At 40.1% G+C, this 249,501-nt stretch overlaps 3 protein-coding genes across 10 annotated transcripts; 2 read left to right on the top strand and 1 right to left on the bottom strand.

Annotated features, from left to right (window-relative positions):
* Positions 1–25,938: 25,938 nt before the first annotated feature.
* PICK1 (protein interacting with PRKCA 1) lies at positions 25,939–136,871 on the bottom strand. 8 transcript variants are annotated; one of them, XM_070098459.1, is made up of 11 exons: positions 136,656–136,871; positions 125,180–125,339; positions 122,792–122,851; positions 98,200–98,313; positions 87,424–87,535; positions 68,948–69,076; positions 52,056–52,329; positions 48,713–48,846; positions 36,383–36,576; positions 33,230–33,482; positions 25,939–30,944 (listed from the first exon to the last, which is right to left on the bottom strand). In XM_070098459.1, exons 2-11 carry the CDS (start codon positions 125,296–125,298, stop codon positions 30,771–30,773), a joined length of 1,563 nt encoding a protein of 520 aa, XP_069954560.1. In that variant the 5' UTR covers positions 125,299–125,339; positions 136,656–136,871; the 3' UTR covers positions 25,939–30,770. The 8 variants fall into 8 exon arrangements, with proteins under 8 accessions (XP_069954560.1, XP_069954563.1, XP_069954561.1 ...); XM_070098462.1 differs by lacking the exon at positions 98,200–98,313 and having other exon boundaries at positions 136,656–136,870; XM_070098460.1 differs by lacking the exon at positions 122,792–122,851 and having other exon boundaries at positions 136,656–136,870.
* Positions 136,872–189,636: 52,765 nt separating this feature from the next.
* On the top strand, positions 189,637–222,903 carry LOC128687242 (nuclear FMR1 interacting protein 1). The gene is made up of 4 exons (XM_070098458.1): positions 189,637–189,788; positions 217,867–218,099; positions 220,431–220,545; positions 221,558–222,903. The coding sequence occupies exons 1-4, from the start codon at positions 189,719–189,721 to the stop codon at positions 221,749–221,751; spliced, it is 612 nt and encodes a 203-aa protein (XP_069954559.1). The 5' UTR covers positions 189,637–189,718; the 3' UTR covers positions 221,752–222,903.
* Positions 198,119–208,178, top strand: Nufip (nuclear FMR1 interacting protein 1). The gene has a single exon (XM_070098457.1). It carries the CDS (start codon positions 198,159–198,161, stop codon positions 200,745–200,747), a length of 2,589 nt encoding a protein of 862 aa, XP_069954558.1. The 5' UTR covers positions 198,119–198,158; the 3' UTR covers positions 200,748–208,178.
* Positions 222,904–249,501: the final 26,598 nt, after the last annotated feature.

Here is a 249,501-nt window from a genome sequence, read left to right as displayed (position 1 = left end):
CTTAATATCACTCACCAATTTGACTGGAGATTAATGTGTATCATACTCAGAAAACCTCACTCTAACTAAATCTATGAAAATAATGCTGGCCAGAATTACACACAAATCTAGAGAGCTTATCTGAGGTTCCTGGAGCTGTCTTGTCCAGTCGTCTGATATCTCAAGTTATGCAGGAATGCACATCCACCAATTTCGCCTCCTATTTGAGAGGTGTCAACACAATTTTAACCTCTAGAGCACGAAAAATTCTTCCCATTACACCAACGTTTGTACAAAATTCAAAACCAAGATGGCGAGTGACTCCCCCAATCTCAGATTTCCCATTTTCGATATCATACTTCTTTTAAAAATACAATATAGGGCATCTATTTACCTATAAATTACCGTATTTCCGGAAAATATATACAGTATTTTCCACAATATCAGTAAATAAGTGACTTCAGTGGTAGAGCCTTCGGCTTAATTTTATTTAGCAAAACTGGATATATCAACAATGTGCTGATACTCCGTTCCATATGATATTTACATAGTGGGAACTGAAGGTAAGTGTATCACTGTCATATTCCATCACACTACGTCAGCGTAGTGGACTGCGTGACACCTACGTTGTGTTGTCTCTTCAGGCACGACAATGTGTCGCGGGGTCGATTCCTGGCCTCCCGCAGCTATATATATATATATATATATATATATATATATATATATATATATATATATATATATATATATATATATATATATATATATATATATATATATATATATATATATATATATATATATATATATATATATATATATATATATATATATATATATATATATATATATATATATATATATATATATATATATATATATATATATATATATATATATATATATATATATATATCATGAAAGATGAATATTTCTCATTGTATTTACACTGAGAAATGCACACCACTCAATGAACATACAGTGACAGATGTATATCTCTCACTGTATGTACAGCGAGAGACGCATATTTCTGTGTATATACAGCAAGAGATTAAAACACCCAAGTGTTGGCCACAGGATAACTTACTGATTTACCAGGTATGATGCCTGAGCAATATAACAAATGCCATAAGACAGGATCCGGGAGGACGAGGCTGAGGCTCTCAGAAGCCAACATGGCGGGGAGCTACGTGACCAATTGCAATTCAAGATCACACTTGTTTTTGCCTTTAGTCTTCTCCCGAGGAGACTTGCGCTAATGTGTGCCTCACATTCGTGATTTTTTCCAAGGTCTCCCTTTATTACGCGTTACAGAGTATTTGTTTTGTGTTGCAAGGTCTGGTATATGACGTATCAGGAGCCATGTATAAACCTAAGTAAATTTACTTACATTATTCATTCCCTTTGTAACTAGTTCAGCTATCAAAACTTTGGTGCCCAGTCCCTGAACCCATTATGTACCTCTGTAATGTTGAGGTACAGTCCCTGGACCCATTATGTACCTCTGTAATGTTGAGGTACAGTCCCTGGACCCATTATGTACCTCTGTAATGTTGAGGTACAGTCCCTGGACCCATTATGTACCTCTGTAATGTTGAGATACAGTCCCTGGACCCATTATGTACCTCTGTAATGTTGAGGTACAGTCCCTGGACCCATTATGTACCTCTGTAATGTTGAGGTACAGTCCCTGGACCCATTATGTACCTCTGTAATGTTGAGGTACAGTCCCTGGACCCATTATGTACCTCTGTAATGTTGAGGTACAGTCCCTGAACCCATTATGTACCTCTGTAATGTTGAGGTGTAGTCCCTGGACCCATTATGTACCTCTGTAATGTTGAGGTACAGTCCCTGGACCCATTATGTACCTCTGTAATGTTGAGGCACAGTCCCTGGACCCATTATGTACCTCTGTAATGTTGAGGTACAGTCCCTGGACCCATTATGTACCTCTGTAATGTTGAGGTACAGTCCCTGGACCCATTATGTACTCTGTAATGTTGAGGTACAGTCCCTGGACCCATTATGTACCTCTGTAATGTTGAGGTACAGTCCCTGGACCCATTATGTACCTCTGTAATGTTGAGGTGCAGTCCCTGGACCCATTATGTACCTCTGTAATGTTGAGGTACAGTCCCTGGACCCATTATGTACCTCTGTAATGTTGAGGTACAGTCCCTGGACCCATTATGTACCTCTGTAATGTTGAGGTACAGTCCCTGGACCCATTATGTACCTCTGTAATGTTGAGGTACAGTCCCTGGACCCATTATGTACCTCTGTAATGTTGAGGCACAGTCCCTGGACCCATTATGTACCTCTGTAATGTTGAGGTACAGTCCCTGGACCGTGATGTACCTCTGTAATGTTGAGGTACAGTCCCTGGACCCATTATGTACCTCTGTAATGTTGAGGTACAGTCCCTGGACCCATTATGTACCTCTGTAATGTTGAGGTACAGTCCCTGGACCATTATGTACCTCTGTAATGTTGAGGTACAGTCCCTGGACCCATTATGTACCTCTGTAATGTTGAGGTACAGTCCCTGGACCCATTATGTACCTCTGTAATGTTGAGCTACAGTCCCTGGACCCATTATGTACCTCTGTAATGTTGAGGTACAGTCCCTGGACCCATTATGTACCTCTGTAATGTTGAGGAACAGTCCCTGGACCATTACGTACCTCTGTAATGTTGAGGTGCAGTCCCTGGACCATTATGTACCTCTGTAATGTTGAGGCACAGTCCCTGGACCCATTATTTACCTCTGTAATGTTGAGGTGCAGTCTTTGGACCCATTATGTACATCTGTAATGTTGAGATACAGTCCCTGGACCCATTATGTACCTCTGTAATGTTGAGGTACAGTCCCTGGACCCATTATGTACCTCTGTAATGTTGAGATACAGTCTCTGGACCCATTATGTGCCTCTGTAATGTTGAGGTACAGTCCCTGGACCCATTATGTACCTCTGTAATGTTAAGGTACAGCCCCTGGACCCATTATGTACCGCTGTAATGTTGAGGTACAGTCCCTGGACCCATTATGTACCTCTGTAATGTTGAGGTACAGTCCCTGGACCCATTATGTACCTCTGTAATGTTGAGCTACAGTCCCTGGACCCATTATGTACCTCTGTAATCTTCTGACTACCGACCACAGAATGGGTATGAGGTGACTACCGACCACAGGATGGGTATGAGGTGACTACCGACCACAGGATGGGTATGAGGTGACTACCGACCACAGGATGGGTATGAGGTGACTACCGACCACAGGATGGGCATGAGGTGACTACCGACCACAGGATGGGTATGAGGTGGCTACCGACCACATGATGGGTATGAGGTGACTACCGACCACAGGATGGATATGAGGTGACTACCGACCACAGGATGGGTATGAGGTGACTACCGACCACAGGATGGCTATAAGGTGACTACCGACCACAGGATGGGTATGAGGTGACTACCGACCACAGGATGGGTATGAGGTGACTACCGACCACAGGATGGGTATGGGCTGCATAATAAACATATTAAAATATTAAACAAAGGTGTTGCTTGCATGTTGCTAACCTTGTACATGTGTTGTTATGTGTTGTTTGCTTGTTTCTAACCTTGTGCATGTGTTGTTAGGTGTTGTTTGAGTGTTGGTAGATTTTCTGTTCCCAAGTTTTGTTTATATAGTGTTACCAGGTATTGTTTATGTAGTGTTACCAGGTATTGTTTATGTAGTGTTACCAGGTATTGTTTATATAGTGTTACCAGGTATTGTTTATATAGTGTTGCCAGGTATTGTTTATGTAGTGTTACCAGGTATTGTTTATATAGTGTCACCAGGTATTGTTTGTATAGTGTTACCAGGTATTGTTTATGTAGTGTTACCAAGTATTGTTTATGTAGTGTTACCAGGTATTGTTTATATAGTGTTACCAGGTATTGTTTATATAGTGTTACCAGGTATTGTTTATGTAGTGTTACCAGGTATTGTTTATATAGTGTCACCAGGTATTGTTTGTATAGTGTTACCAGGTATTGTTTATGTAGTGTTACCAGGTATTGTTTATGTAGTGTTACAAGATATTGTTTATGTAGTGTTACCAGGTATTGTTTATATAGTGTTACCAGGTATTGTTTATATAGCATTACCAGGTATTGTTTATGTAGTGTTATCAAGTATTGTTTATATAGTGTTACCAGGTATTGTTTATGTAGTGTTACCAGGTATTGTTTATGTAGTGTTACCAGGTATTGTTTATATAGTGTTACCAGGTATTGTTTATGTAGTGTTACCAGGTATTGTTTATATAGTGTTACCAGGTATTGTTTATGTAGTGTTACCAGGTATTGTTTATGTAGTGTTACCAGGTATTGTTTATGTAGTGTTACCAGATATTGTTTATATAGTGTTACCAGGTATTGTTTATGTAGTGTTACCAGGTATTGTTTATGTAGTGTTACCAGGTATTGTTTATGTAGTGTTACCAGGTATTGTTTATATAGTGTTACCAGGTATTGTTTATGTAGTGTTACCAGGTATTGTTTATGTAGTGTTACCAGGTATTGTTTATGTAGTGTTACCAGGTATTGTTTATATAGTGTTACCAGGTATTGTTTATGTAGTGTTACCAGGTATTGTTTATGTAGTGTTACCAGGTATTGTTTATATAGTGTTACCAGGTATTGTTTATATAGTGTTACCAGGTATTGTTTATGTAGTGTTATCAGGTATTGTTTATATAGTGTTACCAGGTATTGTTTATGTAGTGTTACAAGGTATTGTTTATGTAGTGTTACCAGGTATTGTTTATGAAATGTTACCAGGTATTGTTTATATAGTGTTACCAGGTATTGTTTATGTAGTGTTACCAGGTATTGTTTATGTAGTGTTACCAGGTATTGTTTATGAAATGTTACCAGGTATTGTTTATATAGTGTTACTAGGTATTGTTTATGTAGTGTTACCAGGTATTGTTTATGTAGTGTTAGCAGGTATTGTTTATGAAATGTTACCAGGTATTGTTTATATAGTGTTACCAGGTATTGTTTATGTAGTGTTACCAGGTATTGTTTATGTAGTGTTACCAGGTATTGTTTATGTAGTGTTACCAGGTATTGTTTATGAAATGTTACCAGGTATTGTTTATATAGTGTTACCAGGTATTGTTTATGTAGTGTTACCAGGTATTGTTTATATAGTGTTACCAGGTATTGTTTATGTAGTGTTACCAGGTATTGTTTATGTAGTGTTACCAGGTATTGTTTATGAAATGTTACCAGGTATTGTTTATATAGTGTTACCAGGTATTGTTTATGTAGTGTTACCAGGTATTGTTTATATAGTGTTACCAGGTATTGTTTATATAGTGTTACCAGGTATTGTTTATGTAGTGTTACCAGGTATTGTTTATATAGTGTTACCAGGTATTGTTTATGTAGTGTTACCAGGTATTGTTTATATAGTGTTACCAGGTATTGTTTATGTAGTGTTACCAGGTATTGTTTATGTAGTGTTATTTATTTATTTATTTATTTATTTATTTATAAATTTTAGCATACATACAGAGGTACAAAAAAATACAGATAAGAGCAGCATGCCAAAGCCACTTATATGCATAGCATTACGGGCTGGCTTAAAATTAACTTAAGATTAACTAAGCAATGATGAAATCAGTGATAAGACATTATTGTAAACAGATAACTATAAAGCACAAATGAGTATTACAAAGACAGGTCATATGGTTGCATGCATTGCTGTTCATTCAGGTAGTGTATTTAAAAAAAAAAATAACAAAGTTAGGTTTAACATTTGTGTGATATAATTGTGAGTAACATTTAGGATATACAATTTATATGGTTCAGTTATTCAGTATTTATTTGGTTTTGAGTGAGTAAGTGAACTTTGAGAAGAGACTTGAATTTATAAACAGGTAGTGTTTCTTTTATATTTACAGGTAATGAATTCCAGATTTTAGGGCCTTTTATGTGCATTGAGTTTTTGCATAGCGTGAGATGGACACGAGGAACATCAAAGAGTGATCTGTGCCTTGTATTATGGTCATGTGTTCTGTTGAGGTTGGCAAGGAGATGTTTGAGGGGAGGGTTAATATCAGAGTTAAGTGTTCTATGTATGTAATAAGTGCAATAATAAGTATGGATGTTTTGTATGGTGAGTAGGTTGAGTGTTTTGAATATTGGTGGAGTGTGCTGCCTGTAGTGAGAATTTGTTATCATTCTAACTGCAGCCTTTTGTTGGGTAATTAGTGGTCTGAGATGGTTAGTTGTTGTTGAGCCCCATGCACAAATTCCATAGGTGAGATAGGGGTAAATAAGAGAGTGATAAAGGGCCAGGAGGGCTCACTGTGGAACATAGTACCGTATCTTCGATAGTATGCCTACAGTCTTGGAAATTTTCTTAGAAATTTGTTGTATATGTGTATGAAATTTGAGTCTATTATCGAGGTGGATTCCTAAGAATTTTCCCTCTGTTAGCTTTGTGATAGGTGATCCGTTTATCGTTATGTTAAGAGGTACATCTGTAGCTCTGTTACCAAACTGAATGAAGTAGGTTTTGTCAATGTTTAATGTAAGTTTGTTAGTCCTCATCCAGGTAGATATTTTCTGTAATTCGGTGTTTACAGTATTGACTAGCGTGACTGGGCTCGGGTGAGAGAAGACGTATGTGGTGTCATCTGCAAAAAGTGTGGGTTTGAGTAATTGCGAAGCATTTGGTAGGTCATTTATGTATAGGAGAAAGAGAAGAGGGCCAAGGACACTTCCCTGTGGGACACCAACTGTAATTGGTTGTGCGGAAGAGCTTGCCCCATTTGCGTACACATATTGGCTTCTGTTGCTGAGGTAAGACTTGAGGTAGTTGAGGGAGTGCCCTCTAATACCATAGTGTGACAATTTTACGTGGAGCAAGTCATGGTCAACTGTATCAAAAGCTTTACGTAAGTCAATGAAGATCCCCAGTGGGACTTCTTTTTTCTCTATTGCAGTGTATATATGTTCTAGCATGTGTATAATAGCATCATTAGTATTTTTATTAGGCCTGAATCCAAATTGGCAGGGGTTGAGAATGTTATGGGAGATGAGGTAGGAGTAGATTCGTTTATGAATTAATTTTTCGAAGATTTTTGAGAGAGGGTGTAAATTGGATATTGGCCTATAGTTATTCAACTCTGTTTGGTCTCCTCCTTTATGAATCGGGGTGACCCTTGCTATTTTGAGAACTGTAGGGAAGGTGGAGGATTCAATGGATTTGTTAAAGAGTGTTGCAATGATTGGTGATAGTACTTGTGACGCTTTTTTGTATATAAAGGGTGGTAAGGTATTTAAATCTCCTGCCTTGTTTTTCAGTGCGTTGATAATAAGGGAGACTTCGTATGGGTTAGTCGGAGCTAGGAACAGTGTGTTCGGGTAGTTGCCAGTGAGGTAGTCATTTGGTGGGGTATCTGAGCTTGGGATATTATTGGCAAGGTTTTGGCCTATAGTGGAGAAGAAATCATTGAGTCTGTTTGCTGTTTCTGTTGGTGGGAGTTGGGGTTCATCTGATTTTGCTAATTTTATTTCGCTATGTCGTGATATCTTTTTTGTTCCCAGAATTTCTGATAGGGTCTTCCAGGTCTTTTTTATATCACCTCGTAAGTTGGATAATCTGTTCTCATAATACAATTTTTTTGCCCTTCTTATCAGGCTGGTTAGGATTGACGAGTAACGTTTTGTTTGGTCTCTGGTTATGTGACCCATTCTGTACTGTTTTTCATATCGGTGTTTTGTATTTATGGATTTGAGAATGCTGGGTGTTAGCCAGGGACTGTTCAGTCTCTTAGCTGTCATCTGTTTAGTTTTTTTAGGGCAGTGCTTGTTATAAAGGTATTGGGTCTTTTTTAGAAAATTATTAAAACAATCGTCAATATCTGTATAGATTTCTAGCTCAGTGTGCCAGTCAATGTTTGTTACTGCTGTTGTGAAGTTATTAATGGCTGCCTCATTGTGAAGTCTGAAGGTGACTTTTGTAGTGTCTTGGGGTATTTTACCAAGAGTTGTTATGAGGAAAGTAGGGTAGTGGTCTGTGGTATTATCTGTAATTATGCCTGATTTTAAAGGGGATATGGTGTTGGTCCAGATGTGGTCAAGTAGGGAAACACTAGTCTCTGTAACTCTTGTAGGTTTTGTTACTGTTGGTAGCAACATGCAGTTACTCATTGTGTTTGTGAATTCAGTAACGTGTGGGTCCTGGTCTTGCAGGAGATTTATATTGAAGTCACCTGAGAGTAGTAAGTGATCTTTGTTCATGCGTGCATCAGTTATCATACTTCCTAGGTTTTGACTAAATTGGCTAATGTTTGATTGTGGAATTCTGTAGATGTTTATCACTGTGAGAGGTTTTTGTAGGTATTTGGATTTGAGTTTAGCTATTATATATTCCCCATGTTCATCCCTTGTGCAAGTATTAGTGATACATTCTAGTTGGTCTGAGTAGTATATTGCTGTGCCACCCCCTTGTTGGTCTGGCCTACAGTTGTGTATGGCTGTGTAACCAGGAATGGCATAGACATCTGTAGTATCAGGCTTTAGCCAGGTTTCAGTTAGTGTAATGATGGACATATTGGCATGCAAGGAATTTAGTAATGCTAGGAGGTCATCATAATGCTTGCTTAAAGATCTGATATTGTAGTTAAAGATAGTTATGTTGTTGTTGGCTCTGAGAAGTGCCTTTGATTGTTCTGCTGTGTAGTAATTACAGTAACTGTTTGAATCATTTAAGTCATTAAATAAGAGGTTGGTATCAGGATCAATGCTTGTAATCATAAGATTTGTAGTGAATCTATAGTTAGAATTAAGTAAAAAATAAAGTAAATATTCTAAAGCTAAAAAAAAATAGCACCTGAATTATTTAACAAATGTAAAAAATAATGAGCTAAGGTAGTTTTTTAAAGCTAAAATAAAGGAGACAATATAAAAGGGACTAAAATAATTTGTGGTGAACAAATAAAGTGATGATCAAATAATGGAGCTTGGGAATATGATAGTAGGTAGTACTTTAAAGGTAATTCTTTAAAGTTAGAATTATAATATAAAATTATAATATAAAAGGGACTAATATAAGTTGTGGTGAACAATAAAGTGGTAATCAAATAAATGAGCTTTGGAGTATAATGGCAAAATAGTGAACTTATTAACTTTAGCACCTGAGAATAGCACCTTGATTAGTTTAACAATTGTGAATATATGATCTAAGGTAGTTATATAAAGCTAAAATAAAGGACAAAAAAATATATAAGGGACTACAATTAAGTAATGGTAAACAAGTTAAATGGACAGATAGTCACTATGAAATAATATTGGTTTAGGAGTAAGATCTGATTTGTAATATTAAATAAGTTGAGCAGTTTATTGCACAATAAAAAGTAAAATAAAAAATGAGGTAGTTGGTACTAGCTAGCAAAAGATAGTTTTGGTACTTGCAAAAAAGTAATTGGAATATACACTAATTGCACACACAATAAAAAGTGACTAAAAAAACAAGTAGTGGTAAACAAAATTAAATGGACAGGTAAGAACAATGAATAATGGTAATGTCTTGGTTATAATATGATAGTAAGATGGTAGACAGGTACAAAGGATAATATAAAGGTTGGAGTTGAATATACAAACTTGAAAAATTGGCAACAAAATGTTATGGGAAGTATAAAATAATGTTTAATGTACAAAAGTAAAATTGACTGGTAGTAAATATGGTGTTTAATAAAATTTTAGTAAGTAATAATGATTACAAAAAAGTGAAAAAGTAATGTTTATTTCATTCAATATTGCACTGGTAGTTATTCTAGAGGTTATATGGCAGTACAAGGTAATTAAGAGTACTCTAAGATAGTAAATGTGGTATAAAACAGGTAAAGGTAATTAGACAAGTAATGGTTATTAAATGTCAAAAATGTTAAGAGTAAATTGAAATTATAGTAAAAATGATAATTATTAATTTTAGTAGGTAATATCAATTGATAGTATTTAAAAAAATATGAGGTAGTAATATGGACAGAGAAAGTATCAATTCAGCTAATGTTTAAGCAAACAATAGTAAATAAGAAAATTACATAAGGTGACTTATGCTTACTAGTAAAATCACAAAATGAGGTAGTTGATTATTTAAATACTAAGAGATTGTACAATGAAATTTGAACAATAATGGAGCAAAACATACACTACACTACGTAGGCTTTTAAGTTGGACATTGTTTAGTTATTCTCTGTAAGATTAGTATCCCTGAGAAATCGTGATAGATCATTCTCGTTCGTGATTGTGTACAGTTGACCTACATTTGTTTTCCTAACAAGAATTTTCCCATCCCGTGTGAAGCATTGGTGTATTGTGTCGTTATTCTCCCGCTTAAGTTTTCTGACTCTATACAGGAGGTTCTGACGTTTTTTGGTAAGACACTCGTTTATGTATACCTCTTTCTTTACTTTAATAGATGCAATAATTAAGTCTTTTTTCCTGTCATGTGAGTGGAATCTAAGCATAACACTTTTTCTACCATGGGATCCTAGTAACCTGGCTTCTTTTATTTCAGACTCTGGTACAATAACACTTGTTTGGTCCTTTATGATCTGCAGAGTAATTTCTTTACTGTTTGTTTGGTTCATATCACTGGGAAAAAGTGGACTGTTAACTATTACTGCGTCCGATAGTTTATCTTGTTCAGTTTTATCTTCTTGGAGAGCAAAGTAGTCACTGAACTGGTTATCTAAGTTGTTCTTCCATTCTTTTACTGCTTCTTCAACCTTTGTATTAAGAGATATTATTTGTTGGGTATGGCTATCTATGACTGTTTGGATGGTCTTGTCACAGTTAGTCATTCCTGGTGTTGATAACTTCTGTTCAAGACTGAGGATTTTGTTCTCGAGTTGTGTCATCCTGGTGTCTTGTTTTGTTAGCGTCTCTCGAAGATTCATATTTTCAATAGCTAAGTTGGAGATGCATGACTTTAGGGTATTTGGATCGTTGGTCATACCTGAGAGACTACTTGGTAGGTTGAATCCGGGGAAGAGAGGGGAGGATGGGCTGGTGGCAGCCATATTTGTTGTTATTGTTGTGGTGTGGCTTTGGGCGGTGGTGAGTGGGGTGGTTGCTGAGCCGGCGTCCTCCTGGCTACACTTGTGACACCAGGAGGCAGCTCTGATCAGAACTCACACACACACGAGCTTTTAAATCTCTGCACAAAATTCAACTTAAACCAGCAAATAATAGGGCCTACTAGACTGGAAAATATACTAGACCTCATCTTCACTAACAATGATGATCTGATACGAAATGTCACCATATCAAAAATACTCATTTGTACTAAATTGTTATCTGTTTTGCAATAATTTTTGTACCATTGAATATATCATTGCTTCTTTAATCTTAAGTTAATTTAGCCTGCCCATAATGCTCTGCAAACAAGGGGCTTTGGCATGCTGCACTTTAAAAATTGTGTTCCTTGTACTTCTCTGTATCATGTTCGAATTAAATAAATAAATAAATAAATAAATAAATAAATACTGATTGTACAGCAATGCAAGCAACCATACGACCTGTTTTTGTAATAATCATTTGTGCTTAACTGTTATGGAAAATTTTCTAGGGGTGTTACCTGTACGTACCTCAACATTACATGCATACGAGTAATCTCATTGGGAGACAACAACCATATTGTTTACCGTAGTCACCCGTGTAGACATGTGAGAAAACTTAACCACCTCTGGTCACTGCAGGTGGCCCCTCGACCCTCACTATCTTATCCATATCTATCCGAGACCAGTATAAATTGGATAGCACCCCCAAGTACGGCGCTACTAATTAATTGTGGACTGTATAGATTATATTAGTTTAACTGAATCAAGGGGGGGGGGTAGGTTACACATGGATATATCCATCAAAGGTTGAAACATTTGTACATAATCCCACCACTTACCAGATATTCTCTGGTGGTCACTTGATGTAGCTGGATCACCCATAACCTATCCAATTACAACATACCTAACTGGCGAGTATCAGTCTGTTATAACTAGAAGGGTTACTTAACTGTGGGTGATTGATACTCCTTATTTCCTCCATTCATCATCTCATTTCGATGTCCTGCTACACCGACACGGTTCTTATTCCAGCAGGACGAGGTATCCGTTGGTTTTGTCCCGGTTTAGAAGTCGTGACTCCATAAAACTTCACTATCCTCGGGACGGGAACAACGTGGTCTAACGTGTTCACTCAGAGCAAGGCGACTTATTTCACTTCACACATTCTCTTAACTTAGTGTTATTATCATTAATTACATTACAGTTCACAAGACGATTTAATGTCTCATAATTATTATACACATTAGAGGTCACTCCATTAAGATCTGGGACCGATGAGTGAGGATTAACTCACGGGTAATTATCCCTGGACACATTCCATGGCGGCGCACCCATCGCCCCCGGTCCTACCATTATTCACTAATTTTACCACTTAATTACAGCGGTGCCGTCAATCACGTTCTTTTACTCTTCACCAGGGACAGTCACGACACTTCCTATTATGAAGTGAGGCCTATATTAATCCTTAGGCTGCTGTGAACGCCAATTTCCTGGTCCCATGTTTTAACAGCCTCTTAAACCCACTCAAAACACTGCCGCCTCCATGCCCTGAGTCGACCTCTTCCCCCGCACATCCGTGCAGGCGCAGAGGGAACTCTTGGTTCTATTCTATTTTCAAATACATTTTTTGACCCATATCGACACATTAAACACCTATTAGGTTTAGAACAGGTCGCTCCTGTCTGTCTCAACTATTGGATCACTACGACAAGGTCCTAAATGCACTAGAAGACAAAAAGAATGCAGATGTAATATATACAGTCTTTGCAAAAGCCTTCGACAAGTGTGACCATGGCCTAATAGCGCACAAAATGCGTGCTAAAGGAATAACAGGAAAAGTCGGTCGATGGATCTATAATTTCCTCACTAACAGAACACAGAGAGTAGTCGTCAACAGAGTAAAGTCCGAGGCAGCTACGGTGAAAAGCTCTGTTCCACAAGGCACAGTACTCGCTCCCATCTTGTTCCTCATCCTCATATCCGACATAGACAAGGATGTCAGCCACAGCACCGTGTCTTCCTTTGCAGATGACACCCGAATCTGCATGACAGTGTCTTCCATTGCAGACACTGCAAGGCTCCAGGCGGACATCAACCAAATCTTTCAGTGGGCTGCAGAAAACAATATGAAGTTCAACGATGAGAAATTTCAATTACTCAGATATGGTAAACATGAGGAAATTAAATCTTCATCAGAGTACAAAACAAATTCTGGCCACAAAATAGAGCGAAACACCAACGTCAAAGACCTGGGAGTGATCATGTTGGAGGATCTCACCTTCAAGGACCATAACATTGTATCAATCGCATCTGCTAGAAAAATGACAGGATGGATAATGAGAACCTTCAAAACTAGGGAGGCCAAGCCCATGATGACACTCTTCAGGTCACTTGTTCTATCTAGGCTGGAATATTGCTGCACACTAACAGCACCTTTCAAGGCAGGTGAAATTGCCGACCTAGAAAATGTACAGAGAACTTTCACGGTGCGCATAACGGAGATAAAACACCTCAATTACTGGGAGCGCTTGAGGTTCCTAAACCTGTATTCCCTGGAACGCAGGAGGGAGAGATACATGATTATATACACCTGGAAAATCCTAGAGGGACTAGTACCGAACTTGCACACGAAAATCACTCACTACGAAAGCAAAAGACTTGGCAGATGATGCACCATCCCCCCAATGAAAAGCAGGGGTGTCACTAGCACGTTAAGAGACCATACAATAAGTGTCAGGGGCCCGAGACTGTTCAACTGCCTCCCAGCACACATAAGGGGGATTACCAACAGACCCCTGGCAGTCTTCAAGCTGGCACTGGACAAGCACCTAAAGTCAGTTCCTGATCAGCCGGGCTGTGGCTCGTACGTTGGTTTGCGTGCAGCCAGCAGCAACAACCTGGTTGATCAGGCTCTGATCCACCAGGAGGCCTGGTCACAGACCTGGCCGCGGGGGCGTTGACCCCCGGAACTCCAGGTAAACTCCAGGTAATAGCTTCGGAAAATTAAAATATTTTCCACAATTTTTATCTGTTTACAATAATGTTTTACCACTGAATACTTCATTGCTTAGTTAATCTTAAGTTAATTTTAAGCCTGCCCGTAATGCTCTGCATTCAAGTGGCTTTGGCATGCTGCATTTAACTGTATTCTTTTGTACTTCTCTGTATCATGTTCAAATAAATAAATAAACAAATAAATAAATAAATAAATAAATAAATAAATACTCAGATCACAACATAATTGAGGTTCAGACATGTATGCGTGGAGCCCCAGACCGACAAAATGAGATCAGTCACGAGGGAGCATTCACCAAATTCAACTTCAATAACAAAAACATAAAGTGGGACCAAGTAAACCAAGTCCTAACCGATATAAGCTGGGAAGATATACTAAGCAACACAGACCCCAACTTATGCCTAGAACAGATTAACTCCGTGGCACTCGATGTATGCACAAGGCTTATTCCTTTAAGAAAAAGGAGGAGTAGATGTAAAATAGAAAGAGACAGGCGCTTCCTTTACAGGCGACGGAAAAGAAGAACAGAGCGGCTAAAAGAGGCCAATATATCTGAAATGCGTAGGGAGTCAGGTCAGAGAAATAGCAAACATCGAACTTAAGCTAAAGGAATCTTATTGGAGTCAGGAATCGCGGGAAGAACTAAAAGCCATAAATGAAATCGAAAGAAACTCAAAGTATTTCTTTTCTTATGCCAAATCAAAGTCGAGAACAACATCCAGTATTGGGCCCCTACTAAACAAGATGGGTCCTACACAGATGACAGCAAGGAAATGAGTGAGCTACTCAAGTCACAATATGACTCAGCTTTTAGCAAGCCACTAACCAGACTGAGAGTCGAAGATCAAAATAAATTTTTTTATGAGAGAGCCACAGAATTTGGTTAACACAAGTGTATCTGATGTTATCCTGACGCCAAATGACTTCGAACAGGCGATAAATGACATGCCCATGCACTCTGCCCCAGGGCCAGACTCATGGTACTCCGTGTTCATTAAGAATTGCAAGAAGCTCCTATCACGAGCTTTTACCATCCTATGGAGACGGAGCATGGACATGGGGGTCGTCCCACAGTTACTAAAAACAACAGACATAGCCCCACTCCACAAAGGGGGCAGTAAAGCAATAGCAAAGAACTACAGACCGATAGCACTAACATCCCATATCATAAAAATCTTTGAAAGGGTCCTAAGAAGCATGGTCGCCAACCATCTAGATACCCATCAATTACACAACCCAGGGCAACATGGGTTTAGAGCAAGTCGCTCCTGTCTGTCTCAGCTACTGGATCACTACGACAAGGTCCTAGATGCACTAGAAGACAAAAAGAATGCAGATGTAATATATACAGACTTTGCAAAAGCCTTCGGCAAGTGTGACCATGGCGTAATAGCGCACAAAATGCGTGCTAAAGGAATAACAGGAAAAGTTGGTAGATGGATCTATAATTTCCTCACAAACAGAACACAAAGAGTAGTGGTTAACAGAGTAAAGTCCGAGGCGGCTACGGTGAAAAGCTCTGTTCCACAAGGCACAGTACTCGCTCCCATCTTGTTTCTCATCCTCATATCTGACATAGACAAGGATGTCAGCCACAGCACAGTGTCTTCCTTTGCAGATGACACCCGAATCTGCATGACAGTGTCTTCCATTGCAGACACTGCAAGGCTCCAGGCAGACATCAACCAAATCTTTCAGTGGGCTGCAGAAAACAATATGAAGTTCAATGATGAGAAATTTCAATTACTCCGATATGGTAAGCATGAGGAAATTAAAACTTCATCAGAGTACAAAACAAATTCCTTCCACAAAATAGAGTGAAAAACCAACGTCGAAGACCTGGGAGTAATCATGCCGGAGGATCTCACCTTCAAGGACCATAACATTGTGTCAATCGCATCTGCTAGAAAAATGACAGAATGGATAATGAGAACCTTCAAAACTAGGGAGGCCAAGCCCATGATGACACTCTTCAGGTCACTTGTTCTATCTAGGCTGGAATATTGCTGCACACTAACAGCACCTTTCAAGGCAGGTGAAATTGCTGACCTAGAAAATGTACAGAGAACCTTCACGGCACGCATAACGGAGATAAAATACCTCAATTACTGGGAGCGCTTGAGGTTCCTAAAACTCTATTCCCTGGAATGCAGGCGGGAGAGATACATGATTATATACACCTGGAAAATCCTAGAGGGACTAGTACCGAACTTGCACACGAAAATCACTCACTACGAAAGCAAAAGACTTGGCAGACGATGCAACATCCCCCCAATGAAAAGCAGGGGTGTCACTAGCACGTTAAGAGACCATATAATAAGTGTCAGGGGCCCGAGACTGTTCAAGCACCTCCCAGCATACATAAGGGGGATTACCATCAGACCCCTGGCAGTCTTCAAGCTGGCACTGGACAAGCACCTAAAGTCGGTTCCTGACCAGCCGGGCTGTGGCTCGTACATTGGTTTGCGTGCAGCCAGCAGCAACAGCCTGGTTGATCAGGCGCTGATCCACCAGGAGGCCTGGTCACAGACCGGGCCGCGGGGGCGTTGACCCCCGAAACTCTCTCCAGGTAGTCCAGGTAGCCACCAAGTGCAAAGTCATAAAGATTGGGGAAGGACAAAGAAGACCACAGATGGAGTACAGTCTAGGGGGCCAGAGACTACAAACCTCACTCAAGGAAAAAGATCTTGGGGTGAGTATAACACGAGGCACATCTCCTGAAGCACACATCAACCAAATAACTGCTGCAGCATACGGGCGCATAGCAAACCTCAGAAAAGAATTCCGACATCTAAATATGGAGTCATTCAGGACCCTGTACACTGTGTACGTTAGGCCCATATTGGAGTATGCAGCGCCAGTTTGGAACCCACACCTAGCCAAGCACGTAAAGAAACTAGAGAAAGTGCAAAGGTTTGCAACAAGACTAGTCCCAGAGCTAAGAGGTATGTCCTACGAGGAGAGGTTAAGGGAAATCGACCTGACGACACTGGAAAACAGGAGAGATGGGGGGATATGATAACGACATATAAAATACTGAGAGGTATAGACAAGGTGGACAGAGATGGGACACAGCAACAAGGGGTCACAGTTGGAAGTTGAAGACTCAGATGAATCACAGGGATGTTAGGAAGTATTTCTTCAGTCACAGAGTTGTCAGGAAGTGGAATAGCCTGGGTAGTGATGTAGTGGAGGCAGGATCCATACATAGCTTTAAGAAGAGGTATGATAAAGCTTACGGAGCGGGAAGAGTGACCGGGTAGCGGCTAGTTGAAGAGGCAGGGCCAGGAGCTGTGACTCGACCCCTGCAACCGCAACTAGGTGAGAACTAGGTGAGTAGAGGCCAAGTGTGTATCGACAGTGCCTTTGACAATTGGTAGCTAACACACCTAGAAAGGAATGGACTCATAAATAGACAAGTACGACTTCAGGGAAGGGAAATTCTGCATCACAAACCTATTTTAGTTCTATGACAAGGTGACAGATGTAAGACAAGAGAGAGGGATGGGTAGACTGCATCTTCTTGGACTGTCATAAGGTTTTCGACACAGTACCACACAAGAGACTGGTTGGAAAGGTAGAGTAGCAGGCAGTAATAACAGGGAAAGTACTACAATGGATCAGAGAATACCAGACAGGAAGGAAACAGCGTGTGTCGGTACGTGACGAGGTGTCTGAGTGCGTGCATGTGACGAGCGGGGTTCCACAAGGGTCAGTCCCCGTCCGGTGCTGTTTCTAATATAGGTGAATGACAGGACTGAAGGGGTAGATTCAGAAGTGTCCCTGGAGAGAACATGTAGATGGATCAACACCCCCTCGGCCCGGTCTGTGACCAGGCCTCGCGGTGGATCAGGGACTAATCAACCAGGCTGTTACTACTGGCCGAACGCAAACCGACGTACGAACCACAGCCCAGTTGGTACATGGAGATCTGGACAGACTGCAAGCCTGGTCTGACAAATGGCTCCTGGAGTTGAACCCCAACAAGTGCAAAGTCATGAAGTTTGGGGAAGGACAAAGAAGACCGCAGACGGAGTACAGCCTAGGCAGTCAAATGCTGAAAAACTCACGTAAGGAAAAGAATCTTGGGGCGAGCATCATACCGAGCACATCTGAGGTGCACATCAACCAAATAACGTAAGAACAGCGTTTCGACCACTGAGTAAGGAGTCATTCACGATACTGTACACCGTGTACGTCAGCACATACTGAAACCCACACTTGGTCAAACACGTCAAGTAATTAGAGAAAGTGCAAAGGTTTGCAACGAGACTAGTCCCGAAGCTGAGGGGATTGTCTTACGAGGAGAAGTTAAGGGAAATCGACCTGATGACACTGGAGGACGGGAGGGATAGGGGGGATATGATAACGACATATAAATTGACAAGGTAGATAGGGACAGAATGTTCCAGAGGGGACACAACAACAAAGGACCACAACTGGAAGTTGAAGACTCAGATGAGCCACAGGGATGTTAGGAAGTATTTCTTCAGTCATAGAGTTGTAAGAAAGTGGAAGAGTCTGGAGAGTGATGTAGTGGAGGCAGGATCCATACATAGCTTTATGAAGATATATAATAAACTCGTGGGAGAGAGTGAACCTAGTGGCGACCAGTGAAGAAGCGGGGCCAGGAGCTGTGACTCGATCCCTGCAACCACAAATAGGTGAGTACTTCCTGGCACGAGAGAAGCACCTCTGCAGCAGCGAGGTTTACCACACATAAGACAGCTAACACTTAGTTAACACAGCAGCCATTTGTACGTCTGCTGGGAAGCCTTGGACGTGACCAGCTTAACTATTTTTGTTGGTGTTGGTTGGTGCTTGAGTGGTGACGTGAACAGTCACGTGGCAGCAGTAAGCAGCAGTAACACCAACATCAGCAGTAACAGCAGCAACAGCAACAGCAGCAGCAGCAGTAGTAGAAACAGCAGCAGCAGTAACAGCAGCAGCAGTAACACCAACATCAGCAGTAACAGCAGCAACAGCAACAGCAGCAGCAGTAACAGTAACAGCAGCAGCAGTAACACCAACAGCAGCAGTAGTATAAACAGCAGTAACAGCAGCAGTAGTAACAGCAGCAGTAGTAACAGCAGCAGCAGCAACAGCAGTAACAGCAGCAGCAACAGCAACAGCAGCAGCAGTAACAGTAACAGCAGCAGCAGTAACAATAACAGCAGGAACAGCAGAAGCAGTAATAGCAACAGCAGTAGTAACAGCATTAACAGTAACAGCAGCAGCATCAACAATAACAGCAGCAACAGCAGAAGCAGTAACAGAAACAGCAGTAGTAACAGCAGTAGAAGTAACAGCAACAACAGTAACAGCAGCAGCCATAACAGCAGCAACAGCATTAACAGCAGCAGCAACAACAGCAGCATCAACAGCAGTAACAGCAGCAGCAGTAACAGCAGCAGCAGTAACAGCAACAACAGTAACAGCAGCAATAGTAACAACAGTAACAGCAACAGCAGTAACAGCAGCAGTAGTAACAGCAAAAGTAACAGCAGCAACAGCAGCAGCAGTAACAGCAGCAGCAGTGACAGCAAAAGCGGCAACAGAAACAGCAACAACAGCAGAAACAGCAGCAGCAGCAGAAACAGCAGCAGCAGAAACAGCAGCAGCAGAAACAGCAGCAGCAGAAACAGCAGCAGCAGCAGAAACAGCAACAGCAGAAGTATCATATAAAGCAAAGCACTTAACCAGTAGGGTTTATACTCGTTCTTGCTGTTCGATAAACAGTAAGAAGAGGCCTAGTTCCTTGGATCAAGAGCCCTTCACCAGCATCAAAGAGCACAGGTCTAGTTCCTTGCATCAAGAGCCCCTCACCATCATCAAGGAGCAGAGGAACAGATTATTATAATTTTAATGATCATATTATGCATTAAACCCAAAAGGGTCATACAGCACTTAAGGTATATAGTCAGGCCTCACTTTACAGCACTTTATATTACAGTGTTTCACTAATATGTACAGCAGTTTTCAACTACACCCATTTTTCGTTTATTCAGACTTCCTGCAATAAAAATATTCACTCACAATGAGATAAGGTCGAAAATATTTTAAGGAAAGTAATGTGTGAACATGTTATCAGATTTTTATATGCATTTGAAAGTGATATAAATGCTGTAACCCATGTTTAAATTACCTACCAGGATAACCCCCCCCCCTAAAAAAAAAAGTCAGACTTACCTTCAGTAAGGTCCTACACACTTTTTTTTTTTTCATCCCAGGTATGGAGCTAATGTTAAAATGATGTATTTTCATTTTTCTCATTTGAACGCACTAAAACTATAGCATACATACCTTTCAATATATGCAATATGCATCATAAATACAAACAAACATTTTTATTTCCTTGTTCAATATAAAAAGTGTAGTTTACATGTACGTACGTAGTTTCTGCACGTGCATAAACAGATTACACAGAAAACAAGACTACTCACTATTTATGTGCAGCCAGCAGTAACAGCTTGGTTGATCAAGTATTGATCCACCACAAGGTCTGGTCATGAACCAGGTCGTGGGGACGTTGACCCCCAGAACACCCTCCAGGTACACCATAACCCTTTGTTTTAAATATATGACACTGAAATATGTACATGTTCATCACCTAAACTATTATTCCATAGAATTATCCTTCCTTTAGATGCACTCCTTAAGTTTCCTTGGTACTGATAATGCTAACTTACGAAGGATAGAAAGGCTGATACCCTCCCATACCTGCTTAATGGCACTCAAGATTTTGGGATTTGAGGACACATCCATGTTTCCAAATATTCTCTGTTGGATCAGAGTAGTGAGTTTCCAGGCTAGTCATTAAAGTGTGGAAAAATCACAGTAAGTCATTTCTTTATGTTTGTGGCAGTATGGCAAGAGGCATTGTCTTCCATACAAAAGTTGCTCTGGCGCTTCTCATATCTGTCATGTAAATAGTTTCCTAAGGTGTACCAATAGGCATGCATATTTTCAACTACTGTACATATACACTGCTCCCATTTTCTTTAACTTTACTGAACTGTAATTACATTCCTAGGTAAACTAAACCCGTAGGGGTCACACAGTGCCTGGGGAATACAGGGCAATAAGGTTCATTCCAAAAAAGAGGACGGTGCCTCCTTTACAGCCATCAATGCACCTTCCTGAAAGGGATTTAAGTTATAAAGTTTTTAATATTTTAACCAGAGAGGAGCACTAAACCCATAAAGGCCATATAGTGCCTGGGGAAGGGAGACATTCAGGTTTGATCCAAAAAAGGGGAAGATAAGTCAAGTTCCTTAGATCAAGAGCCTCTCACCAGCAACATTGATCCTTCCTTCAGAAGCTATTGTTACATTATTATTATAGCCATGGTGCCTCACAAGTGTCTTTTCCTGCCAGCAGATAAGATGTCCTTGGTGCTGCATCAAAGAATATACAACATATACTTTATTATCATAACTAAGTGTTAAACTCATAAGGGTTACCTGGAGTTTACCTGGAGAGAGTTCCGGGGGTCAACGCCCCCATGGCCCGGTCTGAGACCAGGCCTCCTGGTGGATCGGAGCCTGATCAACCAGGCTGTTGCTGCTGGCTGCACGCAAACCAACGTACGAGCCACAGCCCGGCTGATCCGGAACTGACTTTAGGTGCTTGTCCAGTGCCAGCTTGAAGACTGCCAGGGGTCTGTTGGTAATCCCCCTTATGTGTGCTGGGAGGCAGTTGAATGTGTACTTTTTTTTTTTTTTTTTTTAAACAAGTTGGTCGTCTCCCACCGAGGCAGGGTGACCCAAAAAAGAAAGAAAATCCCCAAAAAGAAAATACTTTCATCATCATTCAACACTTTCACCACACTCACACATTATCACTGCTTTTGCAGAGGTGCTCAGAATACAAGAGTTTAGAAGCATATACGTATAAAGATACACAACATATCCCTCCAAACTGCCAATATCCCAAACCCCTCCTTTAAAGTGCAGGCATTGTACTTCCCATTTCCAGGACTCAAGTCCGACTATATGAAAATAACCGGTTTCCCTGAATCCCTTCACTAAATATTACCCTGCTCACACTCCAACAGATCGTCAGGTCCCAAGTATCATTCGTCTCCATTCACTCCTATCTAACACACTCATGCACGCTTGCTGGAAGTCCAAGCCCCTCGCCCACAAAACCTCCTTTACCCCCTCTTTCCAACCCTTTCGAGGACGACCCCTACCCCTCTTTCCTTCCCCTATAGATTTATATGCTCTCCATGTCATTCTACTTTGATCCATTCTCTCTAAATGACCAAACCACCTCAACAACCCCTCTTCTGCCCTCTGACTAATGCTTTTATTAACTCCACACCTTCTCCTAATTTCCACACTCCGAATTTTCTGCATAATATTTACACCACACATTGCCCTTAGACAGGACATCTCCACTGCCTCCAACCGTCTCCTCGCTGCTGCATTTACCACCCAAGCTTCACATCCATATAAGAGTGTTGGTACTACTATACTTTCATACATTCCCTTCTTTGCCTCCATAGATAACGTTTTTTGACTCCACATATACCTCAACGCACCACTCACCTTTTTTCCCTCATCAATTCTATGATTAACCTCATCCTTCATAAATCCATCCGCCGACACGTCAACTCCCAAGTATCTGAAAACATTCACTTCTTCCATACTCCTCCTCCCCAATTTGATATCCAATTTTTCTTTATCTAAATCATTTGATACCCTCATCACCTTACTCTTTTCTATGTTCACTTTCAACTTTCTACCTTTACACACATTCTCAAACTCATCCACTAACCTTTGCAATTTTTCTTTAGAATCTCCCATAAGCACAGTATCATCAGCAAAAAGTAACTGTGTCAATTCCCATTTTGAATTTGATTCCCCATAATTTAATCCCACCCCTCTCCCGAACACCCTAGCATTTACTTCTTTTACAACCCCATCTATAAATATATTAAACAACCATGGTGACATTACACATCCCTGTCTAAGACCTACTTTTACCAGGAAGTATTCTCCCTCTCTTCTACACACCCTAACCTGAGCCTCACTATCCTCATAAAAGCTCTTTACAGCATTTAGTAACTTACCACCTATTCCATAAACTTGCAACATCTGCCACATTGCTCCTCTATCCACTCTATCATATGCCTTTTCTAAATCCATAAATGCAATAAAAACTTCCCTACCTTTATCTAAATACTGTTCACATATATGCTTCAATGTAAACACTTGATCTACACATCCCCTACCCACTCTGAAGCCTCCTTGCTCATCCGCAATTCTACATTCTGTCTTTCCTCTAATTCTTTCAATTATAACTCTACCGTGTACTTTTCCTGGTATACTCAGTAAACTTATTCCTCTATAATTTTTACAATCTCTTTTGTCCCCTTTCCCTTTATATAAAGGGACTATACATGCTCTCTGCCAATCCCTAGGTACCTTCCCCTCTTTCATACATTTATTAAACAAAAGTACCAACCACTCCAACACTATATCCCCCCCTGCTTTTAACATTTCTGTCATGATCCCATCAGTTCCAGCTGCTTTACCCCCTTTCATTCTACGTAATGCCTCACGTACCTCCACCACACTTACATTCTGCTCTTCTTCACTCCTAAAAGATGGTATACCTCCCTGGCCAGTGCATGAAATTACCGCCTCCCTTTCTTCCTCAACATTTAAAAGTTCCTCAAAATATTCTCGCCATCTACCTAATACCTCCCTCTCCCCATCTACTAACTCCCCTATTCTGTTTTTAACGGACAAATCCATACTTTCCCTAGGCTTTCTTAACTTGTTTAACTCACTCCAAAATTTTTTCTTATTTTCATTAAAATTTCTTGACAGTGCCTCTCCCACTCTTTCATCTGCTCTCCTTTTGCACTCTCTCACCACTCTCTTCACCTTTCTTTTACTCTCCATACACTCTGCTCTTTTTATAACACTTCTGCTTTGTAAAAACCTCTCATAAGCTACCTTTTTCTCTTTTATCACACCCTTTACTTCATCATTCCACCAGTCACTCCTCTTTCCTCCTGCCCCCACCCTCCTATAACCACAAACTTCTGCCCCACATTCTAATACTGCATTTTTAAAACTATTCCAACCCTCTTCAACCCCCCCACTACTCATCTTTGCACTAGCCCACCTTTCTGCCAATAGTCGCTTATATCTCGCCCGAACTTCCTCCTCCCTTAGTTTATACACTTTCACCTCCCTCTTACTTGTTGTTGCCACCTTCCTCTTTTCCCATCTACCTCTTACTCTAACTGTAGCTACAACTAAATAATGATCTGATATATCAGTTGCCCCTCTATAAACATGTACATCCTGTAGCCTACCCATCAACCTTTTTATCCACCAATACATAATCTAACAAACTACTTTCATTACGTGCTACATCATACCTTGTATATTTATTTATCCTCTTTTTCATAAAATATGTATTACTTATTACCAAATTTCTTTCTACACATAGCTCAATTAAAGGCTCCCCATTTACATTTACCCCTGGCACCCCAAATTTACCTACTACTCCCTCCATAACATTTTTACCCACTTTAGCATTTAAATCCCCAACCACCATTACTCTCACACTTGATTCAAAACTCCCCACGCATTCACTCAACATTTCCCAGAATCTCTCTCTCTCCTCTACACTTCTCTCTTCTCCAGGTGCATACACGCTTACTATAACCCACTTTTCACATCCAATCTTTATTTTACTCCACATAATCCTTGAATTTATGCATTTGTAGTCCCTCTTTTCCTGCCATAGCTTATCCTTCAACATTATTGCTACTCCTTCTTTAGCTCTAACTCTATTTGAAACCCCTGACCTAATCCCATTTATTCCTCTCCATTGAAACTCTCCCACCCCCTTCAGCTTTGTTTCACTTAAAGCCAGGACATCCAGTTTCTTCTCATTCATAACATCCACAATCATCTCTTTCTTATCATTTGCACAACATCCACGCACATTCAGACTTCCCACTTTGACAATTTTCTTCTTCTTATTCTTTTTAGAAATCTTTACAGGAAAAGGGGTTACTAGCCCATTGTTCCTGGCATTTTAGTTGACTTTTACAACACGCATGGCTTACGGAGGAAAGATTCTTATTCCACTTCCCCATGGATATAAAAGGAAAAGTAATAAGACCAAGAACTATTAAGATAAAATCAAAGAAAACTCAGATGAGTGTGTATAAATAAACGTGTACATGTATGTGTAGTGTGACCTAAGTGTAAGTAGAAGTAGCAAGACGTACCTGTAATCTTGCATATTTATGAGACAGACAAAAGACACCAGCAATCCTACCATCATGTAAAACAATTACAGGCTTTCGTTTTACACTCACTTGGCAGGACGGTAGTACCTCCCTGGGTGGTTGCTGTCTACCAACCTACTACCTACTTACCATTTTAAAAATGATTGCTTGATATATTTTTCTTCTTTCAACTCACCGGCTGTATCCCACCAAGGCAAGGTGGCCCAAAAAGAAAAGCAAAAGTTTCTCTTTTAAACTTAGTAGTGTATACAGGAGAAGGGGTTACTAGCCCTGCTTGATATATTATATATCTGAAAGTGCACTTTGTCTTCCTATTTTGTAATTTATTATCATTATGTTCAGGGGGAAGCACTAAACCCATAGAGGTTATAGAGCCTGAGGGGAATGGGAGGCATTCAGGCTTGATCCAAGGGATGCACAGGTTCAATTCCTCAGATCAAAAGCCTCTTACCAGCTCCAACAAGCCTCCCTTGAGGGGCATTTTACAATTTAGATCATTAGTAAATACTAAATTGGTAAATAATACTAAGCACTACTTGCAAATATATTTTACTGAATTAATCATGAAAAAGCATTAAAGCCATTGCAGTTATACAGTACTAAAATTTAGATAAATAAGGAAATATAAAAAAAAAAAATGCTGGATTCTCCACCTATGAAAGAGTACAGTACAGGTGCTCCTTGACTAACAATGGGGTTATATTCCAACAACCAACTGTAAGTCAAATATATTGTAAGTCAATATAAATGTTATCAGCTAAATAAATAAGTAAATGAATAACTACTGTCCCTGAATAAGTAAATAAACAAATAATTACTGAAACTAATACTGGTATCAAAAAGTAAATAAATGAATACAAATTGTGGACTTGCAGCCTTCATACTAGGTAATTATCTTAGGCTTCATCTCCAAAGTAACTGCTTTTGCACTATTGTAAAGTCAAAATATTGTTGAATCACTGTAAGTTAAGGAGCACCTGTAGTTGCTACTCAAGCAATCACTGGAATTTCCCCACCATGTAAGGGTGACCCAATTTCAGAGCAGCACTCTGAATTGATGTATGCCTATGTCAGTCTACTAAATGTTCAGGCCCTTGCCGGCAATCCTGAGAGCTCTTCCTAACCTTTTACCAAAGCTTCCTTGCATATAACCCATACATATAATATGTACTTAACTGCATATAATACGTACTTAGTTGCATATAATACGTACATACTTAGTTTTTGTATTTACTTACAGTGGAACCTCGGTACTTAAACAGCTCCCTACTTGAACAATTTGGTACTCGAACACATTGTTTGGTAAAAAAAATAGCTCGGTAGTTGACCGTTTTCTCTGCACTCGATGAAACAAACACAATCTACCAGAACATGTGCATCAGACTCCCTGCAGCTGTTGCTCAGTGTAAAACTCCGCTGAACTTCGCTGTAAATTATTTTGTGTTTCTTCGCATTTTTTGGTGTTTTTATATTATTTGTATAAATAAGTCACCATGGAGCCTAAGAAGATTAGTGATAACAACCAACCAAAAAGAAAATTAGTTCGAATCACAACAGAGATTAAAAAAACTCATAGCAAAATATGAAAGCAGCGCCCATGTGTCTGATCTTGCTACCAAGCTTCGTATGGCAAAATCTACAATCTCTACAATACTAAACACTAAAGAGACAATTACAAAGGCTGATTTTACAAAAGGAGTGAAAGAGGTTATGAAACAAAGACCACAAACAATTGAAGAGGTTGAGAAATTGTTGTTGATTTGGATCAATGAAAAACATTTAACTGGTGATAGTATTTCTGAGACCTTCATCTGTGAAAAAGCAAGAACTGCAGGACATTCAGAGGGAGCAGCAACATATGGCAGCCAAGGAAATTTCTTTAGAGGAGGAGGAGGAGGGAAGGGAAGATGTCCCTACAGCTCTTATAAAAGAAATGTGTGCAAAATGAGGGAAGTGCAAAGTTTTCTTGAAAAATATCATTCAGACAAAGCTGTAGCAAATCGTGTTATAAACCTGCTTAATGACAATGCTATGTCTCACTTCAGAAACATTTTAAAATGCAGGCAAAGGCAAATTTCATTAGACAGGTTTCTAGTGAGACAGAGACCCAAGGAGTCTTAGGAAGAAAGCACAGCGAGACAGAAAAAAGAACCCCGGAAGAACAGTTACCTGCTGTTTTTATGGAAGGTGATACACAACATCTGCCTTCCTCCTCACCATCTTCCACATATGCCATCAACTCTCCACTTACAGGTAAAGTGAGAATAAATTTACTTTTATTTCATCTATTCATTGTTTAGTTTTTTCTTTTTAAGATTTATGCATGCTAGGCTTAGTGTTAAAATGCCTTTGTAAGTGTATTTTTGGGGGTCTGAAACGGATTATCTAATTTACATTATTCCTTTTGCGAAAAATTTATTTGGTACTCAGCCTTTTGGAACGAATTCAATTTGAGTGCTGAGGTTCCACTGTACTAATATATAAAATTCTGATTTTTGAAATATTTGTCTAGTGATAAAAATTATATGCATGTATAGCATTAAATGATGAAATGCAAGTTTTCATTATAGGGAAAATAATTTAAAATTTACTCACAGAAGAAAACAAAAAACAATATTTATCACGATTATTATTAAATTCATAACAATGAAACTGTTGTAGACATAACTCTACACATACAGTAGCTTGGTTTACCTCAAGTTCAGTCCAAGAAAAGGAAGAATAAGTTCAGTTCCTTGGATCAAGAGCCCCTCTCGGACCTCAAGGCTACTGTATCCTATTCCAAAAAAAAAAAAATTTAGTGATTATTTTATTAAAACAAAATAAGCATTTGCACTACAATTTACTTTTTAAAGATTTTTACATGAGAACACTAATGAATATAACATGCTTAAGTAAGAATATTATAGTCATGCTATATTACATCTTTTACCAGACAAAGAAATTTAGTCACCTCTTTTATAAAGCTCTTTTATATTGTGCAATTTTTGGTAGATGCAATTGTAAGGTTATGTCCAAAATACACAGCATGCTGATAGGCCTTCATAATACATGCTAATCAATTTTGGATGCACTCTTAAAATTGCATTTACAATAACTCACACTATACCCAGAGAGTGTTCTGGGGGTCAATGCCCCCACGGCCCAGTCCATGACCAAGCCCATAAAGAGAAGAGCTTTATAAGAAGCTTACTGTATGATGTGGCTATTGAAAAATGCAGTGATCTTGCATGATACAATATTAATACCACTTCAACACTTTCTAGCTGATAAAAATATCAGTTACTGAAATACTTCCTGTCATTGAAGAGATGAGCAATGGTCACAGGAATATTGTGTGATTAGGTGTAAATTCTGCCATTATTATTACATTCATATCCCTCAAGGGAGGGGTCCTTGATGCTGGTGAGGGGCTCTTGATCCAAGAAATTTGACTTGTCCTCAGCTTCCTTGGATCAAGTCTCATTGCCTCCCATTCGAACAGGGTTGGTGCTTCCCTTTAAATATGTTAATGGTCAAGTGTTAAACCCATAGGGTTGTTTAACTCCTGTATAATGGGGAGTAACAAGGTTAGATTCCAGGAAGGGTAGCTCTATTTCCTTGGATCAGCAGCCCCTCATAAGTAAGAAGGCACCCCCTTTCTAGAAAAGATTCTACTTTTCTTTTAAACTGAACAGCTGTCTGCCTCTGAGGCAGGGTAACCCAAAGAAAACACCTTCATCGTTATTCATTCAATCTCTAAATTTCCTTCAGAGTGCAGGCACTGCTCTTTCCACATCTAGGACTCTAAGTCTTGCTAACTGGTTTCTACGAATCCCTTCATAAACATTACCTTGCTCAAATGCCAACAACACATCCATTAAAAGCCATCTGTCTCCATTCCCTCCTAACACACTCACTCACACAAACCTGCTGGGTGCTCAACTCCCTAAAACTCAAAGCTTCTTTTTGTGGTGTATGGTGGTTATTGTCGTGGTGTGCTCTATGCTACCGTGCTCAACCTACAACAGGTTGACCATCACTAATCTGGCATGTAAACGTTCATTTTTTTTTTTTCAACAAACCAGCCGTATTCCACTAACCTAAAAAAGAAAAACTAAAGTTTCTCCCTTTAAATTTAGTAATGAATACAGGAGAAGGGGCTACTAGCCTCTTGCTTCCGGCATTTTAGGCGCCTCTTACGATACGCATGACTTATGGAGGAAGAATTCTGTTACACTTCCCCATGGAGATTATTTTTTTTTTGTTCACTTATAAAACTGTGTTGCTCTAGATCTTAATCTACTTAACCCTTAAACGGTCCAAAGAGATTGACGTTCAAATTCGTAGTGCTACAAAAGTAGATCTACTTTTTTTTTACATATTTTCAAATATAACAAAAAAAAAATGTAGATAAAAGTTCTTTTTTACACGTTTTCAAATGTAAAACAGAAAAGAAGATCTACATTTTTTTACATTCAGATGTTGAAAAAACGTATATATACGTTTGGACCATTTAAGGGTTAAAACCTTAATTTTTAAAGGGGTGGACAAGTAAGCCAGCAGAAGGCCTCGGTCAGATGACCAAAAGCTCCAACAGTGGGTCATCTGACTAAGATCTACATCAGGAAATACTTGTCCTGTTTCCTGACAAAACTTACCTTACCTAACCTAACCTATAGACCTTTTGGTAGTTCACCCGTCAACCAAATTAACCTATCAATAGAGATGTTAGCCAAAATTAGTGTCGGATTAACGATTGCAGGATCAGTGATGGCCGACCTCTGGCGTAAGTATTACTCAGAACACCAGTACAGCCAAATAATTTACAAAAAATTTCAAGAAGCAAAAATTAATTTTCCATTGTGATCCATGATTATATTACTGAAAGAGCTTAATATTTATGATGAATTTACTATCATTAATGGGTGTGCAGTGTTCACCTCGCAAAACCTGAATATACGCCACAGCTCTTTTATCTCTTTCCTCCAACCATTCCTGGGACAGAGCTTAACCCTGCCTTCCACCCCAGATTTATACATTCTCTTCATCAACTTCTCCCCTCTCCATCCTCTCTACATGACCAAACCACCTCAAATGCCATTATAATGAACAAATTACCTTCAACTATGTCTTTTATACATATATAAAAAGGCAACTGTTACATAAATTAATAAACAAAATAAAAATGTCTTAATTATTATGTACTCTTAGGTATGAGTTGAGAAGTGCAATCTAAAAAATCACATACTAAGTATTATTTTCTAATATTAAAATAACAAAATTAAAAGTATCCACAATAAATTAATAAAAGGCATAATAAAAAATAACACCAATCAGTCAAATCAAAATAAAATCATTTTCCATTCCAAATCATCTGTTTCGTTTAAAAATCCCCGAGCAGATTGACCTCTTCCAAGTTCCCTTCTTTTGTATCTTTGTGGTTTTTATTAGCACAGTTGAGGGTGAGGTCCTCTACAGGCTGAACCAGCTCAGTTTCTGAGGCTTCTGTACCACCTTCTGTATCGAGCAGTTCTTCATCATCCTCATAGTCACCAGTCTGGAAAACAAAAATATATTTAGGCTGATATTTTCAATATAAATGAAGTCAGGAAAAGTACCATATTAATGTTAGATATATAAATGATGGTAAATATAATAACCAAATGAATATTAATGGTAAGTGATGTAGAAGGATATTAGACAGATATATTTACAGGTGGGCCCAACTTTACAGTGCTTCACTTTGCAGAATTTAATTAAAGCAGTAGTTTTCAATTATACCCATTCATTTTCTCAGACTTCCTACAATAAATATATTCACTACTCACTATAAGCTAAGAATGAAAATATTTTAACCCTTTCAGGGTCCAAGGCCCAAATCTGGAGTCACGCACCAGTGTCCAAGCATTTGTTATTTTTTCTTATGAAATCGTAGAGAATCTTTTTGTGAAGGTAATAAAACAAAAAGTACGAAATTTGGTGGAAAATTGACGAAATTATGCTCCGAATTTTGATGTGTCAGCGATATTTACGAATCGGCGATTTTGCCGACTTTGACTCCCATTTTAGGCCAATTACATTATTCCAATCAACCAAATTCTTAGCTATTTCACTAGTATTACTTCTATTCTATCGATTGAGCACAAGAAATCGCCAAGTCAACTGTTTCAACTACAAAATAAAGTGAGAAATTGTTAATTTGGCCAATTTAACATAAAGTTCAAAATATTCCAATTTCAAAATAGGGTCCAGAATGAACAATGTAGGCATTCCTGGCACTAAACTAACATTTCCTCTGTTGATTAGTTATGTTTTGAGGCTTTACAAATAAATTCCATTTTGATTTTTTATTCACATAATGAATTTTTATTCACACCAAAAAATAGAAGATTTACTGTTATGCAATACTGTAATAATTGTATAAATATCATCACCATATTTGTGAATGTATATTAGACCCACCAGCTGACGTGTATTAGACGTGTGAGGTCATTTGTTTACTCTTGAATATCGGCAAAAATTTAACATTTCCGCTATTTTGAGCTCAGTTTCAAGCCATTTCCAGTGCTAAAACCAATCAAAATCATCTCTATTTCTGTAATATGTCTTCCATTCTATCAAATGAGACCAAGAAATCGCAAATACAACTATAAAAAACATATGAAAAAACACTGCAAAGTTGCTGTTTTAATCGAAAAATCATGATTTCATTTTTTTTCTCTCATTATACACAGTGTGCTGCAGGATCTGTTTTATGTGGTGCACACATACCACATAGATGTATTCTCTCATATCTAGGCCCAAATGTACCACTCACAGTTTATCAGAGTGAGCTGAGCTCATGGCGTAGATCTACGGTTTGGACCCTGAACATAAAGCCGTAGATCTACGGGACGGACCCTGAAAGGGTTAAGGTAAGCAATGTGTGTTCTGTACATGCATTTTTTAGGCCTAACTCAACTGCTCACTTAATATATGGTAGTGTACATGTGTTATCAATCTTTTATATGCATTTGAAAGTGAAAAACAAACAAACAAACCAAAAGGCTGTCTCACTTTACAGCAGTAGCCCAGAACCGATACTGCTGTAACCCTGAGCAAAACACTTCAAAATCCGCAAAGAAACATCCACGACCAGGAAAATGTTGACATGGCCTACAATAAACAATTTTTTTTTTTTTTTTTAACAAGTCGGCCGTCTCCCACCGAGGCAGGGTGACCCAAAAAGAAAGAAAATCCTCAAAAATAAAATACTTTCATCATCATTCAACACTTTCACCTCACTCACACATAATCACTGTTTTTGCAGAGGTGCTCAGAACACAACAGTTTAGTAGCATATACGTATAAAGATACACAACATATCCCTCCAAACTATATTCTACAATTAAAATATTAACACAGAGAAGATAACATATAAAATGAGAAAAAAGTTTGCAAACGGTATTAAATTCACATTCTTTTTAAGTGCAGTGAAAAATATTAATACAGGCAGGTCCTGCTTATTATACAGCAGGTTAGGTTCTAGGCTGCTGCTGTAGAATGAAACAGTCTTTTTTGTCACTTTCAAATGCATATAAAAGCCTGATAACATGCTTACACTATCATATATTAAATGAGCACTAGATCTAGGCCAAACAAAATGCATATACACTGCACACATTACTTACCTTAAAATATTTTCATCCTTAGCTGATAGTGAGTGGTGAATATATTTATTGTTGGAAGTCCGAACAGATGAAGAATGAGTATAAATGAAAACTGCTGCATTAGTGAAATGCTGTAAAGTGGAGCCTTCCTGTATTAGAGCATAAAAAAGACTAAATATGTCTGAGCACTAACACTAAAGTCGTCATTTCTGTGATCTGCGTGAAGTGTTGTTCCCACCATATCCAACTCGATGGGGAACCAGTGTTTATCATGCATTAGTTCTTGACACTGGCTATGGTAGGTTGCGAGTCCTCCGATCAGTCGGGTTAACTGCTCTGTTAGATGCTGGACGTGTTTAGAATCGAGTAGTTCCAGTTTCACCAAAACATCCGATCTCAGTTTGGCAAACTTTGTTCGAGCCTCTTGACGACAACGCAAGATCAATCTGTAAGTAAACTCAACAGTATTAATGGTTATCAGGATTTATCTTGAAAACAACGCAAGATCAATCCATAAGTAAACTCAACAGTATTAATGATTACCAGGATTCATCTTGATGACAACACAAGATCATTAACCCTTTAAGGGTTTCGGCCATACTAGTACGGCTTACGCACCAGGGTTTTTGACGTACTAGTACGCCTAAATTTTAGCGCCCTCAAATGTAATGAGAGAAAGCTGGTAGGCCTACATATGAAAGAATGGGTCTATGTGGTCAGTGTGCACGGTATAAAAAATCCTGCAGCACACAGTGCGTAATGAGAAAAAAAAAACTTTGACCATGTTTTTGGATTAAAACAGCGATTTTGCGCTGTATTTTCGTATGGTATTTATTGTTGTATTCTAGTTTTCCTGGTCTCATTTTATAGAATGGGAGACATATTACAGAAATTGAGATGATTTTGACTGGTTTTACAATGAAAAGTACCTTGAAATTGAGCTCAAAGTAGCAGAAATGTTAGATTTTTACCAAAGTTCAAAAGCAAACAAATCATGCTATGCGTCCAATACACGTCAACTGGTGAGTCTAATATTCTTTCAAAAGTTCGCTGATATTATTTATACCATTTCTACACTAATGCAGTAGTCTGCATAACAGTAAATCTTCTATTTTTTTGTGAGAATAAAAATTCAAACTGGAAAGCAAGAGAATGTAAGAGGGGCGTGCGGACATGACTAATGAACAGAGGAAATGTTATTTTAGTGCCAGGAATGTCTTTCTTGTTTATTCTGGACCTTATTCGGAAATTGGCATCTTTTGAAATTTGTGTGAAATTGGCAAAATTGCTAAATTCTGACCACTGTATTGGATAGTTGAAATCGGTAAATAGGTAGTTTCTTGTACTCATTCAATAGAAAAAATGGAGTTCTAGCGAAATAGTTATGATTTTTGTCAACTAGTACACTGTAATTGGCCGAAAATAGGGCTCAAAGTGGGCAAAATCGCCAATGCGTAAACATCGTCGAGACCGCTAACTTCGTGAGAGCATAATTCCGTAAGTTTTCCATCAAATTTCATACTTTTGGTGTCATTATGATCGGGAAAAGATTCTCTATCTTTTCATAAGACAAAAAAATTTTTTTTTTTTTTTTTGAAATTTGGGTGACCCTAAGAACAAGTCTCTGAGAGGGCCTGTCGACCCTGAAAGGGTTAAGTACACTTAACAGGATTAATGGCTATGAGGACTTATTTTTGAAAACTGAAAAATTAAATAAAACTCTTCTCAATTTACAGTGAAAATTGCTGTAAAATGAAACATAGCCCTTTTTCACTTTTAAATGCATATAAAAGCCTGATAACATATTTAAACTATCATATATTAAGTTAGCAACAGAGCTTAGCCTAAAAAATGCATACGTATACAGTACACACATTAGTTCTTTTTTTTTTTTTAACAGGTCAGCTGTCTCCCACCATGGCAGGGTGATGCAAAAAAGAAACACTTTCACCATCATTCACATATAATCACTGTTTTTGCAGAAGTTCCCAAATATGACTGTTTAAGATGTCAGGCATTGTACTTCCCACCTCCAGGACTCAAGTCTGGCTATCCAGTTTCCCTGAATCCCTTCACAAAATATTGCCCTAATTCACCCCAACAACTCATCAGGTCCCAAAAACCATTCGTCTCCATTCACTCCTATCTAACAGGCTCACACATGCCTGCTGCATGTCCAGGCCCCTTCCACACAAAACCTCTTTTACCCTTTCCCTCTATCCTTTCCTTACCTTAAAATATTTTCTTCCTTAGCTTATAGTGAGTGGTGGATATATTCATGGTAGGAAGTCTGAATAAATGAAGACTGGACATAACTGACAACCACTGTATTAGCAAAACACTTTAGAGTGAAGCGATGTAAAGTGGGGCTCTCCTGCAATGATACACACACATACAAGAGAAAGATGACATAACAAAACTCCAACAAAAAAGCACAATACAGTGGACCCCCACTTTACGATCAGCTCCCAATGCGACCAATTATGTAAGTGTATTTATGTAAGTGCATTTGTACGTGTATGTTTGGGGGTCTGAAATGGACTAATCTAATTCACAATATTCCTTATGGGAACAAATTCATTCAGTACTGGCACCTGAACATACTTCTGGAATGAAATAATATCGTAAACCGGGGGTCCACTGTACATTTTTGTATATTACTAAATGTAAAACGAAGGAAAACTTTTGTTTCCTCTTGGGAGATGGCTTGCATGCTAAAAAAAAAATTTTGTATACATGTAATTCAAAATAATAAATAAGCTTACCACAAACACATTAATAAAAATGTCTGATGACTCCACGGGAAAGTGGAAAAGAATTCTTCCTCTGTAAGCCACGTGTGTCATAAGAGGCGACTAAAATGCCAGGAGCAAAGGGCTAGTAACCTCCTTTTCCTGTATAAATTGCTAAATGTAAAAAGAGAAACTTTGTTTTTCTTAGGTCACCCTGCCTTAGAGGGATATGACTGGTGTTTTGAAAGAAGAAGAAAAATTTGACGAGTAAACTATCATGTAAAAATAACACAATACAGTAAGCCCTCGACTTGTGAACACATTGACAATCTTCCATATTGTGTATAATATCATTATTATACACAATACAGAAAGTCCCCAACGTATTCGTCAGTTGAAGATTTATGAATATTGTACACAATGGTTTGCTCAAAATGCCTAGGCATGCTAGTGGCTTTCTTTGTAATTACTGTAATATCTTATGTAAACCACACATTGTAAGCTTTGCAAGGAAATAAAAATTTTCATTTTCATTTTTCACTTTCAATACAAATTTTCAACGTGTTCATAAGTTGAGGACTTATTGTAAAAGTTTCTAATTAATAATCACTTGCCTGTACTCATAATTGCCAGTTTCAACCCTATAAAAAGGTTCTTGCAACTGAGCAAACTGCATCTCCTCGTCATCCATCTCCTTGACCTTGAGGCAGTAACTCAGATATTCAAACTTGGCGTCAGCATAGCGTCTGATGGTCAGCCTTGTGTCGGGGATGGCTTTGTGCAGGTATGTTCCCAAATCACTCAGTATCTTCAAGAAAAAAAACCATTATATAACGAATGTTAACCCTTTCAGGGTTTCCGACGTACTAGTACGGCTTACGCACCAGGGTTATTGATGTACTAGTACGCATAAATTCTAGCTCCTTCAAATCTAGCGAGAGAAAGCTGGTAGGCCTACATATGAAAGAATGGGTCTGTGTGGTCAGTGTGTACAGTATAAAAAAAAATCCTGCAGCACACAGTGCGTAATGAGAAAAAAATAAACTTTGACTGTGTTTTTGGTCTAAAACAGCGACTTTGCATTGGATTTTCGTATGGTATTTATGGTTGTATTCTAGTTTTCCTGGTCTCATTTTATACAATGAAAGACATATTACAGAAATTGAGATGATTTCGATTGGCTTCACAATGAAAAGTACCTTGAAATTTAGCTGAAAGTAGCAGAAATATTTAATTTTTGATAATGTTCAAAAGTAAACAAATCATGTCATGTATCCAATACACGTCACCTGGTGAGTCTAATATTCTTTCACAAGTTCGCTGATGTTATTTATACCATCTCTACACTAATGCAGTAGTCTGTATAACAGTAAATCTTCATTACTCTCACTAAAACCTGGCTAAAGCCTGATACTGCAGATGTCTATGCCATTCCTGGTTACACAGCCATACACAACTGTAGGCCAGATCAACAAGGGGGAGGCACAGCTATATACTACTCAGACCAACTAGAATGTATCACTAATACTTGCACAAGGGATGAACATGGGGAATATAGAATAGCTAAATTCAAATCCAAACACCTACAAAAACCTCTCACAGTGATAAACATCTACAGAGTACCACAGTCAAACATTAGCCGTTTTAGTGAAAACCTAGGAAGTATGATAACTGATGCACGCATGAACAAAGATCACTTACTACTCTCAGGTGACTTCAATATAAATCTCCTGCAAGACCAGCACCCACACGTTACTGAATTCACAAACACAATGAGTAACTGCATGTTGCTACCAGCAGTAACAAAACCTACAAGAGTTACAGAGACTAGTGTTTCCCTACTAGACCACATCTGGACCAACACCATATCTCCCTTAAGATCAGGCATAATCACAGATAATACCACAGACCATTACCCTACCTTCCTCATAACAAACCTTGGCAAATTACCCCAAGACACTACTAAAGTCACTTTCAGACTTCACAATGAGGCAGCTATCAATAACTTCACAGCAGCAGTGACAAACATTGACTGGCACACTGAGCTAGAAATCTATACAGATATTGACGAATGTATTAATAATTTTCTATAAAAGACCCAATACCTCTATAACAAGCACTGCCCTATAAAAACTAAACAGATGACTGCAAAGAGACTGAACAGTCCCTGGCTAACACCCAGTATCCTCAAATCCATAAATACAAAGCACCAATACGAAAAACAGTACAGAATGGGCCATATAACCAGAGACCAAACAAAACGTTACTCGTCAATCCTAACCAGCCTAATAAGAAGGGTTAAAAAATTGTATTATGAGAACAGATTATCCAACTTATGAGGTGACATAAAAAAGACCTGGAAAACCCGATCAGAAATACTAGGAACAAAAAAGTTAACACGAAATAGCGAAATTGAATTAACAAAACCAGATGAACCCCAATTTCCACCTACTGAAACAGCAAACAGACTCAATGATTTCTTCTCCACTATAGGAAAAAACCTTGCCAATAAAATCCCAAGCTCAGATACCCCACCCAATGACTACCTCACTGGCAACTACCCGAACACACTGTTCCTAGCTCTGACTAACCCAACTGAAGTCTCCCTAATTATCAACAAACTAAAAAACATAACAGGAGATTTAAATACCTTACCACCCATTATATACAAAAAAGTGTCACAGGTGCTATCACCAATCATTGCAACACTCTTTAACAAATCCATTGAATCCTCTACCTTTCCTACAGTTCTCAAAATAGCAAGGGTCACCCCGATCCATAAAGGAGGAGACCACACAGACTTGAATAACTATAGGCCAATATCCAACTTACACCCTCTCTCTAAAATCTTTGAAAAATTAATCCATAAGCGTACCTCATCTCCCACAACATACTCAACCCCTGTCAATTTGGGTTCAGGCCTAATAAAAATACTAATGATGCTATTATCCACATGCTAGAACATATTTATACAGCAATAGAGAAAAAAGAAGTCCCACTGGGGATCTTCATTGACTTACGTAAAGCTTTCGATACAGTTGACCACGACTTGCTCCACATGAAATTGTCGCACTATGGTATAAAAGGGCACTCCCTCAACTACCTAAAGTCATACCTCAGCAACAGAAGCCAATATGTGAACACAAATGGGGCAAACTCTTCCGCACAGCCAATTACAGTTGGTGTCCCACAGGGAAGTGTCCTAGGCCCTTTTCTCTTTCTCATATACATAAATGACCTACCAAATGCATCACAACTACTCAAACCCACACTATTTGCAGATGACACTACATACGTCTACTCTCACCCAAGCCCAGTCATGCTAGCCAATACTGTAAATACCGAATTACAGAAAATATCAACCTGGATGAGGACCAACAAACTTACTCTAAGCATTGACAAAACCTACTACATTCAGTTAGGTAACAGAGCTACAGATGTGTCTCTAAACATAATGATAAATGGATCACCTATCACAAAACTCACAGAGGGAAAATTCTTAGGAATCCACCTTGATAATAGACTCAAATTTCAAACACATATACAACAAATTTCCAAAAAAATTTCCAAGACCGTAGGCATATTATCATAGATACGGTACTATGTTCCACAGTCAGCCCTCCTGGCCCTATATCATTCACTTATTTACTCCTATCTCATCTATGGAATTTGTGCATGGGGCTCAACAACAATTAACCATCTCAGACCACTAATCACCCAACAAAAGGCTGCAGTCAGAATGATAACAAATTCCCACTACAGACAACACACTCCACCAATATTCAAAACTCTAAACCTACTCACAATTCAAAACATCCATACTTATTACTGCACCTACTACATTCATAGAACACTTAACTCTGACATAAACCCTCCCCTCAAACATCTCCTTACCAACCTTAACAGAACACCTGACCATAACACAAGGCACAGATCACTCTTTGATGTTCCTCGTGTCCAACTCACGCTATGCAAAAACTCAATGCACATAAAAGGCCCTAAAATCTGGAATTCATTACCTCTGAATATAAAAGAAACACTGTCTGTTTATAAATTCAAGTCTCTTCTCAAAAATCACTTACTCACCCACAACTAAATAAATACTGAATAATTGTATCGCATAAATTGTATCTCATATATGTATCTCATTATTGTATCGCATAAATGTCAACCTGCGACCCAATCAAACTTTGTTACTATTTAACTTCATTACCTAACAGAATACTCCATTCTACTGATTACACAGCAACACAGTAAATGACCATATGACCTGTCTTTGTAATACTCATTTGTACTAAATTGTTATCTGTTTTACAATAATTTTTGTACCACTGAATATATCATTGCTTAGTTAATCTTAAGTTAAATTTAAGCCTGCCCATGAATAAATAAATAAATACTGATTGTACAGAAATGCAAGCAACCATACGACCTGTTTTTGTAATACTCATTTGTGCTTAATTGTTATCTGGTTACAATAATGTTTTACCACTGAATACTTCATTGCTTAGTTAATCTTAAGTTAATTTTAAGCCTGCCCATAATGTTATGCATTCAAGTGGCTTTGGCATGCTGCATTTAACTGTATTCTTTTGTACTTCTCTGTATCATGTTCAAATTAATAATAAATAAATAAATAAATAAATAAAAATTTTTGTGAGAATAAAAATTTAAAGTGGAAAGCAAAAGAAATGTAAGAGGGGCCTGGGGACGTGACTAATGAACAGATGAAATGTTATTTTATTGCCAGGAATGTCTGTCTTGTTTATTCTGGACCCTACTTGGAAATTGGCATCTTTTGAAATTTGTGTGAAATTGGCAAAATTGCTAATTTCTGACCACTTCATTGGATAGTTGAAATCGGTAAATGGGTGTTTTCTTGTACTCATTTGATAGAAAAAATGGAGTTCTAGCGAAATAATTATGATTTGTGTTGACTAGTACACTGGAATCGGCCGAAAATAGGGCTCAAAGTGGGCGAAATCGCTGATGCATAAACAAAGCCGAGACCGCTAACTTCGTAAGAGCATAATTCCGTAAGTTTTCTATCAAATTTCATACTTTTGGTGTCATTATGATCGGGAAAAGATCCTCTATATTTTCATAAGAAAAATATTTTTTTTTTCCTTAAAATTTTTGACCCTTAGAACAAGTTTAGGAGAGGGCCTCTCGACCCTGAAAGGGGTAAAACTATGGCAATATTAACTTCCAGCAAGCATGTGTGAGCATGTTAGACAGAAGTGAGTGCAGGCAAATGGTTTTTGGGACCTGGTGAGCTGTTGGAGTGTGAGCAGGTAACATTTTGTGAAGGGATTCAGGGAAATCGGATAGTCGGACTTGAGTCCTGGAGGTGGAAAGTACAATGCCTACACTCTGAAGGAGACGTTTGGGATATTTGCTGTTAATAGGGACATGCAAACTGTTGTATATATGTGTCTCTTGCAAGACAGTGATAGCATGAATGATGGCTAAATTATTTCTTCTTCTTCAGGTCACCCTGCCTCAGTGAGACAGAGCCAGTGTGTTGAAAAACTGATTAGTTTCATTAATGATTGTTGTCTGGATATAAAAACAATTAAATGCAAATTTTAACAAATCACTCACTGAAAAGGAAATAAATCTTAACAGCTGAGTGAATTCAGGGAGAATAGAGTAGCATGTGAAAATCTGAGTACTATACCCACAAAAAGGGATGTGCAGATCTGGCTGTCTTCAAGAAGGCATTGGACAGGCTCCTAAAGTCAGTACCTGACCAGCTGGGCTGTGCGACCAACAGTAACAGCCTGGTTGATCAGGTCCTGATCCACCATGAGGCCTGGTCACAGACTGGGCTGCAGGGGCATTGACCCCTGCAGGTATACTCCAGGTAATGGGAAGCAAATTATCCAAAAACAATGAAGGTATGCATCAAATGAGTTTTCCCTCAAAACTCGTATGTATTTTTTTAACACACTGGCTGTCTCCCACTGAGGCATAGTGACCCGAAAAAAAAGCAAAAGTTTTTTCTTTTAGGTTAGCAATTTATACAGGAGAAGGAGTAACTAGCCCCTCCCAGGAAGGTACTACCCTCCTGGCAAGTGAGTGTGAAACAGAAGCCTGTGATTGTTTTGCATGATGGTAGGATTGCTGGTGTCTTTTTTCTGTCTCATAAACACGCAAGATTTCAGGTACGTCTTGCTACTTCTACTTACACTTAGGTCGCACTACACATGTACAAGCATATATGTATATATATACACACCCCCCTCTGGGTTTTCTTCTATTTTCTACTAGTTCTTGTTCTTGTTTATTTCCTCTTATCTCCATGGGGAAGTGGCACAGAATTCTTCCTCCATAAGCCATGTGTGTTGTAAGAGGCAACTAAAATGCCAAGAGCAAGAGGCTAGTAACTCCTTGTCCTGTATAAATTACTAAATTTAAAGAGAGAAACTTTCGTTGTTCTTTTTGCCACCCCCGCCTTGGTGGGATACAGCTCGTTTGTTGAAAGAAGAAGTTTATACAGTAGTGCAGTGTTTACTGTAATAAATAAAATAGAGGAAATCAGTTCTAATATACATTATTTAGGTTTGCATACTGGTTGGAGAGCTGATCATAAGTCTGAATGGTCAATAAATGAGTAAGTCGTTAAGTGAGGAGAGGCTGCAATAATAAGTGTCTACACTGTGAAAGAGGGATGAGGATGTTGCAAATGATGGTGAATGTTTCCTGTGTTTTAGCTCACTCTATCTCAGTGGCAGAAATGCCCTACTGGAAGACACATCATTTAAAACTACTGGGCAGTTCATTTAAAAAAAACTGAATGTTAAAGAACATTTAGCAGTTTGAATATAAGCACCATAACATTCACCTAAAATAGTACAGTAGAACACCTGTATCCACGGATTCAGTTTCCATAGTTTCAGTTATCCGTGGCTCGAAAAAACCTTAATTTTGCTTAATAATGGCTCCAAAGCACAAAAGTAGTGATGATGGTAGTTCTTCAAAGTCTAAGAGAAGCTGTGAAGTGCTTTCTTTCACTGAAAAAGTACTAATTCTCGACTTATTGTGCACAATTCATCAATTAAACTTTATCATAGGTATATATGTAAATGAAAAATGATAAATATGGGGTTTGCTACTATCTGCAGTTTTGGGTATCCACAGTAGGTCTTGGAATATCCCTATGGATATGGAGGGGGATGACTACTGATATTGCATTACTGTACTTCCTTCAGTTCATATATACTTAAAAGAAAGGTATGTTGCTATATATTATAGAGTTATTATCTAATGGTTATAATCATAACCATAATTTTTAACCCTATGACTGTTGCAAGCCCCTTTCTGAAACTGTCATTCTATGTTGCAAAATTTTTGGAAAAAAAAAGAAATTCATTTTTTCTTATGAAGTGATAGAGAATCTTTTTCCGATGGTAATGACACCAAAAGTACGAAATTTGGCCAAAAACTCAGGGAATTATGCTCCCGTGAAGTTAGTGGTCTCGGCGACATATACGCATAGGCGATTTTGCCGACTTTGAGCCCTGTTTTTGGCCAATTCCACTGTTCCAGTTAGCGAAACTCATAGCTATTTCTTTAGAACTACATTTTTTTCTATCAGATGAGTACAAGAAACTGCCCATTTACTGATTTGAACTACCCAATAAAGTGATCAGAAATTGGCAATTTGGCCAATTTCATGCAAATTAAAAAAAATGCCAATTTCAAAATAGGGTCCAGAATAAAAAATGTAAACATTCTTGGCACTAAAATAACATATCCTCTGTTCATTAGTCACATCTCTAGGCCCCTCTTATATTACTATTGCTTTCTATTTTGATTTTTTTATTCATACAAAAAATACAATATTTACTGTTATGCAGACTAATGCATTATTGTAAAAATGGTATAAATAATATCAGTGCACTAATGAAAGAATATCAGACTCCCCAGTTGATGTGTATTGGACGTGTGGTTTGATTTGCTTACTCCTGAACATTGGTAAAAATCGAACATTTCCGCTACTCTGAGCTCAATTTCAATTACTTAGACTATACAACAAACATTGTCCTATAAAAACGAAACAGATCACAAACAAACGGCTTGGTTGCCCATGGCTAACCAGCACCATTCTGAAATCCATTGACAAGAAACACCAATATGAAAAGCAATATAGACAGGGCTTAATACACAAAGATATTCTTAAACACTATTCATCAGTTCTCACCAAAGTAATAAAGAAAGCCAAACAACTATACTACTCCAGTAGATTCACAGACACTAGAGGAGATATAAAAAAGACATGGAAAACACTCTCTCAGATTCTAGGAACCCACAAACTGAAAAAAAACAAGAATATTGTCCTAACTAAACCTAATGAAACACCACTACATCCCACTGACACAGCTAACAAGATAAACGACTTCTTCTCAACCATAGGATCTAATCTCGCTAATAAAATCCCACATACTAATGCCCATGCCGGGGACTACTTAGATGGGAATTTCCCAAATTCCTTCTATCTTGCACCAACTGAGCCCTCGGAAGTCACCGAGATTATAAAGTCACTTAAAAACAACTCAGGGAATCTGTCTAATGTCCCACCATTACTGTACAAGCGAGCGGCCCATATCCTTTTGCATGCTATTTCATTACTTTTTAACAAGTCACTAGAAACTAGCACCTTCCCGAAACTACTCAAGATGGCAAGGGTTACACCAATACATAAAGGTGGTGACCCTACAGACTTAAGCAACTGTAGGCCAATATCAAACTTACCACTGCTATCCAAAATCTTTGAGAAACTCGTGCACAGGAGACTATATTCATTTATAACAGCACAAAACATACTCAACCCCTGCCAATTTGGATTTAGGAAAAATAAAAGCACTAATGATGCAATCATAAAAATGCTAGATCTGCTTTACACAGCATTGGAAAACAAGGAATACCCACTAGGAATTTTTATTGACCTAAGAAAAGCTTTTGACACAGTAGACCACGACATCCTACTCCACAAACTTGACCATTACGGTATAAGAGGCCATGCGCTTGCTTATTTCAAATCTTACCTTACTAATAGGTATCAGTATGTTACCATTAAAGACACAGCATCAACAACACGGCCACTTGATACTGGAGTTCCGCAGGGAAGTATCCTTGGTCCCCTGCTCTTCGTCATATACATCAATGATCTTCCAAACGTATCCCAACACCTGAAACCCATTCTCTTTGCTGACGACACGACTTATGTCATCTCTCACCCTAATCTTGCCACCCTCAACACCATTGTTAACGAGGAGCTGATCAAAATATCGACTTGGATGACAGCCAATAAACTTACGCTTAACACTGACAAAACCTACTATATTATGTTTGGTAGCAGAGCAGGAGATGCACAAATTAACATTAAGATCGACAACACTCTAATTACCAGACATAATGAGGGCAAATTCCTAGGCCTATACCTTGACAACAACCTGAATTTCAGCACCCATATCCAACACATAACCAAAAAAGTATCCAAAACAGTTGGGATCCTCTCCAAGATACGATACTACGTGCCGCAAAATGCCCTTCTCACACTATACCACTCACTTATTTATCCATACCTCACCTATGCTATTTGTGCTTGGGGATCAACTGCAGCAACACACCTAAAGCCAATAATAACCCAACAAAAAGTTGCAGTAAGAATAATCACTAAATCCCATCCCTGGCAACACACCCCCCACTCTTCATAGATCTAAATTTACTCCCTGTTCAGTACATCCACACTTACTACTGTGCAATCTACATCTACAGGACCTTAAACTCCAATATCAGCCTTGACCTAAAACGCTTTCTTGATAGTTGTGACAGAACCCACAGGCATAACACCAGACACAAACATCTCTACGACATTCCCCGTGTCCGACTAAACCTTTACAAAAATTCAATGTATGTCAAAGGCCCTAAAATCTGGAACACCCTACCTGAGAACTCTAGAACTGCAGACACATTCATCACCTTCAAAACTACCATTAGAAAACATCTTATCTCCCTGATACACCCCATCAACTAACTACACGAATACCACCTGGTGGTTCACACTTACACTCACTCACCCATTTGACCATAAACAGAAATATTAATCTCAATCTTAAAATAATGAATCCTATGATACTCCAATACTGAAACTATGTACTGTGCCAAAACAAAAGCATTCACATTGCTAAACTCACAAACTAGTATTTAGTCACTTAGCCATAATACCAACTTACCTCATAATTTGTAATATTTTAAAATAAAGAATTAAACTAAGTGTGCCCGAAATGCCTAGCCATGCTAGGCGTTCTAGTGGTACACTCTGTAATCATTATATAACTACATGTAAACCACACAACAACCAAATTCTGTAAATTCAACATTGTAATCTTTATAGAGAATAAACTTTGAATTTGAATTTGAAGGTTGTTATTTCGGTTTTAGGCCGAACTTCTGGAACAGATTACAGCCGAGAACCGAGGGTCCACTGTACAGTAGGGCCCCACTTTTATGGCAGGTTAGGTTCCAGGCTACTGCCGTAAAGCAGACATGGCCGGAAAGCAGAACACCATTTTTTCCACTTATAAATGCATATAAATGCCAGATAACACGTTTACACTAGCATATATTAAGTGACCAATAGAACTAGGCATTAAAAACAATGAAAAGTAAAATACACACACAGTACACTCATTATTTACCTCAAAATATTCATAGTCTTAATGTAGGGCAAAAGGTGAGTAGTATTTACTCTAAGAAGTTAGGTGTGGTAGCCCTCCTGGCCACCCCCACCCACACATAATATACTACGACGATCCTTAAAGCTCCATAGAGTGATAAAATGCATATACAGTACACTCATAACTTTCCTTAAAATATTTGTAATCTTAATGTAGGGTGAAAGGTGAAAAGTATTTATTTGTAGAAAGTAGTGTGGTAGGTAGGGTAGTGTAGGGAAGCCAGCCTGGCTACCCCACCCACTATGTAGTATAGGGAAGCCAGCCTGGCCACCCTGCCCACTATGTAGTATAGGGAATCCAGCCTGGCCACCCCACCCACTATGTAGTATAGGGAATCCAGCCTGGCCACCCCACCCACTATGTAGTATAGGGAATCCAGCCTGGCCACCCCACCCACTATGTAGTATAGGGAATCCAGCCTGGCCACCCCACCCACTATGTAAACAAACAGATGATGCATCTGGTTATGGTTCATAAACATTCATACAAACACCTTACATTGGGCCACCCCACCAAGGTGGGGTGGCCCAAAAGGAAAAACGAAAGTTTCTCCTTTTAAATTTAGTAATATATACAGGAGATGGGGGATACTAACCCTTTGCTCCTGGCATTTTAGTCGCCTCTTACGACACGCATTGCTTACGGAGGAAGAATTCTGTTCCACTTCCCCATGGAGATAAGAGGAAATACACAAGAACAAGAACTAGAAAGAAAATAGAGGAAAACCCAGAGGGGTATGTATATACGTAGTATATGCTTGTACATGTATGTGTAGTGCGACCTAAGTGTAAGTAGAAGTAGCAAGATGTACCTGAAATCTTGCATGTTTAAGAGACAGAAAAAAGGACACCAGCAATCCTACCATCATGTAAAACAATTACAGGCTTTCGTTTTACACTCACTTAGCAGGACGGTAGTACCTCCCTGGGTGGTTACTGTCTACCAACCTACTACCTAGTACAGTGGACCCTCGAATTTAATCGTGCCTTTTCTGTATGCAAAACTATTTTTATCTATAAAATATATTTTTTGTTAATATTTTTGGGTGTCTGGAATGGTTTAATTGGATTTACAATATTTCCTATGGGAAATATTAACAAAAAATACTTTTTATAGATAATAAAAATAGTTTTGCATACAGAAAAGGCAGGACTAAATTCAAGGGTCCACTGTATTATTATTATTATTATTACAAATTATTATTACAAGTTATTATTATTATAATCATAATAAAAAAGAAGTGAAGGGATATGAAAGGAATATTTATCTACAGTTATCCCCCAGTGTTTGGCTAGACAAAACGTAATTCTTCCAACACTCCTACAAAGCCACTTTGTAAACAAATTCCTGTTTATGTCAATTTTTACTTTGTGGGTGTATGTATAATGTTTATATGCTGTGTAACATGTTTCTTATATAATTTTAAAGAAAATGGATTAATGAAAATGTCTATATTAACATAAAATAAGACATTTAATGTGCCCAAGAGAGATTATGATTATGTAGTATTACTATGGCATCATGAGTCAAGAGATTCTTAGTGATTTTAATGTGTACCTGCACACCAGCACAGTGTGTAAGCATATTTAGGTACAGGTACACATATGTATAATTATCAGAGTACATATAAAATACGCAATAACTTTAAAACACTTGAAATTTTGGAAAGTTTCCATACATAACAGATGTGCTCACAGAGAATGTAAACAAACCGGGTGGGGCGCGCCGTATTTGAAAGACCGCTTGCTGTACAGCAAATTCTGCTCATAATTTGAAATCGTCATATTAGCAGAACACCGTAAGGCGAAATGCCATAAAGCGGGGCCCTACTGTAAATGCTTGTACATGCATGTGTAGTGTGACCTAAGTGTAAGTAGAAGCAGCAAGACATACCTGAAATCTTGCATGCAATCCTACCATCATGTAAAACAATTACAGGCAGAATGGTAGTACCTCTCTGAGCAGTTGCTGTCTACCAACCTACTACCTACAACACACATTATTTACCTTAAAATATTTTTGTCCTTAGCTGATATTGAGTGAATATATTTATTGTAGGAAGTCTGAATAAATGAAGAATGGGTAAAATTGAAAACCGCTGCATTAGTGAAGCGCTGTAAAGTGAAGCGTAGTTAAGTAGGGCCTGCCTGAAAACATGTTCTTCAAGTCAACGAAAATATGTCCTTCAAGTCAACTTACTGGTTTAAGCCTCTTCAGCATATTAATGCCATACTTCTCCATCTGGCGGTGAGCCTCCCCAAACTGGTTGAAGGCTTCATTGGCACTTTGTTGAATTTCACGAACACCAATCTCACAAAAGATATCTCCAAACCCTGCAAGCAAGACATATAAATTTAATAAGAGATCAAGGAAATGATAACAATACCTCTCCTCACTTAACAATGGAGTTCTGTTCCTAAGACCATGTCGGTAAACAAATTCATCGCTAAGTGAGGAGCATACTATAAAGGTAGTGGGTTTGTGTCAACCATCTTCGATATTGTTTTAATGTCACCTTTATAACGGTTATAATGTCACATTTATAACAGTTCTGGTATACAGTGGAACCTCGGCTTACGAATTTAATCCGTTCCATGACCTTGTTCATATCCTTTAACCTTTAAACTGTCCAAGCAGATCTACGTTCACATGCGTAGTGCTCCAAAAGTAGCTCTACATTTTTTTTACATACAGTGGACCCCCGGTTAACGATATTTTTTCATTCCAGAAGTATGTTCAGGTGCCAGTACTGACCGAATTTGTTCCCATAAGGAATATTGTGAAGTAGATTAGTCCATTTCAGACCCCCAAACATACACATACAAACGCACTTACATAAATATACTTACATAATTGGTCGCATTGGGAGGTGATTGTTAAGCGGGGGTCCACTGTATTTTCAAATATAACAAAAAAAAAAAAAAACGTAGATCAATGTTTTTTTTACACGTTTTCAAATTAAAAAAAAAAAAAAGATCTACTTTTTTTACATACTTTCAAATGTTGAAAAAACGTAAATCTACGTTTGGACAGTTTAAGGGTTAAATTAACTGAAATGCAATTAATCCGTTCCAGCCTTCAGGAGGCATGACAAAATAATGCTAATATCAACTCTATGGCTTAGTTATCTATCACAATTTATCTAAAATGACATAATAAACAATGTTAATAATATAGAAACATGATATATACTCTAGAATGAATAAAATAGGCCATAATATGGCAAGTGATGGCAGTGCCGGCAGCGGCAGAAAGCATCTGCCATTTGCTCTCCCACTCTAGTATCTTCCCAGTCCATAGCCCCACACCTAGCTTGTGTTCATCTATGATCAGTGGTGAGGTTGTCACATATGTAACCACAGGTGTGGTCAAGGCAGATGTATATATAGGTGAAGACATGATCACTGTGGCCACAGTGGTGGTGGTGGTGGCAGCCACAGTGGTGTTGGTGGTAGTGACAGCCACAGTGGTGCTGGTGGTAGCCACAGTGGTGGTGGTGGTGGTGGTAGCAGCCACAGTGGTGGTGGTAGTGGTGGTGGTGGTGGCGGCCACAGTGGTGGTGGTGGTGGCGGCCAGCTGCCTCGCTCTATGCTGCTGCCTTCTTCATTTCTCTAGCTTTTTTCATAGTTTCAAATTGCTTCCTGAGCTTCTTGCTAATTGTACGCAAATACTGTCTCTCTGAGCAAGGCATTGTGTAAGAAATTTATACAATATAAGACAAAATTACACATCCCAAGGTGTGCTGCAGTCACTCAGAGCGGCACACCTCCTCTTCCTTTTGACACTTGGTCGGCACTGAGATAGCTGTGGTCATAGCAGCTGTACCTACAGCCACCCAGAGGGTTACCAATTTCTATTTCGAAGCATTTGGCACAAAAATAAAAAAAAAAAAATACGAAAAATGTCTAAAAATGACAACATATTATTATTACTATTATATTGTATTATTATTATTATGTACATATAATAATTATAATTATTATTATTATTATTATTAGTAGTAGTAGTATGTACGTATATATTATAATTACAATTATTATTATTATTATTATTAATTTAGGGAACTGAAGCACAGACCCAATTCCCTAGATCAAGAGCCCATCACCACATACATACTAATAATAATAATAATTATTATAACAATAATAATAATGATAATAATAATGTAATAATAAATATAATAATATCAGTAAGGAGAAACTTCAAAAAGCTGCCAGTAGTTGGCGCCACCATCAGCAAAACATTGGTAACCACTACTAGTACACTTTTCACCTGTCTAGACTTAAGTAGTCTATTAGTATTAGGTTAAGTCTCCCCGAAATGCCTCGGCATGACAGTGGCTTTCTTTGCTCCAATCATATTATGATATGTAAACAAACAATGTAACCTTAGCAAAGAATTAAATATTTTATTTATTTATTTATTTAAGCAACCTCCCTTGGGGGGGAAGTTCGCATCCTGAAATTTCGTTTGTATCCAGAAGCAAAAAAATTGACCAAACGACAGTTCGTATCCTGAAAAATTCGCATGGTGGAGCATTCGTAAGCTGAGGTTCCACTGTATTTTTAAATGTTTATACAGCAGTGTACTGTATATTGCAATAAACAGAATAGAGGAAATCAGCTTTAATATACATTATTTAGGTTTGCATACTGGTCAGAGAGCCCGCTGTAAGTCCGAGTCGTCGGTAAACGAGTACGTCGCTAAGTAAGGAGAGGCTGTAATTTCTAAGATCCCTACAGACACAGGACCCTGCCACCTCATGCCAGTGTACCTAGCACAGTAACTTCAAGAAACTTGCCTCTTTTCATTATCTATCAAAAAAAATTTATGAGCATTGTAGGTTCATTAAATTTTTTTTTTTAGCAGGTCGGCCGTCTCCCACCGAGGCAGGGTGACCTAAAAAAGAAACACTTTCACCATCATTCACACAATATCACTGTCTTTGCAGAATCGCCCAGGTATGACGCTTTAGATGTCACTCCATACAGCCAATATCCTAAACCCCTCCTTTAAAGTGCAGGCATTGTACTTCCCACTTCCAAGACTCAAGTCCAGCTAACCAGTTTCTCTGAATCTTTCACAAAATATTACCCTGCTCGCACTCCAACTGCTCATCAGATCCCAAAAACCATTCGTCTCTATCCATTATTAAAATATACAATATAGCAATGTTCAACTGCACACATGATCTAAGTGAACATTTTAACATGGCTTCAGTAACTTATATAACCACAAACTTTATGTCTGGTGTATGTACAAGTGCTCCTTAATTTATGATGGAGTTCCAATAAACCCATGGTAGGTTGAAAATACTGTAAGTCAAACATGATGTGAAAATAAATAACCACCATCACTGAATAAGTAAATAAACAAATAATTACTGTAACTAAATACCAGTACTGAAAAGTAAATAAATGAATACAAGTTTATCCTATCAATAAATGTACAACACTGTACTGTGCAGCATTATAATCGCACCATCATAAAGTCGAAATACCATAAGTGAAACCATCGTAAAACGAGGGGCATCTTTACTTACTTCTATAAACAATTGCTAAATCAAAGAAGGCTTTTAGCAGTCGTTTAGTATGGTCCATGAGAGCCTGATACATCTCTTCAGTCCTCTGTAAATCATCCAGTTTTTTGACCAATGAGTCATTGCACAAAATGGCACGTGAGAGGCCCAGGGCATCTGCTGTTGAAGAAGAGAGATTTTCAACCAGTCGATGCTTGACCTTCTTCATGGCAATGTCCAAGGTCTTTCCTTGCTTAGGGTCTGCATGAAGTTTATTGTACTGAATGGAGACAGAACCCTGAAAGTAAAATACAATATACACCATTATACTGCTGCATGTACTAAGTGAGAGGGAAGAACGAAAAGGCAAGACTACGAGGAAATGAGGCAACTCAGTGAATAACTATTCCTGTATATTCATGGGGATGTGTTAAGTCTGCAGGCTAAACAGGTTTGATACAGTACAAGCATACCTCAGTAATACAGTGGGTTACATTCCAGTCAGCCGCCATAAAGTGAATATTACCAAAAAGTGAATCATAGCCTTTTTTTTCACTTGCCAGTGCATATAAAAGCCTAAAAACATGTTCACACTATCATTTATTAAGTGCACAATAAAATTGGGTCTAAAAAAATGATGCAAAAGTAAAAATAATAAATATTTTTTTAAAAACTGCCAAAAACCATCTTAAGAGCAAAGCAAGTGCCAAAAATAATAAACATGTAGAAGAGAGGGAGCCTACTTCCCAGTAAAAGTAGGTCTTAGACAGGGATGTGTAATGTCACCATGGTTGTTTAATATACAGGTCTCCCTCAACATTCGTGAGGGTTAGGGGATCAAGAGCCTCACGAATGTTGAAAAATCGCGAATGTTTGGTACCACAAAATATTGTAGGGAAATATATTACAATACTGCTTCCTTAACTTGTTGAACCACGAACAATCATAAAATGCATGAAAATGTCATAAATTGTACTAAATACATACATGTTATGGTTTAATAACATGTATTTTATTAAATACCACTGCCTCCACCACTGCCTCCACCACTGCCTCCACCACTGCCTCCACCACTGCCTCCACCAATGCCTCCACCACTTCCTCAACCACTGAGAGTCCCTACTACCCTCCCTCTGACCCCCACAACTGCCAGCCAGCCCTCCCACCAGTGTGGTGAGTGTTTTGTTTGTTCATTATTTGCTATTAAACTACAGTATAAATAATGTAAACCCATTCATGACTGCATATTGAAATGGCTATTCGGACAGGTATTGGACGGTGACATCATGTGTTTACTCTTGAACACAGCAAAGAATCAAACATTTCTGCTACTGTTAATAATAACAATAGTAATAATAATAATAATAATAATAATAATAATAATAATAATAATAATAATAATAATAGTAATAATAATAATAATAATAATAATAATAATAATAATAATAATAATAATGAATACTGTACGATAGAATTGAAGAAGGAAATTGTACAAAAATACGAGGGAGTAGTTGACGCATCGTCAGTGTGGCTTTGTTTATGCTGGAGTGAGCATTAGTCTCTGTGCTCTTCCAAACATTTCACAATAATTCATTGTGTTTAGTGTTTGTAGATTGAGTGTGACTGGAGTGGTAAAAGCAGTGGTTGAGGAAGTGGTTGAGGCAATGGGTGAGGCAGTGGGCGAGGCAGTGGGTGAGGCAGTGGGTGTTGCAACCCCTGAATGGATTGCAATGATTAATATGTATATATATATAATGTATATTATGATTATGATTATAATGTATATTACGTTTTCATATAATTTTATACTGCTTATATTTGCGATAATAGCTAAATCGTGAATATATTGCTTTATATTATTATTTGACTTATGTTGTTAGGTAGGATGTAACATATTATGTGCTCAGTTCAAGTCTTGATTGTCTAACTACTGTAATTATCGCTCTTTGCTTGTTAGACTGCCGGCTTCTGTTCTGAGCTGCAGCTGTCCACGGAGCTATCACGTGATCGAGGGGGGGTGTCCTCACCTCGCCTGAAGTATTCAGTCTGGTCTAGACTCTCTTGGTGGTTGGACAGATTGTCTGTCTCATTATTCTTGTTAGTTCTGTAGAACTCTGTTCACAGAACATTGTATAGACTTATTGATTTTCGACGTTGTACTGAGGTTGTGTGTCGCATAGACACTCTGAGCAACTCAGGTCCTGAGCTGTAGCTTCTGACCTAACTTGTACTGGTATCTGTGTACTGTCACAGTCTGGGATTTTCTTATGCTGAACTTAGATTCAGTAGTATGGGAGTTTTGTGACTTTCGTGGAGGATCTGCTGAGGGTCCCTACTTAGAGTCGTTATATTATCTCCTTGTTCCTGATTCTGTGTCGCAGTTGCTTGTTATATTGCTATTGGGCTTAACTTTCTTTTATTGTTCAAGCAGACTGTTCTGATTGCCAATTGGTCAAGAACTTAGTTTATTTGAGGACTTTGTCAGTCACTTGTTTAAGTCTAGTCGAGTCGTGAGACATAGCGAACTACTTAGAGCACTTACACACATACACAAACTTACTTGTATATATTTGTAATATCTTATTAAATCTTATTAAATCTAGACTTAATAAATTTATTAAATTTTAATTTCTCTAGTTAGTAGCCTACCAGTTGTAATCCTGAAGCACTATTGAATCATACTGATTTCTAATGAATAATTGAACAAGGATACTGACTAATTGTTACGAAAACCCAGTAACAGGCTGGATGCTAGAAGGGCAGTCCTTTCTAGTATTCACTGGAGATCTCTAAGCTTTTAGAATCGCGTTTTTTGTAACAAATGGGGGCCTGTCTGGGATGCTCTTGATCCAAGGTGTTGGAGAAATTGTCCAGTTTGACATACTAGTAACTCTATGATCAAACACTTTGAGTACTTTCCTAATCTGAAGACTTTGAGTTTAGTCTTGTACAACATACCATGTATGTACTTGACTGAGTCTCTTGATCCAAGGAGATGGAAATACTGTTTATGAGTTCTAACTCTAAGATATCCAACACTAAAATTCCTATTAGGATTATAGTTTCCCATAATCACTCTCTCGTAGTACATTTATTTTCGTGATGTATGCCGAAGTTAAACAGTTAATTGATACTCTGATTTTGTCTGAATTAAGTACATTAAAACTTCAGACGTGTTGGCGAGTAGCCAAATATCTCGGTGTGACGTATAACAGGAATTACACCGCAGAAACTGTCAGAGCATTAATTAAAGATATATTGTTTCCTGCTCATACAGAGATGTCTGATTATGATTCAGATTCAGAAAGCCTAGTGTCACAATTAGGAAGTATGACTCTATTTGATGAAGTAGAAGAAAGAGCAACTAAGGCAGAAGTGTCTGAGCCTAGTGTAGCTCAGTTCTCGCTCACTCCTTCCCTCACTGACACGTTAGTACAGAGTATAGCTGGTAGTATGACTCAGCCTAATACTAGTACTGTGTATGCTACACCTGTATCTACTTATCATAGACCAGATCTAGACTCTCTAGAGATGGCTGGACGAAGTGTCCGACCTAAGGACCGTCCAGACCACGTTAATTTCCCTACTCCTCCATTACCCACTGGTCCTATCTCTCAGGAACAGTTTGAGAGGTTAGAACGTCTCATTATGTTGCAGACTGCACAAATAGAGGCACAGAGGAAATTGAACGAAGAAGATTTCCAGAGAGAAAATGTTTGTCTGGGAAGACAACAGACTGATAGATCACAGGACACATTTAATGTGGAGAAAGCTGCATCCATGGTTCCTAAGTTTTTTGAGAGTGACTTAGACACCTATTTTGATGTGTTTGAGAACCAGGCACGTGCTATGAACTGGCCACGTAAGCACTGGGCTACTTTGTTGCACACAGCTTTGACAGGAAGAGCTCAAACTTGTACTGCTGCTTTACCTTTTGCCAAGTACATTAGTTATGACGCTGTCAAACAAACTATTCTAGAGACATATAACTTGTTGCCTGTAAGTTATCAACGTGCATTTTGTACGTTACAACGACGACAAGATCAAACTTGTGTAGAGTTTGCTCATGAGAAAAAAGTTGCATTTGAGAGGTGGTGTAGGTCTGCCAAGTGCAACAACTACGACAGCCTTGTTCAGTTGTTACTACATGAAGAGTTTAACAACTGTATGTCTGCTGACATACAAGAATATCTGATCGATCATACTACCTCGGATATTCTGGAAACTGCAGCATTAGCAGACAATTACGAGATTTCTCACAAACTTGTACGTACTAAAACACACAGAAACAAGGTAACTAAAGATTGTCCTAGAAGTTGGCAACCTAAATCAGCTGCTCATTGCCGGCCTGATGTATCTGCTACTGTAACTTCTCGTACCTTTACCAGGAAAACTCACAATCCTGAATCTGTCTCTGTGGCTAGACAGAAATCTGATATCGAGAAGAAGAAAGTAAAATGTACCTATTGTAACAGAAAAGTTGGAAAGAGATACGAGAAACAGTCGTGCGGCTGGCGCCCCCACTCAAGTCGTATCTTCTTCCGAGCAACAAAGGCACCAAAATCCTAGTAATACCTCTGATCTTACTGTTTTAGATAATGTTACTCAGGATAGATGACTAGCGTCAGAGAGTTTATCTGACGAAAAGATTCGTTCAGCGATGAGTCCTTACTTTTCGAGAGGTAAAGTAGGATTTGACGAATCACATCTAACTGAGATAATTTCTTTCAGAGACACTGGCAGTTATCTCACCTTATTAAGAAAAGATGTACTGACCATAACTGATGATACCTATTGCAAGATAGATGTATTGTTAGAAGCCTATGGAGGGGCTGTTATAAAAGTACCTCTTCACAAGGTATACACTGAAACAAGCTATTATACTGGTTATATTTCAGTGGATATATCCAGTGGTGTATTTCCCATCAGGTCAGTGGACTTGTTGATAGGGAACGATATCCTTCATGCTGGTATATGTAAAGAACCACTTGTGATTGATAATAACACTGATGATAATTATGCCATTGAAGCTTGTAGAGAGAAACCTATTTTATTTCCTCTCAGCGCAATTACTAGAGCTATGTCAAAGATTCAACAACCATCCTTGTCTCCTGTTGAGTTAGTGGATGACAATGATTTGGGCTTAAATATGTTGTTCAGTGACGCTCTGCGCCCCGGATCATTAACATTGACTCCCCCGTGTTATCAACCTAGTCAGGACACAACTGACGTTAAATTTCTAACTCATGATGATTTAATCAAGGATCAGTTTGTTGATCAGTCACTGGAAAGACTGAGAGATATAGCAGTTACTGAGAGTGAACCAAAGGATCTCGATAATTGTTACTATTATAGTAACGGTGTACTGATGGAGAAAAATACATGTAAGTTGTCAGCTGATAGTGTTTCCACCACAGTCAAGCATCTCGTAGTGTTACCAGTTACATTTCACGAACAAGCCATTGATTTTGCTCACAATAGTCCCACAGGAGGACATTTGGGTGTCAAGAAGACACTCGGTAAACTGGCAAAACATTTTACTTGGCCAAAGATGAAGGAAACAGTAGCTGATCATGTGCGACGTTGCCACGTGTGTCAAGTGACAGGCAAGCCAGCACACACATCTCCACCTACACCTCTTACTATGTTTACTAGTAGCAAAGTTCAGTTCATCTGGACTAGTGATTGTTCGGATTTGTTCAAAAGGTTGAAGCATCTGCTTTCCTCTGCTCCAGTGTTGAGTCCTAATTTCAATCTTCCCTTCTTTTTACGTATAGATGCGAGTGTTATGCATTGGGTGCTGTGCTGCTCCAACAGTCAACATCCACTGATATTCTCCATCCTATATGTTACTATTCATCTAAGCTCAAATGACACCAGAAAAATTATGCCACTATTGAGAAAGAGGCTCTAGCTCTTGTGGTGTCCTTAGAACATTTTGACGAGTATTTGGGCACTTCCCCATTTAAAATTTACGTAATTTTATGCCCAAATACCTTTTGTTACTTGCTATGTCAAATTCAGTAGAGTAACTTAATCCCTCCAGCCCATATTAACTATGTATACTCATGTCATGTCTAATTATTATATTTATACATTCACAGTAGTGATGTGTATGAGGAGGAGACATAAGCTGAGTGATGAGTGGGTAGTGTCGTGTGGGCAATGTTACTGCTTGGCGGAACACTGTCCTGCCGCAGACCCCCCCCCTCACTACACACCTTAAGCTGTTTCATACTCAGATGTCCATACTGCCTCGCATTCCACAACCACTACTTAAGAGTGGAATGCTGTCTCCTGTCTATAGCACAAGACTATTATGCTTGTCTACGCTATCCTGTCTCTACACTGATGTACATAACCACGAGTATGCAGTGATACGATACTGTGTACTGCCCTAGTACTAGGGGTATAACTTATAGTGAAACAGACACTGTTAAATTATAGAAGTGGTTGGCACAAGAGTGACTCTGATTAATGTTTATATTAATTTGTATTGATATGAGTAATCAGTAATGTGAAAGACATTAATGCAACTCCTAGTGCGACCGTTTGTCGTAGTGGGGGGTGTTGCAACCCCTGAATGGATTGCAATGATTAATATGTATATATATATACAGTGGTCCCTCGTTGTTCGTAATTAATCCGTTCCTGGAGCCGTTACTATAAACGAAATTTACGATTTACGAATCAATTTTCCCCATAAGAAATAATGTAAATACAATTAATCCGTTCCTGACACCCAGAAGTATTAAAACAAAAAATTTTTAACATGAAATATACATGTAGTACATAAACAATACTATGGGAAATGATGAATGAAACATTAACAGCATAACACTTACCTTTATTGGAGATTCTTCTTAGTGTATGGGAGACTGGAGGAGGAGAGAGAGTGGATTGTTTATAGTTTGGAAGGGAAATCCCCTTCCATCAACACCTCAGGTACCATTTGCTTTTCTGGGGTTGCTTCTCTTCTCTGTTTCTTCATGCCACTAGGATCACCTTGAGAGTCACTGGAGTCCTGTCTCACAAAATAACTGTGGAGAGAGTTCTGTTTCTGGCATCTCTTTAACACTTCCCTAAAATGGCCCAAGACTTTGTCACTGTACATGTTGCCAACCTGGTTTGCAACAACCTTGTTAGGGTGATGTTTCTCCATAAAGCTTTCCATCTTACCCCACATAGTAAAAATCTCTTTAATTTCTGAAGAAGGCACCTTCTTCCATCTCTCTTCCTCCTCCTCTGCAGCAAGATTCTGAGCTGCGAAGTGTTGCTCTTCCTGCTGAAGCTCTTGCAGCTCCTCAGTGGTGAGCTCTTCATTGTGGTCTTCCACCAATTCTTCCACATCCTCCAAACTCACATCCAACCCCATGGAACTCCCCAGTGCCACAATTGATTTTACAACAGACATAGGCTCATCAGGGTCAGTCCCAAACCCTTCAAAATCCCTCTTGTCGACACAATCTGGCCACAATTTTCTCCAGGCAGAGTTCAAAGTCCTGGTAGTCACTCCCTCCCAAGCCATACCTATAAGGGTTATGCAGTGGAGGATGCTGAAGTGTTCTCTCCAAAATTCCCTTAGGGTCAAGTGAGTGTCTGTGGTCACAGTCAAGCACCTGTGAAACATTGCTTTTGTGTAGAGTTTTTTAAAGTTTGCAATAACCTGCTGGTCCATGGGTTGGAGGAGAGGAGTGGTATTCGGGGGCAAGAACTTTACTGTGATGAACCCATACTCCTCGAAAATTAGGTCTTCCAAGTTTGGAGGATGAGCAGGTGCATTGTCCATTACTAGCAGGCACTTGAGATCCAATTTCTTTTCCAGGAGATACTCCTTCACACTAGGGCCAAACACTTCATTGAACCACTCGACGAAAATTTCCCTCGTGACCCATGCCTTACTATTAGATTTCCAAAACACACAAATTTGCTCTTCATAACATTGCTTTTCCTGAACACTCTGGGATTTTCAGAATGGTACACTAGTAATGGCTTCACTTTGAAATCCCCACTAGCATTAGCACAGAACATTAGCATCAGCCTGTCTTTCATAGGCTTGTGTCCTGGCATTGCCTTTTCCTCTTGTGTAATGAAGGTCCTCTTTGGCATTTTCTTCCAAAAGAGGCCTGTTTTGTCACAATTGAACACTTGTTCAGGTTTCAGTCCTTCAGCCTCTATGTACTCCTGGAATTCATGCACATATTTTTCAGCCGCCTTGTGGTCTGAACTGACAGCCTCACCATGCCTTACCACACTGTGTATGCCAGTACAGTTCTTAAATCTCTCAAACCAGCCTTTGCTGGCCTTAAATTCACTCACTTCACCACTATTTGCAGGCAATTTCTTTACCAAATCTTCATGCAACTACCTAGCCTTTTCACAAATAAACGAAGTCATAAGAGTATCTCCTGCTAATTGTTTCTCATTTATCCACACCAATAATAACTTCTCAACCTCTTCCAGTACTGGTGATCTCATTTTTGTCAGCATAGTTACTCCCTTTGCAACAACAGCATCCTTTATTTCATTTTTCTTGGCCACTATGGAACATAAGGTTCTGTAGGGTTTCTTATACATCCTGGACAGTTCGACCACACTTGTACCACTTTCATATTGTTCAATGATGGTTTTCTTAAATTCAATCGTATTTCTCACCTTCTTTACCACAGGCTTGACACTAGGAGCTTTCTTTGGAGCCATGGTAGCTTATTTAGTACTTGCAAGCACTAAAATAAATGGAATATTATGAAATATTTCGCTGGAGCATGTGAGGGGACCTTCGCTCACTGGTAAACAATGCCAGACTGGCTGCCGCCCTGGCTCACGCCGTGGGTACGCGTCCCGGACGAACTACGACTCGCGAGTCAACCTATGAAAAGCGAGTCCATGTTTATACGAAAATACCTCTACGATTGGCGAATTTTACGATTGCCGGGAACTACGAAAAGCGGGGAACCACTGTAATGTATATTATGATTATGATTATAATGTATATTACGTTTGCATATAATTTTATACTGCTTATATTTGCGATAATAGCTAAATCGTGAATATATTGCTTTATATTATTATTTGACTTATGTTGTTAGGTAGGATGTAACATATTATGTGCTCAGTTCAAGTCTTGATTGTCTAACTACTGTAATTATCGCTCTTTGCTCGTTAGACTGCCGGCTTCTGTTCTGAGCTGCAGCTGTCCACGGAGCTATCACGTGATCGAGGGAAAGGGGGGTGTCCTCACCTCGCCTGAAGTATTCAGTCTGGTCTAGACTCTCTTGGTGGTTGGACAGATTGTCTGTCTCATTATTCTTGTTAGTTCTGTAGAACTCTGTTCACAGAACATTGTATAGACTTAGTGATTTTCGACGTTGTACTGAGGTTGTGTGTCGCATAGACACTCTGAGCAACTCAGGTCCTGAGCTGTAGCTTCTGACCTAACTTGTACTGGTATCTGTGTACTGTCACATTCGGGGATTTTCTTATGCTGAACTTAGATTCAGTAGTATGGGAGTTTTGTGACTTTTGTGGAGGATCTGCTGAGGGTCCCTACTTAGAGTCGTTATATTATCTCCTTGTTCCTGATTCTGTGTCACAGTTGCTTGTTATATTGCTATTGGGCTTAGCTTTCTTTTATTGTTCAAGCAGACTGTTCTGATTGCCAGTTGGTCAAGAACTTAGTTTATTTGAGGACTTTGTCAGTCACTTGTTTAAGTCTAGTCAAGTCGTGAGACATAGCGAACTACTTAGAGCACTTACATACACAAACTTACTTGTACGTATTTGTAATATCTTATTAAATGTTAATGTACCAGACGGTACTTAAGAATTATAAATGTGATATGTGCTTTCAGCACAATAATACTGTACTCGAGAGAAGTGATTAATATTATTTTGATTACTGTGATTATTATTAATTTAATTTAATATGATATACCTCTAGACTTAATAAATTTATTAAATTTTAATTTCTCTAGTTAGTAGCCTACCAGTTGTAATCCTGAAGCACTACTGAATCATACTGAATTCTAATGGATAATTGGACAAGGATACTGATTAATTGTTACGAAAACCCAGTAACAGGCTGGATGCTAGAAGGGCAGTCCTTTCTAGTATTCACTGGAGATATCTAAGCTTTTAGAATCGCGTTTTTTGTAACAGTGGGTAAGGCAGTGGTTGAGGCAGTGGGTGAGGCAGTGGTTGAGGCAGTGGGTGAGGCACTGGTAGAGGCAGCAGTTTAGGCAGCGGTTGAGGCAATGGTAGAGGCAGCAGTTGAGGCAGTGGTATTTAATAAGATGTTATAAATAATAATAATACATATTTTAACATGTATTATTATTATTATTATTATTATTATTATTATTATTATTATTAACAACACTAATAATAATAAGTGGGTGAGATGTTATCAACAAATTTTGTTGAAAATAAGAAAAAGTTTTGGAGTGAGATTAACAAGTTAAGGAAGCCTAGAGAACAAATGGATTTGTCAGTTAAAAATAGGAGAGGAGAATTATTAAATGGAGAGTTAGAGGTATTGAGGAATTGTTAAATGTTGATGAAGATAGGGAAGCTGTGATTTCGTGTATAGGGCAAGGAGGAATAACATCTTGTAGGAGTGAGGAAGAGCCAGTTGTGAGTGTGGGGGAAGTTCGTGAGGCAGTAGGTAAAATGAAAGGGGGTAAGGCAGCCGGGATTGATGAGATAAAGATAGAAATGTTAAAAGCAGGTGGGGATATAGTTTTGGAGTGGTTGGTGCAATTATTTAATAAATGTATGGAAGAGGGTAAGGTACTTAGGGATTGGTAGAGAGCATGCATAGTTCCTTTGTATAAAGGGAAAGGGGACAAAAGAGAATGCAAAAATTATAGGGGGATAAGTCTGTTGAGTATACCTGGTAAAGTGTATGGTAGAGTTATTATTGAAAGAATTAAGAGTAAGACAGAGAATAGGATAGCAGATGAACAAGGAGGCTTTAGGAAAGGTATGGGGTGTGTGGACCAGGTGTTTACAGTGAAATATATAAGTGAGCAGTATTTAGATAAGGCTAAAGAGGTTTTTGTGGCATTTATGGATTTGGAAAAGGTGTATGACAGGGTGGATAGGGGGGAAATGTGGCAGATGTTGCAGGTGTATGGTGTAGGAGGTAGGTTACTGAAAGCAGTGAAGAGCTTTTACGAGGATAGTGAGGCTCAAGTTAGAGTATGTAGGAAAGAGGGAGATTATTTCCCAGTAAAAGTAGGCCTTAGACAAGGATGGGTGATGTCACCGTGGTTGTTTAATATATTTATAGATGGGGATGTAAGAGAAGTAAATGCGAGGGTCTTGGCAAGAGGCGTGGAGTTAAAAGATAAAGAATCACACATAAAGTGGGAGTTGTCACAGTTGCTCTTTGCTGATGACACTGTGCTCTTGGGAGATTCTGAAGAGAAGTTGCAGAGGTTGGTGGATGAATTTGGTAGGGTATGCAAAAGAAGAAAATTAAAAGTGAATACAGGAAAGAGTAAGGTTATGAGGATAACAAAAAGATTAGGTAATGAAAGATTGGATATCAGATTGGAGGGAGAGAGTATGGAGGAGGTGAATGTATTCAGATATTTGGGAGTGGACTTGTCAGCGGATGGGTCTATGAAAGATGAGGTGAATCATAGAATTGATGAGGGGAAAAGGGTGAGCGGTGCACTTAGGAGTCTGTGGAGACAAAGAACTTTGTCCTTGGAGGCAAAGAGGGGAATGTATGAGAGTATAGTTTTACCAATGCTCTTATATGGGTGTGAAGCATGGGTGATGAATGTTGCAGCGAGGAGAAGGCTGGAGGCAGTGGAGATGTCATGTCTGAGGGCAATGTGTGGTGTGAATGTAATGCAGAGAATTCGTAGTTTGGAAGTTAGGAGAAGGTGCGGGATTACCAAAACTGTTGTCCAGAGGGCTGAGGAAGGGTTGTTGAGGTGGTTCGGACATGTAGAGAGAATGGAGCGAAACAGAATGACTTCAAGAGTGTATCAGTCTGTAGTGGAAGGAAGGCAGGGTAGGGGTCGGCCTAGGAAAGGTTGGAGGGAGGGGGTAAAGGAGGTTTCGTGTGCGAGGGGCTTGGACTTCCAGCAGGCATGCGTGAGCATGTTTGATAGGAGTGAATGGAGACAAATGGTTTTTAATACTTGACGTGCTGTTGGAGTGTGAGCAAAGTAACATTTATGAAGGGATTCAGGGAAACCGGCAGGCCGGACTTGAGTCCTGGAGATGGGAAGTACAGTGCCTGCGCTCTGAAGGAGGGGTGTTAATGTTGTAGTTTAAAAACTGTAGTGTAAAGCACCCTTCTGGCAAGACAGTGATGGAGTGAATGATGGTGAAAGTTTTTCTTTTTCGGGCCACCCTGCCTTGGTGGGAATCGGCCAGTGTGTTAATAATAAAAAATAAATAATTATTAATAACATGTATGTTATTAAATACCACTGCCTCAACCACTGCCTCAACCACTGCCTCAACCACTGCCTCAACCGCTGCCTCACCCACTGCCTCAACCGCTGCCTCACCCACTGCCTCACCCACTGCCTCACCCACTGCCTCAACCGCTGCCTCGCCCACTGCCTCACCCACTGCCTCAACCGCTGCCTCACCCATTGCCTCAACCGCTTCTTCAACCACTGCCTCTACCACTCCAGTCGCACTCAATCTACAAGCACCAAACACAATGAATTACGTATTGTGAAATGTTTGGAAGAGCATGGAGACTAATGCTCATTCCAGCATAAACAAAGCCACACTGACGATGTGTCAACCACTCCCTCATATTTTTGTACAATTTCCTTCTTCAATTCTATCGCATTTATTATTATTATTATTATTATTATTATTACTATTGTTATTATTAGCAGTAGCAGAAATGTTTGATTCTTTGCTGTGTTGAAGAGTAAACACATGATGTCACTGTCCAATACCTGTCCGAATAGCCATTCCAATATGCAGTCATGAATGGGTTTACATTATTTATACTGCAGTTTAATAGCAAATAATGAACAAACAAAACACTCACCACACTGGTGGGAGGGCTGGCTGCCAGTTGCGGGGGTCGGAGGGAGGGTAGTAGGTACTCGCAGGTGGCGGGAAACTTAAATATGATTTGGCGGCTGGGAATTTGGAGGCTGGGAATTTGGTGGTTAGGAATTCGCAAATGTGTGTGAAGCCCGCGAAAGTTGAAAACGCGAATGTTGAGGGAGACCTGTATTTATAGATGCGGTTGTAAAAGAAGTAAATACTAGGGTGTTCAGGAGAGGGGTGGGATTAAATTATGGGGAATCAAGTGCAAAATAGGAATTGACACAGTTACTTTTTGCTGATGATACTGTGCTTATGGGAGATTCTAAAGAAAAATTGCAAAGGTTAGTGGACGAGTTTGGGAGTGCGTGTAAAGGCAGAAAGTTGAAAGTGAACATAGAAAAGAGTAAGGTGATGAGGGTATCAAATGATTTAGATAAAGAAAAATTGGATATCAAATTGGGGAGGAGGAGTATGGAAGAAGTGAATGTTTTCAGATATTTGGGAGTTGACGTGTCAGCGGATGGATTTATGAAGGATGAGGTTATCATAGAATTGATGAAGGAAAAAAGGCGAGTGGTGCATTGAGGTATATGTGAAGACAAGAAACGTTATCTATGGAGGCAAAGAAGGGAATGTATGAAAGTATAGTAGTACCAACACTCTTATATGGGTGTGAAGCTTGGGTTGTGAATGCTGCAGTGAGGAGGCAGTTGGAGACAGTGGAGATGTCCTGTCTAAGGGCAATGTGTAGTGTAAATATTATGCAGAAAATTCGGAGTGTGGAAATTAGGAGAAGGTGTGGAGTTAATAAAAGCATTAATCAGAGGGCTGAAGAGGGGTTGTTGAGGTGGTTTGGCCATTTAGAGAGAATGGATCAAAGTAGAATGACATGGAGAGCGTATAAATCTGTAGGAGAAGGAAGGCGGGGTAGGGGTCGTCCTCAAAAAGGTTGGAGGTAGGGGGTAAAGGTTTTGTGGACGAGGGGCTTGGACTTCCAGCAAGCATGAGCGTGTTAGATAGGAGTGAATGGAGACACATGGTATTTGGGACCTGACGAGCTGTTGGAGTGAGAGCAGGGTAATATTTAGTGAAGGGATTCAGGGAAACCGGTTATTTTTATACAGCTGGACTTGAGTCCTGGAAAGGGGAAGTACAATGCCTGCACTTTAAAGGAGGGGTTTGGGATATTGGCAGTTTGGAGGGATATGTTGTGTATCTTTATACGTATATGCTTCTAAACTGTTGTATTCTGAGCACCTCTGCAAAAACAGTGATTATGTGTGAGTGAGGTGAAAGTGTTGAATGATGATGATAAAAGTATTTTCTTTTTTGGGGATTTTCTTTCTTTTTGGGTCACCCTACCTAGGTGGGAGACGGATGACTTGTTAAAAAAGAAAAAAGAAAATAACTTAAACGTGTTATATTAGCAAGTGCTCTAATGTGGACGCTGTTAACAAAGTATGTCTGTACAGAGAAAAGACAATAGCTTCAGTTCCTTGGAATAAAATCACAGGCCTGAAAATTTTAGGACTCTCTTGCCATAAGCTCAAACTCTACACATTCTATGATTTGTTTACAATCGTATTAAGATTTCATGAATCAGATTCAATTCCTTGGACCAGGAGCTTTTCTCTTGGGTAGCTTTAAAATGAGATCAGACAAATATATGCACGAGTAGAAAGGACTGGGTATGATTTGTACCTGAGGTGCTAAAGCAAATTCTTGGGTAACTTTGGGAAAAGGTTGGACAAATATGTGGGTGGGAAGGGGTGGTGTTGACAAGGAGCTGCCTTGTACTGGACAGAAGGTCTGCTGCAGTGTTCCTCCATTCTTATGTTCTTATCAAGAATGCACTTCCCAAAAATGCACATGAGAATGAAAAAAGGAAATCTAGACTACAGAAATAAAAAACAGCTCCATGAAAGGAGAATGACAGGCCCTAACTGGGTGGAATGAAATACAGCCTCTCCTCACTTAGCGACGTACTCGTTTACCAATACCTTGGACTTACAACGGGTTCTCTGACCCGTATTTATACCTAAATAATGTATATTAGAGCTGATTTCCTCTATTCTGTTTATTTCAATATACAGAACACTACTGTAAAAACATTTAAAAATATACCAGAAATGTTAGAAATGATGCAGAGGTGACATTAAAACAGTATCAAAGATGGTTGACACAAACCCACTACCATTACAGTATGCTCCTCACTTAGAGATGAACTCGTTTAATGACATGGTCTTAGGAATGTAACTCCACCGTTAAGTGAGGGGAGGCTGCATTATACAATATGTAACATTCAGTTAAGAATATAAAACAATGTAGAAAGACCAAAAATAAATTTCTTCTTTCTTTTGCAGTAAGGAGAATAAAGTCACAATATCGTGGCTAGATGTATATGAATGGTATGCAACACTGACAAGATGAAGAATTAGACACATGTGCAACATCAGGGTATCTTAATTTGTAGACGTTTCACCATCCAGTGACTTTATCAATACAAATTCAAGGACATAATGGGAAAACCATAGAACTACTGTTTTTTCTATCATATAAGGCACACGAGTGTTGGCTGCTTGCTGACATGATGTTCCCAAGCAGTTGTAATGTGACGTTAGTGAACAACTGCTTAAGAATAACCCAAAGCCTACCCTTGACCCTGCCACTGAACATGTAAGGCACAGGCTGATTTTCTAACAATGAAATCCTCCGAGGTATCTTCCATCATGTCATTCACATACACAAGCAACAGTACCGGACCTATGACTGACCCTTGTAGAACCCCACTCTACACATGCACCCACTCTGACACCTCGTCTCGTACCAACACACGTTGTTCCCTTCCTGTCAGTTATTCCCTGACATAGAAATTCTGGTTGACTGTTAAATCTTGTGGAAAAGATTGTGGTGTGTTAGGTCTTCAATGAGAAATGTGCAAATGCACTACAGTACTACACAGTACTGTAGTGTGAATGTACCTGTAACATACTGTATTATGGAATAGCATCAAGCTTCTAATTTCAGAGCATGGCCTGAGGTGCTAAACAAGTAAGGGTTTAGCACTTCCCTTGATTATAATAATAATAATAATAATAATAATAATAATTATTGTAGATAGTAGGTTGGTAGACAGTAACCACCCAGGGAGGTACTACCGTACTGCCAAGCGAGTGTAAAACAGAAGCCTGTATTTGTTTTACATGATGGTAGGATTGGTGGTGTCTTTTTTCTGTTTCATAAACATGCAAGATTTCAGGTACATCTTATTACTTCTACTTACACTTAGGTCACACTACACATGCATGTACAAATATATATAAAAGACACACCCCTCTGGGTTTTCTTCTATTTTCTTAATAGTTCTTTTTTAATTTCCTCTTATCTCCATGGGGAAGTAGAACAGTATTCTTCCTCCGTAAGCCATGCATATTGTAAGAGGCGACTAAAATGCTGGGAGCAAGGGGCTAGTGACCCCCTTCTCCTGTATACATTAATAAAGTTAAAAAGAGAAACTTTCATTTTTTGGGAGGGGGGCCACCCCGCCTCGGTGGGATACAACTGGTTTGTTGAAAGAATAATAATAATAATAATAATAATACATGCAATAGTAATAATAATTCATATACTGTACTAAACCTTCCATATACACATCAAAAGAAATTATTATTTCCATAATTCAAACATGCACAATTTCATTTCATAAGCTAAGTGTGTAGTACACATGAATTCTTACAAAGCACAAGAACTCAATCATTAAGTGCTTCCTGACTCACTGTTTCTACTGAGCTCTGCTTAAGAGTATTTTTCATACACTATTTGCAAACACAAAGTCATTCATTCATAGTAGCACAAAATGGTACCAAAATGCAGTAACTAACCTCAGACCTCTGAATGAGGTGAGCCACCTCCTGCTTGGACTTTCCCTTGACATTGACTCCATTAACTCCAGTGATTTCATCTCCACTCTGAAGGGTGCCTTCTCGTGATGCTGCAGTGTTGTCAAATACCTGAGAAGAAAAAACTGGTTGTCATTAAAATGTTAGAGGCTGCATTTTGTTGTTCCTATTAACTTAACACAGGAGGGGCCCCACTTATACAGCAGGTTAGGTTCCAGGTTACTGCTGTAAAGTGAGAATCGCTGTAAAATACAACATAGCTTTTTATCACTTTCAAATACAGTGGAACCTCTACTTATGAGTGCATCCATGTGCGAGTTTTTCCAGATACGAGCAGCTGCTCGGTCGATTTTTTGCTTTCAGACGCGAGCAAAATTTCCAGATGTGAGCGGGCCTTACAGGAGGTTAATTGACACTGGTGAGGGGACTCTTGCTCTTAAGCTAGGAAATTGGATCTCATTGTTTTTTGGACTATCTTATTGAAACTTTGGCAATGTATGATGAAAAGATGCTTCTTAACGTACACCAAAAATGAAAGAAATCGGACCATAAATAACGGAGTTCACTTCTCAGCCATTAGCCTCCCATTAGCAGTATATTTTCATATGGTTTTTATGGTTGTATTTTCGTTTTATTTGGTCTCATGTGATAGAATGGAAGATATACTACAAAAATAAATATGATTTTAATTGGTTTCACGATGAAAAGTACCTTGAAATTGAGCTCAAAATAGCAAAAATGTTCGATTCTTTGGCAACATCAGTGGTAGACATCATGAGGTAGCAGTGGCAGACAACATGAAGCAGCAGTGGCAAAGTATAGCATTAAGAGTGTAGCAATTAAGTGTATTTTATTCATTCTAGTGTATATATCATGTTTCTATGTTATTAATATTGTTTATTTTGTCATATTACATGAATTGTGATAGATAAATAAGCTGTAGAGTTGATATTAGGGAAATTATTAAAGTATTTTCTCAGTTATTTTTATATAGCCGGACTTGTATCCTGGAAATGGGAAGTACAATGCCTGCACTCTAAAGGAGGGGTTCGGGATATTAGCAGTTTGGAGGAATATGTTGTGTATCTTTATACGTATATGCTTCTAAACTGTTGTGTTCTGAGCACCTCTGCAAAAACAGTGATTATGTGTGAGTGAGGTGAAAGTGTTGAATGATGATGAAAGTATTTTCTTTTTGGGGATTTTCTTTCTTTTTGGGTCACCCTGCCTCGGTGGGAGACGGCCGACTTGTTGAAAAAAAACAAAAAAAAATTCTCGTGCCTGGAATTCCACTGGGACGAATTAATTCCATTTCAATTAATTTAAATGAGGAAAACTGACCCTGCAAACGAGCAAATCCAGTTGCGAGCAAGGTCATGGAACTGATTAAACTCGTAAGTAGAGGTTCCACTGTACATATAAAAGCCTGATTACATATTTACACTATCATATATTAAGTGAGCAATAGAACTAGGCCTAAAAAATGCATAGACAGTACACACATTACTTAAAATATTATCATCCTTAACTTATAGTGAGTGGTGACTATATTTATTGTAGGAAGTCGGAATAAATGAGGAATGGATATGTAATTGAAAACTACTGCATTAGCAATATGCTGTAAAATGGGGCCCACCTGTACATGCTAACTTGAGAGAGATAGATAAATCATGTCTAGAATAATAAAAGTCACAATACCATTTCAAAAACATACACAAATAACCCGTACATAGAAGAGAGGACATTTCAGTCTGACTTGGACCACTTACAAAGTCACACTAACGAAAAGGAGAGAAGGAAGGGTATATATAGGCGCTGTTACCAACTTGCCTTTTCTTCTCTTAAATGAAACACTAACATTGTCATGCTATCTTCTGACAAAGGTAATTCGGTAGTTATCCTTGATCGCGAGGATTACCTCCGTAAAGCTGATGTCTTGCTCTCTGGACTCATGTACCTACATTCCTTTCATTTCCAACCCTCTTGATTACATAAAGAGAACTTTCAACAAGAAACTAAGGACTCTCTCCAACCTCTGTCCTCCTGACTTTGACCTTGTTCAATGTTTTTGTGTCATCTACCCCTCTCTGCCCTATTTCTATGGCCTTCCTAAAACTCATAAACCTGATATTCCTCTACATCCTATCATATCCTCTAGTCTAGAGGTTCTGTCTCTTAATTCTCTTGCTCCTTGGCTGGCCAGAACCCTCACTCCCTTTCTTGGTACTTTTTCTCCTGCCCACCTCCATCACTCTCAAGGCTTCATCGAATGGGTTCGCTCTCTCCCGACCTGTAAGATACTTAGTCTTGACGTTGAGTCCCTCTTCACCCATGTCCCTCTTGATGATGTCCTTGATTTTCTTAGAAGGCCCATGAAGGGTTTCTTCATCTCCCTATACCTACTGATGTCTTTCTTGATCTTATCTGCCTCTGTGTGGACTCTAATTCCTTTTCTTTCCAAGAGAAATGTTATTCTCAAACCTTCGGTGTCGCTATGGGCTCTCCTCTTTCTCCTGTCCTTGCTAATCTTTACATGGAATACTTCGAGACTGTTCTTCTTCCTACTATCAATGTGCATCCTTCACTCTGGCTCCGCTATGTAGATAACATCTTAGCTCTATGGCCTCGTGACTCTAGTCTCTTCCAACAATTTCTTGATGCTCTTAATAATCTTGCCCCTTCCATTAAGTTTAAAGCTTAATGGGAATCTAATTCTTTGCTTCCTTTCCTTGATGTCCATGTTCACTGCTCAGATACAGGTTTTTGCCTTTTCCATTTACTGCAAGCTTATGCACAGTGGCATATACATTCACCACTTTTCTTATCATGCTTCCTCTGTCAAGAAAAGTGATCTTATCTCCCTCTTTCTCCATGCTCTCCACATTTGTGATCCTCAGTTCCTTCTGTCTTTGTAATACTCACTTGTGCTTTATAGTAACCTGTTTACATTAATGTTTTATCACTGATTTCATCATTGCTTAGTTAATCTTAAGTTAATTTTAAGCCAGCCCGTAATGCTATGCATAGTATAAGTGGCTTTGGCATACTGCTCTTACCTGTATTTGTTGTACCTCTGTATGTGTGCTCAAATTTTTAAATAAATAAATAAATAAATAAATAAATCAGAAATTTCCACTCTTCATAATTTATTTTCCCGTCTTGGCTACTCTTCCCATTTCATAGATTCTGCCTTCTCACGTGCTAAACGTAATTTCTTCTCTCCCAAACTCTCTACTCCTGGGAACTCTTCTGTCCTGTGCCTTCCCTACATTTCCGGTCTTTCTAATCTCAACAACTCTCTCCGTTCCTTAGACATCAAATTTACTTTCCACCAGACTAACACTCTTCGCACTAATCAAGTTCATACCTCTCCTCCCTCTACAGATGCTCCTGGTGTCTACTCTATTTCTTGTTCTTCCTGTCCTCTTCAATACTCTGGAGAAACTTGCCGATCTCTTTCTGACAGACTTAGGGAGCACAAAAGTAGTGTTAGGCTTGCCGACACTAACAATGCTCTTTTCTGTCACGTCAGAGATCACAGTCGTCCTATCGACTGGTCTTCTGGTTGAATCCTCCCTAATATACAACTTTCCTTGTATGAATCTTAGTCCTGGTTTTGTCTCTGTAGATGCCTTCCTTTCTCACTACACTGTAAAATGCTCCAAACTTCAGAACACCCATGACTTAACCTGATTCCTCCTTTTTCTTCTCCCTCTTCCCTTTTCCTCTTTCCTTTTTCTCCTTTAGGCTGTCTTTCTTCTGCCTGTGTATTTCTTCCTTCTTTCTGTATTTATTTATTCCCCCCCCCTCTGTGTTCTTGCTCTTACCCTCTGTAGGCACCTAGCTTCCATGTAGTGCTCCTCTTTCTTAGTACAGTGGACCCCCGGTTAACGATATTTTTTCACTCCAGAAGTATGTTCAGGTGCCAGTACTGACCGAATTTGTTCCCATAAGGAATATTGTGAAGTAGATTAGTCCATTTCAGACCCCCAAACATACACGTACAAACGCACTTACATAAATACACTTACATAATTGGTCGCATTCGGAGGTGATCGTTATGCGGGGGTCCACTGTATTTGATTGGCTCCTCTTCCTTCTTACTACCTTTCCCACTACTACTACTACCACCTCCTGCCTATATACATGTATACCCCTCCTTCTCTCCTTTTCATTAGTGTGACTCTGTAAATGGTCCAAGTCAGACCGAAACATCGTCATGAGCTCCTCTCTATGTGCGGGTTATTTGTGTATCATTCCAGTCATGGTATTGTGCCTTTTTTTGTTACATATCAAGAACAAATCACTAGTAATGCACAATTTGAAGAGGAAAGAACAAAATGGCACAATAGTGTAACTGGAGCAATACACAAATAACCCGCACATAGGAGAGAGAAGCTTACGATGATGTTTCAGTCCGACTTGAACCATTTCTGACTTTGTAAATGGCTCAAGTTGGATGAAAATGTCGCCATAAGCTCCTCTCTTCTATGTGCGGGTTATTTGTGTATTGGAGAGGAAACATTAGAGTCATCCTTGACCATTATCAAGTCTCAAGTGGTAACTTGATAAAGTTCCAGGATGAGTCAAAACATTGCTCGATGTTTCCTCTACAAGCTGTGAGTTAATAATAAATAAATCATGTAGAATAGTACAGAGCAACAAGAAGGAATCCGAATGACACAGTAAAGTTTATTTTCCAAGACATTACCTAAGTTTTATATTATATATTTTAGTGCACAAATAACCAGCACATAGGAGAGAATGGCTTATGATGATACTTTGGTCCAACTTGGACAATTTACAAAGTTACACAGTGTGACTTTGTAAATGGTCTAAGTTAGACTGAAACATTATCACAAGCTTCTCTCTACTATGTGCTGGTTATCTGTGTATATTTTAGTATTACACATGGAAAAGCCCTTAGGGCCAGGGGTTCTTAACTGAGGGTATGGGAACCAAATAATGGTGAATGTGTGATTCAGTCTCTGAACAATTTAAAAAAAAAGTTGGGTTAGATTAGAATACACTTTCACCTGTGTTGCCATCCATATGTAAAGTAAAACCAAGTTACTGACATCTTTTGAATGTCATACTGGTACCTAATAGGACTGGTGATGATGATGATTTTGAGTCTGGTGAAGGGGGTATGGGCACATAATGGGTAATCCACTGGGGAGTCTGTAATTGTATAAAAGGTTAAGAACACCTTTGTGCTTCAGCAATGCATTTCAGCAGACCTAGGAGTAAACATACACTATGTAAAGTAAAAGGACACAAGTGCAACTAATGTGACATTTTATTGCGGCAATGTTTCGCTCTCCAGGAGCTTTGTCAAGCCGTTACAAACAGTACATGGACACAGAGGGTATATATAGGTTCAGAGTGAGGTGCAATACTAGTGGTGGTAGTAGTAGTAGTAATAGTAGTGATATCAGTAGTAGTAGTAGTAATACAATATGTTAGAATACAGAAGTTTCTTCTCTTCTGTACTTGTTACCCAGCAACCCTAAACCAGCACACATGTATGGTTTACCCAAGACCCATAAACACAATATTCCTCTCAGACCAATCAAGTCAGGTATAGGCAGTGCACCACACAAACTAGCCGGAGTTCTTGCCAAACATCTTTCCTGCCTTCTGGGGACCATCAGCCCCACTCATCTTGAACATTCAGGCAACCTTCTCAACTGCATCTGAAACCTCTCCATCCGTAACAAGAAACTAAGCAGTTTGGACGTGACTTCCCTCTTCACGAAAGTACCTACCACAAAAGCCATCGAGGTTCTATGATGTAAAGTCAATCAGGACCTTAATCTTCCTCTACCTCCTGGAGATTTTGTTGACTTGATTGAACTCTGTGTTAATTTCAACTGTTTTTCTTTCAATAACAAGCTCTACAAACAAACCTACGGCATGGGAATGGGGTCCCCCATCAGTGCCATCCTAGCCAACTTGTGCATGGAACACGTAGAGTCTGAACCCTTCCCCAACATCATCCCTTCAAGCATCACTTGGTTACGTTACGTGGACGACGTCCTCGTAATAACTCCCAAACGTTCTGATGTATGGAATCTACAGGCAAGGCTCAACGCAGTTGAACTGGCGATCCAGTTTACACTAGAAGAAGAGTCCAATGACAAACTACCTTTCCTCGACGTCCTCATTCACAAAGTAGACAACAACCTAAGATTTCAAGTTTATCGGAAACCTACCAATAAAAATGACCTCACATCTATTCCAGTCAAGATACCAAGACCAAAAGAGGCATCATCATCGGGTTTTTCCTAAGAGCATAATACCGAATTTGTAGTCCTGAGTTTCTTGATGAGGAATGTACATACATTCACCAAACCTTCACTGATTTACATTTTTCTTCCTTTTTCATCAAAGACTGCAAGAAAAGAGCTCTTCAGATCATTAATTCTCCACACACCAACACCACTCCCAACAAAGTTATAATTCTTCCCAACAGCCAGGTTGCACTGAACGTGTCTAAAGCACTTTCACAAGCTAACACCAGAGTCGCCATCGCTTCCAGCACTCGATAAAGGATCTAACCAGAACAAAATCCAAACACCACAAACAAGTCAATGCAGGGGTTTACACTGTACCCTGTGGAGGCTGCGACAAGATTTATGTAGGTGAAACAGCAAGAAACCTCGACACTCACCTCAATGAACACATTTACGCATGTAGGAACGATAACTTGAACAACGCCTGTGTACAACACCAAAATTCCACCAACCATCTCATTAAGTTCAGGGACGCCCAACTAGTGATCAAAGAAACTAATTTCCGCAGATGCAAGTGCCTTGAATCTTCACTAATAGCTGTCTTAGCAAGAATTCTCCTGAAAAGAGTAAACCCTGCCATCACAAAGTCTCTCCTATTAATACTACACAAGCACATTACAGAGAATGAACATTGAAACAGACCTCTATCCAGCCTCCAATAGAAATATTTGTCTAACCTATTTTTATGTTTCCCAAGTAATAGCTTTTATATCCTTTTACTCATGTGCAAGTTAATTGTTCTAACATACTGTATTACTACTACTACTACTACCACTAGTATTGCACATCACTCTGAGCCTATATATACCCTCTGTGTCCATGTACTGTTTGTATCGGCTTGACAAAGCTCCTGGAGAGCGAAACGTTGCCACAACAAAATGTCACATTAGTTGCAATTGTATTCTTTTACTTTACATATTGTCGGTAATTCTACCAACTTTATTACAAACATACACTAGTTATAAGGTTACATAAGTGTTTTTAAAAACTTAATGAATTAACATGGGGTTAGGAAAATGGAGTGCAGTGAAGAAAATGGGATTGTTAAAAAATGGGGTACAACGAAGAAAATGGGGTATTGTGAAGAAAATGGAGTGTATTGAAGAAAATGGGGTACAGTGAAGAAAATGGGGTACAGTGAAGAAAATGGGGTACAGTGAAGAAGGTGAGGTACAGTAAAGAAAGTGGGTAAGTAACAAAGCACATCCCTCAGCTTCAAGCCCCTAATGTGCATTGTACAGTATTGTAACCTCTGTCTGTAATGTATTTCATCCTATACTTGTATTGTACTTTGTTCTCTACCTGTATTTTATATCTTTAAATTAATGTAGTATACTGGTTTGGCAAATGCCTACATTGTACTTGGTTCCCTACTTACAGTGTACTTTGTCCCTTTCCTGTATTGTAATGTACTTAGTACTACTGTACCTATAACTGACTTGGTTTTATATCTGTATTGTACTTGGTCTGATACCTGTATAGTATTTAGTCCCTTATATTGTACTTGGTTCTATACCTGTGGTTTACTTGATTGCATGACTGTATTGTATGTGATCTGATACTTGTATAATACAAATAATGCCATGTTACTTCTTATAGTTTCTGTGAAAAAATCTTCGGCATGAAATAAAAAAAAAAAAAAGTTTGCCACTGATACAGTACAGGTCCACTATCACAAATCCGGCAATCAGACATCCAGTTCCATCAGTTATTCAGCACTAATTTTGGCTAGCATAATCTCAAATTTCCAGGGTCGCCACACAAACCTGGTGGTACTGTTTGGTGGCGCTACTTGCTACATAAGTCATTCCAATTTCTTTTACTCCATTTATTATTATAACCTGTTTACTTTTAGCCCTAGCCATGGTTCCAACGAATAAAAGAAATGTTTCTAGTTGTGTAAAGCACATACACAGTACAGTGGACCCTCGCCTAATGATGTTAATCCGTTCCTGAGAGCTCAACGTTAGGCGAATTAATTTTCCCCATAAGAAATAATGGAAATCAAATTAATCCGTGCAAGACTCCCCAAAGTATGAAAACAAAAATTTTTTACCACATGAAATATTAATTTTAATACACACAAACTGAAGAAGAGATGTACAATACATGACACTTACCTTTACTGAAGATCTGGTGATGATCGATGGGATGGGAGGAGGGGAGAGTGTGGATGGTCTTAGTGTTCAGAAGGGGAATCCCCTTCCATTAGGACTTGAGGTAGCAAGTCCTTTTCCAAGGTTACTTCCCTTCTTCTTTTAATGCCACTAGGACCAGCTTGAGAGTCACTGGACCTCTGTCGCACAACACATCTGTCCATAGAGGCCTGTACCTCTCGTTCCTTTATGACTTTCCTAAAGTGTTTCACAACAGTGTCAGTGTAATAGTCACCAACACGGCTTGCAATAGCTGTGTGAGGGTGATTTTCATCAAAAAAGGTTTGCACTTCAAGCCACATTGCACACATTTCCTTAATCTTTGAGGTAGGCAACTTCCTCAATTTCTCTCTCCCCTCCTCCAGAGCAGTTTCCTCAGGTCTGGCCTCATGCTATTGAAGATGATCTAGTAGCCCATCAGTGGTTAGTTCTTCATTGTCCTCCTCCACCAACTCTTCCACATCCTCCCCACTAACCTCACCAATATGAGCACTAGTTCCAGGCATTTTTTCCTGTTCACCTGGGTGTTAGTCAACTGTTGTGGGTCGCATCCTGGGGGACAAGATTAAGGACCCCAATGGAAATAAGTTAGATAGTCCTCGATGATGCACTGACTTTCTTGGGTTATCCTGGGTGGCTAATCCTCTGGGGTTAATAGTTTCTCGGTAATTGTTTCATGTTAAACCATACCAACAACACACTCTCCACATCTTCGAGTAATACAGCTGATGGTGGTGCAGCAACAGCAACAGCTGACTGTGGTGCAGCAACAGCTGACCGAGGTGCAGCAGCTGTGGTGCAGCAGCAGCTGACTGTAGTGCAGCAACAGCTGACCGAGGTGCAGCAGCTGTGGTGCAGCAACAGCTGACTGTGGTACGATAGTATTTCTCACCCTTTTTACCACAGGGTTGGCACTAGAAGCTTTCTTGGGGCCCATGGTCACTTATTTTGCAGGTGAAATCACTAAAAATGCTGTGATAATATGAAATGTTCAAATTGTATGCTTGGATGTGACCGCGGAGGCTGGCTTGTAAACACTGCCACCCACGGAACAAGTGAGGCTGGCTTAGGCCGCACGTGGACGCATCTCGGATGAATCGCGTTGAGAGAGTTTTTTAGCGCTAGGCGAGGCAAAATTTTTGCATTAAAATGTATCGCTAGGCAGATTTAACGTTATGCAATGCCATCGTTAGGCGAGGGTCCACTGTACATTGTCCATAAAATACAGTGGTCCCTCAATAATCGTCCGGCCTGAAAATCGTCCATTTCGAAAATAGTCCTGTTTTTTCTTCAAAATATTGGCTCGGAAATGGCCCGGTAACTCGCTAATAGTCCTTCGTCCCGGACGCGTACTCACGGTCTGAGTGGCCTCGAGCCACCTCGGCCTTTCCTTACCAGCCAGTGTGCCATTGTTTACCAGTAAGCGACGGTCCCCTCACGTGCTCCAGTGAAATATTTCATAATATTTCATTTATTTTAGTGCTTGCAAGTTATTTAAGTGCTAAATAAGCTACCATGGCTCCAAAGAAAGCTCCTAGTGCCAAGCCTTTGGTAAAGAAGGTGAGAAATACGATTGAATTTAAGAAAAACATCATTGAACAATATGATAGTGGTGTACGTGTGGGCGAACTGGCCAGGATGTATAACAAATCCCGTACAACCATATCTTCCATCATAGCCAAGAAAAAGGAAATCAAGGACGCTGTTGTTGCAAAGGGGGTAAATATGCTGACAAAAATGAGATCACCAGTACTCGAAGATGTTGAGAAGTTATTATTGGTGTGGATAAATGAGAAACAATTAGCAGGAGACAGTCTTATGACGTCGCTTATTTGTGAAAAGGCTAGGCAGTTGCATGACGATTTGGTAAAGAAATTGGCTGCAACTAGTGATGATGTGAGTGAATTTAAGGCTAGCAAAGGCTGGTTTGAGAGATTTAAGAAGCGTACTTGCATACAGTGTGGTAAGGCATGGTGAGGCTGCCAGTTCAGACCACAAGGCGGCTGAAAAATATGTGCATGAATTCCAGGAGTACATAAACAGTGAAGGACTGAAACCTGAACAAGTGTTCAATTGTGATGAAACAGGCCTCTTTTGGAAGAAAATGCCAAAGAGGACCTTCATTACACAAGAGGAAAAGGCAATGCCAGGACACAAGCCTATGAAAGACAAGCTGACGCTAATGTTCTGTGCTAATGCTAGTGGGGATTTCAAAGTGAAGCCGTTACTAGTGTACCATTCTGAAAATCCCAGAGTGTTCAGGAAAAACAATGTTATGAAGAGTAAATTGTCTGTGTTTTGGAAATCTAATAGTAAGGCATGGGTCACGAGGGAAATTTTTGTAGAGTTGTTCAACGAAGTGTTTGGCCCTAGTTTGAAGAATCACCTCCTGGAAAAGAAATTGGATCTCAAGTGCCTCCTAGTAATGGACAATGCACCTGCTCATCCTCCAAACTTGGATGACCTAATTCTGAAGGAGTTTGGGTTCATCACAGTAAAGTTCTTGCCCCCGAATACCACTCCTCTCCTCCAACCCATGGACCAGCAGGTCATTGCAAACTTTAAAAAACTCTACACCAAAGCAATGTTTGAAAGGTTCTTGAATGTAACCTCAGACACTCACTTGACCCTACGAGATTTTTGGAAAGAACTTTTCAGTATTCTCCATTGTGTAAGCCTTATAGGTAAGGCATGGGAGGGAGTGACTACCAGGACTTTGAACTCTGCTTGGAGAACATTGTGGCCAGATTGTGTCCACAAGAGGGATTTTGAAGGGTTTGGTGCTGACCCTGATGAGCCTATGTCAGTTGTTAAATCCATTGTGGCACTGGGGGCTTCCATGGGGTTGCATGTGAGTTTGGAGGATGTGGAAGAGTTGGTGGAAGACCACAACAAAGAGCTAACCACTGAGAAGCTGCAAGAGCTTCAGCAGGAACAGCAACAGATGGCAGCTTTGAATCTTGCTGCACAGGAGGAGGAAGAGAGATGGAGGAAGGTGCCTTCTTCAGAAATTAAGGAGATTTTTGAAATGTGGGGTAGGATGGAAAGATTTATGGAGAAACATCACCCAGAGAAGGATGTTGCAAGCCATATCGGCAACTTATACAGTGACAGAGTCTTGGCCCATTTTAGGGAAGTTTTAAAGAGACGCCAGAAACAGAGCTCTCTGGACAGTTTTTTTGCGAGACAGGACTCCAGTGACTCTCAAGGTGGTCCTAGTGGCATTAAGAAACAGAGAAGAGAAGAAACCCCAGAAAAGCAATTGGTACCCGAGGTGTTAATGGAAGGGGATTCCCCTTCCAAACAGTAATTCATTCAATCAGTCTCATTCTCCAGTCTTCCATACACAAAGAAGAATCGCCAATGAAGGTAAGTGTTATTCTGTTAATGTTTAATTCATCATGTGCCACTGTATTGTTTATGTACTACATCTATATTTCATGTAAAAAATTTTTTTTTTTAAATACTTATGGGTGTCAGGAACGGATTAATTGAATTTACATTATTTCTTATGGGGAAAATTGATTCGTAAATCGTCCATTTCGATAATAGTCCCACTTCCAGGAACGGATTATGGACGATTATTGAGGGACCACTGTATAAGGTGGCTTTGAAGCCACTGTCGGTTCCTATGAGCTCAGTCTTGTGATGCAGGGTAACATGCTTTATTATTATGCTAATATCAACACTATCACAACTGATCTAACATGACATAATAAACAATATAAATAACATAAAAACATGTTAAATACTCCAGAATTAATAATATCTGGCATAATACCGAGCAGTTTGACAGAGGTATGAAGAAGATATGGGATATAAGTACCATTCTCCTATCCCTGTCTGGGCTTAGAGAAAACAGAGTATAGTACATGGCTAACTGTGATATACACTCATAGAAACCATAAGACTGAAACAAAAAAGCTATTTTTCTCAACATTAATTATCATACATAGCAGCATATGTGTAGAGAACCTAGGATAACCCAAAAAAGTCAGACAAAGTGGTTTATTTCTAGTACCTGGCTTGGGCTTGCTACATATGATTTTTGGTAAATATTCGATTCTCAGCCAGGGTAGAAACATTGGGCGTGTTTCTTTATACTTGCTGTCTATCTTCACCCATCAGTAAATGGGTACCTGGGTGTTAGTGGACTGGTGTGGGTCTTATCCTGGGACAATGACCTAATTTGCTTGAAATGCTTAGCATAACCAGGGGCTTTCTATATACAGTGGACCCCCGCCTTACGAACGCATCGCGTTACGTTAAATCTGCCATATGAAGCATTTGAACGCAAAAATTTTGCCTCGCCTCACGACAAAAAACTTGCCTTACGTGATTCGTCCAGGACGCGTCCCATGTGTGGCCTCAGCGCCAGTGTTTACAAGCCAGCCAGTGCGGTCGCATCTACGCATACATTCGGTACATTTCACATTATCCCAGTGTTTTAGTGCTTGTAACTGCAAAATAAGTCACCATGGACCCCAAGAAAGCTTCTAGTGCCATCCCTGTGGTAAAAAGGGCGAGATTTAGTAAGGAATTGAAAAAAGAGATTAAGGAAATGTGTGCAAAGTGGGTTGAACTGCAAACCTTTACGGATGAAAATCACCCTGACACAGCTACTGCAAGCCGTGTTGGCAACCTGTACAATGACAATTTTATGGCCCATTTTAGGAAAGTCTTAAAGGAACAGGAGGTACAGAGCTCTATGGACAGATTTGTTGTGCGACAGAGGTCCAGTGGCTCTCAAGCTGGTCCTAGTGGCATTAAAAGAAGAAGGGAAGTAACCCCAGAAAAGGACTTGCTACCTCAAGTCCTAAGGGAAGGGGATTCCCCTTCTAAACAATAACTTCCACACTCTCCCCTCCTCCCATCCCATCGATCATCACCAGACCTTCAATAAAGGTAAGTGTCATGTATTCTATTCTTAGCAGAGTACAGTGGACCCCCGCATACCGTTGGCATCACATAACGATTAATCCGCATACCGCTTGCTTTAATCGCAAAAATTTTGCCTCGCATACCGCTCAAAAACCCGCTCACCACTGTTCGTCCGAGACGCGTCCAATGTGCGCCTTAGCCAGCCTCACATGTTCCGCCGGTGGCATTGTTTACCAGCCAGCCTCCGTGGTAGCATCCAAGCATACAATCGTAACATTTCGTATTATTACAGTGTTTTTGGTGATTTTATCTGGAAAATAAGTGACCATGGGCCCCAAGAAAGCTTCTAGTGCCAACCCTACAGCAATAAGGGTGAGAATTACTATAGAGATGAAGAAAAAGATCATTGATAAGTATGAAAGTGGAGTGCGTGTCTCCGAGCTGGCCAGGTTGTATAATAAACCCCAATCAACCATCGCTACTATTGGTGGTACAGCTGCTGCTGCTGCTGCTGCACTGTCAGCTGCTGCTGCTGCTGTAGCATCGTCTGCTGCTGCTGTAGCATCGTCTGCTGCTGCTGTAGCATCGTCTGCTGCTGCTGTAGCACTGTTGTTGGTGTGGCTTATTGAGAATATACCAAGAAACAATTAACCACAGAGGATTTTCCACCCAGGATAACCCAAAAAAGTCAGTGTCATCGAAGACTGTCTAACTTATTTCCATTGGGGTCCTTAATCTTGTCTCCCAGGATGCAACCCACACCAGTCGACTAACACCCAGGTGAACAGGGAAAAATGCCTGGAACTAGTGCTCATATTGGTGAATTTAAAGCCAGCAAAGGTTGGTTTGAGAGATTTAAGAATCGTAGTGACATACACAGTGTGATAAGGCCTGTTCTGGAAGAAAATGCCAAACAGGACCTACAGTACTCAGGAGGAAAAGGCACTCCCAGAACACAGTGTCTCATCAGTCATTGCTGCATCTTCAATAAAGGTAAGTGTCATTTATTCTTCATTTAGTAGACTAGTACATGCACAATATATACTGTGCATGTACTACTCTACTATTGTGCATGTATCCTTCTCTTTGTGTGTAGGAAAATGTATATTTCATGTGGTAAAATTTTTTTTTTCATACTTTTGGGTGTCTTGCACTGATTAATTTGATTTCCATTATTTCTTATGGGGAAAATTAATTCGCATACCGATTATTTCGCATACCAATGAGCCCTCTTGCACGGATTAAAATCGGTATGCGGGGGTCCACTGTAGTAATTGTGCATGTCTTCTTCAGTTTGTAAGTATAAAATTAATACAGTGGACCCTCGACCAACGATGGCATCGTCTAACGTTAAATCCGACTAGCGATATATTTTAACGCAAATATTTTGCCTCGACTAGCGCTAAAAAACTCGACCAACGCGATTTGTTCCGTCTGAGACGCGTCCACTTGTGGCCAGTGTTTACAAGCCAGCCAGCCACCGCGGTCCCATCCAAACATACAATCGGAACATTTCATATTATCACAGCGTTTTTAGTGATTGCACCTGCAAAATAAGTCACCATGGGCCCCAAGAAAGCTTCTAGTGCCAACCCTACAGCAAAAAGGGTGAGAATTACTATGGATATGAAGAAAGAGATCATTGCTAAGTATGAAAGTGGAGTGTGTGTCTCCGAGCTGGCCAGGTTGTACACAAAACCCCAATCAACCATCGCTACTATTGTGGCCAAGAAAACGGCAATCAAGGAAGCTGTTCTTGCCAAAGGTGCAACTATGTTTTCGAAACTGAGATCGCAAGTGATAGAAGATGTTGAGAGACTGTTACTGGTGTGGATAAACGAAAAACAGATAGCAGGAGATAGCATCTCTCAAACAATCATATGTGAAAAGGCTAGGAAGCTGCATGACGATTTAATTAGAAAAATGCCTGCAACTATGTGTATGTGTGCACAAATTTTTAAATAAATAAATAAATAAATAAATAAATAAATAAATAAATGTGAGTGAATTTAAGGCCAGCAAAGGTTCGTTTGAGAGATTTAAGAATTGTAGTGGCATACATAGTGTGATAAGGCATGGTGAGGCTGCCAGTTTGGACCAAAAAGCAGCTGAAAAATATGTGCAGAAATTCAAGGAGTACATAGACAGTGAAGTCTTCTTCAGTTTGTGTGTATTAAAATTAATATTTCATGTGGTAAAATTTTTTTTTCAATACTTTTGGGTGTCTTGCACGGATTAATTTGATTTCCATTATTTCTTATGGGGAAAATTAACTCGACTAATGATAATTTTGATTAACGATGAGCTCTCAGGAACGGATTAATATTGTTGGTCGAGGGTCCACTGTATTTCATACGGTAAAAAAATTTCTTTTTCATACTTCGGGGTGTCAGAAACGGATTATTTTGATTTCCATTATTTCTCATGGGGAAAATTAATTCGGCTAACAATAATTTTGGCTTACGATGAGCTCTCAGGAACAGATTAATATCATAAGGCGGGGGTCCACTGTAGTAGTATGTCACTGATGTTAGCTAGGCCTGTATACCATGTACATGTAGTTGTAGTAAATAAAGATATTATTATTATTATTATTATTATTTTTTCTCTCACTAGTTTGTTGGGCTATGTTATTGAAACTTGGGCAGTGTATGATGGAAAGATGCTTCTTAATGTACACCAAAAATAAAAAAAAAATCAGATGATAAATAAGGGAGCTCACTTCTCAGCCATTAGCTGCCTCTTTGCGGTATATTTTCGAATGGTTTTTATGGTTGTATTCTTGTTTTTGGTCTCATTTGATAGAATGGAAGGTATATTACAGAAATAGGTATGATTTTGATTGGTTTCACGATGAAAAGTACCTTGGAAATGAGCTCAAAGAAGGGGAAATGTTCGATTTTTGGCAATGTTCAATGAGCTTTCTTGTGTAAGTCAAGTTGGTTAATTTTATAAAGTGTATTCTAACCTAACCACTCTGTGATCTGGCAAACTCAATAATCTGGCAAACTACAGGTGCCAATGATGCTGGATTTGTGATGGCAGACCTGTACTAAACAAAAAGAATTAAAAAAGTACTGAAAACAAAAGGTCAACTGACCAGATAATATTTTGTAGTGTATTTTTAACCCTTTGACTGTTTCGATCATATATATACATCTTACAAGCCAGTGTTTTGGACGTATATATACTCAATAATTCTAGCGGCTTCAAATCAAGCAGGAGAAAGCTTTTAGGCCCACATGTGAGAGAATGGGTCTGTGTGGTCAGCGTGCACTGTATAAAAAAAATCCTGCAGCATGCAGTACATAGTGAGAAAAAAAAAACTCCGATCGTGGTTTTGGATTAAAACACCAACTTTGAGGTGTATTTTTGTGTAGTATTTATGGTTGTATTCTCGTTTTCTTGGTCTCAATTGACAGAAAGGAAAACATTTTACAAAAATTGAGATGATTTTGATTAGTGTCACAATGAAAATGACCTTGAAATTGAGCTCAAAGTAGCGGAAATGTTCGATTTTTACTAATGTTCAAGAGTAAGCAAATCATACCACACGTCCAATACACGTCAATTGGGGAGTCTAATATTCTTTCACTAGTGCACTGATATTATTTATATCATTTTTACAATAATGCAGTAGTCTGCATAACAGTAAATCTTCCATGTTTTGTGTGAATAAAAAAATCAAAATAGAAAGCAAGAGTAATATAAGAGGGGCCTGGAGACTTGACTAATGGACAGAGGATATGTTATTTTGGTGCCAAGAATGTCTACATTGTTTATTCTGGACCCTATTTTGAAATTGGCATCTTTTTTAATCTGCGTGAAATTGGCTAAATTGCCAATTTCTGACCACTTTATTGGGTAGTTGAAATTGGTAAATGGGCAGTTTCTTGTACTCAATTGATAGAAAAAATGGAGTTCTAAAGAAATAGCTATGAGTTTAGTGGACTGGAACAATGGAATTGGCCGAAAATAGGGCTCAGATTCGGCGAAATTGCCGATGCGTATATATCGCCGAGATCGCTAATTTCGCAGGAGCATAATTCCCTAAGTTTTCGATCAAATTTCATACTTTTGGTGCCATTGCCATTGGGAAAAGATTGTGTATCATTTAATAAGAATTTTTTTTTGTTTTTTCCAAAAATTTTGCAACATAGAATGGCAGTTTCAGATATGGGCTTGTGACAGTCAAAGGGTTAAATTTCCCCATTAAAACACATTAAGCTGTCTGTATCTTATTCATCGTTTTCCAAATCTTTTTTTTTTTTGGCAAACTTTTTTTTTGTCTTGTGCATGCTATATAGACTGGTTATAAATGACCATAATTTTTAAAGGGGTGGACCGGTAAGCCAGCGGAAGGCCTCGGTCAGATGACCAAAAGCTCCAAAGGCGGGTCATCATCTGACTAAGACCCGCGTCAGGAAACATTTGTCCTGTTTCCTGACGAACCTTACCTAACCTAACCTAACCTGCATGCTATATCTGTGTATTTCTTGTCTCATACCAGTTCTGTACTTAGTTCCTCTCTTATACCATCCTCTCTTGCCTGCTGTGTTCTTTGTCTCTGAATACACTCTTCAACCTACTACCAACAGATATCACAAGTATACCTGAAACAGTTTCAAATATTCCCTACCAGTGATGGCTATGGTTATATGGGGTCTATGGCTAGTCATAAGTAGTCTGTAAGCATTAGGAATAGTCTGCCCGAAATGCATCGCATGCTAGTTGCTTTCTTTCGTGCTTAATAATATTTTATTACACATGAACTACATTGTGTAAACTGCAGAAAGAAATAGTTTTTGTTTATGGGCCACTAGCACCAACAGCCTAGTTGACCAGGCAGTCAATGGGAAGCCTTCCCGTAGACCAGGCTGCAAGGGTAAAAGAGCCCTTGAAACCGGTCACATGTATGTAGGCACACATGTAAAGTAAGTCCTCAACTTACGAACACACTGGGGACCTTTTGTATTGTGTATAATATGATAATGATATTATACACAACAATGATATACAAAATACTGACACAATAATGATATACAGAATAATGATGTACACAGTACAGAAGCTTCCCAACATGTTTGTAAGTTGAAGACTTACTGTACTCTGCTTGGCTCCGTACCTGGACCACGTAGAGACAAGGACAGTACTTGGCACCACCCCCAATACTAATGCCGATCAAGTTGCTGTCATTCTTCTCCAGGGTGACACTCCCTGAGGTGATGGTCATTCCCCTGATAACCAACATGCAGTTAGTATAGATAAATGGTTCAGAGAACTGACAGGTTGATAAATTAGAGACATGTGCAACACCTGGGTATGTTTATAGTGGAAACATTTTGCAACACTGGCTTTTTCAGTCCAATACAAGGAGGGACTGATTACATCAAATTCCTTCTGATCTTCAACCATTGTTTATACAGGACTGATGAAGCCACCATGTGGCAAAACATTTCCACAATAAAGATACCCAAGTGTTGCACATGTGTCTAATTTGTCAAAATGCAGTTAGTACGCAAAGCAAGTAAGGTTAATCTGGATGTCAGACAGAGATAAAAGGTATAAAATGCTAACATGAAAAAATTTAACATAAATGTAGAATAATGTGATCCTTTATTGACTATGTTTTGCCCCCACAGACGGCTTGATCAAGTCATAAACAGAGCTACCTGAGTCAAGAGTATTTATTTTTTTTATTTATTTATTATTTATTAACAATTTGAGCATACATACAGAGGTACAAAAAAATACAGATAAGAGCAGCATGCCAAAGCCACTTATACTATGCATAGCATTACAGGCTGGCTTAAAATTAACTAAGCAATGATGAAATCAGTGATAATACATTATTGTAAACAGATAACTATAAAGCACAAATGAGTATTACAAAGACAGATCATATGGTTGCATGCATTGTTGTACATTCAGTCGTATGGAGTATTCTGTTAGGTAGTGTATTTAAAAAATAATAAAGTTAGATTGGGTTTTAGGTTTAACATTTATATGATATAATTGTGAGAAACATTTAAGATATACAATTTATAAGGTTCAGTTATTCAGTATTTATTTGGTTTTGGGTGAGTAAGTGATCTTTGAGAAGAGACTTGAATTTATAAACAGGTAGTGTTTCTTTTATATTTACAGGTAATGAATTCCAGATTTTAGGGCCTTTTATGTGCATTAAGTTTTTGCATAGTGTGAGATGGACACGAGGAACATCAAAGAGTGATCTGTGCCTTGTGTTATGGTCATGTGTTCTGTTGAGGTTGGCAAGGAGATGTTTGAGGGGAGGATTAATATCAGAGTTAAGTGTTCTATGTATGTAATAGGTGCAGTAATAAGTATGGATGTTTTGTATGGTGAGTAGGTTTAGTGTATTGAATATTGGTGGAGTGTGCTGCCTGTAGTGAGAATTTGTTATCATTCTAACTGCAGCCTTTTGTTGGGTAATTAGTGGTCTGAGATGGTTAATTGTTGTTGAGCCCCATGCACAAATTCCATAGGTGAGATAGGGGTAAATAAGAGAGTGATATAGGGCCAGGAGGGCTGACTGTGGAACATAGTACCGTATCTTCGATAGTATGCCTACAGTCTTGGAAATTTTCTTAGAAATTTGTTGTATATGTGTATGAAATTTGAGTCTATTATCAAGGTGGATTCCTAAGAATTTTCCCTGTTAGCTTTGTGATAGGTGATCCGTGTGGAGAGTCAGGTGGAGAATATTGGGTGGGTCATATTTGAGAGGGACCTGCACATGACTCTCCACACTACATATATACTCATGTACTCTTTACCCAGGTAGATCTGTTTGTGACTTAATAAAGCTCACTGTGTGGGAAAAACAGTCAATAAAGGATCACATTATACTGCATTTGTGCTTAATTTTTCCATCCTGGGTGACAGACAAATGAAGAAGCAGGCAATTCAATCATGGTTAAACTTAAATATTAACAATTGACACATAAGTGAGCACAGTACATGGACTCTCATATATACTGTAGGTTCTTATCTCCAATGTATAGAATTACATAGTACTGATGAGTAACATATATTACTGAAATGTACAATACTGTAAATGTACACAAAAACTATGCAGTACTGTACTGTAAAAACTAATCTGTTATTCAGCCAACTACTTGCAGGGTTTAAGTAATGACAAAAATCTGCAATAACTAATCTACACAACAAACACTTTCATAATTTCATATACTTTCTATATGACTACCAACTATACTCCCTGTGCAGCTTATCAACCAATAAGTCATGCAGTGCATAATAATAATAATAATAATAATAATAATAATAATAATAATAATAATAATAATAATAATAATAATAATAATAATAATAATAATAATAATAATAAATGGCAAAAGGCAAAATAAAGACTTATAAAATACCGAAACAAGAAATGTAACATTGAAGGCAGAAGCAGGATGAATTAAAACAATGTTGTCTTGCTGAGAAAGAAAGTCGGAAGTTGAAATTTTTTAAAGGTGTGACGTGGTTCTGTGGGCTGTGGTTTGTACATCAGTTTACATGCAACCAGCAGTAACAGCCTGGTTGATCAGACCTTGATCCAACATGAGGCCTGGTCTCAGACCGGGCTGCGGGGGTACTGACCCCTGAAACCCTCTCCAGGTATACTTCAGGTATACAACAGTTAAAAAAATAAGACTAAATCTTCAAGTAACTGTTACAGGAACCAAATATCGTAACCATGTAGTTGACAGACCCTATAAACCTCATAGCAGTACTAGACAGTAATAATAATAATACTATTGCAGCACTACTAATTTTTAAAGTACCGGCTGTCTCCCACCGAGGCAGGGTGACCTAAAAACGAATTTTTTTTTATTTCATATGTACATTTTTAGTAACTGATACAGAAAGGATTACGAGCCCCTTGATCCCAGCATTTTAGCCACCTCTTACGACATGCACGACTTAAAGACCAAGGATTCTTTTCCACTTCCTCATGGAGAGTACTACTATTATTACTACTGCCTCTCCTCACTTAGCGATGCACTCGTTTACCGACTACTTGGACTTACAATGGGCTCTCTGGCCAGTATGCATACCTAAATAATGTATATTAGAGCTGATTTTCTCAATTACATTTATTAAAATATACAGTACACTACTGTATAAACATTTAAAAATATACCAGAAATGTTATAAATGGTACAAATGTGACATTAAAACAATATCAAAGATGATTGACACAAACCCACTACCATCCCCCCAATGAGAAGCAGGGGTGTCACTAGCACGTTAAGAGACCATACAATAAGTGTCAGGGGCCCGAGACTGTTCAACTGCCTCCCAGCACACATAAGGGGGATTACCAACAGACCCCTGGCAGTCTTCAAGCTGGCACTGGACAAGCACCTAAAGTCAGTTCCTGATCAGCCGGGCTGTGGCTCGTACGTTGGTTTGCGTGCAGCCAGCAGCAACAGCCTGGTTGATCAGGCGCTGATCCACCAGGAGGCCTGGTCACAGACCGGGCCGCGGGGGCGTTGACCCCCGAAACTCTCTCCAGGTAAACTCCAGGTATTATAGTATGCTCCTCACTTAGCAACAAATTCATTTACTGATGTGGTCTTAGGAATGGAACTCCATCGTTAAGTGAGGAGAGGCTGTAGTACTACTAATAATAGCTGCAGTTTTCCAGCAACTGCATTACTTACCCTGAGAGGACAGAAGTGTAATGGAGAAAATTACCCTAGGAAGGTAGAGGTCTCGTGGAGAAGCTTACCCTGAGAGGGTAGCAATGTCATGGAGAAGCTTACCCTGAGAGGGTAGCAGTGTGGAGAAGCTTATTCTGAGAGAGTAGCAGTATCATGGAGAAGCTTACCCTGAGAGGGTGGCAGTGTGGAGAAGCTTACCCTGAAAGGGTAGCAGTGTCATGGAGCTTACCCTGAGAGGGTAGCAGTGTGGAGAAGCTTACTCTGAGAGGGTAGCACTGTCATGGAGAAGCTTACCCTGAGAGGGTAGCAGTGTCATGGAGAAGCTTACCCTGAGAGAGCAGCAGTGTGGAGAAGCTACCCTGAAAGGGTAGCAGTATCATGGAGCTTACCCTGAGAAGGTAGCAGTGTGGAGAAGCTTACTCTGAGAGGGTAGCACTGTCATGGAGAAGCTTGCCCTGAGAAGGTAACAGTGTCGTGGAGAAGCTTACCCTGAGAGGGTAGCAGGATTGCAGAGAAGCTTACCCTGAGAGGGTAGCAGTGTCAAGCTTACCCTGAGAGGGTAGCAGTGTCAAGTTTACCCTGAGAGGGTAGCAGTGTCGTGAAGAAGCTTACCCTGAGAGGGTAGCAGCATCATGGAGAAGCTTACCCTGAGAGGGTAGCAGTGTCATGGAGAAGCTTAAGCACACACTTCAACTGCATTACAGCAAATCCCTTGTACTACTGATAGGTAATAAATTATACACCATCCTCCCCTCCCTCATTTAACACAGAGTATCTAAGAATATATTTAAGACTATATCCATAGAGTGCTATCACAAATGCACTGGTGTGTACCTGTGCTTAATTACTCTGACCAAAATGTTAGGTGTAATATAGACGTTGTAAAAAATATTAGGGAAATCCTCGATACAACAAACTTTTACAATGGGCAAAATCTGCTGGGTAAATTGCATGTTTAGCTCCTTTATTTTCAATCTTTACTGCAATATAACTATAAATTGTGTATACAGCAATGTACATTAGTGCTTTCATTTTTAATTTTGATTTAATGGACATTCAGACAATTCCGTCTCCCATTAGTCCATTATGTGCCTTCAATATTTTTATAAATATATTTGGTTTGAACCTTATGCAAGTCACTGCTCTTTGTTGAGCACTTCAGTCATCTCACACCAAGGTAGAGTGACTCAGCAAAGAAACCACTCACACTGGCACAGTCAATTACTGCTGATGTTACAGTTCAGTCCCTGCACTTTGAAGGAAGGGTGGGGATATTTGCAGTTTTCAACTGTAGTATCGGTGCACCTCTGGCAAGACAATTATGGAGTGAGTGATGGTGAAGGAGATTCTTCTTTTTCAGGTCACCCTGCCTCAGTGGGAGACAGCCAGTGTCTAAAAAAAAATGTAGTTCAGGGAGAACTAAACCTTTAAGGATCAGGGTTAGTCCAGAGGAAGGATAAGTCCAATTCCTTGGACAAAGAGGACCTCACACAGGATTTATGTCTGGGGATCAATAACCAATATTCAAGACTTCAGTAACTACACAATTCAGATCATTAAGAAGAGAACACATTCTTAAGTTTTTAATATCTTTCAGGAAAGTAATATATGCATCCACTTGGAGCTTTACAGAGACAATTATCCAATTCTTTTATCTGTAACCATTGATTACAGTATTCATACAACATGTATGTCATGTTTTTGTGAGTAAAAAAATTGGTTACCCCATTTTACACTATTCAGATAGTTCTTTAGGCCTACATAATCTGCAGTATGATAATGGGGGACCTTTCCTGCATTTCTGTTTTCATGACTCTCAAAATCGTGAAGACACGATTGACATGGGTGAGGATAGAACCCGCGATCAGAGAGTCATAAAACACCATACCAATGCGCTAGCCATCAGGCCAGCTGGCTACAATAAGATTCGTCCAACTAGGAAGGTTAGCATAGGGACCACTTTGACCACAAATGCAAGTTTTTACAGATGAATATCCCGCCAGCATGGCCATGACTAACTCTAGCTCAAGTCCCCTCAAAGCTGTCAACATGATCTAATTGGCCGAATCTTACTGTAGCCAGCTGGCCCAGTGGCTAGTGTGTCAGTATGGAGTTTTATGACTCTCTGATCACAGGTTTTATCCCCGTCCGTGATGTGGTTTGTTTGCAATCGCGTCATTACGATTTCGTGAGTCATGTTGACGGCTTTGAGGGGACTTGAGCTAGAGCTAGTCACGGCCACGCTGGCGGGAGATTCGTCTGTAAAAACTTGCATTTGTGGCCACGGTGGTGCCTATGCTAACCTTCCTATGGTGTATAAATATACCTAGTTGGACGAAACTTATTGTAGTCAGCTGGCCCAGTGGCTAGCGCATCAGTCTGGAGTTTTATGACTCTCTGATCATGGGTTCTATCCCTGCCCATGGTATGGTTAGTTTACATTTCTGTTAAGATAATTACATGAGATATTGAAACTGAGTGATTTGTAACCACTTTCTTTATGTAATGAGTTTTTTTATTTAACAAGCGCTTGAAATAGTGCTAAGATCACATATGCTGAGCTGGCTATTTCACATATGAAATGGTGACCACTGAATTACCCAGAGAATCAAAACTGCTGTACAGTGGTAGAACAATCATCACCTACACAATTACACAGGATGAAAAATGGCAACCCAGAATTAAATAACTGGAAAATAGAAGAAAAAAAGGTAAAAATATTGATTTAAAGAAATAAGTACAATGTGGAACTAAGCAGTAAGTGGCACTACAATAAAATTGAAGCCAAAAAAACAAAAGCAATTATTTCATGAAAAAGAGTAACCCCCATTTGCTATATGAGAAGCAGTAAGTCCACTGCTCTAAGATACTACTTTCACTACTGACCAGTGTTATCCAGGAGTTTAAATTATGTGGAAATCACATGTCACTCTTAGAAAGATTAAGCAAATTAGTCTACTGTATAGTATAATTAATTATTTTACAAAAATAATAGTTATTAATTCTAAAGCTATTTTACCAACAAATATTTATACATTTATACAAAAAGCTCCACTACATAATACAATGTTACAAAAGTCTTTAACACTCAAAGGAGGCTCAACTGTCTAAGATTCTTGAAGATACTGTTAAGGGAGGAGGATCAGTTTTGTATTCACAGGGAAGTGCTAAACCTGTAGGGGTCAAACAGTGCCTGGGTAATGGGAGATAATCTGGTTAGATTTGAGGAGGGGACAGGAGCCCTTCACCAACATTACTCCCCCTTGATGGCTTCAAGGGAAGAGTATCCTCAGAGAAAGAACATCCAATTACACATACTATCAAAGATGGACACATGTTTATTGGGACCAATGTCATTTTGCCCAGACAATTAGATCAAATATCAGGATCTTAACATGATACAGTACTAAAAGAACAGGCAAAGACATCAAATGTGGTATGCAAACTAATCAACACATACATGTACTGGCATATGGGAAAAACTGAAATAGTGCATTCATGTCTGGGAATTTCACTATAGTAAACCTTCTCATAACACATGGGATATATTCCTGAAAAATCCCATGTTACATAATACAGCACCATACAAAGTGAAGAACATATGGAAAAAGTAGGATTATGTTCTCATCACCTCCAAATTTGACAATTTTTACTATGGTCCTATGTAAAATTTAGTACAATATAACTTACCTTACATTCTGGTATAGTAGTGCATTTTTGAAATGTTAGTGCGGGATGTGGACCTACTGAGCTGAGGCAGATGGTTGTGGTACTTGCATTAATGTGGATATACAGTTGAAAGGACTGTATTTGATGACTGTATAAGACTGCTTATGTATTTTGTAATGTGTCCCTGGTCTGTTTTATTCTCCAGTAATTTATACGGCTGACAATAAGGCATCATTGCTTGCTTCAGAATCCTCTTCAGCTAAATGCTTCTGGATGTGTCAGGATAATTTTCAGTTAAAGAGTCTGCAACTTTATACAGTTGACAATAAGGCATCAGTGCTTGTTTCAGAATCCTCTTCAGCCAAATGCTTCTGTATGTGTCAGGATAATTTTCAATTAGAAAGTCTGCAACTTTCCCAATATGAAATTGCTTGTGTAAGTTTTGCAGTACAAGAGAGCCCCGTTTGTACGATTCTTAGGTTCCTGACCCCAAACAATAAGCAAAAATCGCTAGCAGGTGGTAAAGACCATTTTTTCATTATCGAATGCATCTACAATTCCTGATAACATGTTTACACTATGATATATTAAGTGCTCACTACACCTAGGTCTAAAAAAAAGATAAAAAATTAAAATCAATACACAGTACATACAATCTTTACCTTAAAATGTGGTGCTGGTTGCCCTTCCCTTATGCAACTGCTGTGTAGAATCAGCAGAAAAGCAGTAAAAGTACCACACATAATGAACAATAGCTCTATTGAAAGCCAATAAAAATGTGGAGCACCAAAAAGAGGGAACCAAATACTCCTGTACAACCTTATCTTTAGGCTCTTTTTTTTTTATCCTTTTTTTTTTTATTTGCTTCTCTCTTAACTGGGAGTTGAGATCCTCCAGCAAGTCTTCTGCAGTTGTAATAAAGTTGGTAGAATTACCGACAATATGTAAAGTAAAAGGACACAAGTGCAACTAATGTGACATTTATTGTGGCAACGTTTCGCTCTCCAGGAGCTTTATCAAGCCATTGTAATGGCTTGATAAAGCTCCTGGAGAGCGAAACGTTGCCACAATAAATGTCACATTAGTTGCACTTGTGTCCTTTTACTTTACATCTTCTGCAGTTACATCCTCTCTTGCATCTTTTCAAAGCCCTTAGCTCTCACAGTCCTGGAAAGAGTTTACGCACTGGCCTGGAGTCTTATGACTCACTTGCCATGGGTTCTAATCATCTTATTATGATTTTGTGAGTCACAATTTCTTGACTCCTTAGGAAAAAAGCAGAGAAAATTTTCACCACAGAAAGCTATAACTCCAACCTGTATTTGTTGGTTCATTTTGGTACTTCATCTCAAAGCACTTTTCTGTGTAAGTGCATCTACAATAATTAAATTTGCACCAGAAATTTGACATGCGCATTTTGGTTATCACTGATTAGCATAATGAGTTTTGTGCATTATCTGAATGTGTGGAGTGGCACTTAAATGTCTTGATTGCTCCTTGATACCGTGGTCATATCAAAACTGTTTTAGCATGAGCCAGTAGGCCTGCTGCCATGCTTTGTACAGTGGTTTGATCGTATGTTCTTATATTGAGTGGTAAAAATATAACTTTCACATTTCGGTTTCGAAACTCTTAAGATTACAGGAGGAATATGAAGATTATCAAGAATAAGGAGAACTTTGAACTCAAGGGTCTTTCCTGCCAGGTACATCATCACTGTCGATAAAAAAACAAGGTCTGAACCATGTTATTCATGGCACCTCCAGCATCGCTAGTAGTTTTCTTGGGCACCATGGTTAATATTAAGATGGCATGACAAAAATTTCCAAAAGTGTTTGATAAACACAGAGTGAGTGAGGCTCAAGATGCTCCAAGAAAACTGTGGATGGCATGGATGGGAAAAATTCTATGGCATTAGTACCTAGATTTCACATTAGCCAGTTCTTTAATGCTTTACGAGCTATCAAATTTTTTTAGTCAAACTTTCTGAATCCCATTGCAGCCAGATCATGCAATATAAAGGTGCATTGTAAGAGGATTTACAGCATACTGTATCTAAAAGATATCTCATTAAATAAATACCAGTAGTTTAATAAGTACATGGGATGACAAGCCTACTCAAGAAAGAGGTAATTTCCAGGGTGACCGGGGAGATAAAAAATATACACACATAATATTTTGCCTTGTCCTAATACTAGAAGCCAACTCCCTGATCATGGTTAGGTTAGGTAAGATTCGTCAGGAAACAGGACAAGTGTTTCCTGACACGGGTCTTAGTCATATGACGACCTGCTGTTGGAGCTTTTGGTCATCTGACCGAGGCCTTCTGCTGGCTTACCAGCTCACCCCTTTAAAAATTATGGTTAGAGTTATAACCATTTTTTATATATCTCTGATCATGTGACATGTAAGGAACAGACAGTATTGCACACTAAGTTCACATGATATATGCACTAGAGGTGTATATCCCTGGTATGAACATGGAATTTTTACTTTAATTCCTGTTTCAAGAATACAAGTTGATAAATGAGACACTTGTGCAACATTCTGGAAATGTTTTGCCAACTAGTGGTTTCTTCAGTCTAATGCAAAGAAAGGTGGAAGATGAGGAGTTTGAGGTAATCAGTCCCTCAGCCTGGGGTCAATTTGTTCAGTTCATTAAGATTGATGGACTGAAGAAGCCACTGGCTGGCAAAAGCTTTTCCAGGATAAAGACAGCCAAATGTTGCACAAGTGTCTCATTTATCAACTTGTTAGGTTTGTAAACTATTTTTTCACCCAAAAATTAAAGTATTCTTGACTGGTTCCATACACATGAAATACAGTCTTAATGATCCTCATGCAGTTAATAGGCTTTAAACCCAACAATGTTACTTGTGCTAGGAAGCTTGAGCCATAATTATGTGATACATAAGGATCGGGAAGAAAATGTGTTGGAGTAAATGTTCAGTCACAGAGTCACCGAGTCAGTATGGGTCTGGACATTAAACAAAGCTTTTGCATGTAAATATATTTCAATGATAGCTTCATAATTATGATTTCCTCAAAAGCTATAACAGACTTACCATAACATACCCTCACGTGACTACAACTTAGGCCAATATCATACTGTAGCACACTAATTACCCTTCAATGCTGATCTTCAAAGCGTCTTTTACAAAGTTATAGACAATAATCTTATAAGATCTTGCAATGGGCTATATATGTGTATACGTATTTATGTGTGTATATATGTATGTGTGTTGGTTTTATGTAATATTATAATCTGATAAGAATGATAGGTACAGTGTCTGGGCTTCTACAAAAAAATTTAGTTTCTATATTTTTGAACAATAAAAATTTAATAGATGAACAAATTCTTTAATAAAAGCACAAAACCAGGTGTGAAAATTTTACATACTTTTGTTTGATTTGTCCTGTAGTGAACTGCTTATACAGGAATAACATTTCATGTAGGAATAATATTTTGTCATCTACTAGGCAATACAAATTCTACACAAGTACCACTGCTGCTTAGATTAATTTAACCAGTTACTTACATTTTATTTTCACTTCGAAATCCATACAAAAACCTCTCTCTCTCACTAATATCTTCTTCTTCCTCTTTAATCTCCTCATCCTCCTTCCCTTTGTCACTCTCCTTTTCTTTGGGTCTTGGGAAGCAATGAAGGAAGAAATCAAGCAAACACAGTAAGACACAAGACTACACAATCATCACTCAACAATACCAAACATGGAACTTTATACACAGGGGAAACTCTTAGGAATCTGTACACTATAGCTTAAATGTTCTAGTCAAATTATGCAATGTTTTCATGACTCATGAAATTGTAATAACACGATTGTAAACAACTATGGTATGGGTGGGGTCAGAACTCATGGCAATCCATCTGGCCATTTTTGCAAGCTATATTTTAATGTGAATTTGTTGATGGAAAAAAAAAATTGAGCAAAATAACCATAGTAAGGGTGCATAAGCCATTGGTCTAGCTGGACCAGTGGCTTACGCACTAGCCTGGAGTTTTACCACTCACTTGCCGTGAGTTCTAACCCCACACATACCATGGTTTTTTTTTTTATGCAATTTTTTCCCCCTCAACAAATTCACATTAAAATATAGCTTGCAAAAATGACCAGATGGGGATTGGTTTAAAAAGACAGGTGAGCAAACACTAGGACATATTTATTAGAAAACATTGTGATCCTAGGAACTTGATCACCTCTAACATTTTTTAATATGTCATAGGTTTATACCAGATGTGGATAAACATAAAAACAAGTTCTCTTGAAATATGATTATATAGTGGACCCCCGGATAATGATATTTTTTCATTCCAGAAGTATGTTCAGGTGCGAGTACTGACCAAATTTGTTCCCATAAGGAATATTGTGAAGTAGATTAGTCCATTTCAGACCCCCAAACATACACGTACAAACGCACTTAAATAAATACACTTACATAATTGGTCGCATTGGGAGGTGATCGTTAAGCGGGGGTCCACTGTATATGAAATACAGTGGTCCCTCGTTTTTCGTAATTAATCCGTTCCTGGAGGAGCTACTATAAACGAAATTTACGATTTGCGAATCAATTTTCCCCATAAGAAATAATGTAAATACAATTAATCCGTTCCTGACACCCAGAAGTATTAAAACAAAAAAAAATTTTACATGAAATATACATGTAGTACATAAACAATACAATGGGAAATGATGAATGAAACATTAACAGCATAACACTTACCTTTATTGGAGATTCTTCTTAGTGTATGGGAGACTGGAGGAGGAGAGAGATTGGATTGCTTATAGTTTGGAAGGGGAATCCCCTTCCAGCAACACCTCAGGTACCAATTGCTTCTCTGGGGTTGCTTCTCTTCTCTGTTTCTTAATGCCACTAGGACCACCTTGAGAGCCACTCTAGTCCTGTCTCGCAAAGTAACTGTGGAGAGAGCTCTGTTTCTGGCGTCTCTTTAACACTTCCCTAAAATGGCCCAAGACTTTGTCACTGTACATATTTCTCACCTTCTTTACCACAGGCTTGGCACTAGGAGCTTTCTTTGGAGCCATGGTAGCTTATTTAGTACTTGCAAGCACTAAAATGAGTGGAATATTATGAAATATTTCGTAGGAGCACTTGAGGGGACCTTCACTCACTGGTAAACAATGCCAGACTGGTTGGGTAGGGAGGCCTCCCCGGCTCACACCGTGCGTACGCATCCCGGACGAACTACTATTCGCGAGTCAACCTATGAAAAGCGAGTCCATGTTTACATGAAAATACCCCTATGATTGGCGAAATTTACGATTGCCGAGAACTACGAAAAGCGAGGGACCACTGTATATGCAACTGCCAGTTATGGCCATCCAACTAATTTAAAAGAAATACTGTTTGGGTCAAAATTTCACTTGTGATTGCTACATAGTACCAAATAGACTTCTATACCAGAAGCAATATATAATATATTATTGGTATATAAGTCTGAAAGCCTAATATACTTTAATTGTTTTAAGACTTCTACTATTAAACCCTTTCACATTGATCTACCTATCGTATATTATTTACCTACACCCCCTAAATTGTCTTTGTGTCTCACTGTATCTGTCTCTGTGCCTGTCTCACTGTATCTCTCAGGGTGTCTTTCTCACTCTCTACATCTCTCACAGTAATTGTAATGCTCATTACTTCTTATAAACCACTTGGACCAAAATGTTGTGCTGGTTATTTGTGTATAGCCCAGATCTGAAAATGATTATAGTGACAGTATTTAACACTGTCAGTATTAATAATACTTGTGGTGTCTGGATTCGCTGGAGCTCAAGGAAGATCACCTTCATATCTGGATGACTTACTGTAGGTACAGTGCCTGCATACACTAGTTTCTCAGTATTTGGAGTCCTTTGGCCCTCAGCATATGGGAGAAATCGAGTCCTCCAGTACTGGGACTGTAAAAAAGCCAACATAGTACTGGAGGTTCGCCATTCTATGTTTGCAAATTGTAGCAGAGGCTCACAGATTTCAAGGACCCCAATAGTGTGACTTTGTAAATGGTCAAGTTGGACCAAAATGTCATTGTAAGCTTCCCCCCTTTCCTATGTGTGAGTTATTTGTGTATAGCTCCAGTCACAATATTGTGCCTTATTGTTATTTAGAAATAAGTCACTGTGTTTGACTTTTTTTGGGTTATCCTGGTGGGTAATTTACACATTTGGTACTATGTATGATAATTTGTGTAACTGTATTTATGTGCACCTGTACCTAAATAAATTTACTAACTCCTGATTCTAATCTCTGACTTTGCCAAACTGGCAATGAACAATCCCAATTTTTCCATAATTCAGTAAAACCTGGGTAACTTGTTACATTGCTACTCTAATATTCAGTAAGGATAACCACATCACCCTTGAAGGTTCTGTGTACACAAATAACATGCACACAGGAAAGAGAAACTTATGACGACCAAAACATCATCATAAGCTTCTTTCTCCTATATGTGGGTTATTTGAGTATTGTTCCAGTCACAATATTGTGCCTTTTTGATCTTTAAGATTCTATGTATTCTCTGGTAAGAACTTTGCATTCTTTAACCCTTTGACTGTCGCAAGCCCATTTCTGCAACTGTCATTCTATGTCGCAAAATTTTTTGGAAAAAAATTTTTTATGAAATGACAGAGAATCTTTTCCTGATGGTAATAACACCAAAAGTATGAAATTTGATGGAAAACATATGGAATTACGCTCCCACGAAGTTAGCGATCTCGGCGATATATACACATCGGCAATTTCGCTGACTCTGAGCCCTATTTTCGGCCAATTCCATTGTTCCAGTCCACTAAACTCATAGCTATTTCTTTAGAACTCCATTTTTTCTATCAATTGAGTACAAGAAACTGCCCATTTACCAACTTCAACTACCCAATAAAGTGGTCAGAAATTGGCAATTTAGCCAATTTCACGCAAATTAAAAAAGATGCCAATTTCAAAATAGGGTCCAGAATAAACAATGTAGACATTCGTGGCACCAAAATAACATATCCTCTGTTCATTAGTCATGTCTCCAGGCCCCTCTTATATTACTCTTGCTTTCTATTTTGATTTTTTATTCACACAAAAAAATAGAAGATTTACTGTTATGCAGACTACTGCATTATTGTAAAAATGGTATAAATAATATCGGTGCACTATTGAAAGAATATTAGACTCCCCAGTTGACATGTATTGGACGTGTGGTGTGATTTGCTTACTCCTGAATATTGGTAAAAATCAAACATTTCCACTACTTTGAGCTCAATTTCATGGTCATTTTCATCATGAAACTAATCAAAATCATATCTATTTCTGTAATACATTTTCCATTATATCAAATGAGACCAAGAAAACGAGAATACAACCATAAATACTATACGAAAGTACACCTCAAAGTCGGCATTTTAATCCAAAAACAAGGTCAGAGTTTTTTTTTCTCGTGCACTGCGTGCTGCAGGATTTTTTTTATACAGTGCACACTGACCACACAGACCCATTGTCTCACATGTGGGCCTAAAAGCTTTCTCCTGCTTGGTTTGAAGCTGCTAGAATTATGGAGTACACATATATACGTCCGAAACGCTGGCTCATAAGACGTATATATACGGTGGAAATGCTGGCTCATAAGACGTATATATACGGCCGAAACAGTCAAAGGGTTAAGATTCTATGTATTGTCAGGTATATACTCTGCAAAGAGGTAATTATGTTGAACGATTCTTTCACCTTATGTTGTCCCTGTTCTTGTGTATGTTGTCCCTGTTCTTGTCTATGCTGTCCCTGTTCTTGTCTATGTTGTCCCTGTTCTTGTCTATGTTGTCCCTGTTCTTGTCTATGTTGTTCCTGTTCTTGTCTATGTTGTCCCTGTTCTTGTCTATGTTGTCCCTGTTCTTGTCTATGTTGTCCCTGTTCTTGTCTATGTTGTCCCTGTTCTTGTCTATGTTGTCCCTGTTCTTGTCTATGTTGTCCCTGTTCTTGTCTATGTTGTCCCTGTTCTTGTCTATGTTGTCCCTGTTCTTGTCTATGTTGTCCCTGTTCTTACCTATATTGTCCCTGTTCTTGTCTATGTTGTCCCTGTTCTTGTCTATGTTGTCCCTGTTCTTGTCCATGTTGTCCCTGTTCTTGCCTATATTGTCCTTGTTCTTGTCTATATTGTCCCTGTTTTTGTCTATATTGTCCCTGTTCTTGTCTATATTGTCCCTGTTCTTGTCTATATTGTCCATGTTTTTGTCTATATTGTCCCTGTTCTTGTCTATATTGTCCCTGTTCTTACCTATATTGTCCATGTTTTTGTCTATATTGTCCCTGTTCTTGTCTATATTGTCCCTGTTCTTACCTATATTGTCCCTGTTCTTGTCTATATTGTCCCTGTTTCTTGTCTATATTATCTGTGTTCTTGTCTACATTGTCTCTGTTCTTACCTATATTGTCCCTGTTCTTGTCTATATTGTCCATGTTTTTGTCTATATTGTCCCTGTTCTTGTCTATATCAACCCTGTTCTTGTCTATACTGTCCCTGTTCTTGTCTATACTGTCCCTGTTCTTGTCTATACTGTCCCTGTTCTTGTCTATACTGTCCCTGTTCTTGTCTATATCAACCCTGTTCTTGTCTATACTGTCCCTGTTCTTGTCTATACTGTCCCTGTTCTTGTCTATACTGTCCCTGTTCTTGTCTATACTGTCCCTGTTCTTGTCTATACTGTCCCTGTTCTTGTCTATACTGTCCCTGTTCTTGTCTATATCAACCCTGTTCTTGTCTATACTGTCCCTGTTCTTGTCTATACTGTCCCTGTTCTTGTCTATACTGTCACTGTTCTTGTCTATACTGTCACTGTTCTTGTCTATACTGTCACTGTTCTTGTCTATACTGTCACTGTTCTTGTCTATACTGTCACTGTTCTTGTCTATACTGTCACTGTTCTTGTCTATACTGTCCCTGTTCTTGTCTATACTGTCCCTGTTCTTGTCTATACTGTCACTGTTCTTGTCTATACTGTCACTGTTCTTGTCTATACTGTCACTGTTCTTGTCTATACTGTCACTGTTCTTGTCTATACTGTCCCTGTTCTTGTCTGTCCTTCCTTCAACTCATGTACCTTGCTTCATCCTTAATATATCACTAATTAGAACTTTTTATTGAATTACTAACTACCTCCAATATAATAAAAACTAGGCATTTTTAGTCTCATATACAGTAGTATAATTGTAATAATAATTTAAGTTTTAAGGCAACCCAAAATACCTTGCATAATAAAGGGCTTTCTACAATGTGGTTCATATATGTCAATTACCCTACTTGTATAATATACTATATCCCACTTTATAGAAATAGGGTTTGTTAGCTATGTAAATCCTGTACAGTACATGAAGTTTTCTTAGCAGGGTGAACTAGGGCAAATTTAAGAGTATTGGCATGCCTCTGGCAAGACAGTGGTGGAGTGAGTAATGATGGAAGTGTTTCTTCTTTTTTTGGGTCACCCTAACCTTGGTGGGAAATGGCTGATGTGTTACATAAAATCACAATTCATTGTCCATAGTGTGTAATTCACCTGGTGACTGCATGCCATTATGTACAGATTCCTAATTTCCCCTAAGCACATGTGAATCAAAAATTTAAGGACTTCACAATGCCAACTTAAGGAAGGAAACCAAAAAACTGGTGAAGATATCGAACAAGACAAAAAAAAAAAACAAAAAAAAAAAAAGTTAAGAGTAAAACTACTAATTGCTATAGTGCAAAAAATTGATTTCCTTAAAAATTGTGATTTAAAATCTTTATAAATATACTGAGAGCTACAGTGAACTAGTGTCTAGTTAAGTTGAAAAAATGTGACCATTAGAGAAGAATAGAAAAATTCAGTTATAATGCAACTCTACAATCAAACTTATTATTAAAATTTAAGTCTTAACACTAATCTACTTTATCACAGTTATTTAAAATTATCAAATTGTAATATGTAGAGTAATTATTCCAAATTTCATTACGATACCATACTGGAATATGTATAGTAATTATTCCAAATTTCATTACTATACCATTTTAAACTATACTGATTCAAGTTAAAATTTATTGATATGGCTTACAGACAACACTAGACAAAGAAAAAAAAAGCCACTAAAATATACGTATATAGAAAAATACAGTATCTATAGAATTCTACAAAGAGCGCCTTACACAGATACGGCACATTTAAAGTGAAACAAACACCTTTTTATTTTACTAAGCAATAAAGCTCATGCTACTATAAAAATATTGTACAAGGTATCTTCACATTCCGCACGCCTTCAAAACGCAGAAAAAGTATTTCAATTTAATTTGCAAAAAGTAGTACTGGTACAGTAATGCTAATATATACAGTAGTAAAGATATTCCCATTGCAAAACAATTACACATCAATGCCTTACACTACTAAAAAAGAAATATTCTCGAGTTTAAAATACTTCCTAGTAGAGTACGTCACATAATACACCAAAACTCCCTTAAAATGCTAACACAACTCTTCTGGAAGTATACTACAAGCCTTTCACCATTACACAACACTAATACTGTACAATATGGAACACACACTTGAGCATCGGGCTTTCAACTTACCGACAAAGCAGATAAGCAATAATAATTCAACATTAAAAGTAAGAGAAGGCAAGGAAGAGTTTTATTGAGTACATTCTTTCAATAAGTGGCAGGATGAGTAAGACACGTGTACAACACAGGTATTTTTGTTGCTGAAACATTTCACCTGTGTAGCAGGCTTCTTCAGTTGAATACAGACACTTACAACACCAGAGACAGTTAAAAAAGTGTTAAATATGCTAAACAATTCACTCAATCACAAATAACTATCAATATTCTTATTCTTATTACTTGTAATCATTATTCAGCCTCAAAGAAATAATTGTCTGCTTGTTTGTAATATTTGTAATGCCTAAATTATGTTTTTATACTTTCAATTCCTTATATATAAGTAAATAACAATTGTAGTCTTAAGTTAGGCTTAAGATTATCTGAAATGCTCTGCATAACCTTGGGCTTAGTGGACTGGTGTGGGTTGCATCCTGGGGACAAGATTGACTTAATTTGCCCAAAATGCTCTGCCTAACAAGCAGTTTTCTATACAGTAGTATGTCATTGATGTCAGCTATGGTCTGTGTACAAAGTACATGAACTTGTAGAAATAATCATTATTATTATGTTCTAAAGTGTCACTTATTTCTGTATAAACAATGTATAATGCATCATGCTGAAATAAATTTGTATTATATTGTATTATCTCCAGTGTTGCAGTCACCCACAATTGACTGAAGAATCCTATAGACAAAAAATTTTGATAATACTGATACCAAAAAAATGTTGTACTATTGTTCATTTAGTTACCTCACTTTCTGTACATTAAAATAAACTACTCAGTAATCTATGTCTAGTTCTAAAGTAGTTTATAAGAATTAGTAGAGTATTAGTCTGCCTGAAATGCACCGTATGCCGTGCTTAATATTTTATTCATGGAGGCTACAGTATACTTTGTATACTGCAGAAAGAAATAGAGTTGTTTCTGTGTTTTTTTTGTTTTGTTTTTTATTTACAATAGAAGAACAAAACATTAGTGCCTGTGTGATCCACCATTTATCTGCATTTATCATAAGTGCTATTGCTTGTAATCACAGTGCCCTATGGTTATATCTTTGATATACCTTTGATGAGTTTTGCGAGTCTTACTACTCTCGGAGCCCGGCCATGGGCTGAGTTACTCTCCTTTCTTACATTATAAGAACTGATGACTAGGTTTTACACGATCCATCATTTATCCGTGTCTGTTCAAAGCCCTGTTGCTTGTAATTATGGCTGCTTGCCTGATGAGTCAATTTTAAACACCACTGACAAGCATTCAATCAGTCATGTGGTTTTAACAAGATGTACAAGCATGCTTGTACATCTGGATCACCTCTTTGGTCATAAGGCTTCCCCAATATCCCCACCTCCCCCTACACCCAGGAGCTATGACTCGACCCCTGCAACCACAAATAGGCAAGTACACCCCCACACACACACACACAAGTGAAGAGGCAGGGCCAGGAGTTATAAATTGATGCCTGCAATGAAAATTAGGCAAGTACACCCCCCCACACACACACACACATACACATACACATACACATACATATACACATACACACACACACACACACACACACACACACACACACATACATAGCTTTAAGACAAGGTATGACAAAGCTCAGGAAGCAGAGAGAGAGAGAGAGAGAGAGAGAGAGAGGACCTAGTAGCAATCAGTGAAGAGGCAGGGCCAGGAGCTGAGTCTCGACCCCTGCAACTACAATTAGGTGAGTACATACATACACATACATACATACACACACACACATATATACACACATACATACATACACACATACACACATACACAAGAAACAATCAAGAGGTATGTGAGGAGCTCAACATGAGATTTAAGGAAGTACTTACAGTGGCGACAGGAAGGCCTCTGGGGAGACAAAACAGAGGGGGACACCAGTAAGGAATATACCAATGAGTGTTGGATGACATACATACAAATGAGGAGGAGGTGAAGAAGCTGCTAAGGGACATCGATACCTCAAAGGCAATGGGGCCGGACAACATCTCCCCGTGGGTCCTTAGAGAGGGAGCGGATATACTGTGTGTGCCACTTACCACTTCAACACATCCCTAGAAACTGGGCAACTGCCTGAGGTATGGAAGACGGCAAATGTAGTTCCCATTTTTAAAAAAGGAGACAGAAAAGAGGCACTAAACTATAGACCTGTGTCACTGATGTGTATAGCATGCAAAGGTATGGAGGAGATTATCAGGAGGAGAGTGGTGGAGCACCTGGAACGGAACAAGAGTATAAACGCCAACCAGCACAGATTCATGGAAGGCAAATTCTGTATCACAAACCTTCTGGAGTTTTATGATAAAGTAACAGAAGTAAGACACGAGAGAGAGGGGTGGGTTGATTGTATCTTCTTGGACTGCAAGAAGGCCTTCGACACAGTTCCTCACAAGAGATTAGTGCAAAGCTAGAGGATCAGGCGCATATAACAGGAAGGGCACTGCAATGGATCAGAGAATACCTGACAGGGAGGCAACAATGAGTCATGGTACGTGATGAGGTATCACAGTGGGCACCTGTGACGAGCGGGGTCCCACAGGGGTCGGTCCTAGGACCAGTGCTATTTTTGGCATATGTGAATGACATGATGGAAGGGTTAGACTCAGAAGTGTCCCTGTTCGCAGATGATGTGAAGTTAATGAGGAGAATTAAATCAGATGAGGATCAGGCAGGACTTCAAAGAGACCTGGACAGACTGGACACCTGGTCCAGCAACTAGCTTCTCGAATTTAACCCCGCCAAATGCAAAGTCATGAAGATCGGAAAAGGGCACAGAAGACCGCAGACAGAGTATAGGCTAGGTGGCCAAAGATTGCAAACCTCGCTCAAGGAGAAAGATCTTGGGGTGAGTGTAACACCGAGCATGTCTCCGGAAGCACACATCAACCAGATAACTGCTGCAGCATATGGGCACCTGGCAAACCTGAGAACAGCATTCCGATACCTTAGTAAGGAATCATTCAAGACACTGTACACCGTGTACGTCAGGCCCATACTGGAGTATGCAGCACCTGTTTGGAACCCGCACTTGATCAAGCACGTCAATAAATTAGAGAAAATGCAAAGGTTTGCGACAAGGTTAGTTCCAGAGCTAAGGGGAATGTCCTATGAAGAAAGGTTAACCCCTTGACTGTTGCAACCCCTAATCCTGAGGTGTCTCCTGGTGTCGCAAAATTTAAAAAAAAAAAAAATTATATTTTCTTATGAAATGATAGAGAATCTTTTTCCGATTGTAATGACACCAAAAAAAATGAAATTTGATGGAAAACTGAAGGAATTACACTCTCGCGAAGTAAGCAACCTCAGTGATATTTACAAATCAGCGATTTTGGCCACTTTGAGCCCTATTTTCGGCTAATTCCATTGTTCCAATCGACCAAACTCATAACTATTTCTTTAGAACTCCGTTTTTTCTATCGATTGAGCACAAGAAACTGCCCATTTACCAATTTCAACTACCCAATAACGTGATCAGAAATTTGCAATTTGGCCAATTTCACGAAAATTAAAAAATATGACAATTTCAAAATAAGGTCCAGAATGAACAATGCAGACATTCCTGGCTCTAAAATAACATTTTCTTTGTTTATCAGTCATGTCTCCAGGTCCCACTGATATTACTCTTGCTTTCTATTTTGAATTTTTATTCAAACAAAAAATAGAAGATTTACTATTATGCAGACTACTGCAATACTGTAATAATTGTGTAAATAACATCAACCCATTCATTATTCATATTAGAATGGCTAGTTGGACATTTATTGGACAATGACATCATTTGTTTACTTTTGAACATTGGGAGAAATCAAACATTTCCCCTACTTTGAACTCTATTTCCAGGTTCTTTTTATAGTAAAATCAATCAAAATCACCTCTATTTCTATAATATGTTTTCCATTCTATCAAATGAAACCAAGAAAACGAGAATACAACCATAAATACTATACGAAAATAGATCACAAAGTCGGCATTTTAATTAAAAAAAACGGTCGGAGTTTTTTTTTTCTCATTATGCACTGCGTGCTCCAGGATTTTTTTTATATGGTGCACACTGACCACACAGACCCATTCTCTCACATGTGGGCCTACCAGCTTTCTCCTTCTTGATTTGAAGCCGCTAGAATTTATGAGTATACAGTGGACCCCCGCATTAACGATCACCTCCCAATGTGACCAATTATGTAAGTATATTTATGTAAGTGCGTTTGTACGTGTATGTTTGGGGGTCTGAAATGGACTAATCTACTTCTCAATATTCCTTATGGGAACAAATTCGGTCAGTACTGGCACCTGAATATACTTCTGGAATGAAAAAATATCGTTAACCGGGGGTCCACTGTATATACGTCAAACACGGTACCTCGTAAGACGTATATATACGGCTGCGACAGTCAAAGGGTTAAGGGAAATCAGCCTGATGACACTGGAGGACAGGAGGGTCAGGGGAGATGTGATAACAACATATAAAATACTGTGCGAAATAGACAAGGTGGACAAAGACAGGATGTTCCAGGGAGGGAACACAGAAACAAGAGGTCACAATTGGAAGCTGAAGAGTCAGATGAGTCAAAGGGATGTTAGAAAGTACTTCTTCAGTCATAGAGTTGTCAGGCAGTGGAATAGCCTAGAAAGTGACGTAGTGGAGGCAGGAACCATGCACAGTTTTAAGACGAGGTTTGATAAAGCTCATGGAGCAGGGAGAGAGAGGATCCAGTAGCAACCAGTGAAGAGGCAGGGCCAGGAGCTAAGACTCGACCCCTGCAACCACAAATAGGTGAGTACACACACACACACACACACACACACACACACACACACACACACACACACACACACACACACACACACACACACACACACACACACACACACACACATGCAAGAAAAAGATCTGGGGGTGAGTATAACACCGAGCACATCTCCTGAGGTGCACATCAATCAGATAACTGCTGCAGCGTACGGGCATCTGGCAAACCTAAGGATAGCTTTCAGATACCTCAGTAAGGAATCGTTCAAGACTCTGTACACCATTTACATCAGGCCCATACCTGGAGTATGCAGCACCAGTTTGGAATCCACACCTGGTCAAGCACGTCAAGAAATTAGAGAAAGTGCAAAGGTTTGCAACAAGACTAGTCCCAGAGCTAAGGGGATTGTCCTACAACGAAAGGTTGAGGGGAAATCGACCTGATGACATTGGAGGACAGGAGGGTCGGGGAGACAAGATAACGGCATATAAAATACTGCGCGGAATAGACAAGGTGGACAAAGATGAGATGTGGACACAGAAACAAGAGGTCACAATTGGAAGTTGTAGACTCAGATGAATCAAAGGGATGTTAGGAAATATTTCTTCAGTCATAGAGTAGTTAGGCAGTGGAATACCCTAGAAAGTGACGTAGTGGAGGCGGGAACCATACATAGTTTTAAGACAAGGCTTGATAAAGCTCATGGAGCAGGGAGAGAGAAAACCTAGTAGCAATCAGTGAAGAGGCAGGGCCAGGAGCTATGACTCGACCCCTGCAACCACTGTCATGTGGGTTTGATAACGTGGATGGGGTAAAAACACTCACGTAGGCTGGTTAGTACGTATAATTATAATGGAAAGTATGGGAAGCACCATCAGCCGCCCTGCCTCTCTCTGCTCTCTATCTCAGACTGACCCACCAGTGCCTATGGGGTGAGCGGCGTTCAAAAACACGCTATGGTCAGCAGCAACGTCAATAATAGTCACTGATTCACACACGGTTGGTAGTGAGTCATCTACTGGTAACTGGTTACTGGTAACTGGTACTACTGAGAGCTCGGCGATGCTAACGTATGTCGTCCCGACATACATCTAATACAAACTAGAGATGGCAGGCGTACGGCTTGGGCTGATTCTATACAATGTCAAAGTACACAACAATTGAACATTATAACATACATAAGTAGAATATTGGAACGGAAGCTTATGTAATTGACTATAATGAAACTTACTGTAATGAAACTGTAATGCATTACAAGATATGATATAGCACAAATCATTGAATGAAACTCAACATTGGGATTACACAATAGATGTGATAAAAAAAAATTTGATCAATCGATCTGTATTCATGTGATCTACGGATTCTGAGGAAGAAATACAGTGGACCCTCGACCAACGATGGCATCGATTAACGATAAATCTGACTAGCGATACATTTTAACGCAAAAATTTTGCCTTGGCTAGCGCTTAAAAACCCGACCAGTGCTATTCGTTCCGTACCATACGTGTCCACTTTGGCCTGAGCGCGCCTCACTTGTCCCTTTGGTGCCAGTGTTTACAAGCCAGCCAGCCACCGCGGTCGCTTCCAAACATACAACTGGAACATTTCATATTATCACAGCCTTTTTAGTGACTGCACCTGCAAAATAAGTCACCATGGGCCCCAAGAAAGCTTCTAGTGCCAACCCTACAGCAAAAAGGGTGAGAATTACTATGGAGATGAAGAAAGAGATCATTGATAAATATGAAAGTGGAGTGCGTATCTCTGAGCTGGTCAGGATGTATAATGAACCCCAATCAACCATCGCTACTATTGTGGCCAAGAAAACGGCAATCAAGGAAGCTGTTCTTGCCAAAGGTGCAACTATGTTTTCGAAACTGAGATCGCAAGTGATAGAAGATGTTGAGAGACTTTTATTGGTGTGGATAAACGAGAAACAGATAGCAGGAGACAGCATCTCTCAAGCGATCATATGTGAAAAGGCTAGGAAGTTGCATGACGATTTAATTAGAAAAATGCCAGCAACTAGTGATGTGAGTGAATTTAAGGCCAGCAAAGGTTGGTTTGAGAGATTTAAGAAGCGTAGTGGCATTCATAGTGTGATAAGGCATGGTGAGGCTGCCAGTTCGGACCACAAATCGGCTGAAAAATATGTGCAGGACTTCAAGGAGTACATAGACAGTGAAGGACTGAAACCTGAACAAGTGTTTAATTGTGATGAAACAGGCCTGTTTGGGAAGAAAATGCCAAGCAGGACCTACATTACTCAGGAGGAAAAGGCACTCCCAGGACATAAGCCTATGAAAGACAGGCTTACTCTGTTGATGTGTGCCAATGCTAGTGGTGATTGCAAAGTGAAGCCTTTATTGGTGTATCACTCTGAAACTCCCAGTGTTCAGGAAAAACAATGTCCTCAAGGCTAATTTGTGTGTGCTGTGGAGGGCAAACATTAAGGCATGGGTCACTAGGGACTTTTTCTATGACTGGTTACACCATGCATTTGCCCCCAATGTGAAAAATTACCTAATTGAAAAGAAATTAGACCTTAAGTGCCTCCTGGTATTAGACAATGCTCCTGGTCATCCTTCAGACTTGGCAGAGCGACTTTCTAGGGACATGAGCTTCATTAAGGTGAAGTTTTTGCCTCCTAATACCACTCCTCTCCTGCAGCCCATGGACCAGCAGGTTATTTCCAACTTCAAGAAACTGTACACAAAAGCTATGTTTGAAAGGTGCTTTGTAGTGACCTCAGAAACTCAACTGACTCTAAGAGAGTTTTGGAAAGATCATTTTACCATCCTCAATTGTGTAAACATTATAGGTAAGGCTTGGGAGGAAGTGACTAAGAGGACACTGAACTCTGCTTGGAAAAAAACTGTGGCCAGAATGTGTAGACAAAAGGGATTTTGAAGGGTTTGAGGCTAACCCTGAGAATCCTATGCCAGTTGAGGAATCCATTGTGGCATTGGGGAAGTCCTTGGGGTTGGAGGTTAGTGGGGAGGATGTGGAAGAGTTGGTGGTGGAGGACAGTCAAGAACTAACCACTGATGAGCTGCTAGATCATCTTCAACAGCAAGAGGGCACACCTGAGGAAACTGCTTCGGAGGAGGGGAGAGAGAAATTGAAGAAGTTGCCTACTTCTAAGATAAAGGAAATGTGTGCAAAGTAGCTTGAAGTGCAAACCTTTTTTGATGAAAATCATCCTGACACAGCTACTGCAAGCCATGCTGGTGACTATTACACTGACACTGTTGTGAACCACTTTAGGAAAGTCATAAAGGAACGAGAGGTACAGGCCTCTATGGACAGATATGTTGTGCGACAGAAGTCCAGTGACTCTGAAGCAGGTCCTAGTGGCATTAAAAGAACAAGGGAAGTAACCCCAGAAAAAGACTTGCTGCCTCAAGTGCTAATGGAAGGGGATTCCCCTTCTAAACAGTAAGAAGATAACGCTCTCCCCTCCTCCCATCCCATCAATCATCACCAGATCTTCAATAAAGGTAAGTGTCATGTAACTGTGCATGTAATCTTCAGTTTGTGTGTATTAAAATTAATATTTCATGTGGTAAAAAAATTTTTTTTCAATACTTTTGGGTGTCTTGCACGGATTAATTTGATTTCCATTATTTCTTATGGGGAAAATTAACTTGACTAACGATAATTCTGACTAACGATGAACTCTCAGGAACGGATTAATATCGCTGGTCGAGGGTCCACTGTATATACAAAGAAAGAAGTGTTTAACAGAAAGGCAGATTCGGTGCACTCAAATCTAGACTGCTAAATCTCAGAATTCGGAGAGAACTTGAACACAAAAAAAAAAAATTCTTGAATATTAATAAGTTGATACTGTAATTATTCATCTGTACAGGTTATTTACATTTAACTCCAACTCTGCTAGGGTGAGACTGACATATGCAGAATGGGTGTCATCTCTGGGAGGATCAAACTCTGTTGCACTGGCTAACTCATGCTGTATTTGAGGCAAATCTGAATTGGTAGTTACAAATGATACTTGAGGATTTTTCAATACCTGTCTTGTACGTAGGGAATAACGACATTCAGGTTGATCGTCTGACTGAGTATCAGAGGTAGAGAGTACAGGATCAGGAGGATTGTCAGAGTCTGTCACATTAGTCTGGGTTGGAACATCATTATCATCACATACTAACTTCATATGATCTAAATGCGATTCTTTATACTGACCAGTACTAATTTCTCTAACCTTATACTTATTACCAGTGATATGTTCAACTACTCGATAAGGACCAACAAACTTTTGATCAAGCTTAGGCATTGCAGACGTTTTGTTAAAGTTAGTCAGCATAACTCTCGAACCTACTTTGATTTTGGACGGCTTTGCTCGAGTGTTTGTGACTCTTGTAAATTCTGCTGTTGATTTATGAAGTGTTTCACGGATTCTTCTAAAGACGCTATGAGCTAAGCTTGTACGAGTTGCTATGAAATCATCAGGGTTGTAATTTGGTTTTGGATTAGAATATAGCAACTCATAAGGCAAACGTTTATCTACACCGTACAATGCATAATGTGGAGTGTCACCTATAGAAACATTGTAAACAGAATTTATAGCACACTGCACATCAGGTCTAACTTCATCCCAAGTTTCACTGTTGGGATTGATAGTGGCTCTTAAGACATCAAGTACTTTCTTATTGATTCGTTCTGCTAACCCATTGCTGGCAGGATGATGAGGAACAATGGTGGATTTAGAGATCTTGTACAAGGTACACAAATTTTCAAGAATCTCATTACAGAATTCACCTCCATTATCTGTTACTAGGGACTTATGGGTGGTATGCCTGCATATAATGCTTTCTTTAAACGCTTTAGCTACTGTCTCGGCAGTCTTATCTGCAATAGGAATTAACTCAATATCTGGTGAAATGGTCTACCATAACACACAGATGTTTGTTGCCTTGGAGGGAACATTGGAAATTAGTTAACAAATCTAGTGCAACTCTTTCCCACGATTCGCTAGTAGCTGGATACACTTGGATTGGATTAGGACCATTAGCATTACCTTTATGTTTCATGCAGACACTACATTTCTTAACATACTCAGAAATATCAGTTGCCATACGAGGCCAAAAGTACTTCAATCTGGCTTGTTTTACTGAACGATCCATACCAGGGTGTGCAACACCTGGTACATTGTGAACTAGCTGTAAGGCTACATTCACTAGTGACTGTGGAATTACTAACTGGTATACCCTTCTGCTAGGAGTACCCAACTTGGCTCTTCGATACAGTAATCCTTGGTTCATGACAAAGTCACTGATGGGTGCTGGTGGCTTCACAGTCAGAATAAGATCTTCCTGGAGCAGGAATCGAATCTCACCAAACCACATGGGATCTGTTCGTTGAGCATTCTTTACATCCTCGGCAGTAAATGGAGGGTCTGCAGTAACTATACTATCATGTCACGATAAAGCATCTGCGACTACATTTGACTTGCCAGGTAAGTGTTCAAAGGTAGGATTGAACTCTTGGATAGTCAAGGTCCATCTGGCTAACCTTCCAGTAGGTTGTTTGTTCCGGAATAAAGGTATCAGCGGAGCATGGTCTGTCAAGACATGAACAGGGTACTGATAAATAATGTCTCGGAAGTGCTTTAAAGACATATTATTGCTAAAGCTTCTTGCTCAGTTACTGTATAATTACGTTCAGCCTTCGTAAGGAATCAGCTAGCAAATGCAACTGCGTTGTACTTGCCATCAGTCTTCTGAGCTAGTACGGCACCTATGACAATAGAACTAGCATCAGTTGTAAGAAAGAAGGGCTTAGAAAAATCTGGAAATTTCAAAATTGGAGCAGATGTTAGCTTTTCTTTTAGAGCTTGGAATGCTTTCTTGACGGAAGGTCCAAACAAAAGGAGCATCTTTCTTAAGCAACTCAGAGGAGCAGCTATGGAAGAAAAATTGGCAATGAAAGATCTATAAAAACCTGCTAAGCCCACAAAGGATCTTACGGCATCAGCAGTTTTGGGAGTGGGAAAATTTAGTACTGCAGTTACTTTACTTTGGTCAGTCGTAACCCCTCTAGGAGTGACTACGTGACCAAGAAACTTGATTTCTGATCTGAAAAATTGACATTTAGACAGTTTGATCTTTAAATTGGTTTCTAAAAGCTTACCAAGTACTATGTCAAGTCTTTTCAAGTGTGTATCCACGTCTTTAGACATGACGATTACGTCATCTAAGTACACCATAAGTGCATTACCTATGAGACCTCTAAAGATATTAGTCATGAGCCTTGAGAACGTGATAAGGGAGGATCGTAATCCAAAGGCCATATGGAGGAAGTGATAATGACCTGTAGGAGTGGAGAATGCAGTTAGATCTTGGCTGTCCTCATGAAGAGGGACTTGCCAAAACCCTTGTAACAAGTCCAGGGTCGAAAAGACTTTGTTATCTCCAATGTTACGTAAAAGATCACCAAATACAGGAAGTGGGAAGCGATCTGGAATAGTTTTCGCATTTAACTTCCTAAAGTCAATCACTGGGGACCAAGTACCATCCTTCTTAGGTACTAGGATCAAGGGCGCATTCGAAGGCGAATTGCTAGGTGCAATATCTCCATCATCAAGCATTTGATTGAGCAATTCTTCTGCGACAGCAACTTGTGAATGAGGCATTCTGTACGCAGGTATATAGATGGGTCTAGTACCAGGTTCAAGTGGGATACGATGGGACAATAAGTTCATTATACCCATCTTCTCACCTGGTAAGGCAATGGCTTTACGACGTTTGTTCAACAGAGTCAACAAACGCTTGACCTCGTCTGGGAAGTCAGTGGGAGCTAAGTCTTTCTCCTCAACTCGTGGAACAGATTGATCCAGTAAAGTGGATGAGGTCTCCCCGGTACAAATAGCACTGACCCACTGGTCAGGTGACAACTCATCCTCTACCTGAACAGGGTAAGGATAGTGAACAAGGTCAACAAGATTGGTATTTGCTCTGAGACGAACACTGTGACCAGAAGTGTTAGCTAGGAAGAAATGGGTCTTACTATCTCTTACAACATGTAAGGATGGCTCAACAAATAGATCTTTTACTTTGCAAGAATCACTGTCAACTAGGACGTTATCACCATCTGGAACACTAGGAACAACAACAGACACTCTAGTGAGGGTACTAGCCGCGAAAGAAACGTCTTTCTGCAGACGGCATGTGACATCAACAAGAGATGGCATTACTAGTTGCAAGTAATCATTTTCCAACAAGGCGTCCCCTGTGGAGAAACTACTACTTGAACTAGCAGACATTGCAGGGATAGCCTCAGCACTCAAGGTAGTCAGAGCATCCTCGCGACCTGCAACCACAAATAGGTGAATACAAACAGGTGAGTACATACATACATACATACATACATACATACATATATACATACATACACACATACATACACACATACATAGACACAAAGACGCATAAATACATACATACATACGACTATGCTACCCATCCTTATTTTGCTATGTGAATTCCATTAGGTAAATGGACACAGATGCAACTAATGCAACATTTCATTGTGGCAACATTTCACTCTCCAGCAGCTTTGTCAAGCCATTACACACACACACACACACACACACACACACACACACACACACACACACACATACTCGACCCCTGCAACCTCAACTAGGTGAGTACACACACACACCTACTGGAGTTCTATGACAGGGTGATGGCAGTAAGACAAGAGAGAGAGGGTTGGTTGGATTGCATTTTCTTGGACTGCAAGAAGGCATTTGACACAGTTCCACACAAGAGATTAGTGCAAAAACTGGAGGACCAAGCAGGAATAACAGGGAAGGCACTACAATGGATCAGGGAATACTTGTCAGGAAGACAGCAGCGAGTCATGGTACGTGGTGAGGTGTCAGAGTGGGTGCCTGTGACCAGCGGAGTCCCACAGGGGTCAGTCCTAGGACCAGTGCTGTTTCTGGTATTTGTGAACGACATGACATGAAGTTGATGAGAAGAATTCAGTCGACTGAAGACCAGGCAGAACTATGAAGGGATCTGGACAGGCTGCAGACCTGGTCCAGCAATTGGCTCCTGGAGTTCAACCCCACCAAGTGCAAAGTCATGAAGATTGGGGAAGGGCAAAGAAGACTGCAGACTGAGTACAGTCTAGGGGGGCCAGAGACTACAAACCTTACTCAAGGAAAAAGATCTTGGGGTGAGTATAACACCAGGCACATCTCCTGAAGCACACATCAACCAAATAACTGCTGCAGCATATGGGCGCCTAGCAAACCTCAGAACAGCATTCCGACATCTTAATAAGGAATCATTCAGGACCCTGTACACCGCGTACGTTAGGCCCATATTGGAGTATGCGGCACTAGTTTGGAACCCACACCTAGCCAAGTACGTAAAAAACTAGAGAAAGTACAAAGGTTTACAACAAGACTAGTCCCAGAGCTAAGGGGTATGTCCTAAGAGGAGAGGTTAAGGGAAATCGACCTGACGACACTGGAGGACAGGAGAGATAGGGGGGACATGATAATGGCATACAAAATACTGAGAGGAATTGACAAGGTGGACAAAGACAGAATGTTCCAGAGATGGGACACAGCAACAAGGGGACACAGTTGGAAGTTGAAGACACAGATGAATCAAAGGGATGTTAGGAAGTATTTCTTCAGTCACAGAGTAGTCAGGAAGTGGAATAGTTTGGGAAGCGATGTAGTGGAGGCAGGATCCATACATAGCTTTAAGCAGAGGTATGATAAAGCTCACGGTTCAGGGAGTGACCTAGTAGCGACCAGTGAAGAGGCGGGGCCAGGAGCTCGGACTCGACCCCTGCAACCTCAACTAGGTGAGTATATGTACACACACACACACGCATGCATGCACGCACGCACGCACACAAACACACACACACACACACACACACACACACACACACACACACACACACACACACACACACACACACACACACACACACACAAACTGGGAAAACCTGGAGCCACATGGGGGTCCCGAAACATGGAGAGCAAAGATGATGGATGTGGTACTTGAAAACCTCATGCATCAACATGTCAGGGACACAACCAGAGAGAGAGGGGAGGATGAGCCAGCAAGACTGGATCTTGTGTTCACCCTGAGCAGTTCAGACATCGAGGACATCACTTACGAGAGGCCCCTTGGAGCTAGCGATCATGTGGTTCTGAGTTTTGACTATATAGTAGAGTTACAAGTGGAGAAGGTAACAGGAACTGAAGGGGACAGGCCAAACTATAAAAGGGGGGACTACACAGGTATGAGAAACTTCCTGCAGGAGGTTCAGTGGGACAGAGAAATGGTAGGAAAATCAGTAAACGAGATGATGGAATATGTGGCAACAAAGTGCAAGGAGGCAGAGGAAAGTTTTGTTCCCAAGGGAAACAGAAATAATAGGAAGACCAAGACGAGTCCTTGGTTTACCCGAAGGTGTAGGGAGGCAAAAGCTAAGTGCAACAGAGAATGGAAAAGGTACAGGAGGCATAGGACCCAGGAAAACAAGGAGATTAGTAGAAGAGCCAGAAACGAGTATGCGCAGATAAGGAGGGAGGCCCAGAGACAGTATGAAAACGACATAGCATCGAAAGTCAAATCTGACCCGAAACTGCTGTATAGCCACATTAGGAAGAAGACAACAGTCAAGGACCAGGTGATAAGGCTGAGGAAAGAAGGTGGGGAACTCACAAGAAACGATCAAGAGGTATGTGAGGAGCTCAACACGAGATTTAAGGAAGTATTTACAGTAGAGACAGGAAGGACTCTGGGGGGACAGACCAGATGGGGACACCAACAAGGAATACACCAACAAGTGTTGGACGACATACATACAGATGAGGAGGAGGTGAAGAAACTGCTAAGGGACATCGATACCTCAAAGGCAATGGGACCAGACAACATCTCTCCATGGGTCCTTAGAGAGGGAGCAGATATGTTGTGCGTACCACTTACCACAATCTTCAACACATCCCTGGAAACTGGGCAACTACCTGAGGTATGGAAGACAGCAAATGTAGTTCCCATTTTCAAAAAAGGAGACAGAAAAGAGGCACTAAACTATAGACCTGTGTCATTGACGTGTATAGTATGCAAAATTATGGAGAAGATTATCAGGAGGAGAGTGGTGGAGCACCTGGAACGGAACAGGAGTATAAATGCCAACCAGCACGGATTCACGGAAGGCAAATCCTGTGTCACAAACCTTCTGGAGTTTTATGATAAAATAACAGAAGTAAGACAAGAGAGAGAGGGGGTGGGTTGATTGCATCTTCTTGGACTGCAAGAAGGCCTTTGACACAGTTCCTCACAAGAGATTAGTGCAGAAGCTAGAGCATCAGGCGCATATAACAGGAAGGGCACTGCAATGGATCAGAGAATACCTGACAGGGAGGCAACAACGAGTCATGGTACGTAATGATGTATCACAGTGGGCACCTGTGACGAGCGGGGTCCCACAGGGGTCGGTCCTAGGACCAGTGCTATTTTTGGTATATGTGAACGACATGACGGAAGGGTTAGACTCAGAAGTGTCCCTGTTTGCAGATGATGTGAAGTTAATGAGGAGAATTAAATCTGATGAGGACCAGGCAGGACTTCAAAGAGACCTGGACAGACTGGACACCTGGTCCAGCAAATGGCTTCTCGAATTTAATCCTGCCAAATGCAAAGTCATGAAGATAGGGGAAGGGCACAGAAGACCACAGACAGAGTATAGGCTAGGTGGCCAAAGACTGCAAACCTCACTCAAGGAGAAAGATCTTGGGGTGAGTATAACACCGAGCATGTCTCCGGAAGCACACATCAATCAGATAACTGCTGCAGCATATGGGCGCCTGGCAAACCTGAGAACAGCATTCCGACACCTTAGTAAGGAATCATTCAAGACACTGTACACCGTGTATGTCAGGCCCATACTGGAGTATGCAGCACCTGTTTGGAACCCGCACTTGATAAAGCACGTCAAGAAACTAGAGAAAGTACAAAGGTTTGCAACAAGGTTAGTTCCAGAGCTAAGGGGAATGTCCTATGAAGAAAGATTAAGGGAAATCGGCCTGACGACACTGGAGGACGGGAGGGTCAGGGGAGACATGATAACGACATATAAAATACTGCGTGGAATAGACAAGGTGGACAAGGACAGGATGTTCCAGGGAGGGGACACAGAAACAAGAGGCCACAATTGGAAGTTGAAGACACAAATGAGTCAGAGAGATAGTAGGAAGTATTTCTTCAGTCATAGAGTTGTAAGGCAGTGGAATAGCCTAGAAAATGACGTAGTGGAGGCAGGAACCATACACAGTTTTAAGACGAGGTTTGATAAAGCTCATGGAGCGGGGAGAGAGAGGGTCTAGTAGCAACCGGTGAAGAGGCGGGGCCAGGAGCTAGGACTCGACCCCTGCAACCACAAATAGGTGAGTACAAATAGGTGAGTACACACACACACACACACACACACACACACACACACAGTTTTAAGACGAGGTTTGATAAAGCTCATGGAGCGGGGAGAGAGAGGGTCTAGTAGCAACCGGTGAAGAGGCGGGGCCAGGAGCTAGGACTCGACCCCTGCAACCACAAATAGGTGAGTACAAATAGGTGAGTACAAAGCTCATGGAGAGCAAAACACTGCTACGATAAAATGTCACATGAGTTGCATTTATGTCCACTTACCTAACATTATGTTGGTAATTCTACTATTATTACTATGTAAATTATCTTGTGAGGTGCCCAAAGTTAGTTTTAATTTCTTAACACTTCCTGCAAATTTACAAATGTTATTATCTGTATCTTAAGATAGGTTAGATTACAGAGCTGATATTAAAAGTAACAAGTGAATTAGGGGCATTTTGTAGAAAGGCTGTGTAGATCAAACATAGGTTAGGTTAAATAAATCTGCAAAAAAATGTATATTTTGCCAGGTTAAAATAACAGTCCGCAATATGTTTGGCAACAAGGTGATCAAGCATAACCAGGATCATAATTAGCACTCATGGTGCTAGAATGGGATTGACTGTGCCACACTACTGAAGCAGTGGTCAGTTCAAGGAAAAAATCACAGCAGCAGTGTGAGTGTCGGGATAAAGTGAGTAGCAAAATAGCAATTCACAGAATACAGCAATTTTATTAAAAGTGACAAAGTGTGAATTAAGATTCTTCTTGTGTAAATCAGACATAGCTTATATAGTGAGATAAGTAGCTTCATTACATACAGTACTTACAAAGAAGTAAAAAAGCTTCCCAGTGCAATCAATTTACTCATTTACAAACTGGAAAATTTTCAAGGGGGGTGATGAAGTGAGTATACTACCTTCTATGTTACTCTACAACCAATTCTGAAGATTGCAAACAATGTAGCCCTAATTTGAGCATGAGGTCTGTGACTAATTCAGTCTAGCTATGCCACTTAAAGCAAAATTACTCCTTTTAAGTCAACACAATCAGCACTGATAATTCTGATAATTCATACATGGTACACAAATTTATAAAAATATGCATCAAGAAGGTAGCATTTCATCAACCTCATAAAAGCTGCTGTAAACATTATTTACAGAGTACTGTCCATGGATTTTATCTTATTCAGAATTAAATCTATGGTAATGTATCTTAACTCTAATTCTCAAGCCATTTACAAGATACTGCACATGGGAGTTTCTGGCTCCTTCACATAAGTTACTCACTCTTTACTATCTTCTCTTTTCTCCCAGACAGGGGACCCTGATGTTATGCGTGTCTCAGGACTAAAAACATTAACAAATTAATTAAACCGCAATGAAGATGCCCCATAATATATTCATCCAAAAACTAATTTGAGAATTATTAACAGCCAAACATAGTATAAATAATACAGTATGGAGGGCCCTGCATATACAGTACCTATTTTCTATGTTCCACATTTTTATTGGCTTTCAATTGAGCCATTGTTCCACATGCCAGTGACTATTGCCAGTGGGTGGAACTTAATGAACAATGGCTCAATTTGAAGCCAAAGAAAACATGGAAGACTGAAAAGAAGCTGCTGTATATGTGAGGCCTTTCTGTTCATGTGGGGCCCTGCTATATATGTGGTGCCCTGCTGTATATGTGGGCCCCTGCTGTATATGCAGGACCCTCCTGTAAATAAAAGAGCAAAAATACTAGTAGCTAATATACAGACAAATCCCTAGTGTAGTGACACAGATGCAGATACCTGTAATAGACGAGATTATTTTATAAAGAATTCAGATTGCTTTTCAGTCATACTCAATTTCTATTTTGCTCAAAATCTGTGAATCATCTGCAAAATACATACTGAGACAATCCACTCACAGCTTAATAACTAATTTTCACAACAAAAAGTGAATTAGGTAAAAGGACACAAGTACAACTCATACGACATTTTACTGTGGTAACATTTTGCTCTCCAGGAGCTTTGTCAAGCTGTTATGGCTTGACAGAACTCCTGAAGAGCAAAACGTTGCCACAATAAAATGGTCACATTAGTTATACTTGTGTCCTTTTACCTAATATGTATGTTAGTAATTCTACCAACATTATAACAATAAGTGAATTCTGTGCTTCTCTTTAAAGGCAAACTTAAATGAAAATGAGATGGTGCTTGGTACTCCTTAGTGAAAGCATGGTTAATTTATATAAAAACAAAATACAAATCATTGGACAAAAGCACAAGCAATTATGATACGAACTACAGGTGTGAGTGTTGAAACAACCAGTCAGCAAAAACAGGTGGGAAGAATATGCTACATGAATCTGGTGCACAGCATACAGTATACAACTACTATTTGTGTTCATTTATATATAAAAAATTATTCAATGACTTTAACCCTTTGACTGTTTTCGACGTATAAATACGTCTTACGAGCCAATGTTTCTGACGTATATATACTCAATAATTCTAGCGGCTTCAAATCAAGTGGGAGAAAGCTGGTAGGCCCACATGTGAGAGAATGGGTCTGTGTGGTCAGTGTGCACCACATAAAAAAAATCCTGCAGCACACATTGCGTAATGAGAAAAAAAAACTCTGATCGTTTTTTTGGAATAAAACGCCGACTTTGAGGTGTATTTTCGTATAGTATTTATCGTTGTATTCGCGTTTTCATGGTCTTAGGTGATAAAATGGAAAACATATTACAGAAATAGAGATGATTTTCATTACTTTTACGATGAAAACGACCTTGAAACTGAGCTCAAAGTAGCGGAAATGTTCGATTTTTACCAATGTTCAAGAGTACATAAATCACACCACACGTCCAATACACGTCAACTGGGGAGTCTAATATTCTTTCACTAGTGCACTGATATTATTTATACCATTTTTACAATAATGCAGTCGTCTGCATAACAGTAAATTTTGTATTTTTTTGTATGAATAAAAAATCAAAATAGAAAGCAATAATAATATAAGAGGGGCCTAGAGATGTGACTAATGAACAGAGCATATGTTATTTTAGTGCCACGAATGTCTACCTTGTTTATTCTGGACCCTATTTTGAAATTGGCATCTTTTTTATTTTGCGTGAAATTGGCCAAATTGCCAATTTCTGACCACCATATTGGGTAGTCCAAATTAGTAAATGGGAGGTTTCTTGTACTCAGCTGATACATAAAATGGAGTTCTAAAGAAATAGCTATGAGTTTGGTCAACTGGAACAATGGAATTGGCTGAAAATTGGGCTCAAAGTCGGCGAAATCGCCGATACGCATATGTCGCCGAGACCGCTAACTTCGCGGGAGCATAATTCCACGAGTTTTCTACCAAATTTCGAACTTTTGGTGTCATTACCATCGGGAAAAGATTCTCTATCATTTCATAAGAAAAAATAATTTTTTTTTTTTTCAAAAATTGAGCGACATAGAATGACAGTTTCAGAGAGGGGCCTGAAACAGTCAAAGGGTTAAACTAGAGGAAAGCAAAAGGCATTTAAGTTTAAATACCAAAGGAATGAAATTTTGAAAAGACGCATGAAAACAGCAGGAATTGCTTGCAGCATGTATTAGTCTTCAAGCAATTAGCATAAGCTCTAGCGATAAAAGAAATGTGCTGAAATACTTTAATTCAAAGACATACATGCGATCTTCAAATATGGAGCAATAAGCATCCATGTCCTCTTGCATTGTGAAATCTTCAGGATCACACAAGGGCACCAAGGAATACTCATGTACTCCAGGAAGGTGTCTCGGCCACATTGATACTCTTTGGGTGGATCTTCACTATCTATATGCACCTTCTATAAGCACACCAAAACAATGGTAATCAGAAGTATTACTCTAACAATATATTGGGGTGTCTTGTAATGCTGAGCCAACACACAGCAAAATAGTATTACTATTCTATACATTTTAATAAAAAAAACAGTTACTATGAGCAATGATGTACATAAGGCATTGTGTGGCAGAGAAGAATAAGAGCCAAATTCACACAAACAATAATAATAATAATCTTTATTTCTACAAGTACATGATACAACTTATAGGGACCATAGCTGACATTAATGACATACTATATAGAAAGCCCCTGGTTATGCAGAGCCTTTTGGGCAACCTAGATTAATTTTGTCCCCCAGGATGCAACCTACACCAGTCAGCTAACACCCAAGTACCTACTTGCTGTTAGGTGAACAGGGACAGCAGGTGTAAGGATACATGCCCAATGTTTCAACCTATACCCGGGATCGAGGGGAAAAACACAGGCATGGGGGAGATTGGAGCTATGAAGCTTAAGTTACCATATTTTGTTAAGGGACTCTGAGAGTAACTTAACCCTTTGAGGGTTTCGGACGTACTAGTACGGCTTACGACCCAGGGTTTTTGACATACTAGTATGCCTAAATTCTAGCGCCCTCAAATCTAGTGGGAGAAAGCTGATAGGCCTCCATATGAAAGAATGGGTCTATGTGGTCAGTGTGCACAGTATAAAAAAAATCCTGCAGCACACAGTGCATAATGAGAAAAAAAAAACTTTGACCGTTTTTTTGGAATAAAACAGCGACTTTGCACTGTATTTTCGTATGGTATTTATTATTGTATTCTAGTTTTCTTGGTCTCATTTTATAGAATGGAAGGCATATCATAGAAATTGAGATGATTTTGACTGGTTTTACAATGAAAAGTACCTTGAAATTGAGCTCAAAGTAGCAGAAATGTTCGATTTTTACCAAAGTTCAAAAGTAAACAAATCATGCCAAGCGTCCAATACACGTCAACTGGTGAGTCTAATATTCTTTTGCAAGTGCGCCAATATGATTCATACCATTTTTTACACTAATGCAGTAGTCTGCATAACAGTAAATCTTCTATTTTTTGTGAGAATAAAAATTCAAAGTGGAAAGCAAAAGAATGTAAGAGGGGCCTTGAGACGTGACTAATGAACAGAGGAAATGTCATTTTAGTGCCAGGAATGTATTTCTTGTTTGTTCTGGACCATATTCGGAAATTGGCACTTTTGAAATTTGTGTGAAATTGGCAAAATTGCTAAATTCTGACCACTGAACTGGATAATTGAAATTGGTAAATGGGTGGTTTCTTGCACTCATTCAATAGAAAATATGGAGTTCTAGCGAAATATTCATGTTTTTTGTCGACTAGTACAGTTGAACTGGCTGAAAATGGGGCTCAAAGTGGGCAAAATCGCCGATCTGTAAACATCGCCGAGACCGTTAACTTCACGAGAGCATAATTCCGTAAGTTTTCCATCAAATTTCATATTTTTGGTGTCATTATGATCGGGAAAAGATTCTCTATCTTTTCATAAGAATTTTTTTTTTTTTTTTTTTTAAATTTGGCTGACCCTGAGAACAAGTCTTGGAGAGGGCCTGTCGACCCTCAAAGGGTTAAAGATGCAGAAGACAATATCTACATGGTCCCACTAATAGATGACACATTAAAGAATCAGTTCCTTCACTAACACAGATTTTGGTGGTGTTGGAGCTTATTCTATTCTGCTACACAGTGCCTCCTATAACAAGCAATATAACACAAACAACAAGAAGCTTTACATGCTCCATATTTTTTTTTAAATCAAAACAAAGTGTATACAGCAGAACCCCTGTACCCAAGGATTTGGTTTTCAGTTATCCACAGTTTATCATGTACCAAAAATAACCCTTTTGCTTAATAATGGCCCCAAAGCACAAAAGTAGTGATGCTGGAAGTTCTTCAAAACATAAGAGAAGCCAAAAAGTGTGTGCAATCAGCAAAAAATGCTAATTCTCGACATACTGTTCATAATTTATTAATTAAACTTTATCATAGGTATATATGTAAACAAAAAACAACTTATATATAGTGTTTCGGGTATCCACAGTAGGTCTTGGAATGTATCTCCTGTGGATATGGGGGGACTACTGTATATCATATGGGCCAGTTCTCACAAAAAGCAATGTGGATGGTAGACTACTTTTAAAAATAATACAGTGGACCCCCGGTTCGCGATGCTATCAGTATCCGATAAATCCTGTAACCGATGCATTATGTATATCGCAGAAAATTTGCCTTGCTTCCCGATACAAAACCCGGTATGCGATGTGGTTCGTACGAGACGTGTCCATGTGTGGCCTGAACTGCCCCATGTGTGCCAGTGTTTACAAGCCAGCCAGTGTGCGCGCATCTAAGGATACATTCGGTACATTCCATATTATCCATATTATCACTGTTTTTGGTGCCTGTTTTTGCAAAATACGTCACCATGGCCCCCAAGAAAGCTCCCAGTGCCAACCCTTCAACACCAAGGGTGCTAATGACTGTTGAAATGAAGAAAGAGATAATTGCAAAGTACGAAAGTGGAGTGCGTGTGTCGGAGCTGGTCAGGTTGTATAGTAAACCCCAATCAACCATCTCTACTATAGTGAGCAATAAAACGGCTATCAAGGAAGCTGTTCTTGCAAAAGGTGCAACTGTGATTACGAAACAGCGACCGCAAGTGTTAGAAAATGTTGAGAGACTGTTATTGATGTGGATAAATGAAAAACAGATAGCAGGAGATAGCATCTCTCAAGCAATCATTTGTGAAAAGGCTAGGCAGTTGCATGACGATTTGGTAAAAAAATTGCCTGCAACAGATATGTTGTGCGACAGAGGTCCAGTGACTCTCAACCTGGTCCTAGTGGCATTAAAAGAAGAAGGGAAGTAACCCCGGAAAAGGAATTGCTACCTCAAGTCCTAATGGAGGGGGATTTCCCTTCTAAATGCTAACACCATCCATACTCTCCCCTCCTCCCATCCCATCAATCATCACCAGATCTTCATTAAAGTAAGTGTCAATTATTCTTTCGTTATTTATTGTTATTTATTGTTATTGTTGTTATTGTAATTACTATTCTATTGCATTAAACTTAATATTTCATGTGGTAAAAGTTTTTTTTTTCATACTTTTGGGTGTCTTGCACTGATTAATTTGATTTCCATTATTTCTTATGGGGAAAATTGATTCGCTTTCCGATATTTTTGGTTTACGATGAGTTCTCAGGAACGGATTAGTATCGCGAACCGGGGGTCCACTGTATATATGGATGACTTTACTGGTAGCATCATGAAATCTCCAAAATAATGAAAATATAAGTACACTGTAAAAAAATCATGTACTGTATTTAATTTATATATATTTCATCTATATAGGTCTGCTATAGAGTCCAGTATATTTGATCTGTCCACTCTGAAACAGCTCAAATTATAACAATCTACACATTAAGGGGCCAGGTATCTCATGCTCATGTGGGTTTACTTTATGTAAATTCACCTTGCCTCGGTCTCCCGCCAAGGTAGGGTGATAAACAAAAAAAAAAAAAAAAAAAAAAAAAAAGCTTTCACCATCACTCACACTATCGCTGTCTTGCTAGAGGTGTGCCAATACTACAGTTCAGATGTCCCTCCAAAATGCAAATATCTCCACCCCTCCTTCAGAGTGTAGGCACTGTACTCCCCACCTCTAGGACTCAAGTCTGGCTAACCAGATTCCCTGAATCCCTTCATAAATGCTATCTTGCTCACAATCCAACAGCACATCAAGTCATAAAAATTACTTGCCTCCACTCACTCCTAACACACTCATGCCTGCTAGATGTCCAAATCCCCTGCCAACAAAACCTTTACCCCCTCACTTCAACCTTTTCTAGGGCGACCCCTACTCTGCCTTCCCTCCACTTCAGATTTATACACCCTCCAAGTCATCCTATTTTGCTCCATATTCTCTAAATGACCAAACCACCTCAACAACCCTTTCCCAGCCCTCTGAATAATACCTTTAGTAATCCCGTACTTCCTTCTAACCCCCAAACTATGAATTCTCAGCATAATAATTACACCACACATTGCTACATTGCACACAAACATGACATCTCCACTGCCTCCAGCTGCCTCCTCCTCCTCCTCCTTGCTGCAACATTTACAACCCATGCTTCACACCCATATAATAGTGTTGGTACCACTATACTCTCATGGAAAATGTTCTTTGTTACCAGAGATGCCTCAATGCACCACTAGCCTTATTCCCCTCATCAATTCTATGGCTCACCTTATGTTTCAGAGACCCATCCACCAACATGTTCACTCTTAAATATCTGAACATGTTCACTTCCTCCTTACTCCCTCCTTCCAATCTGATATTTAATCTTTCTGATATCCAATATATCAAATTACTGGTAGAAATGGGGATCACAGCATAAAAGTGAATTCACATAACATGACACAGCATAAATCAAGGAAAACTCAAGTAAACCACTGATATAATGGACCTTGATATAACAAACTTCTAAAATTATAAGCAAAATCCACTAGTTAAACTGTACTTTTACCTCCCTTATTATCAATGTTAATTACAACATATCTGTAAACTAAGTATACAATACTACATTAGATATACAGTACAGTATCTGTCATTTAGCGCACTGTTTTGCTTTTTTATGACATCATTCTGATTTAACGGACACTTGAAGAATCCCCCTATTAGTTCATAATATCAAAGGTTTACTGTAAACATAAAGAAGTACTGTAAGTCAGACAGAAGTGTACAGAAGATATACAGGTGATCCTCAACTTACAATGGTTTGACTTACGATATTTTGACTTTACAATGCTGCAAAAGCAATTACTTTGAAGGTGAAACTTAACAATACTGGTATTTAGTTCTTTTCAGTAATTATTTGTTTACTTATTCAGTGACAGTAGTTATTTACTTACTTATTCATTTATCATATCATATTCATATTTGACCTACGATATTTTTGACTTACGTTGGGTCTGTCGGAATGTAATCTCATCATGAGTTGAGTAGCACCTGTAAAGAAATACTGCTCTATGATGGTATGAACATGCAAGAATATACTGTACAAGAGTAGGGTGAAAAGAATTGAAGAGATTGGTTTAAGGTATACATTATGGAAATGGTAAATGAAGGAGTACATACCAGAGAGAGAGAGATCCCATGAGTCTATATGGTAGCATAGTATCTTATGAAGAAGGTTCCTTCATGGCCAATTTAAAGATACTACAAGTAATAGAAAGTACCTTTCATGTGCTAATACTGTACAAGCATAAAACAGCAAGGCTATTCTTAATGGAACATTCTTCAAATCCAGTCAATGAGTCACTTGAAAATTCAAGATGGCAGTCACAGATTTCTTTACTGATGTTCATTTACAAAAATAAAAAAAGTTGAAGAGTATGCAACCCAGCTGAAAAATTAATTTCTTATTCCATCTTTCAAGTGCTCATGAGCCTTCAAAATGACTGTCATTTTTTCAAGATGGCCACAATTTCACAGTAAAATTGACATTGTCCAAAAGTCTGTAAAGTGTTTGAAGTTTTTACAGCCCTTTATCACTAAATTTTGTTATGGTGATCACAGGTTAGCCACTAAGGATAACCCAAGAAAGTCAACACGTCATCGAGGACTGTCTGTCTTATTTCCACTGGGGTCCTTCAATCTTGTTCCCCAGGATGTGACCCATACCAATTGACTAACACCCAGATACCTAATCATTGTTAGGTGAACAGGGACAGCAGATAAGGAAACATGCCCAATATTTTCACCTGTGCCAAGGTCTGAACCTTGGACACTCAGTGTGAGGCGAGAGAGCTACCAACTGAGCCATGGGTTTTCTATGTATACCTAGGAACAGTTGCTTGATCCCAGATACACCCTACCAGGTGGAGAGCAAGCTTTGCTTCTTGTGGCCAACCTGAGTTGGTGGACTCAAACCACATGACCTCTGTTTGTGGTGATTAGCCCCAATCCTGCAACACTGACATTTATAGCTGCCCTGGACCTGTCATACAAGGCCACTATATTATTATCATATTTGCATAAAATGCTAATCCTGCACAAGTCATTTAGCACTTTCTGAAAGGGCAGACTAAATTAGCATGTCAGAACTGACACCGTGCACTCTCAGATGATCTCAAATCTCCAGATTTCAGTGCCACATCAAACAATGTTAATTAAGAACATAAGAACATAAGAAAGGAGGAACACTGCAGCAGGCCTGTTGGCCCATACTAGGCAGGTCCTTTACAATTCATCCCACTAACAAAACATTTGACCAATCCAATTTTCAATGCTACCCAAGAAATAAGCTCTGATATGTAAGTCCCATTCAAATCCAACCCCTCCCACTCATGTACTTATCCAACCTAAATTTGAAACTACCCAAAGTCCTAGCCTCAATAACCCAACTAGGTAGACTGTTCCACTCATCAACTACCCTATTTCCAAACCAATACTTTCCTGTGTCCTTTCTAAATCTAAACTTATCTAATTTAAATCCATTACTGCGGGTTCTCTCTTGGAGAGATATCCTCAAGACCTTATTAATATCCCCTTTATTAATACCTATCTTCCACTTATACACTTCGATCAGGTCTCCTCTCATTCTTCGTCTAACAAGTGAATGTAATTTAAGAGTCTTCAATCTTTCTTCATAAGGAAGATTTCTAATGATGCAGTTCAGTTCTAATCTGGGAAAAAGACTCTTCCAAAGTTTTCACAAATTTTTGATCAATAATGGGATGTCTTAACCAGTACTGAACCATCTGTGATGACAGCATCTGTTTTGGGTATAAAGTCTGACATTGTCACTATGAGTATTTTAACCATTGAGACTTGTAACATATAAAGAGCTGGCCTTGTCAGGTCACAAAGTCTGCTATGAAATGAGATGAAGAGTCTAACATGCAGAAGTAGCTTTACTCTTCTTGAAAAGGATTACCACCTCTCCTGTGGTACTACTGTTTTATTAAGTTAGATCAAGCAGTGCTCACAATTATGGTGGCACCCTTTATTAGCTACCATAACTACAGTATGATGGTACCAACAGTGCATAAAAGCATCAATACAGTGGTAGGCACCAAGAGAGTATGCAATGAAACCAACAGTGTGTGTGACAGACCATCTGGTATACTCTGTCAGCTGGAATAATAATTACTGACATACACCACACATCAAGGGTCTTAAAAATTCATGAAAAAATTGTACAATACTGTATAACAAATAAGCCAAAAAATTTTAAAAATTTCACAGAATTACATATCTTCTTCTTTCAACGTACCAGCCGTATCCCACCGAGGTGGGGTGGCCCAAAAGGAAAAATGAAAGTTTCTCCTTTCAAATTTAGTAATATATACAGGAGAAGGGGTTACTAGCCCCTTGCTCCTGGCATTTTAGTCGCCTCTTACGACACGCATGGCTTATGGAGGAAGAATTCTATTCCACTTCCCCATGGAGACAGAATTACATACATATCTATATAATTTGGATATTCTTAACATTAACTCTAAAACTGGGTGCAATGTACAAATATGTCCATGTGGGCAACTGGAAGACATAACATCACCAGGATCTATAGATTTCAATTTGCCAATCTTTAACTTGCCATAAAAGTTTAAATTTTTATTATTTTTTTTGGTAATTATGTTCGATTTTTCATGCTCTACAATTCTGTAAGGAATTTTTTTTTAATTAAGTAAAAAGCATAAAAGATATCACTGATACCCCACCCCCCATGACCTGTTTAGTGGAACTATTTCAATACAACTTAATGATTCTTACAAAATCCATTCTCAACTTGGAAATTTTTTTTTATATAACCTAAAATAGTGTTACCCAACTTAACCTAACCAAGAATTTTATGGCTGGTCTAGGCTAGGTTACATTTGGCTGAGTTTGACAGGGTTATGTTATTAAATGTACATAACAATATAAAACTTTTTTCCTATCTGTTCAAAATATTACTGTCTCCGCTGCAGAACCCATATAATAAAAAGGAATTTATAAAATTGATTTTCTTATTTTATCACCAAAATAAAATTTCACAAGTAATTATTTTCTTTCATGGACTGGACAGCATGGACTTTATTTATAATATTAAAGATTAATGGATTTCCGTCCAGGGTAAAAAAAAATGCTATTGTTGAGTGTGGCAGCTCTCTGAAACAAGTAACTGTGACACAGTCCCCTGTCGTGGGTAATTGTGAGAGTCCCGTCATGGGTAACTGTGATGCAGTCTAGTGTTGTAGGTAACTGTGGCACAGTCCCCTGTTGTGGGTAATTGTGAGAGTCCCATCATGGGTAACTGTGATGCATTCTAGTGTTGTAGGTAAATGTGACACAGTCCCCTGTTGTGGGTAATTGTGAGAGTCCCGTCACGGGTAACTGTGATGCAGTCTAGTCTTGTAGGTAACTATGACATAGTCCCTGTCGTGGGTAATTGTGACAGTCCCGTCATGGGTAATTGTGACAGTCCCGTCATGGGTAACTGTGATGCAGTCTAAGTGTTGTAGGTAACTGTGACACATTCAATTGTTACAGGTAACTGACACAATCCAATGTTGTAACTATGACACAGTCCCCTGTTGTAACTATGACACAGTCCCTGTTGTATGTAACTGTAACACAGTCCTTGTTGTAGGTAACTGTGACACAGTCCCCTGCTGTAACTGTGACACAGTCCCCTGCTGTAACTGTGACACAGTAACCTGCTGTAACTGTGACAGTCCCCCTGCTGTAACTGTTACACAGTAACCTGCTGTAACTGTGACACAGTCCCTTGCTTTAACTGTGACACAGTCCCATGTCATTGGTAAATGTGACATAGTCCCCTGTCACAGGTAACTGTGACACAGTCCCCTGTCGTAGGTAACTGTGACAAAGTCCCTTGTAGGTAACTGTGACACAGTCCCTTGTCGTAGACAACTGTGATACAGTCCCCTGTTGTAGACAACTGTGACACAGTCCCCTGTTGTAGGTAACTGTGACACAGTCCTGTCATAGATAACTGTGACACAGTCCTGTCATACATAACTGTGACAGTCTCCTGTCATAGGTAACTGTGGCACAGTCCCCTGTCATACATAACTGTGACACAGTTTCTTGTTGTAGGTAACTCTGACACATTCTCCTGCCGTAGATAACCGTGACACATTCTCCTGTCATAGGTAACTGTGACAGTCCCCTGTCATAAGTAACTGTAATACAATCCTGTCGTAGATAACTGTGACACAGTCCTCCTGTCATACATGACTGTGACACAGTCCCCTGCCGTAGATAACTGCGACACAGTCTCCTGTTGTAGGTAACTCTACCAGCTCTCTGTCATAGGTAACTCTACCAGCTCTCTGTCATAGGTAACTCAGCCAACTCTCTGTCATAGGTAACTCTGCCAGCTCTCTATCACAGGTAACTAAGACAGCTCTCTGTCATAGGTATCTCTGCCAGCTCTCCGTTGTACGTAACTAAGACAGCTCTCTGTCATAGGTAACTAAGACAGCTCTCTGTCATAGGTAAATAGGTAACTCTGCCAGCTCTTTGTTGTAGATAACTAAGACAGCTCTCTTTCGTAGGTAACTCTGCAAGCTCTCTGTCGTAGGTAACTCTGCCAGTTTTCTGTTGTAACTAAGACAGCACTCTGTCGTAGGTATCTCTGCCAGCTCTCTCTTGTAGGTAACTAAAACAGCTCTCTGTCGTAGGTAACTAAGACAGCTCTCTATTGTAGGTAACTCTGCCAGCTCTGTCGTAGGTAACTCTGCCAGCTCTCTGTCATAGGTAACTAAGACAGCTGTCATATGTAACTCTGCCAGCTCTCTGTCATAGGTAACTAAGACAGCTCTCTTTCATAGGCAACTCTGCAAGGTCTCTGTTGTAGGTAACTCTGCTAGCTCTGTCGTAGGTAACCGTGTCAGCTCTCTGTTATAGGTAACTCTGCCAGCTTTCTGTCGTAGGTAACTCTGTCAGCTCTCTGTTGTAGGTAACTCTGCCAACTCTCTGTCATAGGTAACTTTGCCAGCTCTCTTTCATAGGTAACTTTGCCAGCTCTCTGTCATAGGTAACTAAGACAGCTCTCTGTCATAGGTAACTAAGACAGCTCTCTTTCATAGGTAACTTTGCCAGCTCTCTGTCATAGGTAACTAAGACAGCTCTCTGTTGTTGGTAACTAAGACAGCTCTCTATTGTAGGTAACTCTGCCAGCTCTGTCATAGGTAACTTTGCCAGCTCTCTGTCAAAGGTAACTTTGTCAGCTCTCTGTCATAGGTAACTAAAACAGCTCTCTGTCGTAGGTAACTAAGACAGCGCTCTGTCATAGGTATCTCTGTCAGCTCTCTCTTGTAGGTAACTAAGACAGCTCTCTGTCATAGGTAACTAAGACAGCTCTCTGTCGTAGGTAACTAAGATAGCTCTCTATTGTGGGTAACTCTGCCAGCTGTCGTAGGTAACTTTGCCAGGTCTCTGTCATATGTATCTTTGCCAGCTCTCTCTTGTAGGTAACTAAGACAGCTCTCTGCCATAGGTAACTAAGACAGCTCTCTGTCATAGGTAACTAAGACAGCTCTCTATTGTAGGTAACTCTGCCAGCTGTCGTAGGTAACTTTGCCAGCTCTCTGTCATAGGTAACTAAAACAGCTCTCTGTCATAGGTAACTAAGACAGCACTCTGTCGTAAGTAACTAAGACAGCTGACTGTCATAGACAAGTGGACACTGACTGTCATAGACAAGTGGACCCTGACTGTCATAGACAGTTGAACCTTGACTGTCACAGACAAGTAAACGTTGATTGTCACAGACAGGTGAACCTTAACTGCCACAGACAGGCGAACCTTGGCTGTCACAGACAGGTGAACCTTGACTGTCACAGACAGGTGAACCTTGGCTGTCATAGACAGATGAACCTTGACTGTCAGACAGGTGAACCTTGACTGTAACAGACAGATGAACCTTGACTGTCATAGACAGGTGAACCTTGACTGTCATAGACTGATGAACCTTGACTGTCATAGACAGGTGAACCTTGACTCTCATAGATGAACCTTGACTGTCATAGACAGATGAACCTTGACTGTCATAGACAGGTGAACCTTGACTGTCATAGACAGGTGAACCTTGACTGTCATAGACAGGTGAACCTTGACTGTCATAGGTGAACCTTGACTGTCATAGACAGGTGAACCTTGACTGTCATAGACAGGTGAACCTTGACTGTCATAGACAGGTGAACCTTGACTGTCATAGACAGGTGAACCTTGACTGTCATAGACAGGTGAACCTTGACTGTCAACTCACAGTTTATCTTCCTCCAGGTAAAACTCATCGTCAAATTCCATATGGAGTAAAGAGGTGACTGGAGGCAGGATAATGATGGCACAGTTATCCGCTGATCCTTGATGATGATAATGAGGAGGAGAAGCAGGTAGATAACACAGCAGCAGCTGAAACAACCTGACCACTCTTCTTTCTTTGTTGGGTTTATCAGGGCCACTGACGGCTTATGTTGTGTCCAACCTGACTTGATGATAGCAGTGAGTGGGTGGGTGAGTGGGTGAGTGAATGGGTGAGTGGGTGGGTGAGTGGGTGGGTGAGTGAGTGGGTGGGCGAGTGAGTGGGTGGATGCGTGGGTGAGTGAGTGAGTAGGTGAGTGGGTGGGTGAGTGAGTGGGTGGGTGAGTGAGTGGATGGGTGGGTGAGTGAGTGGGTGGGTGAATGGGTGGATGCGTGGGTGAGTGGATGGGTGGGTGAGTGGGTGGGTGAGTGAGTGGGTGGATGCGTGGGTGAGTGAGTGGGTGGATGCGTGGGTGAGTGAGTGGGTGGATGCGTGGGTGAGTGGATGGGTGCGTGGGTGGGTGACTGGGTGAGTGAGTAGGTGAGTGGGTGGGTGAGTGGGTGAGTGAATGGGTGAGTGGATGGGTGAGTGAGTGGGTGAGTGAGTGGGTGGCTGAGTGGGTGGCTGAGTGAATGGGTGAGTGAGTGGGTGGGTGAGTGGGTGGGTGAGTGAGTGAATGGGTGAGTGAGTGGGTGAGTGAGTAGGTGAGTGAGTGACTGGGTGAGTGAGTAGGTGAGTGAGTGGGCGAGTGGGTGGGTGAGTGAGTGGGTGAGTGAATGAGTGGGTGAGTGAATGGGTGAGTGAGTGAGTGGGTGAGTGAGTGGGTGGGTGAGTGAATGGGTGAGTGAATGAGTGAGTGGGTAAGTGAGTGAGTTAGTGAGTGGGTGAGCAAGTTAGTGAGTGGGTGAGTTAGTGAGCGAGTGGGTAAGTGAGTAAGTGGGTGAGTGAGTGATTGAGTAAGTCATATCGCTTGACTCCCTCCATTATTTATGCTCTAATAATAGTTGACTCCGTATTCTTCTTATGTGAGTAAGTGAGCAACTGAGTGAGTGGGTGAGTGAGGGAGTAAGTAGTAAGCAAAGTAAGTTTATTCAGGTATACACAAATACAATTACAAAGATTATCATACTAATGCCGGAAAAAAAAATCCCCCCCAGTACCAACAATACCACCAGTCCGATAACATTCTTCTTTGCAAATATACAGGGTCTAAAGCCAGCAACAAACAACAAAATACCTTTCATCCGTGGACTGCTTGCAGAGGCAAAGGCAATGTTCGCGGCTTTCACTGAGACCCACATAAAGGATCACTTGGACAACGAAATATGGATCCCAGGTTACAACCTATACAGATGTGACAGAGTGAACAGGCAAAAGGAGGGGGGGGGGGGTAGGCCTGTACATTGCAGAGTCACTTGTTTGCACAGAACTGCTAAATGTTTCAAATGATGTAGTGGAAGTTTTAGCAGTAAAGGTCGAGAACCAAAACCTAGTCATTGTGGTAGTCTACAAGCCTCCGGATGCAACATCCCAGCAATTCCAGGAACAGCTGTTAAAAATTGACCACTGTCTGGAAAATCTTCCAGCTCCTGCACCCAACATCTTGCTCCTGGGGGATTTCAACTTAAGGCACCTAAAATGGAGGAATATAGCAAATAATATTGTTGCAGTAATAACACCAGGAGGCAGCTCTGATGAAAACTCACACTCACACGAGCTTTTAAATCTCTGCATAAAATTCAATTTAAACCAGCAAATAATAGAGCCTACTAGACTGGATAATACAATAGACCTCATCTTCACTAACAATGATGATCTGATAAGAAATGTCACCATATCAAAAACAATATACTCAGATCACAACATAATTGAGGTTCAGACATGTATGCGTGGAGCCCCAGACCGACATAATGAGACTAGTCACGAGGGAGCATTCACCAAATTCAACTTCAATAACAAAAACATAAAGTGGGACCAAGTAAACCAAGTCCTAACCGATATAAGCTGGGAAGATATGCTAAGCAACACAGACCCCAACTTATGCCTAGAACAGATTAACTTGGTGGCACTCTATGTATGCACAAGGCTTATTCCTCTAAGAAAAAGGAGGAGTAGATGTAAAATAGAAAGAGACAGGCGCTCCCTTTACAGGCGACGGAAAAGAATAACAGAGCGGCTAAAAGAGGTCAATATATCTGAAATGCGTAGGGAGACACTGGTCAGAGAAATAGCAAGCATCGAACTTAAGCTAAAGGAATCTTATAGGAGTCAGGAATCGCGGGAAGAACTAAAAGCCATAAATGAAATCGAAAGAAACCCAAAGTATTTCTTCTCCTATGCCAAATCAAAGTCGAGAACAACGTCCAGTATTGGGCCCCTACTTAAACAAGATGGGTCCTACACAGATGACAGCAAGGAAATGAGTGAGCTACTCAAGTCCCAATATGACTCAGTTTTTAGCAAGCCGCTAACCAGACTGAGAGTCGAAGATCAAAATTAATTTTTTATGAGAGAGCCACAAAATCTGGTTAACACAAGCCTATCCGATGTTATCCTGACGCCAAATGACTTCGAACAGGCGATAAATGACATGCCCATGCACTCTGCCCCAGGGCCAGACTCGTGGAACTCCGTGTTCATCAAGAACTGCAAGAAGCCCCTATCACGAGCCTTTTCCATCCTATGGAGAGGGAGCATGGACACGGGGGTCGTCCCACAGTTACAAAAAACAACAGACATAGCCCCACTCCACAAAGTGGGCAGTAAAGCAACAGCAATGAACTACAGACCGATAGCACTAACATCCCATATCATAAAAATCTTTGAAAGGGTCCTAAGAAGCAAGATCACCACCCATCTAGAAACCCATCAGTTACACAACCCAGGGCAACATGGGTTTAGAACAGGTCGCTCCTGTCTGTCTCAACTAATTATGAACTTGATGCAGCACTAACTAAGGGCAACTCCACGTCGCCTGGTGAGGATGGTATTACTTACAACATACTCAGATTGCTGTGTCGAGTACCAGGTAATCCTTTACTTGAATTATATAACATTGGTGTGTGGGTGTGTGTGTGTGGGTGTGCGTCCTTGTGTGTATGCATATATTTGTACGCTCGTGTGCACATGTCCGTGCGTGCGCCCTCGTGTGTGTATGTGCGCGCGCGCGCTAGTGTGGGTGTATGATCCACTTAATATTTGTATTTATAACTCATTACAATTGTGACCAGGTGTAGACGTATCAGTGGTTCATTACTTTGTAATTTGTTCATGACTGTAACCATGTATAGGAGTGAAGCTGATTCATTACCTCTGTAACTTGCCATGATTAGTGACCAGATCTACCTGGAGTTCATTACCTTTGTAACTAGTTCAGCTATCATAACTTTGGGGTCCAGTCACTGGACCTATTATGTACCTTTGTAATCTTTTGACTACCGCCCACAGGATGGGTATGGGGTGCATAAAGATATTAAACTAAAGTGTGTGTGTGTGTGTGTGTGTGTGTGTGTGTGTGTGTGTGTGTGTGTGTGTGTGTGTGTGTGTGTGTGTGTGTGTGTGTGTGTGTGTGTGTGTGTGTGGTGTGTGTGACTCAACAATCAATATTTGCACCAATAACTCATTACAGTTGTGACCGGGTGTGGAAGTGTGAATTGCTCATTACTCTATAATTTGTTCATGATTGTAGCCAAAGTATAAACGTAAGTAACCATTCTACAGAATTCATTACCTTTGTAACTTGTGAGCTCATTACCTTTGTACCTAGTTCAGCTATCAAAACTTTGGGGGCCCAGTCCCTGGACCCATTACGTACCTCTGTAATCTGTAAATACCTTTGTAACTTGTCATGATTGTGACCAGACTTACCTGGAGTTCATTACCTTTGTAAATTGTGAGTTCACTACCTTTGTAAATTGTGAGTTCATTACCTTTGTAAATTGTGAGTTCATTGCCTCTGTAACTTGCTCAGCTATCAAAACTTTGGAGTCCAGTCCCTGGACCAATTATGTACCTCTGTAATCTTTTGACTACCGCCCACAGGATGGGTATGGGGTGCATAATAAACATATTAAACTAACTAACTAACTTTCAAGGCAGGTGAAATTGCCGACCTAGAAAATGTACAGAGAACCTTCACGGCACGCATAACGGAGATAAAACACCTCAATTACTGGGAGCGCTTGAGGTTCCTAAAACTGTATTCCCTGGAACGCAAGCGGGAGAGATACATGATTATATACACCTGGAAAATCCTAGAGGGACTAGTACCGAACTTGCACACGAAAATCACTCACTACGAAAGCAAAAGACTTGGCAGACGATGCACCATCCCCCCAATGAAAAGCAGGGGTGTCACTAGCACGTTAAGAGACCATACAATAAGTGTCAGGGGCCCGAGACTGTTCAACTGCCTCCCAGCACACATAAGGGGGATTACCAACAGACCCCTGGCAGTCTTCAAGCTGGCACTGGACAAGCACCTAAAGTCAGTTCCGGATCAGCCGGGCTGTGGCTCGTATGTTGGTTTGCGTGCAGCCAGCAGCAACAGCCTGGTTGATCAGGCTCTGATCCACCAGGAGTCCTGGTCACAGACCGGGCCGCGGGGGCGTTGACCCCCCCGGAACTCTCTCCAGGTAAACTCCAGGTAAACATGGTCGCCTGTGACCTGGTGGCTAAAGTTCTCGCTTCCCACGGTGAGGTCTGCGTTTGATTCCCAGCAAGGGTAGAAACATTGGGCGTGTTTACTTACACTGGTTGTCTATGTTCACCCATCAGTGTTAGTGGGCAGGTGTGGGTCGCATCCTGGGATAAAAGTAACCTAATTTGCGGGAAATGCTCAGCATAATAAGTGACTTTATAGTAGTATGTCATTGATGTCAGCTATGGTCTGTATACCTTGTACATGTACTGGTAGAAATAAAGACGATGATATTATTTTTATTATTATCATAGCAACATATGTGTAGAGAACTTAGGAGAACCAAAAAAAGTCAAAGTGACTTATTTCCATTCGGGTCCTTGTGATAAGTATTACTTATTTAAAAGTTAAAAACAAATATCTTTTGTTTTTTTAATTTTTTTAGATATTGCCACTGAAGTGGCTAGTTTATAGTGCAGGTCATATCCATCCTGCGGACGGTAGCGCGAGAGCATATGGATACACAAAAGGCCCAGGAACTAGGCCCCAAAGGGTTAACAGGAATGCATATGGATTTATATCTACATATCTATTGTTCACTTATCTGTTACAAGCAAATTTAGGAAATTTGCTTAGTATATCTGGTATCTTATTTTCATTAATAAGATATCTTGACATTTCACATACCTTATTATACTGTCTGTCTCTGTATTCCTCAATAAGTGGACAATTAAGCACATAGTGTTCAAGACAGTGACCATATGCCTGATCACATAATTTGCACTTAGTTTGATCATCATCTGTGTGTCTCCCAAACTGCCAGAAGTACTTGTAACCAAGCCTAAGCCTGACCACTACAACATCAGTCAGTACTTGTAACCAAGCCTAAGCCTGGCCACTACAACATCAGTCAGTACTTGTAACCAGGCCTAAGCCTGGCCACTACAACATCAGTCAGTACTTATAACGAAGACTAAGCCTGGCCACTACAACATTAGTCAGTACTTGTAACCAAGCCTAAGCCTGGCCACTACAACATCAGTCAGTACTTGTAACCAAGACTAAACCTGGCCACTACAACATCAGTCAGTACTTGTAACCAGGCCTAAGCCTGGCCACTACAACATCAGTCCGTACTTGTAACCAAGACTAAACCTGGCCACTACAACATCAGTCAGTACTTGTAACCAGGCCTAAGCCTGGCCACTACAACATCAGTCAGTACTTATAACGAAGACTAAGCCTGACCACTACAACATCAGTCAGTACCTGTAACCAAGCCTAAGCCTGACCACTACAACATCAGTCAGTACTTGTAACCAAGCCTAAGCCTGGCCACTACAACATCAGTCAGTACTTGTAACCAAGCCTAAACCTGGCCACTACAACAACAGTCAGTACTTGTAACCAAGCCTAAGCCTGGCCACTACAACACCAGTCAGTCTGTTCACATTGCAAGTTGCTGCATAAATATACTTATCTACGTTCATGTTATCATAGTGGGTTATAAATCAGCAGTTACAAGAACAAGATATACTAGGGGAGAGGTAAAATTCATTGACATTAAAAATAGGATCAGACTATAAGATCACTCTCCTCTCTTTCTGTAGTCTTGTTCATGAGATACATTATGGCTCTCTTCTTGAACTGGTTCATGCTCTAAGAGGCTTTGACATATGCAGCCAGTCTGTTCTAATCTTTTATTTCAGTACAGAAAAAAAGTATTTGAAGCCTGACCACTGACTCTAGGTACTGCAATGTTGTTCTCCCTTCCCCTAGTTCTATAATTGCTTTGGTTCCTAGCCTTAACAAAATTGGCAGTAAAATATTGAGAACACTAGTTGTGAATAATTTTATAAACGTGATTTAGCTTTAGTTGATTTAATCTGTCTTCAACATTCAACATATCAAGTTGTTTTAATTCAATCTGGCCTAAATGCTCTCTTGGACCCAGGTCCAGGATGAATCTCACCACTTTGTTCTGGGTGATTTGTAGCTTATCTTTCAGTTTGTTTTTTTTTGTTAAAGCAGAGTACCATGAAAAGCAAGAGTAATTCATAATACATTGTATGAGTGCTAGACATAGTGTCCTGCGAGCCTCAGTTAGTAGACACTGAGCCTGTATGTAGAGAAACTTTATTCTGGCATTCGCTTTCTTTACTATACTGTTCCCTATTAGTTACGACATGTATGGGTCAAAGGGGATTCCCAGATATTTCACTGAATTTACTGTAATAATAGGTTTCCTATTACAATGGACATTAAATTTTTACCTTTTTCAATTTAAATTTCCTACCAAAGAATATGGTTTCCGTTTTCCTGAGGTATAGTGATAATTTGTTGTCTGCCAACCGTTTGCTGCAGGACTCTAGTTCTAGTGATAGTCCATTAGCAATGTCTTGTGGTCTTTACTTGATACTAACAGAGCACTATCATCTGCATACAGTAGAAGCTTGCATTTGACACTGATATGCCTGTCATTCACGTAACACAAGAAAAGTAAAGGAAACCATACCATGGGTGGGTATAGAACCCGCGATCAGAGTCTCGAAACTCCAGACCGTCGCATTGGCCACTGGACCAGCTAGCCACAATAAGGTTCATCTAACTAGGTATATTTCTATACCATAGGAAATTTAGCATAGGCACCACTGTGACCTATGGTGTAGAAATATACCTAGTTGGATAAATCTTATTGTGGCTAGCTGGCCCAGTGGTTAACGCGACGGTCTGGAGTTTTGAGACTCTCTGATCGCGGGTTCTATCCCCATCCGTGGTATGGTTTGTTTGCAATCGTGTCATTGCGATTTCGTGAGAAAAGTAAAAGACCCAGACTACTACCCTGGGGAACCCCACATGCTACTGGCAGGGGTTCTGATTCTGTGTTGTTGATCTTGACAAACTGTTTCCTGTTGCTCAGGTAGGACTTCAACCATTCTACAAAACTTATGCCGATTGCTTGTAGTTTCTTACATAATATATTGTTGAATGTATCGAAGGCCTTTGCAAGTCTAAAGTTACCATTCCTATGAAATTCCCTAGCGACATTTCAGTTCTCAGGTAATCCATGTGTATGTGTGTGAGTGTGTGAGTGTGTGTGTGTGTGTGTGTGTGTGTGTGTGTGTGTGTGTGTGTGTGTGTGTGTATGTGTGTGTGTGTGTGTGAATGTGTGTGTGTGTGTGTGTGTGTGTGTGTGTGTGTGTGTGTGTGTGTGTGTGTGTGTATGTGTGTATGTGTGTGTGTATGTGTGTGCATGTGTGTGTGTGTGTGTGTGTGTGTGTGTGTGTGTGTGTGTGTATGTGTGTGTGTGTGTGTGTGTGTACTCACCTAATTGTACTCACCTAATTGTGGTTGCAGGGGTCGAGACTCAGCTCCTGGCCCCGCCTCTTCACTGATCGCTACTGGATCCTCTCTCTCTCTGCTTCCTGAGCTTTGTCATACCTCTTCTTAAAACTATGTATGGTTCCTGCCTCCACTACTTCACTTGCTAGGCTATTCCACTTGCTGACAACTCTATGACTGAAGAAATACTTCCTAAAGTCCCTGTGACTCGTCTGAGTCTTCAGCTTCCAGTTGTGACCCCTTGTTTCTGTGTCCCCTCTCTGGAACATCCTATCTCTGTCCACCTTGTGTATGTGTGTGTGTGTGTGTGTGTGTGTGTGTGTGTGTGTGTGTACTCACCTAGTTGAGGTTGCAGGTGTCGAGTCCTAGCTCCTCTGTGTACTCACCTAATTGTGGTTGCAGGGGTCGAGACTCAGCTCCTGGCCCCGCCTCTTCACCAACCGCTACTAGGTCCTCTCCCTCTCTGCTTCCTGAGCTTTGTCATACCTCTTCTTAAAACTATGTATGGTTCCTGCCTCCACTACTTCACTTGCTAGGCTATTCCACTTCCTGACGACTCTATGACTGAAGAAATACTTCCTAACGTCCCTGTGACTCGTCTGAGTCTTCAGCTTCGAATTGTGACCCCTTGTTTCTGTGTCCCCTCTGTGGAACATCCTGTCTCTGTCCGCCTTATCTATTCCCCGCAGTATCTTGTATGTCGTTATCATGTCTCCCCTGACCCTTCTGTCCTCCAGTGTCGTCAGTCCGATTTCCCTCAACCTTTCCTCGTATGACATTCCCCTGAGCTCTGCAACTAGCCTTGTTGCAAACCTTTGTACTTTCTCTAACTTCTTGACGTGCTTGACCAGGTGTGGGTTCCAGACTGGTGCTGCATACTCCAGTATGGGCCTAACATATACAGTGTACAGTGTCTTGAACGATTCCTTATTAAGGTATCGGAACGCTATTCTCAGGTTTGCCAGGCGCCCGTATGCTGCAGCAATTATTTGGTTGATGTGTGCCTCTGGTGACGTGCTCGGTGTTATGGTCACCCCAAGATCTTTCTCCTTGAGTGAGGTCTGTAGTCTTTGTCCACCTATCCTATACTCTGTCTGCGGTCTTCTTTGCCCCTCTCCAATCTTCATGACTTTGCATTTGTCAGGATTGAATTCGAGAAGCCAGTTTCTGGACCACATGTCCAGCCTGTCCAGGTCTCTTTGCAGTCCTGCCTCATCCTCATCCGATTTAATTCTTCTCATCAGCTTCACATCATCTGCGAATAGGGACACTTCAGAGTCTATTCCTTCCATCATGTCTTTCGCATATATCAAAAATAGCACTGGTCCTAGAACTGACCCCTGTGGGACCCCACTCGTCACAGGCGCCCACTGTGATACCTCTTCACGTACCATGACTCATTGTTGCCTCCCTGTCAGGTATTCCCTGATCCATTGCAGTGCCCTGCCTGTTATATGCGCCTGATCCTCCAGCTTCTGCACTAATCTTTTGTGAGGAACTGTGTCAAAGGTCTTCCTGCAGTCCAGGAAAATGTAATCAACCCACCCCTCTCTCTCGTGTCTTACTTCTGTTACCTTGTCATAAAACTCCAGAAGGTTTGTGATACAGGATTTGCCTTCCATGAACCCATGCTGGTTTTCATTTATAATCTTGTTCCATTCCAGGTGTTCCACCACTCTCCTCCTGATAATCTTCTCCATGACTTTGCATACTATACATGTCAGAGACACAGGTCTGTAGTTTAGTGCCTCGTTTCTGTTTCCTTAAATATAGGGACTACATTTGCTGTCTTCCATTTCTCAGGTAGTTGCCCAGTTTCAAGGGATGTGTTGAAGATTGTGGTTAGGGGCATGCACAGCATCTCTGCTCCTTCTCTTAGGACCCACGGGGAGATGTCCGATCCCATCGCCTTTGAGGTATCAAGGTCACTTAGCACCTTCTGCACATCCTCCTCGGTTGTTCGCATATCATCCAACACTTGTTGGTATATACCCTCTTGATGTTCCCTTCTTTTTTTATTTATTTATTTATTTATTTAATAATTTGAACATACAGAGGTACAAAAAAATACAGGTAAGAGCAGCATGCCAAAGCCACTTGTATGCATAGCATTACGGGCTGGCTTAAAATTAACTTAAGATTAACTAAGCAAAGATGTATTCAGTGGTAAAACATTTTTGTAAACAGATAACAAGAAAGCACAAACGAGTATTACAAAGACAGGTCATATGGTTGCATGCATTGCCGTACATTCAGTAGAATGGAGTATTCTGTTAGGTAGTGTATTTAAAAAATAACAGTTAGATTGGGTCTTAGGTTTAACATTTATGCGATATAATTGTGAGAAACATTTAAGATATACAATTTATAAGGTTCAGTTATTCAGTATATATTTGGTTTTGGGTGAGTAAGTGATCTTTGAGAAGAGACTTGAATTTATAAACAGTGTTTCTTTTATATTTACAGGTAATGAATTCCAGATTTTATGGCCTTTTATGTGCATTGAGTTTTTGCATAGCGTGAGATGGACACGAGGAACATCAAAGAGTGATCTGTGCCTTGTGTTATGGTCATGTGTTCTGTTGAGGTTGGTAAGGAGATGTTTGAGGGAAGGGTTAATATCAGAGTTAAGTGTTCTATGTATGTGTGTGTGTGTGTGTGTGTGTGTGTGTGTGTGTGTGTGTGTGTGTGTGTGTGTTTATGTGTGTGTGTGTATGAATTTGTATGTGTGTGTGTGTGTGTGTGTGTGTGTGTGTGTGTGTGTGTGAGAGAGAGACTCAGCAATCAACATTTGCACCAATAACTCACTACAGTTGTGACCGGGTGTGGAAGTGTGAATTGCTCATTACTCTAAAATTTGTTCATGATTGCAGCCATGTATAAACGTAAGTAACCATTCTTACAGTATTCATTACCTTTGTAACTTGTGAGTTCATTACCTTTGTAACTTGTGAGTTCATTACCTTGTACCTAGTTCAGCCATCAAAACTTTGGAGCCCGGTCCCTGGACCCATTGTGTACCTCTGTAATCTGTAAATACCTTTGTAACTTGTCATGATTGTGACTAGACCTACCTGGAGTTCATTACCTTTGTAAATTGTGAGTTCATTACCTTTGTAAATTGTGAATTCATTACCTCTGTAACTTGCTCAGCTATCAAAACTTTGAGGCCCAGTCCCTGGACCAATTATGTACCTCTGTAATCTTTTGACTACCGCCCACAGGATGGGTATGGGGTGCATAATAAACATATTAAACTAAAAGGTAATCCATCAAATTAATGAGGGAGGTGTCGGTTGAATGAGATCTCCTGAAACCTGACTGGTAACTATGCAGAATGTTTTTGTCAATAAGATACTTAGTTACTAGACAGTATACAGCCTTCTCTAGAATTATGGACATAACACTGAGTATACTAACAGACCTATATACTATGAGATCTACTATTTTTCATGAAAATAAGAGCTGGGCCATGAAAGAAAAGGAATAAAACTTCCTTTGTAAATAGAGATAGAAACTTGAAGTTTCCAATTAGATCCGGTGGGCCACCTTGCCAAACCTCAGCAGAGCAGGACGCCCACACCCTCTCCTAAGTTCAGTAACCGGCTTCCCACCAAAACCGTTAGAGAATTAATAGACTTTTTTACATTTTTTTTAGATTTTGCCACCGAAGTGGCTAGTTTATTGTGCACCCCATATCCATCCTGTGGACGGTAGCGCAAGAGCATATGGATACACAAAAGGCCCAGGAACTAGGCCCCAAGGGGTTAACAGGAATACATATGGATTTATATCTACATATCTATAGTACACTTATCTGTTACAAGCAAATTTAGGAAATTTGCTTAGTATATCTGGTATCTTATTTTCATTAATAAGATATCTTGACATGTCACATAGGTTATTATACTGTCTGTCTCTGTATTCCTCAATAAGTGGACAATTAAGCATATAGTGTTCAAGATGTGACCGACCTAGAAAATGTACAGAGAACTTTCACGGCGCGCATAACGGAGATAAAACACCTCAATTACTGGGAGCGCTTGAGGTTTCTAAACCTGTATTCCCTGGAACGCAGGAGGGAGAGATACATGATTATATACACCTGGAAAATCCTAGAGGGACTAGTACCGAACGTGCACACGAAAATCACTCACTACGAAAGCAAAAGACTTGGCAGACGATGCACCATCCCCCCAATGAAAAGCAGGGGTGTCACTAGCACGTTAAGAGACCATACAATAAGTGTCAGGGGCCCGAGACTGTTCAACTGCCTCCCAGCACACATAAGGGGGATTACCAACAGACCCCTGGCAGTCTTCAAGCTGGCACTGGACAAGCACCTAAAGTCAGTTCCTGATCAGCCGGGCTGTGGCTCGTACGTTGGTTTGCGTGCAGTCAGCAGCAACAGCCTGGTTGATCAGGCGCTGATCCACCAGGAGGCCTGGTCACAGACCGGGCCGCGGGGGCGTTGACCCCCGAAACTCTCTCCAGGTAAACTCCAGGTAAATATGCCTGATCACATAATTTACATTTAGTTTGATCATCATCTGTGTGTCTCCCAAACTGCCAGAAGTACTTATAACCAAGCCTAAGCCTGGCCACTACAACATCAGTCAGTCTGTTCACATTGCAAGTTGCTCCATAAACATACTTATCTACGTTCATGTTATCATAGTGGGTTGTAGATCTACTCAGGCTTCTAACTGCATTCCTATAACAATCATTTTCATTATTTACTTCTCTCCTAATATTATTCCTAATGCTAGACAAAGTTATACCAAAGTTATATTCTACATTCTCCTTCTGGGTACTCTTCTTGGCTAACATAAACTTTATCATGAAGGAGTAATCCAATGTGAGATGGGATCCATAGCAACTGTACATTAATTCCTTTGTCCCTGATTTTTGAGTATCTATACCTGGCTTCTCCAATGAGCATGTTATTGGAGTCGTTATATAAGTCAAGAGCCTTCAATGATGACATAGAATCAGTAATGATGGTAGAGTCAAGCTCAGTGTCATAGGTTAGCTTTAGCGCCATTAGGATTGCAAACAATTCAGTTTGCAGTGTAGCCGCCCAGTTGTTAATTCTTATGCCTAACTCAACAAATTTATTATCGTTCTTAACTAGGGAGGTGGCAACAAGAGCAGATGCAGCCCTGTCAGAAGACTCCTGTTTAGATCCATCAGTGTATATAACTTGTGATAACTTATTACTACCAGCTAGGCGAGAAATTTCTTCTTGAGCAATTGCTTTAACAAGTGATTTAAGGAAGGGATTACTAGCAATGAGCTTCTTGGGAGGGACTTGCAGGTATGTGATATTAAATGAACACATCTTCCATGAAGGGGTGAAATGCTCTTGTTGCCTACAGTGATACAGTTCATGCAGGTTGTAAAACTTAATGCAATTGCATGTTTTCACAATCCATTTAGATCTGTGTGTATTTACCTCTTGACACTTGGTAAGATTCATTGTGACAGAGTCTGGTTCATTTCTCAACATTCTAATACCGAGTACAGTGTTAATCTCAACAATCCTATCACTGATACTAGAAATACCAAGCTCCTTCCTCATATTAACAACCTTTGTAGATTTGGGACACCCAAGAATAATTCTGAGAGCTTCATTCTGCATTAACTCCAAGGGTCGGAGAGAACTTTCTCTAGCTAATATCAACATGGGAGCAGCATAATCAATTAAGGACCTAACATAGGCTATGTACATCATTCTCACGATTCTCACATTAGCACCATAGTTGGGGTTGTAGCCAGCAACAGCTTTGAGAGCATTTAGCCTAGCTTTGCATTTCTTATTTAGTTGTGGTATAGTGGATTTGTTAAAGGGTACATCTACACCAAGATATCTGTAGATTTTAACGTAGCTAATGATTTCACCCTGCAAATAGATGGGTGGGGGATGTCGTTTGCTTGTTAATATCTTTGTTTTAGAGGAAGATATTATGAGGCCTAGTCGATTACAAATTGCTTGAACTTCATTAAGAATGGTGCTCATCTTCTTATGCCCTGTTGTATGTATCATGATGTCATCAGCATAGCTTAAAGCTATATGTTTAGGTGAGGTAGGTAGAGCATTTAGGAGAGCATTAATCAGGATATTAAATAGCATGGGACTAAGAACTCCTCCCTGCGGTGTACCTAAAGACATTTCTTTAGACTCACTTCTAAAGCCTTGATAAAGGACAGAGGATACTCTATTTGACAGGTATCCTATTATCTAGCAGAGTAAGCTACCACCAATATTCATTTTGGCTAGTTCATGTAGTATAACGGTTCTGTTCGCAATATCAAATGCAGATTTTAGATCAAGAAAAGTGGTAAAACTAGTAGATGTGTGTGCAGTGAGAAAGGTGGAAATACAGTTCTGCACACTTTTACCTTTCATGAACCCATAGAGGTAGGGGGAAAGTTGGTGTCTGATTCTGTAGTACAGTCTGTTAAGTATCACTCTTTCAAAGGTTTTACAAAGAAAACTAGTTAAGGAGATCGGTCTAAATGTATCAGGCTGTTGGGGCTTAGTGATAGGCACAATGAGACTATTGGTCCAGGAAGTAGAAAGAACGCCCTCAATGTAACTGAGATTATACAGTGCCAACAATGGGTTATCAGGCACGTGCCTTAGAGTCCTGAGAATATCATAGGTTATACCATCCTCTCCAGGAGCAGTTGATCGACCTTTAGTTAATGCATTATCTAATTCATACTCGGTGAAGAGGCAATCACTCTCATCAGTATTTTGGCTCATAAAATTAATCAGTTTCAACATTTCTTCAGAAGTACTCTCTAAATTTTTTCTAATATGAGATGGAAGATTTTCATGCCTGGATGTTTTGGACCAGTCATTTATGAGGTCATTTGCTTTTTCAAGAGGAAAGGGATGAGCAACATTGCCAGTCTTTTTCCTGGTTATTTTATTTATACCTTTCCAAGCCAAACTTAAAGGGATGGACCTATTTAATCCACTAGCAAATTGTTCCCATTCCTGTTGCCTTAGTTCGTGCTTTCTATTCCTTGCATTTGTTAGTGCAGCTTGGAACGTTCTGAGCAGGTCTGGGGTTCTACATTCACGGTATGCTTTTCCAATCCTCCTAGCTGCATGTGTTAGATTGCGTAGCTCTGGATTATTATAGTATTTACATTGGTTTTTATTCTTATTTATAGTGGAGGGTCTATGTTTCCTTTTCCTGCCCACTTGATCTGTGAGGACAGTCTCAATAGTGGTAACTAAATCATCATTAAATTTTTGTGTGCCAGTGGGCTGGTAATTCTTATACCATTGATCCAAGTGGTTAATAAAGTTATCTCTGTGTTCTTGGTTGAGAATAAGTTTCCTCCTTCTGAATTTAGCGTCTTGATTGCTGGAGATGTGATCAAGATTGACAGTTGTTAGTCTTGGGAAGTGATCAGATAGAAGATCATCAACTATGACTGAGTCATGCATCGTATATGATGTATTAAATTCAAGGCACCGATCTAGTACGCCACCATATATGTGAGTAGGCTCAGTAGTGCCCACAATTCGAACATTTTCATGCTCATTTAGCAATTTCACTAGTTTAGTTCCATTGGTGTTTGTTATAGACCCACCAATATTCTTATGTCTGGCATTAAAATCTTCAAGAATGAGGGTAGGTTCACTATTGATGCGATCTGGTAAAGCATCAGATCGAAGCTGGTTCGCAGAGCGGAGAAATAGAGAAGAAAAAGAATAAAGAATGAAGATTTTATTTCTTTGCAAAGGTTACAGTGTGTAATTACAATTTTGATTTGTTAAGCACAAAGAAAGCCACTATCATGCTGGGGCATTTCGAGCTGGCTAAAAGTAAGCCGATGAACAGGTGCCCGGCGGGCAAAATAGATGAGGACAAGCGTCCCAGAGAGAACGGGGAAAATTTATCACTGATACTCAGGTGAGAGAGAGAGAGAGAGAGAGAGAGAGAGAGAGAGAGAGACGTCCACACCCAACGAAAGCTGGCACAGAAGTCCACACAACTAGACTTTTTGTTGTTAAAGGCCGCTAAAATTACGTTCCATTGAGCCCAGCCTCCTGGGAGCTGGGAACTGATGATAAGGAATAAGGAATTAGGATTTTATTTCTTTGCATAAAATCCTCATTGCTTATCATTAGCTCCCCAACTCCCGCCTGCACAGTAGGCTTCTTCAGTCCAGTGCAGGAAAGTTGGTAGAAGCAGCAGAGATGTGAAAACGATGTAATCAGTCCATCACCCCAGGGGCGTCGTACGGGGGGGACGCGGGCCGCCCCGGGTGACACCATTTAAGAGGTGACACCATTTAAGGGGTGGCACTATAGAGCCTCTAAAGAAGGTAACACTAATGACCAAAACCATGCTGCAGCAACCTAAGAGAAAAATACTTCGTTTCTATATAGCTTATTATAGGATTACAAAGAATAAATAGGCCTATATAAACAAAATCGTTGAGTCTGATGATGTGATAGATGATTTTTCAGTAGATTACAATCTTCAGTTGTCAGTTAGCAATTTGAGAACAATAATACGAAAAGAACTTCAATTGAACTTTATTGACTTAAGACTTAGGGAGATTGACACAAGTCAGTCCATCTATCATCATTCTATCACGCACGAGGAGCCACATGTCTATGGTGCATCCAACAAAATAAGCCGACTCTTGGATGTCACTACAGCCTGGCTCTGGCTGTCACTACCGCCCGGCTCCGGCTGGGTTACAAGTATCTTTGGCAGGTTAAATCACCACCATCAGATGTAGACCAAACGAAATGTAAACTTTGCCAGATGGACTATTGTCACACCTTGCGTCATTATGTACTGGAGTACGTCACACCCTGCATCATTATGTACTGGAGTGCGTCACACCCTGCGTCTATGGAAAATTTTGTAGGGTGTTACCTGTATGTACCTCAACATTACATGCATACAAGTAATCTCATTGGGAGACAACCATATTGTTTACCGTAGTCACCCCGTGTAGACATGTGAGAAAACTTAACCACCCCTGGTCACGGCAGGTGGTTCCTTCGACCTCACAATCTTATCCATATCTATCTGGGACCAGTATAAATTGGATAGCACCCACAAGTACGGCACTACTAATTAATTGTGGACTGTTTAGATTATATTAGTTTAACTGAATGAAGTGGGGGGGTAGGTTACACTTGGATATATCCATCAAGGAAAAACACTTGTACATAATCCCACCACTTACCAGATATTCTCTGGTGGTCACCTTGATGTAGCTGGATCACCCATAACCTATCCAATTACAACATACCTAACTGGCCAGTATCAGTCTGCTATAACTAGAAGGGTTACTTAACTGTGGGCGATTGATACTCCTATTTCCTCCATTCACCATCTCATTTCGATGTCCTGCTACACCGACACAGTTCTTATTCCAAAAGGACGAGGTATTCATTGGTTTATCCCGGTTTAGAAGTCATAACTCCATAAAACCTTCACTATCCTCGAGACAAGGAACACGAGATAAACCGATGCTCACTCTGAGAACGGCGACTCATTTCACTTCACATATTCTCTTAACTTAGTGTTATTATCACTGATTACATTACAATTCACAAGACGATTTAATGTCTCATAATTATTATACACATTAGAGGTCACTCCATTAAGATCTGAGACCGATGAGTGAGGATTAACTCACGGGTATTTCCCCTGGACACACACCATGGCCGCGCACCAGTCACCCCCGGTCGAACCATTATTCACTAATTTTACCACCCTTTTACAGTGGTCCCATAAATCACGTTCCCTCACTCTTCACCAGGAACAGTTACGACACTTCCTATTATGAAGTGAGGCCTATATTAATCCTCAGGCCGCCGTAAACGCCAATTTCCTGGTCCCGTGTTTTCACAGCCTCCTCACTACATTCAAAACACGCCCGCCTCCCCCATGCCCCGAGTCGACCTGACACAGTTAGGCCTGAGTGGTTGAGGGGAGAGGACGTGTGTGTTGAGTGAAGTCCTAGGCCTTCTATATCAGAACTGCTTATCTCACCCGACTGATAACTCATCATGCAACAAATATCGTTGGAGCGCAGCTGAATTGCTGCTGGAACTCTTATGTGTGAACTGTGACTAGTGATATACCTAGTGAAACACAAACATGTTGATTTGAAGTGGCTGTAGGAGGCTACACCCTCACTCCACCTCGCCTGTCTCCCCTCCTTCCTCGATTTGGAACTCAGGCATTCGCCTCTATTTACTTATGGTCTAGAGGCGGTTTTTGAAAGACCACATAAATGCTTGAGTGCCCGTGTCAGTCCTCCGTGCCGCACTCCACTCATCTTATGTATGTCTCCTGTGTGCCTACCTGCCTGCTACAAGCAAATATCCAAGTGGTTGACACGGGCTTAGCAAGCACATTCAAGCAGGCTTGAAAGCAGCATTTGAAGGCCCAGCATGTCTACGTATACGTTCTACAGTGTTGCTGGCATACCAGTGTTTCCTGCAGTGGCTTAGTTAAGAACAATTTAACGAGCATTGCAGTACTAACTTTTTAAGTGGGACATGCCAGAGGTTTACCTATAAACATTGTAAGTTTGTGCTAGTAGTGTTAAGTGCTGCAGATTTGTTGTAACTATTTGCACGAGTGGATTTCACTGACTTAGGACATTGTGCGACCATCAATACCTACATAGGCTTAAAATGAGTGAGGAATGTCTGGCCTGCTGGGTGACCTTGAAAATGGCACTATAAGACCCGCATGCCACTTACACCCATACTGCGTGTGTCTAGTGAGGTGAATGTCCCTTCCTCGACTTTCCTATTCACCGGTATCCCTTAACTCGTCGCCATTATCTACATATGGGATAAGGGCGAGTTTAGCTGATCCAGGCTAAACAGCGCTCCAAGCCAGCCAGTGAAGGCCAAGTTACAGAATGCCTTTGTGAACGTTCTACAGTGTTCCGGCCGTACCTTCGGTGTTGTGAGAACTAGTTCTTAAGTAGTGAAAATTTGTCTGTCATTCCAAGACACGTGTGCTAGATGTGTTAAGTGCTGCGGGTCTGGAGTAATTAACAAGTAGTACAGTGTTGGTAACTCTCGAGACGACTGTGGGCCCAGTGAATGACCTTGAAAATCGCACTGCGACCCGCAGGCCACTACACCCATATTGCCTGTGTCTAGCGAGGTGAATATCCCTTCCTTGTCCCTTCTCTCTTATGGAATAAAGGCGGTTTCACTGACCCAAAAGTAACAGACTAACTCTTCCATCTCAAGCAGCTGAACTAAAAGTGACCTATGGATGTGAACGAAGTAAATGATGGTGAAGGCGAATTCGTACGTTTTAGAAGTAAGGGAGCTTTGAAAAAAGAAAGAGGATTTCAAAGGAGACTTGCTGCAAGAAACAACGAGAGCAACAACAACCATTGCAGAACGGTTAGGCTTGATTTCCCTGCTAACACTGAGTTTGAGGTCAAGTTTAGATGGTTTTACGAAGCTTCATTAGACAACCCAGAAAAAAACCTTCGGATTCGCTTTCGTCATGACGAGGATAATTACGTTTTTGTTACTAACGACCCAACATTCATAGAAAAACTTCTTACTCATAAATATGCTAACATCCAACTCCAAGCTGCCCCACCAAGATCACCTAAAGTACTTATTGTTATCCACAATGTCAATAAGTACATGGATCCTAAATTCCTGTTGTCAGATCAAGTTGCAAACCCTCGTCGACTTCCAAATGATCTGATATTGGCTGAGTGGATTGGTCAAGGGACTCCACCATCATATATCTACTCTCGTGCAGCGCTTAACAGGAGTTACAAAATAGCTTTGTACAAAGCACCTCACCGTAGATGCTACAAGTGTCAGCGCTGGGGTCACATTGCTTGGAAATGCTCATCTAAGTCACACTGGTGTGCAGTGTGTGCCAAGGCCCATCCTTCTCACCAGTGCTATGATATGATCAAGAAACACCAGACCGTTGCATTAGAATGTATCAATTGTAAGACTCCAGGAGTCACAGCTGCTCATGCTGACTGCAGAGCGAAAGCTGCCCACATCGCCAGCCGCAGAGCTCCCGCCTCACCCATCACCCCCCATGATGAGGCAATAGGCCTACCAGATACTTCATGTCTGAATACTGACCCTTGCCTGAACTCAGACAATATGGTTGAGCGAGTCACTCTGGGAGTACATCAACAGAGCACGATCACGTCTGCTATCAACACTAGTAATGCTGCTGGTGTTGACACCATCTGTCTGGCTGAGTCAGCTGTCAGTCAGCCACCTGACTCAGCTGATCGGGACTTCATACTTCCTGATGACGCTAGTCTTGCTGGGGTGGTACACAACATGCAGCTGCGCATAACAGTACTGGAGAAGCAACAATGGTGTTTGAAACAACAACTTGAGCACCACGAGGAAAAACTTACAGAGGTTGCAAATGAGTACATCAACCCACAGATAGTCAGCCATTATGAAAATGAGTGTGGTGATGATGAACAAACTGATGATTGCAGTGGTGTTAATAATCACAAAAACGATGAATCTGATAGTGGTGTTTACAATCACAGTGAAGATGATAAGGGCAGTGAAGGCCATCATGATAGTCAACCTGATGAGTGTAATGTATTGATAGATACTGAGTGTGGAGATGACCCGGTTGTTGATAATGGTGTATGTATCACTGGTCATAATGATGAGGGAAGTGATACATGTGATGATAGTGATGAGTGTAATAAAAGCGGAGAGTTGAGTGCGAGGGATAGTGTCACCTTCCATACATTCACAGACAAAGAGCGCAGTGACCTCTGTGTACAAAGACTCCCAAGAGGTCTCACTAATGGAAGTGCACTTAGGAGACTCATGGATAAGGATAATACTGATGATATTGATATTGATTATGTCTGTTTGTTATTTAGTAAGTTTTTTCATTTTGCTGAGAAATTGAAAACTATCCCTGGACTTTTATAATGGAACCAAACTCGTATAAACTATCCATTTTAAGTTGGAATATTGCGTCACTTAGAAAAAGATTTTCTGACCTGCATCATAAAGTAACCACTGAATCCATTGATATTGTGTGTCTACAAGAGTGCAGAGTCCCTGAAAAATCCCAACCCCCTAAATTGCCATCGTTTGTTGCATATAACCTCAAATCTACTAATTCTTGTGTTCTATATATTAAAAAATCACTTCCCCATCAACTTCTTGCACATAAGAAAACAGAGGGGCTACAGTATCACGGTGTTAGGATTTATATTGGGAACTCTGCTCTCAACATATTTAACTTGTACGCTCCTGCTGATAAGTTTAATTACTTGGAGCTCCCAACTTGTGCTCAGTCTGAACCTACTCTCATTATTGGTGATTATAATGCAAGACACAAAAGCATTGGAAACTCTCAGTTTGGTAATCGTAATGGCAATCAACTGTTGTCACTCTTAAACAGTCATGATAATGTGCAAATTGTAGGTGACCTTGAACCCACACATATCTATGGAGGTGTCCTTGATCTGTGTCTTGGCTTCAACATTACTTCTGCCAGCTGTGAGTCTTCCATTGTAACAGATATAGCGTCTGATCATTTCCCAAGGCTAACCTCTCTAGATATTGGTAATACTATTCTCCCTGGTGGGATATTCAAACGGAAACGTCTTAATGTTTCCCCTGATCAACATGATGACTTTGTTGCACATGTGACTGACTGGTATAATTCCTATGAGTGTACCTCTGTCGAGACTTTTAACAATGACCTTGTGAGCAGTATTCAGAACTTCTTAGAGCCGCCTCTGAAACCTCCTACTACTCTAAATCCAAATGACTTCCATAATAATCATAAGTCTTATAAAAATCATACCTATTACAATGATTCTAAACTTCGAACATTGAAACGTACTGCTCGCAGACTAGGCCTAGCCTATAGAAACCATCGTACCCCTGAAATGCTGAGCCTCTTCCAAACTGCCCTTGCTGCTGCCAGAGAGCGTATGACAGAGCTGCGGCAAACAGACTGGGAACAATTTGTCAATGGTCTCAATGCTCACACCCCACTTAGCCGGGCATGGAGGGACATAAATAGAATTAAGGGTAACAGAACTGGGCAGATCGCGCACCCTCATCCCTTGCATAGGGCGAATGAGTTAGTCAGTGCTTGGGCTGCTACATCTAGCTATGACAGTCTTCCCAGTACCACACAGGCGAAATTAATGGACAAATATGATGCAAGGGAGAGACTTGTTTGCTTTATGCTCAGCAAGGCAGATGACTGCAACATTCCTTTCACTAATTATGAACTTGATGCAGCACTAACTAAGGGCAACTCCACGTCGCCTGGTGAGGATGGTATTACTTACAACATACTCAGATTGCTGTGTCGAGTACCAGGTAATCCTTTACTTGAATTATATAACATGAGTTATGTCACTGGGGAGCTCCCTAAATCATGGACCAATAGCCTCATTATTCCCATTCCAAAGCCCAATCAACAAAACTCATTTCGCCCAATATCCCTTACTAGCTGCTTGTGTAAAACATTTGAAAGGATGATTCTTAATCGTCTTATGCACAGAATTAAGGAATTCTTGTCACCCCGGTTGCATGGCTTCATGCATGGAAGGAGTGTGCATCATTGCATTACCACCTTTCTCACTCTGCACACTGACAGCTCATACACTACGTTCCTTGACCTTAAATCCGCTTTTGATGTAGCCAACAGACATGTAATCATTAGTGAACTTGCCAGAATGGATGTTGGAGGATGGCTTCTCCGCTGGATTAAAGGTTACCTGTCCAACAGAAAGTCGTCTGTGTTGTTCCAGGGACATAGAAGTGTAACTAAAGATTTTGAATTAGGAACCCCACAGGGAGGTGTGCTTAGTCCCACCCTTTTCAACATTTTGATTAATGCCTTACTTAATGCCATGCCTAGCCAGCCCCATCATTATATGGTTAGTTTTGCTGATGACATAATGATTCACACTACCGGATTCTCCAACACCCAAAACATTCTTAATCATGTTTTAGCCTCGTGTCAGGACCTGGGGTTAATAATCTCAGGGGATAAAACAAAGATACTCAACAGGCGTCCTCCTCGGCAGAGAGGCACAGTTCGTCAGATCCAGTTGCATGATGGGTCTCTTCTAGAATATGTAAGCAGATACAGGTATCTAGGCTTTGAGGTTCCACTACTTGGACCTGTTGTAACGAGACTTTGTCGCCAATACAAAGAAAGGCTGAGAGCACTTAGAGTTGTGGCAGGTTTTCATCCCAGGTATGGTGCTAATGTTAAAATTGTGAAAATGATGTATCTTGCTTATATTAGATCATTGGTTGATTATGCAGCGCCACTACTTGCACTCGTGTCTGACTGGAAGCTTGGAGGGCTGGAAAAACTGCAAAACGAAGCAATGAGGATCATCCTAGGATGCCCTCGTACTGCCAAAATTTTAAATATGCGGAAAGAACTTAATATTCCAAGCATTAGAGATCGTGTTACTGAAAGAAATATCCTTATTGGGGTCAATATGCTTAGGCTAGCCCATTCAAACCCCTGCACAGAAGCCCTCCAAACTTTCCTCAGCACTGGTGAACATCCTTCCAGATGGATCGAAAAAACTGGAACCGACCTCCGCATAAACCAGCTACATGATCTATATCAAGTTGGACAACAGAGACATTGTAGTGATACTGGTCCTGTGGGGAGCAGCAGCAGGATAATACTGCACCACCTCTAGGGGCCCTTAACAACAACAACAGTTTGGTGTGCGTCATGGGCACCAACACATGGTGTGTGATTCTCTCCTACTTTATCCATTTATCAGCGATGCAGATTACATGGTGAGTTTAAATATGTGGCCTGTAGTTATAACTTTTCTCTTGACATATGCAAGACATCACCATCCCTGTAGAAGCCATTATTAGATGTACTAGTCATTATATTTTGTTGTTGCAGAAGTACTATGAAGATTCTATGTTCAATAAAGCCTAGAGATAAGGCCTGTGTTTCTATCACAACAATTTATTGAACATAGAATCCTGGGCTACCTGGTGGTGATCCTGGGCTAGACTACATCACAACATGGAGCGTTTACTGAAACCTGAGAGGCTAGACTGTGACCCCAGCTTATCAACGGCTGCTCAGGAATGGAAGCACTGGTTTAAGACTTTCGAAAACTTCTTGGGAGCCCTTCCTAAAGAAGATCTAGATAAACTAAGTCTGCTCATCAATTTTGTGTCACCTAAGATATATGAGGCTATTTCTGAGTGTAATACCTACGAAGATGCTATCAAAACCCTCAAGTCTCAGTATATTAAACCTACAAATGAAATCTTTGCACGCTATCGCCTTGCAACTCGCCGCCAGCAGATTGATGAGTCCTTAGAGGAATACTTTCAAGCACTGAAAATTTTAGGTAAGGACTGTCACTTCCAAGCAGTGACAGCTGCTCAGTATTGTGAAGAGTCCATCAGGGATGCTTTTATCAGTGGCCTGCAATCACCAATAATAAGGCAGCGTTTATTGGAGAATAAAACTCTCGACTTAGCCGCTGCCTTTGACCAGGCAAGAGCTCTAGATTCAGCCCAGAAGAATTCTGAAGTATACAGTACCACTCAGCCTTCTCGAGTGGTAAGTGCTGCAATTCCTGACCAAGACTCTTGCAATGAAGTTACTGGGGAACCTGCCTCAGTGACAGCAGCAGCAGGTACGGTGTGTTTCTTTTGTGGTTTTTCAAGACATCCACGTCCAAAGTGTCCTGCTCGTGAAGCAATGTGCCATAAATGCCACAAGAAAGGTCACTTTGCTAAAGTATGTCGTGCTAATGCATCAACAAGAGCTAGTGCCTCCACACATTCCAGTGATCATGCGACTCTAGCAACAGTGACTTCTGCGGCTACTCCAAATTCACTGTCAAAGGCAGTTGTGAAAGTATTCATCAAAGGAACAGAAGTAGATGGTCTTATTGATAGTGGCAGCTCAGAGAGTTTCATCAACCTTGACTTAGTTAAACGGCTCTCCTTGACTCTACATCACTCATCAGGTACCGTTTCCATGGCATCAACATCTCTCTCTATTCAGACCTTAGGGTTTTGTAAGGTAAATCTCAGAGTTAATGGAAAGGATTATCAAGATGTACATTTAGCTATTCTGCCACAACTGTGCTCTGATGTTATCCTTGGTCAGGACTTTCAGAAGCTGCATGGTAGTGTCACCTTAACATATGGAGGTGAACTGCCTCCTCTTGTTGTCTGTGGACTTAGCACTTTAAGGGTAGACCCACCAAAGCTGTTTGCAAATCTTACCGCGGATTGCCATCCTATATCAGCTAAGTCACGCCGCTATTCTTATGAGGATCGGATGTTCATTGAGAAAGAAACTCAGAGGCTGCTGAAGGAGGGTATTATAGAACCGAGTGATTCCCCTTGGCGTGCACAGGTTGTTGTTGTTAAAGATGGTTATAGGAAACGGAGACTGGCTATCGATTACTCTGAGACAATCAACAAATTTACACTTCTTGATGGGTACCCTCTACCTCGAATTGACGATACAGTGAACAAAATTGCTCAGTACTACGTGTTTAGCACAATTGATCTGCAGAGTGCCTATCATCAAGTCCCTATAAGGAATGAAGATAAACCATACACAGCGTTTCAGGCTAGTGATGGCCTGTATCAGTTTACCAGAGTCCCTTTTGGAGTCACCAATGGGGTAGCCTGCTTCCAACGAATTATGGATTCACTCATTCAGGAAGAGCAACTCATGGGAACTTACGCGTATTTAGATAATGTTACCATTTGTGGCAAGACCCAGGAGGAACATGATGCAAACCTTGATAAGTTTTTGGAAGCCGCCAAGAAGAAAAATATCAGTTACAATGAGGAAAAGTGCACTTTTTCAACTAAAAGGCTTAGCATCCTTGGTTATGTAGTGGAAGGAGGTTCAATATTCCCAGACCCTGAACGACTACGACCTCTACGGGAACTTCCAATGCCTCAAGACAAAAAGTCACTCCGAAGAACTCTTGGTCTCTTTGCTTATTACTCACAATGGATCTACAACTATTCAAGTAAAGTCCGCCCATTGAGTGCTACCACATTTCCTGTGACAAAGGAAGCAGAAGCCGCTTTCCATACTCTCAAACAGGACATTGAAAACTCAGTAGTTCAAGCCATTGATGAGTCCCTACCATTCGAAGTGGAAACGGATGCATCTGACATTGCCATTGCTGCAGTCTTATCTCAGGCAGGACGACCAGTAGCCTTCTTTTCGAGAACTTTTCAAGGATCAGAGAAATGTTATGCTGCTGTAGAAAAGGAAGCCCAGGCCATCATAGAAGCAGTTCGCCACTGGAGGCATTATTTAACTGGTAGACATTTCACCATAAGGACTGACCAACGGTCCGTGATGTATATGTTCGACAAGAGGCACAAAAGTAGGATAAAGAATGACAAGATATTACGCTGGAGGATGGAACTATCGTGTTATGACTTTGATATTCTGTACCGACCGGGTCAAGAGAACATCTCACCTGATGCATTCTCTAGGTCCCACTGTGGAGCAGCATGTCATGATTTGCAATCACTCTCAGCTCTCCACAAGGCTTTGTGTCACCCAGGAGTTACACGCCTGTACCATTTTGTCAAATCAAAGAACATGCCCTACTCAGTGGAAGATGTGCGACAAGTGATCAGAGCATGCAGAGTATGTGCAGAGTGCAAGCCAAACTTTCATCAGCCAGAGAAGACTCATCTCATAAAATCCACCCAGCCTTTCGAAAGATTGAATATAGATTTCAAAGGACCTCTACCAAGCACAAATCAGAATAGGTATTTCCTTAACATAGTAGATGAATATTCAAGGTTTCCCTTTGTATTCCCCTGTGCAAATATGGCTGCTTCAACTGTTATTAGTTGTCTTTCACAGTTGTTCTCTATTTTTGGTATGCCAGCTTATATCCATTCAGACAGGGGATCCTCGTTCATGAGTAACGAACTTCAGGAGTTTTTGGCTAGCAAAGGTATTGCCTGCAGCAGAACAACAAGCTACAACCCTCAAGGCAATGGTCAAGTGGAGCGGTTCAATGGTACTATATGGAAGGCAGTTACAATGACATTAAAGTCGCGCAATCTACCTGTTCAACACTGGCAAACTGTCCTACCTGATGCTCTTCACTCTATTAGATCACTGCTGTGCACAGCTACTAATGCAACCCCTCATGAAAGACTCCTCAACTATTCACGTCGTTCCTCTACGGGAGCCTCCGTGCCCACTTGGTTATGTCATCCTGGACCCGTTCTCCTGAAGAGTCACCGTAGGATGAACAAGACGGATCCTTTAGTGGAAGAGGTAGAGCTCCTGCAAGCTAATCCACATTACGCCCACATTCGCTACCAAAATGGTGAAGAGACTACAGTATCTACAAGACATTTAGCCCCAGTTGAAATCCCTATTAGTGTGGAATCTCAAGATACACCAATAGATGTGAAAGATGCTTCGTTTTCTCCTGGAAAGCCCCTTGAGACTACCCCTATGGAAATAGAGGATTCTGCTCCAGCAGTTAATCAAACCCCGCTGGAAAATATCGAACCTGGTGAAGAGGCTCAAGGGCTACGAAGGTCGGGACGTGTACGTCGCCCACCTAACAGTTTGGGAGATTACTGTCTCTGATATTTTAGAAGGGGGAGATTGTAGTGATACTGGTCCTGTGGGGAGCAGCAGCAGGATAATACTGCACCACCTCTAGGGGCCCTTAACAACAACAACAGTTTGGTGTGCGTCATGGGCACCAACACATGGTGTGTGATTCTCTCCTACTTTATCCATTTATCACCGATGCAGATTACATGGTGAGTTTAAATATGTGGCCTGTAGTTATAACTTTTCTCTTGACATATGCAAGACATCACCATCCCTGTAGAAGCCATTATTAGATGTACTAGTCATTATATTTTGTTGTTGCAGAAGTACTATGAAGATTCTATGTTCAATAAAGCCTAGAGATAAGGCCTGTGTTTCTATCACAACAGACATTTCCCTGGTCCATGGGATATTACCCCATTCCAAACTACCATTCCTCCATTTCCCCCCAAAACTCTTCTTAAATCACAACCAAAGCTTCGTCTTGAAGCCAAACATGATGCCTTAAGCTGTATTGATAACTTAGTCACACAGAACAATCTTTCACAAATTATTTACGTCGATGGTTCTGTTCACCAGTCCACTGGTGCAGCTGGTAGTGCTGCTGTTGTCACACAGAGTGATGGCTCTCATAAAGAAATTGGAGCACGCATCAATAACTGGGCCTCTACCCTTCAAACAGAACTGTTTGCCATACTCCTTGCACTCAAATGTGTCCATGTATCTAAGGTTGACACTTTAATTGTAACTGATTCTCTGTCATCCATAAATGCTCTCAACTCATTAAGTATAAATTGTGGCATGCTTTTGTCAGAAGCCAGACATAGATATGGTAAGATTGTGGACAGTGGAGTCAGAGTGCACATGCTGTGGATTCCATCTCACATTGGTCTTCAGATGCATGATAGAACTGATAAATTGGCTAAGCTGTATGCTTTCAAAGAGGGGGTAGATTACAATCTTGGGTTGTCATTGAGCAGTTTGAGAACAATAATACGAAAAGAACTTCAAATGAACTTTATTGACTTAAGACTTAGGGAGATTGACACAAGTCAGTCCATCTATCATCATTCCATCATGCAGGAGGAGCCACATGTCTATGGTGCATCCAACAAGATAAGCAGACTCTTGGATGTCACTACTGCCCGGCTCCGGCTGGGTTACAAGTATCTTTGGCAGGTTAAATCACCACCACCAGATGTAGACCAAACGAAATGTAAACTTTGCCAGATGGACTATTGTCACACATTGCGTCATTATGTACTGGAGTGTGATAAAATTAATGAATTTAGAAACAACTCACTCAGAAGTGTTCAAGAAATGGCTAAGTATTTTATCCACAGTGGTATATTGCAGACCATTCTGGAGAAATACCCTGACTTTGCTAGCTGTAAATAAAGCATTACCACATGTGTGCATGTGTGTGTGTGTGTGTGTGTGTGTGTGGGTGTGTGTGTGGGTGTGTGTGAGGGTGTGTGTGTACTCACCTATTTGTACTCACCTATTTGTGGTTGCAGGGGTCGAGTCACAGCTCCTGGCCCCGCCTCTTCGCTGATTGCTACTAGGTCCTCTCTCTCCCTGCCCCATGAGCTCTATCATACCTCGCCTTAAAACTGTGTATGGTTCCTGCCTCCACCACATCACTTTCTAGGCTATTCCACGGCCTGACTACTCTATGACTGAAGAAGTACTTCCTAACATCCCTTTGATTCATCTGAGTCTTCAACTTCCAATTGTGACCTCTTGTGTCTGTGTCCCATCTCTGGAACATCCCGTCTTTGTCCACCTCGTCTATTCCGCGCAGTATTTTATATGTCGTTATCATGTCTCCCCTGACCCTCCTGGCCTCCAGTGTCGTCAGGCCGATTTCCCTCAACCTTTCTTCATAGGTTGTGTGTGTGTGTGTGTGTGTGTGTGTGTGTGTGTGTGTGTGTGTGTGTGTGTGTGTGTGTGTGTGTGTGTGTGTGTGCGTGCGTGTGTGTGGGTGTGTGTGAGGGTGTGTGTGCGGGTGTGAGGGTGTGTGTGTGTGTGTGCGTGTGTGTGTGTGTGTGTGTGCGTGTGTGGGTGTGTGTGTGCGTGTGTGGGTGTGGGGGTGTGTGTATGTGTGTGTGTGGGTGTGTGTGTGTGGGTGTGTGTGAGGGTGTGTGTGTGGGTGTGTGTGAGGGTGTGTGTGTGTGGGTGTTGGTGTGTGTGTGTGTGGGTGTGTGGGTGTGCGTCCTTGTGTGTATGCATATATTTGTACGCTCGTGTGCACATGTCCGTGCGTGCGCCCTCGTGTGTGTATGTGCGCGCGCGCGCTAGTGTGGGTGTATGATCCACTTAATATTTGTATTTATAACTCATTACAATTGTGACCAGGTGTGGACGTATCAGTGGTTCATTACTTTGTAATTTGTTCATGACTGTAACCATGTATAGGAGTGAAGCTGATTCATTACCTCTGTAACTTGCCATGATTAGTGACCAGATCTACCTGGAGTTCATTACCTTTGTAACTAGTTCAGCTGTCATAACTTTGGGGTCCAGTCACTGGACCCATTATGTACCTTTGTAATCTTTTGACTACCGCCCACAGGATGGGTATGGGGTGCATAAAGATATTAAACTAAAGTGTGTGTGTGTGTGTGTGTGTGTGTGTGTGTGTGTGTGTGACTCAACAATCAATATTTGCACCAATAACTCATTACAGTTGTGACCGGGTGTGGAAGTGTGAATTGCTCATTACTCTATAATTTGTTCATGATTGTAGCCAAAGTATAAACGTAAGTAACCATTCTACAGAATTCATTACCTTTGTAACTTGTGAGCACATTACCTTTGTACCTAGTTCAGCTATCAAAACTTTGGGAGCCCAGTCCCTGGACCCATTACGTACCTCTGTAATCTGTAAATACCTTTGTAACTTGTCATGATTGTGACCAGACTTACCTGGAGTTCATTACCTTTGTAAATTGTGAGTTCATTACCTTTGTAAATTGTGAGTTCGTTACCTTTGTAAATTGTGAGTTCATTGCCTCTGTAACTTGCTCAGCTATCAAAACTTTGGAGTCCAGTCCCTGGACCAATTATGTACCTCTGTAATCTTTTGACTACCGCCCACAGGATGGGTATGGGGTGCATAATAAACATATTAAACTAACAGTGTTGTGAGAACTCTTATGTGCAAGCTGTGACTAAGGATATACCTAGTCAAACACTGGAAATAGTTTTCCTTTTTGCAAAGGCCCTCACAGGCCTCTGCTTCCCCTCTGCCTTTCATTTGACCTCAGCCTTTTGCCTCTATCAACATACAGTGTAGAGGCGAATTTTGCTAGTCCACTGCTACTCGTGCCTCTCAAAATGCTCACAACTCATCTCTTTACCAACCTGAGGAATAACTACGAGTGTGCAGTCCTACGTGAGTTCGTAACCCAGGTGTGCACACACTGAAAATTCGTCTTTCACTCCAAGACACGTGTGCTAGAAGTTCTGCAAGTTTGGGAGTGAGTAACAATCTGTACGAGTATTGCAGTGTTTGGTAACTCTTGAGAAGTCTGCCTCAGCCTGTGACCTTGAGCGAGGCACTGCATCACCTGCCTGAGACTTTCGCCCATATTGACTATGTGAAGAAAGGCGAATGTGCATGATCAGTTACCCCTGCTGTTCTCCTGTATCCCCAACTCTCCTCCTTTAAACTCAGCCGTTCGCCTCTATCAACGACGTGCAGTGTAGAGGTGTATTTTGCTGCCCCACTGGTACTCGAATATGTGAGTTCCACAAGTGCTGCAGATTTGTTGTAACTATTTGCATGAGTGGATTACGCTGACTTAGGACATTGTGCTACCATCAGTACCTACGTAGGCTTAAAATGAGTGAGGAATGTCTGGCCTGCTGGGTGACCTTGAAAATGGCACTATAAGACCCGCATGCCACTTACACCCATACTGCATGTGTCTAGTGAGGTGAATGTCCCTTCCTCGACTTTCCTATTCACCGGTATCCCTTAACTCGTTGCCATTATCTACATATGGGATAAGGGCGAGTTTAGCTGATCCAGGCCAAACAGCGCTCCAAGCCAGCCAGTGAAGGCCAAGGCTACATCTGTTCTGAATCCCAGAATGCCTTTGTGAACGTTCTACAGTGTTCTGACCGTACCTTCGGTGTTGTGAGAACTAGTTCTTATGTAGTGAAAATTTGTCTGTCATTCCAAGACACGTGTGCTAGATGTGTTAAGTGCTGCGGGTTTGGAGTAATTAACAAGTAGTACAGGGTTGGTAACTCTCGAGACGACTGTGGGCCCAGTGAATGACCTTGAAAATTGCACTGCGACCTGCAGGCCACTACACCCATATTGCCTATGTCTACCGAGGTGAATATCCTTTCCTTGTCCCTTCTCCTTCCTCGATTTGGAACTCAGCCGTTCGCCTCTATTTGCTTGTGGTCTAGAGGCAGTTTTTTGCCAGACCACATGGGTGCTTGAGTGCCCGTGTCCTCTGTGCCGCACTCCGCTCATCTTGCGAGTGTCTCCTGTGTGCCTGCCTGCCTGCTGCAAGCAGGTGTCCGGGTGGTTGGCGCGGGCTTGGCGAGCACAGTCAAGCAAGCTTGAGGGTAGCACTAAAAGCTAGCTAGAACAAGCTAAGGCAGCCTGCAGTTATAGCTGTCCTAGGGCCCAGCATGTCTGTATACGTTCTGCAGTACTGCTGGCATACCAGTGTTTCCTGTAGTGGCTTGAGAACAATTTGACGAGCATTGCAGTGCTGACATTTTGAGTGGGACATGCCAGAGGTTCACTTATAAACATAGTAAGCTTGTGGTGATTGGCTTGTACACAGTGAACATTCATCTGTCATACGTGTGCTAGAAGTGTTAAGTGCTGCTTTCCCCAACAGTTAATTGTCATTTGTAAGCCTGTATTAAGACTTTAAAAGGCTCAGAATGTACTTCAGTGTAGTGACTCCTTACATTTGATAAATCAGTGTAATACATGCTCTGCTCAGTGTAACTGAACTATTAAATACGGTTACATAATTAAGTTGCTTGTCCTAGTGTCATTGTTGTGTTTTCTAATACATTTTCTCGTTCAGACTGAAACTTTACTGCTAAATTCCCAGTAATATTTCAAATTGCAGTGTTCATCTGTGGTGTGAGTGTGTAACTTATGCTTTGTATTTTTACTGTGAACAAGCTTACTGCTGCATAATGTTCAGTTTCATGAATACTTTCTTACTTGAGTAATTCGGTTACCTTTCAACTGTGTTAAGCAAGAGTCAGCCTGTTAACATCTATGTTCCTTGCCATCGCATCTAGTGGGTCTAGCGCCTAGTTAAAATTGTAATAGTAACAATTTGCAATCATTATACTTCTAGTTATACATTGTGTAAATTGTTTTAGACTATTTGATCAACTGGATTGTAGTGTTTAACTTCTGATACACCAATTTAATGACTGCAGACACGCACTGACACATAATAAACACATTAAAACGCTGGTAACTCCAGAAGCTGGGCCTAGTGTGTGACCTTGAGAAGTTCAGTGTGTTTATTACGACCAGCGGTGTACCACTCTCACCTATATTTACATCAACAAAAGTGTATTCTAAGTGATAAAGTGTACACTTGGTGTACTTGGTAACACTTGTCATACATAGTAAAGCGTGTGTAAGTGAGATTGTTTAGGTACTGGTTCATCTATCTACAGCTGCACACTTATGCTTGCATACATGTATAACATAGTAACGCATGAGTTACCCAGGATGGACCAAGGAAGTCGACCAGAGTGATTTATCTCATTGTCATTGTAACATTACCTAGTTTTTTTTTTTTTTTTTTTTTTTTTTTTAGTAATACTGTTTACAATCTATGGTTGGGGTAAGAGGTTGTCTTCAGCATTCATTGTGATGTATGCTATATTATTATTTCAGTGAGGTACATTAGGTGGCAGTAGCCTGAACTAACTCAAGTGGAAGTTATCATTGAATTTGAACCTCATGTTTAATGTGATGTATGTCAGAATTCTAATTTTATGCTCAATATTACCTACTTTGTCTCTCTCTCTCTCTCTCTCTCTCTTTTCATCTTTGTAATTTGTGATAAGGTGTAAGACCTCGCCTGTACCATCCATTATATCATTATATGTACCATATTATTAACACACATACAAGAGGTCTCTGAGTGTGTTTTTGGTGGGGTGTGTGTCGTATTGAGTGGTGCTGGTCTGGGTTGAGTATGGTTGGAGGTGTTCATTGAACTTGAGCACTTGTGTCTTGTGATCTATTTTGGACTTCTGACTTTGTAGTGAATATTTGCTCTTGCATAAGCTATAAGGGAAAGATAAGCGAGGAATTCTTGTGTTGTGAGTCTTACACCAGATATCATCACTGGCAAACATGGCAACTGTCATAGAGGAACCTATTTCTGCAGGTGATGGAAATGATGATAGCTTCCAGACCTTTAAAAGTAAACAAAAGAGAAAAAGTGAGAAAGGGCTAGAGCGTCGACGTAGACTCACTTGACTCGTACACAATGTGATACTAAACGTCCTTGGTGCACAGAGGCTGCAAGAAGTCTTTCTTCAAAGGAAGAATGTGTTAAGCTGAACTTCCCTGACAACACCCCGCTGCCTGCTAAGTGTGCATGGCTAATGGAAGCTGTAAACAAGCATCCTAACTCAAGGATCCAATTTAGGAAAAACACACACAACTTTGTGTTTGTGGAACAGAATAAAGAGCTGATCAATGATCTACTTAGTACACCTTATGGGGATATTAAGCTGCTCCGACCTCCATCAGACACTCACCACTTTAAAAAATGGCTCAGTATCATAATCTTTGGATACCCTCTCTGCATGGACCCATCCCATCTGACTCTAAGTGAGCATATCATCAAGCCTAAAAGACTTAAAGGAAAATCCCAAATTATTGCCAGTTGGGTAGGTCCTGTGTACCTACCCCCCTCCCCCGGAATATCTGGGTGCATGGTTTACGTTTCCTAAACATCGAAGTGTACCTACCCCCTAAACGTAGGTGTTACAAATGCCAGCACTATGGCCATGTTGCAGTAGACTGTGGAATACTACATTCTTGGTGTGGTAAGTGTGCTGGGAAACATTCCACTAGAGAATGCACAGTAGGCCCTGACAGCCGAAAATTTAAGTGTATTAACTGTAAAGAAGTTGGGGTTACAGTTTCCCACAAGGACTGCAGTCAGAACCCAAACAACCTTCGATGTAAACCTGATAACAGTCCTTTAATGGTAACTGAGGATGGGGCCATCCAGTCTACCACAGCCAGATCTGAGACTGAACCTCTGCAAAGTGTGCAAGAACCCCACCTCACTGCAAAGGATTCTGGTGATACCAGAATGCCATCACACACACCAGCTGTGGAGGAGCTAGCCATCCCTGCTAGCACATATGGAACTACTGGTCTGCCACTACAGATACCTATGGCTACACCTGAATATGGGGATGAGTTTGTCATTTCTCCCAATACACACAACTACAACAGTCAGACGGACACCACACAGGTAACCTCCCTGGAAATTGGAGATGAGTCAGATGCACAGGACCTACCTGCAATGAATGATGAAACAGAGAACACTAATGTAACCATGGTACCTGTTAAGGTGATAGGTGTTAAAGAAAGCACTAACCCAGAAGTGCCATCCTCCGGAGAGGCATTGGATTCGCCTGACCTTCCTCATATTATAACAACTTTCCAGAAAAAAATTGAGCATCTTGAACAGATCCTGACAAGTTTAATAAATATATGTAATCAGGATGATGCTCTTGAGCATGGTGATGATGTCAAAAGTGCAGCAATCTCCGTTCAGCTTCCAGCAATTTGTGAGAAAGAAGCCCATAACTCTTGCCTTCAAGACTTGCCTTATAACTGGCTGCCAAAATGCCGAAAAATGCTTAAAAATAAAGGTCCTGAAGATAAAGACGTACAAACTATGCTATTTGCTCTTAAGTATCTGCACACTGTAGTCAAAGCATAATAGTTTTACCATCTTATGAGCAAGAGATTGTAATAACTCACTACAATGGATACATTACAAATCTTTTCATGGAACATTGCTTCCATCAGGAAGCGGTTGCCTGACTTACATCATATTAGTGCAACCAAGAATATTGATGTCATCTGTTTGCAGGAATGTAGATTGAAAGATGGAGCACCTCCACCAAACTTGCCTGGATATGCAGCTTATAACCTAAGGTCAACCAACTGTTGTGTGATGTATGTCAGAAAGAGCTTGCCACATTCACTCCTTTCCTTGCAGAGTCGAGTTAACATGCAGTATCATGGTGTCAAAGTATATGCAGGCGATTTTTCCATAAACATTTTTAATCTCTATGCCCCAGCGAACCAGCTTCGACCTGATGCTTTACCAGATCGCATCAATAGTGAACCTACCATCATTCTTGGAGATTTTAATGCCAGACATAAGAATATTGGTGGGTCTATAACAAACACCAATGGAACTAAACTAGTGAGATTGCTAAATGAGCATGATAATGTTCGAATTGTGGGCACTACTGAGCCTACTCACATATATGGTGGCATACTAGATCTGTGTCTTGGATTTAATACATCATATACGATGCATGACTCTGTCATAGTTGATGATCTTCTATCTGATCACTTCCCAAGACTAACAACTGTCAATCTTGATCACATCTCCAGCAATCAAGGAGCTAAATACAGAAGGAGGAAACTTATTCTCAAACCAGAACACAGAGACAACTTTATTAACCACTTGGATCAATGGTATAAGAATTACGAGCCCATTGGCACACAAAAATTTAATGATGATTTAATTACCACTATTGAGAGTGTTCTCACAGATCAAGTGGGCAGGAATAGGAAACAAAAACCCTCCACTATAAATAACAATAAAAACCAATGTAAATACTATAATGATCCACAGCTGCGCAATCTAACACATGCAGCTAGGAGGATTGGTAAAGCATACCGTGAATGTAGAACCCCAGACCTGCTCAGAACGTTCCAAGCTGCACTAACAAATGCAAGGAATAGAAAGGAAGAACTTAGGCAACAGGAATGGGAACAGTTTGTTAGTGGATTAAATAGGTCCACCCCTTTGAGTTTGGCTTGGAAAGGTATAAATAAAATAACCAGGAAAAAGACTGGCAATGTTGCTCATCCCTTTCCTCTTGAAAAAGCAAATGACCTCATAAATGACTGGTCCAAAACATCCAGGCATGAAAGCCTTCCATCTCATATTAGAAAAAATTTAGAGAGTACTTCTGAAGAAATGTTGAAACTGATTAATTTTATGAGCCAAAATATTGATGAGAGTGATTGCCTCTTTACCGAGTATGAATTAGATAATGCATTAACCAAAGGTCGATCAACTGCTCCTGGAGAGGATGGTATAACCTATGATATTCTCAGAACTCTAAGGCACGTGCCTGATAACCCTTTGTTGGCACTGTATAATCTCAGTTACATTGAGGGCGTTCTTCCTACTTCCTGGACCAATAGTCTCATTGTGCCTATCCCTAAGCCCCAACAGCCTGATACATTTAGGCCGATCTCCTTAACTAGTTGTCTTTGTAAAACTTTTGAAAGAATGATGCTTAACAGACTGTACTACAGAATCAGAGATCAACTTTCCCCCTACCTCTATGGGTTCATGAAAGGTAAAAGTGTGCAGAACTGTATTTCCACCTTTCTCACTGCACACACCTCTACTAGTTTTACCACTTTTCTTGATCTAAAATCTGCATTTGATATTGCGAACAGAACCGTTATACTACATGAACTAGCCAAAATGAATATTGGTGGTAGCTTACTCTGCTGGATAATAGGATACCTGTCAAATAGAGTATCCTCTGTCCTTTACCAAGGCTTCAGAAGTGATTCTAAAGAAATGTCTTTAGGTACACCGCAGGGAGGAGTTCTTAGTCCCATGCTATTTAATATTCTGATTAATGCTCTCCTAAATGCTCTACCTGCCTCACCTAAACATATAGCTATAAGCTATGCTGATGATATCATGATCCATACAACAGGGCATAAGAAGATGAATACCATTCTTAATGAAGTTCAAGCAATTTGTAATCGACTAGGCCTCATAATATCTTCCTCTAAAACTAAGATATTAACAAGCAAACGACATCCCCCACCCATCTATTTGCAGGGTGAAATCATTAGCTACGTTAAAACTTACAGATATCTTGGTGTAGATGTACCCTTTAACAAATCCACTATACCACAACTAAACAAGAAATGTAAAGCTAGGCTAAATGCTCTCAAAGCTGTTGCTGGCTACAATCCCAACTATGGTGCAAATGTGAGAATCGTGAGAATGATGTACATAGCCTATGTTAGGTCCTTAATTGATTATGCTGCTCCCATGTTGATATTAGCTAGAGAAAGTTCTCTCCGACCCTTGGAGTTAATGCAAAATGAAGCTCTCAGGATTATTCTTGGCTGTCCCAGATCTACAAAAGTTCTTAACATGAGGAAGGAGCTTGGTATTTCTAGTATCAGTGATAGGATTGTTGAAATTAACACTGTACTCGGTATTAGAATGTTGAGAAACGAACCAGACACTGTCACAGTGAATCTTACCAAGTGTCTAGAGGTAAATACACACAGATCTAAATGGATTGTGAAAACGTGCAATTGCATTAAGTTTTATAACCTGCATGAACTGTATCACTGTAGGCAACAAGAGCATTTCACCCCTCCATGGAAGATGTGTTCATTTAATATCACATACCTACAAGTCCCTCCCAAGAAGCTCATTGCTAGTAATCCCTTCCTTAAATCTCTTGTTAGAGCAACTGCTCAAGAAGAAATTTCTCACCTAGCTGGTAGTAACAAGTTATCACAAGTTATATACACTGATGGATCTAAACAGGAGTCTTCTGGCAGGGCTGCATCTGCTCTTGTTGCCACCTCCCTAGTTAAGAACGATAATAAATTTGTTGAGTTAGGCATAAGAATTAACAACTGGGCGTCTACACTGCAAACTGAATTGTTTGCAATCCTAATGGCGCTAAAGCTAACCTATGACACTGAGCTTGACTCTATCATCATTACTGATTCTATGTCATCATTGAAGGCTCTTGACTCATATAATGACTCCAACAACATGCTCATTGGGGAAGCCAGGTATAGATACTCAAAAATTAGGGACAAAGGAATTAATGTACAATTGCTATGGATCCCATCACACATTGGATTACTCCTTCATGATAAAGTTGATATGTTAGCCAAGAAGAGTATCGAGAAGGAGAATGTAGAATATAACTTTGGTATAACTGTGTCTAGCATTAGGAATAATATTAGGAGAGAAGTAAATAATGAAAATGATTGTTATAGGAATGCAGTTAGAAGCCTGAGTAGATCTATAACCCACTATGATAACATGAACGTAGATAAGTATGTTTATGGAGCAACTTGCAATGTGAACAGACTGACTGATGTTGTAGTGGCCAGGCTTAGGCTTGGTTACAAGTACTTCTGGCAGTTTGGGAGACACACAGATGATGATCAAACTAAATGTAAATTATGTGATCAGGCATATGGTCACTCTCTTGAACACTATGTGCTTAATTGTCCACTTATTGAGGAATACAGAGACAGACAGTATAATAACCTATGTGACATGTCAAGATATCTTATTAATGAAAATAAGATACCAGATATACTAAGCAAATTTCCTAAATTTGCTTGTAACAGATAAGTGAACTATAGATATGTAGATATAAATCCATATGTATTCCTGTTAACCCTTTGGGGCCTAGTTCCTAGGCCTTTTGTGTATCCATATGCTCTCGCGCTACCGTCCACAGGATGGATATGGGGTGCACAATAAACTAGCCACTTCGGTGGCAAAATCTAAAAAACGTACGAGCCACAGCCCGGCTGATCAGGAACTGACTTTAGGTGCTTGTCCAGTGCCAGCTTGAAGACTGCCAGGGGTCTGTTGGTAATCCCCCTTATGTGTGCTGGGAGGCAGTTGAACAGTCTCGGGCCCCTGACACTTATTGTATGGTCTCTTAACGTGCTAGTGACACCCCTGCTTTTCATTGGGGGGATGGTGTGTGATGGGATCCATAGCAATTGTACATTAATTCCTTTGTCCCTAATTTTTTTTGAGTATCTATCCCTGGCTTCCCCAATGAGCATGTTGTTGGAGTCATTATATGAGTCAAGAGCCTTCAATGATGACAGAATCAGTAATGATGATAGAGTCAAGCTCAGTGTCATAGGTTAGCTTTAGCGCCATTAGGATTGCAAACAATTCAGTTTGCAGTGTAGACGCCCAGTTGTTAATTCTTATGCCTAACTCCACAAATTTATTATCGTTCTTAACTAGGGAGGTGGCAACAAGAGCAGATGCAGATTGAGCATCTTGAACAGATCCTGACAAGTTTAATAAATATATGTAATCAGGATGATGCTCTTGAGCATGGTGATGATGTCAAAAGTGCAGCAATCTCCGTTCAGCTTCCAGCAATTTGTGAGAAAGAAGCCCATAACTCTTGCCTTCAAAAATTGCCTTATCACTGGCTGCCAAAATGCCGAAAAATGCTTAAAAATAAAGGTCCTGAAGATAAAGACGTACAAACTATGCTATTTGCTCTTAAGTATCTGCACACTGTAGTCAAAGCATAATAGTTTTACCATCTTATGAGCAAGAGATTGTAATAACTCACTACAATGGATACATTACAAATCTTTTCATGGAACATTGCTTCCATCAGGAAGCGGTTGCCTGACTTACATCATATTAGTGCAACCAAGAATATTGATGTCATCTGTTTGCAGGAATGTAGATTGAAAGATGGAGCACCTCCACCAAACTTGCCTGGATATGCAGCTTATAACCTAAGGTCAACCAACTGTTGTGTGATGTATGTCAGAAAGAGCTTGCCACATTCACTCCTTTCCTTGCAGAGTCGAGTTAACATGCAGTATCATGGTGTCAAAGTATATGCAGGCGATTTTTCCATAAACATTTTTAATCTCTATGCCCCAGCGAACCAGCTTCGACCTGATGCTTTACCAGATCGCATCAATAGTGAACCTACCATCATTCTTGGAGATTTTAATGCCAGACATAAGAATATTGGTGGGTCTATAACAAACACCAATGGAACTAAACTAGTGAGATTGCTAAATGAGCATGATAATGTTCGAATTGTGGGCACTACTGAGCCTACTCACATATATGGTGGCATACTAGATCTGTGTCTTGGATTTAATACATCATATACGATGCATGACTCTGTCATAGTTGATGATCTTCTATCTGATCACTTCCCAAGACTAACAACTGTCAATCTTGATCACATCTCCAGCAATCAAGGAGCTAAATACAGAAGGAGGAAACTTATTCTCAAACCAGAACACAGAGACAACTTTATTAACCACTTGGATCAATGGTATAAGAATTACGAGCCCATTGGCACACAAAAATTTAATGATGATTTAATTACCACTATTGAGAGTGTTCTCACAGATCAAGTGGGCAGGAATAGGAAACAAAAACCCTCCACTATAAATAACAATAAAAACCAATGTAAATACTATAATGATCCACAGCTGCGCAATCTAACACATGCAGCTAGGAGGATTGGTAAAGCATACCGTGAATGTAGAACCCCAGACCTGCTCAGAACGTTCCAAGCTGCACTAACAAATGCAAGGAATAGAAAGGAAGAACTTAGGCAACAGGAATGGGAACAGTTTGTTAGTGGATTAAATAGGTCCACCCCTTTGAGTTTGGCTTGGAAAGGTATAAATAAAATAACCAGGAAAAAGACTGGCAATGTTGCTCATCCCTTTCCTCTTGAAAAAGCAAATGACCTCATAAATGACTGGTCCAAAACATCCAGGCATGAAAGCCTTCCATCTCATATTAGAAAAAATTTAGAGAGTACTTCTGAAGAAATGTTGAAACTGATTAATTTTATGAGCCAAAATATTGATGAGAGTGATTGCCTCTTTACCGAGTATGAATTAGATAATGCATTAACCAAAGGTCGATCAACTGCTCCTGGAGAGGATGGTATAACCTATGATATTCTCAGAACTCTAAGGCACGTGCCTGATAACCCTTTGTTGGCACTGTATAATCTCAGTTACATTGAGGGCGTTCTTCCTACTTCCTGGACCAATAGTCTCATTGTGCCTATCCCTAAGCCCCAACAGCCTGATACATTTAGGCCGATCTCCTTAACTAGTTGTCTTTGTAAAACTTTTGAAAGAATGATGCTTAACAGACTGTACTACAGAATCAGAGATCAACTTTCCCCCTACCTCTATGGGTTCATGAAAGGTAAAAGTGTGCAGAACTGTATTTCCACCTTTCTCACTGCACACACCTCTACTAGTTTTACCACTTTTCTTGATCTAAAATCTGCATTTGATATTGCGAACAGAACCGTTATACTACATGAATTAGCCAAAATGAATATTGGTGGTAGCTTACTCTGCTGGATAATAGGATACCTGTCAAATAGAGTATCCTCTGTCCTTTACCAAGGCATCAGAAGTGATTCTAAAGAAATGTCTTTAGGTACACCGCAGGGAGGAGTTCTTAGTCCCATGCTATTTAATATTCTGATTAATGCTCTCCTAAATGCTCTACCTGCCTCACCTAAACATATAGCTATAAGCTATGCTGATGATATCATGATCCATACAACAGGGCATAAGAAGATGAATACTATTCTTAATGAAGTTCAAGCAATTTGTAATCGACTAGGCCTCATAATATCTTCCTCTAAAACTAAGATATTAACAAGCAAACGACATCCCCCACCCATCTATTTGCAGGGTGAAATCATTAGCTACGTTAAAACTTACAGATATCTTGGTGTAGATGTACCCTTTAACAAATCCACTATACCACAACTAAACAAGAAATGTAAAGCTAGGCTAAATGCTCTCAAAGCTGTTGCTGGCTACAATCCCAACTATGGTGCAAATGTGAGAATCGTGAGAATGATGTACATAGCCTATGTTAGGTCCTTAATTGATTATGCTGCTCCCATGTTGATATTAGCTAGAGAAAGTTCTCTCCGACCCTTGGAGTTAATGCAAAATGAAGCTCTCAGGATTATTCTTGGCTGTCCCAGATCTACAAAAGTTCTTAACATGAGGAAGGAGCTTGGTATTTCTAGTATCAGTGATAGGATTGTTGAAATTAACACTGTACTCGGTATTAGAATGTTGAGAAACGAACCAGACACTGTCACAGTGAATCTTACCAAGTGTCTAGAGGTAAATACACACAGATCTAAATGGATTGTGAAAACGTGCAATTGCATTAAGTTTTATAACCTGCATGAACTGTATCACTGTAGGCAACAAGAGCATTTCACCCCTCCATGGAAGATGTGTTCATTTAATATCACATACCTACAAGTCCCTCCCAAGAAGCTCATTGCTAGTAATCCCTTCCTTAAATCTCTTGTTAGAGCAACTGCTCAAGAAGAAATTTCTCACCTAGCTGGTAGTAACAAGTTATCACAAGTTATATACACTGATGGATCTAAACAGGAGTCTTCTGGCAGGGCTGCATCTGCTCTTGTTTCCACCTCCCTAGTTAAGAACGATAATAAATTTGTTGAGTTAGGCATAAGAATTAACAACTGGGCGTCTACACTGCAAACTGAATTGTTTGCAATCCTAATGGCGCTAAAGCTAACCTATGACACTGAGCTTGACTCTATCATCATTACTGATTCTATGTCATCACTGAAGGCTCTTGACTCATATAATGACTCCAACAACATGCTCATTGGGGAAGCCAGGTATAGATACTCAAAAATTAGGGACAAAGGAATTAATGTACAATTGCTATGGATCCCATCACACATTGGATTACTCCTTCATGATAAAGTTGATATGTTAGCCAAGAAGAGTATCGAGAAGGAGAATGTAGAATATAACTTTGGTATAACTGTGTCTAGCATTAGGAATAATATTAGGAGAGAAGTAAATAATGAAAATGATTGTTATAGGAATGCAGTTAGAAGCCTGAGTAGATCTATAACCCACTATGATAACATGAACGTAGATAAGTATGTTTATGGAGCAACTTGCAATGTGAACAGACTGACTGATGTTGTAGTGGCCAGGCTTAGGCTTGGTTACAAGTACTTCTGGCAGTTTGGGAGACACACAGATGATGATCAAACTAAATGTAAATTATGTGATCAGGCATATGGTCACTCTCTTGAACACTATGTGCTTAATTGTCCACTTATTGAGGAATACAGAGACAGACAGTATAATAACCTATGTGACATGTCAAGATATCTTATTAATGAAAATAAGATACCAGATATACTAAGCAAATTTCCTAAATTTGCTTGTAACAGATAAGTGAACTATAGATATGTAGATATAAATCCATATGTATTCCTGTTAACCCTTTGGGGCCTAGTTCCTAGGCCTTTTGTGTATCCATATGCTCTCGCGCTACCGTCCACAGGATGGATATGGGGTGCACAATAAACTAGCCACTTCGGTGGCAAAATCTAAAAATCTAAGTACTTATTGTTATCCACAATGTCAATAAGTACATGGATCCTAAATTCCTGTTGTCAGATCAAGTTGCAAACCCTCGTCGACTTCCAAATGATCTGATATTGGCTGAGTGGATTGGTCAAGGGACTCCACCATCATATATCTACTCTCGTGCAGCGCTTAACAGGAGTTACAAAATAGCTTTGTACAAAGCACCTCACCGTAGATGCTACAAGTGTCAGCGCTGGGGTCACATTGCTTGGAAATGCTCATCTAAGTCACACTGGTGTGCAGTGTGTGCCAAGGCCCATCCTTCTCACCAGTGCTATGATATGATCAAGAAACACCAGACCGTTGCATTAGAATGTATCAATTGTAAGACTCCAGGAGTCACAGCTGCTCATGCTGACTGCAGAGCGAAAGCTGCCCACATCGCCAGCCGCAGAGCTCCCGCCTCACCCATCACCCCCCATGATGAGGCAATAGGCCTACCAGATACTTCATGTCTGAATACTGACCCTTGCCTGAACTCAGACAATATGGTTGAGCGAGTCACTCTGGGAGTACATCAACAGAGCACGATCACGTCTGCTATCAACACTAGTAATGCTGCTGGTGTTGACACCATCTGTCTGGCTGAGTCAGCTGTCAGTCAGCCACCTGACTCAGCTGATCGGGACTTCATACTTCCTGATGACGCTAGTCTTGCTGGGGTGGTACACAACATGCAGCTGCGCATAACAGTACTGGAGAAGCAACAATGGTGTTTGAAACAACAACTTGAGCACCACGAGGAAAAACTTACAGAGGTTGCAAATGAGTACATCAACCCACAGATAGTCAGCCATTATGAAAATGAGTGTGGTGATGATGAACAAACTGATGATTGCAGTGGTGTTAATAATCACAAAAACGATGAATCTGATAGTGGTGTTTACAATCACAGTGAAGATGATAAGGGCAGTGAAGGCCATCATGATAGTCAACCTGATGAGTGTAATGTATTGATAGATACTGAGTGTGGAGATGACCCGGTTGTTGATAATGGTGTATGTATCACTGGTCATAATGATGAGGGAAGTGATACATGTGATGATAGTGATGAGTGTAATAAAAGCGGAGAGTTGAGTGCGAGGGATAGTGTCACCTTCCATACATTCACAGACAAAGAGCGCAGTGACCTCTGTGTACAAAGACTCCCAAGAGGTCTCACTAATGGAAGTGCACTTAGGAGACTCATGGATAAGGATAATACTGATGATATTGATATTGATTATGTCTGTTTGTTATTTAGTAAGTTTTTTCATTTTGCTGAGAAATTGAAAACTATCCCTGGACTTTTATAATGGAACCAAACTCGTATAAACTATCCATTTTAAGTTGGAATATTGCGTCACTTAGAAAAAGATTTTCTGACCTGCATCATAAAGTAACCACTGAATCCATTGATGTTGTGTGTCTACAAGAGTGCAGAGTCCCTGAAAAATCCCAACCCCCTAAATTGCCATCGTTTGTTGCATATAACCTCAAATCTACTAATTCTTGTGTTCTATATATTAAAAAATCACTTCCCCATCAACTTCTTGCACATAAGAAAACAGAGGGGCTACAGTATCACGGTGTTAGGGTTTATATTGGGAACTCTGCTCTCAACATATTTAACTTGTACGCTCCTGCTGATAAGTTTAATTACTTGGAGCTCCCAACTTGTGCTCAGTCTGAACCTACTCTCATTATTGGTGATTATAATGCAAGACACAAAAGCATTGGAAACTCTCAGTTTGGTAATCGTAATGGCAATCAACTGTTGTCACTCTTAAACAGTCATGATAATGTGCAAATTGTAGGTGACATTGAACCCACACATATCTATGGAGGTGTCCTTGATCTGTGTCTTGGCTTCAACATTACTTCTGCCAGCTGTGAGTCTTCCATTGTAACAGATATAGCGTCTGATCATTTCCCAAGGCTAAACTCTCTAGATATTGGTAATACTATTCTCCCTGGTGGGATATTCAAACGGAAACGTCTTAATGTTTCCCCTGATCAACATGATGACTTTGTTGCACATGTGACTGACTGGTATAATTCCTATGAGTGTACCTCTGTCGAGACTTTTAACAATGACCTTGTGAGCAGTATTCAGAACTTCTTAGAGCCGCCTCTGAAACCTCCTACTACTCTAAATCCAAATGACTTCCATAATAATCATAAGTCTTATAAAAATCATACCTATTACAATGATTCTAAACTTCGAACATTGAAACGTACTGCTCGCAGACTAGGCCTAGCCTATAGAAACCATCGTACCCCTGAAATGCTGAGCCTCTTCCAAACTGCCCTTGCTGCTGCCAGAGAGCGTATGACAGAGCTGCGGCAAACAGACTGGGAACAATTTGTCAATGGTCTCAATGCTCACACCCCACTTAGCCGGGCATGGAGGGACATAAATAGAATTAAGGGTAACAGAACTGGGCAGATCGCGCACCCTCATCCATTGCATAGGGCGAATGAGTTAGTCAGTGCTTGGGCTGCTACATCTAGCTATGACAGTCTTCCCAATACCACACAGGCGAAATTAATGGACAAATATGATGCAAGGGAGAGACTTGTTTGCTTTATGCTCAGCAAGGCAGATGACTGCAACATTCTTTTCCCTATATCACTCTCTTATTTACCCCTATCTCACCTATGGAATTTGTGCATGGGGCTCAACAACAAGTAACCATCTCAGACCACTAATTACCCAACAAAAGGCTGCAGTTAGAATGATAACAAATTCTCACTACAGGCAGCACACTCCACCAATATTCAATACACTCAACCTACTCACCATACAAAACATCCATACTTATTACTGCACCTATTACATACATAGAACACTCAACTCTGATATTAACCCTCCCCTCAAACATCTCCTTGCCAACCTCAACAGAACACATGACCATAACACAAGGCACAGATCACTCTTTGATATTCCTCGTGTCCATCTCACGCTATGCAAAAACTCAATGCACATAAAAGGCCCTAAAATCTGGAATTCATTACCTGTAAATATAAAAGAAACACTACCTGTTTGTAAATTCAAGTCTCTTCTCAAAGATCACTTACTCACCCAAAACCAAATAAATACTGAATAACTGAACCTTATAAATTGTATATCTTAAATGTTTCTCACAATTATATCACATAAATGTTAAACCTAAAACCCAATCTAACTTTATTATTTTTTAAATACACTACCTAACAGAATACTCCATTCTACTGAATTTATAACAATGCATGCAACCATATGACCTGTCTTTGTAATACTCACTTGTGCTTTATAGTAATCAGTTTACATTAATGTTTTTCACTGATTTCATCATTGCTTAGTTAATCTTAAGTTAATTTTAAGCCAGCCCGTAATGCTATGCATAGTATAAGTGGCTTTGACATGCTGCTCTTATCTGTATTTTTTTTTGTACCTCTGTAAGTGTGCTCAAATTATAAATAAATAAATAAATAAATAAATAAATAAATAAATAAATAAATTATGAACTTGATGCAGCACTAACTAAGGGCAACTCCACGTCGCCTGGTGAGGATGGTATTACTTACAACATACTCAGATTGCTGTGTCGAGTACCAGGTAATCCTTTACTTGAATTATATAACATGAGTTATGTCACTGGGGAGCTCCCTAAATCATGGACCAATAGCCTCATTATTCCCATTCCAAAGCCCAATCAACAAAACTCATTTCGCCCAATATCCCTTACTAGCTGCTTGTGTAAAACATTTGAAAGGATGATTCTTAATCGTCTTATGCACAGAATTAAGGAATTCTTGTCACCCCGGTTGCATGGCTTCATGCATGGAAGGAGTGTGCATCATTGCATTACCACCTTTCTCACTCTGCACACTGACAGCTCATACACTACGTTCCTTGACCTTAAATCCGCTTTTGATGTAGCCAACAGACATGTAATCATTAGTGAACTTGCCAGAATGGATGTTGGAGGATGGCTTCTCCGCTGGATTAAAGGTTACCTGTCCAACAGAAAGTCGTCTGTGTTGTTCCAGGGACATAGAAGTGTAACTAAAGATTTTGAATTAGGAACCCCACAGGGAGGTGTGCTTAGTCCCACCCTTTTCAACATTTTGATTAATGCCTTACTTAATGCCATGCCTAGCCAGCCCCATCATTATATGGTTAGTTTTGCTGATGACATAATGATTCACACTACCGGATTCTCCAACACCCAAAACATTCTTAATCATGTTTTAGCCTCGTGTCAGGACCTGGGGTTAATAATCTCAGGGGATAAAACAAAGATACTCAACAGGCGTCCTCCTCGGCAGAGAGGCACAGTTCGTCAGATCCAGTTGCATGATGGGTCTCTTCTAGAATATGTAAGCAGATACAGGTATCTAGGCTTTGAGGTTCCACTACTTGGACCTGTTGTAACGAGACTTTGTCGCCAATACAAAGAAAGGCTGAGAGCACTTAGAGTTGTGGCAGGTTTTCATCCCAGGTATGGTGCTAATGTTAAAATTGTGAAAATGATGTATCTTGCTTATATTAGATCATTGGTTGATTATGCAGCGCCACTACTTGCACTCGTGTCTGACTGGAAGCTTGGAGGGCTGGAAAAACTGCAAAACGAAGCAATGAGGATCATCCTAGATGCCCTCGTACTGCCAAAATTTTAAATATGCGGAAAGAACTTAATATTCCAAGCATTAGAGATCGTGTTACTGAAAGAAATATCCTTATTGGGGTCAATATGCTTAGGCTAGCCCATTCAAACCCCTGCACAGAAGCCCTCCAAACTTTCCTCAGCACTGGTGAACATCCTTCCAGATGGATCGAAAAAACTGGAACCGACCTCCGCATGAACCAGCTACATGATCTATATCAAGTTGGACAACAGAGACATTTCCCTGCTCCATGGGATATTACCCCATTCCAAACTACCATTCCTCCATTTCCCCCCAAAACTCTTCTTAAATCACAACCAAAGCTTCGTCTTGAAGCCAAACATGATGCCTTAAGCTGTATTGATAACTTAGTCACACAGAACAATCTTTCACAAATTATTTACGTCGATGGTTCTGTTCACCAGTCCACTGGTGCAGCTGGTAGTGCTGCTGTTGTCACACAGAGTGATGGCTCTCATAAAGAAATTGGAGCACGCATCAATAACTGGGCCTCTACCCTTCAAACAGAACTGTTTGCCATACTCCTTGCACTCAAATGTGTCCATGTATCTAAGGTTGACACTTTAATTGTAACTGATTCTCTGTCATCCATAAATGCTCTCAACTCATTAAGTATAAATTGTGGCATGCTTTTGTCAGAAGCCAGACATAGATATGGTAAGATTGTGGACAGTGGAGTCAGAGTGCACATGCTGTGGATTCCATCTCACATTGGTCTTCAGATGCATGATAGAACTGATAAATTGGCTAAGCTGTATGCTTTCAAAGAGGGGGTAGATTACAATCTTGGGTTGTCATTTAGCAGTTTGAGAACAATAATACGAAAAGAACTTCAAATGAACTTTATTGACTTAAGACTTAGGGAGATTGACACAAGTCAGTCCATCTATCATCATTCCATCATGCAGGAGGAGCCACATGTCTATGGTGCATCCAACAAGATAAGCAGACTCTTGGATGTCACTACTGCCCGGCTCCGGCTGGGTTACAAGTATCTTTGGCAGGTTAAATCACCACCACCAGATGTAGACCAAACGAAATGTAAACTTTGCCAGATGGACTATTGTCACACATTGCGTCATTATGTACTGGAGTGTGATAAAATTAATGAATTTAGAAACAACTCACTCAGAAGTGTTCAAGAAATGGCTAAGTATTTTATCCACAGTGGTATATTGCAGACCATTCTGGAGAAATACCCTGACTTTGCTAGCTGTAAATAAAGCATTACCACATGTGTGCATGTGTGCATGTGTGTGTGTGTGTGTGTGTGTGTGTGTGTGTGTGTGTGTGTGTGTGTGTGTGTGTGTGTGTGTGTGTGTGTGTGTGTGTGTGTGAGGGTGTGTGTGTGTGTGTGTACTCACCTAATTGTGGTTGCAGGGGTCGAGACTCAGCTCCTGGCCCCGCCTCTTCACTGATCGCTACTGGATCCTCTCTCTCTCTGCTTCCTGAGCTTTGTCATACCTCTTCTTAAAACTATGTATGGTTCCTGCCTCCACTACTTCACTTGCTAGGCTATTCCACTTGCTGACAACTCTATGACTGAAGAAATACTTCCTAACGTCCCTGTGACTCGTCTGAGTCTTCAGCTTCCAGTTGTGACCCCTTGTCCCTGTGTCCCCTCTCTGGAACATCCTATCTCTGTCCACCTTGTCTATTCCCCGCAGTATCTTGTATGTCGTTATCATGTCTCCCCTGACCCTTCTGTCCTCCAGTGTCGTCAGTCCGATTTCCCTTAACCTTTCCTCGTACGACATTCCCTTGAGCTCTGGGACTAGCCTTGTTGCAAACCTTTGTACTTTCTCTAACTTCTTGACGTGCTTGACCAGGTGTGGGTTCCAGACTGGTGCTGCATACTCCAGTATGGGTCTAACATACACAGTGTACAGTGTCTTGAACGATTCCTTATTAAGGTATCGGAATGCTATTCTCAGGTTTGCCAGGCGCCCGTATGCTGCAGCGGTTATTTGGTTGATGTGTGCCTCCGGTGATGTGCTCGGTGTTATGGTCACCCCAAGGTCTTTCTCCCTGAGTGAGGTCTGTAGTCTTTGTCCACCTAGCCTATATTCTGTCTGCGGTCTTCTTTGCCCCTCCCCAATCTTCATGACTTTGCATTTGGCTGGATTGAATTCGAGGAGCCAGTTACTGGACCACATGTCCAGCCTCTCCAGGTCTCTTTGCAGTCCTGCCTCATCCTCGTCCGATTTAATTCTTCTCATCAACTTCACGTCATCTGCGAACAGGGACACTTCAGAGTCTATTCCTTCCATCATGTCGTTCGTGTGTGTGTGTGTGTGTGTGTGTGTGAGTGTGTGTGTGTGTGTGTGTGTGTGTGTGTGTGTGCATGTGTGTGGGTGTGTGTGAGGGTGTGTGTGCGGGTGTGTGTGAGGGTGTGTGTGTGTGTGCGTGTGTGTGTGTGTGTGTGTGTGTGCGTGTGTGGGTGGGTGTGTGCATGTGTGGGTGTGTGGGTGTGTGTGTGTGTGTGTGTGGGTGTGTGTGTGTGGGTGTGTGTGAGGGTGTGTGTGTGGGTGTGTGTGAGGGTGTGTGTGTGTGGGTGTTGGTGTGTGTGTGTGGGTGTGTGTGTGTGGGTGTGCGTCCTTGTGTGTATGCATATATTTGTACGCTCGTGTGCACATGTCCGTGCGTGCGCCCTCGTGTGTGTATGTGCGCGCGCGCGCTAGTGTGGGTGTATGATCCACTTAATATTTGTATTTATAACTCATTACAATTGTGACCAGGTGTGGACGTATCAGTGGTTCATTACTTTGTAATTTGTTCATGACTGTAACCATGTATAGGAGTGAAGCTGATTCATTACCTCTGTAACTTGCCATGATTAGTGACCAGATCTACCTGGAGTTCATTACCTTTGTAACTAGTTCAGCTATCATAACTTTGGGGTCCAGTCACTGGACCCATTATGTACCTTTGTAATCTTTTGACTACCGCCCACAGGATGGGTATGGGGTGCATAAAGATATTAAACTAAAGTGTGTGTGTGTGTGTGTGTGTGTGTGTGTGTGTGTGTGTGTGTGTGTGTGTGTGTGTGTGTGTGTGTGTGTGTGTGTGTGTGTGTGTGTGTGTGTGTGTGTGTGGTGTGTGTGTGACTCAACAATCAATATTTGCACCAATAACTCATTACAGTTGTGACCGGGTGTGGAAGTGTGAATTGCTCATTACTCTATAATTTGTTCATGATTGTAGCCAAAGTATAAACGTAAGTAACCATTCTACAGAATTCATTACCTTTGTAACTTCTGAGCTCATTACCTTTGTACCTAGTTCAGCTATTAAAACTTTGGGGGCCCAGTCCCTGGACCCATTACGTACCTCTGTAATCTGTAAATACCTTTGTAACTTGTCATGATTGTGACCAGACTTACCTGGAGTTCATTACCTTTGTAAATTGTGAGTTCATTACCTTTGTAAATTGTGAGTTCATTACCTTTGTAAATTGTGAGTTCGTTGCCTCTGTAACTTGCTCAGCTATCAAAACTTTGGAGTCCAGTCCCTGGACCAATTATGTACCTCTGTAATCTTTTGACTACCGCCCACGGGATGGGTATGGGGTGCATAATAAACATATTAAACTAAAAAAAACTGTGGGTGAAACGTTGTCAATAAAGGATCACATTATACTTCATATGTGTTTATATTTCCAAAGGGACACTAACTTGGACTTTCTTAGTATGGGTCAGTGGGCCTTCTGCAGTGCTTCCTCTTTATGTTCTTAAGTAAATTAACACGATAAATTCTAGACTTGCATCGCCATCACAATACATTTTAGGCATATCCATCACAATAAATTCAAGGACCTCAATGGAAATAAGTCACTATCTAACCTGTTTTGATTATCCCAGGTTATTTACACTCTGTAATTATTGTACTTACGTGTAACTGTGCCAAAATAAATTTTCTTACGTGAGTGAGGGAGAGGTCAGTACCTGAACTACTAACCTGCACAATAAACTACTGCTTTCATACTACATTAAAATAACACTTAATATTAAACACTAATAAAACATAATATAATACAATATTAGCATTAACATACATATAATAAAATAAAGGAGCATATCCTATTATAAAATATGTCGGGTATGGACATACCAGTAACAATTTTAGTCAGGTATCCCCAGCCACAACAACACGTGTGAGGCTGCTGATGCTCCTCACACCTCCACTCAGTCACCTTTATTTCAGTTTTTTTTGACCTATAATGAGCAGGAATAAACGTGGTAGTCTTGAGCAGCGAGCTGCAGGCAACAGTAAATTGTTCGGAAACCCCGGTAGGTGTGTACGTTAATAAATATGTGAGGAAATTTTGCGGTGGAATAAATTTGAAGACAGATTCTGTTCGTTTGAAAAATTGTCTCTGGGTTATCCTGGCTTACGATTCTGAGGGTTTGTAAGCCAGGATAACCTTGAGGGTTTGTAAGCCAGGATAACCTTGAGGGTTTGTAAGCCAGGATAACCTTGAGGGTTTGTAAGCCAGGATAACCTTGAGGGTTTGTAAGCCAGGATAACCTTGAGGGTTTGTAAGCCAGGATAACCTTGAGGGTTTGTAAGCCAAGATAACCTTGAGAGTTTGTAAGCCAGGATAACCTTGAGGGTTTGTAAGCCAGGATAACCCAGAGGGTTTGTAAGCCAGGATAACCTTGAGGGTTTGTAAGCCAGGATAACATTGAGGGTTTGTAAGCCAGGATAACCCAGAGGGCTTGTAAGTCAGGATAACCCATAGGGTTTGTAAGCCAGGATAACCCAGAGGGTTTGTAAGCCAGGATAACCCAGAGGATTTGTATGTCAGGATAGCCCAGAGGGTTTGTAAGCCAGGATAACCCAGAGGGTTTGTAAGTCAGGATAACCTTGAGGGTTTGTAAGCCAGGATAACCCAGAGGGTTTGTAAGCCAGGATAACCCAGAGGATTTGTATGTCAGGATAACCCAGAGGGTTTGTAAGCCAGGATAACCTTGAGGGTTTGTAAGCCAGGATAACCCAGAGGGTTTGTAAGTCAGGATAACCCAGAGGGTTTGTAAGCCAGGATAACCCAGAGGGTTTGTAAGCCAGTATAACCTTGAGGGTTTGTAAGCCAGGATAACATTGAGGGTTAGTAAGCCAGGATAACCCAGAGGGTTTGTAAGCCAGGATAACCTGAGGGTTTGTAAGCCAGGATAACATTGAGGGTTTGTAAGCCAGGATAACCCAGAGGGTTTGTAAGTCAGGATAACCCAGAGGGTTTGTAAGCCATGATAACCCAGAGGGTTTGTAAGCCAGGATAACCCAGAGGATTTGTATGTCAGGATAACTCAGAGGGTTTGCAAGCCAGGATAACCCAGAGGGTTTGTAAGCCAGGATAACCCAGAGGGTTTGTAAGCCAGGATAACATTGAGAGTTTGTAAGTCAGGATAACCCAGAGGCTTTGTAAGCCAGGATAACCCAGGGGGTTTGTAAGTCAGGATAACCCAGAGGGTTTGTAAGCCGGGATAACCCAGAGGGTTTGTAAGCCAGGATAACCTTGAGGGTTTGTAAGCCAGGATAACATTGAGGGTTTGTAAGCCAGGATAACCCAGAGGGTTTGTAAGTCAGGATAACCCAGAGGGTTTGTAAGCCAGGATAACCCAGAGGGTTTGTAAGCCAGGATAACCCAGAGGATTTGTATGTCAGGATAACCCAGGGGTTTGTAAGCCAGGATAACCCAGAGGGTTTGTAAGCCAGGATAACCCAGAGGGTTTGTAAGCCAGGATAACCCAGAGGGTTTGTAAGCCAGGATAACATTGAGGGTTTGTAAGGATAACCCAGAGGGTTTGTAAGCTAGGATAACCCAGGGGGTTTGTAAGCCAGGATAACCCAGAGGATTTGTATGTCAGGATAACCCAGAGGGTTTGTAAGCCAGGATAATCTTGAGGGTTTGTAAGCCAGGATAACCCAGAGGGTTTGTAAACCAGGATAACCCAGAGGGTTTGTAAGCCAGGATAACCCAGAGGGTTTGTAAGCCAGGATAACATTGAGGGTTTGTAAGCCAGGATAACCCAGAGGGTTTGTAAGTCAGGATAACCCAGAGGGTTTGTAAGCCAGGATAACCCAGAGGGTTTGTAAGCCAGGATAACCCAGAGGATTTGTATGTCAGGATAACCCAGGGGTTTGTAAGCCAGGATAACCCAGAGGGTTTGTAAGCCAGGATAACCCAGAGGGTTTGTAAGCCAGGATAACCCAGAGGGTTTGTAAGCCAGGATAACATTGAGGGTTTGTAAGGATAACCCAGAGGGTTTGTAAGCTAGGATAACCCAGGGGGTTTGTAAGCCAGGATAACCCAGAGGATTTGTATGTCAGGATAACCCAGAGGGTTTGTAAGCCAGGATAATCTTGAGGGTTTGTAAGCCAGGATAACCCAGAGGGTTTGTAAACCAGGATAACCCAGAGGGTTTGTAAGCCAGGATAACCCAGAGGGTTTGTAAGCCAGGATAACCCAGAGAGCTTGTAAGCCAGGATAACCCAGAGGGTTTGTATGTCAGGATAACCCAGAGGGTTTGTAAGTCAGGATAACCCAGAGGGTTTGTAAGTCAGGATAACCTTGAGGGTTTGTAAGCTAGGATAACCTTGAGGGTTTGTAAGCCAGGGTAACCCAGAGGGTTTGTAAGTCAGGGTAACCCAGAGGGCTTATAAGTCAGGATAACCCATAGGGTTTGTAAGTCAGGATAACCCAGAGGGTTTGTAAGTCAGGATAACCTTGAGGGTTTGTAAGCTAGGATAACCTTAAGGGTTTGTAAGCCAGGGTAACCCAGAGGGTTTGTAAGTCAGGATAACCCAGAGGGTTTATAAGTCAGGATAACCCAGAGGGTTTGTAAGTCAGGATAACCCAAAGGGTTTGTAAGTCAGCATAACCTTGAGGGTTTGTAAGTCAGGATAACCCAGAGGGTTTGTAAGTCAGGATAACTTTGAGGGTTTGTAAGCCAGAATAACCCAGAGGGTTTGTAAGCCAGGATAACCCAGAGGGTTTGTAAGCCAGGATAACCCAGAGGGTTTGTAAGTCAGGATGACCCAGTGGGTTTGTAAGCCAGGATAACCCAGAGGGCTTGTAAGTCAGGATGACCCAGAGGGTTTGTATGTCAGGATAACCCAGACGGTTTTAAGTCAGGATAACCCAGAGGGTGTGTAAGTCAATATAACCCAGAGGGTGTGTAAGTCAGGATAATCTGGAGGATAGTAAGCTAGGATAACCCAGAGGGTTGCTAAGACAGGATAACCCTGAGTTAGTAAGCTAGGATAGCCTAGAGGGTTTGTAAGCCACAATAACCCAGAGGATTTTTAAGCCACAATAACCACAAGTTATCCAACATAATTTAGGTTTATTTTATGTTATAATAGGTTAGTGCTTGCCAGTAATTTTACTAAATTTAAATATGGGAGAGTTCTTAGTCAGTAGGAAAATATTGAAGGCTCCTGACTGATTGTTTAATGACTTGGTAATGCCAGGTCAGATCACTGGAATTCTTATCAATGACTTACTAGCCAAAGGCACATAGGTATTATGCAAGATAAGATCAAATTTGTTTGGATATTTAACCCAGGGGGAGGGTTAGTCAGTGAGTCATTGATGACTGTCTTGTCTTATTTCCACTGGAGTTCTGCAATCTTGGCCCCCAGGATGCAACCCACACCAGTCAACTAATATCCAGGTACCTACTTACTGCTACTTACTTACTGCTACCTACTTACTGTAAGGAAACATACCCAGCATTACTACCCGTACCAAGGATTGAACTACTGCCACTGTGTGCGGTGAGAGCATTGCCTACCAGGCCATGGGGCATCAAGACTGGTTTATTGTATTGTTGGAGGGGATGGGGGGGGGGGTTGCTCTCATATTGATTATACACTGGTCAACAACCAAAATGCTTCCGAGACCAGAGTATCAATTTCCAAATAATTTTTGGTCACTGATAACGTATATCATGGTTAAAATTGTTTGCTAGCTCTACTTTTCAATATATACCTACGTGTCAACCAAGACAGGACTCGCAGCAATTGATTTAAGTTGGATAAATTTAGATTTAACAAGGATATAGAAAAGCATAGTTTGCCAATAGAGTTGTGGATGAGGTCTGTGGTTTGATTCCCAGCAAGGGTGGAAACATTGGGCTTGTTTCCTTATGCCTCTTGTCCGTGTTCACCTATCAGTAAAATGGGTACCTGGGTGTTAGTTGACTGGTGTGGGTTGCATCCTGGGACAAAACTGACCTAATTTGCCCGAAATGCTCTGCATAACAAGGGACTTTCTGTATGGTATTATGTCATTGATGTCAGCTAGGCCTGTATACCTTGTACACATACTTATAGAAATAAAGATATTACAGTGGATCCTCGTTTTTCGTAATTAATCCGTTCCAGAGAATGTGATTATTATCGAAATTGACGATTTGCGAATCCATTTTCCCCATAAGAAATAATGTAAATCCAATTAATTTGTTCCAGACACCCAGAAGTATCAACCCAAAAAATTTTTTTTACCTTAAAGATAGATTTATATGCATAAAAGAATGAACATTCAACATGACAGTTACCTTTACTGAAGGCTGTTATTGATGAATGGAAAACAGGGAAGAGGGGAGAGGGAAGAGAGGTTATTGTTTAGAACTGGAATCCCCCTCCATAAGGACTCTAGGTCACTTCAGGGGTCACTTCCCTAGCCACTTCCCTTGCTTAAATATAGATTTACATGCAGAAAAGAATGCTAAATAAATGTAAAGCACTAATAAAATGTATATATGAACATTTAACATCACACTTACCTTTATTGAAGACTCTTGTTTGTGTATGGCAGACGGGGTAGAGGGAGGGGAGGCGAGTTTATTGTTGGAGAATATGACACTATTATCAACTCTACAGCTTATTCATCTATCACAATTCAACTAATATGACATAATAAACAATATCAATAACATAGAAACATGGAATATACTCTAGAATGAATAAAATAAGTCATTAAGCATGTCACAAGAGGTGTTCTGTTGTTGTTTTGTGTATAAGGGCCACTGAGAGCATAAGTCATCCATAATGGTGGTGAAGCAGCAACTGAGGTGGCGGTGTTTTCTGTAGCCCTATATAACTCCAACAACATTGGAGGAGTTAGTAGAATCACTGAAGAAGGCACCCTCTATCACCATCACAACCACTACCACCATCACAACCACTACCACCCTCTACCACCATCACAACCACTACCACCCTCTACCACCATCATAACCACTACCACCCTCTACCACCATCACAACCACTACCACCCTCTACCACCATCACAACCACTACCACCCTCTACCATCATAACCACCACCACCCTCTACCACCATCACAACCACTACCACCCTCTACCACTATCAGAACCACTACCACCCTCTACCACCATCACTACCAACCTCTACCACTGTCACAACTGCTACCACCATCACTACCACCTTCTACCACCATCACTACCGCCCTCTACCACTATCACAACTGCTACCACCCTCTACCATCATCACTACCACCCTCTACTACTATCACAACTGCTACCACTCTACCACCACCACTTTCGTATTTTTCTACAAACTTTTTCTTAAATTATATGTGTTTCTCACATTCTTTACCAAAGGGCTGGCTCTAGAAGCTTTCTTTGGAGCCATGGTGACTTATTTAGCAGTTGCAAGCACTAAAACGAATGGAATATTATGAAATGTATCATATGAACTCATGGGATCATCCTCACTCACTGATAAACAATGGCACACTCCCTGGGAATGGAGTGTGAGGCGGCTCGGGGCTGTGCATATGTGTCCCAGACGAACGACTATTTGCGAGTCAAATGACAATTCGCGAGTCAATGTTTTGATGAAAAAAATGTTATGATTTCCAAAAATTATGACTTTCGAGCCTTATGGAAAACGAGGATCCACTGTATTATTATTATTTACAAATTACCATGTGGCATAATCGAGGCAAATACAGTGCTCTGGACATGTTGGATGTGAGTATGGCCTAGCTAACATGGTCCAATAGGTCTACAGCAGTGCTTTACTATTACGTGCCTTGATTAATGTAGATGAATGGTTCGGAGAACCAACAAGTTGATAAATTAGACACATGTGCAACACTTGGGTATCTTTAATGAGGAAATGTTTTGCCACACAGTGGCTTCATCAGTCCATACAAAGGAGAATGGTGAAGAACAGGAGGAGTTTGAGGAAATCAGTCCCTCAGCCTTGAGTCAATGTAATCAGTCCATCAATCTTGAAAAGAATACAGCATATGTCAGACACAGCAACATCTTTGGATCTTGATACAGGGAATTCTTCACTTGCCTAACCTTTAGGCATGACCTAATTCCACATTTGGATTTGTCAAATGTGATACCGCCTACGACTGCAGCACCTCACTGGCTGTATTCTTTTCAAGATTGATGGACTGATTACATTGACTCAAGGCTAAGGGACTGATTACTTCAAACTACTACTGTTCTTTACCATTCTCCTTTGTATGGACTGATGAAGCCACTGTGTTGCAAAACATTTCCTCATTTAAAGATACCCAAGTGTTGCATATGTGTGTTTTATTGATTAATGTAGTTCCAGTTTCATAAATATAGTCATTTATGAAATGAAATTTATTGCCTTTTAATTCAGTATTAATGTTGAGTGTCCCTGGTTGCAGTGTGTGCATTTATTATCCTAGTACAGTACAGTGGTACCTCGAGTTACGAACTTAATTCGTTCCAGAAGGCTGTTCAAGTGCCGATACCAAACTAATTTGTTCCCATAAGGAATAATGTAAATTAGATTAGTCCATTTCAGACTCCCAAAAATACACTTACAAAAGCATTTACAAAAATACAGTGGACCCTTGGCTAATGCCTTTAATCCGTTCCAGAGAGCTAGCCTTTAGCCGAATTAATTTTTCCCTTAAGAAATAATGGAAATCCAATTAATCCATTCTAGACACCCAAAAGTATTAAACAAATTAATTTTTTTACATGAAATATACATTACCCTACACAGAAAACAATGATACATGCACAATAAACAATACTGAAATGACACTTACCTTTATTGTGGACTTGTTGATGAGTGATGAGACGGGAGGAGGGGAGAGGATGAAGGTGTTCTATTGTTTGGAAGGGGGAATCCCTTTCCATAAATATTTTAGGTACCAAGTTCTTTTCTGGGGTTACCTCCCTTCTTTGTTTTTTAATGCCACTATGACCAGCTTGAGAGTCACTGGACCACCCTCTACCACCATCACAACCACTACCACCCTCTACCACCCTCTACCACCACCACTTTCGTATTTTTTCTACAAACTTTTTCTTGAATTCTATCGTGTTTCTCACATTCTTTACCAAAGGGCTGGCACTAGAAGCTTTCTTTGGGCCCATGGTGGCCTATTCAGCAGTTACAAGCACTAAAAACAATGGAATAATGCAAAATACATCGCATGTATGCGCAGAATTGTCTTCACTGGCTTTGTAAACAATGGCACACTGGTTGTACAAGGAGTATGGAGTGGCCGTTCCCGCTCAGGCCGTGCAGATACATTCGGGATGAAAGCCCTTAGCCGAGTTTCTTGGCATTAGCCGAGCCAATATTTTGATGCCAAAGAGAGCCATTAGCCAATTTTGGCATTAGCCAATGCAGCCTTTAGCCGAGGGTCCACACTACACTTACATAATTGTTCGAGTTGGGAGCTGTTCAAAACTCGAGGTACCACTGTACTATATGTATTACATTACTAATTTATGCTTAAACTGTATTTTAAATGTATTTCTATTCACACATTACTGTTTTTAACAGTTTCTTGAAATGCCCAGAGATTATTATTAATGTACATATGGACTTATCAATCTGCTACACATTATTTTTTTATGAATTTTTTTAATCTGTGACGGTCACTCTCTTGAACACTATGTGCTTAATTGTCCACATATTGAGGAATAAAGAGTATAATAACTTGTGGTATCTTATTAGTAAAAGTAAGATGTCAGGCATATTAAACAAATTTCCTAAATTTGCTTGTAACAGATAAATCAGCTGTAGATGTAAATCCAGATCTACTCCTGTTAATCCTTTTGGCACCTAGTTCCTAGGCCACCTGTGTATTCGTATGCTCTTTCACTACTATCCACAGGATGGATATCAGGCACACAATAAACTATCCACTTCAGTGGGGAAATAATCTGACCTATGGAGAAATTTTTGTGGCATACATGTTTTTAAACAAGTACTACATGAAAAATCAAGCCTATTTACGGTATATACAGTACAGTATTTCTCTTTTTACATTTGCTGCATTCAGGGGATCTTTCATATTGAAAGAGCAGTGCCCTCTTTCCCTCTCTCTGAGTTGACGTATCATAATCTGGAAGAAAACCCTATTTTTGGGGAAAAATTTGAACTTGACTATACATCGGAATATTAAAATCATGAAAAGAGTCAAAACATTTTAAAATTATAAAAATAATTATCTTAACATGAATCTTTAAATATTAGAACACTACTGTAGAAGCCAGGAATATACATGTAGCTACATTGATAGCTTCAGCCAGAAGTTTACTGATTCAGGCAAATGGTGACTCTTAACTCTTTGTTGGCAGATTTTGAGTGAGGAGCCCCAGCCCAGACCTGTCAATTAATATGGAAGGAAACTCCTTTGTTGTTCCTGGCCACTTGCCGCTAAAGTGGAATTGCCATGGACCCCCAGGAGCCCCTGTCCCTGGTCATCCATTCCGACAAGAAGCAGCATGGATGACCCCTGAAATACGCAACGAATTACAGACCCGTAACAGCCTACGAGAGATGTCTGTGAGAACTGGTAATCCTGAGGATCGTCTGGCTTATCAGACTCAGTGTGAGAAGGTACAGAACATGATTGACAAGGCTAAGTCTGGTCTTGGCTTAGCTTCTAGTCACAACTCAGGTGTTAATAAACATTACATTGTACCTCCCCAAGAGGGTCCTGGTTTTAAGAATGATAAGGTTGATTTCTCTGGCCAAGGCTTTGAGAATGGACTGTCTGAACATCAGTATCCTGGCCACCTAAAAGGATTGCCTAAGGTTGACTCCAGAGTGACGTATTATGAGAATACTTCAAGCTCCTATTCTCGAATGACCAGAAAACCTCTCTCCTGTGGGCCTTGCAACCGCACATTTTACAGCCAGCAGAGGCTCGATGAACACTTGCAAGACCATGTCGAATGTCCTTTTCCTGAGTGCAAACTTAGTGCTCACATTAAGATCATTGATCAGCACATCAATAATCAACACATGTTAATCAACTTCGCCAGTTTACAAATAGACGACGAGACCTGGATTGCAGAGAGGAAAAAGAGGTTTCCTTCGGTCCAAAGAGCAGAGCTTCGAAGAGCAGAACAAATGGAAAAACTGAAGAGGGGTGAAAGGTTGGGTAAAAATAATAGACTTTTTAACAAAGATAAAAATAATAAATTTAGCAAAATGAGACAGGACATGACTAGAAATAGGAACGGCAGCACCACTGGTAATGTGAAAGAAGCAACAAGTAAAGATAGAAATACCACTGCCAATGGAAGTTTGAAAGATTGTGCACTGAGTAAAAACACTGTAACTGAGAGTTTAAAAGACTTTGCAACAGGCAGAGATAAAAACAGCACCACCACTGCCACCACCACCACTAGTAGCTTGAAAAACTTTACAAGTAGAGATCAAGATTTATGTGAAAAGAATGAATTAAATGAGGGTGAGCCAAGAAGTAAATTAAGAAAAAAAATGGCACAGAGACACGAAAGGCCTGCTTGTGCCCCCAAGGCAAGCATTGTAGTAGACCTTTATGACTCAGATGATGAGTTCAAGGATGGTATACCTGCCTTCAAGGGAACAAGACAGTTTTATGAGAGCATTGGAGAAGTCAGCTATTTCAGGGAGAAAAATGCAAACACAGTTGATGTAGACGAAGACATCTTAAAGGAGACTGATTTTCGCATTAGTGATGATGAGGAATGGCACACGGAGAATAAAGATGCAAATACCAGTTCAGGAATGCTAGTTCTTGGAGGTGCATTGGGATCCTTAATGGGTGCTTATTCTGATTCTGAAGATGAGAATACTGATATCCCAGCACCTAGTAAGAGTGATGGGAAACATGAAACAGGTTCTACACATACTGCTGCAAATGATTCTCAACAAGAAGGCAATAAATCTGACCACAAAAATGGGGGTAATAATCAGGATTTCACTCCAAACGAGCACGGTGCTGGAAAACGGAAAATACGTCGACGACCAAGGTACCATAACAAAGGGTCTAAAGGACCTGCAACACAAAAAAGACCCTTTCCTTTTAAAAGGACGGTAACAAAGCTATTCCCGAAAAGGCGTAAAACTCTGTTAGAGAGACTCTTGCAAGCTGATATAATACATGAGAGAAATGTGATCCTCCAGTGTGTACGTTTCATTGTTCAAAACAATTTCTTCGATGCCAACACTAATAAAAATGATGGTTTAGAAGTAACAGATTTGCCTTTGAAAAGAATAGTCCCAGTGGAGAAAATATCAGTAGGTGAAACAATTGAGTCCATGGATGAGGAAAAAACTGTTGAAGATTGTGAAAAGAAAACTGATGAGATAGTGGGAAAAGAAACAGAGAAACATGAGAACAACATTGATGATGCTATGGAAGTTGCGACAGATACAAATATTGCTAATGTAGAGGCAGAAAATGTAGTGAACATAGAAAAGGAAAAACCTGTTGGAGATTGTGGAAAGAGAACTGACAAGACAATGGAAAAAGAAATAGACAAACATGAAAATATAATTGATACGAGGGAAGTTGTGACAAGTACAAATATTCCTAGCACTGAGGCAAAAAATACAGTGAACATGGAAGAGGAAAAACCTGCTCAAGATTGTGGAAAGAGAACTGACGACGCAACAGAAAAAGAAATGGAGAAATGTGAAAATAACATTGATAATATGATGGAAGTTGCAGCAGATACAAATGTAGAGGCAGAAAATGCAGTGAACATTTGCCTTGATCATCTGGAGGGTGGTAAAATTTTAGTTATAGAGGAAAATAGTTGTTCAAATGGTCTTGGAGAAAATGGCAACACTGTTGAAGGAGTAGACACTAAACCTGAATGCAAGGGGGAAAACGGCAAAGTTGAGATAGATGGAAATACTCTCAGGTTATCTAGTGATATGAACATGGAAATAAATACGTGCCATACTCAAAATAAAGAAAATAATGCATAATTAGTATATGAAACCATTGATAGTAGAGACTTGAGGGAGAGTAAGAATATTATGTTCATTATATAAGACTTCATAATGTACAGTGTGTACATAGTGACTGAATGTATATACTACATGCAAGACATGAGCATTAATTGAAATTTTTTTTTAAGGCTAATGTAAGTTTCCTCTTGTTATTTTCGGACTGATTTCTGTTTGAAAGTGGTCAAGTGCATGAACACTTGTATGAAACCATTTGAGATGCCATTTACAATTTTTTAATAATAAATGTTATATTTGTTCTTAGCAATTGACCAGTGCATGTTTAGTGTTGTATGCCTCATAAAATGACCAGTGATAAATATTTTTTTTTTTTCAACAAATTGGCCGTATCCCACCAAGGCAGGGTGGCCCAAAAAGAAAAACAAAAGTTTCTCTTTTTAAATTTAGTAATTTATACAGGAGAAGGGGTTACTAGCCCCTTGCTCCTGGCATTTTAGTCGCCTCTTACAACACGCATAGCTTATGGAGGAAGAATTCTGTCCCACTTCCCCATGGAGATAAGAGGAAATAAACAAGAACAAGAACTAGTAAGAAAATAGAAGAAAACCCAGAGGGGTGTGTTTATATATACGTATATGCTTGTACATGTATGTGTAGTGTGACCTAAGTGTAAGTAGAAGTAGCAAGACGTACCTGAAACCTTGCATGTTTATGAGACAAAAAAATGGACACCAGCAATCCTACCATCATGTAAAACAATTACAGGCTTTCGTTTTACACTCACTTGGCAGGACAGTAGTACCTCCCTGGGTGGTTGCTGTCTACCAACCTACTACCTAGAGTGATAAATATCCCAAGCATAAATTATTTTTTTTTTTTTAATTTTGCAAAACCTACAATCTCTCACTTTCTCTTCTCTCCCTTCTCTTGTATCTTTATTGAAAATCTTTCTTCTCACTTTCTTGCCCTTCTCTTTCCCTCTCCCATTCTTCTCTCCATCCTCTACCTTATCTTCTTGTGTGTGTGTGTGTGTGTGTGTGTGCAAGAAGTTGAATTTTGGCCTTGCCTTTTTGGCCATGTTATAACTATTCTTAAAGTTTATTTACCTTAAGTCACTCCACAACCCCAAGTTTAAATAAGTACAGTGGAACCTCTACTTGCGAGCGTGTCCACGTGTGAGTTTTTCCAAATACGAGCAGGCGATGGGTCGATTTTTTGCTTCCATACGCGAGGAAAATTTACACAAGCGAGCAGACCTCAAGGCAGGTTCCTTGACACTGGTGAGGGACTCTTGCTCTTGATCTTGGGAATTGTATCTCATTTGTTTGTTGGACTATCTTACTGAAACTTGGGCAATATATGTTGGAAAGATGCTTCTTAACGTACACCAAAAATGAAAGAAATCTAAGCATAAATAATGGAGTTCACTTCTCAGCAATTAGCCACCCCTTAGTGGTAATTTCGAATGGTTTTTATAGTTGTATTCTCGTTTTTTGGGTCTCATTTGATAGAATGGAAGATATATTACAGAAATAGATATGATTTTGATTGCTTTCATGACGAAAAGTGCCTTGAATTAGAGCTCAACCTAGGAGAAATAGTCCATTGCTTGGCTGTTTCAGTGTAAACAAATGACGTCACTGTCCATTCCAATATGCAGTCGTGAATGGGTTGACATATTTATACAATTATTGCAATAAGGAATAACAGTAAATCTTATATTTTTTGTGTGAATAAAAATTACAAATAATTTATATAATAATAATGATGATAATAATAATATGTATAATAATATGAATAATAACAATACGTATAATAATAATAATAATAATAATAATAATAATAATAATAATAATAATAATAGTATAATACAATAATAATAATAATATGTATAATAATACATATATAATAATAGTGTACTACATATAATAATTATAATAGACGGCTTCAAACGGCCGTCACTAGATGGCAGTGTTTACCACAACAAAGAGGGAGCGGTTGTGGCCGCCTCCACCAGTTACATAATGACATATTTTATTCATTCTAGAGTATATATCGTGTTTCTATGTTATTTATATTGTCTGTTATGTCATATTAGATGAACTGTGATATATAAATAAGCCGTATAGATGATATTAGCGAAATTATTCATGAAGAATTTTGCCCAGTGTCCAGACAAACTCTCCTCCACTGCCGACTCTGCCCATACCACTACATGAATGACATATTTTATTCATTCTAGAGTATATATCATGTTTCTATGGTATTCATATTGTTTGTTATGTCATACTAGATGAACTGTGATAGATAAATAAGCAGTATAGATGATATTAGCGAAATTATTCATGAAGAATTTTGCCCAGTCTCCAGACAAACTCTTGTCCACCGCCGACACTGCCGTACCACTACATGAATGACATTTTATTAATTTTAGAGTATATATCAAGTTTCTATGTTATTTGTTTATTATGTCATATTAGATGAAGTGAGATAGATAAATAAGCCGTAGAGTTGATATTAGCGAAATTATTGAAGTACAGAATTCCACTGGAACAGATTAATTGCATTTCAATTAATTTAAATGAGGAAAATTGACTCTGCAAATGAGCAAATCCAGTTGTGAGCAAGGTCATGGAACGGATTAAACTCGCAAGTAGAGGTTCCACTGTATATACAGACATACCTTGCTAATAGAGCACCTTGCTAATACAGTGCTTTTTAGTTGAATATCTTCGTGTTTATCATTTTCGGTGGTGACGAGCACAGCTGACCAGCGCCATTTTTTTATTTATTTTTACTTTTGCATGTTTTTTAGGCCTAGCACTATTGTGCACATAATAAATGAGTGTAAACGTGTTTTTTGGCTTTTATATGCACTGGCTAGTGGAAAAAGGCTGTGATTTGCTTTATAGCGGTGGTCTTGAACCTAACCTGCCATATTAGTGAGGTATACTTATGAGTACAGTGGAAACCCGGTTTTCATTCAGCCCGGTTATCGTACAATTCAGTTTTTGATGACTTTTTCGGCAAAATTTTCCCCATTTTTTTACATCTGCTCGGAAATCATCCATACCAGACGCGTCCACCTGCCCGCGGGATGTGCCGCTCATACGTTTGTGACTCAGTCTGCCTTTGTTGTTCGTTCAGTGAGCATTACTCTGCACGTTCATCCGAAACAAGACCTTCATCTGGAACAACAACAAACCTTAGCTGAGGAAATTGTTTCAGAGGAGGAAGAAGAGAGAGGGGAGAATGTGCCTTCTTCAGCGATTAAGGACATTTGTGCAAAGTGGAGAGAGGTGCAGTTTTATGGAGAAATATCACCCTAACAAAGCTGGTGCAAGCCGTGTCAGTAACATGTTCAATGACAATGCCGTGTCCCATTTTAGGGAAATCTTAAAGAGACACCAGAAACAGGCCTCTCTAGACAGATTTTTTGTGCGACTGGGGTCCAGTGACTTTCAAGCTGGTCCTAGTGCCAGCAAAAGTCAAAGAAAGGAAGTAACTCCAGATAGGGCTTTGATACCTGAAGTCCTTATGGAGGGGGAGTCCCCTTCCAAATAATAACTTCTCCCTCTCCCCTCCTCACTGTCTTCCATATGCCAACAAGAGTCTTCAATAAAAGTAAAAGTGATGTTAAATGTTCATTTATCCATTTCATTCGTCATTTATATTTATTTCTCATTGTTTTCTGTATGTAAAACTATAGTTATTCTCTATAAAATGTATTTTTTATTCATATTTTTGGGTGTCTGGAACGGATTAATTGGATTTCCATTATTTCTTATGGGAAATATTACTTCAGTTTTCATACAAATCAGTTTTTGGCCGACCTTCTGGAACAGATTAAAGATGAAAATTGGGGTTCCACTGTATTTCCTAATGTCCCTCTAGCTATGTTCCTTAGTCCTCCATCCCTGCCTGTCAGATAGTCTAAGAGTGTCTGCCCTTTCAAACCTAAGTGTACCTCTATGTTATCAGGCTTCCCTAGTCCTTCAGTTGTAGTTCTTTGTTTTTCCTGAGGTCAGTCTTATTGTAAATCTCTGGTCTCTGTCTAGATGCTTTCTTACCTAATTTATGGATGGGGTTGCATAAGCAGTGAATGACAGGGTGTTAAGAAGTATATGATTAATGCATTTGTACTACCAAGAGCGTATCCGTCATACGCATCAGTGATTCCATAACATTTGCCATAAGCAGCCATGAAGCAGCAGTAGATTCAGCAGAAGGATTTGTTAGCTTTACATGACTATTAGTGAGCGATGACTCTCATAGACATCAGGGAAGAGCCAACTTCTCAAGATGAATGAGATTAATGAATCTGTTACAAAGTGACTGTTGTTTCAATTGATATTTGCTGATGGCACAGTTCTTTTGGGAGCTTCAGAAGAGAAGTTGCAAAGGCTGGTTGATGAATTTGGGAGGGTTGTGTAAAAGAAGGAATTTAGAAGCAAATATACAGAGGAGGAAGGTAATAAGAGTAACAAAAAGTCTAGGCAATGAAAGATTAGATATAAGACTGGAAGGAGGGATTGTGAAGGAAGCTAATGTATTCAGATACAGTGGAACCTTGACTTAGGAGTTGAATCTGTTTCAGGAGCTAGCTCATAACTCAGCTTACTCGTATATCAAGTTAATTTTCCCCATTTAAAAATTAATTGAAAAACCATTAATTTGTTCCTGCACTCTGGAGAGACGAGAAAAAATACTTGAATATGACGCTATTATCAACTGTATGGCTTATTTATCTATCACAATTCATCTGACATAATAAACAATATAATTAGCAAAGAAACATGATATATACTCTAGAATGAATGAAAGAGGCCATAATATGGTGGCAGAGGCAGTGGCAAAAGCATTGCCATTTCTGTCCCAATTTGACTGTAGTATCTTCCCATGTTCTTACTGTAAGAGACAACGGAGTATTTTTGAGGTTAACTGCAGTAGATCACTAGGACCCATGGTTAGAAAAAAGAAATTTGGCCAAATGACTGTAAAAAAATGCAATCACAAGAGAACTGCCCCCACGGGGATGTAAACATGTTTACTGCTTACCAGCTGTGCTATCAGCTGTGCCAACTAGCAGAAGCAATCTGAATTATTATTACGTATGTATTATGCATTATTATTATTATTATTAATTTAGGGAACTGAAGCTCTATCATTACTATAATAATTATTATTATTATTAATTTAGGGAACTGAAGCTCTATCGTTATTATGATAATACAGTAGACCGCCATTGAAGAATGACTGCACAATTTTATGTAACACGTCGTATAATTAATTTAACATGGTTCAGTTTGTGGGAAGGAAAAAAAAATTCTCTTTTGCTCAAGTGGCCACCTTGTGTAGCAGCCAGGGAGCCATCCCCTACCACTACCCGACACTTCCCCATAATCCCAGCACTCCTAATTCATACGTGTCCAGTCTTTCTCTGCTACAAGGCAGCTGTGTTTGTCAGTTGTGTTATGATATTTTAATTACTATATCTTGTATCTGCCAAGCAATTATGACACCCAGCAGCCATACTAGTGTTTCTGAAAGTGGCACAAAGAGGTATAAGCACTTAAGTCTTAGAATTAACAAAGATATTAGATGAGATAACCTGTAGCCGTAATTGAAGTGTTACTTTGACTGACTGAATGACTGACTTACTGAGTGACTTGACTGATTTACTGAATGACTTGACTGAATTACTGAGTGACTTGACTTTAATAATATTATTATATTATTATTATATTGTTATTGCTGAGAAGAAAAAGAGAATGATTTCCATAGAATTAAAGCATGAAATCATAGATAAACAAGTGAGGTGTCCAGGTTTTGGGTTGAGGGGGAAGAGAGAGGGGGGGAGCTGGCTCGTAACTCAGAGCAAAAAATCGACCCAGGGATGGCTCGTATCTCAAAAAACTCGTAAGTCAAGGTTCCACTGTATTTTGTAGTGGTCATTTTGGTAGATGGGATTATGAAAGATGAGATGAACCATAGAATAGACAGGGAGGAGGGGAATAGGTAGGTGGTTTGTTAAGGCTTCTGTGTAAAGAAAGAAGCTTATGTATGTAAACAAAACAGGGGAATATACTAGGGTATAACGGTACCTACACTTATATGGGTGTGAGGTATGGGCTTCCGAAAGGATGAGGCTAGAGATAGTGGAGGTGTGTTTGAGAGCAATGCGTGATGTGAATATTATGCAAAGAATTTGGAGAGTAAAAATTAGAAAATAGTGTGGGGTGACCAAAGTTATGATTTAGAGGACTGAAGAGGGGTTGTTGAGGTGGTTTGGGGTTTTAGAAATGTTGAAGCAGAATATGATGATCAGTAGGATGTATAAAGATGGATGGAAAGAAGGAAGGTTAGGGTTGTCCCAGGAAGGTTTGAAGGGCAGAGGTAGAGATTGTGAGTGCTAGGGAAAAGCCAGGTTTGCTAGGTGCATATATGCTGCTAATGTTCCAGTGTTGTGTGTTTGTGCCTCCTGTAGTATAGTACTTAGTACACATATCACAGTTATGCTGACCCAAGAACCTTTGCCTTGTTTAAAGTGTACATCATTTGTTCCCATAATCTTTACCCCCATCTCTGGTCTTTACCATCCCTGATTTTCATAATTATGCACTTTTGGAGGTTGAAATCTAGTGTTTTGACCATTCTGTAGTTGTTCAAGTACTTACAGCTTTTGCTTTCTTTCCATTTGTTATTCAGTAGTTGTACACTGATCAAGAATAGTGAAATATGATAGTCTCTCTTCTGGCTTGTCATTTATATAATAGAGGAGCAGTACCAGTTCCATTACTATTTCTTGTGGGACACCACTCATCACGTTTGCCAATTCTGGTACATCCTCCCTAACCATTATTCTAGGTCTCCTTCCCTCAGGCCTTCAGTATTTTGTAATGATTAAGGCAGTGTATGACCAATTGTAGCTCTTCCTGAAGAATTTACTATAACGTTGATTCAGTATAGTATTTTTAGTGTTATCCTTGCTTGCTTTGCTACTTTGTGGAACGAAGCAGGCAGTAATGTAAGTTTATTTAGGCACAGGTACACATAAGTACAAATTATCATACATAGTGTAAATTACCTAGGATAACCCCAGAAAAGACAGACGTAGTGACTTATTTCCATTGGTATTGTACTGACTGACTGCTAAGCAATTTTGAAATATGTAGTCTGTCTCTGTATAAGACAAATATAGGTGAGTAAACATGCCCACTCTGAATTATTTCTAAATTTACTTCCTTTAGAACTTTATTAAAAAAAAAATTGTTTTGAATTTAGATTCTATACAGGAATACAGTAATGGTAAGATTTAGAATTATTGTACCAACCTTCACAGTATTTGTATTCAAATAATAATTTTAACTGTAAACATGCACTGGTAATGATATGTTTCAAAATAAAATGTTCCTGTTAATTGATATAATTAATAAAGAAAAAATTGGTTTTATTGTGCTCTATCTTCCTTGCAGTGCTTTTCCAAACTCCAGTTTTCCTTGTAAACAGATAAGCTCCACTCTAGGTGGAAGAACACAGTATACCTCTGTATCACCATTAAAAATCTTATAACACTCAAGCAATTTGCTTGAGTAAAGTATAGTATTGGGTCCATCATTTTGAAACACCCAGTATAACTGACTCCCTACCTTCATGCCTGTGTGTGACTAGTTAATGCTCAGAGTAGGATCGAAGCATTGTCATAAGTTTTCTCTCCTGTGTGTGGGTTATTTGTGTATTATTTTACCACATTGGTCACTTACCACCAACATTGGAGACCAAAGGAAAGAATCATTTACCATTACTCATTCAGTAGCTGTTTTGACAGAAGCACACATGGACATCACAATGAAAATGACTGTGCTTCAGCACTCGTACCCATTAAGGGAAGTGCCTTGATGCTAGCGAGAAGGTTCTTGATTCAAGGAACTGGACTTACCCTCCCCTTCTTTAGATCAAACCTGAATGCCTCCCATTTCTCAGGCACTATATAACTCCTACAGGTTTAGCACTTCCCCAAAAATTAAATGACAGTATTCAAATAGAAATAGGGGTAAAACATTCAGCAGGCATACAGTGTGCTAGTGAGCTTGATCAGAGTGGAGGCAGTGAGCTTTAGAATTTAGGGGCACGTAAGTTCCCCCATCTTCTAATAACATGTTCATTTTTCCACTATAATCTATCCTGTCCATAATTACTATTGCATTTGCTTTGTCTGCTTCGTAAGGTGAAGTTGACAAATCTTTGAGGACAATTGTGTTGGAGAGGTCTGAGCTTTGCTCACACATCTTTAAGGATAATTGTCCTCAAAAATTTGTTAAGTTATACCATGAATTAAGGAAAGATCCTGGACTTCACCTTATGAAACAGACAAAGCAAATGTGATAGTAATTATGGACAGGGTATATTATAGTGGAAAAATGAACATGTTATTAGAACACAGGGGAAGTTACATGCCTCTTAAGTTGCTGTTAGAATGGGACATGGCACCTGTGAAAGTATTTAGGAAAGAAAAATAAGGCACAATACCATGACTGTAACAACACACAAGCAACGTACATGTAGGAGAAAAAAACTTACGATTACGTTTTAGTCTGACTTGGACCATTAACTTGTCACAATGGTCCCAGTCAGACTGAAGCGCCATCATAAGTTCCTTTCTCCTATGTGTGGTTATTTGTGTATTTAGGGTAACTAGCTATGGGAGGTAAAATGCAAGCACTTCGAAAGTCATGTGGGGATGTTGAGGATCTGTGAGAGCACTGTATGACCCTTAAGGGTTTAGTGGTTTGTTATGATTATTATAATGAGGATCTGTGGATCAGAATATAAATAATATTTATCAGAATTCTTCCTCTGTAAGCCATGCATGTCGTAAGAGGTGACTACAGTGCCGGGAGAAAGAGGCTAGTAACCCCTTCTACTGTATAAATTTGTAAATTTTAAAAGAAAACCCCTCAAGGAAGGTTCCTTGATGTTGGTGAGGGGCTCTTGATTTAGGGAATTGGATCTGTGTTCCAGTTCCCCGAGTTAAGCCTGAATGCCTTCCACATCCCCCCCCAGGCGCTGTATAATCCTCCGGGTTTAGCGCTTCCCCCTTGATTATAATAATAATAATTTAAAAGAAAAAGATGGTTATTCTTTTTAGGTCATCCTGCCATTGTGGGTACAGCCAGTATGTTGAAAAAAATATATATAGATGTTGCAGATTTTGTAGAGCATTTAAGCATCATCGGGGATTGCAATAGCGAAGGGAAATAAATAAGAAAGGAACATAGCAGCAGGCCTACTGGCCCATACGAGGTAAGTCTTATTTCCACATAACCTTTCTCACTCTTGTATTTATCTACCCTGTTTTTAGAATTTGATTATGTATTTCAGTGAAGCTATTTTTTTATTGTTACATTCCACTATGCTGTATGACCCTTGTAAGTTTAGTGCTTAGTTTTGATTGTAATAATAATACATTCCACAACATCTTTTTTGCCAAACGAGCTTTTCTGTACTATATTCAGTATACTGGTATCCATTCTATCCCAATTTATCAGTGTCAGATCCATTATTGCAAGTTTTCCTTGTTAGAATTATTCAGCACCTTGTTGCTGTATGATGCTTATGGGTTCAGTGCTTAACCCTTTGACTGTTTCGGTTGTATATATACGTCTTACAAGCCACCATGTTTGACGTACATGTATATACGTATACTCATAAATTCTAGCGGCTTCAAATCAAGCAGGAGAAAACTGATAGGCCCACATGTGAGAGAATGGGTTTGTGTGGTCAGTGTGCACCATATAAAAAAAATCCTGCAGCACGCAGTGCATGAGAGAGAGAAAAGTCTGACTGTGTTTTTTAATTAAAATGCCGACTGTGGTCTATTTTCATGTAGTATTTATGGTTGTATCCTCGTTTTCTTGGTCTCATTTGATAGAATGGAAAACATATTATAGAAATAGAGGTGAAAAAAACTTGAAATGGAGCTCAAAGTAGGGGAAATGTTTGATTTTTGCCGATGTTCAAAAGTAAATAAATGATGTCATTGTCCAATAAATGTCCAAGTAGCCATTCTAATGTGCAGTCATGAATGGGTTGACATTATATATACAATTACAGTGGACCCCCGCATAATGATGGCATCACATAGCGATTTTTCCGCATAACGATTACTTTTATCGCAAAATTTTTGCCGCGCATACCGATTAAAAACCCGCTTACCGATTTTCGTCCGAGACGCGTCCAATGTGCCCTCACATGTGCCGGCCGTCCCATTGTTTACCAGCCAGCCTCCGCGGTAACATCCAAGCATACACTCGGAATATTTCGTATTATTACAGTGTTTTCGGTGCTGTTTCTGGAAAATAAGTGACCATGGGCCCCAAGAAAGCTTCTAGTGCCAACCCTGTGGTAAAAAGGGTGAGAATTAGTATGGAAATTAAGAAAGATTTTGAAGGGTTTGGGGCTAACCCTGAGAAGCCTATGCCAGTTGTGGAATCCATTGTGCCTACTTCAAAGATTAAGGAAATGTGTGCACAGTGGGTTGAACTGCAAACCTTTATAGATGAAAATCACCCTGACACAGCTGTTGCAAGCTGTGCTGGTGACTATTTCAATGACAATGTTATGGCCCATTTTAGGAAAGTCTTGAAGGAACGGGAGGTACAGAGCTCTATGGACAGATTTGTTGTGCGACAGAGGTCCAGTGACTCTCAAGCTGGTCCTAGTGGCATTAAAAGAAGAAGGGAAGTAACCCCAGAAAAGGACTTGCTACCTCAAGTCCTAATGGAAGGGGATTCCCCTTCTAAACAGTAAGAAGATAATGCTCTCCCCTCCTCCCATCCCATCAATCATCACCAGATCTTCAATAAAAGTAAGTGTCATGTAATTGTGCATGCCTTTTTCAGTTTGTGTGTATTAAAATTAACATTTCATGTGGTAAAAAAAAATTTTTTTCATACTTTTGGGCGTCTTGCACGGATTAATTTTATTTCCATTATTTCTTATATATTACAATATTGCAGTAGTCTGCATAACAGTAAATCTTCTATGTTTTGTTTGAATAAAAATTCAAAATAGAAAGCAAGAGTAATATCAGAGGGGCCTGGAGACGTGACTGATGAACAAAGAAAATGTTTTTAGAGCCAGGAATGTCTGCCTTGTTCATTCTGGACCCTATTTTGAAATTGTCATATTTTTTTAATTTTTGTGAAATTGGCCAAATTGCAAATTTCTGACCATGTTATTAGGTAGTTGAAATTGGTAAATGGGCAGTTTCTGTTACTCAATCGATAGAAAAAATGGAGTTCTAAAGAAATTGCTATGAGTTTGGTTGACTGGAACAATGGAATTAGCCGAAAATAGGGTTCAAAGTGGGCGAAATCGCCGATTCGTAAATATCGCCGAGGTCGCTAACTTTGCCAGAGTGTAATTCTGTCAGTTTTCCATCATATTTTGTTCTTTTGGTGTCATTACCATCGGGAAAAGATTATCATTTCATAAGATTTTTTTTTCAAAAATTTTTCGACACCAGGAGACACCTCAGGATTTGGGGTTGTGACAGTCAAGGGGTTAATTATGATTATAATAATAATCAGCACCTTATTTGTATATGCATTATTTATTCCTTTTATTTATTTGTGTCCTTAATCCCTTCAAAGGAAAGGACCATGATGTTGGTGAAAAGCTCTTGATTCAGAAAATTCGAGCTATCCTTCCCTTGGGTCAGACTTAATTACTTCCCATTTCCCAGGTGTTGTATGGCCCTTATGGGATTAGCACAGCCCCATGATTTTCATAATGTACACCTTAGTCAATTTTCTCTAACGTACTGGCCATCTCCCACTGAGATAGGGCGGTCCCAAAGAAGAGGAAACACATTTCCTGTTATTGATTCAACTGCTGTCTTCCCATAAGTTGTATTTTTCTTTATTCAGTGCATTTGTAGAGTACCTTTCAAGGGAGGTACTTCGATGCTAGTGAGGAACCTGGCCCATGGCTGGGCTCCAAAGTAAAAAAAAAACTCGGAACTCATCAAAGGTGAGGTAAGGAATTATATCTGTGTTCGCTCCTCTTGGATTGAACCTGAATGCCTCCTGTTTTCCAAGGCAGTGTAAAACACCTACAGGTTTTAACCCTTTGAGGGTCCGTCCCGCAGATCTATGGCTTTATGTTCAGGGTCCAAACCGTAGATCTACGTCATGAGCTCATCTCACTCTGATAAACTGTGAGTGATACATTTGGGCCTAGATATGAGAGAATACATCTATGTGGTATGTGTGCACCACATAAAACAGATCCTGCAGCACACTGTGTATAATGAGAGAAAAAACTGAAATCATGATTTTTTGATTAAAACAGTGACATTGCAGTGTTTTTTTCGTATGTTTTTTATAGTTCTATTTGCGATTTCTTGGTCTCATTTGATAGAATGGAAGACATATTACAGAAATAGAGATGATTTTGATTGGTTTTAGCACTGGAAATGGCTTGAAACTGAGCTCAAAGTAGCAGAAATGTTAAATTTTTGCCGATATTCAAGAGTAAACAAACGACCTCACACGTCTAATACACGCCAGCTGGTGGGTCTAATATGCATTCACAAATATGGTGATGATATTTATACAATTATTACAGTATTGCATAACAGTAAATCTTCTATTTTTTGGTGTGAATAAAAATTCATTATGTGAATAAAAAATCAAAATGGAATTTATTTGTAAAGCCTCAAAACGTAACTAATGAACAGAGGAAATGTTAATTTAGTTCCAGGAATACCTACATTGTTTATTCTGGACCCTATTTTGAAATTGGAATATTTTGAACTTTGTGTTAAATTGGCCAAATTAACAATTTCTGATCACTTTAATTTGTAGTTGAAACAGTTGACTTGGCAATTTCTTGTGCTCAATCGATAGAATAGAAGTAATACTAGTGAAATAGCTAAGAATTTGGTTGACTGGAATAATGTAATTGGCCTAAAATGGGAGTCAAAGTCGGCAAAATCGCTGATTCGTAAATATCGCTGACACATCAAAATTCGCGAGAGCATAATTTTGTCAGTTTTCCATCAAATTTTGTACTTTTTGTTTTATTACCTTCACAAAAAGATTCTCTACCATTTCATAAGAAAAAATAACAAATTTTTTTTTTTAAAATTCTTGGACACTGGGGCACCACTTCAGATTTGGGCCTTGGACCCTGAAGGGGTTAATAATACAGAAAGTTATAATAATAATTTAAAGACTGTAGATTCAGTGTTTATGTCTGTAAGGGAAAATTCCTAATACAGGAAATTTACTTTATCATTCTGTAATATGGAGATCAAAACTGTGGCCAATAATGTATAGTTTACACTTGCATGTGATTGCTGCTTTAACCCTTTCAGGGTCCCCAGGCCCTCTCCCAGACTTGTTCTCAGGGTCGCCCAAATTTAAAAAAAAAATTATTTTTTCTTGGGAAAAGATAGAGAATCTTTTCCCAATCATAATGACACCAAAAGTATGAAATTTGATGGAAAACTTATGGAATTATGCTGTCGCGAAGTTAGCGGTCTCAACGATGTTTACACATCAGCGATTTTGCCCACTTTGAGCCCTATTTCCGGCCAATTCCAGTGTACTAGTCGACAAAAATCATAACTATTTTGCTAGAACTCCATTTTTTATATCGAATGAGTACAAGAAACCACGCATTTACAGATTTCAACTATCCAATAAAGTGGTCAGAATTTAGCAATTTTGCCAATTTCACACAAATTTCAAAAGATACCAATTTTCAAATAGGGTCCAGAATAAACAAGACATTCCTGGCACTAAAATAACACTTCCTCTGTTCATTAGCCACGTCCCCAGGCCCCTCTTACATTCTTTTGCTTTCCACTTTGAATTTTTATTCTCACAAAAAATAGAAGATTTACTGTTATGCAGACTACTGCATTAGTGTAGAAATGGTATAAATAATATCAGTGCACTTGTGAAAGAATATTAGACTCGCCAGTTGACGTGTATTGGACGCTTAGCATAATTTGTTTACTTTTGAACTTTGGTAAAAATCTAACATTTCTGCTACTTTGAGCTCAATTTCAAGGTACTTTTTATTGTAAAACCAGTCAAAATCATCTCAATTTCTGTAATATGTCTTCCATTGTATAAAATGAGACCAGGAAAACTAGAATACAACAATAAATACCATGTTGATAAATTAGACATATGTGCAACTCTTGGGTATCTTTATTGAGGAAATGTTTCGCCACACAGTGGCTTCATCAGTCCATAAAGGAGAATCTTGAAGAACAGGAGGAGAATGAGGTAATCAGTCCCGCAGCCTTGAGTCGATGTGGTCAGTCCATCAATCTTGGACTGACCACATCGACTCAAGGCTGAGGGACTGATTACCTCATTCTCCTCCTGTTCTTCAAGATTCTCCTTTGTATGGACTGATGAAGCCACTGTGTGGCGAAACGTTTCCTCAATAAAGATACCCAAGAGTGTCAGCATAGTTGCTGATCCCCTTATATGTGTTGTATAGCATATCATAGTACCATCCATGTGTTTATATAGAAGATCCCTTTTAGGCCTGTGACTGTTTGTGTGACGTCACGGGATGTGCATGTGTACGTTTGTACCTCTGCCTCCCTCTCAGTCGGCGTGTAGACATAGGCAGGACAAGGCAGGCTGGGGGCTCCATCTCGCATTATCACAGTCTGACAATACAGTGGACCCCCGGTTAACGATATTTTTTCACTCCAGAAGTATGTTCAGGTCCCAGTACTGACCGAATTTGTTCCCATAAGAAATATTGTGAAGTAGATTAGTCCATTTCAGACCCCCAAACATACATGTACAAACGCACTTACATAAATACACTTACATAATTGGTCACATTCGGAGGTAATCGTTATGCGGGGGTCCACTGTATATCGTTACCATCCAACAAGTGTGTCTACCTTCAACCCTCGATATCTCCTTTTAAGAACCCCTACGATAAATTGGTGGCAACGGAGGGCCTGTAATTCTGACAATTACAGTGATTTCTGGAGATAAATTTCTACTGAGACGGTCGCCATCTCCTGACACTAGGCCGACCTAGCCAAGCCAGCTACCTCAAGTCAGCTACTCTCGCTTGACTCTGTACCCTCTACCTCAAATACTCAGTCAGATAATCAACCTGAATGTCGTTACTCCCTGCGTACTCGACAAGTAATGAGAAACCCACAAGTATCTTTTATAGATACTCGTTCAGATCTCCCTCAGTCAAGGCATGTGTTAGCCATTGCAGAGGAATTCGATCCTCCCAGAGATGATAACCATTCTGCATATGTAAACCTCACCCTCGCAGGATTGGGTTTAAATGTACATAGTCTGTATAACTAGATGTCTGAGATGAAGTAAATTGTCAACTGTTTGTTATTAACTGATTAGTTTTTCAGATTTTTTTTTTTTCGTATTCACGTTCCCTCCGTATTTGAGAATTTGACAGTAATGATCTGAGTGCGCATCAGATGCCTTTGCTGTTAATTTCACCTTGTATATATATATATATTTATTCTTCCTCAGAATCCGTAGAGTGCATAAATACAGATCGATCGATCAATTCCATCCCATATTGTACAATGATTTGTTCTTATAGTTTGTAATGCATTACATTAAAAATCATTACGTTAACATCCATTATGTAAAACTCATTTTGTTAACATCCATTATGATACCATCCATTAGTTCTAAGTTATATATGAATTTGTTATTGTATAGAATCAGCCCAGAACCACCTGCCTGTTCAGCCTATAGGATAGTAGTGTATGTCGAGACGACATACGTAACATGACCGAGCTGTCAGCATAGTTGCTGATCCCCTTATATGTGTTGTATAGCATATCATAGTACCATCCATGTGTTTATATAGAAGATCCCTTTTAGGCCTGTAACTGTTTGTGTGACGTCACGGGATGCGCATGTGTACGTTCGTACCTCTGCCTCCCTCTCAGTCAGCGTGTAGACTGGCAGCCTCACCATGCCTTACCACACTGTGTATGTCACTATGATTCTTAAATCTTTCAAACTAACCTTTGCTGGCCTTAAATTCACTCACATCACCACTAGTTGCAGGCAATTTCTTTACCAAATCATCATGCACTCTGACACTCGCACTCCACTTTCGTACTTTGCAATTATCTCTTTCTTCATTTCAGTAGTCATTAGCACCTTTTTTCTCAAAGGGTTGGCACTAGAAGCTTTCTTGGGGCCCATGGTTACTTATTTTGCAGAAACAAGCACCAAAAACAGTGATAATATGGATAATATGGAATGTACCGAATGTATCCTTAGATGCGCGCACACTGGCTGGCTTGTAAACACTGGCACACACGGGGCAGTTCAGGCCACACGTGGACACTTCTCGTACGAATCGTATCGAATGCCGAGGCAAAATTTTTGTGTTAAAATGCATCGAATGTTGGATTTATCGAATGTCGATGCCATCGAATGTCGGGGGTCCACTGTACGTCAAAAACTCTGGTGCATAAGCCGTACCAGTACGTCCGAAACCCTGAAAGGGTTAACATGGGTCAGCATGATTTACTTTGTGGATACTGTACATGTGAACATTTTTTTTGTGTGTGTTAGAGTAATTTTACGTGATTATGTTTTGTATAGTTTAACAAAGGATTTCATATGCATTTACACCATTCAAAGTGGGTACAGCTTCTCCTCACTTAATGACTAAGTTCCATTCCTAAGACCACGTCAGTAAACGAATTCGTCGCTAAGTGAGGAGCATACTATAATGGTAGTGAGTTTGTGTTGACCATCTTTGATATTTTAATGTCACCTATGCATCATTTATAACATTTTTAGTACATTTTTAAATGTTTATACAGTAGTGTTCTGTATATTGTAATAAACAGAATAGATGAAATCAGCTCTAATATATATTATTTAGGTATGCATACTGGTCAGAGAGACCGTCGTAAGTCCAAGTTGTCGGTAAATGAGTATGTCATTAAGTGAGGAGAGGCAATGTATTGATGTTATTGCAAGCCTCTCAATCTAAAGAATTTAAACTACCCTTTCTTGGATCAACCCTGATTATTTCCCATACCCTAGGCACTGTATAATAATGTAATAATAATAGTGTGTTTCTACAGATGTGGTTATTCTACCTAGTGAAAAATCCGAAGGACAGAAGACCCGAAAACTGGTGTCATCCATAATAAGGTCAGCATGGAGCGCTGCTCAGGACTGGATAGTGGCTTGGAAATCTGGTGTGTCGGAGCTGAAGACTGTGGTAGGAGAGCTGGTGGGCACCCAGCAGGGTGACCACCTGGATCAACAAGTACACCATGCTGCACAACAACTAGCTGAGGCTATTGCTAAGATGGTAAAGTAGACTTAGTTTGTAAAGTGAAGTTTTATTAATAATAACATTTCTACAAGTACATGTACAAGGTATACAAGCCTAACTGACATCAATGACATACCACTATATAGAAAGCCACTTGTTATACAGAGCATTTCGGGCAAATTAGGTCAGTTTTGTCCCCAGGATATGACCCACACCAGTCGACTAAAAACCAGGTACCTATTTTACTGATAGGTGAACATGGGCAGCAGGTGTCTTAAGAAAACACATCCTAATGTTTCCACCCATACTGGGGATTGCCCCCTGGACCTCGGTGTGTGAGCTGAGTGTGCTACCAACCAAGCTATGGGAAGAGGCATGTATATAACATAAAGTACAGTAAGCTATTTTATAAAGCTCCTCTGTACAGTATATTGGTTTTTTTAAATGTAATATAAAAAGAGTAAGAGGCTAGTAACCCATTCTCCTGTATATATTACTAAATGTAAGAAAAACTTTTGATTTTTTTTTTTACAGGTCACTCTGCCTCGGTGGGAGATGGCTGGTGTGTTAAAAAAACATTCAAAACTAAATAGCGCACGGAAAGGCTTTCATAATAAGCACATGCTATTCACTTCTGTATGCATTTTTTTTCATTAATATTTGCAAAAAATCAACCTTTATAGAGGAGTTTTATAAGTGAACTTAGTGTAGTTAATTTACACAAGGTCTAATGAGGAGGGGCCAGCATGTTCTATAAAACTAATTTCTTCACAAGATTTAATTAAGAAGAACAAGCACATGTTTGTGGTACCTAACTGCTTCACAAGGTTTGATGGGAAGGGGTTTGCACATAACCTACAAAACCAACTGCATCCCCAGTTCTACTGGCAATCCTGTAGCTCGATTGCTAGTGCACTCAGCTCACACACTGAGGTCCGAAGGTCAACCCCCAGTATGGCTGGAAAATGTTAGGATGTGTATCCATAAAACACCTGTTGTCCCTGTTCACCCATCAGTAAAATGGGTACCTGGGTGTTAGTCGACTAGTGTGGGTCACATCCTGGGATAAAATTGACCTAATTTTCCCGAAATGCTCTGTATAACAAGGGACTTCCTATATGCATAGTATAGTACATCATTGTAGCTAGGCCTGTATACCTTGTACATGTACTTGTAGAAATAAAGATATTATTATTATTATTACTTATACAGTTGGTTAGGTTCCAGGCAACTGCTGTAAGGTGAAACATAGCCTGTTTTAACTTTCAAATATATTTAAAAGCCTAATAACATGTTTACACTATCATATATTAAGCAAGCAATAGAGCTAGGCCTAAAAATGCATCTACAGTACACACATTACTTACCTTGAAATATTTTTGTGTATAGCTTGGTCTTCAGATGCATGATAGAACTGATGAATTGGCTAAGCTGTATGCTTTCAAAGAGGGAGTAGATTACAATCTTGGGTTGTAAGTTAGTTTGAGAACAATTATATGAAAAGAACTTCAATTGAACTTTATTGACTTAAGACTTAGGGAGACTGACACAAGTCAGTCCATATATCATCATTCCATCATGCAGTAGGAGCCACATGTCTATGGTGCATCCAACAAAATAAGCCGACTCTTGGATGTCACTACCGCCCAGCTCCGGCTGTCACTACCGCCCAGCTCCGGCTGGGTTACAAGTATCTTTGGCAGGTTAAATCACCACCACCAGATGTAGACCAAACGAAATGTAAACTTTGCCAGATGGATTATTGTCACACCCTGCTTCATTATGTACTGGAGTGCTATAAAATTAATGAATTTAGAGACAACCCACTCAGAAATGTTCAAGAAATGGCAAAGTATTTTATCCACAGTGGTATATTACAGACCATTCTGGAGAAATACCCTGACTTTGCTTCCTGTAAATAAAGCATTACCATGTGTGTGTGTGTGTATGTATATGTTTGTACGCTCGTGTGCATGTGTCTGTGCGTGTGCCCTCGTGTGTGTGTGTGTGTATGACCCTCTTAATATTTGTATTTATAACTCATTACTATTGTGACCAGGTGTGGAGTTCATTACCTTTGTAACTAGTTCATCTATCATAACATTGGGGTCCAGTCCCTGGACCCATTATGTACCTCTGTAATGTTGAGGTACAGTCCCTGGACCCATTATGCACCTCTGTAATATTTTGACTACCACCCACAGGATGGGTATGGGGTGCATAATAAAGATAAACTAAACTCTGTAAAGCGAGGTCTGCCTATACTGTGATCTCTATGTATACATACATAGGGATCGCAAATGTATGGTATGCAGTATCTATGCCCCTTTAAATTTCCCTTCATACATTTTTTGCATGGTACTACAGAAAGCATGTGTACGGACAATGGACAAGTTACTAGAGGAACTGCAGAATTTGCAGAGACTACAAAAAAGCAATGCTGAGCAGCCACTCTTCTCCAGCCTCACCTTGCAGCAGATGGGTTAGTTTAGCATGCACTAGTTTTAGAATGAACCTCACTACCAATGTTCCAGTGGTTGTAGCCTTCACCACCTTCTCTTCGATTCATTTTCAGAACATTGTGCCATGAGGAAATACTTTAGTATTTTTTCCACTGCATTTTTCTCATTTTGCAGTCGTGACCTATTTTTCTCCTGTTTTGATGTGCGTGCATGTGGAATGGTAACTTCCACATTTATATAAAATAAAATAGAATGGAAAGGATCTGTATATTTCAGCCTTAATCAGAGACCCTCTTCAGCAGATGTATTCATATAATGTATGTTCAAACACTCTCTGGGAGTAAAACAGAATTTTGGCAGTGTTTTTGAACCAAGTTAAAATTCATCACCAGGCCTAAAGTAAACATGAAACTTCACTCAGCATGACAATGTCTAATACATACAAAATAAAGTGAAGGTTCAGCATAGCTCTGAATAAAGAGGCAAGAGTAGAAGTGTGTTTTCTGAGGCTCTATTATCATTTTTTTTATTAATTTATTTTATTAGTTTAAAGTGGTGTTTAGTGATGTCATATGGTAATTCAAAAGGCAAGGTAGTGATCAGTTCTGTCAGTCTCAGTACTCTGCCAGCTTTTTATTGCATTATAAAGCTGGTTTAATAAGTTGATGGAGTGGAATAAATTTAACTTAAAGCCAAAACATTTTAAACATCACAAAATTTATAAAATACAGTAACTCCTTGATTTAATAGACTTCAGAAAAGCAGGATAAAATCTGCAGGTTTAGCTTATTTAGGAAGAGTGGATAAAATCTTTTGGTTTCAGAATTGTCCATTATTTCTATGAGCATGGCAAAACATTCTTATCTGCGTCCACCACAATTACCTTTGCTGGCCATCCATTTGTCTCTGTGCATAAATTAAATCGAGAGTGAACTGTAATATTTATATCAGTAGTGCATGCTGCTTAAATATGAAATACATTAAAAAATACACTAAGCAAGTGCCAGTTGTCAAATAATAAGTTAATATCAGTTTCAGTTATGGAGTGTGTGTGTGATGACTACAGGAAGGAGACTGAAGTCAAGGCTGGAGCGTGTACTCCACTTCCCTCCACAAGCTGTCCAGATACCCTGAACACCTTGGTCACCCTCTGGACACATCACACCCATGTAGTAACTCACCAGTATCCTCTCAAGCTTTTGCTTAGAGAGACTCAACAGTTATAGTGTTTGTACTCACCTGTCTACCATCATGACCTTGGGAGCTCTTAGGTACTCTTATGCTCTTTAAGAACAAAAAGGCACAATACCATGACTAGAACAATACACAAATAACCCATACATAAGAGAAAGAAACTTATGACGACATTTCAGTCCGACTTGGACCATTAACTAGTCGCACACTGTGGCTAGTTAATGGTTTAAGTTGGACTGAAACATTGTCATAAGTTTCTTTCTCCTATGTGTGGGTTATTTGTGCATCTTATGGTCTTGTTTAGAGAGACTCAGCTGGTATAATTTTGTCACTGTTTGCCCTGACACCGTCTCAAATGGCTCTAAGGTGGACAGAAATGCCTTGGCTGATACAGGATTTCCCTACTTTGCCAGTATCTGATGAAATCTGTTTGCATTTGTGGGAAAAAGATGATGCTGATTCCCTTTGGTTGGTGCTTTAAGATAGTATATGCCTTTTTTTCCTATGTGCACTCAGATTTAAATGATTTTAATCAAAAAATTATATTCACTTTATATTAATAATCTACAACTACAGATAACAGCATTGGGTATATTATTGGAGAATTCCCAGGTAAATGCAACATTTTGGGCAGGACTTGAGTTTAAACATAATTTCTCATGAAATATATACAGTATATACAGCCTCTCCTCACTTAGCGACATACTCGTTTACCGACAACTCAGACTTACAACAGGCTTCCTGACCAGTATACATACCTAAATAATGTATATTAGAGCTGATTTCTTCTATTATTTTTATTACAATATACAGTACATTACTGTCTAAACATTTAAAAATATTCTAAAAATGTTTTAAATGATGCAGAGGTGACATTAAAACAATATCAAAGATGGCTGACACAAACTCACTACCATTGTAGTATGCTTCTTGCTTAGCGATGAATTCGTTTACGGACATGGTCCTAGGAACAGAGCTCCGCTGTTAAGTGAGGAGAGGATGTATATACGTAAATGTGAATTACACAAATAAATAACAGTTGTAAATAATTATATGTAATAGGTATGAAATAAAGTGGGAAGTACATTAATAGAGATTCAGTGACCGTATACTGTTAAGAAAGTACAGTACGTATATTACTATATTAAATGTGATAAGGCATACAGTGATTGTGATTAAGGACAGTGTGGACTCTATCTTCCCCATACTGCCACAAGATGTACACCTGATCACTGAGCCAACTGGATGTTCGAAAGAATGAGAACTTGTGAAGTTGAACGAGGTATAAACAAGGCCGTGGAAAAACTGTCAGTCCAACTTGCGACCTGCTCAACATACGACCACTCATACTTACGACTGTACGTCTGGCAGCAGGGTTGGGTGGGCCGATGCATACTGCCGTATGACAGTTGACTGCTACTCGTGGCAATGCGCCATCTCAGGAGAGCTCTCACATTACTCACAAATCACAATAAAATAAAATCGTTAAAATAACTGTGATGTTTATATACAGTATTAAAATATTTAATAAAAAGTAACATGTAATACTATGTAGGTACTTGATATAGCAAAGGTTTGACATTATGCCCTACCCAGTATGTCAGCAATTTTCTAAGGTTCAACTTCCATCTATTTTGACTTACGACCGGTTGGTCAGAACCAAGCTTGGTCATTAGTTTGATGGTACTAGAATTTTGTTCCTCCTCATCATGAGTAATACTTGCTGCAACTTTTCATCGTAATTTTTGATCTTAGTGAGGTGATGGCTTTAACCCTTTCAGGGTCCGTGCCATATTTCTACGGCTTTGAGTTGTGGGTCCAAACTGTAGAACTACGCTAAAATTCTAGCGGCCTCAAATTTAGTGCGAGAAGGCTGGTAGGCCTACATCTAAGAGAACGGGTCTGCATGGTTTGTGTGCACCGTAAACAAAAATTCTAGGCGCCCGCATGGCATTGTGGGAACGCCGCCTCAGTAAGCTTTCTTCAGCATGCCACGCAGCTAGGCAGCTCTCACTCCGAGGCAAATTTGGACTCTCCTCTTCCTAACTGATAGTTCTGACTCTGATAGAAGTGAAAAAGAACAGGAATTCTATGGCTTTGATTGATTAGTGACTGAAGCAATGACCAGGATATCAAAAGTAGTGCAGAAAATCCTGACGATCCTCAACCTTCTACCTCTGGTGTGGGCACGTTCAGTTGTACCTCGTCCCAAGAGAAAACTAATATTTTTGCGTGGCCAGGCCTCAGACTTGAGTAATGATGATGATAGTGATGTGGACTTTGATTTTATTGCTCTTGATGATCATTCAAGCAGTGATAGTGATGAATCATATTCACCAGTGAAGTGTCGGTATATACGCCGCTGCATGTGCTCGGGTAGTGTTCCCTATGCAGTGCCAAGGGGACGGAGTACATCCCGGAGTATATCCCGTGGCCCTACACCAGGAATAGACAGTGAAAGTGAGAATGATGTGGCTACACTTGGCATGGCTGTATAGCCCTTGTGGCTTAGCGCTTCTTTTTTATTATAATAATAATAATAATAATAATATACTTGGCATGGATAGACCACTGGCATCAGTAGGTGGTGGTACTGGTGGTGGTAGTGGTGGTGGTAGTGCCATGGCTATGCATGACTCGCCAGCCCAGGCTGGGACCCATGCTGCTGACTCATCAGATCCAGGACAAAGTGGAGTGTCATCCACCACCACACCACAACTACAACTATAACCACAACCAGCTTATGATGTCCAGTATCCACCAGCAAACCACATCTGGGATTGGCAGCAAAATTCCAATTTTGTTCCCACTCCCCATCAGTTTGACAACTCTCAAAGTGGAATACTACCATCTTGTTCCCTTGGAAACACTGCAAATGAACTGGAATTCTTTGAACTATTCTTTGACCAGCCCTTGATAGAAATTTTTGTCAGGGAAAGTAACAAATATTTAGAGTACACCATGGCAAATACAATAATATCACCACAGTCAAGACTACACCAGTGGAAAGAGACAACTGTGGCTGAAATGTATTTACTTTTTGCAACAATAATGCTTATGCCTCATGTCTATAAGTATAATATAAAATCATACTGGTCCACAGATCGGCTAATTTGTACCCTGGTCTTCAGTGAAATCATCCCGGTGAACAGGTTTGTCTTACTGTTATGTATGTTGCACTTCTCTTACAAAACCAGGCCTGACAGAAGTGACAGGTTATACAAGGTTAGAAATGTTTTTAAGTATTTGAAACAAAAGTTCAACATGTACTTTTATCCATTCAAGAATCTTGTAATTGACGAGTCTTTGATTTTGTTCAAAGGCAGACTCATTCAAGCAGTATATACCGAGCATGAGGAAACACTTTGGTATAAAACTGTTTGTACTCTGTGACTGTGACAGTGGCCCGGTATTGGATACAATTGTATACACGGGAAGTAAAACATTGAAAGATACCAGGATGTTATTGGGTATCTCAGGTGGCATAGTGAGAAACATGATGGCACCTTATCTTGGTAAGGGGCATACATTATATACTGATAACTGCAAGCGTGCACGAGCGTGTTATATAGGAGTGAATGGAGACGAATAGTATTTGGAACCTGATGAGCTGTTGGAGTGTGAGCAGGGTAATATTTAATGAAGGGATTCAGGGAAAGCAATTATTTTTATATAGCCGGACGTGAGTCCTGGAAATGGGAAGTACAGTGCCTGCACTTTAACCCCTTGACTGTCGCAACCCCAAATCCTGAGGTGTCTCCTGGTGTCACAAAATTTAAAAAAAAAAATTATTTTTTCTTATGAAATGATAGAGAATCTTTTCCCGATTGTATTGACACCAAAAGAATGAAATTTGATGGAAAACTGATGGAATTACGCTCTTGCGAAGTTAGCAACCTCGGCGATATTTACGAATCGGCGATTTCACCCACTTTGAGCCCTATTTTCTGCTAGTTACATTGTTCCAGTAGACTAAACTCATAGCTATTTCTTTAGAACTCCATTTTTTTCTATCGATTGAGTACAAGAAACTGCCCATTTACCGATTTCAACTACCCAATAACATGGTCAGAAATTTGCAATTAGGCCAATTTCATGAAAATTAAAAAAATATGACAATTTCAAAATAGGATCCAGAATGAACAATGTAGACATTCTTGGCTCTAGAATAACATTTTCTTTGTTCATCAGTCATGTCTCCAGGCCCCTCTGATATTACTCTTGCTTTCTATTTTGAATTTTTATTCAAACAAAAAATAGAAGATTTACTGTTATGCAGACTACTACAATATTGTAACAATTGTATAAATAATGTCAACCCATTCATGACTGCATATTAGAATGGCTACTTGGACATTTATTGGAAAATGACATCTGTTTACTTTTGAACATCGGCAAAAATCAAACATTTCCCCTACTTTGAGCTCCATTTCAAGGTTCTTTTCATAGTAAAACCAATCAAAATCACCTCTTTTTCTATTTGTTTTCCATTCTATCAAATGAGACCAAGAAAACGAGAATACAACCATAAATATTAAACGAAAATAGACCACAAAGTCGGCATTTTAATTAAAAAAAAACGGTTGGAGTTTTTTTCTCATTATGCACTGTGTGCTGCAGGATTTTTTTTATATATGGTGCACACTGACCACATAGACCCATTCTCTCACATGTGGGCCTACCAGCTTTCTCCTGCTTGATTTGAAGCCACTAGAATTTATGAGTATATATGCATCAAAAACGGTGGCTCAAAGACGTATGTATACGACCAAAACAGTCAAAGGGTTAAAGGAGGGGTTTGGGATATTGGCAGTTTGGAGGGATATGTTGTGTATCTTTATACATATATGCTTCTAAACTGTTGTATTCTGAGCACCTCTGCAAAAACAGTGATTATGTGTGAGTGAGGTGAAAGTGTTGAATGATGATGAAAGTATTTTCTCTTTTGGATCACCCTGCCTCGGTGGGAGGTGACCGACTTGTTGAAAAAAAAAAAAAAACTGGTACACAAGCCCTTTACTCAGTGATTTCTTGCGAGTGAACATGACAGATGTGTGTGGCACAGTGCATTCTAGTCGTAAACATATACATATGCCCAGGTTCAACGCAGGCAGTCATGGTGGTGAGGTGCAGGTGATTACTGCCAAGGACATCATGGCATTATGGTGGCATGAGAAACAAGGTGTCACATTGTTGACAACCATCCACCCTAACGAAATGAAAGACAGTGGCAACGTTGATAGAGTGACTAATGAACGTATTCTAAAACCAGTAACAGTGATTGATTATACACAAAACATACATTTGGTTAACAAATGTGACGTGCAGATTGGCTTTGTCGATTGTGTTCGTAAGAGTTACAAGTGGTACATGAAACTTTTCTTCCATCTCATGGACATTTCAATGCTCAATGCATATAATATGTACCAAATAAAGACCGGCAACAAACCACCATATGGTGAATTTTGTTTGTCTGTTGTCAGACAACTCATAATGAAGTACCAGGTAACAACACCTGCTATACAAAACCCTCCTCGAACTCCTAAGGAAATACCCAAGCATTTGAGGAGGGAAGGTGATCACTTCTTAATACAGCTTCCTGCAACTAAGAAGAAATGGCCTCAGAAGAGATGTGTTGTCTGTGCACAGACAAAATGACGGGAACAAAGACGCAAAGACACTCTGATTATGTGCGAGGAATGTAAGGTACCTCTGCATGATACCTTGTTTCAAGGACTTCCACAGACTGCAGCAGTTCTAGACACATGTACAGTGACTGTACATATGTAAATATTTAATAGAACATTAGTAATATAAGCATTTGTGCATGTTTATTGTTGTAAACAATACAGTGGACCCCCGGTATTCGATATTAATCCGTTCCTGAGAGCTCATCGAATACCGAAAATATCGAAAAGCGAATCAATTCTCCTCATAAGAAATAATGGAAATCAAATTAATCCATGCAAGACACCCAGAAGTATGAAAAAAAAAATTTTACTACATGAAATATTAAGTTTAATGCAATAGAATAATTACAATAACAACAATAACAATAGAATAATTGACACTTACCTTTAATGAAGATCTGGTGATGATTGATGGAATGGGAGGAGGGGAGAGGTGTTAGTGTTTAGAAGGGGAATCCCCTTCCATTAGGAATTGAGGTAGCAAGTCCTTTTACGGGATTACTTCCCTTCTTCTTTTAATGCCACTAGGACCAGCTTCAGAGTCACTGGACTTCTGTCGCACAACATATCTGTCCATAGAGGCCTGTACCTCCCGTTCCTTAATGACATTCCTAAAGTGTTTCACAACATTGTCAGTGTAATAGTCACCAGCACGGCTTGCAATAGCTGTGTGAGGGTGATTGTCATCAAAAAAGGTTTGCACTTTAAGCCACATTGCACACATTTCCTTAATCTTTGAAGTAGGCAACTTCTTCAATTTCTCTCTCCCCTCCTCCGAAGCAGTTTCCTCAGGTCTGGCCTCTTGCTGTTGAAGATGATCTAGCAGCCCATCAGTGGTTAGTTCTTCATTGTCCTCCTCCACCAACTCTTCCACATCCTCCCCACTAACCTCCAACCCCAAGGACTTCCCCAATGCCACAATGGATTCCTCAACTGGCATAGGATTCTCAGGGTTAGCTTCAAATCCTTCAAAATCCCTTTTGTCTACACATTCTGGCCACAGTTTTTTCCAAGCAGAGTTCAAGGTCCTCTTAGTCACTCCCTCCCAAGCCGTACTTTTTTTTTTTTTTTTTTTTTTTACGAGTCGGCCGTCTCCCACCGAGGCAGGGTGACCCAAAAAAGAAAGAAAATCCCCAAAAAGAAAATACTTTCATCATCATTCAACACTTTCACCACACTCGCACATTATCACTGCTTTTGCAGAGGTGCTCAGAATACACAGTTTAGAAGCATACACATATAAAGATACACAACATATCCCTCCAAACTGCCAATATCCCAAACCCCTCCTTTAAAGTGCAGGCATTGTACTTCCCATTTCCAGGACTCAAGTCCGACTATATGAAAATAACCGGTTTCCCTGAATCCCTTCACTAAATATTACCCTGCTCACACTCCAACAGATCGTCAGGTCCCAAGTATCATTCGTCTCCATTCACTCCTATCTAACACGCTCATGCACGCTTGCTGGAAGTCCAAGCCCCTCGCCCACAAAACCTCCTTTACCCCCTCTTTCCAACCCTTTCGAGGACGACCCCTACCCCGCCTTCCTTCCCCTATAGATTTATATGCTTTCCATGTCATTCTACTTTGATCCATTCTCTCTAAATGACCAAACCACCTCAACAACCCCTCTTCTGCCCTCTGACTAATACTTTTATTAACTCCACACCTTTTCCTAATTTCCACACTCCGAATTTTCTGCATAATATTTACACCACACATTGCCCTTAAACAGGACCTATAAGGTTTGTACAATTGAGGATATTAAAGTGATCCTTCCAAAACTCTCTTAGAGTCAGTTGAGTTTCTGAGGTCACTACAAAGCACCTTTCAAACATAGCTTTTGTGTACAGTTTCTTGAAGTTGGAAATAACCTGCTGGTCCATGGGCTGCAGGAGAGGAGTAGTATTAGGAGGCAAAAACTTCACCTTAATGAAGCTCATGTCTGCAGAAAGTCACTCTGCCAAGTCTGTAGGATGACCAGGGGCATTGTCTAATACCAGGAGGCACTTAAGGTCTAATTTCTTTTCAATTAGGTAATTTTTCACAGTGGGGGCAAATGCATGGTGTAACCAGTCATAGAAAAAGTCCCTAGTGACCCATGCCTTACTGTTTGCCCTCCACAGCACACACAAATTAGCCTTGAGGACATTGTTTTTCCTGAACACTCTACACAAATAACCCGCACATAAAAGAGAGAAGCTTACGACGACGTTTCGGTCCGACTTGGACCATTTACAAAGTCACTCTGGGAGTTTCAGAGTGATACACTAATAAAGGCTTCACTTTGCAATCACCACTACCATTGGCACACATTAACAGAGTAAGCCTGTCTTTCATAGGCTTATGTCCTGGGAGTGCCTTTTCCTCCTGAGTAATGTAGGTCCTGCTTAGCATTTTCTTCCAAAACAGGCCTGTTTCGTCGCAATTAAACACTTTTTCAGGTTTCAAGTCTTCACTGTCTATGTAATCCTTGAATTCCTTCACATATTTTTCAGCTGCTTTTTGGTCTGAACTGGCAGCCTCACCATGCCTAATCACACTATGTATGCCACTACGATTCTTAAATCTTTCAAACCAACCTTTGCTGGCCTTAAATTCACTCACATCAGCACTAGTTGCAGGCAATTTCTTTACCAAATCGTCATGCAACTGCCTAGCCTTTTTACAAATGATCACTTGAGAGATGCTATTTCCTGCTATCTGTTTTTCATTTATCCACACCAATAAGTCTCTCAACATTTTCTAACACTTGCGGTCGCTATTTCGTAATCACAGTTGCACCTTTTGCAAGAACAGCTTTCTTGATTGCCGTTTTCCTGGTCACTATAGTTAGATGGTTGATTGGGGTTTATTATACAACCTGACCAGCTCCGACACATGCACTCCACTTTCGTACTTTGCAATTAGCTCTTTCTTCATTTCAATAGTCATTTGTGCCTTTTTTCTCGAAGGGTTGGCACTAGAAACTTTCTTGGGGCCCATGGTGACGTATTTTGCAGAAAGAAGCACCAAAAAAGTGATAATATGGATAATATGGAATGTACCGAATGCATCCTTAGATGCGCGCACACTGGCTGGCTTGTAAACACTGGCACACACGGGGCAGTTCAGGCCACACGTGGACACATCTCGTACGAATCGTATCGAATACCGGGTTTTTGATCGGATACCAAGGCAAAATTTTTGCGATATAGTTCATCGAATACCGGATTTATCGAATACCGATGCCATCAAATACCGGATTTATCGAATACCGATGCCATCAAATACCGGATTTATCGAATACCGATGCCATTGAATACCGGGGGTCCACTGTACTGGTAAACAATATTATAATAATAACTTTAGTGCGGTTATTGTGTTCAATACAGTGAATGTATATGTATATACATTATATACAGTATTGGTCTCACAGGCCACAAATGTTACTAGAAAAAGAAAAAAATTAGAAAAGAAAAGAAAAAAGTATAAAAAACATAAAGAAATGCGATTTTGCTGATGTTGCTGCCACCCAGTCATTTTGGGTCAACTGCATGCCTTTATATCTCAGTAAGTAATGATCAGAATTTTTGTTTTGTTTTATTACCTTCACAAAATTATTATCTTTAATTCTGTAAGAATTTTTTTTTTTTTTTTTTTTTAAATTTCTTGGACACTGGGGCACCCAATGAAATTTGGCCTCTGGACCCTGAAAGGGTTAATATAGCTCATGCCAATATAATTATTATTACTGTTATTGCATTCATGGAATCATACAACTTGTGGGAGAATAGGGAGACAAGTTCAATCCAAGGAAGGAAAAAGTCAAAGGTAATTCCTTGGACCATGAGTCATTCATTGGATTCCAAGAACCCCCATGGCCCTCAAGGAAGACTCAGCTAGTGGCCCCCTTGTGATGCTAGGCAGGTGATCAGGAGTGTTATTGGGTCCTTGTAAGTGACTTCTCTTATACCTACAACATATTTTCTGACTTTCACAAGACCTGTTGCACATTGCCTACTGTTTAGAGATGTCCCATCATGATTTGTTAGACTCCTTTATGTCTTCTTTGATTGCTGTTTGCCTAGCCTCTCCTAGCACCAACATTGCTTTTATTATTGTACTTGACATATTTAGCTATATGACCCTTTTGGGTGTAGCATGTAATTTTGTTTATTATAATAACTATTTGTTATTATAATAAAGAGGGAGATTATTTCCCAGTAAAAGTAGGCCTTAGACAAGGATGTGTGATGTCACCGTGGTTGTTTAATATATTTATAGATGGGGTTGTAAGAGAAGTAAATGCGAGGGTCTTGGCAAGAGGCGTGGAGTTAAAAGATAAAGAATCACACATAAAGTGGGAGTTGTCACAGCTGCTCTTTGCTGATGACACTGTGCTCTTGGGAGATTCTGAAGAGAAGTTGCAGAGATTGGTGGATGAATTTGGTAGGGTGTGCAAAAGAAGAAAATTAAAAGTGAATACAGGAAAGAGTAAGGTTATGAGGCTAACAAAAAGATTAGGTGATGAAAGATTGAATATCAGATTGGAGGGAGAGAGTATGGAGGAGGTGAATGTATTCAGATATTTGGGAGTGGACGTGTCAGTGGATGGGTCTATGAAAGATGAGGTGAATCATAGAATTGATGAGGGGAAAAGGGTGAGTGGTGCACTTAGGAGTCTGTGGAGACAAAGAACTTTGTCCTTGGAGGCAAAGAGGGGAATGTATGAGAGTATAGTTTTACCAACGCTCTTATATGGGTGTGAAGCATGGGTGATGAATGTTGCAGCGAGGAGAAGGCTGGAGGCAGTGGAGATGTCATGTCTGAGGGCAATGTGTGGTGTGAATATAATGCAGAGAATTCGTAGTTTGGAAGTTAGGAGGAGGTGCGGGATTACCAAAACTGTTGTCCAGAGGGCTGAGGAAGGGTTGTTGAGGTGGTTCGGACATGTAGAGAGAATGGAGCGAAACAGAATGACTTCAAGAGTGTATCAGTCTGCAGTGGAAGGAAGGCGGGGTAGGGGTCGGCCTAGGAAAGGTTGGAGGGAGGGGGTAAAGGAGGTTTTGTGTGCGAGGGGCTTGGACTTCCAGCAGGCATGCGTGAGCGTGTTTGATAGGAGTGAATGGAGACAAATGGTTTTTAATACTTAACGTGCTGTTGGAGTGTGAGCAAAGTAACATTTATGAAGGGGTTCAGGGAAACCGACAGGCCGGACTTGAGTCCTGGAGATGGGAAGTACAGTGCCTGCACTCTGAAGGAGGGGTGTTAATGTTGCAGTTTAAAAACTGTAGTGTAAAGCACCCTTCTGGCAAGACAGTGATGGAGTGAATGATGGTGAAAGTTTTTCTTTTTCAGGCCACCCTGCCTTGGTGGGAATTGGCCAGTGTGATAAAAATAAAAATAAAAAATTTGTATACTTAATCCAGTTACATCTGCTAGTACTGTACTGTATTTAAATTTGGTTGATTAGATTAGGCAACAAATTTAACCAAATACAGCATGCATAAAGAATGATTCATAAAAACTAGACTCTGTTGTGATGAGTGACCATAAAATTGATAACCATCAAGAAGAATAAGAAAGGATAACAATAAAAATGTGATTTTTACATTTTATTATTGTAGTTGCTTTACTGATGTTCTTGAGTAACAGTAACATACTGAACCAACATTGGCTTAGGAGGATGTGTTGCATTTACCGTAGAAACATTACATAGCCTCTCTTAATGTTGATTGTTTTGGCAGGTAAAAATCTCCCGGATTTTGTCTTATTTCATGGGTAGTCAATAGACAGGTCCAATTGTCAGTTGAGGTCTTGTATAAACTAGCCTTTTGTTGTAAAGGTGTATTTTGTGTCTAACATTCCAAACTATATTATACTGCCTTTTATTAGGGTTGTGTTTGAGGTCTTTTGGTGCACTTCTTTTTTTGGAGAACCTGCATGTTGAGCATAATGTACTCTCTGTATGAGATGCTGTGATAACCACTGTCTTTATTACTGTGATACCTTAGACGAGCTTCGAGAGTTTAATGGTCTGAGATGGTTTATTGTTGTTGAGCCTCATGCACAAATTCCATAGGTGAGATAGGGGTAAATCAGTGAGTGATATAGGGCCAGGAGGGCTGACTGTGGAACATAGTACCGTATCTTCGATAGTATGCCTACGGTCTTGGAAATTTGCTGTACAAGTGTTTGAAATTTGAGTCTATTATCAAGGTGGATTCCTAAGAATTTTCCCTCTGTGAGCTTTGTGATAGGTGATCCATTTATCATTATGTTAAGAGGGACATCTGTAGCTCTGTTACCAAACTGAATGAAGTAGGTTTTGTCAATGTTGAGAGTAAGTTTGTTAGTCATCATCCAGGTACAGTGGACCCCCGGTTAACGATATTTTTTCACTCCAGAAGTATGTTCAGGTGCCAGTACCGACCGAATTTGTTCCCATAAGAAATATTGTGAAGTAGATTAGTCCATTTCAGACCCCCAAACATACACGTACAAACGCACTTACATAAATACACTTACATAATTGGTCACATTCGGAGGTAATCGTTATGCGGGGGTCCACTGTAGATATTTTCTGTAATTCGGTATTCACAGTACGTATTGGCTAGCATGACTGGGCTCGGGTGAGAGAAGATGTATGAAGTGTCATCTGCAGATAGTGTGGGTTTGAGTAGTTGCGATGCATTTGGTAGGTCATTTATGTAAACGAGAAAGAGAAGAGGGCCAAGGACACTTCCCTGTGGGACACCAACTGTAATTGGCTGTGTGGAAGAGTTTGCTCCATTTGTGTACACATATTGGCTTCTGTTGCTGAGGTATGACTTTAGGTAGTTGAGGGAGTTCCTTCTTATACTATAGTGCGACAATTTTATGTGGAGAAAATCATGGTCAACTGTATCAAAAGCTTTACGTAAATCAATGAAGATCCCCTTTGGGACTTCTTTTTTCTCTAGTGCAATGTATATTTGTTCTAGCATATGTATAATAGCATCGTTCATATTTTTATTAGGCCTGAACCCAAACTGACAGGGGTTGAGTATGTTGTAGGAGATGAGGTAGGAATAGATTCGCTTATGATTTAATTTTTCGAATATTTTAGAGAGAGGGTGTAAGTTGGATATTGGCCTATAGTTATTCAAGTCTGTATGGTCTCCTCCTTTATGGATTGGGGTGACCCTTGCTATTTTGAGAACTGTAGGGAAGGTAGAGGATTCGATGGATTTGTTAAAGAGTGTTGCAATGATTGGTGACAACACTTGCGACGCCTTTTTGTGTATAAAGGGTGGTAAGGTATTTAAATCTTCTGTCTTGTTTTTAGTGTGTTGATAATAAGGGAGACTTCTGTTGGGCTAGTCGGAGCTAGGAACAGTGTGTTCGGGTAGTTGCCAGTGAGGTAGTCATTGGGTGGGGTATTTGAGCATGGGAATTTATTGGCAAGGTTTTTTCCTATTGTGGAGAATAAATCATTGAGTCTGTTTGCTGTTTCAGTTGGTGGGAGTTGAGGATCATCTGGTTTTGTTAGTTCAATTGCGCTATTTCGTGATATCTTTTTTGTTTCTAGAATTTCTGACAGGGTTTTCCAGGTCTTTTTTATATCACCTTTTAAGTTGAATAATCTGTTCTCATAATACAATTTTTTAGCCCTTCTTATCAGGCTGGTTAGGATTGATGAGTAACGTTTTGTTTGGTCTCTGGTTATGTGACTCATTCTGTACTGTTTTTCGTATAGGTGCTTTGTATTTATGGATTAATGAATAAATATGAGGAGTGGCATGAATCGGATGAGGATCAGGCAGGACTACAAAGAGACCTGGACAGACTGGACATGTGGTCCAGAAACTGGCTTCTCAAATTCAACCCTGCCAAATGCAAAGTCATGAAGATTGGGGAAGGGCAAAGAAGACCGCAGACAGAGTATAGGATAGGTGGACAAAGACTGCAAACCTCACTCAAGGAGAAAGATCTTGGGGTAACCATAACACCGAGCATGTCTCCAGAGGCACACATCAACCAGATAACTGCTGCCGCATATGGGCGCCTGGCAAACCTGAAAATAGCGTTCTGATACCTTAATAAGAAATAGTTCAAGACACTGTACACTGTGTACATCAGGCCCATACTGGAGTATGCAGCACCAGTTTGGAACCCACACCTGGTCAAGCACGTCAAGAAGTTAGAGAAAGTACAGAGGTTTGCAACAAGGCTGGTTCCAGAGCTCAGGGGAATATTCTACGATGAAAGGTTGAGGGAAATTGGACTGACGACACTGGAGAACAAAAGAGTCAGGGGAGACATGATAACAACATACAAGATACTGCGTGGAATAGATAAGGTGGACAGAGACAGGATGTTCTAGAGAGGGGACACAGAAACAAGGGGTCACAATTGGAAGTTGAAGACTTAGCCGAGTCACAGGGATGTTAAGAAGTACAGTGGACCCCCGGTTAACGATATTTTTTCACTCCAGAAGTATGTTCAGGTGCCAGTAGTGACCGAATTTGTTCCCATAAGGAATATTGTGAAGTAGATTAGTCCATTTCAGACCCCCAAACATACACGTACAAACGACTTACATAAATACACTTACATAATTAGTCGCATTCGGAGGTGATCGTTATGCGGGGGTCCACTGTATTTCTTCAGTCATAGAGTCGTCAGGAAGTGGAATAGCCTAGTGAGTGATGTAGTGGAGGCAGTAACCATACATAGCTCTAAGACGAGGTATGACAAAGCTCAGGAAGCAGGGAGAGAGAGGATCTAGTAGCGATCAGTGAAAAGGCAGAGCCAGGAGCTGAGTCTCGACCCCTGCAACCACAATTAGGTGAGTACACACAACTCACACACACTCAACCACTCCCACACTCTTTCATACTCCCCCCCTCTCTCTCTCTCTCTCTCTAACTCACCCTCTCTCTCTCATCCTCTCTCACTCACACTTTCTCAATCACACTCACTCACATTCCCTCCCTCACACTCTCATCAACACCACCCTACACCTTCCTACCCACACTCGCTCACATTATCCTCTTTCCTATCCCACTCTCTCACCCATACTCACACCCACACTCTCTCACTCACACTCACACACACTCTCCATCTCTCTCCTTTTATCTCTTCTCTCTCTCTCTTTCTCTCCCTCTCCTATTCCATTATCCCTCCCTTCTCCTTCTGCTCCGCCTCCTATACCTCCTTCCAGGGCCGGATTAAGAAGTCTCCGGGCCCTAGGCTGTTCAGATTGGCGGGGCCCCTTTGAGTTACGGGTAAGCGAAGCGACCCCTTCCAGCTTGGGGGTTGGGGGGGGTTGGTGTGAGCCTGTTTAATACATTCTGGCTATTTAGATTAAATTTAATAGGGAAAGTACATCAAGACAACCAAAACCATTTACCAACAGCCATTATAACTATCTTGTTAAATCATGCATTTTAAAGAGAATAAACTCAAGACAGCATAGTATTACTAGATTAGGCTATTAAAGTAGTAACATCATGTACCTATTATATTCAGCATAACCACTACAGCACTATTATTCCCTTTATAAATCACTGACCATTATTGTTATCATTGCATCATGCATAAGACTATCAAATCATATAAACTCAAGAAAGTAAAGAATTGTTTATATTCACAGGCACTTCCTAAATAAACTTTTTTCTGGATTTCATATTGGCAAAATCATCAATTATATTCTGAAAATCAATATTTCTTGTTAGATCAGACTCAATGGTCAACAAGGCTAGGTTACACAATTTGTCTTGGCTCATTGTTGAACGGAGCTGGTTTTTCACTCTTTTCAAAACAGAAAATGAACGTTCTCCTTCACAGTTAGTAGCTGGAAGTGTTAGGTAAAGGCGATACACTATGTCAATATTAGGGAAGGTTTCTGAGATACCTGCATTTCTTAAATGTTTCAAAGCAGCTGAGGGCGCACATTTTTCAGGTGGAGCTTTAATCTGATTCATATACCCAGAAAAATGAACTATTTCTTCAACAAATGTGTCCTGAACATCTGCTGAAAGGTGTTGTTGCAACTTTAATGCAGCTTCTCTCAATTCTGCATCTGGCATAGTAGTAATTTTGAACAGAAATCCAAACTTGTCATTGAGATTCTGGTAGATTTCTTTTCTTTTCACCAATTCTGTAATCAGTGAATCCAGAATGACGAAGTATGCATAGAGGTTAGCACAAGTAGCCATTTCAATTTCAATTTTCTGAAGTGTCTTGTTCGTGGCATTTAACCATTCCAGTATACAGTCCCAAAGCACACAGAGTAAGGCCAATTCAAAATCTTCCAATTTTGATGCTAATCTGGCTGCTTCGCTTCTTGTAGTTGCTGTCTGGTCTTCATCCTCTGTTATTTGGATCAAAGCAGAACGTATTTCAGCAAAGCTGTCTTTCAAAGCATGTGTTGCATCATGCTGCGCTGACCACCTTGTTGTTGATAATGATTTGATGACATCTCCATGAATGGTTGACTTGAGTATACTCCACCGATGCGTTGAAGCAGAGAAAAAATTAAAGAGTGCTTGTAAAAGTCCAAAAAATGAAACTGCAGCGACAACACTCCGCAGCACATGACCCAACAAGATTAAGAGAATGTGCTGAGCAGGGCACATATTCAGCAAGTGGGTTGATTTGCTTGATACGGGCTTGCAATCCATTATATTTACCCGACATGTTACTTGCATTGTCGTAGCTCTGGCCACAGTAATCCATAATAGAGAGATCATGTTCAAGCAGAGTATCCAGTACTACATTCATCATTGTTTTTCCATCCTGGCCTGAAAGAGGAATGAATTTTATAAAGCGCTCTACAGGCTTACCACTGGAGTCGACAAAGCGAACAATGAATGTCAATTGATCTGTATGTGAAATATCAATTGAGATCTGTTATTGAAATGATAATGACTTAAAGACAGGACAAAGTGCTTTTAAAACCTACAAACGGAAGTCAGTTTGCGTTTTTAGGTTTTTCTTTATAGTATTTTTACCAAAAATGCGTCTTTACTGGTCCATGCGTCTTTACTGGTCAAGTAACCCTATCAGATACCTCCCTTAACATTTAGAGGCGAAAACAAACATTTATCCATACACATCAATGTCTATCAACAACACTTCAGTTAATTTGTCACAGTACAAGTCTAGATAACGTGTAATTACTACAGAAAATTGGAGAGGAATCTCCCATACTCACCCATTAGTGGGAAAACACAGCTGTTCTGATGTAAACAAAGGCGTGTTGAGTGTTGCCATCTATGGTTAGGTTTATTTATTTTTATTTTATTTTATTTCATTATTTATTTTTGTTTTGATTAATTTTTAAAAATAAATTTTACTCTCCAAACACTTAAACTTTTTAGGTAGGGACCCCTTTGCACTTGCACCATGTGCGCAGTCTTGGATGAGCCCCTGAACCCCTTGGACCGCGGGGCCCCCAAATGCGCGGGGCCCTAGGCAAATGCCTAGTTTGCCTATGCGGTAATCCGGCCCTGCCTCCTTCCCCTCCTCCATCTCCCCCTTCACCTCCTCTTCCTTCTCCTCCTCCCTCTCCCCTTGCCTCCTAGGCCTACAAGCACTCTAAAGGCTGATCCTACCCAACTCACATGCTCTTACACACACTCACACTCCCTTCTTTCTCTCTCTCTCTCTAATTCTTTCACCCTCTCTCACTAACATTTTCTCACACCCCCTCACACTCTCACACTTACACTCTCTCACTCACTCACTCACACCCTCTCACTCACACTCACACTTTCTCAATCACACTCTCAGTCACACTTTCTCACTCACACTCCCACACTCACACTCTCATCAACACACCTTCCCACCCTCACTCATATACACACTCTGTATCACTCTCTCCCTCTTCATCTTCCTTCTCATCCTCCCTGCTCCTTCTACTCCCCTCCCCCCATTGCTTTTCCCCCTGTCCCCCCTAGCCTTCCCCCATCTCTCTTTCCTCTGTTGCTGTCCCCCCTCCCACTCATTATCCTCTTCCCCTCCCTGCCTCCTCTCCCCTCCCTTTCCACAACAAACATCCCTCTCCCTCCCCACAACAAACACCCCCTTCTCCCTCCCCACAACAAACACCCCCCTCCACACACACACTCTTGGCATAAGCTCTTCCTTCTGTGGAAAAAAACACGGGACACCAAAAACCAGGACAGAGAACCAGAGGACTGGTGGATGAAGTGAGGGGTGGACCTGGGAGAGAAGACTGGGAGGCAGAGCTCATGAGAAGAGAGGAGGAGTGGGGGAGGAGGCTGGAATAGGTCGGCAAGAAAATGGAAGAGAAAATAGCTAATGAGAGCAGGAAATGGGAATTACAAATCACAGCAACAGAAGCTAAATATAGAGCTTAGTAGAAGAAGTAAAAAGTCTGAAACAGCCTATAGAACCAAAGGACAGTACAGCCACAACACCAAGAACTCCTATATCAGTCAGTGATGAGAGGACAGTAGGGAACAAAGGAGATATATTGTATGCGATGACTCTATCAGACCCAAGTGGGGCCCGGGGAAAGGCAGGGAGAACAGCAGGAACTAATGAGAGGACCAAAGATAATGAAGGAGCTAGGCTATACACAGAGGCTCTAATGGACAACTGCCATGTCCAGGAACAGATAAGCACAGGGACACTGGATAAGGAAGAGACAGAAGGAAGCAACGCATCAATAGCAAGAACTAATTCATATCAGAGGATGCTCAGAGAAGTACAGTGGGAGGATAAAAGGGAGAGGGCAGTTTTTGTCTATGGGCTCCAAGAAGTAGATGGGAAAACTTACAAGGCAAGGAAACAGGAGAAAAAAAAATGATTGAAAGCATCATGAAAGCAATAGGAGAGAACGACATGACCCAGCTGGCAAATTTTTGGAGAACTGGGTGGTTTGTGAGAGGAAAAAAGTATCCAGTCAATGTGATTTTCAAAGCAGAGTCAGCTTGAAACCAGAGTTCTGGAGTGTGTACCTCGACTGAGACAGAACACAAGAAGAAAGGATGATACTGAAAGAGAGGGTCCAATGTCTCAAGGAGGAATGGGAGGCAAGGAAGGTGGGGAGCAAGGGAAATCAGGCCCAGGTAGAAGAACAAACACAACCCCCTCCAGTACCACCCACAGAAGGAACCCAACCATGGCAATCCCAAAGCAATCACAACCTAACCCAAAACCCACTCACTGTACCATCTGCCCCATTCCCCCTCACCACAAACCCCACCCCCGCAGAAACCCACAGTAACCCACACATCCCCCTCAGCACAAACCCCACCCCCACAGAAACCCACAGTAACCCACACATCCCCCTCAGCTCAAACCCCACTCCCACAAAAAACCACAGCAACCCACACAATGCACCCTCTCCCCCATCCCCCTCAGCACAAACCCCACCCCCACAGTAACCCACACACTTTACCCTCTATCCCCATCCCTCTCACCACAACCCCCACCCCCACTGAAATTCCCCATAGGCTCTCTGCCCCTACCACCCACACCACAGACCCCACCCCCACAGCAACCCCCTATAGGCCCTCACCAGGGCACCTGTTCCCCCTAATCCACCTTTCTCCCCAGACCACAGTTATATAAAAGAAGTTTGAAGGTTTGGTACACGAATGCGGATGGAATAACGAATAAATGTAAGGATTGGCATGAAAGAATCAAGGAGATGTCCCCAGACATCATAGCAGTCACAAACAAAACCCACTGGGACAATAACATGCAGTCCTCCCACCCAGATATGAGATCATGAGGAAGGATAGAAGGAGCAGAGGGGGAGGAGGGGTTGCACTGCTAATTAAAAGCTGGTGGGGTTATCAAGAAATGGAAGGAACAGACAAGATTGGAGAAAGGGGCTACATAGTACGTACAGTTCAGTCATGGGAACATAAGGTAGTCATTGCAGTGATGTATAACCCACAACAGAACTGCAGGAGGCCAAGAGAGGAATATGATGAGTGCAACAGAGCAATGGTGGACACACTAGCTGAGGTGGCAAAAAGAGCTCACTCGAGTAGGGCAAAGTTACTGGTTATCAATGACATCAACCAGAGGGAGACTGATTGGGAAAACTTGGAGCCACATGGGGGCCCTGAAACATGGACAGCCAAGATGATGGATGTGGTACTGGCAAACATCATGCAACAACATGTTAGGGACACTACCAGAGAGAGAGGTGAGGATGAACTAGCAAGACTAGACCTTGTGTTCACCCTGAGTAGCTCAGACATAGAGGACATCACACATGAAAGGCCCCTTGGAGCTAGTGACCATGTGATTCTGAGCTTTGAATACATCGTAGAGCTACAAGTGGAGAGGGTAACAAGTAGAAAGGGAAAAGCTAAACTACAGAAGGGAGGACTTCACAGTATGAGGACCTTCCTGCAGGAGGTTCATTGGGAATGTGAGTTGGTAGGAAGGTCAGCAAACGAAATGATGGACTACGTAACAACAAAATGCAAGGAGGCAGAGGAAAGGTTTGTTCCCAAGGGTAACAGAAAAAATGGGAAGAACAGAATGAGCCCTTGGTTTACCTGAAGTTGTAGGGAGGCAAAAGCTAAGTGTGCTAGAGACTGGAAAAAGTACAGAAGGCAAAGGACTCAGGAAAATAAAGAGATTAGTCGACGAACCAGAAACGAGTATGCACAGATAAGGAGGGAGGCCCAAGGGCAGTACAAAAATGACATAGCATCGACAGTTAAGTCTGACCTAAAACTGCTTTACAGCCACATCAGGAGGAAGACAACAGTCAAGGACCAGGTAATCAGGCTGAGGAAAGAAGGTGGGGAGCTCAACATGAGATTTCAGGAAGTATTTACAGTGGAGGCTGAAGGGACACTGAGAAGACTAAACATTGGGTACATAAAAAAAAATACCAAAAAGTGTTGGATGGAATACACACAACTGAGGAGGAGGTGAAGAAGCTCCTAAGTGACCTTGATACCTCAAAGGCGGTTCGACCAGACAACATCTCTCCATGTTTCCTTAGAAAGGGAGCAGAGACACTGTATGTGCCACTAACCACAATCTAAAACACTTTCCTTGAAACTGGGCAACTACCTGAGGTATAGAAGATGGCAAATGTAGTCCCCATCTTTAAGAAAGGAGGCAGAAATGAAGCACTAAACTATAGACCAGTGTCACTGACATGTATATATAGTCTGCAGAGTCATGGAGAAGATTATCAGGAGGAGAGTGGTGGAGCACCTGAAGCAGAATACCGTTATAAACGACAGCCAGCACAGAGTCATGGAAGGCAAGTCCTGTATCACAAACCTGCTAGAGTTTTATGGTAAGGTAACTGAAGCAAGAAATAAGAGGGAGGGGTGGGTTGATTGCATTTCCTTGGACTGCAAGAAGGCCTTCAACACTATTCTTCACAAGAGATTAGTACAGAAGTGAGAGGATCAGGCAAATATAACAGGAAGGGCACTGCAATGGATCAGAGAATACCTAACAGGGAGGCAACAGTGAGCCATGGTCCGTGATGAGGTATCACAGTGGGTGCCTGTGATGAGTGGAGTCCCACAGGGGTCTGTCCCGGGACCAGTGCTATTATTGGTATATTTGTGAGTGACATGACAGAAGGGATAGACTTGAAAGTGTCCCTGTTTGCAGATAATGTGAAGTTAATGAGGAGAATTAAATCACATGCAGACCAGACAGGTCTACAAAGAGACATGGACAGGCTGGGCGTGTGGTCCAGCAACTGGCTCCTAGAATTTAACCCCACCAAATGCAAAGTCATGAAGATCGGAGAAGGGCAAAGGAGACTGCAGACAGAGTATAGGCTAGGTGGCCAAAGACTGCAAGCCTTGCTCAAGGAGAAAGATCTAGGGGTGAGTATAATACCGAGTACATCGCCAGAAGCACACGTTAACCAGATGACTGCTGTGGCATATGGGCGCCTGGCAAACCTGAGAGTAGAGTTCCAGTACCTCAGTAAGGAATCGTTCAAGGCTTTATACACTCTGTACGTCAGGCCCATACTGGAGTATGCATCGCCAGTTTGGAACCCACACCTGGTCAAACACATCAAGAAAATAGAGAAAGTGCAAAGGTTTGCAACAAGGCTGGTTCCAGAGCTAAGGGGAATGTCCTACGAAGAGAGGTTAAGGGAAATCGGCCTGACGACACTGGAGGACAGGAGGGTCAGGGAAGACATGATAATGACATACAATACAAGTGGTGACGTGTACTTAGCTCTGTGAAGACCTGTTTGCGCACTCTCTATGAATTGAAGCAAGATGCCCCCCATTGAGCAACTTTACCAACAGCTTAAGGAAGAATTGAGGATGGCGAAGATGGAGATTCGGCGACTGACCGAGGAAAACAAGAAGATTCATAGTAGTCCTCCTGTTTTGAGTCCTCAGGTCAAGAAAGGAAACTGGTCAGTGGCTGGACAGCAGGGAACGAAGTGGATGATCAAGAAGACGAATGGAAAGGTAGAAACGATGAAGAAGAAAGAGACTGCCATGGAAACTGTTGTGGAAACATCTAATACATTCTCAGTGCTACCCGACGAATGTGAGTCGACTACTGGGAACGTCACGACGAATGACACCAAGGAAGGTAAGAATATTGTTGTTGTTGGGGATAGCCAAGTTAGGTATATGGATAGAGCGTTCTGCTTGAAGGACAGGAGTAGGAGACAGACGGTTTGTTTTCCTGGGGCTGGGATGGAGGATATTCTTAGCTGTGTGGATGACATCATGAGAGGTAATTGGAGCAATCCTATTATCTGTCTCAATGCTGGAGGCAACGATGTTGGCAGACGTAGGAGTGAAGACCTGATTAGCAGGTATAGGTCAGCAATAGAAATAATTAGGAGGAAGGGTGGGAACCCTGTCATATGTGGTATTTTGCCAAGGAGAGGAGTTGGAAATGAATGGTTGTCCAGGGCAAATTGGTGTCAATTGCTGGCTGGACAAATACTGTAAGGAAAATGCTGTAACATTCATTGACAACTGGGTCCTCTTCTATGGCAGAAATGACGTATGCCAGGGATGGGGTTCACTTATCTAGGTCTGGGGTGGGAGCACTGGCAACTGCAGTGGAGGGAGCTGTTAGGTCTTTAAACTAGAAATAGTTAGTGGTATGGGTTTTAGCAGGAAAACAGTGAAGTCCCAGTGTAGTAATATGAGTTCTAGGGGAACTAGTAATAAGCAGAATGAGGTAGATATTGAAAAGCCAGTGACACTGGGTGATAAGGACAGTAATAGGTTTAGTAGAAAAACAGAAATGAGCAGGAAGGGTAAAGAGAAAGGAGAGTGTTTCAATGTTTATTATGCTAATAGCCGTAGTGCTAGGAATAAGATGGACGAGTTGAGATTAGTTGCTAGTGCAGGTAACATTGATGTATTTGCCTTAACTGAGACGTGGTTTAATTCAAAAAGTCGGGACATGCCTGGGGAATGTCACATTCAGGGTTTTAAATTGTTCCAAGGAGATAGAAGTATCGGGAAGGGGGGTGGGGTGGCATTGTATGTCCGAGATCGCTTGAACTGTTGCATAAAAATGGGTATTAAGTCTGAAGTAACACATACAGAGTCTGCTTGGATAGAATTTTCAGAGAGGCATGAAAAACTGATTTTAGGAGTGATATACCGTCCCCCAAACTTAGATAGGGACCAAGGGAGACTACTATGGGAGGAAATTGTTAAGGCCACAAGGCACGATAATGTAATTCTAGGAGACTTTAACTTTAGTCATATTGATTGGAATTTCTTGACTGGGAATTTAGAATCATACGACTTCTTAGAAGTAGTTCAGGATTGTTTTTTGAAGCAGTTTGTGACAGAACCTACAAGGGGAAATAACCTGCTTGACTTAGTTCTGGCAAACAATGAATCCCTTGTTAATAATTTAGAAATTTCAGAGGAACTGGGTGCTAGCGACCACAAATCAATTACATTTAGCATGGAATGGAAGTACGATAGTAGCGATAACTCAGTAACAGTCCCAGATTTTCGCTTAGCAGATTACGATGGGCTTAGAGAACACTTATCATCTGTTGACTGGGGTAACGAAGAGAGCTATCAATATGACAGTTTTCTGAACACTATACATGCTGCTCAAAGAACGTTTATCCCGTTTAAAGAAATTAGATCAAATAGAAATGACCCAAAATGGATGAATAGAAGGCTCAAATATCTACTAGGGCATAAGAAAGGAATTTGTAGATGTATCAAAAGAGGTGATGGTCATCTTATGAATCAGTATATTGACATTAAGAGGGACATTAAAAAGGGGATAAGAAAAGCTAAAAGGGACTATGAAATTAAAGTTGCTAGGGATTCTAAGACTAACCCAAAAAGTTTTTTCCAGGTCTATAGAACAAAAGTTAGAGATAAGATAGGTCCCCTTAAAAATAACTATGGGCATCTTATTGACAAAGAGAATGAAATGTGCTCGATTTTAAATAATTATTTTCTCTCGGTTTTTACACAAGACACTAACAATATTTCAGTAATTAATTTTTATAGCGGGCTAGAAGATAAATTATGCAACATCACAGTCACTAGTGAAATGGTTGTGAAGCAGATAGACAGACTGAAGCAAAATAAGTCGCCGGGTCCTGATGAGGTTTTTTCAAGGGTTCTTAAGGAATGCAAAATGGAACTCTGTGAACCATTAACTAATATTTTTAATTTATCTCTTCAAACAGGTGTAGTGTCTGATATGTGGAAGATGGCTAATGTAATTCCCATTTTTAAAATGGGACAAGTCGTTTCCGTCAAATTACCACCCAATAAGCCTGACCTCAATTGTAGGCAAATTATTAGAGTCAATTATAGCTGAGATTATAAGAAGCCATCTCGATAAGCATAGCTTGATTAATGATACTCAGCATGGATTCACAAGAGGCCAGTCTTGTCTAACTAATTTATTAACTTTCTTCAGTAAAGCTTTTGAGGCTGTTGACCACGATAAAGAGTTTGATATTATTTACTTAGATTTTAGTAAGGCTTTTGATAGAGTTCCGCACCAAAGACTGTTAAAGAAAGTGGCAGCTCATGGCATTGGGGGAAAAGTGCTCTCATGGATCGAGTCATGGCTCACAGACAGGAAGCAGAGTGTGTCCATAAATGGGGTTAAATCCGAGTGGGGATCTGTAACAAGTGGCATTCCACAGGGATCAGTCTTGGGCCCGTTGTTTATAATATATATCAATGACCTTGATGAGGGAATTACTAGTGATATGAGCAAATTCGCCGATGACACAAAGATAGGTAGGATAATTGATTCAAATGTAAACGTTAGGGAACTTCAGGAGGATTTAAACAAACTATATTCTTGGTCAGAAAAGTGGCAGATGCAGTTCAATGTAGATAAATGCAAGGTTCTGAAGCTCGGGAGTGTCCATAACCCTAGCACTTATAAGTTAAATGATGTAGAACTTAGCCATACAGATTGCGAAAAGGACTTGGGGTTATAAGAACATAAGAAAGGAGGAACACTGCAGCAGGCCTGTTGGCCCATACTAGGCAGGTCCTTTACAATTCATCCCACTAATAAAACATTTGCCCAACCCAATTTTCTATGCTACCCAAGAAATAAGCTCTGATGTGCAAATCCCACTCAAATCCAACCCCTCCCACTCATGTACTTATCCAACCTAAATTTGAAACTACCCAAAGTCCTAGCCTCAATAACCCAACTAGGTAGACTGTTCCACTCATCAACTACCCTATTTCCAAACCAATACTTTCCTATGTCCTTTCTAAATCTAAACTTATCTAATTTAAATCCATTACTCCAGGTTCTCTCTTGGAGAGATATCTTCAAGACCTTATTAATATCCCCTTTATTAATACCTATCTTCCACTTATACACTTCGATCAGGTCTCCCCTCATTCTTTGTCTAACAAGTGAATGTAACTTAAGAGTCTTCAATCTTTCTTCATAAGAAAGATTTCTAATGCTATGTATTAATTTAGTCATCCTACGCTGAATGTTTTCTAACGAATTTATGTCCATTCTGTAATATGGAGACCAGAATTGAGCTGCATAATCTAGGTGAGGCCTTACTAATGATGTATAAATCCCAATAATCTATTTGCCTTATTACGTACGCTTAGGCATTGCTGTCATGGTTTAAGGTTGCTGCTTACCATAACCCCCAAATCCTTTTCGCAATCTGTATGGCTAAGTTCTACATTATTTAACTTATAAGTGCTAGGGTTATGGACACTCCCGAGCTTCAGAACCTTGCATTTATCTATATTGAACTGCATCTGCCACTTTTCTGACTAAGAATAGAGTTTGTCTAAATCCTCCTGAAGTTCCCTAACATCTACGTTTGAATCAATTATCCTACCTATCTTTGTGTCATCGGCGAATTTGCTCATATCACTAGTAATTCCTTCATCAAGATCATTGATATATATTATAAACAACAACGGGCCCAAGACTGATCCCTGTGGAACGCCACTTGTTACTGATCCCCACTCAGATTTAACCCCATTTATGGACACACTCTGCTTCCTGTCTGTGAGCCATGATTCGATCCACGAGAGCACCCTTCCCCCAATGCCATGAGCTGCTACTTTCTTCAACAGTCTTTGGTGCGGAACTCTATCAAATGCCTTACTAAAATCTAAGTAAATAATATCAAATTCTTTATCGTGGTCAACAGCCTCAAAAGCTTTACAGAAGAAAGTTAATAAATTAGTTAGACAAGACCGGCCTCTTGTGAATCCATGCTGAGTATCATTAATCAAGCTATGCTTATCGAGATGGCTTCTTATAATCTCAGCTATAATTGACTCTAGTAATTTGCCTACAATTGAGGTCAGGCTTATTGGGCGGTAATTTGAGGGTAACGACTTGTCCCCTGTTTTAAAAATAGAAATTACATTAGCCATCTTCCACATATCAGACACTACACCTGTTTGAAGAGATAAATTAAAAATATTAGTTAATGGTTCACGGACTTTCATTTTGCATTCCTTAAGAACCCTTGAAGAAACCTCATCAGGACCCGGTGACTTATTTTACTTCAGTCGGTCTATCTGCTTCACAACCATTTCACTAGTGACTGTGATGTTACATAATTTATCTTCTTCTGGCCCACTATAAAAATTAATTACCGGAATATTATTAGTGTCTTCCTGTGTAAAAACCGAGAGAAAATAATTATTTAAAATCGAGCACATTTCATTCTCTTTGTCAGTAAGATGCCCATAGTTATTTTTAAGGGGACCTATCTTATCTCTGACTTTTGTTCTATATACCTGGAAAAAACTTTTTGGGTTAGTTTTAGAATCCTTAGCAACTTTAATTTCATAGTCCCTTTTAGCTTTTCTTATCCCCTTTTTAATGTCCCTCTTAATGTCAATATACTGATTCATAAGATGACCCTCACCTCTTTTGATACGCCTATAAATTCCTTTCTTATGCCCTAGTAGATATTTCAGCCTATTATTCATCCATTTTGGGTCTTTCTATTTGATCTAATTTCCTTATAAGGGATAAACGTTCTTTGAGCAGAAGTGATTCTAAAGAAATGTCTTTAGGTACACCGCAGGGAGGAGTTCTTAGTCCCATGCTATTTAATATTCTGATTAATGCTCTCCTAAATGCTCTACCTGCCTCACCTAAACATATAGTTATAAGCTATGCTGATGATATCATGATCCATACAACAGGGCATAAGAAGATGAATACCATTCTTAATGAAGTTCAAGCAATTTGTAATCGACTAGGCCTCATAATATCTTCCTCTAAAACAAAGATATTAACAAGCAAACGACATCCCCCACCCATCTATTTGCAGGGTGAAATCATTAGCTACTTTAAAACTTACAGATATCTTGGTGTAGATGTACCCTTTAACAAATCCACTATACCACAACTAAACAAGAAATGTAAAGCTAGGCTAAATGCTCTCAAAGCTATTGCTGGCTACAATCCCAACTATGGTGCTAATGTGAGAATCGTGAGAATGATGTACATAGCCTATGTTAGGTCCTTAATTGATTATGCTGCTCCCATGTTGATATTAGCTAGAGAAAGTTCCCTCCGACCCTTGGAGTTAATGCAAAATGAAGCTCTCAGGACTATTCTTGGCTGTTCCAGATCTACAAAAGTTCTTAACATGAGGAAGGA

The sequence above is a fragment of the Cherax quadricarinatus genome, chromosome 62, assembly GCF_038502225.1.
Source record: "Cherax quadricarinatus isolate ZL_2023a chromosome 62, ASM3850222v1, whole genome shotgun sequence".
In the NCBI taxonomy this organism is placed as follows: Eukaryota; Metazoa; Arthropoda; class Malacostraca; order Decapoda; family Parastacidae; genus Cherax; species Cherax quadricarinatus.
Note: the sequence above shows the minus strand (reverse complement) of the source record. Positions and strands in the feature narration are given on the sequence as shown.

What these genes read in the sequence shown, in the direction of transcription:
- PICK1 (XM_070098459.1), bottom strand. Translation starts at nt 125,298, where the DNA reads ATGTGGCCGAGACACCTTCCTGGAGTACATGAGTATTCCTTGGTGCCC. An exon ending in TCCATATTTGAAGATCGCAT is followed by an intron (nt 122,852 to 125,179) that starts GTATGTCTTTGA and finishes TAATGTTTTTAG; the next exon opens with TCCTGAGACACGCATAACAT. An exon ending in CTTGTCTCTACGTGGTCCAG is followed by an intron (nt 69,077 to 87,423) that starts GTACGGAGCCAA and finishes TTTTCTTCTCAG; the next exon opens with GTATTTGACAACACTGCAGC.
- Nufip (XM_070098457.1), top strand. Translation starts at nt 198,159, where the DNA reads ATGGAAGGAAACTCCTTTGTTGTTCCTGGCCACTTGCCGCTAAAGTGG.
- LOC128687242 (XM_070098458.1), top strand. Translation starts at nt 189,719, where the DNA reads ATGAGCAGGAATAAACGTGGTAGTCTTGAGCAGCGAGCTGCAGGCAAC. An exon ending in TAAATTGTTCGGAAACCCCG is followed by an intron (nt 189,789 to 217,866) that starts GTAGGTGTGTAC and finishes GTGTTTCTACAG; the next exon opens with ATGTGGTTATTCTACCTAGT. An exon ending in CTGAGGCTATTGCTAAGATG is followed by an intron (nt 218,100 to 220,430) that starts GTAAAGTAGACT and finishes ATGGTACTACAG; the next exon opens with AAAGCATGTGTACGGACAAT.